The sequence below is a fragment of the Stegodyphus dumicola genome, chromosome 3 (assembly GCF_044657685.1).
Source record: "Stegodyphus dumicola isolate Sdum_Otavi_A_Nest chromosome 3, ASM4465768v1".
NCBI lineage: Eukaryota > Metazoa > Arthropoda > Arachnida > Araneae > Eresidae > Stegodyphus > Stegodyphus dumicola.
The window spans coordinates 47363445-47651802 of record NC_140770.1 but is presented as its reverse complement, the minus strand read 5'-3'; the positions used below and the strand labels follow the sequence as shown (position 1 = coordinate 47651802).

At 32.6% G+C, this 288358-nt stretch overlaps 1 protein-coding gene and 1 long non-coding RNA gene across 2 annotated transcripts; one reads left to right on the top strand and one right to left on the bottom strand.

Annotated features, from left to right (window-relative positions):
- Positions 1–137053: 137053 nt before the first annotated feature.
- On the bottom strand, positions 137054–216390 carry LOC118182958 (uncharacterized). The gene is made up of 3 exons (XM_085812851.1): positions 215984–216390; positions 141555–141853; positions 137054–137992 (listed from the first exon to the last, which is right to left on the bottom strand). Exons 1-3 carry the CDS (start codon positions 216306–216308, stop codon positions 137801–137803), a joined length of 816 nt encoding a protein of 271 aa, XP_085668977.1. The 5' UTR covers positions 216309–216390; the 3' UTR covers positions 137054–137800.
- A 138-nt stretch (positions 216391–216528) lies between these two features.
- LOC146997980 (uncharacterized) lies at positions 216529–269565 on the top strand. Its single transcript, XR_015039978.1, has 3 exons — positions 216529–216642; positions 228316–228377; positions 269422–269565. It is a non-coding gene; the product is annotated as an uncharacterized LOC146997980 (long non-coding RNA).
- Positions 269566–288358: the final 18793 nt, after the last annotated feature.

Below are 288358 nucleotides of genomic sequence, written 5' to 3'. Positions count from 1 at the left end.
CGAAAACAATAGTCCTTCAGGGACAAAGCCCCTTTAGACTAAGAAAAATATTTAAAACTTAAAAATAATCAAATAAACGAACTTCTTTGCCACATGCTTCAGCCTCTTTGCTAGTATTTATTCACATATGTGATTTTCTTCTTCTGTTCAAGATACATGATTACAGTCACGACATCATTTTGCACATCTATATGAGAAAATTTATTTTACCTACTTGGAGGTATATTTATACCAAAAAATTTACTAGTTATTAGAATGATAGTATATTGCACTCAAATGCTGTCTTCAGCATATTGCAATATATTGGAATATTGCAGTTGAAGTATATTGCAATATATTGAAATTCACAGCATGATTGAATGCTGCTGTACTTTTAAGCCAAATGACATCAAAGCCACGTACTATTTATATTCATAAAGTTACAGTACGTCATGGAGAAGAAACACAGAAAATCAGATTGTGTAGAAAAATCTGTAATCAATAGAATATGTTCCTATTATAATTTATTTAACTAGCTTGGAGGAAGGTATTGAAATGATAATGTACAAAAACTGAAATAAATGAATCAGTTTCGATTTGAAATAGAATAAGTTATAGCAGAAATTTTGTTTTAGGTATTTTGAGATTAAATCATAAGATTTAATATTTAGACCTTTATCTCCAATAGAATTGTGTCAAAATACTCAGAAATATAAAATAAGAATTAAACTTTTATTGTAATCACTTGCTTAAAGCCAACTGATATTTTCAAGTTAAACTTTTGTAACCTCGTGTCATGCAATTCCACAAATAAATCGTTTATAAACTCATAAAAAGTCACAAATATAAACAGTCTCCAAGCTATCTAATTTGGAAAGATAGATTTGTTAATTCATAGCAAAAGCTGAATTGAAAAAGATTAATTCAAATAACACTTCTCGAAGATTTTAAAAAATATTCTATTATATCTGCTCACGTTTATATTCAAATTCTTTTAAATCCAATTTGGTGAATTTTTAAAGCTTTAATTTTAAAAAAATGTACTACAAAGGCTGTTCCCACATATTTTTTTTTTTTTTTTTTTTTTTTTTTTTAAATTTTGCTTTGCTGTAAAATTAAAAAAAAAAAAAAAATAAAAAACACTTCTGCTTGGAACATTTTTTTTAACTCTGCAGTTATATTTTTGAAAGTATAAATTATCGTCTGCTACTTGACAGTTTTGTTTTGATGAAAAATGTTGCTTTTAGAGAAGCGATAGAAGGAAGGCTATGTTTGTGTTCTTTCCAAAGAAAATTATTACTGTCTACTTAATAAAAAATGTTGTGAAAGACGTGGTTTTTCGATATATAAAACTACAATAGGTAACGTAGTCAACAACAAAGAGGGAGAAAATTGGCTTCAAGTGGCAAAATTGTTCCAAAAAAGGTATCCAAGGTAAAAACGGAATATTTCGAATGTTACGAAAGTAACATCTTTAATGTTAAATGAAAATCTGCGAAGGGAAAGAGCAGTTGCAAAATCATTGAATAGTCAGTGTCAACTGTAAACAAAGTCATTAGTGCCGATTTGAATCTTAAAAAGGCAAAAAAACGTAATGCACATCCTTTTCCTCCACGACATATCGCCGAACGCAGTACGCGCTGCAGAATTCTTTATAAGAAACATTTATCCAGACCTCCCTCACCCCCAAAAAAAGTACTGTCACAATAGACGAATCTTGGGTATACTTAAAATGACTGCAATGAAAACAGATTTTTTATTATCATCAAAGAGGAGAAAAAAAATTCTTAAAACATGGTTCAAGGAATCTAAAGAAAAATTTTCTGAGAGATTTATGATTGTTGCTGGTTATATAACAGCAAATTAAAGATAAAGAGAGTGGAGAAAAATGTTAAGATCAACTCCACATATTCCGAGGAACATATTTTATACTCAATTTTCAAATATGAAATACATTCTCTCTAACCCACAGTGTAGAACTGCATCAAGACAAAGCAGGCAGTGGCAATCAAAATCTATTGTTATATTCCCGGAAAATATACAACAAAAAACAGTTATGAAGACAATATTCTTCGCTCCATATCCCTACTAAATCTCCTGACCTATGTATTTTTGTGCTTTTGGACTTTTAAAAAGCGACGGTTATTCAAATGTCGACCTACCATCTTCGTCGACTTTGGAAAGCTATTCGAGAGTAATGGGATAAAATACCTCTTCAACTATAAAAGGCTTTACTGTCTTAGAAATTACGGTGCATAAAGATAGTGAAGAAAAAGGGGTTATCAAACAGAACATTTAAAACATAAAAATTTTAGGTAAAATATTTCTGTAATTACAATGATAATCGTCTAAAAAATGTGCTAACAGCTTTAGTATCTGCTATTTTCATTTTCTTTGCTTTTGCGACGGTCATTAAAAGCAAATAAGGAAACCTCGATGCATTCAAATCGTTTGACTAGTATGTGAGCTTATCATTGACAACATTTAGGGGAAAATTTATTAGTTCTGTGAAATTTAAAGCACTTTGTAATTTCTGAGTTATATTGTCTTTCAAAATTCTTTTAATGTAAGAAGTTTTATTGATGAAACATTATCCGCGGGACGGGAGAAAGAAATAAAACATATTTTTCTTAAAGAATTTCAATTATAAAACTGTGCATGGAAAAAAGCGATACATTTATAGAACCAATATACTATTAAATATTCATCAAATAAATGAAGTTCGCTAAACACTTAACATTCATAATAAACGAAATTAAACAGAACAGAAATAAATCAAGCATCACATTTCTGCTATAAAAATTTTGCTAATTAAGTTACTTGTGTACTTGCTCCAGACTGTCTAGACATCTCAAGTGACAATCATTTTTATGGTAGTTTGAGTACTTTTTATTTGCATTTTCTGAGAATATTTCGTTTGAATATCCTGATTACCTGTTGTCGATGAAATAAGATATTCTTAGAAAATATCCCCATTAAGGACTCGATTATTAAAGGTGTCAAGACATTTCTTCCGTTTAAACTTTCTTCAGATTTTATGATACATACATCTTCAGGTACATAATGCGTAATTTTAACAATACGCAATCTTCATTTCGTATTCATCTGCCATTTGCAATGAGTCAAAGCTAACAATCTCATATCTGCAGATACGAAATCATCCTGCGATGAAAAATAGGGGGAGGGATTAAATAGTAGGACCATCTTCCCATCTTTCATCGAAAAGAAATTAGACGGGAGGGTTGAAAATTACAGAACCGCAGGATACCAAATGAAGGAAATTAAAAATTGCGATCACGGATTTGGAAGATGTTAGATCAACGCCAATAAAGACGATCCATACTCCCCACCCCTTCTATTTCGGCTGTGAGTGGCGATAAAAAATAACAGAAATAAAGAGGGAGGGTGAGTAATAAGACGACAAACATTTCAAGTGCACCTACCTCGATGGACAGCGCGGCGAAGTGATATAATTATAGGCTCGCGCACACAAACACGTCTTCGCCGAAGAAGGTTAAAATATGGTCGCTTTTTTTTTTTTTTTTTTTTTTATCCTTAAAGATTGAGTAAGGGCGAGGGGAGACTAATCATTGATACGAAAAAAAAAAAAAAAAAAAAAAAAAAAAACGACGGTTTTGGCGGCATGATTGGCGAGTAAAAAACTACTCTTTGCCGCTTCCGAACTGCCATTGTGGACATACGAATATAAATTATAATTGCGCAGGAACTCGGACTTTATCTTATGTATTTATTTATTACCTCAGCTATCGAGGCTCGGCGCTATAAATAATACTTCTGATGGGGAATTTTATAGGTAGGCTTGTAGGGATTTTCAGAATTTAAGAGCAGTAAACGCTTAACCATTTCATTTCCAATGCGCGATTTAGGCGGAATACAGTGTAAAAGATAGCTCAGGGGATCCTTGTTGGTATTTCAATGAAGGTTTGATTGCTGATACGATCTGATAATATTAATTCTCTTTCCACAATTAGACAGACGCATCTTGATTTGTTGAATTATTAAGCGCTTGCAATATTGCAAGAAAGCGAAATTGTAGTTTGCGATAAATTCTTCATACTTTAAATCTTCTCTTGAGCGAGTAATATGATTTCCAGATCTATCAACTACTGCTAAACTTTCATTATGTGCTCAGAAGTTCTTACCATTTTGAAGTCGGTATTAATTGCGAAATATCACCCGCTTCATCCAAATAAAGTACCTAAATCTCATGCTTCTAAGCTTGTTTTCTTTCTCAAATAGTTACACAGAGGGCATAACTCTCGAAACTTCAAAAGACTCGCGTTTATGTTCAAATTCTTTTAGAACTAGTTTGATGAAATTTCTAAAATTGTAACTTAATATAATAATAATAACAATTAATCCACTACCATTTGTTGTTTGAATTTTCTTCGTGTTTGTGACGCAAGTTTAAATTAAATGCAAGTACATATGGTTGGAAGTATAGGATGAGTATTTTGCCAGTATCTTCGACCAGTAAGACCTGTTAGTTGTTTGATTCGTATAACATGAATATACACCGAAGAAAACCTAAGAAAGTCCCCAAGAATACATTTCCTTCCTTAGGCAGATTGCCCTCGGGCCGAGATTATGGGGCCCTTTATAAGTCTTTTATAGTACATTTTAGTACTATATTTATGCTATATTTTAATTTTTTGGAGGGAAACCGAAAATGTGGGAGCCCTAAGCCAAAGCTTGTGTAGCTTATAGGTAAATCCTGCACTGCTCGCATGGTTTGTAATACTCGAAACTTCGAAGGACTTCAAGTGACTATTTAAGGAAGTTTTGCACATTTCTAAAAAATTCTCGTCTTGCTTTCAGCTGTTAAAAAACCTCAAATTAATTTCTTAAATTAAATTATCTGTTTCCCATTACAATTCTTTCGAGCTTAAGTGAAAAACCTTCGATGTTCATTAAAAGAGAAAAATGCGGTTTTCCTATAAAGATGTTGATCCTGCTAAAATTGTACAAAAGAATTCGTATTATTGGTATTATATATATGCGCTCATTCTCTAAAGACAGATGCAAACCGGTTTGTCACAATTCTTAATATAATCTCTGTAAAGGTCATCAGACAGTTCTCAAATTTGCTCGGATTAAAAGTAAATACATTTTTATTGTAATAAAAATAACCAGTGTTTTGCTTGTTGTTTGATTATGGCAACACAATCAAAGGCTTATGGTCAGAGATAGCTTTATGGATAAATTTCTGATGGAAACTATTTCATACTTAATTTATGCATGTGGAAAATATCATAAGAACACAGTCAAACCAACCACTAGAATTCCATTTATTTGATGAGAAATGTGTTCAATTAAATTATGCTGGTAGAAGTAATTTATCAGAAGAAAGAATTAGGTAAATACGAATATTTTTTTGGTAGAACAAGTGTAATGTAATGCATGATTAAATATCAGAAAAAAAATAATATTGTTTATCAGAATTTCATCAACTGCATTATAATCTAATGACTGAGTAGATAAGACCACCGAATACTAGTAGCTCGACCGGATTTATGTCATGACTAACGGGGCTGAGTTAATGGGATTTCCCCAAATATAATATAAATGCAAACGGATTTTCATATAAAGCTATATGAAAATATTCCACCCTTAGGGCAGGTATAGTTGGGCGGTATCTCAGAATTTCAGCATAAGTTGTATAAGCATAGATCCACCACACTAACTGTGCAACTCCGCTCCACTTTTGACAGAGAGAACCACAGGAGAATGTCCAAGAGTCTCTTACCCCTCTCATCTCATCAGTATTTTGAGTGTCCTCATGCCGCATGAAGATTATACTCTTGCAAATATCTATAAATTCTCCGGAATTCGAATCCAGGCCCGTTGGTACGACAGCCATTAAGCACCATATGGTTCATATCAGGGTGGTTCCACAGACATGTGACATGTATACCTGCAGGGCTTAGTCCTATCGTATGCTTTGCCTTAATCTATTAAGCTACAAGTAAATCAAATGGATTATAATTACCTTACTACCTGCAGGGCTTAGTCCTATCGTATGCTTTGCCTTAATCTATTAAGCTACAAACAAATCAAATGGATTTTAATTACCTTACTACCTCCCACCAGTGGCCGGAGCTTTTAAAGGTTTGGTTTATTTAGCTATGGCAAAACACTCGAGGGATGCCTTCGTGGAGGACTTTCTAAGGGAAACTGGCTCGTATACATGTTTATACATGGAGAAAACTACGATAATGCCCACACAGGTAGGACATTCGTCGGGATTCGAACCACGGACCGAAACAACCAAAGTGTACAATGACTTTATAGCTCGCCCGTTGCTAGGCCCAGGTATTAAAGGTTAATAGATAAATACTGGTAATTCGTCTTGAGTTTTTAACTCAGGACAACGGGCTGGCTATAGATTTCGTGGTTTTCCCCATGTATAACGTGAATACAAGCCGATTGCGTGAATCCGGATTATGGTAACTTGGCGATTTTTTGGTGAAAATTTGGCGACCAACCCTGCTACAGCAACCTGCTAGTTTTTTTTTTGGTTTGGACGCCATTTTGTTTTCATTAAGTAAAGGCATGTTTATTTTTTATTTTTTTTATTTTATTTAACTCAACATTTTTTCAAACAATCTGCTGGCCGAATTACGCTTGTGCTAGAACTTTTATGGAACAAAAGTGCTTAATCATGACGAACATTAGGTGCGAAATTGTTTCTAAGTGCTTATTAGCTAAAATCACGATCGGAATTTTCCGGAAAGTAGTGGAACAAACGTGCACAGAAATGTGTTTTTACAAGGCAAATTTATATATGAAACATGTAAATAATTTTTCTCATAAATTAGAAAAACTTGCACGAAAATGCAGGAAAATTTTGTGAATCTTTGAAGTCGGTAGAAAGGACATATATGAAATTACCTGATCGCTAAAAAGTATGTATACTATGCAAGCTTTTATATGTTCAGCTTGCATATACTCTTTCCAAGGATGAATATTTGCATGTATAAAATAAATAAAATATGCAAGAAATTACATTAATTTTCTTTTCCCTCTAAATTATCCATTATAAAAGTCACCGAAAAATAATCTGTGATTGGAAATGTGTACTTCTCAGATTATTGCTAAAATCCTAACCTTTATCGCCTTACCAAAATGTCGCCAAACTATTACCATATTTCAAAGATTAGCCGCTGATTTCTTTAGAAGGTGTCCCGTGAAAGCATTTTACCCTCCTGATAGACAGATAGCTTTCGTGATTTTCACCATATTCAAATAACATAACATAGCATAATTATTATACTAGTATGAACTGAACAATTATACCACACTTCGATGTGAGTAACAGGAAAGGGTGTCCGCCGAAACTATTGCAGAGAAAACAACACTAGGCGAAAATATCGTCGCCAAAAACTTCGTCAGAGAAAAGAAAGCAAGGACAAGACATCGGAGTTCTAAAACATCGTCGTCGGAAAAAGCGCTTCAAAAACATCGTAGTTTTAAAACATCAAACATCGTTGTAAACACCGTATGACAATAACATCGCAGACAATGTGCTTCTAAAAGTTATAAATGTAAATGTATATTCGCATAATATTTTGTGCGCGCAAGTAAGATCAAGGAATATTTTAACCTTTATATTTCATATTTTTGGATTAATTTTTTTTCCCAAAAAGGCAAGAAGGAAACTTAAATATTCAAAAGCTGAAAATGAGTAGAAAATTAATTTTACGTATAGCAATTAATTAAATTTATGTATTTAACTATTAAAAGTTATTATTTAATTAATGTTTTTAATGAAGTTGTATTGGCAGGTTTTCATGAAAAATATAGTCTAAAAAATTTAAAAAGTGAAGATGACTAATTGCATGAGGGAAAACGAGTAGAAAAATTAATGTTACATATAGCAGCTAAGATAATTTTAAATTTGTGAATTCAAAAGTTTAAAGTTATTATTTAATTAATCTCTTTTATTAATAATTTTTGTTAATGTGATATTCTTTTAGTAAAAGCGAGTTTAATTTTAATAGCAAATCAAAATACTACAACAACTGAAAATCAACACTAGAAAAATAGCTCATCCCGTAGAATAGTAACAGAACTGTAAGAGCAAAACTATTGTAATGTAAGCTTATTACTATCCAGTTTGTATGTGCTTGATAAAAATAATATTGTAAAGCAGTTTAAAATGACATTGAAAATTCAGTCAATGTGTAAATGAATTACAAGTTTACTTTGATTATCTCAGTAAAAGTACTGTAAATATGAATTCAGATAATGTTTAAATGTAAACATAACTGTCATGATTTTATGTAACTATCACATGCAACTTGTACAAGAAAATGTTTGTAATTAACATATCTATGCTTATATACAGGTCTTGTATGCCCATGTAATATTTATATTTATATTTTTACACGGAAGAAATATTCCCTTCTGCCAGGATGACTATTAACACTGTAAGACTTTTACAACAAAGTCAGATCATTGGTTATCTCAGGCGGCTCTCAGTAAAAGCTGAGATTTGTTTCGTTTCAATTTATCCGTGTTCTTAAAGTGTCGTCAACATTTTGATGTATAATCTACAGTTAAATCCTTAAATATTTGATTGGTTAACTGTTTCAAGTGTTATGATGAAACATGTTAATAATCTACGTAATATTTCAGCACTAGATTTTTATTCGTAGGATTATGCGAAAGGACATCAGAGCTATCTGCCTAAAAGGAGAGATGCCTTTTTAGAAGACTTTTTCAGATATTGATTCGCATATTACCTAAATTAAGAAAACTACAAAAATCTCAAGCAGCCAGTTCGTCCGTTGTGTTGAACTACCCTTGTTCAACGACTTTACCCCTCAGTCGTTGGGGGTTATTTCGGCAAAGGAATATTAACGGAAACTGATTCGTTTTTACAACTTTCATTGAGAAGATTCAAATTTAAAATTTTACCTAGAAAATTTAAAAGGAGGTTTTTTTTTCCAGAAATAATATATAATATGGCGACTTATCTCCGTTTAAGATCACCACATTTTCTGAGAAGGCAAATAAACATAGGCCTTAAACATTACGTTTGTAAGATGACCGCATCTATAGAAGTCTACAGATATTTATCATAAATGGGCATTTTAAAGAGCACTTTTTAATTTAAGTTTATGTTTCGATATTTATTATGTCTTTTTGAAATATTTTTTTCAAATGTATATTAAAAAATTACGTAGTTATTCCATGGAATTTTATCATGTACAGTAAACCATCTTTGTAAGACGATTTTTCCTAAAAGTGACCAGCATACCTTCGTCACAAGAATGCACAGTCTTCTCATGACTATATGGAAACAAACTATATAACTAAAATGTCATTACAGCATCACTTTTTTGTGCTAAGTAGACACTTTCAAAGATCCAAATGATAAGCCAAATGCTTTATTAGTTACGAATATCTTTCTATCCGTATTTATCCATTTATTGTGGAGCAGTGACTAGGTCACAGCCAGTATCACACTAAAAGAAAAGCTGTTATTTAAAATACTTCCAAAATGAGTCTGCCAGGGAAATCAGAAATATACTTTAGATCTAAAATCATCCTGCATGTTTTCATGAAGTATTTCCATTTCTATTCTGGCATTTATTTTTTATTTTGTTTTGAATGTTTTTGTTCTGTCAAAAGTTTCGTAAGACATTATAACTTGTAAATACATCGTTTGTTTCTTGCAAGCATGAGTGACCAACCAGTAGCTGAGTGGGAAAGATCGCTGAATACTGCGAGTGTGATTGGTTTTGGGATCCTAGGCTAACGGATTGGCTGCTATGAGATTATAATTATTTTGGAAACGAAATGTACGTGTCGACGATGCCAAATTAAAATGTATAGATAACTAATGTATTATATTATGTATTGTACTTATTTGCTAACAATTTTGATTTTTAAAGCAGACTTTTGAAAATAATTTAAATACTTTTATCACTAAGAACGATGAGAGGTAACGATGAGACGAAAGAAGTACTTATCTTTGGAGAATTTCATAAAACCATGCTAAATGATGAACTGCAAGGTAAAGCTTGTCATAAACGATAAAAATATTGAAATCGATCACCTTTTTAACCATTCTGTATCCAGCTCTTATGAGTAATTATAAGAACTTCTAATTACACGTAAGAATGGCGAAGTATAAAGTAAAATATAAAGAAGGCTCTTTAAAGCGACCCATTCACAATTTCTTCCTAGGTAGAATTTTAAATTTGAATTTTCTAAATGAACGTTGTAAAAATGAATCAGTAATCAGTTTCCATTAATATTCCCTTGCCGAAATGGCCACCAGCGCCCCAGGGTTAAGGGGGCTCATACACCTTAAACCCCTTACGATCTTCGAATATGAGACTGTTGCAAGAATTGAGATATTTTATTTATTTTAAAAGCAATTACTTCCAACTTTTTACAGCTGACTACATAATATAGCTGCTTTGGGAACTAGTAACCAGAAAGTTTGTGTTGCCACAAATATTTTTGTAATTTAATCTACTTTGTGACAAAATATTTCGTCATATTTCCACCTTGCGCGCATGATATTTTCAAAATGGCTAATGGTACATACTTGAAAGTTGATGGAATTCTTTATATGGGCACTATCTTCTACCTGAACCAAAAATTTGATGAATATTTTAATATTAAAAACTTTTATGCACAAAAACATTACAGAGTTTTTTAATAAAATACATTTTATAAACTCAACTTCAAATAAAATAAAAATTTAACATGAAATTCTTAAAATTTTTGGTTCACAATAGTTTGCAAATGGTATGAATGCTACATATTAAATATGGAATCAAATTAAGCAACAGAGTGTTTTAAACTGTGCGCGCAAGGTGGAAGCATGATGAAAACTTTTGTCACAAAGCGGATTAAATTATAAAAATATTTGTGGCAACACAAACTTTCTGATTACTATTTCAGAAAGCAGCTATACTATGTAGTCATCTGTAAAAAGTTGGAAGTAATTGCTTTTAAAATAAATAAGTTATCCCATTTCTTGCAACAGTCACCTATTCGAAGATGTTATAGGTTTTAAGGTGTATGAGTCCCCTTAAGTCGCTGAACAGTAGTAGTTAAACACAGAGAATGAAATGGATGCTTGAGATTTTTATGGTTTTCCTAATATAATAAAGCGGATGCGAGCCAGTTCCTGAGAAAGATCTCCATAAAATTACCCCTCTTCTTATGCAAATATCGCTAATGGGCTTTAGCATAATCCAATAAATACAATTCTCTTACTGAAAAATTGACACATTTCGTCTTAATTAAAGAATCAATATTCAAACGATTAACTGCAGACTATATATCAAAATTTTTATGATCCTTTAAGAAGACAAATAGATTGAAACAAAGCAAAACTTAATTTTCGCTAAACTAATATCAGACTAATAAATGTGAAAGAAAATAATTTTACAGTTTGATAATTAATTCAACACGACGTTTTCGCCTTGCGTTGTTTTCTCCGTGATGTTTTTTGCTTCGATGTTTTCGCAAGCGAGCAACCGAGATAGCTCCATGTTTTAGGGTTCGGGAATTTCTCTATATGTAATCCAATTACGAACTAATTTTCCTTAGAACGTTCGTTCTACACTTCTCCTTTAGAAGCGCATCCCGTCTTTGGCAGATAGGCCTCGTGTGCTTCGCCGTATTCAAATAACCTAACCTAACCTAAACATTTATATCAATTGAATGTGTGAGTATTTTTTTTTTTCTTTGAAAATTTACATTGCATACGAACCTTTTATTAATTCAACTTTTTTTTTGTGAACCTAATAAAGGAATTTTTTAAAAAATTATTTCAGTCTCACTGAGACTATTACGCGAATAAATTGCTGGTTAAAATTATAATTTGTCAAAACTGTTACTTTTGATACCATTAAATAACTGATAACACTGAATTTTTAAATTAGGGCAGAGACATCAGAGAATTTTAAATGAGAGCAATGCATTTTAAATAAGTTAGATACAGGTGACGGAGGACGGGGACGCCTGAAGTTTAACAGAGGTTAACAGGCATATGTCCCGCGTCCTCCCCTGGAGTTTATTTAATAGTTATAAGTGTGGATACATGGCCATACAGGAGCAACTGTTTAACATCTGGCATTTGAAGTACATGGTGTTCAATTTTCTTCTGCTCCCTATGCAGTCAGAGATTAGATGGTAGAGCATTAGAGTGCATATGTCAGTGCAAGTAATGCATGTAAGCCCTATTACTCTGGTTGACAGAGGTCCTGGCCATATGCTGCAATGGTGGTTATTATTTTGCAGATTTTATTTATGGCCGCTCTGTTTTTGGCTAGGAACTTGTGAAATGCTGAGATATTGGCTGGTATCGGGAAGTGGAACTGTTCCGTGAGTGGGCACTGAAAGATATAATGGTCCGGTGACCCCTCCCCCCCCCCGCAAACACAGCGATCCGTGGTTGAGATGGTGCGGCGGTAGAAGTAATCCGGGAAGGGACCATAAGCATATAACCAGTATGCTGGCATTAGAATTTTTAAAAGAAGAATTTTGTGGGAGAACCTTTATGGTCTAATTTACAATAGCGAATATGCAAGCAAAGTACGTCTGCATAAATTAGAGCAGAGTTTCCCAGTCTGAGATTCGTGGACCACTAGAGCTCATAGAAGCCTGCCCTTGTGGTACTTTTAGATTTTAAAAAAGACAATAAATAAAATTCAAATTATCTGCGTATACCACTTTGTAGCTGAAAATCTCAGAGTTTGAAAATTACACATGGCAATTGTCTATTACGTTTTACTCCAGGACTAAAATTTTATGAAATTTATGACCTGCTGTCCCTTACCTACCACTTCCCACTTTAGTCTTAGCAAAGAAAGATAAACTTTAACCAGCATGCATTCAAATTTAGAACAGTTATGTAAGAATCAGAGGTTCATCCATCTCATGAATGTGAGTATCAACTTTCATTTAACTTTTAGTTCGTAAGATAAAGGTTATCCCAACTCATATAGCCTCGAATTATTAAAAACAAATATGAAATTTCTTCTAGTAATTTCATGAAATTGAATGAATTTTATTTTAAAAATATAAATCTGCTCGTAGTAACATATGCTAACAAAAACAAATTTTTGAAGGGGACAAGACTAAGGTGGCCCGCAGAACATTTCACATATTTATAAAAGTAGTCCTTATTTGAAAAAAGTTTAGAAAAGCTAATTTAGAGAATTGAAAGACGAATTCTTATTTTAGTCAGCACAAGTGAAAATGCAGTATTTGCAAAGTATGCAATATTTCTATTATTTGATAAATTTACCCTAAATTTAATTCCATCTTTTAAAGCAGGGATGTCAAACTCATAGGTACACTTGGGCCAAACAAACAAGGTTTAACTTTAGGCGGGCCGCAAAAAAAAAAAAAAAAAAAAAAAAAAAAAAAAAAATCAATATTCATAGAAACGTAGATTTATTTCGAATAATACAATAATAAACATATATATATATATATTTATATAGAAAAGAACAAGAAAAATTTAATGTTTACGTCCTGATACTTAACATCTCTTCTCTGCTATTATCTTTCCTATTTCGGGAGAAATTTTGTTTGCAGTGATAACTTTCAGCGCTGACCCAAGGTGAGCATCATTAATACGGTTTCTAATAGGACACTTATTACCTTTCATGACCGAAAATAACTGCTCGCACCGATAAGTGCTACCAAACATGGAAATAATTTCATATGCGAATTTTCGAGTATTTTAAAACCTGGCTGGTAAATATTTGTAAAATTCAGGCACGCCCACTTCAATGAATTTTGCTTTCAAATTTGAGTTGCATTGAATCTCGATCACCTCCATTTGCATATGGCTAGGTACTGAGTCAATACTTATTGAGAAAATCGAAGAAAACAAAAAAAAATTTGTCTTCGAGGGAACTAAAATCATTAAATCTCGTTTCAAATTCAGTTGTTAAATTTGCAATTTTTTCTGCGTATTTTTGATACGAACAAGTATCATCTAAACTTGATTTATTCATGCTGCACGTCGGGAAGTGCGTCAAATCTTCATTCTTAAGTTGTTTTTCCCAAAGAACTAGTTGACATTTGAATGCTTTAATTATGTCAAACATGTTCGTAATGATATGATCTTTTCCTTGTAACGATAAATTTAAATCGGTTAAGTGTTTGGTTATATCAACCAAGAAAGATAAATCTTGTATCCATATTGGATCGTAAAACAAACTTACGTCTTGATTTTTCGTTTTTAAAAACTGACATATTTCTTCTTCCAAATCCCAGAATTGTTTGAGAATCTTGGAGCAAGATAACCAACGTACCTCGGTATAGTAGGACAAACCCAAATATTCACTATCTAACTCACTTAAGAAAGCAGTGAATTGACGCTGATTTAAACCTCATGTCTTCTAAAATTTATAACTTTTTTTATATATGACAAAACATTCTCCATATTTATTACTTTCGTGCATAGAACTTCTTGATGTATAATACAATGCATATGATGAATGTTTGAACCGTGAATTTCACCAAGTTACCAAGTAATGCTACGAAGCCCTTGTTTTTCCCGGTCATTGATGGAGCGCCATTTGTAGCTACAGAATTTAATTTTGCCAAAGGTAGATTGTATTTCTGCAGAAGTCCAAAAACACAAGTAAATATATCTTCTCCTGTGGTAGTACCAGGCATCGCTATTAGTTCCAGTAATTCCTCAAAAATGTTAAAATTCTTGTCACAAGAACGAAGAAACACTGCTAATTGAGCTTTGCCACTAATGTCCGTGCTCTCGTCACAGGCAATGGAGAAACTTTCGAAACTAGATGATTTTGCTTTGATCTGATCACTTAAATTCACGGCTAAATCAGTAACTCTTTCCGCAACTGTATTTCGAGACAATGAAATTGATTGAAAAGCTTTCACATTTCCAGGACATTTCCAGGACTTCACATCTCCAGCTTTCATTAGGCATTCCTTGGTGAAATCACCGTCAGCAAAAGGCTTCGAATGTTTAGCTATCAACTCGGACAAGACGTAGCTTGCATGTACCGCCGCTTCATTTTCTTGCAATACTGTACTAAACATGGACTGTTGCTTTTTCACTCCTAACTTGAGCTCTTTCAACTTTTCTTCTCTCATTAATCCTTCGTAATTGTTATATTTCGATTTGTGTTGTTCGTAATAACGTTTAATATTATATAACTTTGGTACATTAATAGTATTATTACATATCAAGCAGATTATTTTATCTTTTATTTCACAGCAAAAATATTCTAATTCCCATTTTACTTGGAATATTCTATGTTCGTCAGCGATTTTTCGTTTAATTTTTCTACCACTTGGTTTTGATATATACATACTGAATACAAAGGGCTGGAATAAACACGGTTAACGTTAAAAAGTTAGCTAATTTATTCTTTCCACATGAGATAAATCAAAATGCTGAAATATTTCTTCAAAAATATTCTAACAATATCACAAAATGTCAAACGTTTAGCAAAAATCAATTCAAAACAGAGAAACTAATTCTATCTCACAGCGAAATCGCTGCAAATCAATCACAGCATTAAGTAAACAAACAGTTCGCTAGAACTACAGCTACTACTGAGATGAGTTGTTTGTTCTCGGCTTTTATAAGCTTTATAATTAATTTCTCGAATATACTGAAAACATCTATAAATATCTGGATTTTTGTGGATGGCAACAGCAATTACGAGATATTTATTTATTAGGTATTAAATGCACGCGCTGTTTTATTTTTAACCTTCCAACGCAGCTGTCTTTTCAAAATCGTCTGCGTTGCTAAGGCAACATGAAGCAAATCTAATTACAATTCTAAATAAAAAAAACTAAATAAATAAATAACTATGAAATCCATAACAATATGAATTAAGTAATAATTAATAATAAAGCAAAGTGCATGCACACGCATGCACCAATATATCGTACAAAACTATGATTGGAAAACTGAGACCATGAGTTTGGCCACATTCGGCTATCGGGGCATGCGTACAAGTTCTGAGTGCACGTGTCCCCCAAAAGCCGAAGGTAGCTGAACCCAAGCTACTCACACGCATTTGTAATTCAAGTAGTGTGTGCGTCAGCTCGCTGTGAGTAATCTAATAACACTGAATAAATTATCGTTAATTACTTAGCAGTAAACATTTCATTTTTTCTTCGTCGATATGTTATTTTATTATTATATATTATTATTTGCCGATATATTGGCCGGGCCGCAAAAATATTTGTTGTGGGCCGCATGCGGCCCGTGGGCCGCGAGTTTGACATCCTTGTTTTAAAGCCATCAATCATGTATTTTTAATATTTTTGCTTTCAGTTTTTAGATGATTCGGGAATAATTGACTTACCGGATAACTTACGTATCTTAATTTATAGATATAAATAAGAAAGTACGCAACATTATTATTTAATTAGAAGCTAAATGAATTAATTCATCTGTCATTTGTTTCATATGTTAATTTTAAGAAGTATTATTATTATACTTAAAAAATTTCCTTTGCAGAGATAATTATGTAGTTTTAAGAGATTAAATGTTTGCTTTCAGGATCTCTGTCTCGTTTAACTTTGAATTAATGAAAGCGAATAAAGCTGATATTTTTGTCTAAACTGCAGCTGCTTGATTAAATTATTTTGTTGTGTGCTAGACGAAAGACTTTAACAATGGATTTGTTGTAAACTAACAAAGAATGCACTCTTTATAAAATAACTTACGCCTCTAGTTAAGCATCTGAAATTTATCTCAGAAGCAACAGGTGGTGCAGAAACATCCCGTGGCAATGATTAAGGATTTTTTTAATGAATGATGGAGGTAAAAGTACTACAAGCACAATTAGTTGGCATTGCAAATTATATTTTGATTAGCTATTAAACCTTTTTAGAACTCATGCTTTCTTAAACAGTTTAGTTACTTTCGCAACGATAAAGTAATTAGCATCTACATATGTTTGAGGTACAAAGGCTGAGAAGCATTTCAATTTAAATTAAATCGAAACAGGTGTCATTAATACTCTTTGGAATATGGGAAGCAACACCTCTAAGAAATAGCATTTAGAATCATTTCAAACAAGAATCGCAATAAAGTTTACTTGCTGATGATTACACCAATGAATTAATCATCGGTAGATTATATAATGAGAAAAAAGTCTATAAAGACCGCTCGTTGAGATCTAATTGGGATTATGAATGTTCTCATTAATGACTCAATCTGTTGTTATTAGTTGTGAAAAGTGAGGTTCTGCTTCGAAATCTTTATCCTATCGTTTTTGAGAAACATCACGAGGAAAATTTGTTCAAATTTCAAGATAATACTTGTTCAAATTCAAGATAATATTTGTTCAAATTCAAGATAATATTTGTTTAAATCCAAGATAATATTTGTTAAAATTCAAGATTATTCAAGCAATTAGATCTTTGTAAACAGTTTCTTAGCTCAGATCCAGTAGAATGCAAAGATTTGTTTTTGATTCACTTAAACCAGAATTTTGTTAAATAACGCTTAAATTTTCTCCATTAAAATTGATCTGATTGACATTAATTAAATCAAATCACACTAAAGATATACGCCGGGATGGGGTGCCTTGGTAGAGAATAATTCTAGAAGAAAACTGGTTGATATTTATGTCACATGTGGAGGAAACCATGAAACTATGATGCAGTCAGGTCGTTCGTCGGAATTTGATTCTGAGCCGATTTATGAGTGTTTAACGCTTTTAATCTTTTGGTCATTGGTAAACCATCTACGGTTAAGAAAATCACGAAAAATAGCGGTGTCTTATCCAGTTTGCTCAAAAAATCCTTTAATAGCTATTAGTGAAGCCATTTTCTACCATAATAGTATTCTTTTATATCTTGTTTCCGTTTACAGTGATTTTAATTAGGTCAGGCATTCATGTCTTTTAATATTTACTGTACGGACGCGAAATCTATTAACACAAGCTATTTAAAGTTTTAAGAGCAATTACACTTTTCTGTGTGGTATATATGGAAGATGTGATTATGACTCTAAAAGTTTTATCGAATTACAAGGGTCACCTATAGTATCGTTGCTCCATTTATTTATTGCATCATTCCTGGATTAATTACTTTTAGATCTGCTTATCCTAAGAGCTTCTTTGTTACAGAATTTGGTTATGTAGTCCTTGAATTGTCTACCTGTAATTATATAACTACCTATTTTCTTAAGTAACAAAACAATCTATGAATTGATCCCTTGCCAAATGTATTTGAGCTATTCAGAGCTTAAACTCAACAAGAGCCTTGAGTTGTTTGAAAAAGAGTTAGGACAAACCTACTGATTTTCAGATAACTAGTATCAGGATTACAAAAACTTTGATTTTTGTCAGTGTTTCTGACAGTGCTGATAACGGCAGTAAGTTGCCGTTGGTTTGTTAAAGCAATTTCTGGAAATTTATTTCAGTTACTTAATTTTATTTTGAAGCAACTTATCCTATTACTCTCGCTTTCAACACACACTTTCTTGCCAAAATGTAAATCAGTTCACACGCGTGTATTCAGTGAGATAGAAATTAGCACACGTGCATTCAGTGAGACAGAAAGAAGTTAATATTTAAAGAAAGGTTTTGTAAGGTGATTTAGAGCGTCTTCTGCTTGCCAGGAGGCCACGTTGTTATTTTTGATTTTATATTTGATTTATTATTTTTGATTTTGTGGCTTTGAGCGCTTCTAGCGATTAGGCTTGTTTACTCCGACTTTTACGAGCCTTCCTGCGCGTTAAGTAACCTGTGAAAAGCCGTTATCTTAATTCTCTTCTATTTTAGGTTACTTGTTATCTTTTGCGGTAAAGTCGCTGAAACTGGTAGTTCGGTCCGAGGTTTTAATCCCGCGAACGGGCTGGCTGCATGGGCGTTTTCGTGGTTTTCCCCATGTGTAACGTGTATACGAGCCAGTTTCCCTTAGAAAGTCCTTCACGAAGGCATCCCTCCACTTAGGCAGATAGCCCTCGAGGCTTTGCCATAATCACACACACATGATCTACGAGATAACTCGTGGTTGGCAGCGAACGTGTAAAAATGTTAAGTCACAAGTGTTAGTTCTCACGAAAAATGACTCACTAGTCGTCGAATGTGTAATCCCTGACTAAATTCTGGTACTGGAGGCGTCGGGCTTATATGGATTCTTTCGTGCTTTTGCTCAATTAAAACGTAAATAGGAATTAAATTCCCTTAGAATGTTCTCCGCACACTTAAGCAGAGTACCATCGTTTGATTTGTATTAATCAGTTAACAAAAGCAAACGAAAAGCTTATTTTATTATTAACTGTTTGAAAAGTTTTAATATTTAATGGGAGAGAGAAAATCTCTGGTATTATCATATTTAACATTGTATTGTTACGTTTTTCTTTTCTTCTGACACCAGTTGTTATGTTATTTTCTTCCTTCACGTTCGTACGGGGTTCGTAGATTTGGAGTGAATAACGATGACACTTGATGAAGTATCGAAACACACTTTATTTACCAGTATTGTCAGGACAGCTCCATAACACGTTTCATAGTTGTCGATGAACTACTATAAACACGTTGACACGATCAGCGACACAGCCTTCAGGTTACCAGGCTATCACGGTGGAGACAGCTTCCTGCAAAGCACCCAACTGCTTTCCGGAGTACAGCTCCCGACTCTGCTTGATCATTCTCGGAACTCCACGTACTCTCGAGACTCTCCACTCTACAACTCGCGATGCACTCGACGATGCACTTCCAGTATCATTGCGTAATTCTATATAGAGCTATAATAAATTTTAATTTTGTTTCAAATTTCAATCCACTTTCAATAAAAAAGTTCAGATGCAGAATGCGATTATTTAGCTACCCAGCTAAAGGAGGAAAAGTAACGTTTTGGGGAAATATCTGGCATAACAGTTTTCATTTTCACCTGCCCTCTAATGCTGCTTGTTTATTCGAAGTTGTGAATTCCTCCAACTATTCCTTGTTAATTTCTGATAATCAAGATCCTCTATTCTCTGTTTATTTCGTCTACTGCACCAGAACCTTCTAAATTCTAATACTACAGTTTTAGGTACCATATCGAGAGTTTTGCAACAACTAATACTTTTAATAACTTTCATTTCGAAGGAGCAGCCATTTGTCCCGGAGAATTTGATTTCATCTACTCACAATGGGCTGCTTGACATGAAAGAGCCTCTACGATGTCATTTTTCTGCCATCTGTTCGGGCTTTCACGTTTTACGATAGACTTCTGAAAGTTCTTATGCGCCTAATAGGTGCTAAAAGTTGTAGTTACTCTTAGATTAGTATTTGATAAATTAGATTAGATGTAGTAGATACATCTGCAGGAGAAAATTATCACGACTTTAAGCATGGTACTCTGTCAAAAAAAATTACATTTTTTTATAAAAACAGATGAGCAAAGGCTTCCCCCCCCCGAAAAAAAAGGCGGGCTCTAGCCGTTTAGTGGCGTTAGCTACTACTGAGGCCAGAAGTAGCGGACTAGGCACCTAATAGGGGGGTGGGCACCATTGCCTCTTATGAAGGGACGGACAAATTACACCCATGCTTTCTCCGGAATTCGGACTCGTGCCCTTCGGTGCGGCAGTCAGAATCTCTGACCGCTTTCCCATCCGGGTGGCAGATGAGTAAAGTATAAATATAGTTCGACTATCTATAGCGAAACCCTGGTTGGCATTCTGCCAAAACACATAGACTCGTCCAAAAGGGGCGGTATTACTTGCTGCGACGTGAAAGGTCTTCTCTTCTCCGGAAAGATCTATGCTGGAGGGAAAGAAAGTTTCCATCTTTCCAACCTATTTTGAGAATAATTCGGTCCGAATGGCGCATGCGTGTTTGCGCTCATGGTCGCGGATGAGGCGGTCGAACTATAATTATACTTGAAATTGAATCTTCAGAGGAAACATCTGAAAATCGAATCTTCAAAACTGCCAGACTACCTTGAAGCTGAATCTTCAAAACTGCCTGACTACTTTAATTCCTTAAAAGCAGTACTGGACTGCTAATCATTTTTGGAATCAGAAAACCAAAAAGAAATCAGGATTTTTTTTGCTCTTGATTATACATTTCTATTTTTAAGGGCCATTTTTGTAAAAATATTCAAATGAATTGCCTTTTAGATAAGTACGTTACATTACAAGTCTATTTGATTACGTTAGAAACCTTTCTTTTCCTTGTTATCTTATTATCGAGCTTATTTCCTATAAATAGGCCCGATAATAAGATAGGGTCATTCTTATAAATATTCCAGTATTTTTAAAAGCGTTTACTTCTAGTAGGATATTTGGAGTGAATAGCCAGTGGCATTCATAAAATTTGTAATTTTTTAAATCGATCGATTGTACATCAAAGTACATCCAATCATACAGCTGCTGTTATTAATGTCTATATTTAAAGAGTAACAATGATCCTTTTTGATTATTAGATCAAAATTTATTAACAAATTAGAGCAAACTAATGTAATATAAGAAAATTTAAAACTACATATTCCCCACTTTCATACAGTTAAATGTTTTACAGCTTCAGCTTGCAAGCCACTGCTTTTAATCTTTACACTTCCATATCATTCGCTATCAAATCTTTAACAAGCCTGATTTGTATGCTACTCATTTTTTATTTCACCTTTTAACTTTATCACCCACACGTAGAATAGAAACGTGTTATATGAACGAGAAATTAGTTACATTGCTTTCATCTCTTAATAATGTAAAAAGAAACTAGTTTCCATAGTAGGTAATTGACATAATTTCAAGCGGTTGTTTATTTTCTCGGGAAAATAGTGCGCTACCAACCTACAGACTCCTGTGGATGATGAAGCTCTTGTGAAATTATGCGATTATTATGAATTTTATGCGTTTAACTAATTATTCAATTAAACTTATTCATTCAATTAAAATTAATGAAGTTTCTTTGTGATTCGCAACCACGGTAGTACTTTATGCATTTTTCCTTTCATAGCACTGGCCAACCAACAGCTGAGCTGATAAAAGAAATGAACACTGATAGTTCGACTTGGGTTGAAATCGTGCTTCAAACAGGCTAACTGCATGAGAAGTTTCGTGATTTCCCCCACGTACAATGTAAATCAGCGTTTCCTAAAATGAGGGTCGCGACCCCCAGGAGGGCCGCGGGACCTGCAGCAGGGGGTCGCCAAAAAATTTAGCAGTTTTCTTATTTCTTTAACTTATTATGATAATTTTACAGTTACCAAATATTTTTACACAATGTATCTGAAAATAGATAAAGATAAACAATACAGACAAAGAAAAAAGGGAAAACGTTTCAACACATTCTTTTTAAAATATAAACGTTCATTTTACTTGCTTTGCACGTGACGCTGTCATTTCATCTATTACTTATTTAAAATTCTCACATTCTTCTATGTCTTGAAATTAGAAATTAAAGTTAATGACCTAAAACTGCAGTAGTATATTACAGTACAAGTGAAATAATTGATAGTTTCACACACGCGTGTGTCGGATTTGCGCTGTGCTTATGGGGTCCCACAAAATGTTTGTAAATATTACGGGGTCCTGGGGGTCGCGAAAAAATCTCAGTGATAAAAAGGGGGTCGGAACTGAAAAAAAATTTAAGAAACCCTGATGTAAACAGAAATCAATTTCCTTTAGAGTCTTCCATGAAGGCATATCTTTCCTTAAACAGACAAACCTACAGTGTATTTTTCCGTAATCTAATAAATCCAATAACAATACCGATGTTTTTATTATTTAGCACTTTGATGGTTTGTTGAATACTCAGTCTACAATATACTATACAAGATTAATTTTCTAAAAGATCGAGCCTTATTTATTATTATACGATTACTAGACCTACATGGTAAAAAAAGTTCCTTTAAGGTGTGCAGGTTTTCACCGAAATAATTTATAAAAAAGATGTAACCGTCTGGAACAATCTGTTTTAATCAGACAACAAGGCAAGCTGCTAACGTTGAAGCGTTATAAGTTTTGTCTCTTCACTCAGTTTTGTCAGTTCACTTTCCTGTAATGGACATCTAAATCAAAGAATCCCCATCATTTTCAAGGCTCTTCTTTGTAACGGCTGCTCAAGAGCGTTATTTACTGCAAAATCAGCAGTTGTCTTTTGACCTGCTCACTATAATCTACTATGTGCCTGCTTCAGAGAAGTACGTTGAAGCTGAAGTATGTAATTACTTTTTCAAACGTTGGCAATCAACAGACAAAAACATTGCGCATTAGCGTAGAAAATTGTATTTCTTAACTTAGTGGCTATTATTTACGCCTTTCTAGCTATAAAATGTGATCATTAATAAAATATGCCATTATCCATTTTTTATATTTAACTTTTCTGAGTTGCTAATGGGATTAAAAAAAGTATGGAAGCCTTGAAGGTTTTGATTGAAATAATTCTGATCATATTTTTATTACAATGTGACAGTTTTTACAGCTTAATTTTTATCCCGATTTTTAATGAATCTTCGCTTTTAAGAACTCCAAAAAATTCCTTTCCGCCTGTGTTCACTTTTCGTAAACCTGATGACGTCCATGCTAAGGAGGGGGTAAAGCTTAAAGACTTTTGATTAAAGTTGTCTAGTTTAATGGAATATTTGATTGAAATCTGCTACATTTAAATGTGTATAAAAAATTCTTTTATTTTCTTTAAAAATTTCGTGTTTAAAACGCATAACGTGGGAAAATTCTAGCATTTTTAATCCTGAATATTTCCTATATTTTTATTAAAAGGTTATTTCAAATTGCAATTACGCTAAAAGAATTTATTACACCGTTTTTGTGTACTACAGAAGCATGGTATTTTTTTATATTAACACAGGTCTCAACAACAATATATAATGACATATTGAGGGAAGTTCGTTATTATATTATTTACAAGCTAATATTTTTATTCTACATCAGGTATAGTCAATTACTGTACATTTGAAACCTAATTCAAAATGTGTGTGATGGAATCAGGGGCTGCATAATATGTTTAATTTAGTCGCTATTTGTAGGACCGTTCCTAGGCACTGGCTACCAGCGTACTTTCCTAAGATTGCGGCCCCCAACTTAAAATGCCCAATAATTAATAAAATTTTTATTTCATACTCACTATGTACTTACATATGACGAATTGTATAAAAAGTACTTACCTATGACAAGTGCTTTCAAAGAATTTAAAATATTTATGGTATCGCTAGAGTTCGGCCACTGATGCTGGCCGTCTGCGTACTTTTACGCGCTGCACCCCCGCTGCACCGCCCTGGCTATTTAGTATATATCCTGGTGTATTAAACACAGTTCGTTCCAAAATGTTAGTTTTATTCTTCAAATTACATTCAGAAACAAGTTTGGAGACAGGAAAAACATCGTATCAAATGTAAACGAAATTCTAAGCGCCATTTTAAATAGAATTTTCGTTAAAATGCATATGTTATTAAATTTCAAAACTTAAAAATGGCACTTTTAAGGATTTACCTGGAATGAGATCAGTGAATGTTCAGGAGAAGTAACAAGTTGGTTCTTGAAGGTGGTGTTGATGTTCTTAACAGATTCTAACCATAATCATTATTTACGTGGTTCCTTTTCGGCAGTTTATGATCTTCCATAACGGCAAAAATACATGTGTTGTATTCCTAACCAAGGATTCAATTCTTCTGATGAATCCATTCAACTCTCAATAGGTTTCTCTTGGCCCCAGTTTCCAAAAATAAGAGTTAATATGTTCCTTGACTTCAGGTATTGCGTCTAAGGATATACAGGCTGCTGTTTATTAACACAGAAAGGATAATTACAAGTATATAGGTATCAATTCAGAAGTCAAACAACAAAAGTCAGCATTATATTTTAAAATTTTCACAGCACTAGTTTCGGTGGGTTTAGAAAACCATCATCCTCAGCTGCAAAAGCGCAAATGGCATCCTCAGCTGCAAAATTCATTTACTCTTTTGCAGCTGAGGATGATGGTTCGGTAAAACCATCGAAACTAGTCCTGTGAAAATTTGGAAATATAACGCTGATTTTTGTTGTTTGACCTCTATATTGATATTTGTTCGGCGTGTTATTGTATGTTAAGTATACAGGTAATCAAGAAATCTCTCTTAGTAATAATAAATAATCGTAATATTCTTTTAACTTTATCATGGGATATCTATCGGTTATCACAGATTATCATAGACTTCTATCAAAGATATCGCAATTTTCTGTTATACTAGCAACGATTTGCTGACACATTTTTAGCTGAAAAAAGTTCTTAATTTCAACAAAACTTGTTTATATGTGCGTTCTCCTCTCGATAATAAGGGTTCATTACGTTGAAGTGTAGAGCTTCGTCTAAAAATATTGAATGCGTCTGATTAATGAAATGATTTATTTTATTTTTCCATAGGTCAGATCATTTTCATCAGCTGCGTTTTCAATTGAATCAAGTACTTAACATTTTCATCTAATAAATTTAAATATTGAATTGAAAACATTTCGGAATATCAGCTGCCACCAGATTGATGCTTCACTTTAATTAATTGAACTGCAATATTATCATTTATTTTCTTTAACTGCAGCTTGCATTTTGAATTCATACATCGTCTTTATAAACAAAGATTGCTGGGCAGTTTCATCGAGGGAATAATTCTTTAACGGGGATTTCGCTTTAAGTACTTATTTTCCCTCATCTCCAAGGCAGATGTTTTCCAAACCTGCTAAACGCTTTTCAGCTTAACACCTTAATTTCGCTCTTTATTCCGAATGAACTCTTCGTACGCATTTATTAACACCGCTTGAGGGGGAAAAAGGAAGAAAACTCGAATTGTACGGTCGGCTAATTGGAAAGGCTTAGTAATAACGTCACGCCACTGCATATGTTGAGGTTGATATTTGAATTACAAGTAAGATCGGTTGACCAATTTGCTATAATAAACAGCCTAGGGATAGATATAAATTGTTAATAAATTCGATAGGCATTAAGTATTTTACTTTCTTTATTCATCTGTGCATTCTGTATTGACAGGAACCAAGTGCATCGAACACTGCACATGATTTTAATAGCAATTTTTTAAAAATAAGATAAAAGAGAATACAGTAGGTAATAAGACAAAATTTGTCTGTCTCGTTGAGAATGGTGATAACTGAATGATAAGTGGCATTATAGTGAAATGTTTCCATCCGTATAAATTTAGAAAAAAATCTGATGTGTACACCACATGACTTCCTTGTACGGAATATTAAATTATACGCATTTTTTTCTTGAATTTCATTTAAATTCATTGGATTGAATTAAATATACTTCGTCGACAGCGCATAAACCACAATAGAATAAATGCCCTCTTTAAAATTCACTATATTTGTTTACTATAACGACACTCTGAATGCACAAAATTTAAATCATTTGAAGAATTATCGTTGCCACATGTTCTAATTCAAATACTATAATAAAGCTAAAACGATGTATGAAAGAAATTAAGCAAACAAAACAGAAAAGAAACAGTTTTTCACAGACGATTTAGTATTTCTCATTCAATTAATCCAGTTCTCACTTCGCGACAAGGCAAAAATACATAAAAACTCAAAATATCTGCATTAAAAATTACGAAGTAAATCTTAAACACTTATTTCCTCGAAAAAGTTCCAGAAAGGATTAAGCATGATTTAATTCGCAATAATATATGAAGGCGTTATTTTTGTGCTGCGAAGCTTAGTCTCTCTAGATTGGCAACAAATCTACAATTCTGCTGTTTCAAATGTAAACAAATATGTCCGCCATGTTATTTAAAACTTACCGCACTTAAACAGCTTTCAAATTGTTGATAATTGTACAAATATTGCTTCCAGAATTACGAAAGGCATAAAAACCTTAACCGGAAGATAAAAACAACATAATTCAATCATTTTTAAAGCAAAAAATGTACAATTTACAAACATATAAGAGTAAAGAAACTGAGATCACTGAACTTCTTCCATATGTGCGTCTTTTTAGAGGAGCTATGGGTCCGCAGTTCCTTTTCATGGACGACAATGCACCATGTCATCGCACAGTAGCTGCCGAACAGCTCTTAGAGAGTGAGGATATTGAACGTATGGATTGGCCGGCACGATCTCCGGATCTCAATCCCATCGAGCATGCATGGGATTTTCTAGGCAGACGCTTGGCAGCTCGTACCTTACCACCAGTAACGATTCCGGAGCTTCGATTGGCGCTGCAAGACGAATGGGCAGCAATGCCTCAACAACTCATTGACACCCCCATTCTCAGCATGGGCAGACGCTGTGAAACCTGCCTAGCAGTCAGGGGAGATCATATCCCCTATTAAAGACGGGATGTTTCTTGCTGGATACCCATCACAGGGATGTTTCGGCCTTCAGGCGCATTGCGCTCCATGCTACTTTTTCAATTAAGCTTCTTTTTATCCCTCTGATTCCTCTTTTAGTAAGTGTTGCTTACATTACTCATGTCCTTACGTATTGGGGATCTTACGGTATCAAATGTGTTGATTTGGAAAGCTTTTGTACAAAGTTATATTGAAAAAACCGTCTCGTCCTTAATTTTTGCACACCAGTGTACATACATACATACGTACGTACGTCGTACGCCACGAAAAAATCTTTTCAAAATCCATTTTAAATCAGTTTTATAATTTTTTTTGGGGGGGTGAAGAGTTCTTACGTACAGATATCACTTAAAAACATCGTTAAATTGCATTCGATAGCGGTCAAAATAGATATTTTCGTTGAAATATGTTGCCTGAAACTTTTCGCGATTACAATACTTCCTTTTTACTTCGTACAAGGAAGTAAAAAGGAATTTCATGCTTACTGTATTTCACTTTTCAAATTTTCTTTCCAGTTCATAAGCAATAGTATGGTTCCAACGATATCAAAGACAGCACATGAATAACTAAAGAAAGTTAAAATAAGGATATTTAAATAAAGTTAGCCAATTGAATATATATGTAAGTCGATATTGCGATTCCTTCTATTATAATGCAGTATTAAATTCTTTAATTAGTTCGAAAGTCAATGTACGAATTCCCGCGGACAATTTTAAGCAAGAAGGAACTTTTGTCTTCACTTTAATTTAATTTTGCTTCTAGGCATTTGAAATTACGCTCTCCATAATATTTCGAAGTAAAAATTTAAAATTTTGAATTCGTAATGTAAAGCGGTTTCACTCAAAGATACTGAAGAACATTCTAATGTTAGAAAAAGCAAAAATAAGTCTACTTACTGGAAAAATATTGCATTATTTTGTCTATCATTTTGATAGTAAACTAAATAATTTCAAAGACATCAATAAAGTGTCGGTTCGAAATACAAAAAAGAGGAGAAGAAATGTGCCATCTTTGACATCGGAGCATTTTCAAAATAGCAGTTTAAATGAAGATTCCTGTGCATAAAAGCATAAAGTGCATAAAGATCATATAAGAAAATTTTGCCAGAGCAAAATTGTAGCATATGGAATTCTTCAGTATGGTACGATCTATTCAGGATAGCTTTAAAAAAATCAGCATTGTTTCAGAAATAGCATTAAACTTTAAACATTATGTTGTAAGGATCTTAAGTTTTACTAACATTTGTTTTATTTTAAAACTTTACTGTCATCTCTTATTTTCCACTTCTGGCAAGAATAAACGCGTGAATATGTTTATGCAAATTGTACTTGCTAACGCTTATGTATTTAAGTTGTGGCTTTTCTCCAAGAACAGAGTTATGTGTAACGTGTATACGAGCCAGTTTCCCTTAGAAAGTCCTCCACGAAGGCATCCCTCCCTTTAGGCAGATAGCCCTTGTGTGCTTTGCCATAATTAAATAATCCAATCCAATCCGAGAACAGAGTTAGATGGAGAGAAAGTGAGGCTGTGTTCCACGCGAGCTTCCAATCAGTTGCTGTCCGCCTTTAAGGCCAGAGGTTTAGTCCTATCAATATTTTAAACGTACTGTAGTTTTCCGCAGTTTGCGCTCTGCATACGTACTAAACTAAAAGCCCAACCCTAGTGTTAGTCATCTGTATAAAGTATTCAAAGTTAGCTCTTATTTAAATTTAGTTAGTTAGTAGTTCTTAGATAAGGAGGAATAGTAGTCCCGATAATGTGACAAAAGGGAAATCATGCTTAATGTTTAAAAGAACAGAAAGTTTACAACATCTTGAACGTTATATTTAAAAGGACGTTTCCGATATCGACGAAACTTGATTTTCTTACAGATATTCATTCGAGAATTAATAATTATTTAAACTATACTTAGAAATAAGCTAGAAAGAAAAGTATTCGATGAAAGTAGATTATGATGAAAATTTAATAAAGAAGTATGATGTATTGGAAGTAATAAAATTGCCTTCTAGAGTCTGGAACAATAACGGCCAAAAAGCATAATAAAAGAATTCCATCAAGAGATGTAGTTTCATTTGCAAATGAGTCAGACATTTTAAAAGATCAGACTTCTGAGTGTGAGCTCAGCGTTAATTCTGAGAATTCAGAAGTCATCTTTTTCAGAAAGATTAGAAGAAACAGATAGTATGTGCTGTTATTTTTATTGCACTTTTAAATTGATTTAATGATAGGAAGTTATAGTCCAGTAGGATGAGTTCGCTTATTAGGCTTTTAAAAGTTTCAAAACTATCTTTAGTGACTGTTGTTGACAATATTTCATTGCAACAATCCTTTGATATTATCTATTTTCTTGCTTCTGTACCTTTTTATTATATATTTAAATAATTATTTTCTCTGACAGAACCTTATTTATTCCTTAACAATTTGGAAGCTAATTTAAAATGTATATGATATACGGACTGCACGGATATCACGAAATGTTAATATTCATTATTTAGAATACATTCCGGAGTAACATTCACAATTTATTTCAAAATCATAAATTCATTTGCTCCAAATTATCTCTAGAAACGGATTTTCAGATGGAAAAAAAAGCGATCAAGTGTAAGGTTACTCATATATAAATTTCCAGATGCTGTTTTAAGCACTGTTTTCGATAAAATATATATGTTCTCAATTTTCAAAGCTTAAACATGGCTTGTTAAGGGTTCACATGTAAGTGAGAACATTGTAAGCATTCGTTAGAAGTAGCCAATTGCTTCTTCTGAGTGATGTTGGTATTCTTAGCAGGTTCTAACTAAAGTTATAATACTGTCTCGATGACATTATTAGGCGTTCTAAATTAATATGGTGAAAGTAGTAATTCTCAGGAACGGAAGTGTTTCCCATTTTATTTTCATTGTACGGCTTATCAGAGAACAGGCAGTTTGAAATCGATTGAATTATAAACCGCATAAACAACTAAATATATAATTGTTAAAAAAGCGTGTCATTACGAGATTTTTGTTTCAAAACGCAAATATGTTTAAAAAATAAAACACGTGTTTATTGCATGAGAAACCCATTCAAAACCCGAAACACCGTTACGGTTACGGTTTTCGAGCTTTAGTTTTAGGGGTCGCAAAATTATAGCAGCTGGCCAGCAGCAGTTTGCCTATAGAATAAGCTCCATTTCATTGGTTTTGGTTTATAGGATAGGTTTAGTTTTATGTGCTTAGTTATTATCTTAATATTTACTGTTATGTGTACCCATAGTACACATATTTAAGTAGATTTTTAAATTAGTTTGTATTGAAAGACATATTTATTAGAATGGCAAATTTATTATGTTTTGGAGAGTGAATTCGTCCTTTCTTAATTTCTGCTCAATATTCAATCATGTAAGTAAGATAACGCTGAACAATTTACGTTAAAAGAAAGATCTTATGTGTCAGTTAATCTTTTACATAGAAGTGTCACGATGGTGATTGTTTATGAGTAAAACATAAAAGTTTGCAGTTGGCATTTTATTGTTTATTAGAAAATGGGAAAAATGATCAACAATAGCTTATCATGATCCCGTTACATTTTTTCGCACAAATGGTCTTATTCTAAACTGAGAAAATTACAAGGCACAAACGATCAAGTCATATTATTTTTTTATACAAAAGGATATTCATCAATGACAGAAATGCATTACAAGGTATAAGAAATATTAAAAAAGCAATTGTCGTTCTTGTTCATTTAGTCTCTATGAAACAAAAAAATTACAGCTGCTATTAATTTAATTATTAACTAAAAAATTACTTTAATATTTTTTTCCGTTATTTTGATAGGAAAAAATAGTCAAAACTTAAATCATACCCAGTAAATAATTTCTAATAGTCTAGCTTCAGAAACGATTACCTTTAGAAACGGATTTGCAGATGGAAAAAAATCTGATGTGCACACCAAATGACTTCCTTGTACGGAATATTAAAGTATACGCAATTTTCCATTTAAACATATTGAATTAACAGCTAACGAATTTTGAATAAAATCTACTTTGTGGATAGCGCATAAATCGCAGTAGAATAAATGCGCTTTTTTAAAGTTCACTATATTTATTTACCATAGCGACGCTTTGGCGCTAGTTTCACTTAACAGCGTTACATCTCATTCATTTTATAACTCAGGTGGCACAAAAGTTATATGATCTAAAGAATTACCACATGTTCTATTCACATACTATAATAAATCTAAAACGATGCATAAAAAAAATTAAAGAAATAAAAAAAGAAACAGTTTTTCACAGATGATTCACCGTCGCTTACCTAATGCGCATGCGTTACTAATTAATTCAGTTCTCACTTCGCGGCAAGGCCAAAAACACATAACAATTCAAAATATTTTCAATAGAAATTGAAAGATATAGAAAAACATAAAACACCAAGTACAGTTAAAACATTTTTTAAAAAAATTTTACAATTAAAATAATAGTTTCTACGCAAAAACAAGCAATTCGGCCAGCGGGCAAGAAGGCAGATTTTTGGGTGTACAAAACTGAAAGTTTACTTTTGGTCTCACTCGGCAAAAAGACGTTGAAGTCGTAAAAACTGTCTTAATTTGTTGTGGACGCTATGCTGTGTTCAATATACGGGATAATTTAGTAACTCCAATGATAATTCCAGAATGAATTAATCATAATTTAATTCGCCATAATAAAAAAATCGTTACTTTGTTGTTGCGAAGCTTAGTTTCTCTAGATTGTCAACAAATCCACTATTCTGCTAAGTTTCAAATGTAAACAAATATGGCTGCTATCGTAAACAAAGTAGGCCTAGCCGCACTTAAACAACTTTTAAATTGTTGATAATTCTACGGCTATAACATGCAGGTTAACTAAAGGCATAAAAACCTTAGCCGGAAGATAAGAGCAACATAATTAAGTCCTTTTTAAAGCAAAAAATGCACTATTTACACACATATAGGACCAAAGAAATTGAACTCAATGAGCCGAGTAGCAGAGTGGATATATATATATATATTTAGATACCTTTGGTGCCCCGATTGCAACCAAAATGGGAGGTGCCCATCTATATGTTATAACAGTCCTATATACAAAATTTCAACGTTCTGAGGTTACTTGTTTTTGAGTTTTGCGAGATACATGCATACATACGTACGTAAGTCGTACGCCACGAAAAAATCTTTTCAGAAACCATTTTAAATCAGTTTTACAATTTTTTGGGGGGTGGGAAGAGTCCTTTATTCTGTTCTTACGTACAGATGTCGCACAAAAATATCGTTTAAATTGCATTCAGTAGTGGTCAAAATGGATTATTTTCGTTGAAATATGATAACCGAAATTTTTCGCAATTGCAATACTTCCTTTTTACTTCGTACAAGGCAGTAAAATCAGTGATCAGGTATAAGATCACGCATAAACAAAATTCTAGATGAGGTTTTAAGCACTGTTTTATAAAATATATATATCCTCAATTTTCAAAGCTTGAAAATTTCCTCTTGACGGTTCACATGTAAGTTAGAACACTGTAAGCATTCGTTAGAAGTAGCTAATTGGTTCTTCAAAGTGATCTTTCTTAGAAGGTATCGTGCATTTCTCTTTAACAAAGAATAGGTTTAAAATATAATAATGGTGTATATATCCTACTTTCTATCTTGCAGCATATTGTTACAACGATTACTGTGATACGTTTAAACAAAGGTGGTGTATTTAATTATGGCAAAGCACATTAGGGCTATTTGTCTAAGGGAAGGGATGCCTTCGTGGAGGATTTTCTAAGGAAAACTGGCTCGTATACAAGTTACACATGGGGAAAACCACGAAAACACCCATGCAGCCAGCCCGTTCGCGGGATTCGAACCTCGGACCGAAGAACCAGTGTTCAGCGACTTTACCGCTCGGCCGCTGGGGGCCCGTTTAAACAAAGGAATGAGGTAAAAATTATATTAACATTGGGGATAACAAACCACTCTTATTTTGCAAGAAAGAAAACATGATTTAATAATCGCTTTTAAGAAAATGTCAAATGCTTTTCGAAGGAAAATAAGATTATATTTTAGCAACAATGACTTTAGAAGTTGCAACTTGGTTACAACGTTTAGGCCTTTTTGATATAAATATGGCAAACCAAAGCGGGCAGTCCTCGTATGAAACATATCTAATTTCAAAACTCGCGATTACAAAGAACTTCGAACAAATATAATCCCCACTGTCACGTTAATCAAAATAAAATGTTCTCTTTTTAATCTAATTGACATTCACTTTAATTTGTAACCTAAACTGTTAACCAATCTATGAAAAGTCTGATAACTATTTTGGATACTATTGCAAAATTATTACTGCTGAAGATTCCATTTCCAAGCATTACACTTGGTATAGCCAGCAAACAAATCCAAATGGAAACTTTTTTAATCAACATTCGAAAGACAGACGACAATGTCTTCAACAAACAGATGAACAATCCGCAATGAAATAATTTCTCACAGCTACAAATGTATATCAATCAATCTATATTTATAATTTCAGTGCATAACCCGCTAATCTGAATTTAAACTAAAAATAGAATTTAAGCAAAGCTTGGCTCAGTTAGTTTTTCATTCATATAGACATACAGGCAACTAATACCTTAGACCATAGTTTTTCTCTAAATCAAAGCCTTTTTTTTTGGAAAAATGGCAAAATAATGGTTCAGCTAAGGTCTACTCACACACCGAGTCTGCTGTTACGCCTGTTGCCTGGAGCACTAGTGGTACACCTGCATTTTTCTAGCCACCTCAAGCGTCACAAATAGATTAATTACAGACTTTGAAAACACCTAGTGTCAGAATGAAGGTCCCTGTGGGAAACTTTCTATTACTTATATTAGGATCTTAGCAACCTGTGTCATCTAATGATATTGCAAACTGTGAAGATGGTGATTAATTGTTTTCAGCGGAAGTCTGCAAGATTAATGGGAAAGGTGAATGCGAAATAGATCGCCGTTTTCAAACTGATGTGAGAATTAGAATTCTATTTTATGTTGTGGTAAAGATTTTTATTGAACAATGTTATAATTTGAGTTATATGTAATCTAATACGCTTTGTTATACGAAAATAAAACAGGGAAAGTGGTTTTGTGAAACTGAATAGAAGTGGGTATTTCTTTTTTTTTAATAAGAAGGTTGTTGATGCTTGAAAATTTTAATGAAAGCCCGTTAAATCGGAAATTTCAAAAGATGTTCTCCGATTGATTTTTTTATCTCTCTTTTTTGTCGACCTGCTTGTAATTTTGCTTTGTCTGGAAAATATCTAGATTTCAAGGAGCAAATTGTAAGGAAGCTACTGAACTTTCAACGAAGGTAATAGAATTCAACAATTTATTGTTTGAAGATTGGGAGTTGCTTATAATTAATAGGAATTCCAAATCGTTACAAAATAAGATCTTCTTTAGGTGTTTTGTAAGAAGAATCTTAATGTTATTTTGCGCATTTCTTTGCAATCCTGTAAAGGTATTTCTATTACTTTACATTAGCCAGTTATTTTATGTTTCGAAATCTTTATTGTAACTTCGTTTCTATTTCCTACCAGAATGTAAATTTAGGTAGAAAGTAATTCCGGAGTTGATTTCAGAGTATTTTCTGCTTCTTGAGCCTACATTAATAGGTTGCTGGTAGCTCATACAAGGTTTCCAGTTTTCGGCCTTGCATTATAATTGTCGATATTTGAATATTTATGACGGGTAGATTTGTGAGCCAACTTCGCGTTTTATTGAATTGTGTAGTCTTTGACCACTAACTTATTTTAAATCTGAACTTATCGTTACTTACTTGTGGCGTAACCACTTGTGGCGAAATTACATCGCGACAAGTGGTTGGCTGAATTGCAAGCACGAGTCGTGCCTTTATGTTCAAGCTCTGATTTAATAAAAAGGTTGTTTAAACCTTCTTAAGACTCTGTTTGAACCTTCTTGAGACTTCTTAAGACTATACCTCTTTCAGACTTAGCTGCAGTTTTCTCAATCTATCTAAAGTTTGGTTACAATTTATGATAACTAAGAGGACCAAACTTTATAATCCTAAACTTTTAAGTTTTCTTACTTCATTTAATCAACAATCATTTAGCTCCGGTATTGCTGATTAGACACCACTTACTTTATTTCTATCCGTGTTTTATTTCTGACTCCACTTACATCATTTACATACTGCGCCTTTCTGAAGATCAGACTTCAGTTTTTCTTCTCGCTTCCTCTTCACCCTCTCATCTTTTGAAGTGTTGTTTTAACATCGAAGACACCCGTTTGTTCTATTGCTCATCGTGCTTCTTTTACACTTACAGATCACTCTGCCGCAAGAGCTCTTATGACTCCCATAAGAGGAGATGGGCATCTCTTTTCAGTAAGTGGGGATCTTCTACATATAATATCTCTCCACTTTGAGAGCGCATTCCTCTAACAGAGTTGACTGGCAGGTTTATTTTTTATGGATGGTGATATCATTTAATCATAATTAATCATAATTAATCGATAACAGGTGACTTTTATCTCTTTTAAATTTTTTGCGTAATTTAATTTACGGACATGAAATCTTTTTGGGGTAAAAATTGTGGTCACAGTGAAGATAAAGGCAATTAATATTCAGAGATAAGCCTTAAAGTTATGAGCAGTGTGTAAGAAATAATGCTATTTTTATTAGCAATACAAATATGGCATCTAGGAATTTTGAGGGGTTACGTTTTTATTTCCTTCGTTATGGTATTTTTGTATACTTATTTTTGCTCTCTCCTAGCAATTTAGCCTTTTGTTTTTCTCTTCTACTCGCTGAAATTTCCATTCATACTCTCACTTCCAAATTCTGTAAAAGAGAAACATATGGAAGATGAAGATTAAAAATAATACAGTTTGAAAAACTGCTGAACTTACAAAGAGAAATATTTAGGCGGCATTCTGGCCCTGCTGACCAATATTACTGAATTTCTATGGTAGCTTTTACTGAATTCTAAAGTCTATTTAATGGAACAAGTGGATAACTTAAAATGAGTTTAATTAGTAATTTAAGGTGAGATTATCTATATAAGTGTTCCTAATCTTTAAATCTTCTAATTCTTTAAATTTTGTGCTATTAAAATAATTAAATTCACTAGTTCAATTATGCTAAATTTCTAGAAGGAATACTTGTATGGTCTCTCATTTTAGTGAAAGTTTTTCAAAAAAGTTTGTCTCAAAGTTTGTCCCAAGTTGTTATCCAAAGTTGTAGTCCAAAGTTGTTCGTTCAAAGTCCAAAGTTTTGTCTCATTTAGTTAGATTTATTATATTTTAGCTGCGAATTTAATATCATGTTTAATTTTCAGTAATTATTTCAATTACACTGAATTAACAGCCGAAAGTCATGATCTAACAAGAAAACAAGAAGGAGACAACAGTCGGATTTGACAATCAGCGTTTCTTCTTATCTCTGCCCTGATAAAAAAAGGTCTATTATTTTCGAAATGGACCTTTGCTTGGATTTACTATAAATGGGGAATTATTTTTCAAATTGTTAACACCAATTATTATTATCGACCTGTATTATTTTTTAAGGAATTAAATAATGAAGAATCTGCATGAGTTAATTTTTGTCGTACTGTGAAAAAACGACGGCACCTAAAGACATCAAAATTTGAATAACGTAATCCTCTATCAGACATTTGAACTTGGAAGCCCAAATTTTGAATTTCGACTTTGTTTTATTATGTATTTGATATTTTGAAAAAATTTAATGAATTTTTGATTAACAAATTCAAGGATTTGAAGGTGAACTGTGGCAACACTGTACGAAACAAAATATTTTATACCCAGCAAGCGAGACTGCCTATTGTAAATTCTAAAGATACGCTCTTTTTAAATATTTTGTGATTCTGCTATTGAATTGAATTTTATGTGGCTTAAGTGCGAAGAATGTGATTTTTAATAAATAAAGTTAGCTCACAAAATGTTAATAATAAAGAGAGAAAAAACAAGTTTCGTGAGCCATCTTACTAAGAAAACTGAATATTGAAATTATAAACTGAGAAAAGACTGAAACAAACAGAAAAATATATGCCAATACTTAATATACACTGTTATTCTAAACAAATGCTGCTATGCTGTGTTTAAAGTTTTTGCAGTTTTGTAGTTGAAGTGTATATGGCGCAAGTGCGAAGAAAACGATGCTTAATAATAATAAAGCTAAAAAAAAAAGGGGGGTGGCTCTTAGGAGTGAGGTGCAACAGCAGACTAGTAGACGGAGAGCTCAGCGATAGCGTAAAAGATCTTAACAAACCCTTTTAGGCGACCGTTAAAATCTGAAACCTTCCAGATGTTTTCCCGGTTGTTCCATGTATCATCATTCTGTGTGGTGCATAATTTGGATCATCCCTAACGTTTGGCTCGTTGATGTGCTGTAGCTGCCAAAGTTCTGAAGCAAAAACCATCCGCGGAGCTTGATACAGCTTGCAAGAAATTTGAAAGGCTGAACTGAAATTAACTTTTTTTTTTACCTTCTAACTTAATTTAAATGGATATATACTCCTTATCAATCATTTTATGCTAAGATTAGTTTGAATGGATATATACACAACGTTCTTTTTTTTTTAAGATGCAAACTAATAACGCAAAATATTTACGTTTTGAAAATTTTTAATACTTACAAGAAAGAGAGTTATTTGAATACGACAAAGCACTCGAAGGCTATCTACTTAAGAAGAGGAATGCCTTCATGGAGGAGAGAAACTGACTTATACACTGACTACCAATAAGTATTTGGACACCTGTGACAGGAAAGAAAAACTAACTTTATTCAAAATCAATAGTTGGTAGAACCTCCACGAGAGGTAATTACAGCATGGATCCTCCCGGGCATACTTTCCACAAGTCTTTGTATGACAGCTAGTGGTATTTTCTTCAACTCGGCTTGGAGAAGACACAGAAGTTCCTTCACCGATTTTGCACGGATAGTGCACCCCTGAATTCGGCGATGCAACTCGTCTCAGAGGTTCTGGATAGGGTTCAGGTCTGGACTCTGGGAAGGCCAGTCCATTCGATGAACTCCATTGGTACCATACCAAGCTTTCGTTAACGTAGAAACATGACAACTGGCATTGTAGTCCTGAAAGTAACAGGGGTCCAACCCGTAAAACTGCCACAACGCAGGAAGCACATTTTCATCCAGAATAGTGCAGTAGGTATCGGAGTTGAGCTTATCATGAATGGGGACTAAGGGTCCCAGCCCATACCAGGAGAAACACCCTCAGACCATAATTCCACCTCCGCCGAACTTAACTGTTGGCACAATGCATTCTGGCAGGAGACGTTCTCCAGGTAGACGCCAGACCCAGACCTTGCCATTCGTACAATAAAGGGTGAACTTTAATTCGTCACTCCAAAGAACCCGCTTCCACTGATCTACGGTCCAATTTCGATGTGCTTTGCACCACATTAACCGAGCAGCGCGGTTGCACTTTGTGATCAAAGGCTTATGGGCAGCAGCACGACCATGAAAAACCAAGCAGATGTGCTTCCTTACGAATGGTATTCATTGAAACAATACTCCCGGATGCCTGTTGAAACTCCTTGCGGATGAGGGCCATCGGTTGGGTGCGGTTCTTCCGAATTTCTCTGGACAGCACTCGTCGGTCTCTGTCTCCCAGTTTCGTTGGTCTGCCGACTCGGGGCACATTCCGACAATCACCGCTCACCTTCCACTTCTTAATCACATAGGCCACTGTCGATTTTGGGTACTTCAGATCGCTATATATGTCCCTTAAGGATCGGCCACATTTGTGATACCCGATAATTATACCTTTCTAGAAATCAGAGAGCTCCGAACTGCGAGGCATCTTGCATGTAACGAAAGCGGATGCTGTTTCCTACACGATATATACCGGCGAAATCCGTGACGTACCTTAGGACCGCAGATATCGTCATTTGCATAGGTGTCCAAATACTTATTGGTAGTCAGTGTATTGTTGTTACACATGAGGAAATTAACAGTATTCATATCTTTATATGCTCAACGATTATTACACAATTTTTTTAAAATTTGCTGAGTATCTTGTTAACAGAAATAAATTTTACTTTAGTTAAAAAGGAGTAACAAAAAATTAACTTCTTATGTCATAACTTTCATAACTGCTATTATTTGGTGGCATTTCCGTCTTATATAGGAATTCGTAACTGCAAGTCGTGAGAGAACGATGCCTTCTGAAGTTCAATATTTCACTTACAACATAAAAGTAAAAGGATTATGAAACACACAGTAGAAATAATAAAGGGAACTGGAAAGTCAATTTCCGAAGAAAATGGGTTTTAAAATTAGAACAGCAACTTTCATTGAAATTTTATCTTCTGTCCACTTATTTTTGTCTCAATAAGGACATTGAAATTGAACTTAACCTTGTTTCAAGACTGAAACTTTCAGAACAGTCTTCTGTCACTGCTTGCTGTGCATATTGTGAGCTGTGTAAGTGGTTCTGCTAGTTGAAGGTTTTACATTTATTTATATACGGGAAAATATGGAAATATTTATCTTCAAAAGAAAAAAAAATCAATATATTCAAGTTACAGAAATTTTAAATTTAGTTTACGCTTAAGACCTGCTAAGCTAATTGGTGCGTAAAACGTAAAATAAACAATACCTTTACCAGAAATCAAAGACCAACTACCGCGACCAATTAACAACATTGTTAGAAGACAGCGATGAAAAAAAGAAACTATGGGTAACTAAAACAAAAGAGCTGCAGTATTAAGAAATATAGAAGCATAAAGGAGCTGACTATTACATCTGCTTATTGACAGCAAGAAATATTCTTCTGACCTATCAGACAGACTTATATTGATTTTATCGACTTATATTGATTTATATTATTTTGATTGATTTACTATATTTGATTTTTCCAACAAAATCCGAGAGAAGTTGCTGAGAGCTTGAGGGTTGAAAATTTCAAAGCCTGACATTTTTATCTAAAGAATTTTCAGGTGAGATATAGCATACAAATCCGAGACTATTTTTAATAATAAGATACAGATTATATTGTTATAGTTATAGATTAAGATATAGATTATTTATTGAAATCGAATGAATTCTATGATGGTTATAAATCAAAAACATGTATAATACGGATAAAACTGGATTAAAAATAGACTTAGAAAAAAAAGAAAAAAAAAAAAAAAAAGACACTCATTTTATTTTGAGGTAGAGAAGCGTTAGGTTCTAAATAGGTTGTTTGAGTTCTAAACAACGTTTCAGCCTTTGGCTCTGCTGCAGTATCGAAGAGGATATTGTGAAGCAACTTGAGATTCATAATAAATGAAATACAATAAACATCTGCGATCTGAAAACTTCCAGATTACAATATGACACAGAGAAATTTGTGTTAAAGTTTCGAAGAAAAACAAAAATATAAAAGTTATAAGGCATTTCTCCCGACTTCTTGGCGTGCCTTCGTGGTGTGGTGGTTTGCACGCTGGACGCGTATTCCAGAGGTCCGTGGTTCGATTCCCGGCAAAGGTGTTGCTAATTTTTCACCTCTCTTGCTTCCAAAATATACCTAATGTCTCTACAAAGTTGTAAGACCAAAAAGAAACTGCCATCTAATTGTGGATCAGATTCCAATTTAACTATTCTGAGTTTACCTAATGGGTATGCTTCTTAATATCAAATGTTTAAAAATCTCTATTGATGAATGGAAATTAACACCATAGCTATTCGAAAGTTAGCTATAGGTTTGCATTTGCAATCATATGAAATGCAAAACAATGAGATGAATGCAATAAAAATTTTATATTCATTAGTTTTAAGGTCTGAGTTGGAAATCGTTTCAATTAAGTTTTGCAAACAAATTATATTGGAGAGTCATAATTCAATTGTGCTTGATTTATGCTGATTAGTATTATGTATAATCAATGAATCAATTATTTATTTGTCTTAGCGTTGATAAAAATCAATTCTGCTGATGATGGCAAGTTTAGTGAATCAATCGTTAAGTTTCACTAGTTGTATTTATACTGGGCATAATAAATGAAATGTTTTATTTTTTCACATTTCAAGAAGAAAACTGAGTGCATTCATCTAAATATAGATTAAAAAAGTTCAAATAAATTAATTGTTAATGTTCTTTGATAAAATTTTGGAAAAATTGAAAATAGAAGGCAGTTTCTCTGCATTCAGAAAGCTTGTAAATCCGAACTTATTATTATAAAAATAACGCTTTTCTCTTATTTGCTTACATATTACAATCAATCTCATAATACAGTTAAATGATTTCACATTTTTCAATACATATTTGAGGATAAAATCTTTTTTTCTTGCTCTTTTTTGATTAAAACAAAATGAAAAATCACGGTTTCTTTTCTACAGCATTCATACAAACTTTTGAATGCATTTTGCGAGATTATTTTGAACACTAAACAATATCCATCGTTATTTTTACTTCTCAAATTTAAATTTATCAATTTTATGTTACTATATCTGTTTATGGAACCGGCAAATTAATCAAGACACCCAAATGGTAGCTCTTGTTTTATGAAATAATTTACGTTGTAATAAATTACGTAATAATAAACAATACATAATTGCGTAAATAAGTAAAGTTAAATATCGCAAAAAGTTAAATTAAAATGAGGCAAGTAATAATAAATTTCAAAAGGGCAAAAAAATTAAGTAAAATAATAGAACGAATAAAAGCTGAGTAAATTAATTTATTCGAATCTGATTGCCATTATTATAATTTAATAAGCATGGTATAATTTAAGCTCTTTGCAGTAAAAACTGGTGATTTATTTAAAATGCTTTAACTTAAACAATACGAATCTAGTTCTACTTCTTTCAAATACTTTGAAAATCAATTACTTTTGCCATTTCCTAAACTCTGTCCGAAAGGATTAAATTAAAAATGTGCACTAAAATACCAAAGATATTTACAATTTTTTTTTCCTGTTCTTATAGCATCATGTATAAATATAGCAGTTAAGTTCCTTTACTACTATAAAATTTTCAATTTGCTTATGACACTTTAATTATTTTCAGTATGAATCTGATATCCCAGCTAGTATATAAAAAGTTTGTTTGTTTGTAGAAATTTTTTGTTACTTGGAAATTCTTCTGAAAATCTTAGCTAAATATATAACTTATGAAAATAAATAAACAAATATAATACAAATTGTATATATTATGCCACCTGAAACAACTCACGCTGACGAACTCAAGAAGCAGCTGATCATTACATTCCTTTTAGAGCGAGTGCATCAAAGGATTATGTTTTGCTAATGGTCCCTTAAGCACGTCATGTCGGATGTCTCACTTTTTTGTTATGCATCGTTGACGCTTGCAGCGAGGCGCCAAATGTTCATCATCATCATCATTCTCTTATTATCAACTCCCCCCTCTAGTTAACTCAATCTATGACTGCAAAAGATGGGCGAACCTCACAAAAAAGGGAGACCGAAGGGTTTCTCGTTGACCCTCCCCTTCCTAGCTTGAAACGTGGGAGAGGACGGGAGGTCGCACAAATTTATATTAAACTCGAACAGGTTCTGTTACCTCCAGCACGTTAATTCTGAATTTGCTATCTTGTTTATAAGTTGTTGTTCTGCTTATAATAGTTTCACTTGGCTCCGAAAATGTTAGAAAAAACTGTCGTATTATTTAATTTATCGTAGAATCTGTTTTATCCCCGTAAGAAGCTTTGGAATTGGAAGATAGTTGTATAAATATCATGAAGGAAAGTGAAGCAGACTTCCGCAATGATAAAACTAAATATCAATTTAGCCTTATTCTTTCTAATCTTATGTTCAAAACGTTTAATATTATCATAATATAGAAAAAAGTACGAAATCATATGTTCGAAAAAAAGCAATTTTTTTTACTTTTATATAAAAACCAGTTTTTCTCTGCAAGTTTTCTGAACTTGTAAGACGCAGGTTGAGTAGTCACAGACTGAATAAAAAATAGTCATTTACCGTTGAAATAAATGTGTCACAGACAATGTAAAAATCGATAAATTTCTATTAGTTATATATGGGAAAGAGCCAGTTGTACCTCGAACGCAACAGGCATATTTGCGTAGAGCGGCAAAGTTAGGCGAAACTATACAAATAAGATACTGTTGCACGCATACGGGTTCGTAATAGATTGACTGCACACAGGTCCAATGATAGGTTGATGAAATTTATTTTAGCGAAAGAAACACTTCAGGGATCTGGAACTTTCCGCAAAAGCAGTCACATAACTCTTCACAGTATCACAGAGTACAATCAGTAGTTATAATTCAAACTACTAAGAACGTTAAACACAACGAAATGCAAAGCATATCTAAACACCGAAGCTAACCTGGAGATATCTCAGCACTCCGAACTCACACTGGACTAACAACTACTGGGGCAGATGCTCTCTCCGGCCTTATATAGTTTTCACTGTACCGCCGAGATATTTCTACTATTTTCTGCTTCTCGAAATTTCTGGAAGCATTAAGGGTCGGGTACAGTTACAGTTGCATGTGAAATCAATTACGGTTATTCAATTACATTACCTATTACAGTGATGCAGGGATCAGATCAAAATGTCACCAAATGGTCACCAGGTTTGGCGACATTTCGTTTGTTGGCAAAAATCCTATACCTCATCCAGCACAGGAGTATCAGAAAGCTCATTTACTTTAGTAGTTAAGTACTTTTGCAAGTTTAATTACTCTACACATTGCAACTTGATTTGCAACCAGTATCAATGCATTTCTCCGATGGGTGTTGGTGTTGGTGTATTTAATTATGGCAAAGCACACTAGGGCTATCTGCCTAAGGGAAGGGATGCCTTCGTGGAGGACTTTCTAAGGGAAACTGGCTCGTATACACTCTCCGATGGGATTTATGACCTTATTGATGAGTGCTACGAACAATGGATCTCCGACTCTTAGCACCAAAGATGAGTTTTATACATCCAACAACTGTATAATCGACTGCAATGCTTTTACTACTAACGCATGTCGACTGCTGAACGACCAGCATGGAAAATATTAATATTGATCAAAATAATGCATTGAATAAGTGGAACCCGAACCAGTTCTATTTCCTGAACCATGCAACTATTGGATCAATCATCCCATAAATAATGCAGTTTTTTTTTTTTTTTTTTTTTTTTTTTTTTTTTTTTACTGAGCTAAAAAGTCAGAGGCGGACAGAATAAACTACCTGCATCAAGTTGCTATAAAAGCAGATAGTAATTTTACATTGTTCTTACTGCTCGTTTTGAAGAGTGCAGTTTGATTTTAACAGTTATTTTTTTAAAGTTAAATGGAAGTGGCAAAGTATATTCTGTACATTTTACGAGTTCGAGTAAATAATTTTAATAGGAATAGTGATGCAATTAATGAAGATCGGATAATAAACGTAATTCAGTGTCATCGCTGGTTCCCGAAATTCCGAGCCGGAAATTACTGTCTAGAAAACGGGTTTCTTATTGGAAGTTATGTAGAGCTCAACGAGGTTAACCTGCAAACCCTGATTTAAAAAAATACCACCCTAAGAATTAGCAGAAGATGAAGAAGAGTGTATAGTAGATGGAAAAATAACCTTTATATCTTAATTTTCAGAAATAAAATAGTATTTATTATAAAAAAACCCGCATTATTTATGGTAAAGCGCAATTTAAAACAGTTAGAAGGAGAACTCTGATATAGATTATATTACCCATGTAAATTTAATGATTAGCTACTTTTCTTGAATTTTTTTATTTCATTGAATTGAAAATGGTACAAAAATTAAAGCATTATTAGGATATTATATAATATCTTTGGTTATTCGTTTCATATGCAGCAAATGGGGATGAGAAGCCTATTTTACATATCTTACTCTAGTCTTACTCTAGTCTTATTCGTTCAGTCTAGTCTTATTTCTTCCATTAAAGTCTTTAAACAATAGTGCACTGCTATAGCAAATAAAAGACTTTATGATTATGTATTTACACGAGAAAAAGATTAGTGGAAATTCTCTGCTATTGTTTGCTTCCTATTCATACAGAATAGTAAAATGAATTAAAGAAAAATAAATATAGCTAAGATAAAATAAAAATATCTAAATTTTATAATTAGCAATCAACGAAGTAATATATTATTAAGTTTATTAACAAAAAAAAATCTGATGTGTACACCACATGACTTCCTTGTATTGGAATATTAAATGGGAATATTAAATTATACGCATTTTTTCTTCCATTTCATTTAAATTTATTGGATTGAATTAAATCTACTTCGCCGACAGCGCATAAACCACAATAGAATAAATGCATTTTTTAAAATTCACTCTAGTATTTGTTTACCACAGCGACACTCTGGCGCTAGATTCACTTAACAATATGAATAATTATATAACAGTTAACTTATATAATAATTATATAAAGGAAACTAAGTTAACTGTTATATAATCCAATAATTATATAACAGTTAACTTATATATTTCGTTCATATTATAACTCATAATGCACAAAATTTATATCATTTAAAGAATAGAATTATCTAATCGTTGCCACGTGTTCTATTCAAATACTATAATAAAGCTAGAATGATGTATAAAAGAAATTAAGCAAACAAAACAAAAAAGAAACAGTTTTTCACAGAAGATTGAGTATTTCTCATTTAATTAATTCAGTTCTCACTTCGCGAGAAGGCAAAAATACATAAAAACTCAAAATATCTATATTAAAAATTACGAAGTAAATCTCAAACACTTATTTCCTCGAAAAAATTCCAGAAAGAACTAAGCATGATTTAATTGGCAATAATAAATGAATGCGTTATCTTTGTTGTTGCGAAGCTAAGTTTCTCTATATTGGCAACAAATCCACTAGTCTCCTGTTTCAAATGTAAACATCAGTGGCCGCCATTAAAAAAAGGCTTAGCGGCAATTAAACAACTTTAAAATTGCTGATAATTCTAAAAATAAAAATATTGCACACAGATTAACTAAAGGCATAAAATCCTTAACCGGAAGATAAAAACAACAATCATTTTTAAAGCAAAAAATGTACAATTTAGAAACGTATAAGAGTAAAGAAACTGAGATCACTGAGCCGGGTAACAGAGTGAATATATATAGTATAAATATATTTACTATATACGTTTGGTGCAGCCGATTGCAACCAAAATACGAGGTCCACATCTACGTGTTATAGCAGTCCTATATACAAAATTTCAACGTTCTGAGACTACTCGTTTTTGAGTTATGCGAGATACGTACGTACGCACGTACGTTCGTACAGACGCCACGAAAAATTCTCTTCAGAATTAATTTTAAAGCAGTTTTATAATTTTTTTGAAGGAAAAGAGTATTTTATTCTGTCCTTACGTACAGATATCGCGCAAAAATATCGTTAAATTGCTTTCGATAGCGGTCAAAATGGATATTTTCGTTGAAATATGCTGCCTGAAACTTTTCGTGATTACAATACTTCCTTTTTACTTCGTACAAGGAAGTAAAAAAATGGCTCAATATACGAAATTTTTTAGAAAAGAACAATTTTCCTTGTTTAGAAGTTGCGAAGAATTCCTTTCATTCAAACTGGGAGGCTAAGCAACGATAAACGAAGGAGATTCGAAATTCGATTTAATTTTGCTCAGAGAGCATTCAAACTGAAATTAAAACTAGAGTTATAGCATAAACCTTAAAAATTAAAGAAAAATCTCAAAAAAATAAAAAAGATCTGAACGTTTTCAGATATTATATTACGCCCAATGGGACTTTTTTTTTAACCTTTTGTGTGTTACCTTTATTTATTAAGTATCATGTTCTTCTCACTTAAACCATAAAATTCAATTCAACAGCAATATCGCAAAATAATTTTAAAATGAGCCTATCTTTAGAATTTCCGATATACAGTCTTGCGCGCTGGAGATAAAAGTATTTTTTTCCCGTACAGTGTTGAAATTGCTCGCTTTAAAATCGTTGAGTTTGTTAATCAAAAATTCGTTAAAGTGTTACAAAATATGAAATCGATAATAAAACAAATTTCAAATTCCAAATTTGGCCTTCCACATGCCTATATTCTATGGAAGATTACGTTAATCAAATTTTGATGGTACCGTTATTTTACCACAATGCGAGAAACATACGTGCATTTATGCAGATTCTTCATTGTTAAATTTCTTTAAATATAACACAGGGGTCTAATATTTGGTGGCAACAATTTGAAAAGTGAACCGACATTTATAGTGAACTGACGCAAAATGCCAAAACGAAATTAATAGCCATTCTATGCTAACGCCCTTTGAGCTAAAAATCTTACTTCGGAATCACTGACACGTGAGTCAAATTTATGCAAAGTATTATTGAATATTACGCAGGCAAAATTTACTTACAAAGGAAACTATCACTAACAAAATTCTAAACGCGATGGTTTTCAAATCCTGTAGGTTGCAACCTAATTACACTTACTCAAAGCAATAAATAATTCTCCTAGTTGAATTCTCGTTCCTTCGAACTTAGACTTAAATAATATAATGTAATTACAACAAATATAGAAGCCATTATTTGCAGCATTTTTTTGTACTTATAGGAGAAAACTTACTAACAAAAACTTAACATCCTCTACTTGCGGCATGAGAACACAAAAGTAATGTAATTTTTGCCAAATAAGTATTAATTTAAAGACAAAGAACGCGTTTTCTATGAATGAGACACCTTTTAACATAAATACAAGTGAAAACGCAACTCACTTACACTTAGCACATCAACATTCCGGCAGGTAGAATCAGAAGGCTCCTGTTTTGAATTGTTAATACTCTATCACTTCGTTTTTTAAACTCACTTATTTTGCATTTCGGGAAACATTCATAGAAGTGCAGGAATAAGTCAACATAAAAAAAATAACTTAGTAATACAAATAAACCTGACAGCATTTTAAGAATGGCTCAGAAATATGTGACGACACATTCCAGGTATCCAGAGAATGCAGGACAAAAGAGTGGATAAAGTGGATATTTTCTATCTGCCAAATAAGGGAAGGGCCAAAAGAAGGAACAGTTTTAGCTTTGTGCTATAAATGACGGAAAATATTCCTATCAACAATTCAAAATTTCATACCTACAATTCACTGGAATGGTAGTGGTAAATTCCAATCGAGACTGGCTAAATATGCTAAAGTTATACCAAAAGAAAACCGGAAAAAAAATATTTTTTAACTATATACGGGTTACTTTTGTTTAGCCACTTTCTCCTTCATGTTACTTTACAGGATCTGGTCTTCTTCGGGAGCATACAATTACACCAGATCTCTAAAGCTAACTAATGACTTTTTGCTGTGTCTTATAAATACTATAGAGACAGGGAAAGGGTATAAAGCACCCTATTTTTAATCCAAAAAAAGTTTAGCAGATGCCACCAACTCGTACTTACAGATGCCAACAGTTTGGGCTTAAAGTCAAAGTTAATCAATAAACTGAAAATTAAGGAAGTTAAAGTACGGCCTAACGGCTTTACAGTTTAATTACTGCGCAAGTTGGCTCTGACCGAAGTAGGCGTAAACAAGCCTAATAGTAAGAATAACTCATTGCTGCAGAATTCTAATCACTGCTGAACCAAATTTAACAACGTGGCCTTCGAGCAGGCAGAGCACAATCTGATTTCACCCTTAAAAACTTACTTTTAAGTTCTTCCCTTTTTTCTACATAATTTGAACATCGTGCCCGCTGGAAATTTAGAATCTGGCGGGGAAATGAATCGAGGCTTGATAGAAAAGTAATTTGACTTAAAATAACAGGTTAGTAAATTAAAATCAGCTTTACAACTTATTAGTTTAAATGTGGCAAAACACATTTAGGATTATCTTATTAAGCGAAGAGATGCCTTCATGTGTGGGTTTTCTAAGGTAGGCTGGTTCGTATTTGCATTTACACTTAAGGGATACCATGAAAACATTCAACTACCTCTGCAGATTTAGTGTTCTAAGATAGTAATTCTGCATATTCTGCAGATTTTCGCATTGTACGTATAACATTGCCTTGCTTTACTAAAACATTCTGTATCGGGAGTGATACTACAAAGTCAAACTGACAACGGGTAAGAAGTAGCTTTGCAATTTTTATGTTAAAGTTTAAAAATTATTGCATTTTTTGGCTGTAAATGATTAACACATTCAGCTGGTAATAGAAGATTCTTGGCTTGAATGCCGGCGAAGACACAGTTTCTTTTCTTTTTACTTCCTTGTAGGAAGTAAAAAGGAAGTATTGTAATCGCGAAAAGTTTCAGGCAGCATATTTCAACGAAAATATCCATTTTCACCGCTATCGAATGCAATTTAACGATGTTTTTGCGCGATATCTGTACGTAAGGACAGAATAAAATACTCTTTTCCTTCAAAAAAATTATAAAACTGCTTTAAAATTAATTCTGAAGAAAATTTTCCGTGGCGTCTGTACGAACGTATGTACGTACGTGCGTACGTACGTATCTCGCATAACTCAAAAACGAGTAGCCTTGGAACGTTGAAATTTTGTATATAGGACTGCTATAACATGTAGATGTGCACCTCGTATTTTGGTTGCAATCGGCCGCACCAAACGTATATAAATATATTTATATACATATATATCCCCTCTGTTACCCGGCTCAGTAATCTCAGTTTCTTTACTCTTATATGCTTGTAAATTGTACATTTTTTGCTTTAAAAATGATTGAATTATGTTGCTTTTATCTTCCGGTTAAAGATTTTATGCCTTTGGTGAATCTGTGTGCAATACTTTTAGAATTATCAGCAATTTTAAAGTTGTTTAATTGCCGCTAAGCCTGTTTTTAATGGCGGCCATTGACTTAGCTTCGCAACAACAAAGATAACGCATTCATTTATTATTGCCAATTAAATCATGCTTAATCTTTCTGGAATTTTTTCGATGAAATAAGCGTTTGAGATTTACTTCGTAATTTTTAATATAGATATTTTGTGTTTTTATGTATTTTTGTCTTGTCGCGAAGTGAGAACTGAATTAATTAAATGAGAAATACTCAATCGTCTGTGAAAAACTGTTACTCTTTTGTTTTGTTTGCTTAATTTCTTTTATACATAGTTCTAGCTTTGTTATAGTATTTGAATAGAACATGTGGCAACGATTAGATAATTCTTTAAATGATATACATTTTGTGCATTCTGAGTTATAATATGAATGAAATATAATACTGTTAAGTAAACCTAGCGCCAGAGTGTCGCTATGGTAAACAAAGGGAATTTTAAAGAATGCATTTATTCTTTTGTGGTTTATGCGCTGTCGGCGAAGTAGGTTTAATTCAATCTAATAAGTTTAAATGAAATGCAAGAAAAAATGCGTATAATTTAATATTCCGTACAAGGAAGTCATGTGGTGTACACATCAGATTTTTTCTTTTAACATTTCTCTCTACGAAAATCCTATACAGTGTTTGCTGTGAATCCTATACAGTGTTTGCTTTGTTTTTTTTCACAGTGTTTGCTTGTATTTATTTTCTTTTTTGTTGTCCATATATGTATTTGATATATGTATCATACTTCTACTTGTTATGCCAATTGTTATCTTGATTAACACTGGGGAAGAAAAGATGTTAAGTTGATTTTTGAAAGCAAAAGTAGATATTCAGATTTATTTAACACTTTTGTGTAATGCTTTGCTGTTTCTGCTTAATTGAATTTTCTATAATTTCTACTGGAAACGGTGATAAGAAATTAATATTATAAAAATATTTCTGATTTTCTTTACTATCTTTCATGCCACAGAAAAAAACTGCATGGATTCATTCACAGTGAAAATGACGTTCTTTATACCAAATAATCGATTGTTTACGAATTTAGATGAGTCTAAAATGTTGTACTGGAAATCTTTTCTTTAATTCTTTTTTACCTTAAAAATATTCATTCTGACGTACTGTTCTCAATTTTTTTTTTTTTTTTTTTTTTTTTTTTTAAGTCTTTACAAGTAGTATCAGTTTAGTTATCAAATAATATTTTATATTTATTACTCATTGTTTTCAATTTCCGTGGCACAGAAGCAATTATTTTGCGTTTAAATACGTGTAACACTGATGCCACCGAAATTCACAGTAGTCTGCTCACCCCAGATATTGGGAAAATACCCTTTTCCTACTCTCGTGAGGTGAATTCGTCTTACTTCTAGATTTATTCTATAAAATAATGATTTGCAAGATATCTATCTCTGTTTCAACCAATTTATTTCACAAAATAGTGATTTGTGAAATATTTTTCATAATACTGTAGTGAATGGAACACCCATCCATCAGAAGAATCTTATTGCCTATCCTCATTTCTTTTACTTTCAATGGATATACCATCAGCAAATAGCAGTATTCTATCAGTACTATATTCGTCAATAATATATTTGTTATGACAGTGTATTATTCAGATTAAAAGAACCTTTTGATCATGACATAGACTAAATATTAACATTTCATTTTTATTTTAAATTATGTTTCCTAAAAAATCAGTTTTTGTAAAAATGATCATTTATATGCACTACTAACAACTTTGGAATACATGAAAAAAATACCCATATCCTGATACAGACGTCGAATCAAAACCAATATCGTGTTTGTTTGATTAGTGCACAAAGTTCACATTTTCTCACTATCTCCTTTATCTTCTCCGAAGTATATTCAACTCTATATCCGAGCGTGGAGTGACCTCGAGATTTATGGAACGTGAATCCTCAGATCATTAAAGGCGGGAATGTAGTGACCGCCAACTACAAAGTCATTTTCTACGAAGGTGTGTTAACAACGATAGTTGCACGATTTTCGGTAGCCAGCGTTTCATGATCAAAGTTTGCTAATCCACCATTTTCTTGTGACCATTTCTTCGTAGCCTAATGTAAATCGTTAGAAAAGTAATAAAAAAACTACGACTTTAAGTGATAAAATTGAATTATGAGCGAAGATTAGAGTTGGTTTCATAAATAGTAACTCTTTCCTGCTCTTCGTACATCGTACCAGTTTTATTTCACTATACACTGAAATTATCCTCTAAACAAAAGCGCGCATTTGTATATTGAATAAATATTGGTATAATTGGTAAATATCAATTAAATTTTATTAGAGAAAGGTAAAAAAATACAATAAAAGAGAGAAGTATATTTTGTTTCATTTCGTAAATAAAAATGCTAAAAAAATGTCTGAAAGGTTTCAGATTTTAAATTACGTCCAAAGGGACTTTTTTTAACGTTTTGTGCGTTACCTTTATTTATTAAATATCATGTTAGTTCATAGCATAAAATTCAGTTCAACAGCAGTATCGCAAAATAATTTTAAAATGAGCATAACTTTAGAATTTCCGATACAAAGTCTCACGCCCTAGAGTTAATTTCATTTTTTTTTTTTTTTTTTTTTTTTTTTTTTTTTTTTTTTTCGTACAGTGTTGCCATTGCTCGATTTGAAATAGTTTAGATTTTTAATCAAAAATTCGTTGAAGTTTTACAAAATATTAAATCGATAATAAAACAAATTTCAAATTAAAATTAAAGTTTCCACATGCCCATTTTCTATGGAAGATTACGTTATTCAAATTTTGATGGCTCTAGGTACCGTTTTTTTTTTTTTTTTTTTTTTTTTTAAAAAACAATGAGAGAAACATGCATACATTCCTGCAGATTCTTCATTATTTAATTTCTTGAAATATAATACAGGGCGATAATGTTTGGTGGCAATAATTTGAAAAGTGATTCGCCGTTTATAGGTTTCAACGCAAAACGTCAAAAAGAAATTGATAGTTCTTCAAGGCAAATTGCCCCTTTGGACTGATAATAAAACCGAGAAGTAATTTTTGTTTCATTTCGTAAATAAAAATGCTAAAAAAAATTTTTTTAATGTCATATTAGTCTGATGAAAATGATCGTGGCATCTTAGCATTACGACTGTAGGTAAGAAAAAGAAAAATTTATCAAAATTAACGCAATTAATAAATGCCTCGCAATTTTTCTAATAAGAAAGTATATAAAATAAACAAGGAAATAAAAACATACGTGAAAAATTAGAATTTTAATAATTTCCCAAATCCTCTTTTATTTTCAGGCTCATATTTATAACTGAAGACCTTCGAGCTAATATACATTGAACGAGATTCGTATAAATAAATTTAAAATTAAAAAGTCTTAAAAACGAGAACACACATAAAATGACGACACAACGATTTAAAAAAATGATGGGGAAGACTTATATTATAAATGTTTAAAATAATAAAAGTTAGAGGGCAAAAATATATTCAATTTTTTAAAAAAGATGAAGTTAAAAATTTAAATACTTAAAATTATAAATATTAGATTTTTGAACAAATACTTGCATTAAAGAAAAAACACGAATAAAAGCAACTTTAATGAGTGGCTACTAGAGAAAGTTTCGCTTGGAAAAAAGGTAACGAAACTTGTCTTTTGGGAACTATGCCATCTGATATTTGACTCCCTGTCTCTTTTTGTTTACGCGAACTGCGTTCGCCTTAGTCGTCGTCTCTTTTCGCAAAGCTCTTGCCCTTAAAATTACACCAGTAATCCATTTCGGCTGAGAGTAATTTGAGTCTCGAATTGTTCGTTGCTTAACAGAAGTCAGATAGATAAGCGAAATAAGCAAGTTTTGCACTTGCTGAAATTATGTAATATTTTTCTGTCTCCAAGTGTTTTTTTTTTTTTTTTTTCCAAGAGAAGCTAAGGCCTGATGCATGCTGGAAGGAAAAGGGAGTCGATTCTTTAACTCAAAATATTTTTTAAAGAAGAAATAATTCAAAAATTAAATTATTAAATATTGAAAAGAATTTTTATTAGGAAGAATACGGAATAAATTTACATTTCAAAAATTTTTAACAAAATATTTAAAGAGAATTATTATTAGAAAGAATTGGCCCACCAGCGGCCGAGCGGTAAAGTCACTGAACACTGGTAGTTCGGTACGAGGTTCGAATACCGCGAACGGGCTGGCTGCATGAGTGTTTTCGTGGTTTTCACCATGTGTAACGTGTATACGAGCCAGTTTCCTTTAGAAAGTCCTCCACGAAGGCATCCCTCCCCTTAGGCAGATAGCCCTCGAGGCTTTGCCATAATCACACACATCTATTAGAAAGAATTAAAAACAAATTTATATTAAAAATATTTTAACCAAATATTTGGGAGATTCCTCAATCCAGGTGTCCATATACTTAAAGTGGTGAGATGAATTAAAAATATAGCTTGTATAGGAAATACATATAAAAACCGAAAGAAAATTAGGTTTTAAAAAAATTACCCAACTTCTTTAAACCATTTTCTTGAATATAACGTTCAACCTTTTTATGATAGATTTGTTTTTAATATGATGTCACAATCTTTTATTTCAGCAATATACTTAATTATGAAAGGTTTTGAAAGAATTTGATATTTGAAAACTTCCAATCTATAACATCTCTTAAGAGTTCTGCAATACTCTCTAATACTTTTTTTATATTCGGGAAGTAATGTCATATTTAATTTTTTAAGTTCTTTGTTATTAAACTATCGCTATTCTGAAATTTTCTTCCAATCCACTTTAGAAGCATTATCAATAATAATTCTTTTAGATAACGTCTAATATCTAGAAATAATATCCCAAGGAATAAGGAATTAAATGTTTATTCTCATTGATAAATCTTTTTAATAATCTTTGATATGCACAAATATTATGCCAATCAATCTACTTTGCGTTTATATTCTACATACCTGATATTTTGAAATAATTGTCTAATCCACAGCATTTTCAAGATTTCTAATTGACCTTTTAGGTAATTTCTCTGCCTTCGAAACTTTTAGCTAGCTAGTTGATATTCTTTTGCATAGTATAACTTTTTTCTAACACGCAGTCATAATACTTCATATTTATTTTCCCTTTTAAATTAAAAATATATTTCTTCCATGGCTTTATTAGAATTTACCACGACACTGTTCAAGTTAAATTCTTTTTTTAAATTCCTACTATTAGCTCATACTCTTCCTATATCTTGTTCAAATTTTCAATCGTTAATAAAATACTTTTTATTCATCCATTCAAGTTCAAATACATTTTTTTAAATTTGTAGTAGATGATACTTGAAGTTAATATAGTTTTTTCACATATTAAAAATTTTTAATTTAATTTTTTTTTGTATTTTTAAAATTTTTCTTTGTTGACCTAAGTAGAAATTGACTTTAAAGAATTTTTTATTTAATTAATTATTAATGAATTAATTTTCAATCGTTAATAAAATACTTTTTATTCATCCACTCAAGTTCAAATACTTTTTTAAACTTGTAGTGGATGACATTTGATGTTAATACAGTTTTTTTACATATTAAAAATGAAAAAAAATTTTGTATTTAATTTTTTTTGTATTTTTTAAATATTTTTTATTTAAAAATTTTTTCTTTGTTGATCTAAGTAGGAATTGACTTTAATTTTTTTTCGTATTACTTCTTTATAATCTACTCCTAAGTTAACTATTGTTAAATCTCCATATTTTGATGGGACATGTTTCAAAAGTATCAGTTTATATTTTCCTGGATTTAAGTCATTCAGTTTGAGAGTTTCAGTGTAAGATTCCCAGCTGTTGAATTATTCCGTTATTTATTAATGACAAAGTTTTTAGAATGGTCTAACGCTTTTGTGTGAATTCCATCTTCTAAAATAGTGTTTATCATCTGTAGGTAATGATGGTTTTTATTCACTTGAACTGAATTTACGTCACATAGACGTCTAATGAAATTCGTGGTTCTATAATATTCATTGTTATTAAGCAAAAAATCTTTATAATCTTCAAATGTAATTTTGTTTTTAACGACACCTTTCGACTTCTTAGATAAAACCTTTTCCGTTTTATAGGCACACATTTTTCGCTCTTAATCCAACGAATTCCTTCCATCATTATGCCATAAATTTCATGTTTCATTTTCCCTAAAACCTTCTTCTTATTTACTTGTGGAACATTACATTACTTTGGATAATCAGATGTATCAAAATAATCGATCGCAGCTTTTCAATCTTCATAAAAATCATCAGTTTCAATAAACTATGTGAAACTATCTGTGCTATATACAGTCACGTTATATTACCTGAATATTTAGGTTTCATAATATTATAATGAAAGTCACACATTAATTGCTTTAATAAATCTAATGCTGTCCTTCCAACATAGATTAGTTCATTAAAAGTGACTAAATTGTTTTCATATGAACAGCTACTAAACTTTCATCAAATATAGACCTCCATTTAATTGCTTGATTTAATAATTAATTTTTTAACTTTTTCACAATTAAAATATAATCTCACATCAAGTCTCTTTCGTTTCATCGTGTTTTTCATTGTTCTTAAAGAATGAATTATTCATCAATTTGTAGAACTGTCTTTTTTCAAAATTATAATTAGCTTTAGTTCCCATTTCTGTATTCACAACTATATATATTTTTTTTAACTGTGGAAATTATTTAAATTTTAATACTCTGTAAGTCTTTTCCAATTTTAAACCCATTTTCATATATTATTTTAGTTATTTCATATAATGTTTCTATAAATCCTAATTTACATATTACAGACATTATACGGTATACTTTGTTAGTTTCTGTATAAGAATAACAAGGTGTTCCTTATCATATAAAGCTGTTACTAATTTAGCTTGTCTAGCCATCTGAAATTCTATTTTCAGGGGCTAAAGGCATATCAGAATGTTCATTGTGTAGTTCTTTTGGATATTTTAAATGAACTTCTAATATATACGCTATATTTGAATTATACGTTTTATTAAACCTATCACCATTGTTTCTCCATTTAAATCCACCGTTTGGTAGATATTGACTCATAGCCCATCCACATAAACTATTGCCATCTAGATGCATTAAATAATTGGATGGTTTACATTTAGCATCATTTTTCACATATTTATTACTTACTTTTCAACGCGTATTACAACTCTCAGCTAAAGTACCTCCTCTTGTTCCCTTGTCTAGTATTAAAATCATGCCATAGTCACTCAATAATTCCAATTCTATATTTGTGATTTCTAGCATTGCTTCCCAAGCTAATCTTGGCTGTGACGTAACATGCGGTATCTGAATCGTCTGCTTTTAAATATACATCTCTAAAGTTTACAAAGGTATCTTCTAAACAAATTAAAACATCCGATTTATTTTTAAATCTGGTATACTCACCCAAATTTTTAATCTCAAACTCGTTCCATACTTTTTCGGATCGGTTATAATCTTTGTTAGAGCATTTACTTTAATTTAATTATCTAATATATCTTGAGCTGGTAATTTTATTTCTTTTTATCTTCTTCAGAAGTCTCTAGTCATAACAATAAATATGCTTTTGTGTAAAAGGACTTCATTTTTCACCAGAATAAAATTTTGAACTCTCGCTTAACATTTCCAGTATAATATTTTATACTGACAAATTAGCAATGCTAAATGACATAAATTTAAATGAATCCATAAATCTATTTCATTCCTCCGATTTTTTCTTTAAAAAATATATATATTTTCTTCGGTATTTGGCATAATTTCAGTACTGCTTTTATCCCGCTGAAGTTCTTTCATAAATTAATGTGCCTTGTATCCTGCACTAAATTATGAATTGTTATAGGAAGGAAGTTAGGAATTTGATAAATTGCAAATAATATGTGCTGGTCCTTTATATTTTCTAGTTAAATGGAAATGATCTATAACAGCGGTTTTCAAGCTTTTTACTAACGCGTACCATCTAAACAAAAATTGAAAAACTTTAGTACCACCACTACATTTTATAATGATTATTTTTCAAATTCTCAATATAAATATTAAAAAAATATACATATATTGCCATTTGTACAACCTATCGGCTATATTAAATGTGCGCACATAAAACAATATTAGATTAAAAAACCTGGTTACCATTTTAACTCTTAAAATTTAAGTTATAATACTTTAATTCAAAAATTTAAAATTAAATTTTGTAAAATGTGGACCTGTTTAAGAGAGACCAATTACTTTATCTCTGGTATTATTTCACTGAAATTTAACCGTAAATTAGGATCCAATTTTAATTTTGTTTTGTATTTCTTTTCAAATAAAATGTGGAAGAAAATACTTGTTCCCACAAAAAGGTTGTGCAAAAAGGCAATAAAAATTTAATAGCTTTATTTGAAATGACTTTAAATTCTTTCTTTTTTTAGGGAGGGGGTTCAGCCAAAAGTTAACAAGTGTGTTCTTTTTTAAATCTTCAGTTAGAGTTCGATCGCAAGAAATTTCTATCAACTGATCCTTTTCTTCACAAGATTTTTGAATTTAATATTTAAAAATATGCTGCTTTTTTTTTTTTTTTTTTTTTTGCGTACCACCTATTTTGATCTTGCGGTTGAGAATCGCTAATTTATAACTTCCCTTTTATCATCTCAAGTATCAAGTATCATTTCATTTTTACATTATATGTCAAGCATTTGTACTTTCATACTGGTCTTCATTATAGTCTACTATAATCCTAAAGGCTTTACAGAGGCTGTTCGCACATTTTTTCGACGATTTTGGTAAGCGGTAATAAAAAATCGTTTTCTGCAAAAGAAGTAATTGCAATTGTACTATGTTTTTAAAAGTCAAAATTATCGTCTGTGGCTTGAAAGTTTTGTTTGTATTAAAAATGGCGAATTTAACAAAGCAGTGGTTCGAAGGCTACATTTACGCTCTTTCCGAAGAGAAATATGCGTACTCCGTTATCCAAAAAAGATGTGAGAGTCATGGTTTTGTGTATCTAAAGCGTCGATAGGTAATATCATCAACAAAAAAGGGAAAAAACGTCAAATTGGAGCCTCAAGTAGGAGAAAAATTCCAAACAAGTATCCAAGGAAAAAACGGACATCTTCGACTATTGCAAAGGTACGTTGTTTAATGTTAAAAGAAAATCCCCCTAGTCAAAGGACAGTTGCAAAATCATTAAAAATGCTCGGTGTCACTGTAAACAAAATGATAAACGTTGATTTAAATCTTAAGAAAGCGAAAAAACACAATGTGCATCGTCTTCTTCCAAAGCATATCGCTCAACGCAGGACACGCTGCAGAATTCTATATGAGAAACACTTATCCAAAGAAAAATTTAAAACAATTGTCACAATAGATGAAGCATGGGTGTATTTAAATGACTGTAACAAAAAAAGAGCCATTTATTATCATAAACAGAGAGAAAAAAGTTTAAGTAAATGGTTCAAAGAATTGGTAGAAAGTTTTTCTAGGGGATTCATGATTGTTGCTGGTCTTTCTTATAATGGCAAGTTAAAAATAAAGAGACTGCAAAAAAATGTCAAGATTAACTCCAAATACTATCAGGAACATATTTTATCGCTAATTTTTCTGAATGAAATACCATCGCTTTGTAAGGATCTTAAGTTTTACTAACGTTTATTTTATTTTAAATCTTTACTATCACTTCTTATTTTCTACTTCCGGCCAGAATTATAAGCGTGAAGGAGTTTATGCAAAGTTGTCTGGCGAACGCCAAGTATTTAAGTGTGGCCTTTTTTGCCAAGCAGAGGAGAGGAAGCCGTGAGTTCGAAGCAGGCCGCTTACCTTAGAAGTTACGCAGTTGCTACTTTGCCTTCCAGGCCAGAGGTTTTAATCCTCTTGATAAATTAAACGTATTGTAGTGTTCACAGTCTCTGTGCTACATACGCTTTCTGTTATTATAAGGCCAATCTTATTCTAAAGTTAAATTAGAGTTTAGTTTTATTTTGATATCTTTTAAGTTAGACCCCGAGTGGAGGGTCATTGTATTCCGAAGTACGGAAGTCATTGTATATAAAGAAAAAATAAAGGGTTTTGTATACCCTTCGTCTGTATCCTGTCTACTTACTACAATTAGTGAACATAGCTTTAGTAAGCTCTCTGTTCTAGTCAGGTCATTGTATGTTTCCGAAGAAGGTAAGAAGAAACATTGAACCTGATAGTGGCGCCCGACGAAGAATAACCATGGCCGAGTTTCAAGAAGAACCTGTGCTGCCTGCAGAAACAGCTCAGAATCCAGAAATGCCAGCTGCCGCCCTGGAAGGATTTGGGTATATTGTCCAGACCATGCGCGCTTCGATGAAACCAGAAGCAACGTTTAATGGAAACTCACAGGTAACCAGTTTTTTGGAAAAATTGGATGACCACTTCATGCTCTACCCCGTGCACGAGTTTCAAAAAGTTACCTTAGCTACCAGCGCTTTGAGGGGCCAAGCGCTTAACTGGTTCAAATGTATCGGCAGAAGTCTCTTGGGTCAAGCAGGAAGTCCCACCTATACCTACGAAAATTTCAAGACTGCCCTACTAAAAGCCTTCCCTGTTGTAAGGGATCGTGCGAAATTAGAAACAGAACTTTTCAGTATATATCAACAAAGAATGGAAAACCTCTCCAGGTTTATTTTAAGAAAAATTCACGTTTTCAAGCTCTTGTATGGAAACCGTCCGGATCCTGAAATAATTCAAGTGATTTTGCCGAGGTTACTACCCCAAGTGCAAGACTTTATTGAATTGAGAAATCCGACTACACTGGAAAAATTATTTGAGCTAGCAATCCAGTTTGAAAGTAGAAGAACGGCGGACGTCGAAAGAAGACGCCAATATCAACAGCGAAACCAATTGGGTACGCCAAGACTACAGCAAACTCAAGCACATGGCTACGGAGAAAAAGCGAATCAGTGGGCAAGGAAACCCGAGCATTCAAAAACAGCCGGCGAACGTCGACAGTTCAATAGCGACCCAGAAAAAAAGTCTCAAGGCCAGTGGAGAAAGAAGGAAAGCACCGAAAGAAAAAATAATTTAAACTAAAACGGATTTCTGCTGACGAGAGGGTGCGGAAATCCGAAGGCCACGAAAACCCCTCTTCCTACAAGTTAAATACAGTAATGGTGAAAAATTTAACTCTTCCGAAGATTGAAGTCTTGGTAAATAATATCCCGGCCACCGCACTCCTGGATACCGGCGCGCAGTGTTCCTGTGTGGCAGAAGTCTTTTTTAGAAAGTATTTTCGCAAATACCGCATATATAATGCGGATAATACAACAGTATTAGCGGCGCAAGGAGAACAATGTAAGTGCGTAGGTAAAGTACCTTTGTACATCCGTATCAAGGACGAACAAGTAAAGGTGATGTTTTTTATAGTAAAGAATTTGCAAGCACACTTAATACTAGGAATAGACTTTCTTTCAGACGCACAAGCTACACTGGATTTTAATGAAGCGTCTCTTAAGCTGACGATGAAGCCAGTGCGTGTAGAAAAGGTTGAACCGCCAAGGGTAAATCTCGACCACCTGCCTAATGACGAGCAAGATAGAATCCGACAAGTGGTAAGTGAATTTGCTTCCTTATTTAGTGATATTCCAGGATTTACCCAGGTTACTAACCATAGTATTGACACCGGAGATGCATTGCCGGTTCGTCAAAAACCATACCGGTATGATAAGAATAAGGAAAAAATTATAGAATGGCATATTACCGATATGCTACGTAAAAAGATCGTAACGCCTATCTCAAGTAGTTATGCTAGTCCGGTGGTTTTATGTAAGAAAAATAATGATTATCCTTTGGAGCATCCAAAAAGGTGGAGATTCGCTATTGATTACCGTAAATTAAATTCCATAACGAAATATCCGGTATATCCGTTACCGATTATAGAAGAAATTTTAAGGAACATAAAATCAACCAAATTTATGACAACTTTAGACTTAACGAATGGTTATTTTCAAATAGGGATCAGGCCTGAGGACGTGCCTAAGACTGCTTTTATAACCAAGTCTGGCACTTATGCATTTTTGCGAATGCCGTTTGGCCTTTCAGGCGCCCCAGCAACATTTCAGCGATGCATGGACATTGTGTTAAGACCTGTTCTCGGAAAGTCCACATTTATCTATTTAGACGATATCATTATTACTAGTGATAATCTAGACCAACATGTACAGGATTTAAGACAGGTGTTTTCTTTATTAAATGAGGCCGGTCTAAAAGTTAATGTCGAAAAATGCAAATTTGCAGCCCCTGAATTAAAATATTTAGGTTACAAAATATCGCAAAAAGGGATCGAGACAGATGAATCAAAAATAATCGCTGTACAAAAGTATCCGACTCCAAACACGGCAAAGAAGCTCTCTTCTTTTCTAGGACTTTGTTCATATTATAGGTCCTTTATAAAAGATTTTGCGGCTATCGCTGAGCCATTGTTAAAATTAAAAAGGAAAAAGGCAAGATTCTCGTGGACGGCCGAAGCCAATAGTGCTTTCGAAAAATTAAAACAAGCATTAACGCAAGCCCCTGTGTTGAAATTTCCTGAAAAGGATGAAAATTTAGAAATTTCAGCGGATGCTTCGGATTATGCGGTAGGAGCGGTACTTTCGCAAAATCAGCAGCCAGTAGCATTTTTTAGCCGAACTTTAAATCAAACACAAAGAAACTATTCCGCGACCGAGAGAGAGGCACTTGCAGTTCTGTTAGCAGTGCAAAAGTTCCGAGTCTATTTTGGAAAGGCGCCGATAACAGTATATTCTGATCATGCGGCGGTAACTAGATTGTACTCTGGAAAAAATTTATCCCCAAGGTTAATAAGATGGGCACTCAAGCTGCAAGAATATAATCTGGTAATCAAGCATACCCCCGGAAAGGAAAATATCGTAGCAGATGCCCTGTCACGAATTAAATTAGACGAACAGGGTAATACCGTAAAAGTTGCAATGCTGACAGCGTGTACAATAAATTCCCGAGAAACTGTAATAACCGAACTGGGTAAGGATCCTGAGTTTGGAAGTATTTATGAGTATTTGAAGGATCCTGAAAATTTTAGCCACCAAGATATTGTGGCGATAAGAAATAGGGCGGCCCATTACGAACTAATAGATGGTCTATTATTTTATACAAAAACTACGAATTCCAACAACGAATTTCGACCTGTTATCCCAGCTAGTCTTAGATTAAATATCCTGCAAGAGCTCCATGACAGCCCTTTAGCTTCTCATGCTGGTATTCGAAAAACTACTCAACGCGTACGCGAGGCAGTCTACTTTCCTGAACTGCAAAAGTTAACAAGGGCGTATGTCCAGTCCTGCCCAACATGTCAAGCCGTTAATTATATTAATTTCCGCCCGGCCGGGTTTCTAAATAGTATTAAATCCGAATTTCCAAATGAAATAATCGGCATCGATTTATTGGGCCCTTTCCCAAAAAGTCAGTTAAACAAAAGTCGCTATCTCCTTGTTATAGTTGATCATTTTAGTAAATGGACCGAAATTGTTCCCTTAAAACGAGCCTCCGCGAAATTAGTTACCGATTCTATTTTAAATAAATATATTTTAAAATACGGGGCGCCCCTAAAAGTTATATCGGATAATGGTCCTCAATTTGTAAGTAATATATTTGAAGACATGTGCCAAAAACTGGGCATACGTCATTTAAAAATGGTCCCGTATCGGCCGCAATCAAATATAGCGGAACGGGTCAACAGAAATATAGTGAAAATTATCCGTAGTTATGTTAAAAATTTTCATAAAAGCTGGGATAACTATGTCAATGAATTTGCTTTCGCCCTTAGGACCGCAAAACATGATACAACGGGCAAAACTCCTGCTGAGTTATTTCTAGGCAGAAAGATTATAACACCGTTAGATAAATTATTTTATGTGCAACAAAGAGCCCCAGAATTTAAAATGGGTGATATAGAAAAACTAATTAAGGAAGCAAAGAAGAATACGGAAGTAGCACAAAGAAAACAGAAGCTCTATTATGATTTGAAACGACGGGGAGTAACTTATAAAGTAGGGGATGAAGTACTAAAAATTAAGCATTCACTTTCTTCAGCACCAGAAGATAAAACTGCCAAATTTTTCCCACGCTTTGAAGGACCATATGTTATAGAAAAAATAACTCACGCTGTTGTAGTATTAAAGGCAAGAAATGGCGAAACCTGTTCCGCAAACATTGACCAGATAAAACCATTCTATGACCGTAATAAAATGCAAATCTTTTCAGATCTTTTGCAGGATCCGGTACGGCAGACACCGCAGGTACAAGTTCCAGAGGTGGGAAAACGACAAGTACAAGGGCAAGCCAATGAGAGACAGAAGCAAGTGAAAAGAAAATTGCCCCGCGGAAAAATTGAAGGTACAAAGAAAAAGAAGTCGTTCCACCGTCCAAAAAACAGAGTTCACGAACACCCCCAGAATGAAGAAGGGAGAAGGACGACGTATGTGGAAAAGACCGGGAGAAAGGACGGCAACTATAACCCGGCTGTGAAACGGAAGATTGACTCATCCGACAGAACTCTCCGCAGCAAAAGTCGCCGAACTGCGGAAGGGCCATCAGCGGCGGAGGAAAAAGTACAAGAAAAATTTGAACGGCCAACAACGAGGTCCAAGCAGGATCACGACAGAAGTTTCCCGGTTCCACCAAGACCAGCTGCCTTCAAGCGGCCAAGACCACAAGCAGAGGACAGAAGGAAGATGTTCAAGGGTGGCCGTAGTGGTGAAAAACGGAAGCTTCCAGAGGAAAGCACTGAAGGGCGAGCCCGTACAAGAAGGAGGATCAACCAAGCAACGGTCTGCAGCACCTTTAAAGACTGGGCCCAGAAAAGGATGTCTGAATATTACAAAGATAAGTAAAATTTTGTGTTACTTTACAAACTTAAGTTAATCTTTCATTCTTACTGCAAGTGGCAGATTTGAAGAAGTTTTACCTCATGCGAGGTCTACCTTTATCGCCAAAAGGGCGAGAAATGAGTTGTGACCGATTTTCTTATTATGTTTTTCAATTACTCGCGCGTAAAACTAAAGTTGATGTATAATAGCGTTGTATAAAGACTTAAATTGTATAAATTTTATTTAAAACATTCTAACAAGAAAGAAGTTTTAGTCTGAAAGACTTTTTGAAATGTAGTATTATTTCAATGTAGAAAGAATTGGCACTTGCTTTGAAAAGAATAGAAGTTAACAATGTACTACTAATGTATGTTTTCAAATGTGTAAAATTAACGGCATCTTCATATGTTCTTGTATACATGTGAACTGTTATTTTGAATGTTTAGAAATACCGTGATATGGTAAAAGTGAAAGTAATGTTAAAAAATTTTGTTATTCGTGTGACTGTAAAGATTAAATCATGCTGAATATGTGTTAAAGGTTGAATGATGTAGTTAGGCTCTCTGACGCTACACTTTAGAGTTAGCCACTTTCAGAATAGTACCTCAGGGTCTAGAGTTGAAATTAGGGTGTGTTAAGAGGTCTCGTATGTTGAATTTTAACACGTTAGTGTTTTGATTGTAGGAGGAAGTGTTGAACACATAGACAGAAACACATTCGTGTTTGGTGTTTTTACAACACATGTCAGAGAGCACGGGGAGAGATAATTAAAATAGTCATGAATGAAATAAGAATGTTAAGAAAAGTATATTCTATATGTTATTTACAATGTCATTCTGTAACATTTCATTAAACTAGTTTTCCTTCCAGATCTCTGGAAGGAACCAGAATTGAATAAAGCTCCTGTTTTGATGCAGTACAGATGAAAAAGAAAAAAGATTGTTGTATATTCCGGGAGCTGCTATTGTAACAAATTTCTTTCTTTTAAAATTTTCTAGTTTCTAGCTAAGTTATGTTTGTAAAAGTTTGGCCTCGCGTTAGTTTCTAGAGCTAAAAGTTTTCAACAAGGTCGTTTTAGACCTCAGTTTCAAACTAATTAACTCTGGCGGGAAGTATGTAAGGATCTTAAGTTTTACTAACGTTTATTTTATTTTAAATCTTTACTATCACTTCTTATTTTCTACTTCCGGCCAGAATTATAAGCGTGAAGGAGTTTATGCAAAGTTGTCTGGCGAACGCCAAGTATTTAAGTGTGGCCTTTTTTGCCAAGCAGAGGAGAGGAAGCCGTGAGTTCGAAGCAGGCCGCTTACCTTAGAAGTTACGCAGTTGCTACTTTGCCTTCCAGGCCAGAGGTTTTAATCCTCTTGATAAATTAAACGTATTGTAGTGTTCACAGTCTCTGTGCTACATACGCTTTCTGTTATAAGGCCAATCTTATTCTAAAGTTAAATTAGAGTTTAGTTTTATTTTGATATCTTTTAAGTTAGACCCCGAGTGGAGGGTCATTGTATTCCGAAGTACGGAAGTCATTGTATATAAAGAAAAAATAAAGGGTTTTGTATACCCTTCGTCTGTATCCTGTCTACTTACTACAATTAGTGAACATAGCTTTAGTAAGCTCTCTGTTCTAGTCAGGTCATTGTATGTTTCCGAAGAAGGTAAGAAGAAACATTGAACCTGATAGCTTTACCCACAGTGCCATCAATCTGTGAGACTCCATCAGGACAAAGTTAGCAGTAACACATCAAAATCCATTGTAAATTTCCTAAAAGAAATGGAGCAAAAAACTGGTATCAAGGCCATACCCTTCACTGATATCCCTACTAAACCTCCCAATGTGTCACCTATGGATTTTTGTGCTTTCGGACTTTTAAAAACTGCATTATCCAAACGTTGTCCCAAAACCCTAACAGGACTCTGGAAAGCTGTTCGGGAGAAATGGGATAGAATACCTCTTGTGCCACTTCAAAAGGCATTATTATCCTGGAAATTGCGGTGTCGAAAGATAGTTCAGAATAAGGAATGTCAAATAGAACATTTAAAACACAAGAATTTTATGTAATTTAGTTTTGTGAATACAATATACATCGTCTAAAAATGTGTGAACAGCCTCTGTATATTTTTCATTTTCTCACCAATAAATTTTTCAATTTCTCGAACGTCACATGCTAACATATATACAAATTTAAGAAATGCATCAGCTCCTTTGTAAGTAAAAGAGAGTTTATAAAACTCATGTTCACATTTAATGTAATAACTAAAACCATAGGATCCATGTTTTGATGTTTCATTATGTAGAAACTTGTTGGATCTGGTTGACAAGTATTTATCTTTTACAGAAATGATTCAAAATCAACATCAATGACGAATGGTACTCTCATTAATCTTTCATAATTTTCAAATTTTTATGTGTGTCTTTTTTAGGCACTTTTACTTTTACGAGGCTATTACGCTCACAATCAATTTCATGTGATTTTAAGTTTTCTTTCGAATACAAAAGATGTTTTTCTAATATTCATTTCTTTTAAAATGTGATTTATCTTACAGTTTTGCATAATTGATACTCTTTCTGGATGAATTTTTGCGGGATAAAGAGGCCACATAAAACGTTTACCATCATTATTTTTTACAGTTGCGATTGCTTTTTTGCTCTTAATTATATCTGGTAAATAAATATAGGATCATCCATAAAGACGATCGTATTTGCTTGCTCTCAATTCTAAGTAATTAATTTCTGCAAGTGTCCCTCCTGATTCCTTTGCTATAAATTCATCTGATTCATTATTCAGTTTGTCAATGGTACAATCATAAAACGCATCAAAATTACTTGACCTCAGGATTGCTTTATTGGTGTTTTAAGCAAATGCTCTTTAAATGTATCTCCACTTGCATGCATACAAAACAACAGTAAGTTTACTTTTACTTCTTTATCTTCCATATTGTTTGAAATTTCTTAAATCGCAATATTTCTTTGAATTTCCAATTACTTAAAAGTAATTCCAATGTCCATTTTATTTCAAATTTTCCATGTTTCTAATCATGATTTATAAGTGGTTCCACTAAGCTCAATATCTTCAGCAGACGCATGTTTTCTCTATGAATCAAACTTCTCTGATGATAACTTCCATATGAATTTTTATAGCATTTACCGCATTGATCACATTCAACTTGTGGCTTTTAGGTTTCCTTAGTTTCGAAAATATTTTTTTGTTAAAAGGAAATATTTCATTAAACTCCTTTCTTTGTATCTTATCAATTATATGATTAATCAAATCAGCTAAGTTTTACGTAATTATCGACACCATGTTCTCTACAATAATTGCGAATTTGCTTTACCATTTTTGATTTTAATGTGTTTTTAAAAGTGATTTTAAGTGTCTTTTTGTTTGAGTTATGTGATTTATCAAATCAGCTTTTTTAAGCTTTGAATAATTATAAACATCATTTGCTCTACAATAAGCACTGAGTTGGTTCACTGTTCTCCATTAATGTAGCGATGTTTTTAAAGACGTAACTTCCTTAGTTGATAATTGCTTCTGAAATGTTTTTCTCATGATAATATTTACCTTTCTGATAAAAATTCTCTACATTTTTCTTATTTTTACAAGTTTTACATTTCTTAGTCTCCATTTATATATATTGTTTTTTATAAAGACTAAAGAATTGCATTCAGAAATGATGACAAATCATTTTCACGATGGTAAACTATAGTAATTTCATTTCACAATGTTTTCCCTCTTTCATTAATTGACAAACACATAATCCTGCTTTCAAATACGTCTATATTCATTTTTATTTTTCCACCACTAAATGCTTATGTTTTAATTTCGAATTCCAGTCAACTTTTAAAAAAATATACTGATTGTGCAATTGCAGAATTATTGCATCGCATTTCCATTAAGATGAGGGGGGGGAAATGTGATTTTTTATTGCATTTAACCATTTGCATCTCAATGCCTATGGTTCCAAACACAATATTATACAGCTTTATTGACTTATTGGCTAAAAAACACACAATTTTGATAAAAGAAACTCGATAACCTTTACCATTTTTTATAATACTAAAAAATATTACTCAGAATCGTGCTCTGCATGAACCTCTGAACAATTTTCTGATTTATAATTAATTGGATCAGCTTGCTAGGAATTGCCTTCGGGCAGTTCTAGTCTAATGCATTTACATAACTTCTCCTTCTCAATAAATTATCTTTTATGAACGCAATCTCTGTTTTTACCCACCTTTTCACACTTGATTTTATTTTTCTTCTCGCTGGAAATTCAATTAATGAGTGATATCAAGCAGACTATTTTTTCCCCAGGGAGAGATTAACGACTTTAAAGTCTAGAACATCTGTAATCTTCAAACTAAAGATAATAAGAATAGTGCTTTTTACTTTTAATGAAGCATAGGAATTGCTAATAGGATACTTTTGTTGTCGTAAAACTGCTTGATTTGTTCGTATTAAAAACAGTGAATTGCTGTTAATAGGAAAAAGACATATTTATTCTTTCAATGGATCAATATGTTGAGAAATAAATTTTTGATTTGTCTTCCCTTGAGGCTATTGAATTAGGGGCAGATGGGGATATCTGGAATTGCGAAAATTTGAGGTGCTAACGCCAGTTGTTACTGTCCTGTTGACCAACATCTACGGCTTACAAAACATGAAACACTAATCATAACAGTCAAATTTCTACAACATCAGGGAGGAAAAAAGATAAACTTACAGGAAGAAAAAGATTTAATTACTTTTAAAAATCGAAAGATATCCTAACCCTGTTAATTTAATTTCAGCTAGCTCGTATCGATTCATAGTAGTTGGATCTAATTCTTTGTTCCATTTCATAAAAACGAGGAATTTATTCACCACCCAGAAGATTTCGTAAAACGTCATAAAGATGCCCGCCCCTCTATGCAAGTTAGAGACAATTCGCCGGCATAAAGACCTTCACTTTGGATTTTGGTAGCTTAATGAAGCTTCTTCATAAATTGAATTTCATTGTTTTAAACCTTGTTTCAGGCACATTTATTCTTAACAAGCAATGAGCAACTTGCCAAAGTGTGTCGGCATTTATACAAGTTGGCTGCGCCGGTTAGAACAACTCCATCAGGCCCTGTATTGAATAACATTAATTTCAAGGTGCAATATATTATTCAGGGTATTCAGGGTACTGAAGTTAAGACATACCTTGAATACTTTGAATAGTAATACTTTGAATAGTATTCAAGATATTCCTAGTGTTTGAGGTATAAAGTCGACATCTAAGTTTTTGATAAGTTTACCCGGTATTTTTTGTAGACACTTCTAATAAACATAATTTGTTAAGCGTTGTTAAAGACGTTTTCTGTACAGTGTTTTATATTTTGTCTCTTTCGTTGTATTCATTGATCAAGAAATTAATATACCTAACAGAATTTTAGTTAAAAGAATATTTGTTATTTTTGTAATAGCTAGTAATCGCGAATACATCGCCAAGCGTTTGTTGTTGCATTTTGCTGATGAAATATATATTAGAACTGAGCAGAACGATGAAGCTGGTTTTTTGATTTCCAGTAGGTATTGTTTTTCACTTGTATTCAAAATCGAGTCAGATTGTTGTTCTCCTTCATGCCCTTGATACGGAAGTATTTATACAGAATTTTTAGCATTTAGGCCCTACTTTCCTTTAACCAGATGTAAACCCACTGTGGCCCTTGTGATGAAAAATGCTTGATGTTATTCCCGTAGCAAGAGATTTTGTTATAGAAATAAAAGAAAGGACACGTTGTTTCTGCACTTATACTAAGTCTGTAACCTGAAAAAGAGACTACAGATTTTGTGCAGGAGCCTGGTCTTCAGAGGAAGCTAAAATGTATAAAAAGCTAAAACTTCGTAGCGCAGAGAATCTTAGAAATAAGCATTGGCCTTAAGGAGCATGTGAAAAGCTATGAAATTCAAAGTTCACCGAAAAGTTCGTGCACGTTCACGGCCCGTATCCACGATCTCGATTTCATCACATACTATATCGCTGTAGTGTACTGAGATGTGGCTGCCTTGCAGGGCTCTGTGAGAATCTATTAGAGAAGAAAGAAAGTCAGGTGATATAATCCGACGAATCATCTTCCCGGTATTTAAAATATTAAATTTGAAAGTCCATTTCAAGTAATTCTACAAGGTTTAAAACATATTGTAATTTTTGAAGAGGCGATTTAGAAATTTTGCAGAGTTAACAGCCTCTAAAATTTGTGACATGATTTTGAAAGTCAGAATGCATGAAAATGCTGGTAAAGAATTTTGGGTCAGGAAATCATCGCTACATTCTCCGATTGATAATTGTCAAGAAAGTCTCTTCTGGGTGAGATAATTGCAGCAGTTCTGGAAAAACTCACATCAGAGTATTGAAGGGAGTTATGGTCGGGATTCTTCCTTCTATTGAGAGGATGAAAAGCACACTTAGTAGAAGTGATTGCGTGATATAAAGTACGTATGATGCATGTGGGTTTAGATTTTTCAGGAGTTTACAAGTGTACGAAAAAGGATCACGAGCACAATAAACACAGCTTGCTAGACTGTTATACCCAATTTGTCCATGTCTGAATCGCTTACATCTAAAGCAGATCTTGTGTGCTTTGCCTGGGCGATATATATTTTTTTATTTTGATGGAAATGGAGAGCAGGAGTTTTCCTTAATAGATTTTCCTGCTGTTTTCATTACTCTTCAACGAAAAATTTCGGGACATTTATAAATCCAACCTTGGCCTTTCTCTTGAATTGCCTTAGCTTAATCATCGGGTAACCCCTTTCTATAAGCTCTCTGAATAAGGTATATGGATCTTCATTAGCAGGTGACAGACGACAGCGAGTCCGGACATCCGGTCGGTTTATAAGGACTATTCGAGTATTCCTGGCAAGAAATCTCTTGTGCTATAGGAGCGCAGAATTGGGAGTTTAAAAGGAACTTTTGACTGTACACTGCCATACGATAAGACAGCAGTTTTATACAAGATGCAGTTACACTGATATTGCACAATTTGATATTTAGACATTTCATACTGATTTTACTATGAAACATATACATTTCTCAGCGCTTTGCATTTACAGATATAAATTGCCCTTGCATATAATGCCCCATAATTTGCAAAAAAAAGTGCGCATATAGGTTTAGACATTGCATCTCTATACGAAGAATCTATACACAGCATCTATTTTACACTGATGCATACGTTGAAGATACATAATCATATTACACAAATTTTTAAAATTACATTTAAACGTTTTATACTAAACTTTCGTCTGCACTGGTGCGTATGTTTAAGCGCATATTACACTTGTGCATTTTATCGGCGCTAAGGTTTTAGACACTGAGGACATATTTATACGTAAGAGTCTGTATGACACTATATTGTTATGTATACATAAGCATTTAAGCTGATATTTTACGTCGATATTTAAACATTTTACGCTGGAACGCACACAAATTCTATACTGATGCGCATAAACAAAAATAGCCCTGGTGCATTTTTGCGTACATGAGCTTAGATACTGAGGATACACTAATACGTACACAGTAGCATATAAACTTTTACACCAATATTTAAACATTTTATACTGGTTTTACGCTGATACACGAATTCTACGCTGATGCGTATATTTAGGCGCAGGACCACAACTTAAGTCATGTTGCTGTGGTAGCTGATGAATACTTGCAGAAGATTGTTAGGAATATTGGCTCCGTATAGTGCCTATATTATAGCGAGTCTCCACAGCGATTTGAATTCACTGTGTAGGTCCAGTCTAAGGACAGCTGCCTGGCGTTTGTTGCTTTTAATTGCTCTCACTTCATGTTGAATAATATCCAGAGTATTTAACCGATTTTTGAGAAATCCAAACTGGGCCTCTGAATGGTGCCATTGATTCCTAAGTGATGTTTCAAGCGCATTATCGCTAGCTTTTCGTACACTTTCCACACAGCCGGGAGCAGGCATATCGGCTTGAATGATGCCGAGTCATTTTGATCCTTATTAGGCTTTGATAACAAAATAACCTGTCCCATTTTAAACGCTCAACGTAAATGTTGCAGATCCAGGAATTTGCTGAAGTATTTGACCGGGAAGCTTGATTTTGCCTCGTTGGAAGTTTGAATGATATTGCAATCTAAAAAGTCTGCCCCCTCCGAGGCACTTTGCCTTGGAAGAATATTGATCACCGAGTTTACTTCGGATGGCATGAAAAGCACGTTATTAGGTGCATAAGTGGACAAGCTATAGACCTTATCTGACTTCTGACTGAAGATCTAATTCATCCTGCTGCTACCCTGGAAATACTGCTTCCAAGATGGTAGTGATCATTAATTTCATCGAACTGGTAATGGATTGTGTTGGGTGCACGTATTTCCTATGAGATAGTCTGAATACCTTATTAGAAGCGATTTTATGTAAAATTCCATACAATTCCTTTTTATTGGTGAAAAATTAAGCCATCTTTCTAGTTTGACCTTTAATATATTTTTTTATAGATCGTTAATGCCTGTTTGTAGGCAACACTCAGTACTGGCCTTGCCTCTTAGTTATTCTCAGCTTTCATTCTTCTCTTCAGGGCCTTCGTAAAATTGCGCTGTGTCCTGAGGTCTTTCGACTACCAGTTTGGTCGATGTAGCATTTTGGGAGTTCTTAGAAGATCCTATTGCACAGATTCTATAGGCTTGCAATAAACTGAGCTGTGAAAGGAAATTATATAGCAGTCGTCTGGTTCGCATTCCATTCACGAAAGTACCTCTCTCACTTGGTTGGTGAATTTTGAAACATTACCTCTCTTCAGCTTATATCGCTTTATTAGGAGGCTAGCATGGGGATGGCCGATATGATAGGTAATACACTTATGGTCGGAGATAGACGAGTGCATATTTTCAATGCCATTGATACGGTTGAGAGGATAAGGCCTTGTCTCCCATGAATAGTGTCATAAATAGGGGGACTGTTTGGGACATTATAGAGGGTTAGGTCATTACTCGCAGTGAAGAGTTCGACGTCAGGGCCTTTTGTATCAGTATTAGGGTATCCCCAAGTCTCGGTGTGGCCGTTATAATCTCCAGTCAGCAGATGTGCCAAGGGATACCTTCTTAGTAATCCTTGTTGGATCTCTAGAGTTTCCATAATATCGGCTGTTGGAGAGATGTAGATGTTGGTTACATAGGTATACCGCTATGGTGACAGTGTCGCTAGAGAGGAATATTATGTTGGGAACCCATTTTTGCCGGCAGAAGATCGTTGTAACGGAGTTCTCTTCGCCATCGAATTGTATGACTGTCCATGCTAATGGCAATTATGCTACCCTGTTTAGCGACAGTGTAGTTCCTGCGCCAGAATGAAATCCACTTCACGTTCCATGTCATATTGCACGAGCTGGGTCGTTGCTGCTTTCGCTCTGTGAAGATTGATTTCCATAATACGAATTTCATCTTGTTGAATTATGTAAGCATTGATATTGCCTTCTGTGTCCTGTACTATATCAGAGGAATTCCTGTAAATTAGTGGACTTCGATTGAACTTCCCCTTGGCTAGTACTCGGTACTGCTGCGAAATCGCGTGGCACTAACTTGGCACTCTGGGCAGCTGGGATGGTAGGCTGCATGTCTAAAGTCGTGGTTCTTGCCATGCTTGTAGTTTGCAGTTTCTCAGTTAATACAGGCTGGTAATCGGGCTCTGAAGGTCAGTACATGGCGACTTCCTGCGCAGAATGCACAAAATGTGTTTTACTGTAGCAGGTATCCTACGTGTGGCCCAGTTACTGACACCGGTAGCACCTCTTGATTCCCAGGTATTCTCGAATTGTATAGCTGTTCTAACCTGTGCCTATTACATAATTCAAATAAATTCTAACATTTATTTGACCTTTCGTTGAGCTATTCTTTAAGGTGGAAGTGTGCTTTAAAGGTTCCTTCGGGAGCCGCTGTGGCTGCTCTAAAATCTTCTGAATTTGTTTCGTTTGTGGTGTCAAATGCGACATCGTAGACCCCGATTTGATGCCGTCTCCTTGCAAGTCTTCTGAATTCTGAAGAGATTTATACTTTCTGTACTTGCTTCTCAAGTTTTGTGACATTCTCTACTGTTCTGAAGAAAACCTCGTCTTTGTCCGTCTTGGAGATGCTTTCCACTGGTACTTTCAGTTGCGAAACTGACACTCTTAGTTATTCCTTGAGTTCAGTGGATGTGGTGTTTTCTTAGTTTGTGTAATTAGTCTAGGTTCTTTGGACCTCCGTAGAATGTCAGCAGATGCCTTTTGCTTTGGTTACTGTTCCGGAGGAACGATTGATGAATTGAACTCTTTCAGTATTTACTGCAACTTCTACAACCAGTGGAGGCTCAATAAATTCAGGGCCTTGCAGTGCTAACGTCTTAATGGTGCCAAGGACTGCTTACTTTTGTGGAAATAAATTCCTGTTGGACCTTCCCCTTGTGACAATTTCGTGGTGCCCTTCGTGGAAGGCTAGTAACTTTTCTTTATATGAAAGTGTCTCCGAATTCAAAGGTCAGTAAACGTTGAGAGAGTTGCTGATGTGCCCATGTCAGCCATATTCCATTGAGAGTTCTTCAGTTAACACTAGTGTCAAATTAAATTGACCGGATAGTGTGCGTAGTGTGTATGCTGAAATGTAATTACGAGGAGTTATACTGCGAGATTGTATACGCCAATTATACAAGGCTATTATGGCGGCAATCATGTACAGGACTTTTGAAACGCTTGTTACAAAGAACAGATGTTCCAAAAACTTGGAAATAATGAAAATTTAAGAATAACAGATTACTATTATGGCAAATGTTACAACTATTTTGGCAGTAATTATGCACGAAGTTGTTATAAAACACTTATAACAGAAAAACTGCGTTCTAGGCAATTGCAAAATAGTGATAAAATTTAAGAATGACAAATTGTTATAATGGCTTTGATTAGTGTCTAAAACTCTAAGAAATTGCTAAGACTAAATACAACTAATTAAAACTAGAGTGAGAAAAATTAGAGAAGTACCAGGTGGTGGATAATTACAAGAAAAGACTAATGCAAGTTATTTGAAAAGGCTGCAGTGCTAGAAGGCGAGCTATACAAAAAATGAAATATTAATTAAAGTCAATTAAATACTATTAACAGTTGGGGATGAGAGGGAAGCTGACTGGAGTTGTGACAAAAGAAGCATTGGTACTTATGGGGAAGAATGGGCTTTGTTCGGAGAAGATCTTCATCAGCAGCAAGTCTGTAAACTACGACTTTGATCGCGCGAAATGTGAAAAACTGAGTCTCTGTTTTCGAAACAGCTCTCACTGCTGTTTCTCTGGTCTCAGCAGAATGGAAATTAATTGGATTTCATCTTTTCTAGAGCGCCAAAGAAGTTCCTGATATCATTTTAGAAGAGATCTAATGATCTTTCGCGAGACTTGGGGTCGCGGGCAGAAGATAGTTTTTCGCTGCAGCGGAGCTGGGGCTTGACTACATTCCGAAGTGGAATTAACTGAATCTTATTTTTCGTCTAAGTAGCTGAAAGAGTTTTGAGGAATTTCAGACTAGCAATAGAGGTGGTAAAATATTCATCATTAGTGGGTGGTGGGAACTTCAAACTCTGCAGTTTCTTTACTGGGATTGCGATAAATCGCATCCATGCTGAATTCCTCAAATTTGATGACTGCATGCATCATGAGCGTTTGAAAGTCATATAAATCATTATCTGTAACACGTTCGTTGGTCGTATCGAAATACCATACATACTTATGATACATTTCTATACATACTTATGATAAGCAATTTTTGCTGGACTTTTGTCAATGCAAGATAAGAAAATATTACCGAGCATGCAGACATTTTATTTTCCCGTCTGCTCAAGAAATAATAATCCATATTTTACACAGTTATCAAAAATAAATTTTTGTATTGAAATCATTATTTCTCATGGGACGGATAACGACATTTGAGTGATTTTCGGCGGGATTCTGTCATGCTTATTTCGGAACCTAATGGTCTCACCGGCATCATCCTGACTGACAATAGCTGTTGTACATCGCTATCGCTTTTCCCTTCAATATACATTTACGAAAAATTAAATAAGAAATAATATACATAACTGATGCTTGAAGAATCGCTCCTAGCATCCGCTAACAGTCCAATCAGAAGCATACAGCTCACTTCTTTTCATTCGGTCTTCTTTTATAGACTTTTACCCTTTTGGTTGGTGTGACTTGCTTTTTTGGCGTATGTGTCTAGCCACGATCGTCACACACAAAAAGAAAACCACAGAAGCTCTTTGCATGACACATTTCTTTGCCTCAAAATGTGCAATATACGATTTAACTTTTGAAATATGTATGCAATCGTTTAGCCCAACCTTCAAATGATTTTCAAACGCATATTGTTTACGTAGACAAGGCTAAAGGGAACTCTTACAGAGGTATATTCTGCACGAGAGAAATAACTGTTTCATACATTTTTCTGTCAGCCTTACGTGCATATTCCTCACCCATAGCCAAAAGTAAAGAAGATTATTCTACTTGAAAGCCAATTTGATAGAATTATAACGTTTCCGCACAATGATAAGTTTCTGAAGAAGCTAAGGTTATTATTTCATAACTCTCTGCCAATGAAAAGGATTTCTTATCCAGCCAATTTCTAATTAAAGGAAAGCAAACTAGAATATAAAAGTTTTTCCCGTGTTTTAAGTATAGATAGAAATTATCAGTAACATCAGGTAACACTGTATCTTCAAATGTTGCAAAGAATTCGAATACTGTTGTGAATGACTATTGCTTTCAAATCGTTTGTTTACGAATCAAACTGTTGATTAGTGCTTTTATTTTAACCTGCGCTTTAAAAATCTGCATTTAAAATCAGAATCCTTGTTAAATCTTAAATTTAATTCCTTCAACAGACTATAAAATTTCTGCCAAATGTGGCACAGTTATAAGCCAAGAGAAATCAGTAAATGGAACATGGACTGTAATAAAATTTGGTATTGTGTGGTACTTTTAATAAAATTTTAGCAATAAAATTAAATAAAAAAAAAACCTTACATCCGAGGGGTCGCGGATGATACCTGATGACTCGCTGAAATTGTTTAACATTGAAGTTAAAAATTTATTTACTTATTTTTTACTGTATAAGCATTATGATAGTACATATTCTCAATCAACCAGTAGTAGAATTAATTTAAATTGACTCTGTCTTCATTTATGATTGTAATTATTTTTATGTAGTCATTATAATTCCGAATTGAAAATGTATTTTTAAATGGAATCATTTTCCTATTTGAGTATGAAATACATATTGAAGAACTTCTAAAGAAAGGAGCAAAATTCATTTTTAGTTTACTAAATGCAAATTTTGAACCAGATTTTTAACACAATTAACTTGATTGTTAATTCGATGGAAAAGACACATATTTTGGGCAAAATGGAAAAAAATATTAATTACAAAATATCTTGCAGTATGTATGTACGATAGTATAATAAGTTAAACAGTTTCATTCGAGAATTTTTTTTATTGGTGCAGCCTTTGAACAAGCGGAGGAAATCAAAATCCCTTTTGCTTATCATAATCCTGCATTCGTTATAATACTGCATTCGTTATAATAATCCTGCATTCGTTCTACAATATATCAATTTCAAGATCAAAGACCCTGAGGATTCCCATCAAAAAAGTTCAAAGATAATCACAAAAAGGTGCTGAGATGAATATTTTAACCATGTACTTAACTCTTTTATTTCCTCCTTGTCATCAATTTCAGTTAAGTTGTCAAGGTTAAATGATTCATACTAATTTACGTTCCAGTGCCTTCAAACAAAAAGCGCTACGTGTTCGGACTAAAATTTTTTGATGGGCAATTAGCACCTTCCTCATTACAAATGATTAATTTCTCGCCTTTTATGTTCATTTATGTTATAGTTTGGTGTGCCAGGTTCTACAATGGACAGCTTGATGACTGGTCGTCATCAGCCTTCCTTCCCTTCTTCTACATGTACATAATATTCCTCCATGAAGAGAACTCCTTCTGAAATCAAAGGTCCACTAATTGTAGACGCCTTCCACTCAACAATCCGTGATGAAAAAAAGGTGCACAAAGCACCCGGTCCATAATGATATGGGCGTATTCCTTTTTAGACTCTCTTTCACACACTGGCTTCGTGAGGCTCAAGGGGAAGAATAATTTGGCTGAATTATAAATAGGTGAGTTGTGTTATGTTACAACATAATTGTTGGCGTAAAGGGACGGGATGCATTTCTTTGGTAGCTCATGATGATGGTGTTTCATAGACTTATGAATACTAACTTTTTTTGTTGGAAAAGGTGATGTCATCATAGGATTGATGTATTGCAACCAAATTGCTCAGAAAGCTCGAAAGAATGAAACTTTCAAGCAAAAGATGCGAGAACAATGACTCAAGAATGAAAAATGGTTTTTGAATATATTAACATGAAATGTAAATGGTAACTGATTGTTTGAGCACTAAACGCAATCAAGGCTTGATTTCTAAAATTAAATGCGTAGGATCTCTATGGAGGACCGGGAGGAGAGAACAAAATAAACAAATAAAAAATAAATAATAATTAAAAAAAAAATCGAGCATATCTTTAGAATTTCCGATACAGAGATTCGCGTGCTGGAGATAAAAATGTTTTTTTGTACAACGTTGCTATTGCTCGCTTCGAAATCCTTGAGTTTGTTAATCAAAAGTTCGTTAAAGTTTTACAAAATATGAAATCGATTACAAACAAATTCCAAATTTCAAATTCGTGTTTTCACATGCTCATATTCGTAGGAGGATTACGTCATTCAAAATTCGATGGGCCAATGTACTATTGTTTTATCACAATGCGAGAAATATACACACATTTATTCAGATTTTTCATTATTTAATTTCTTCAAATATAGTGCAGGATTCTAACATTTGGTGGCAACAGTTAGAAAAGTGAAACGGACATTTATAGTGATTCAACGCAAAATCGCAAAACGAAAACAGTAGTCCTTCAGGGACAAGGCCTCTTTTGAACTAATAGATAAATTTGCAATAAGTAAAACGACAAGTTATGTATAATTAAAGTTAAATAAGATATAAAGAGACAAATAGAATTATTTTAAAATTTACATAAACGGTAAATGGTGCCGTAGGGATTTTGACATCATTTTCAGTTAGTCCTAAAAATGGGATTTGTACACCAGCGGTGAAGCGGTTAATTCTCAGAACACTGATAGTTCGACTTGTGATTGAATCCCGGCGAACGAGCTGGCTTCATGGATGGTTTTTGTGGTTTTTCCCTTCCATGTGTAACATAGATAGAGTCGGTTTCCTTTGAAATATCCTCCGCAAAGGCAGGTAGCCCTCGAGTTGCTTTGCCTTAATCAGTTAACTTTTGTTAGCATAAAGGTGCGCTTTATATGAATTAAAATAATTTTAGGTTAATTTTTGCCCTTAAACGTCATTCAGTGATATTCTTTTTGATACACTGTTAGTAACATTCTTTAATTTATAATTTTGTTACAATTGGCTTGCCGAAATAATTTTCGAAAAAATAATTAAGTTTTCAAATGCTAAGAATATGTTATTAATATTGTTATGAAGTATTATTGGTTTAGAATCTTAATCTAATAATCATACAAAAATTCATTAAGTTAGAAATATTTTTAATTCGAAGTTTTTGCAAATTATGTTTCAAGATTCATTTAATTAATTTATTCGAATAATGTTCGTGCTCTAGAAACGACTGTTATGTGCTCACCAATGATTTCTAGAATAAGAATTCTATAAGAATCAATGAATAAAATCTAATTTATTGGAAAATTCGTATTAATCAATACTTTTCATAATGAAGGTATTAATCAATACCTTCATGTGCATAGAAATGCTCGTCAGAAGGACTTTTTTTAAAAAAATTGATTTGTGATTTTTAGTGACGAGCAAATGCAGATGTTTTGCTCAGTAACTTGTGAACCGCCTTGAATGGAATTTCAAATTTTAAATTGAATACTTTGGTAAATTTTTTTCATATAGGAGGTCATACGTTCATTTTTATAATGAGACGTCAATCAATATTGTAATTTTTAATTAAACAGCATAATCGCTCGAAAGTCAGCTTTCGCTTATTGGGGAGTAAATAAAACAACACAGTAACAGCACCTATTTCATTGCAGGTGCTCTCATTGTAGGTGCTCACCATTTCATTGTAGGTGGATTGAGAAGACAGTTTTTAACAATTTTTAAATGTTCCATCCATAAGGAAAGTTGGGATACTTTTCATTGCTTCTCTTCCGTTCTTATCCGAAAAATCCAAAATTCGGCAGACTTTTATATCATCAAATAACAAGAATCTAAAAATATTACCCATTATTATTACACCTAATAATATGTTTGAAATTTCTAAACCTTCCATACAAGTAGTTACCCAGAGTATTCTTCAGTATGTTGCTTAGAATTATTCAGAGCAGTTTGGGAAACTATGGAATATTAGTTGATATGTGAAAGCCATGATTATCTAATTTTCTTAATTCTTCATTATAAATTTGGAAAAGTGGAATATTTTCTCGTTTTCCTTTCTTTCGTTCTTTTTTTTTTTTTTTTTTTTTTTTTTTTTTTTGGTAGCTTAAGATTTTGTTGGGCCAACTTTTTTTTTCTAAAATGGTTTCATCTTCGGTCTCAAACGCGTCCTTTCGATTTTAGTTTTTTTTGCTTATGCAAATACAACAAACTACATTTTCCTTATTTTTATGGAGAATTTGATATTGATAACCTATATAACGGGCAAATGATTTTTTGTTAGTTTCAATCATATCTAAAACATTCCTATTCTTTTGGACAAAAAAGGAAAATAACAGCTAATATTCGAATAAAATTACAAACAGAATGAAACTAAATACTTCAAGAAGGAGACTACACTCACACATCTTCATTCAATAAAGATAACCCATCTTTATTCTAACAATATCGATCAGAAAACTCAATTATTCGTTAAGAAACAGTTCAACTATTCGCATTGACAAATAGTGACATACCTCGAGGAGAAAATTGTGGATAGTTCACTCTCCGATTTCTGGGAAACAGGAAGAATTCTGAAAACTGCAGGAACGGGAATCGTGAAAACAGGACTAATTCTCGTACTTACGTGCAGTAATATATTTACCGTAATTTCCGGAAGAAACGCCGCGGCGTTTACGTGTTTAAAACTTAAATTTTCAGCGGGTGCGGCGTTTCTACCCATGCGGCGTTTAGGTGCACTAAAAATAAAATATTTCCTATGATGGTCATTGTACATAGTTTGGATGACCTTGACATTGTGCATAGATTGGTGCTGTTCTCACACAAAAGACCACTCAGTTGCTTTTTGCGAACGTTATTTTGTTTACGTTCTTTCCCTTGAACGGACCTACATGCCTTATTCACCCTAAACGAGATCTCAGAACAATAACATTCTTCCCCCTTTCAAATCAACATTCTCATCAGTTTGAATAGTCTCTCTCCTCTGCCATTCGATGAATCTTCCAGGACCCATCCTCTTTCCACCCCTGCCTTTTCTGCAATTTTTTTCAAAGGCGGACACGACTCCACCTGCCTCGCAATAACGAACTCTGACGTATTTCCCCTTCAGCATGAATGGATTTTTCTTTGCATTCTGCCAAATACAGATCTCATCAGTTAGGGTAAAGTACTTGTTGGATAGTTTTTAATTAGGGAGCGGAAAATTTTGAAAATGTCTCTAAACGGCACAGAAGCTATACATTTCTTACCTTTAATTTATTTTTGAGTTATGGTTTCATTTCATGCATTTTTCTTAACTGGTATGTCATATATCAAGACTTAGGTAGAGTGTTTGCATCTATACGGCCCACGACGATGTCACGCGCAATTTAATCTATTGCGGCGTTTCTGTGTAATTTTAATTTTTTTCCCGCCATTTTTCTCGAGTGCGGCGTTTACGCTGATGCGGCCTTCCGAAAATTACGGTAGGTTCGTAAATTATACCGCGTTCTTCTAGAGTCGAAGCGGGTTGACATCAAAATTTTTGAAACGGAGAGGTCCAAAAATTTGAAAACTTCAAGATGGCTCTGATCCATGTCGTATATAAAACAAATATTTTTATGAATTTTAAACAGTTGTATAATTTACTGAAAATATATTGTGATTTCTCTAAGATGACTATCCGCAACTCTACACAATTTGAGTATCTTGTGGAGGTGATCATGTTACAGTCTACGATAACCGACGATATTCAATATCCATGTTTATTTATGCGCTCATAAATATTGCTGACTTTCAGAGATGATCATCTCCAAATGTGATCATGAGAGATTTCGCTGTAATAATTTCAATGAATTTGAACTATTTGCATTGTGGTAAACATTGCACAGTATACAAAATTACTGTTATTGAAATTGTTAACTTTTCGACTGGTAGCATAGTCGCATTATAAGAATAGGTATAAAATCATTTGTAACATATCGTTATATGTTTCAGCTTAACCAACTATGGTATGCTACTTTAAAATTAGCACTTCAAGTTCATAATCACTCTTCTCTCGCTTCCAGTCTTACTTGTGCTGTCATCACGAAACAAAGCGGATTAGAAGGTTGCGGCAAATTAGTGGATTCTGTCATCTTCCGGAGCACTCGTTGCCATAGTTACGAAGCAAGCAAGGAAGAGAAAATGATCTTGAACTGCCTATTCCAAAGTCGCAGACTATAATATTTATAATTGAGATCTATGAAATTTTGCTCTAAAAATTAACATTAGTAAAAATACCACTACTTTAGCATAAAAGTATTCACTGTTTTATATATATATATATATATATATTTGTTCCAGAATTCAGTTGCATCTTAAATGTTATTGCAAACACTGGAAAGAAAAGCTGTTGCCAGAAACCAATTAAATCAATTTTAATATAGAACAAGAAATGATTAACCATTTTCTAACTATCATTAAAAATTCTCAACAGATCTTACGATTATCTACAGATTTCTTCATATCCCAAGAAGACCTTCCATGAATACGGGTTTAGGCAAGCCTTTGTAGGCTGATCATTGAAGTCGGTAATAAACAAAAATAGAGACATTTAAAATAAATGTTAGTAGTTAAATGCTAAATAATTTCATTTCTTGTGTAGTTGAAGGCCTGACTGGCTGCTCAGTAAATTAATAATTCTCTCTTTCGTCTTTTTAACTATTTCCATATAATTCTGAATAAAGATTAGCAGCATAATTAGTTAAATTTTTATCTCGCCTCGGGCTGCTTGAAACAGAGATCCACTTTGTTCATGAATACATGCATAGGAAAAGTAAGAAACATAGAATTTTAACTATAAATGTGGCTCTAAATGTATAAAAAGATGATTAACGGCTCCACAAATGTGTATTACTAATATTAATTGCTGAACTAGCTAAGAACTGTCATTACGAAAAGGTGATAATAAACATCTGGTTTGCAAATTAGTCGATATCGTGATCTTCAACACGCATATTGATTACTTTACAGCTTCCTTTCAAACCGAATCTGCATATGTAATTTCCAAAAGAAGCGAAAAACATATTTTTTTCTCTCGTTCATCATCTAATTAGTAGGCAGATGGTCTTAACATAAGGGTGTAAATATAGTAATTGCAGGATTTGATGTTCTACCAAATTAAGTTCGCGAAGCTTTAGGTAGGTAATATAAAGGCACTAACGCTAGAACTTAGAATTTCACAATAATTTTGCTGACAATGGCGGTTATAGTTTTATTAAAATTCGTGTTGACGTAGCTGATACTGTAGATCATTGCTGTGCTTGATTATTAAGAAGTGGAAGAGAAAATTTCAATGAATCTACTTTTAATTTAAATAAATATGAGGCCTATAATACACTAAAATGCCACTGAATTAGGGATGGACATGCAAATTAAGTAGCGCTGCGCCGCATTTATACTCACGTGAATGCGTTGTAGTAGCTGCATATATAGCTAGTATCGTAATGGTTGTTAATCAGTCGTTTCAATAACCACTATGGGTAAAACTTCTACTTTAGATGTTTTCGTTCGCGGATAAATAATAGGTGCTGGATGCATGGGCCATTCAATTTCCGAAATCGTCAGAGAGCTAGGATTTCCAAGATCGACAGTGTCAATAGTACTTGTATATCGAGAATACACAGATCATGGAGGTAAGAAAGGAAGGAGTAACCAAACCGGCATCAGAAGTGAAGCACCGCTCCGAAGCTTCGGTCACCAGATGGGTTGTTCTTTGTTTACATTCAGAAGCTCGCTTGACAAGATTCTGATAGTAGTTCGACACACGGCAGTTCCGTACAAATCGAAAAACGGAACACTTCTGCATAAAAGAAACATTCCTAGTGTGAGGGATAATAGCAATTTGTACAGTTTAGTGTTTTCACGCAAAAATCACATCTTGGTTATTTTTCAATAACTAACAACAGCGATTTTGATTATGAATTTGTTTTATAAAACTCTAAGCTGCTGAACTACAAAAATATAGATTTTAGCAAAAATATTATGCTTAAAGAACGAAAAATACCTCACCGTACCTTTAAAATTGTATACATCTTTCGATACCCTTGATACAGTATTCCATACTTTTATTTTATGTTCCAAACGCCAAAATGTTTTAAATAAAATAAATTTTTTTCCCCATCCACATATTATTGTAACATGTACTTTTTTTTTAAATTAGTGTAAATTACTTTTCTCGAAAAATACAGTGAATGCACAGAAATTAAAGATTTTATTTCAAAATGGTATTTATGCATGTGCTTGCAAAAAGCATACATCTGCATTTAACAAAATACGTAAATATTTATTAAATTATTTATAAATGTATTTGAAATGAAGGATTTATTCATTCATAAACAACTGTGAAAGTTACTGTGAAAAAAAATCTAATTATTAAATGTATCTAAATTTATAATGATTATAAATATTATCCAAATATGTAATAACCTTAACATTGAATTGTAAACATAAACTGGCATCCTGTTGACAACTACGTTATAAAACTATTTAAGCAATAATTGTTCGTACTGGAAAGCAATGTGTTAAAAGGGTATTGTGAAGCAATTTCTATGAGATGCGTACTTAAGAAAGTAATAAAGAAGAATTTTGGAATATGTATTTTTGAAATTAAGGATAAAAAAAATCTGATAAGTATAATTAAAAAAATTATTGCCCTTACATTTTATAATAACTCAGTTACAAGTTTTAAATAATATTTAAAAAATAATCCTTATTTTATTCTCTTTTAGAAATATTCAGAGAAAGTTAAGTACTATTTAAAGTATTTCGCTATTAAAATAAAAGGCGCTCTAATTTGAAATGGACCGAATATAGCATTAATTATAAATTGACTTATATTTTTCGATTTAAAAGATGCCTCAGAAGCTAAAAAATCATGTCATATTTGAGAAAGTATTTTAGGAAGAAGCTCTATAAATAGGAAAGAAATAATGCATAATTTTAATATTAATAATACAATAAATTTTGATCTTAATTTTTGTAATCCTTAACCGAATAAAATCGAATTACCTTAAAATTTCTTTCTAATGTAATTAACGAAAACTTGTGAAAATATTTCATTCAAATTAAATCATTCTGAGCAAACTGTTCTGTGAAAAAGATAGCATTTAATTCCGTTCCGAATGAAATGTTGTTTAAAAATGTATTCTTTTCATATATTTAGGACTCTGAAGTATTGTAGAAAAATAAAATATATACATTTATATGCATATTTACGCCGTAATTACAAAATATTTACATCCGATCGTGTCAAAACCCATTGAACTTAATGGTAAATTACCTAATATTTTGGTCACCAATGAAGGGATCGAAAGTGCTTCAAAGCAGGGTATGGGGAAACCGGTTTAGGGCCACTCCGTCTAACTTCCTACCTTCCATGACACAGATGGTGGGGAAAAAACTAGCGATCTGGCAAACTGCAAAGGATAATTAGCCTTAAACGAGTGTGGTGAGAGACGGCTCAGCTGTATTGTATGTAGTCAGCGAAAACAAACATTAGCTCAAATTATCACTCAGCTCTCCCCCTCCCGCAGGTCGATGTAGAAAACTCTGTGAAGATACTGCCTAGGATCTGTACCTAGGCAGTCTCGGCCACGGGGTTATACAAATAATAAACCTAGTGGTTCTGGAGGCTCCGAAAAACATCACTCATTGGTCGGCCTGGGATCCTGCATGTTCTAGAGCAAATGGCTCTAGTAACCGTGGGTGGCGTTCTGGGGACGCTGGGTAATGTCCCTCCGCCACGGGCAGTCCGAGCGACTGGCAGGTAATAAATCATAGTCAACAACCGGTGTCGCAAAAGCGATGCGCCTTTCTCTCCAAGGTGCGAGGGCTGGGGTTGAATCCCTGTGCCTGGTTCTGAGGGGTGCATTGAAATTCGAAAATTTCAAAATTTTTTCAATGCAACCTTAACAGGGAGAGATCTAATGTTTTAAATCAGCAAAATCTTGAACACATACATTCAAGTAACAATATCTGAAACTTCATTTCGATTGACTGAGAGCATAATTCGCTAAGGATTCATATATCGAGGAAGTATTTTCTATAGCCACCCTATATGTAATAAATACATTGTAATACATTGGGGGTACACTCAGACCCACCTGGCTACGAAGTGGCCTCATGGTCAAAAAAAAAAAAAAAAAAAAGAGTGACCCCAAAAGAACATCAGATACAAAATAAATAATGCATAATACAAAATATAAATAAGATACAAATAATACTCAGATATAAAATAAAAATAGGGAAAAACATATAACAAGCACTCACGAACATACAAACAAAATTTAATACAAAGGACAACATCAGATCAGAATTCCAATGACACATCGATTTGCATTAATAAATTTAAGGACATCTTGTGTAAAAGATATAAAAGCTCTGATATCAAAATTATCATCATATATAGCATTATCAATTTTGTAAAGCTTCCTCTGATCGGCGAAAATCCACAAAGTTCGCAGTCCTCCACAAAATGTTTGGCATCTCCAATTGCATTACAAGAAGCACAAAGTTCATTATTTTGCAAGTTGAATCTCTTAAAATAATAGGGAAATCTGCCGTGGCCAGTAAGGATTTGTTTTAAATCAGTATTGTTAAAAATAGCCATTTTGTTAGAAATTCTGATAATTTTCATGTATCCTTTAATTTTTGGTGAATTTTCCCATAGGATTCACCTCATATATAATTCAAAATACTGTATTATAATACTTATGCTTTTCCATAAAAATATTTAAATAATGTAATTAATGCTATTAAGTACGCTGCGTTAGCGATATTTTGTGAAAGACTCTGAATTAATTTTTTTTTTAGGTCTGGTGATATGTTGTAAACGATGTTAATGCAATCGCATACGCGTTTGAATTCATAAGGATTCTTGCAAGTATACTGCGCTCATTTTAAAACAGGTACGAAACAAAATCATTACTTAAGTTTTATACTTTTATTGTTTGTCTTTATGAGCTGAGCCGCTGATTAAAAGTTGGCCTAATTTTGGGGAAAATAACGTATTCTGTCGCCATTTGTGTCCATTTCTTAGAGGTGTCGCCATTTGTTCGAGAGTTCATTATTCAGCGCAGTTGTTAAATATGAGTCCGAGAATGGCATATGTAGTGACTATACCTATGTGGGGTTCAATGGCTGTTGTTTTCGGCTTAGAATCAGTGCATCTGATAGTCTAAAATTTTCATTTGCACTAATTCTGCTACTTGAACTAAGCGCACGAAGGCAGCACGTACTTTGTTACCTTTACTTTGTTTACTTTGTACACGTACTTTGTTTTGCACGTATTTGTGATGTCTTTTATTGCACTTTAATTTCTTACCCTGTATTTTTTAGTGCATTTTTCTCTCGAGAACTTTATTTACAATATAAAAACAGATTTGGGCGCATGTGTTTGCAATGTTAAAAAAACTGTTATAAGCTCATTAATTTAATACTGCATTCCAAAATTCTTTTTAATTTAAGCGATCATCATCACTTTATGGATACATTTGCTATAAAAATCCTTCATTGCTAAGAAATATTTACTTCTCACGTGTTTACATTACATTAATATTTCAATTCATTCATTCGAAAAAGGAAACACGATTGAACTTGTACACGAAACCAATTTATGTCAAATTTTATACCCGAAATTATCTACTGAAATCATAATAGTAAATAAAAAAAAAAATACGATGCCTGTGTCTAGAATAATGATAATCATAAATTTCTTAGAATAGTTTCTAAAAGAGTAAAATTACGAGATAGATGCTTAATAATTCAAACAATGATCCTCTAACAGATGAAAATTATCTCGAAGTCCTGGTTAAATGCCAGGTGGAAAGAATATTCTAATAGGAATTTTATGGACCAAAACCTATAAAATGCATATTAAGCAAAGTAATTGATGGTCATTATCCGTTCTAAGCAATTTAACGACTAGTAAAATAATATAACACATACTTGTCAACAACTGAAGCGTGTGATAAGTGGGCAATCATCTGCCGATTTTAAACAGAAAATGCAATAAAATAATATTTTAATAAGAAAAATATCAACAGGTGCTTACTTCCTCTCCTCATTCATTTATTATTCCGCGCATGTAATGATAGATTGACGAATCAGCTTTGGACGTCTGTGGAATATACAGTGGCTCTCATTTGTTTTCTTAACTTGTGTTTTTCCGTTTTATTTGCAAATATCGCTTACAAAATATTAGCGAAATAACTTCTTTTTTCTTTCGCATATATTATTGATTATCTTCTTTCGAAAAAAGTTATTTAAAATGTTTTTTGATTAAAAAATAATGTATTTAAAATGTTTCGAAAATGAATTCACATAAAGATTCGGACACTTTGAACAACAATTTATATTGCTATGATTTTTGCAAATGGAAGTAATTTTAGTGAAATTATATATAAATTGTAATATCTCTTGTGTAATGTAACATGAAAGGCATCAGAAATGGAAAGCTTCTCCAGTGGAATAGGATGACAGGATTAAGTCCATTTAGCATTAAGGTAAATGACTGTTTAGCAAAACTGACGAGATAGCGCCAAGCTGGCAATAGTTCTGGCAACTAATTTTTGTCGCGAAATAGCCAAAATTCACCAAACTTGGCAACCATTTGGCGATATTTTGGTCAAATTACCCATGTAATTGTACTTGGTCTAATCCCTATGCACCTGCAACTGTAAATGCTCTACGTAACTATAAATGTATATGCGTTTCAAGAAATCGAAGGTACTTGAAATTTCTCGGCGGCCGGGGAAAGACTGTTAGACCGGAGAAAGCATCAGTTCTCAGTTTATATTAAGCGTTAAATTACCTTGCAAAAATAGGACTTTATTTAGTTTTACTGACAAAGCTGATGGTCTTTGTTCTGTACATACAGTAAGACCCCACTTAACGCTGTTTCGTTTAGCGCTGTTTCGGTTTAGCGCTCTTTTATTTCAACCCGGGGATTCCACGAAATCGCTCGCAGCATACGGGGATTCCCCGAAATATTATGCAGCGATAGGTTTCAAATACATATCCGAAAGAGTGTACTTGTATTTCTTGTTTGGTGCGGTATTGTACAGACATATTTTGAAGGGGTAAATGTGGAAGATGTCGAAGAAATAATTCAAGAAGCAGCGGCTAGTCTTTCTAATGATGAGCTCAGGAAATTAACTGAACAAGAAGAAAACAAAATGTTGAGAGCAGTGATTCAGAAGAAGAGCAAAAAGAACTTTCGATGGCGTTTGTAAAAAGGAGTTTGTCTACTATAACTGAAATAATGGATCAATTCATTGAAAATGATCCGAATTTTGACAGGAGCTCAAAAGTAAGGCGTGGTGTTAGAGATACTCTGTCCGTTTATGAAGAAGTTTTAAGAGAACAACGCAAAAGAAAAAGGCAAACAACATTAGATGCTTTTGTCACAAAAAGGCAGAACACTGAAAACGCGGAAGGCTAACTAAATATGACTGAGAATTTTATTTGTTTTTTTTTTAAGAATATTCGTTTTGTTATTTATATTTTGTTTTTATTTTTGCAAGAAATAATAATGTGGTATTAATTTGGGCTTTAAGAAATAAATGTTTGGTTTTATTTTTATTAAAAAAAACATACTTTTTAAATTTAATACCTAACCAATTTCCTAGCCATCTTCCCCTAACCCCAATATTTACATGTAAAGATAGCCTCGTTTAGCGCTGTTTCGCATTACGCTCTACTTTGATGGAACGTATCCCCCGCGTTAAGCGGGGTCTTACTGTATTTATTATTACTATTTTTCAACTTCAATTACTTACAAAGAAAGGACTTCGTTTATTCTTGCAAAGCTTTGGGACTTTGTTATATTCTTAAGTGTCTGCGTAAAAATTTAGCATTATTTAACTGCAGATTTGTACTTCAAGTTTACCTCACCCATAATAGCACTCTGACCAGTCACATAGCTCGCACTAATCACGTGTCTACAACGTCAATGCCTCACCTACTTTAGCTACTCATTCATTTCGACTGCTGCTGCTATAGATGTAGGTTGCTCTTCTTCTGCTCATGCATGGCCAAAGATTACTTGCCTATTGCCATAAGATTGCTGCCCTCGACTTGCATCAGTTGCTTAATTATTCCTTCAAATGCTAATTTACTGAGTTTACTCAAGTACTGAATTCTCGCCTTCAGGTGTGGTATATTTTATAACATGCACCTATAGTCCTTAACAATTTAATGGCCTCTGGTATAATGATTAATTACTGGTTAGAACTCTTAGTAGTTGAAGCCAGAAGCAAAGATATGATCCAAGATCCAGTTCTCAGTTTAGTTCGGAGTTCAGCACAGAGTATTGAGAATATTGAGAGATCACTGTGCGAACTTAAGCATTTGAGGCGTTTTATACTGTCTTGTGTTTAGCCTTCTTAGTATTTGAAGCAGTAACTACTGATTCTCCGTCATACGGAGAGCAGCTGCACGAGTACTTTTGAAAAATGTTTCTTTTGGAAAAATAAATTTTATCAAGCATCATCGGTTCTGTGTGTACCCCCCCTCCTCCAAATCACTCCATACACGTTTGATAAGATTCAAGTTTGGAAGGTAGGAGACACGTTGATAACTTTAAGGCAGTATACAATAATAGTGAATATTTAGGGTTGCATGTTCAAGAATTCGAACACCTAACCTCCCGAATACGCGTCGATCCTGCTTCCAGTTACACCACAAAGGCATGCTGAAAGAAGAGAGCAAATACTTTATATACTTCTCCCTTTTAAAGGGCGAGTGCGGATTACGGGACCCAGTCGCCAAATCCTGGTGACCACGAATTATCGTCTACCACCGTCTAGTTCGAGCGCCACTTGCAGAGCTATCAGAGAATTTTTCGAAGTCAGGAAACTGAAAAAAATCCGCAATCCCCTCGCCGGATTCGAACTTCGGACCTTCCGAATACGCGACGAGCATGCTTCCAGTTACACCACAAAGGGATGCGGAAAGGAGGGATAAAATACCTTATAAAGATACCTTGCGTTGTGTTCATCTGGTATGGTAAGTTAATTATGAGGTTTTAGAGCTTGATACACTTAGCAACCATAGGTATATTTTGATTAGATTGGGAGATGTTAAAATTGATAAAGACATTCGGAAAAGGTATACAAGAAATTTTAGAAGAATTGATATTATGGTTAAGAAGAGTCGTAAAGATGTTTATGATATTGAAAATAAGATTAGTTGTTCTTATAATGCTGCAGATTTGAATAATAAGATTAGTGAGATGGAAGAACTAATGATTAGAAATATGAACACATATCTTTTAATTAAGAAAACCTTTGATCAAAAGAAGCATACCTCATGGTCGACCAATGATTTGGAGAGTCTAAGAAGGAAATTAAGAGCTTTTAGGAAAAGTTACCAAATTAAAAAAATTCCTTAAGAATTTGCGTGTTAAAAGAAAAGTGGATTATAAAAGAAGCCTTGCGATTTATAAGAAAAAGATTAAGAGTACTAAGAGACAATTTCGAGAAAAGATGTTTTTGAATAATAAATATTACTATGATAAATATTACAGGATTGCTACTAATAAAAGAAGACAGCATATTATATTGAGTAAAGAGGACAAGAATTATAATTCAATAGAAGAATATTATAATTGTATTATCCGTAGAACATTGAAGTTGGATGAAAATTATTTAGATAGAGTGGAGGACAATATTATGGAGAATTTAAGTGAAGAATATAAGGAGAATGGTGATAAGGATCAAGATTATAAAGAAGTTTATGAAACGTCCTTTACTTATGAAGAAATTTATTGCGTAATTTCGAAATTAAGAACGAATTCAGCTCCTGGTTTGGATGGAATTGGTGCTATCACTATAAAGAAATTGTTTTGTGAATATCCTTCTTTTTTTATAATTTTGTACAATAGATGTTTGACACTCTCGGTTTTTCCTGATTGCTGGAAAATTGGGAAGATTCTACTTATCCCGAAGAGCGAAAGTAAATATCGTCCTATCTGTCTTTTGAAAGTATTTGGTAAAATCTTGGATAAATTAATTACAAATCGACTTAACTATATAAGAAAGATTTTATAAGCCCTAGACAGTATGGATTTAGAAAAGGGAGATCAACCGAGCTTGCACTTTACCATACGATCCAGCTGATAAGAGAAAAGAAAAGGGATTTTCATGTTGCGTTGATTTCATTTGATATCCACGGAGCTTTTGATTCTATCGCCTGGCTATTACTTCTTAGGAATATTGGGGTTTCTGGAAGATTGTATTACTTGATTGAAGATTATCTAAGAAACAGACATGTGATATTTCAAGGGAACAATGATAAAATTAACCTGAAATATCAAATTGTGAAAGGATGCCCACAGGGCTCTTGCAGTGCTCCCCTGTTCTGGAGCCTCATGATTAACAAAATACTTGTTGCCCTGCCAAATATTGAAATAAATTGTTTTGCAGATGACATTTTGGTCTTAGTCTACGAATGCTCATTGGAGAAATTGGAACAAAGATTTTGTCAAATAGATTTCTTGTTTAATTCATGGAGTAATAAACAGTTTATACGTTTCAATTTAGACAAGACTAATGCTATTTTTTTTTCGAGGAGAGGCATTCATACTAGACCTCCTAAATTGAAATTTAATGGAAAAAATTTGCGATTTAAAGATGAAATAAAATACTTGGGTGTAACTCTGGATCAGAAGTTGAATTTTATATCTCATTTTAAGGAAATACAACGTAAGATTGAGAAGGTTTTAACCTTTTATGTGAATAACTTTATCCCAAGTACTTTGGCTCAAAAGGGTGCCACCTTGAGAGAAATATATATTAGTGTCATTTTACCTAAGATCATATATGGTATTGAAGCATGGGGTGTCCGAGCAAGGGAGTTAATTAGATTAAGAACTAAATTGGACTCTTTGCAGAGAGGCTGGCTTTTGGCTGTTACCAGAGCATTTAGGACAGTTTCGACGGAGGTTCTGTGCATACTTGCCGGTGTGCCCCCTCTCTCGACTTATTATCAATTTTATTTTGATAAATTTTTACTTAGTAATGAATTGAAAAATTCTTTTATTTATAATGATTTTAATGTTTGTGCCGATTTTATAAAATATTTTAATCCTGAAAAAGTTTCTCCTATTGATTATCATGGTATTGGTTTGGATCTTAATAAATTAGATATGCAAGAAATTGAAATTTATACTGATGGCTCTGGCTTTGAGGGGGGCGTCGGTGCAGCTTTTACAGTTTACTTTTATGGACTCGAGATTCAGACAGAGAAATTTAAAATGCGTGAATATAACTCTGTTTATCAGCCAGAGACTGCTGCTTTAAAGGAGGCCTTTATTTGGATACTAAAAGAACTCTGTAAAAGGCATTGTATCCACATATATTCGGATGCCCTTTCGGTTTTAACGCCGCTTTCCCGGCCAGAGCCTAAAAATGAACTTTTGGAGGAAATTAAAGACTTGTACAAGAGAATTTCGGGAAAACATGCTATATACGTGCATTGGATTAAGGCACATATTGGACATCCCGATAATGAGATGGCGGACGCACTGGCAAAGGAGGCTGGCCTGGGGATGGATTGGAATATTTTAGTGTTAGACCTGCTAGAAGAAAAATGATTTCTGTTATGAAGAACTATTACTATAATAAATGGAAACAGGACTGGGAAATTTCTACAAAAAGGAATAAGTTTTTAAAAGCCATAGAAGTTACAAATAGAATGAAATCTTATATGAACATTGATGTAAATCAAATTATTACCAGTCATGGAAGGTTTCCTTTCTATCTATACAGATTTCATCTCCAGGGCAACGATAAATACCTCAATTGTAACCAACTGGGAGACGCAGAACACTTCGTCGAGTCCTGTGTCCTTACCCAGGGTGTGAGGGCTAAGTATGGAATCAAGAGAATTGAAGATTTAATAATAAGTAGCAATAGATTTCAAGAGTTCGCACAAGAAATAATGAAGATTATTAATAGTAATAAAGAGAAAATTGGAATTGAAAGTTAAAGAACATTGAAGTAACCAATAATGACAATAGATGATATTGATATGAAGGCTGATCAAGATTTTAGAAGAAGAAGATTTTATTTGTGTTATTTTATGTTTGTTTGATGTATGAATGGTTATGTGTGGTTTTGTTTTGTTTTAGATTATTACTAACCTTGTGAATTTATTATTTTCCTTAGTTCTTTTTTGTGTGAATGTGTGAAACATGTTTTTATTGTTGGCTTGCAACCATTTGAACTTGTATTTTTATGTTTATTACGTTTCATTATTTAACCTTTTTTGTTACTCGGGGCTCGGGCTTGGTTTCTCGGTTGCTTTTAAGATTAAGTTAACTCTTTATTATTTGTACTTTCTTTTATATATTGTGAGTTTTGAACACGGCGGCTCGCTTGATGCCTCGTTTTTGTGTTGGACGGGCCTGTCCCCTTTATGGCCATATGGCCGATTTAAATCGGCTAGGGGACTGCGCCCACCTTCTTGACCTTCCTTCTTCTTGACCTTATAAAGATACTACATGGTAGGATATGCAAATTATTAGCATTTCAGCGCATGCTGTCAAAGCTGATAGGTATAACGCCTTCTCCATTGTGCGAATGAGAAAACTGCTCATTCTCATTTGGAAACTGCATTTAAACGTTGGTTGTTTGCTCAAAGATAGTGTTATGCATTATGTAAGAAAGAGAAACTTCTACCAGCTTCTATCGGATTTCAACAGAGGTAGGATTGTTGCCTATCGGGACTGCTGTTTATCGTCCCACAACATTGTTGCTCCTATTGATCAGGATCTGCTGACTCTCGAACGAATATGGAATCGATGAGTCCAAGAGCACCATACTGGATCTCATGCTGGATCTTAGCGGCCCCGGGACACTAACGTTCGGGAGTACAGACATGTTGTCCTCTCGGCTTTGTAGTATCGTACAGCCACATCATGCACCCAGAATCAGGAACCTGGCTTGTACGCAAACCGACAAGTGTCTGCAAAGACAATGCGGCGACGATATCTGTAGCACCACGGACTGTCATCACAACTACTATTGTAACGGTCACCTTTACACTGCAAGACAGGCGACCAACGATGACACAAGAGAGAGGACTGACACCAAGTCGTCTTTTCAGACGAATCCCAGTTCTACTTGCAGCATCGCAGTGAAAGTATCGTGTGTGGAGCCACCGAGGAGAAGGAGTTGCCCGCTTGCATTCGTAATAGTCATACGGGCTCAATAAAATCCTTGTTCTAATGAGTCTTATTGGGCACACTTCCCATCATCTCTTGTTCGCATAGTCAGTAATGCAGATAGTCTTCATTTCATTTCTGACGCATCAAGGCTTGTGGATGTGGCCTATCTTTCACCCCTGCGTGACGCCATCTTTTAACAAGATAATCCACGATGGCACGCAGCGTTGCCAGATTGCTCAATTTTTCGCTCCGCCTAGAAAGAATGAAAACAAACGCTACAAAAGCTTATTTCAATTTAACAAAAAAGAATGAATGCTCTTACGAAAGACATTCTCCGAATAACCAAAAATGTCCTTAACGTTGCAAGTACTTTCGTTTTTGGAATATATACACGGCTGAAAAAAAAGAAAGAAAAAAAAAAAAAAACTGAAAGTTTTCAGAATTTAAATTACGTCCAAAGGGGCGTTTATTTATAACATTTTGTGTGTTACATTTATTTATTAAATATCACGTTCTCCGCACTTAAACCATAAAATTTAGTTCAACAGCAATATCGCAAAATAGTTTTAAATTGAGTATATCTAGAATTTCCGATACAGAGTCTCGCGCGCTGGAGATAAAAATGTTTTTTTCTGTACAACGTTGCCATTGCTCGCTTTGAAATCCTTGAGTTTTTTAATCAAAATTGTTAAAGATTTACAAAATAGGAAATCGATAATAAACCAAATTCCAAATTTCAAATTTGGGCTTCCACATGCCAATATTCGCAGTAGGATTACGTCATTCAAAATTGGATTGCTCTATGTACCGTTGTTTTATCACAATGCGAGAAATATACATACATTTATGCAGATTTTTCATTACTTAATTTCTTCAAATATAATGCAGGACCCTTGGACCATTTGGTTTCAATAGTTTGAAAAGTGAAACGGACATTTATAGTGAACCAACGCAAAATCGCAAAACGAAAGCAATAGTTCTTCAGGGAAAAGGCCTCTTCGGACTAAATAATAATAATAATAATAATAGTAATAATATTGCACCATTATGCGAAAAATTCGGCAAGTGGTAAAATTAAGTAAATAAGGAAACAAGAAAAATATTAAGATTTTATGAAAATGAAAGCAAAATTGAAGAATGTTTTCGAAAAGAGATGTCACCATCTTTTATAACAAAATTTTAGACATGCTTACCTATGTGTACTACTTGCTTCGTTTCTTGTAAATAAAAAGAAAAGAAAATTGATAAAAATAAATTCTCACCTATTTCTACGAAGCTTCAGAAATAAGGTGCCGTAGATATGTTTTACTAAAAATTAAATAATAATAATAATAATAATTTTCACTTTTTTTCTAACTTAAGAGTTAAAAATAGAACACATTTTATTCCAGTTAAAATTAAGTATTATTTAGGAGAGATTATTACGTTTACGAACGCACAGTGGGTGCAACAGAACGTCAGTTGAACCTAAGGAGTATGAAAAACTAAAATCTCATCGTTGACACTGCTAGACTAAATACGTGACAATAAGGCTAGAAGAAGGTGTTTTCTTTCGTCTTCAGTTCTAAGGCACCCCTCTTAATAAAAACGCAGTTAACTATCGTGTTTAGTTATCTAACTAACGTCTTTTTTCAATTTATTAGATAGTAATCCATGGTACGTGTCAGCCATGCAAAACTGCACATATGGGCCCCATTATATTTCTGAAAACGCCTTGTCACGATTTCTGTGGACTCTGCCTCCTTCCAACAAATGAAGAGAGTGTTCTTTTCACATCTTAATAAGAGCAAAGGAGCGAACAGCCGTTCATCTGGAACAAAAAGAAGTGCTGAAAACCAGCCCCGTGCCCAACGACTGTGCCCAGAAGGGCATCAGATTACCGTTGAGAGCTTCTTCAGAAAAAGAAGCCGCTCGGCTTAGATGAAGCAAAAATAAGGGGGCGGAACCAGAACTAGTATTGGAATGCCACTTCTCAACCTCCTCTCCACTTTCTAATTGCCCACGAAAGGGCAATTAATTACCCTCGGCCTCTCACTCCCCCCAGGGGGTGTTAACCACCCCTGCTTCATCACTCATTTCATCTCTGTTGCAAAATCCCTGTTTTCAGAATGTTAGTTCGCCGCTTCGTTTATTGTATGTTGTGATATCTCTATTTCTTCCACATCAAATACAAAGCTGTCAATTAGACGAACATACGGCATTTGATCTATGTCTTAAGTTTTACACCATAAAGTTAATTCACAATAAGTACACATGTCTTTGCACTTCCTCGCGTTTAAATAACTACTCATTTTTGTTTTAAATTGCTGGATATTATAATCGAATGAAGTGCTGAAAAGGAATGAAAATTTCCGAAGAAATGTTTCAATTTTTTTTTATATTAAAAACCATCATGGCAAACGCAAAATAATTGGGATTTCTCAAGACGTAGTTATATAGCTTCAATATTATCATCTTTGTAAATTAAGTAATTCAAGATTAATTGCTTACGTTTCTATTTTTTTGTTGAGTTTTATTATATTTCTGACGAATTTCTACTTTGTTTTAGAAGGTCAAATAAGAAAGAAAATTCTAAATGTTTTCCACGAAAAGCAAAAGGATATATAGGCATGACTTTAAGTTTTCAGATGTCTGCTTGACATTTTTCTCAGACGTTTTCCGTTTCTTATTATATACTTCACGAACACAGAAATGCAAGGTAAATATTGTCTATATAAAAAGTAAAATTTTCTAGATAAAAAAAATAATGATAGTAATAATCTGAAAAAGTTTCAGATTTTAAATTGCGTCCAAAGGAGCGTTTTTTTAACATTTTCTCTGTTACCTTTATTTATTAACTATCGTGTTCTTTGCACTTAAACACTGAAATTCAGTTCAAGAGCAATATCGCAAAATAATTTTAAAATGAGCATATCGTTAGACTTTCCGATACACAGTCTCGCGCGCTGGAGATAATTTTTTTCCCCTTTACAGTGTTGCCATTGCTCGCTTAAAAATCTTTAGTTTGTTAATCAAAAATTCTTTGAAGTGTTACAAAATATGAAATCGATAATGAAACAAACTTCAAATTCAAATTAGGTCTCCCATATGCTCATATTTTATAGAAGATTACGTTATTCAAATTTTGATGGCTCTAGGTAACGTTGTTTTATCACAATGCGAGAAACATATATACATTCATACAGATTCTTCATTATTTAATTTTTTTAAATATAATACAGGGCGATAATATTTGGTGGCAACAATTTGAAAAGTGAAACAACGCTTGTAGTGAATCAACGCAAAATGCCAAAATGAAATTAATAGTCCTTCTGAGCAAATTGCCCCTTTGGACTTAAAAGGAAAAAAAAAAATCCAGCTAATAGTCATTTATTCATGAATTGTTACTTTTTTCCCTACTTCTTTCATATTCATAAACATGACAGCATAGAATTTCAAACAAAATCTTGAAAGGTTTTACACGAAATATACATTTAAAAGGAATTTAAGTATACTTTAATGCCACCAGCGTAAACGGAACGAATACGATAGCTTCAATAGTTTTGAAAAATATGAATTAAATCCCTTTATGATTGTTATGAGTCAGAAAATAAAAGAATTGTTTGTTTTCTGATGATACTGGTATACAGTTTTGACATCGCATCTGTAAATATCTGTACACTGATTTTTCCATCTAAGTCTTATAATGAAAATTCCTCGAACAGTTTACCCATAAAGTTTGGTAGAAAGAATACAGACAAAAGCATTTTATTTGGAGCGATCTCCTGGCCATTTTCTAATAAGATTTCATCATTTAGATGCAAATGCACGATACTTATTGGTAAAAAATAGAGTTTTGTAAAATGCCGAAGTTCTTATGGCCATGACACAATAGGTCAAGATAGTTAGTGAAATTCGGACTCCATTTTATTCAGGTCTGTTAAATAGGACTCTTTAATCCAAAATTTCGTTCATTCTGTATAGATCTGTATGAAGCAATGTCATTTTTAATTAACTATCAATTAATATTGAATATATTTTGTTGTTGAGATGTTGCTTCAGATTCTGGTAATATTTTAACACCATTAGCAGGGAAGGAAAGAAATTTTTTTTCTTCGAATTATTTTCAAACTGTTTCTCGATATTCTGTATTATAAACACTATAATAGAAAAAAGTATTAAAAGTTTGTGCTAAATTAGTGCATAACAGACTATTCTACTGCTGACCTGTCCCTAATGTTGGGTTAGACAGTTGATTTGGATGAACTAGCTTCGTCACTACAATGGTGAGATCATTTATTATCACATTTTTCACGCCCTTAATGTAGAAAATTTTCTGGTTGAATAAACATAAATTTTACACGCCATCTATGTGAATGAAAATACGCCTTGTTTAAGACACAATACCACATCCGTCTTTTATAAGCCATTGTGCTTAATGGTTACAAAGTTATAATACCCGCTTTTACATGCGTCTTAATGTCATCACGGAGCATAGGCCAGATGTCCAGTGTGTTGAAGGGCATCTGTTTGCGAGGTTAACAATTGAAACGTCGTCCCTAGTCCAGATATTTCAGAACTCGTTATCAATCGTGTTCGATGAAGACCAATAAGATCTATCGGCACGAGCAATTTTCTTTGCCTAACTAGCTATTACTTGATGGGACAGTGATCTTTTTCAGAAGAAGGCCGTTAAGTTTACCACAAAGCAAAACTTATGCGTTTAGTCAGTAATGGTCTCAGAGGCATGAATAGAGATCTTAATGGTAATTTTATATTTTTTTGTTTTATATTTATTGAAAGAATGGAGCGAAGTGTATAGTTTGCTACCTAAAAAAAAGCTGTCTATTATTATTAGGTCAATACAAAAGGGAAGATCTCTCGAAGATTTCTGTGAAATCACCGAATGCTTGAATGCAATGAAATAAATGTCGGAGGATGAGATGATACGATATCATTTGGAGGTTCTGATCTTGTAAACACAAGATCAGGGCTTCTTAACCCAAGGGTTTTTTTTTTTTTCTGGCAGAATAAATATTAGTTATAGTACAACATTCCATTTGTTAATCTGCGGAATTGTCAATATTATTAATTTATATGGGTTCTAATGGTTAACTGGATTAAATTAACCAGACTAAACAAAATTTAACTATCTTTCTTTTATTCAAACTGCTTTTATAAAGCAATTTGAAAGCAGTCTAATGGAAAAAAAAAAAAATCTGAAATGTTTCAGATTTTAAATTACGTCCAAAGGGGCGTTTTTTAACATTTTGTGTGTTACCTTTCTTTATTAAATATCATGTTCCTCGCACTTAAACCATAAGATCCAGTGCAACAGCAATATCGCAAAATAGTTTTAAAACGAGCATATCTTTAGAATTTCCGATACAGAGACTCACGCGCTGGAGATAAAAATGTTTTTTCTGCACAACGTTGCCATTGCTCGCTTTGAAATCCTTGAGTTTGTTAATCAAAAATTCGTCAAAGTTTTAAAAATAGGAAATCGATCATAAAACAAATTTCAAATTTCAAATTTGGTCTTCCACATGCTCATATTCGTTGGAGGATTACGTTATTCAAAATTCGATGACTCTATGTACCGTTGTTTTATCACAATACGAGAAATATACATACATTTATGCAGATTTTTCATTATTTAATTTCTTCAAATATAATGCAGGACTCTAACATTTTGTGGCAACAGTTTGAAAAGTGAACCGACATTTATGAGTCCGACGCAAAATGCCAAAACGGAACTAATAGTCCTTCGGGATTCAAATCCCTTTGGACTAAAAAACAGTCTGATTTATAAAGCAGTCTGTATAACCCATACGGTAAAGTATTTATGCTGAGTGGGTGAAAAGGAATTCAATTTTTTTTTTTAAGAAGTGTTATTTTTATACAATACTTATACAGACATTGCTGAGAAAAACAAAATTTCCATTTATTAATAAACGTATTATAGAGCACGTTAAATTTTGTACTTTCTTTTTCTTGAGATAACATTTTATGATACCGAATTTCAAGTTCGAAATTTTAGTACTTATCATTAACGTTGTTTGAAAATGGTCATCCGCTAATAATGATCTGTATTGCAGTTTCACATACTCCAGTTTCGAAAATACTCTTTCACATTAGTTAGTACTCTCCCTTGCACATGATTTTAATTGACCGCATTTTAATTTATCTAATGAAAGTATTTATAGAATTGAGTTAGATCCATTCCTTTAAACATCAACTTTAGCATATCATTATTTTGTAGATTAATCACTTCCAGCTGAAGGTTTGACAGAAGTTCTTCAGTTGTACAGTATAATAAACTATGGGACAGGCAGCATGTCTGCTGTGAACTATAAGTTTTTATTACCTATCCTGTGGGAAAGTTGATTAGTTAATATTGTTACGTGCGTACGGGTTCGTTATGAAATGAATGCACAAGTCCGATGAAAAATGAACAAAAATTTATTATTATCACAACAAATATGATTAAATTTTCTCAAATTATCATGCAGTATTACAATATCTCTAGTTATTTTTTAACTACTCAAATGTCCAATAGAACGTAATTCAAAACAGCTAAAGAAAGCTAATCCGCGAATTCGCTAGAATCAACAAGAGCAGTTTTCTAAACAACAATAAACTAAACAACTACAACAAACCGAGATGTTTTCCTCCTTTTATAAGATTTTAAAATCACGCGCTAGAACTTTCCAGTACTTTCTCGAAATCAAAAAGAGATATTTATTTATTTAATGCACGCGCTCTTGTATTTTCAATTTTCCGGCTCAGCTTTCTTTTAATATTCGTCACGCGCTGCACTGCGCGAGAAATAAAACCATTTAATTTATAATTGAACTAACATTAGCTTTTTAAATACAAAATTCGTAACAATATAGATACACAGATTGTTACAATATGTCAAACATGGTAAGTACATATTCATAATCTTACTACTTCTTTTCCAAATTACACATGACTACTTACATAATAAAATTTCTAAACAGTTTTGAAACATGTGAAATGAATAGAGCAACGAGAAAACACATAAGACATTCCGCATACTGCGCGTTATTAAATTCCTGTTAATTATTAACTTCCCTTTTAAAGAAAAATTTCGCTTGTTAGAAAGGTTACTTAATATTTCGGACAGACAGCCTCATTTTACACATTGTAAGTATGTATTCATATTTTGAAATTTCACATAGTGATTACACTTTAAAAATTACATTATACAACTTCTAAATATTTATGAATAAGGGTGAGAGAATAGAACAGCGAGAAAAATAAATAAGACGTTTCTCTTCCTGTGCGCTTTTAATTGCTTGCTGCTAATTAATTTCATATCAAAGAAGCATATTTTGCATATTACAAAGATTACGGAAATAGCGTTTTCAGAGTTTTTAATTAATATCTCGGCTGATTTAAATCGTACGAAGATAAGAATATTCGAAAAAGCTTCTCACGAATTTTTGGAATGCGGTGGTACCACTCTTGAAACTCAGTTCCCCGCGTTTCGGAGGAAATAGAGCCATAAGCGAACAGACAAACAAAGCGCACAGATTTTAATAATATAGATTACTCGGATTACATGTTACAAGTTATCTTATACAGTTTTTACTTCCTTGTACGAAGTAAAATGGAAGTATTGTAATCGCGAAAAGTTTCAGGCAGCATATTTCAACGAAAATATCCATTTTGACCGCTATCGAATGCAATTTAACGATGTTTTTGCGTGATATCTGTACGTAAGGACAGAATAAAAGACTCGTTTCCTCCAAAAAAAATTATAAAACTGCTCTAAAATGAATTCTGAAGAGAATTTTTCGTGGCGTCTCGCATTTCGTGTACGTATCTCGCATAACTCAAAAACGAGTAGCCTCAGAACGTTGAAATTTTGTATGTAAGACTGCTGTAACATGTAGATGTGCCCCTCGTATTTTGGTTGCCATCGGCCGCACCTAACGTATATAAATATATTTATATATATATCCACTCTGTTACCCGGCTCAGTAATCTCAGTTTCTTTACTCTTATATGTTTATAAATTGTACATTTTTTGCTTTAAAAATGATTGAATTATGTTGTTCTTATCTTCCAGTTAAGGTTTTTATGCCTTTAGTAAATCTGTATGCAATATTTTTAGAATTAGCAACAATTTTAAAGTTGTTTAAGTGCCGCTAAGCCTAATAATTTTTAATGACGGCCATTGCTTGTTTACATTTGAAACAGCAAACTAGTGGATTTGTTGCCAATCTACAGAAACTTAACTTCGCAACAACGAAGATAAGGCCTTCATTTATTATTGCCAATTAAATCATGCTTAATCCTTTCTGGAATTTTTTCGAGGAAATAAGTGTTTAAGATTTACTTCGTAATTTTTAATATAGATATTTTGAGTTTTTATGTATGCCTTCTCACGAGGTGAGAACTGAATTAATTGAATGAGAAATATTCAATCGTCTGTGGAAAAACTGTTTCTTTTTTGTTTTGTTTGCTTAAGCCAGAATGATGCTTTTATACATCATTCTAGCTTTATTATAGTATTTGAATAGAACATGTGGCAACGATTAGATAATTCTATTCTTTAAATGATATAAATTTTGTTCATTATGAGTTATAATATGAACGAAATATAATACTGTTAAGTGAATCTAGCGCCAGAGTATCGCTATGGTAAACAAATACTAGAGTGAATTTTAAAGAATGCATTTATTCTATTGTGGTTTATGCGGTGTCGGCGAAGTAGATTTAATTCAATCCAATAAGTTTAAATGAAATGCAAGAAAAAATGCGTATAAATGAATATTCCGTACAAGCAAGTCATGTGGTGTACACATGTGATTTTTTAACATTTATGAACAAGATGAAAATCAGAGCAGCCTGAGATTATACGTCAGATATTCCGCTTATTATTAATTTCTTGTTACTTGTTATATTCCTATTAAAACAAACATATTTTCAAATTACAAAGATATTTAATGTATCAGATACAAAATGATATGCATTGCACGTTGTAAGTACGCATTCATATTTGTGCGATTAATTTCTTGCTACTGATTGATTTCGTATGGAAAAAATATATTTTGCATTTCACAAATGCTACGTAATTTATTTGTAGTCATCTTAGTAAATAAATGGGAAAAAGAGAACTGCATGGAAAACACAAAATTCACTAAAATAGATTTGTTAAGTTAAATAAATGTTCAAAGAACTCACAAAATATTATGTGTTGTAATATTTTGCTTATGCGCCATTTAAAAGGCTGCTTGCATATTTATCTAATGGCTATCAAATTTCGCAAATGTCTGAATGAAATTAAATTCTTGGTAAATAGGAGCTATTGTATTAGATGCTAGAAATTGAAAAACTGAAAAATCGGGCAAGTTAAAGATGGACAAAGAAGAACAACTGAAGTTAAGAAGCGTCTAAAATCGGGCGAATTTTTTAAGTTTTACTACTGAATTTAATCACTGGCCTATGAGACAAATTCGTTAATCAATTAATTTTTCGGTATGCGTTCAGTGACACTCATTTTATCCCATTCTTGGAATACCTTTTGATAATTGTATAAAAGTTCACCTCATTTTAATTTATTAATTACTTTTTCAATCCCCCTTCCGGATTACTAGCTATTTATTGCCAGATAAATGCGTATATTCGCATTTCTTTATTAACAGATAAATGCGTATAATCGCAATGCCATAAATGCGTCTAATAACATTTAATTCTAGTTCGTGAGGCTATCCGGAAAAATTTCATTTGTTTTCAAAATCAGTTAAACTATCTGCTTAACAATTTGGGACAAATCAACCTATTCCTAAAATTTCAAGTTCTCATAATGCGATAAAAAGAATATTCCTAAGATACATAGACAAAGTTGTTAAAAATCACTTGCTCATGAACTCTGTTTTCCGGTCACCCAAGTTTAGTTTTCACGGCTGTTGACCTGAATCTAGCTCAAATGAGTTCTCAGTCAGCAATTTTCCCAAAACATCAGCTTTAATTGAACAGTCAATCTCGCTTTCCTCTCATAGAATCTGTTAAATCTATATTATTTTGTTTTAAAGTTCTTTAAAATTCTACAGCCATTACTTTCTGGAATAAATCCTCATATCTTTTTCCCAAAAAGATATTCAAAACTGCAAATAATGACTTTTCTAAGTCACTGATATCGATAGAAAATACTTTATGTTCCTTCGGTTTCGTTTCTTTCCCCAAACAACGCGTACATTACAGTTTCTTCCTAAGTGAAGGAGCATTCAATCATTCCATATTTCTTTCATTTATACAACAAGTACTTTGGCTAGAAGAATCACACAAAGCTCGAATTTTTCTCTCTTGACCTTGGACCTGAATGACTATGCAAAGTGTTTGCAGCTAAACAGTTTCTCCACGGTAATTAGAGAGGAAATTTTCTGTTTTACATGCGTTCTTTTTCCCTTGCTTGAGAAACATATTATGAAAAAGAGAATTATTACACTGAAAACTATTCAGTTGATTTTTAACATTACAAAATCTACTTAACTGACTTGCTCTTTTAAAACATGAAAAACATACATTTTTCTTTAAAAATAACTGTTGTTTATCACTTAAATTCATCTTCTTGCTTTAAAATATCTTTAGATGGGGTGGAACGTATCACGAAAAACAGTTAAGTCGCTTATCTGTATTGTTATCAAGGCTTACCAATGCAAAGGAAGTCGCGAATTCAGTTTCTCCCCCCCCCCTTTTTTTCCACCAGGCAGAGATCTTTTTTACTTCCTTGTACGAAGTAAAAAGGAAATATTGTAATCGCGAAAAGTTTCAGGCAGCATATTTCAACGAAATATCCATTTTCACCGCTATCGAATTCAATTTAACGATGTTTTTGAGTGATATCTGTACGTAAGGACAGAATAAAATACTCTTTTCCTTCAAAAAAATTATAAAACTGCTTTAAAATTAATTCTGAAGAGAATTTTTCGTGGCGTCTGTACGAACGTATGTACGTACGTATCTCGCATAACTCAAAAACGAGTAGCCTCAGAACGTTGAAATTTTGTATATAGGACTGCTATAACACGTAGATGTGCACCTCGTATTTGGGTTGCAATCGGCTGCACCAAACGTATATAGTAAATATATTTATACTATATATATTCACTCTGTTACCCGGCTCAGTGATCTCAGTTTCTTTACTCTTATATGTTTCTAAATTGTACATTTTTTGCTTTAAAAATGATTGTTGTTTTTATCTTCCGGTTAAGGATTTTATGCCTTTAGTAAATCTTTGTGCAATATTTTTAGAATTATCAGCAATTTTAAAGTTGTTTAATTGCCGCTAAGCCTGTTTTTAATGGCGGCCATTGATGTTTACATTTGAAACAGGAGACTAGTGAATTTGTTGCCAATCTAGAGAAACTTAGCTTCGCAACAACAAAGATAACGCATTCATTTATTATTGCCAATTAAATCATGCTTAATGCTTTCTGGAATTTTTTCGAGGAAATAAGCGTTTGAGATCTACTTCGTAATTTTTAATATAGATATTTTGAGTTTTTATGTATTTTTGCCTTCTCGCGAAGTGAGAACTGAATTAATGAAATGAGAAATACTCAATCGTCTGTGAAAAATTGTTTCTTTTTTGTTTTGTTTCCTTAATTTCTTTTATACATCATTCTAGCTTTATTATAGTATTTGAATAGAACATGTGGCAACGATTAGATAATTCTATTCTTTAAATGATATAAATTTTGTGCCTTATGAGTTATAATATGAACGAAATATATACGTTAACTGTTATATAATTATTGGATTATATAACAGTTAACTTAGTTTCCGTTATATAATTATTATATAAGTTAACTGTTATATAATTATTAATACTGTTAAGTGAATCCAGCGCCAGAGTGTCGCTATGGTAAACAAATACTAGAGGGAATTTTAAAGAATGCATTTATTTTATTGTGGTTTATGCGCTGTCGGCGAAGTAGATTTAATTCAATCGAATACGTTTAAATGAAATGCAAGAAAAAATGCGTATAATTTAATATTCCAATTTAATATTCCAATACAAGGAAGTCATGTGGTGTACACATCAGATTTTTGGACGTCTTGACGAAGAAAGTTGATCAGTTGTTCTAAAGTAAGGGAGCTCTGGGAATTTCTTTCTTTCTTTCCCGGAAGCTTTTCCGCGTAAGCGAAAATCGTTCCGCGAGGTAGCTTTCCACAAATGAAATTAGGAAATCCCTAAAATTTTCTTGCGTTTTTCCTAAGCTCTCCAGTGCTCTCAGTTTAGCTTCTACTTCTTCATATAAAGCTGCCAAATCAGCTTTCACAATTCATAGAAAAAGAAGCTGTCAGAGCCTCGAAGAGGTTGGACTTCTCAGCCATCCAACTGCATCCCGTGATCTCAACATCCCGTGATTCTCCTCAGCCATCCAACTGCGTGACCCTCGTTGATGCCAATGCAGTTGCCACCCAAAGGCTAATCGGTCAAGTTAAAGGAAACTCTATCCCGGAATTGAACTGTGACAGAGCCATATCGACTATCATAACCAGACTTAGGACAAATCACTTAAAAGGGATGAGGATTTCTGCAGACGGACAGCTTAGTTACACCAACATTTGTCCTCATTGCTCAGATGACATCCCACTGTCTCGCCATCACATCTTTAGCTGCCTAGCAAGCCAGGCCAGGCTGTTTAATATCGGCATTGAAGACTCAGTGAACCTACTTTATACTGATAGATCTGTCGAGTTTGCAAAAGCTGTCTTTGACAGCTTCGAAGCTATATAATTGCACTTTTTCATAGACACGACATCATCATCATCATCATCAAATCAGCTTTCGTTCGTTTAATCATTGTGTTCTTCATAACCATGCTTAGTAAATCACGAACGTAAATCTGAACAAGGGAATCCTCTCTTCCAAATCGTTCTTTCAACTGTTCGATGGTCTTTAGGTAATTCTCCGCTGCTGCTGGTGAACTCTGAGACTTTCAGCTTTTGATTTTGACTGCGCAGACTGCACTAAACATTGCATCTTATCTTCATCAGGTAGAGACCCTGAAATAGGCTCCAGAAGGACGAGTAATTCTTAGGGTGGCCTCAAAATTTCTTCAGGTCTATTTTAGGTACTTTCTGGCTTTCGCTTTCTTGCAATCGCTTTTCCAGCTTAGCAGAAATTTCTGAATGCCTGTTTCTGTAGGTTTCAGCTTCTTCAAAATCATCGGTGTACAGTTTTCTAACATCTACAGTAAACTTTCAGCAATTAATACTTCACTTAAATCTATAACTTCTTTAACAAGTTTATTTTCAGTCTTCTTCAGACTGAGCATAAATTATATTCTCTGTCCCTTCGGTTACAGGGAATAATTCAAACTTCAAAGTTATAAGTTCAAGAACACCCGTCCGGCCAAGGATACCATGCTTTCATGCATTACTACATAATAAACATAGCAGAGGACGAATACATAATGGAGTGTGAAAAATACTCTGTCATTTAATCCTGAAATAAAACAATTCACACACAATTCCGCTTTAAAATGACTACATTCAAAGTCCTAGTTGGTCTTGACAGGGATATGGCAATGGTACGAAATTAAAAAATACTTGAAGCAAATTACCACAAAACGCTAATAGTCAATAAGCAGCGACAGACGTGACAAATGAGCCGCTGTAGCAAATCTGAAAGAACTGGCAAAGCTTGTTCTACGAAAACGGCAGACAGCAAAATACGCGCATGTGACGTCAGCAGCTCCACATTCGGTTATAATTCATAACTTTCAACTGGACTATCGGCAATTAAGTTAGAATGCGAAATTTGATTTACTCAATTTTTTCCCCTTATTAAATGCGATGTTACGTCACGGGCTGCAGTTTGCTGATCTAGCCGCTGTATATTCTCCAGGATTCGAGGCTAAGTCCCAGGCTATGTCATCTCCTTCTTCTATCGCCATATCGATAAGGCAGCCCAAACTTTTCCTGTTTTTCATATTTCTTGCACAGATCTCATTGACATTCCCCTTATAAACCACTTCTGTAAATTACATCGCATCATTCGTGACTTCCCATTTAAGAACATTATTAGTCATTCACTCTACCTAGAATTCCACGTGCACCTGGGGATTTGAGAATTCCATCATGGATTTGGTTGACGTACACTACAAACAAAACCAAATTGTTGATTTTGTTTTTAAATTATTTATGCCTACATATAATGATATTTCAGAATAAAATTTTTAATGGCAGGCTCATTCTTTCGCAGTTTTACATATCAAAGCAATGAAGTGATATGCGATTTAGATAATTTCGTGAAATACTAGTACATTCAAGATTTAGAATTTAAAATTGTTGAATTCTTGTTTAAATAGAATTTATTTTTAAATAACGTAATTGGACTCCAAACAAAACAGTTTTGCATCCTTAATTCACATTAAAGCTGTGTTTTTGCTTATGTTCGGATATTTCTTTTGAGCAATGAATTGATTTGGAGCTCTCTTTCTTAAGTTTCTTTCAGGCTGATACGCCCTTATAAATATTTATTAATGAAAACAAATTTTTCCTTCAAAAAATTATGCAACAAAACTGGTCACCCCCCCCCCTCCCCTAGAATCATTTTTCGTTTGCGCGGAAAGTCAAAGGTTTTTCGGTTTCACTTAGTGTGACATTGATGTAGTGCAAAACCCATCCTCTCGTGGTTCTGATGACAGCAGGAAGATAGATAGATGCCTACTCACTTTTATCCACCCCCCTTCACCTTTTCAAATGAAATTTTTGTTCACTTAACTTGTTAAAACTATATTGATAACATCAGATTTATCTCACACAATTTCTCAGTCATAACGAATTTGTGCCGATTCGTCAGCTCGTTATCGTTGGTATGGTTTGTTTCTTTCTCGCTCTTATATTTTGCAAATTGGTAAAAATTGGAAGCTTAAAGCTTTGCTGATTTTGCAAGATTTCTGCAGTCCATACAGCCCACCAGCTCCTGAACGGTAAAGTCGTTGAGCACTGTCTGGGGTTCGATACCCGGCGAACTCGAGGGTTGCATGGGCGTTTTCTTGGTTTTCCTGTGTGTATAAAGTGTATTCTTACCAATATCCCTAAGAAAATCCTCCCGAAAGTATCCCTCTTCTTAGGCAGATAGCCCTCGAGTGCTTTGCTGTTAATCATTAAACCAAACTGTAGTCCATGCAGTGTTCAAAATCAGTGCTTTTTTTCTCATATTTTCTTTTCACATTTTTAATTCGGTTTTAAAAAATTCTCTTTCAACTTAATTATAATTTACTTCTTACAAATAATAATTTTTGCAGTTACAATGAGAAAAGAAAATGCTGTAGTAGTTATTCAGAATTTAAATGTTGACTTCTAACACTAACTGAAATTTTTGTTTCAGTTTGTTCGCTTAAAAAAAATCATTTTTATATATCAAAAACGCTTTTTAACTTTTAAAAATAATTGATAAACATGGTTAATAAATTAAGTTAGTTGAGTAAAATATTTAAATAATATTATGTAATATTCACAGCAATACATTATCAATATACTAGCAAAATCACGAATATTGAAAAATCCTTACTTCGGGAAAGCTTTTAATGCTTTTATACGAGTTTTTTGTTAAGAAAGATTGATTTATGACAATAATAACTCTACATAATAAGTCTTTCATATGCATAATAATTCTGCAGCATAGCTTAAAATTATTGTAAAACGTATGGCTGTAAAGAAAGTAACGAACTTGTTATTTTATACAAAGTATAAACGCACATTATGCTCTATTAACCAATGTTTGAAACTGTAAAAGTGTATCTTTGAGTAGTGTGACTATCAATCTATAAGATACAAGTAATATTCAATTGTTGATTAAAATAAGGTTTTTAATTTTACTTTGAAAACTGGAATTGAGACGATACACATGAGACATTGCTTGCTGTACGAGTTTTGAAGCAGTAGTACTACTAAACAAGCTGCAGTGCTGGTACGAATAAAGTATCCACAAGTTCTTTGTAGCTGTATGACTTCTTACTTCCAAAAAATTCGGTTTTTACTTGTAGGAAGCTATTTCAAGCTTTGAGTTCGTCTTTATCAAGGACGTCTGAAAACTGGTCATATTTCAGAAGTTATCGAAACTGAGGACCAATGACAGTCCCTTCTTTATTTTGCATCACTAAAATTGGACACTTTCCACACAAGTGCAACAAAGCAGACTATTCTTTACCCATAACTTCGAGAAGATTTTTCATGAATCCAAGCTTGTGCAGTGGGGACAACAGTGGCCTTGTTGAAGTAAAATATTTCTGGTTTAACGGGAAGGTGGTTAAAGATATTTTTCTTGGTTGCACTAATCGTCTAGCAGAACTTTTTTTCTTTGTACAGAATATCGCTGTTGTCTTGCTGGCCTACTTACAGGCAAAACAACTTATTGCATCCTATGTCCAACAGGAAAGTCTTTTCCTTCAAATTCCCATAGACTTTTCGTTAATGTGACTTACCCCTCATATTCCCACAAAATTGCCTTTAATGCGTATTGTAGTCTATGTATTCCAGAAAATACTTTATGCTGGCGTAGGACTCTTTCTTATGCATTGCATGGAAGAGTTCGAAGCTGGTTATCATGATACAATAGAATAGCTGGTTATCATGATACAATAGAATAGCTGGTTATCATGATACAATAGAATAGCTGGTTATCATGATACAATAGAATGAATAGCCTTAAGACTCAGCTTTGAAGAGTGTATGAGCAGTATTCAATCTGCAAAACGATGCCCAAATGTTCCATGCGACATTTACGACATTGTGAAGTACGACATTTCATTCCTGCGTAAAGAACAGGGTAAAACTTGTATATCGATTGCGCAACGCAGAAATTTTTCGTTGCTGCAAAAGCGATACATGAAATTATTTACCTTTAACAGATGAAGACTACGTACAATGTCATTCAGTTTGAATTATTTTGTGCTGTTGACAAGATCTACCGGGGCCGAACTGAGAATATGATGTGAAAATTATGTCTTGCTGCTCTGGCCACTGTTCTTCAGCATTCGGGAAAATTGAACTTTCTGGTTCACGAATAAGCAAGACTTGATTATGGGGAACAGATCAAATAGTGGGCCCTGTGTTGCCATTGCGGTTTCTTCGCTTTCTCTATTTGGTGATGCTTTAGCTAGTAAAGGGAATAATTCAGATGTAGAAATCATCGACATGGTTTTTTTTGGTTTGCTTCTGATCTTTGGTATGGTAATGGGGATGAATCTTTTTTTCTATTCATTCAGCTGTATAGAATGGTTGCAGAGCGATTACAACAACCAAGAAGATACCAAATTTTGTCATGACTGCAAATCTTATGGCAAAAATACAGGCAATTATATTACTTGATAGCAGCTGTTATTGCATATTTTGTAATGCAAACGTCACTTCTCCACATATGTAGCAGAAATAGTTTTCAAAGTCTGTCAGCATTCTAATACTTTAAATTCACTAGAGGGTCAACAGAAAATTTTCCTAAAGAAAATGCTTCACATAATTAAGTCCTTCCTTCGAAAGCAGAGTAGCTGCCAATAACAGGAGGGGGGGGCGGGAATTGGGAAAAACGTAAAATTGAGCTCTCTGGCTTGTTCAACTAAAATGGCTATTTACAATGTTAAAAATTAATTTTGAAATCATAAAATAAATCAGTTCCAAATTTTTTAACTATTTTCATTCTGTATACTAGAGTTTACATCGAAAATTAAAATTTATTTTTTATAACGAAATTTTACAAGAACATATAAAATTACACTTCTCTATTACACTCTTTTTTATTTATTTCATTCAATTAGTAATGTACTGTTTAACGTATTAGTATTTCCATAAATATATTGTTGACTGTTTTTGCCATTTCATATTCATGCCATATGTTGACATACAAAAACCAAATGCTAAGCAATTAACAATTAATTAAATGAAATTTTTTTAACTGCGCGAATTATTAGTCAGAAATTTCAAAAAAATAAGAAGCCCATAGATGCTTATTTACAACAAGTAACATCTTCTTCTTCTTCTTCTTCAAAATAATAATAAGAATAATAAATAAATAAATAAAATAAATAAATAAAAATAAAAATAGAAAAATAAAAATAGAAAAAGAAAGAAAAGAAAATGTCAGCTCCCCATAAAAAAATTTAAAAAAATGAATTATAGCAGACACCGATTAATGCGATAACGGTTAATGTTATCATAAATATATTGGTGACTGTATTTGCCATTTCATATTCATGCCATATGTTGACATACAAAAAACAAATGCTAAGTAATTAAGATATTATTATCGAATTGCCAATGTATCATCCGTTTGTATATAAAAAAATTGAAAATAGTTCGCTTATTGCGATCAAGAATTTGGTTCATAAAGTTCATAAATAAACTTTTGCATTAAAGACATTTTGAACAGCACATAAACAAATTTACCCCTTTCCCTAATTAAAATACTGTGAAAGTGCCTATTTATAGATTTCTCGTTATATTCACATTAAATTAGTTAAATTCCATTACTGTTTTGAAGGGCATTATATTCTCATTATTTAATGCGATCATTCTGTTAAAATTATTAAAGTAGGTGGACAAACATGATCACAATAAACAATGTCCATTCTCTGTTGCTGAAAATCTTAACGCTAATTAACTTATCTTAACGCTAATTAACTTAGCTTTTTATTACTTTTCCAACTCAAATTACTAAAAAGTAAAGTGTTAAAGCGAAAATTAAAGTTCTTTTAGTCAATAGATATAATGTTTATTTTTAATTTCTTTAGATTGGTAGGATTTTGACAAACTAATTAAAAGCTACAGATTTTTTATTCGTAAAAGTTGCTCTTTATGCGAAAGCCATAAAATAAATAAATAATACAAATAAAATGGATAACCTTTAGTAATGTTCTCTCTTTAAACCTGAAACATCAGGTAATCGAATCGGTAGAAATGAAATTCTAATCCCCAAAAGAATTCCTTTCCTTTATAGATTAGAGAAAGAATTATGGCTGATGAATTTTTCATCGCTTATTACAGCCGTAGTGAGTTATGATAGAGAAATTGCTCTCATCATAATTCAAATTGTTTTTTCCTTTTACAAGGCCACCGTCTCGAATGCAACAGCTGAAAGTGCAGCGACAAATCGATAAACGACTGACTGCAAAGAATTGATAAATGTTTGCAATGAGTTTTAAATTTATTTCTATTAAAGCATCTGCCATGACACTTAACTTTACAATTAGATTCTAGGTGTTCCGACTGCACGCATGAATGCATTTTCACGTGCAAACCTTTCCTCCGGAATAATTGCCCTTTAGGTATCGCAATGAATAGATTGTAATTTTATTGCACGATTTTTTTACATACAATTCTGGTTGAGCAGAGATTGTTTTTTGCAATTTTTAGAAGCAGGTGTGTTTGGATAAATTAGTGAAATTGATCAATCCGAAGGGTTTGATTACTGTTCGGATTTCGTTTTAGAACGATGCAAATACTATAAAACATTTACGAAATATATGCTCAGTCGATATTCCTGTTTGCAAATATGAGCATTGTTAGAGGAATCTCTAAATAGTAATTATTAGCAAAAATGTATTTTAAAATTTACATCAGCTATTAATCTGTTATAAAATTTAAGTTTAAAACGCCGTAACCAAATAAGCATAAAATGCAGAAACGTCCTTTGGTTATTTCAGTTAACATATTGTTTTTCTCTAGTCATATTTATCAAATTATTTTTTTCCGTGTTTTCTTTGCTTTCATTTCTAAAGCTATAAATATTAAGGCCATTTCATAAGGATTATTCTGTAATTTGGGTTAATCTTCTTTAACTCTGATATTAGTAAAAGCCCAAGATTTGTTTCTTCTCTATCTCAGGTTCTAACTAAACAACTGTTACAGTTATTCAAAACAACAAAAGCCACAACACGAGATAGTGGTTGATGAGGCTGACTGTTGTATTCTAGGCCTAATTTCGAATCCCGGAAAAGGCATGCATGTTTGCAAGTTATAGAATTTGTGCGGCATTAGACAATCAAAGTATGCGAATAGCCGAAAGTCCTATTGAGGGGTTTGAAGGGTAGAAGACTATCAGAACCGTACCCCGGGCTACACTTCATCAAAATTATTGGAGAACAGGGCAAAATTGCATTGTCACCTATATGGTGTTTACACAGTTTTGGCTCTCCTTGCCACAATAAAATGCATGGGTTTGTTCTAGTTAGGTCATACAAGTAAAATTAGCCACAGCAATATAACAATTTACAAACATAAAAAGTGACAATAACTTCTATTAGATATAAGTAATGAAATTATTAAACGAAATTCTCTAAATTAATAAACAAATGAATGAAAACACTACGCAAAACAACAAGCTAATGTTAAGTTACCTTAATATGACAAAGCACGTAAGGGCGATCTGGTTAAGGAGAGCGATATCTTCGTGGAAGACTTTCAATTCCCGTTACACATGGGGAAATCCGATGGATCATATGGAATCCATGGAATCATATCATATCACCAGCCCGTTCGCCTGAGTTCGAACCTGGATCAAAGTACTAGTATTCAGTAGTCTTAACCACTACATAACGCAACAAGTATATATAAAAATTAAAATAAAATGAACGAAACACAAATGTTTGTCTAAATTTACAATAATATCAGAAAACAGCAAGTAGCGGGCATGGCCAAACTATGGCTGTTTGGTTTTCTTAATATGAAACAAAAATCACGATTTATATATCAACCAGATATTTGATTTTTGTCTCTTAATTCTGTATGTTCTTGGTAATTTTGAACTATATCAGCCTGAGCATTGCGTGCTAATAGTCAAAATAAAGAACAAAAGACTATTAGGTAAATTTATTAATTAAGCTATTAGGTTAATTTTGAAGGCAGGAAAGATGAAAAATGAGCAACGCCTTCGCCGGGACTCGAACCACGGGCCTGTTATATACGCGTCGAGTGTGCTGACCACTACACTACGAAGGCATGTTAAGAAAGCGGGAGAAATACCCTATAAGACAAATAATTTCCTTTCTGAAGATTTCTATCTTAGCGGTGCTTATGAGCTTGAAGTTCTAAGAGAAGTGCTACCATAAGTATGGTTATCGGAACATGCAAAAGACAAATACATTGACAATACTTTGATGACATACCTATTGTCTGTGAGTGTTGCCATTGTTCGATTTTAAATCGTTGAGTTTGTTAATCAGAAATTCGTTTAAAGTTTTACAAAATATGAAATCGATAATAAAACGAATTGCAAATTGCAAATTTGGGCTTTCAGATGCCCATATTCACAGTAGGATTACGTCATTCAAAATTGGATGGCTCTAGATACCGTTGTTTTATCACAATGCGAGAAACATACGTAAATTTATGCAGATTCTTCATTATTTAATTTCTTCAAATATAATACAGAGTAATAGTATTTGGTGGCAACGATTTGAAAAGTGATACTCTGTTTATAGGGTTCCGATGCAAAATCACAAAACGAAAACAATAGTCATTCAGGAACAAAGCCACTTTGAACTCAAAAAAAAAAATTTAACATTTTTTGGGTAAGGATTGCTTTATATATTATATAAAAATTTGAATACTTACAAATAAAGAGCGTATTTAAAATTAAAATCTAATTGGAAGTAATATTTTGATTAAAGTTAAAACAAGCTTTAAAGTTTAAACATTTGAACAAAAATACAATTGTGATATAAGACATAAGCAAAAGAGACAATTGAAACTGTACACGAAACTTTTTGAATATTAACTGAAAAAATAACTTAGACAAAAACTTAAGTCTCATGTAAGATAAAAGATATGAAAGCAAACTTCTAATTTTAATAGGCTATAACCTCTTTTATTTTTTATTTAATATATATATATTATATTATATAGCGTAAGAATATGTTTTCCTATATGAAGAGTAACTCATTAAGAATCATTTATCTATTTATGTTAGCAAATAGCGGCATCAGTTTGAAAATGCTAAATTATTGCAAATTTACTTGAAACATTTCTAACTATTTAAAAAATATTTTGTTACTTTTCGAAAAATATAGATGTATAATTGCGGTTATTGAATATACCCGAATTCTGTCATACGTCTCCCATTTACTTGATATGTGGTCACATGTTGCATTTAGTTTAAGTATTCTATAACAGTGTTTCTCTCACACTATGAGTCTCGGCTCAGAAGTAGATCCTGAAATAATTTTTGGTGGATCGTAAGAAGTTTTGAATTCTTTTTTTTACATTATATTTCTATATATTTGCTTAAAGTTACTAATTAATTTATAATTATTAATTAATTTCTTACACCTGATCCACATTTACATATTATTATTCCATTATTACATTGTTTTCCTCTAGGTCTATTCCTTTTCTTCTTCCTTTCCTTAGGCCAGCTATCTTCATGTGGATCGCTATAAGTTGCAATTACATACTATGATATACATTCATTATGTTAAGTTAGGGAAAAAAGGTTTATTGTAATGACTAAATAAGTAAATAAAAGGGTCATTTATATTTTTAACTGCTCACAAATGGGAAATTTCATAACCCTATAATTTAACTTTCTGTAATAAAAACTAAGCTGATAGAAGAAATATAAATTTTAAAGTTGCAACTTTAAGGGTCTATTTTATATTATTCATTCTTTTTGTGTAATGACTACTTATATCCACATAGGTAACGGCAACAGCACCAATATCAAAAAAAGTGAGTACATTTATTTTCACTCCTAATAAGATAGTAAGCGTGGTTTGACAGGTTCCACCGCGAGATGGAAATTACCGTCGTAATAGGAAAGGGGGGGGCAGGCCAGGTGTGAAAATACTTCCTCCCATCCTCATGCCTCATCGTATAACTTCAGCGTTGGGCTGCAAATTTGATTTGGAAGATTTAGGATTTTGAACAACTTGCTGTAGGGAAGAAAGTTTCGGATTTTGTTCTAGTGGCTTACTCAGTATAGCTGAAATAAGAGTTTAAATATCACTGCAAATATAAGTACTATATTATTATAAAAGAGTATTTTATTCCATAAAATGAATTTTTTTAAACCGCACTCGTCTTTTAAACGCGCAGTTCAAAAATATATATTAAGATAATTTGTCACATAGCTCTTATTTTTAAAATAAAAAATATTTGATAAATAAAATTTGCTTATATCGTTTGTATTTAAACCATTTAATTATCTGTCTTGCAGAACAACTGCAATATGTCAATCTCGTGTGCGAAAATCATCTTAAAAACAACTTTAGGCCACCTTATATTTAAATCAATACGGTTTGTATTTCGAGCGGAAGATAACCTTTTAAATAAATAACACATCGGCTGTTACTATATGTCCAGTATCTCCAGTGAAAAGTGTATCACTGTTTAGTGAAGACATTGCATACTTTCCTACATTGACATTGTATATTGTATTGTACACAGCGTATATGACATTGCATACATTCCACTGGATTGCGAAGACATTGTGTAAAATTTTTCTTTCTCTTGTATTGATTCTTGGTCATAGCAAGACCCTTTCAATATTTTTATAGTTTTCTTCGCTTTTTTATTTTAATTTTTTAGCTACGTTCACAAAGTTTGAACTCTATAAGATAGTTAGTCCTCCCTAAAAATCTTGTATTTTTTACTAATAGCAAATCGCTATTTATTTTATTTTGTATATTGGCATAACCAGGCCATTATGTATAGTTTTTTTCTTACACCTTAATGTGTTTTTTCAAGCGGACGCGTCGGGAAATGGAACAGAGAATTGAGACTAAAGTTTATGACTAAATTTTTTCCAGTTAATATTCAAAAAGAGTTTCGTATAAAGTTTCAATTGTCTGTTTCGACGAAACGCGATATGGAATTAGCTGGATTCGAAAATCATTATAAATTTCCCCTGAAGAGTAAGTAATGAGATTCGAATTAAGCTAATCTACCATTTACCGCTTTTCTGTTTTTGTATTTTTGCTAGTCTTATGTCACACTTTTATTCTATTGTTTAAAGTTTACCTTACCTTGATCAACATATTACTTGCAATAAGTTTTGAATTTTATTTGTAACTATTCTAGTGATAATATTGTTTTTTTAATGTTTACACTTTTCATTGCACTTTATTTTACTTATGTTAAAATTTGTCATCAGAACCACAGTATCTAAGCTACTTTTTAGCGTAAGCACTAAGAATTTTCTTTTAACTTGTTTTCTAAATTTTGCAGCTCAATGCGCCTGTTCTTGACCACAAAGGTCTTTTTTAGTTTGTTCTCTTTTCTTTAATTATATATATAGTATACTATATATACGTGTGTGTGTGTAAGATAAAAGATATGAAAGCAAACTTCTAATTTTAATTGGCTATAACTTTTTTTATTTTTTATTTAATTTGGGAGCTTCCTCTCTCTGTCTTAAAAATAGCGCTGTAAGTCTACACTGCGTCATTGAAATTAGTCATGCGTAACGCATACTGCAGATACCTCTTGCCCAATCAAATAATTGTAAACCAAAACTTTTGACTTCCTCCCTTTCTCATCTGAAGTACTGCGACACTCTTCCGTTTTCGCTTACGCTTTCCTCCTGATAAGACGCTTCTCATCCACGCTGCTACTTACTTGCTTAAGATGACGTCGTACTTTAAAACCCGTGTATATGGAAATTATTGCATTCAACCATGATTGAAAAATATGCTATCTACAGAAAACTGATCTGATGTGATTTATCCTGCAATAAAATTATATTTCGAAATGGTCATATTTGGAAGCTTTTTGTTCATGCATTCTTCCTTCCAACTACGCAATAAAGTGTCTTCGGAGGCCAGAAATTAAAGTATCGGATTCCTTCATCTACGCAATATATCGATATTTTAACAGTAAACCTCTGCCGAACGCTTGCGGAACGTGATTTTGCGTATACCTAAATTGTCTCCATTTATTTTGTTCAACGTGAGAATTTCAGTTAGACGCAGTACGCTGCAGAGCGTCGGCCGTGTTGCGATAATCCTCTTTAATTACTGGCTTGAAAATTCATTCATTAAAGAAGTCAAATATTTCTTAGAGCAGCAAAACCTGCGTTTTAAAGATCTAATTCTCGATAAAGGACTTAGAAACGCCTGAAGTCCTCACAAGATTGCATTCAAATGTAGAGGTTCTTTTCCTTTCAGCGTACACCCCTTATTTAATCCAATCAATGGATCAAGGAATAATAAAAACATTCAAAGCCTATCAAATTATAACTGTATCTTGTACCTATACTTACTAATAAAAATCCTTTCAATTAATAAATTTCTTCATTTTCCTCTTTTTAAATACAATAATATTTAGATTTGTATTAATTCTACACTGAACTAATCTGAACTATAGCTAATCCATTCATTCTTTGCAGTTAACTTTGCGGAACGCGATTTTGCTGTACCTTCAATATGTTAAAAACTTAACCTCCGCATTCGACAATATTTTACTGTGTGGTCCATGCGCTATACATAAATCTATATTGCGTTTTCTATTAACATGGATTGTGATTAAACGATTAAATTATGTAGCACGATACACAGGTAATCTTCCTTCATTTGATTTTAACTGATTTAAATTTTGCTGCTCAGTTAGTTACATACGTCTGCATGGTATTTGCTATGCAGTTTTTTAAAATTTGTGATTTCGATGTTATGTGGCATAACTGCGAATAAAATGGTGCTTAATAATAAAGATTTAAAAAAAAAAAAAAATTAGCAGAAATTACTCCAAAAATAGAAGGGTAACCTGAGAATAGAATGGCATCCTCAACGAAAACCTAAAGAAGCCCTTCTGGTGTGACTTTAGAATTTGAATCCTTTCAGATTTTAAGGTTAAGTTTAAATTACTTTTCCTTTTATCAGCTACTATTTAATAATTATTAAATTCACATTTTTTAAGTTTACTAATTTGTAAATTTTGTGTTTAATAAAATTTGTGACTGTTATTATTATCCCAAACCAGCTATTAGTCACGAAACGCGATTTTGCGTGTACTACTCGTTGTAAATGCGTTGTTTCGCTTTTTACTCGAGTCTGTTGCCGTTTGGGAAAATGTAACCTATTTTCCTTCCCTATTTAATCTATCTGCTACTGATAAACAAACTAAACTAAAAGTAATTCTAAAAGCATTATTTTTTAAAATTGTCTAACCAGATTGGGTTTATTATTTTTTATGTGATTATGGCAAAGCCTCGGGGCTATCTACCTGAGAGGAGGGGTGCCTTCGGGGAGTACTTTGTAAGGGAAACTGGCTCGCATGCACATGGGGAAAACCAAAAGGTCGTCCGCGCAGCCAGCCTATTCCCGGGATTCGAACCTCGGACCGAACTGTCAGCGACTCTACCGCTCTGTTGCTAGTGGACCCCTGACCAGATTGATTTAAATAAAATGCAATTAATTCATGATACATCTAATTAAAAACGTTAAATAATTTTATAGTATACATATACGTTAAACGTTAAATAATTTTATAATATACATACCTTTTTACTTTTTAAATATACAGAAAATATATAACATGTCCACTTTAGTTCTAAATGTATATTCACCTAGTATCCTATAAAATGTTTCGCTATTCCACTTGGGCCATCTTTATCGATAAACTCTATTGATAAACCCTATCAAACAGCATTTTTGGATGAATGCTAAAATCTGAACCCTTTCACACTTTTACTTTTTTTTAAATTTTATTTATGTTATCAATAAGAAATTTTGATTCATGTTTTGGGTTATGACTTATGTTCTGTTGCCAAGCTTTTCTTGCATTTTTTTCCCATTTTATAGCTTTAAAATCGCATATTTAAACAGTTTTTTATTATTCGTCATACTACATTCTTTTTCTAACTTAACTTTAGTTTTTACGATGTATTTTTCATTTGAATGATTCATTGTTCACTTGAATTTTAACAGGGAGCTTTTCAAATTACAAGCTCTTATGGCTAGGCTGGTTATGCGTAATATAATTTGAGTTTAATTTAATACTTTCCTAAAATTGTTTCTATATTAAATTTTTTGGTTGTGAGTTTATTGACTCAGCAGGCTAATTTTCTTTTGCATTCTCGAGGTACCAACTGCCTGAAGATGTTCCGGAAAATATAAAATCCATTTTCTTTTATTCCAACTTAGTGTTTCGACAACTTTGATTTATCTACAAATTAAAATTCTCTCATTTATTTTTGTTTAGAATTATAATTTAAAATTTTCCTAGATTTTTAATTTTGAAAATTTATTTAACTTAATTTAATTTATATAATGGTTTTTACACTTTCTGTAATTTGCAGAAGTAGTATATTTATTGTAATTTATTTCTACTTTGCCGGATTGAATATGATACTACTAGAAATGGCTTTGATTTTGGTTAGTATTAAATATTTGTATGTATGTATGTATGTACATGAAAATATGTTTGAATGTCCGATGCAAACAAACCAGGTGTGTTGCCAGAAGCCTCTACGATTAAGACCACGCAATAAATATTTGAAAGCTTATGTAATTGTTTCTTTATAAAAGCGAAAAGTGTTAAAATATTCTTAAAAAGCACATTACCGTTTAAACAGATTTTGCTGAAAGATATTAATTTGTAATTTATGCAGCTGACAAGGTATTACGTGAGACAGAGAAAAATTCAGTAGCTGAGGTACATAACATATGGCAGTTTAAATGTGCTTTTTCTTTCTTTTCTTTTCCTTTTCTCCCCCCTTTTTTTATTTGATGAACAGCACAAGCAGATTAATGCTAAAAAAATGTCTTGCCAAGTGTTATTAATAAGTAGAAAATGGTTTATAATAGCTGCATATTCACTTTATGTACTGTTATAATTCGAAAATAAATGAAAGTCAAGAAGAGAGGAAGAGTAAATAAAAAGAAAAGGTGATACTTTATATCTTGGGTGTGATTCTTTTTGTCTCAGTAGTAATGCGCGTAAAAGGAAATGAACAATATATGTTTTTCAACTATTCCGATAACTATGCAACAAACACCTATTTTTATTCAAACGACTATTTCAACTATGCTTTCGTTTCATCATAGAGCTAAGAAATAATTACTCAATATCTTACCAGATTGTACATCTTACTATCCCTTTGGAATAATAGGCCACTATCTAATAAGAGTCATCTAATACTCCCTCCGCTCTAATTTCGATGACTATGATCGATCTCAGTGAACGCTAAACTTAACAATTATCTGCCCGAATGATGAATCATTTAATAATATCTCCAGCATCGTCTGCACATGTCCAAAAGTCCTAGTTTATGTCCTGTTTTCCTACGCATGGGAAGAGCAACGATTAAGTGACCACCATCTTGTCTGAATATGTCTGATCACCAGTAAATGATTCCAAAAACACGATGTAAAACGATTAACACCAACAATGATAATAATAAAAAAAAAAAGACCTGTCTCCGTCGTTCATCTAGACGCCTCAAAAGGTCACTTCAACGAGCCCTCTTGTAAAATTCTTGCAAGAGGTGTCGATTTTAGCAGAAACTGCGTTGACATGTGCTAGGTTCGCGCCCCATCATTATGGAAATTCGCACGGGGGCAGCTCAAAAACAGGCTAGTGCGATGAAAAGCTTCACCAATGCATATAATAGCCGATCGGGGGGCAGCAGCCCAGGGGAAGGAGGTGATTTCTGACTTGTCAATCCCAGTCAGCGCGAGGATTTCACGGCCCCGTGCTTCTCCCCCCGGTGTAATTGCGCTTCTCAGTTTGCCATTTATCTCCATTATAATTCTCCTGTACCCTACGTTTAGGTCCATGAGCAGCACAGATTCTATGGGCATGAGGGATCACTTGCGCGATGATTCGCGGGTACGGTTATAGGTCGCTGTGAGACGATCGTTTGTTGCCTGTCGCTCCGGCGCGAAGTTAAATCGCCTTGTTACGACCCTCACGCTCAGTTATAAAGAATAGAATAATGATTGAAAGAGACAGATGAAGGGTTTCGCTTCTTTGGAGATTGCGTGGAAAAAGTTACAACACATTACATTTCCTTTCTTCCCCCCCCTGGCTTCTTTGTTAAGATATATTAATTTCATAAATAACTCGTCAAACTCTAATTTTTTACTGGCACAAAAACTCGCGTCCTTTGTTTCTTCCAATCCTTAATCTCGGATAGTGTGTTCAAAGGTTTTGCATACATATTACATTATTAGTTTAAAGACCTTCAACGGACTCTAATGAGAACTTGGAAGTTTTCGATTAATTTCATTCTTTTCTTTTGATTGTCAAAAATTTTCATAAAAGATTTTGCCATCATCCTAATCGTAATAACACATTTGTGTCCTCGTTACGTTACAATTTATCCTTTTTTAAATCCCTGAATTTCCATTTACATATACAAGTAGCCCAGTCTATTCTCTAGTTATGAATTCCGTTACTTAACGATGTGTTTTTGCGCTTGAATTTTTCTGTTATTATTTTATTCCTGAAAAACCTTTTAGTTCACAAAATGTATTTCTGCCCATGCTCGAAAGCATTAGACATAACGTAGGGTGTAACACGGGCTTTGATTTTCATTCAATATCCTGTAGCTCTGCAGTAACCACTTGATCAAAGCAAGACAGTGAACTCATAGCAAAAATACAAGAAACTTTGGATTAAACTGATTAAAAGCAATCGATAAAAATTGGAAATGTTTCTTTTCTACACATAATTCTGTTTATTTTATTTATAAATAATCGGCAATTAGGTTTCAAACTCAGTTGTAGCAAAATGTTTCACGAAAGTAGTCTTTTTATAGGAAGACAGGGCAGAAATGAATAAGCAGTTCGAGGGGGATTAAAAATTGTCCTAGCTCCTCTTTGATTTAGGTCACATGCACATTTCCTCTGAGAACAGAAAGTTATGCAAATGTAAAATAGGCTCAAGATGGTTTAAGAACCTACCGGAGATTATATGCAGTTCATGCCCTGCTAAGTGAAGTGCTGTCTTGCAGCATCATTGCCTGTAATATCTGCAGTTAGAAAGAACGATAGTTTTAATCGGATACCGCGTCGAGTTAAGTTGCCTTCCTACGTTGGCAAGTGAGCCCCTTCGATAGGGATTAGCAAAAGACAGGAGAGGGGAAAGAGATTATTTTGTTTTCAGAAAATTTAATGCTTGTACATTCCAAAGTAGGTCACTTGTTTTTTATGAGTTATTCTAGGTAAGTAATCGAACTCTTTAGTTTTCAAGTTTTCACCTTAGTGAACAAGTAAAAAAATATTTATTAAAATGTAAACTGTTTTGTTAACTGTCTGTACTGTTTGTGTAAACTGATTGTTATCTGGGGAATGATTCGCCGATATTTAGAAAGTAACTGTCAGTACAGTACCATTAAATGAACATGCTGTTAAGGACATGTTAAGCATAAAATTACAACAGCAGAGAGTGTGCTGGTGTGTTATAGAGTATCCATTGTTACTACACAGAGTGTATTTGCAAGCAGAATTGCATTAAAACTGCTTTAGTGACCCGTAGAGGAGAATTTCTACAACGTGTTTAGAAAAGATTGAAGTTTACCACCTGAATGTGTATCGTGTAACAACATACATCATTGGAGAATTTTAACGCCATTTCGTATAGCATTTTTTTAATTGCAATGCTTTACAAAATATGATTTTTCTATATTTAGTGAATAATAATCCTGTATTTAGAATTAAATTTCATCGATGAATGAAATAATAGATCAGAATTGAGGTACATTGTGCACACTAGAGGAAAACATTTGATTTTTAATTCTACGTGCTATTAAAATCGAATCTATGCTGTTTGAAAGCAAAGCAAGTATAGCATGTCATTAAATAAAAGATTTCTGAATTGTTATCATAGACAGTAATGACAAGGAAGGAACTGAAGGAATTGGAATTGAAGGATGGAATAAAGCACCAGCTCCATAACATCAATGGAGATCGAATATAACTAAAACCATTGTCACATTGTAAAATTTTTTATTGTCTGGCTTTCCTTGCTGAATTGCTAAAAAATGGAGTCATGTTTAAGAGATCGAACGTCTATGATGATAACATTTTACATATTGCTAGTGCTGTCATCTTCGCCCATGTACTATTTGAATAGGGTTTATCATAGACACGGCAACAATAAGATATCTGAATTGTACTTTTAATTCGAGAAGGAAACCTTAAAATTTTACTTCTTTTATTCGCTTCAGTTTCAAAATACCATTTCCTTGTTAATTCTTTCGTTTTTAATCAAACTATAGAACTTTAGAATTTTTAATGTTTGACTGCAAAATTTTCTGCACTTCAGAGTTCTTCCAAATTATATGGAATAATATCGCAATTAAAGATATTAAAATAATAAGTGTTTAATTATAATTTAGCAAATCAACGTATAACAACCACTTCATAATTTTTAGAAATCTTAAGCTCCATAAAAATCGTACCCACTAATAATTTTCATACTAAGGAGATGCCAGTGTATGGTTGTAGAGTATCATAGCAAAGTATATACATACTTCCTATGCCGCATTTACTCGGGAAAAAACACCTCTCTGTACGATAAGACTACTATTACATTTAAGATAAATTATAAGAAATAAAACTGTAAGTGAATATTTGATCAGAGCACGGCGCTGATTAGAATTCATTCGTTTCTGAATATTTTTGAATATAATAAAATATAATATTTTACTCTGATATAGAAACAAAAAATTAATGACACAATACCTATTTATTTTCAGGAATAAAGTTTGTGAATACAGACCGAAACTGAAATCTTTCAACTGCCACTCGACATCGTTATTAAAACTAGCAGTAATTATGCAGGTTGTAAGCACGATAATTACATGTGTGGTTATTTGATTTTTCCGTATAATATAATAATTAAAGTTCTTCCTCTCATTCTACAGTTTTATTTATTAAAATACCCGATTATAAGACCTATCAAATTTTAGAACAAAAATATAGCAAAGGGGGGATCTTGTTTTCGAGTAAATCCAGTATATTGGGAATGCGTCCTTGATTGTCTTGCAGCTTTAAGTCATATACATATCCTGGGACTTTATATTTGCTTTTCGTAAAGTTTAATATTCGTTAACCATAAAGGTATCTTTTAGAATTTCAACTGTGATGTAATGCATGTGAAACATTAGAAACATCAGCAAATATACAGAGCAGCCTGTTTGTGCAAGAGAGCAGACGTAGCAAACTTACATATTCAGAAGTCACTCGTTTGCACTCACTATGAATTCTATTATGAAAAATGCCTTTATAGGTATTGGAAAGAACATACTTCGATACTATTTTCTCGGTATTTAGAATTCTCCACAGTTTGAAGAAAATGTAGGAAGTGCTAAAAATAATTATGGATAACATATTATAATACACTTACATTCAGAAGAAACACACATACCCATCATTGATAATTTAGGTTTAAATAACACGCCGAATAACGAGTATTGGCAAAGTTAAACAACAAGAATCAGCGTAATGTTTGTAAATTTTGCAGGACTAGTTTCGATGGTTTAAATACAGAACGATCTTACTCACAGCTGCTTAAGTTTAAATGTATTTAACCCACCGAAACTAGTCCTGCAAAATTTACAAACATTATGCTAATTCCTGTTATTTAACGTCGCCAATAATCATTGATAAATCGATCTTAGCTTGGTGCTGCCTTTACAGGAAATTCTGACAAGTTCCGAAGAAATAGATGTTTCAGATTTTGAAGATGAATTTCCTATAAAACCAACAGCAATCCAAATTTGATTTTTACATAGCTATTTATGCACATAATTATCAGTTCCAACAGCCAGTGGAAAAGATTTGGAAATCCAAAAGACCTAGGAATTTTAAACTTTGCACATTATCCTCCATCGAAAACTCCACCATTTTCTGTTATAACAGAGATTTGAAATCAAAACTTTCGTGCACTTAAAATCTAGACATTTCTCAAGTGTTTCATGATACACAGGGTAATTGGCAAGTTTTTATTCTAATCCTAAACCATGCTTTATCGTTAAATAATTATTTCTGTAAATTTGAATCATAGTATATAGCTTTAAATTTTTAAATAAAGTATCTTTACTAAATTTTTCTGTTGAAGTTCATAAACACGAATGTTAAACATTATAGCCGACAAAAAATTACTTTTGTTGACACTATGATTTTCCTATTGGAAGTTAGCATAAGTAAACTTCAAATTTTACAGTTGTTGCTTTAATAATGCTACAAAATGTAATTCAGTATTAAGCACAGCTGCCATTGCGACGGTAACTTCAATGGGCAGCCAAGCTATAATTTTGTAATATTCTTGATTTTATTGCATAAATGTAGCGTTAATCAATATGCAGGCTCGGAGCAAAAATATAAGTTCTAATCTAAAATACAAACATCTAAATTCACTCTTAAGTTTGAAGTAATCATATTTGATGTTTAACGAATGATACCTGAAATTAGCTTAAAAGGGTCTTATTTCCTAAGAATTCCTTCCATAGTTAAGGGTGACTAAAAAAAAAAAAAAAAAAAAACCGAAATTTTTCAGATTTTAAATTACGTCCAAAGGGGCGTTTTTTTTAACGTTTTGAGTGTTACCTTTATTTATTAAATATCATGTTCTTTGCACTTAAACCATAAAATTCAGTTCAAGAGCAATATCGCAAAATAATGTTAAATTAAGCATATCTTTAGAATTTCCGATATACACAGTCTCGCGAGCTGGAGATAAAAGTATTTTTTTTTTCTATATAACGTTGCCATTTCTCGCTTTTAAAGCATTGAGTTTGTAAATCAAAAATTCGTTAAAGTTTTACAAAATATAAAATCTATAATAAAACAAATTCCAAATTTGGGATTTCAGATGCACATATTCGCAGTAGGATTTCGTCATTCAAAATTCGATGGCTCTATGTACCATTGTTTTATCACAATGCGAGAAATAGACAATCATTTATGCAGATTTTCATTATTTAATTTCTTCAAATATAATGCAGGACTCTAACATTTTGTGGCAACAGTTTGAAAAGTGAACCGACGTTTATGAGTCCGACGCAAAATGCCAAAACGAAAGCAATAGTCCTTCGGGACTGAAATCCCTTTGGACTAAAAAAAAATGTGAAGCCTCATCTTCGGAGGAAGGGAAATGAAGAGTTTTTGTACTTTTTCCCCATAAGTTGATCTTCTCAAGTAATGATATACTTTAAAGAATTAAAAATTAAAATAGCTCTGCTTACTCCTTGAAGGGGTTTGCTTATCGTACTAGATATAGTATTAAAATCAATATATTGCAAGCTGCGAGAGTATTTTCTGACTGAGTTTTCTTACCTACTAAATTATAGCTTTATAATTCTAATTAGCACTTCCTCTTCAAGACATGTTTGACACTACTTTTTAACATAACATTATTCGACACACATCTTCTTTCTATCTAGGCATTCAAGAAAACATTCATTATTGGTGAGGAACGATGATTTTGAATCAATAACAAATCTCTTTTAATCATCATTGAAATAAAAAATCCCTTTTTTTTTAGAATACCCGTGTGCTCACTATTTGCATATATACTAAAATATATTAATTAATTAATATCTACGTTAAAACCTTTGAATTTTAAGATCATGTTTTAATATTAACACTGCAAAGGACTTGCAGTATCAAAAATGTTTTCTTAGTTTTTCTTGCATGAAATTACTTTACAAAAACAAAGTTATTTTACAGAAATTTGATGAAAGAATTCCGAAATTAGCTTCGTATGAAAACGGCCCTATTTCCTAAGAATTCCCTCCATAGTTAAGGTTGATTCAAAAAAAAAAAAAAAAAAAAAAAAAAGGTAAAGCTTCGTAAAAAAATTAAAGCGAGAATCAGGCCTTAACCCTTTCCGGCACGCTACCTTTTAAAGCCGGAGTTTTTATTTAAAGAAAAGGTAGGCAGTCTAATTAGGCCTAGAGGAGTACACAAGTAAAATTTTGTGAAGATAGCGTTTATTTCTGTGGGATGAATGTGGATGATGTGGGTTGAATAGAGCTTCGAAAAAGAGTGCTGAAACAAGCATTGTTGTCAATGAACTGACCTATAATATGCGGAGAAACAAAGAATACAGACTCTCAATTGTCCTAGATTATCGGTGAGCCCGGTCTGGACACACCTAGGGTTCGCCGTTTGATTTTAGGCAAGATTTCAAGTTAAAAATTTAAAACTAATATCGAATAAGAAGATTAGCATACAGCCTAAAAAATAACATAGAAATTTTTTTCAAACAATTCCTTTTATACCCTAAAATAATTTGGAAGATTTCTTTGAAAAATGAGGGTCTTAAAAAACTAAACATGGCTAAAATATATGGACTGGTTTGTATTGAGCTGCCATTTGCTATAAATAAAGAAGGTGTTCAGAGTAACCTATAGTAACTTATAAATCATTTTCATTTAATTTTTCTGTGCGTACAGAAGGAAATTTTTAGGTGTGTCCAGACCGGACACACTGTGCCGCAAAGGGTTAACAAATAATAAAAATATAAACTTCAATGTGATTTACACAGATGAACTGGAAAATGACCGCTCGGTTTGTACTCGAAATTTAGTTTTGGATAAACATAAGCTAACTTGATTTCCAATAACTCAGATATTTGAATCAACACACGCTTATCGCACAATTTCTAAATTGATTAATTAATCTCTAACGTACAGTACAGCCACCAAATATGCAACCACAGAATGTTATAGTGTAATGATTTATCTTTTAAATTTTATTTTATTCCAGAAAAGTCTGTGTTAAGTTCCTTTGCTCAAATTTCGAAAAAGTTTCATCCTTCAAAAAGTAACACTTATTTCCCAAAGATCATAGGGCTCTGATTTCAAAAAGGGTGACTAAACTCCCAGAAACACCATTTGTTTGTTCTTTTCTTCATAATCCCTTTCTCATTTCCTGCAACATCCCAACATCCCACGGGAAGAGGCAGGCCGCTTAATCCAAATTAATTCCGGATTACTGGTTGGGGGAATAACCGACGACCGTGTAGTTTGTGAAACATGTAAGCATCTATTTAACATCAGCCACCTCCTACCCCGCACTTCCGTGACTAATTGAGAGGCTGGGACAATTAATCAAACAGCGGGAAGAAGCCCGTTGTTTGCCCGTATTCATAATCGTAATCGATGGCGTAATTGAATTCTTCACTGATGCTCCAGCTACTCAGGAATTCTATCTGAATAAACTCATGCCAAATCGTAATCATTTTTATTCGTGCACGTCACGAATTACATTTATAGGATAGCTTGCACCTCGAATCGACATTGGATAGAATCGAACACTGCATTAATTTGAAACGGTGTAAAATTGACACCGGCATACAATCGATACTAGTTAGCTACGTAACATCGATACGATAAAAAAAGAAATTATATAATTGTAATAATGAACAAAAGTATTAAGTGTATTTATTATTTGTATAGAACAGTCACAGGCATACGACTGACTCTGCAGTGGATCGACATAGGAATACTATCGATATGGCATAACAAGAATCCTGCATAGGGACAATAATGCATGGAATCGGCACGATATTCAATCGACATTGTGTAGAAAACTGACACCGACACATCACCGACACTAGCACAAGATCGACACAAGCAAGGGATCCATGCATCAGCATGGGATAGACGTCGGGGCAGGCTACAACTGGCACGGGAACAAAAAAAAAAAAACAAAAAAAAAACAATGTTCCTGAAATAGTTTCCTGTTTTAGTGGCAACAATTCATAGTATCGAGTTCTTTTGTACGCCTACCCTACATAAAGCATTTTACCAGTGTGTCCACAAAAACGCTCCCTGATTTGAATTGATTGCAAAATGAAATTTTTTTGCAATATGTTTGTAAGTAAGGTGTCAATAGGCGTAGTAACGCAAAATATTTTTGTTTCTTCCCTACAGGTTGTAACATTTACCCATTTTTCAGTTAGAGGGCAGTAAATTGAACATGGCGCACTTCAAACAACAACGCAGCTGATGTGTGTTAGAATTCCGCACAACGAAGAGTGTTATGTCTTTTCAACGTTTTGCAACGCACAAATTTGATGTGGAACCACTTCAAACAAGTCAGTTTTGAAGTGCTAGAAAGATTTCGTCGAAGAAGGGTGCATTTGTGATAAGCGGAAAGGGCACTCTGGCAGACAAACAGTTCTGTTGCAAGTTGTTGATCGTGTGAGGGAAACCTTTCTCTGGAGGGGTCCACATTGAGTGCTATAATTAATATAAAACTTTAGGAGTTATTATACGTTTACCCAAAAAAATGAACATAATATTCTCCAAGGGTTCCATTTTATAACCAAATAAAATCGAGGAGAGTTTTTGTGGACGCACTATATTTTTAGGGGGATGCATACCTTTCTTGATGTTTCTCGATGTTCTTTTGGCTTATCTCATGGTTTTTTTTTTTTTTTTTTTTCTTGTAATATTATTGTATAGTATCTGTTTCTCATCTGCCGTAATGAGCTATTTAAAAAAAAGAATTCTTTTTTTCATTTCAGCAAAGAATCACATTCTGGAATTTGAGCAAGCATATTCTGCTCTGTTAAAGTATGGGGTGCCCATACATCGTAGCAGCATACACATCCAACCTTCTTCAAATGATCATGTACTGTATTTTTTGGAATATTTAGTCTGTCTAATAGTTCCTGAACTATATAACGTAGATTTTCAGAGATCCTTCTTTTAATAGGTTCTTGTTTGCTGTAGATGGTCATTCAGAGCAGGCATCATTTTCGAGGCTGAAATTTCTTCACTTCTCAAACTATCTCTCATATGTCTGTGTCATTTTCATATAGAGCATAAACTTTGCAAGCAGACTCAGTAGTATTTTTTTTTTTCTTATTTAAAATAAAAAATCATAATACGATGAAAATAAACTTCTGGGTTCTTCATTCTTAGTGTTGCACTAAAACAAAAATTATGCCACGAAAACCGTAATTAAAAAGTATTTAAGACTATATTTAGTGAATTCGAAAACTTAGTTTCAACATATAGCTAACAAATTTTATAATGTACTTCCAGCTGCTTAGTGTTAATTTTGAAATTATTTTAATGAAGAAGTAGCTATTTTGTAAATGTCGACAAATTCCTAAATTAAAAATGTGCATGTAAATGTTACTAAATTATATTAAGTAATTGCAGTTGCACCATTTAATTCGAAGGAAAAATAGTTACTTTATAAAGTCAACAAGGTCTCTAAATTAAAATATTACGAAGGAGGTCCAAACAATACAATAGTTGCCAAATTCAAGTACATAATAAAACAAAATTTTATCTAATCAGTAAATAATGTTTAATAGTTTTATTTTACAACTGGTACTAAATTTATTCTTTGAAAATGTGAAAAAAAACTTTATCCTTAGGTATTCCATTAATCAATGTACATTTTGGCGGTACAAAGACAAAAAATAAATAAATAAATAAATAAAAATAAATAAATAAATAAATAAAAATAAATGAATAAATAAAATAATAATAATAATATTGAGAAAAATTTATACTATAAGCTATTTCTTTTCAGTACGCTCTTCATGGTGTAACATTAGCACAATCGGCCGCATTCGAGAGGTCCAGTTTGAGTCTCAGGGAGAGCTTCGCACATTTTTCATGAACTTCTGCATCAAAAAACCTATGACTCTACAGTACATTTCTTTTTAGTATAATATTTTATTACTATTCTTTCCTTTTACCCTTCAACTGATTTTAATGTGTAATTGTATTATACTTTTATATTATTCTTGTTTTATATATTATATAATTTTCAATAGAGATTTAATGAAGCATATTACAGAATTTATTACTTTAGTAATTAAGTCCAGAACTCTGACATAACTTTCGCTATTTTATTTTTTTTTAAATTTAATTTCACTTGCATTAGTTTGAGTTCTATTATGTATTTTCGAAATAATTTGTGATTTTTACTACATTTAACTTGTTCTCCTTGAGAAGTTTTATTTATGTCAATTTTTTTTAATATTTTGCTTCTAAATATGTATTTTCTTAAATATATCGTCAATTCGGAAGGAAATATTCTAATAATTTGAAATGCAGTTTTTATAAGTGCATAATTACTACTACAGTCAAAAGTCGTTAATTCGGACACCCATAATCCGGAAGGATCTATAATCCGGACCTCAAAGCTACAAACTTTCTGCGCATGCGTCGCGTTGACGCATGCGCGTAAGACCTTTACCGCTGCTAATTTGCGTGTGCGCGTGCGCAAAATACGTTTACGAATGCGCGTTTAATGTATAACGGACGGGATAAGCTAAGCTAAAATTATCTAATTATCTATTTCAGTTAATGTTGCAGATTGCGTTGTTCCTTAATCTTCGAATTGGATCCGGATTATTATTTTTTGCAGACTGTTAGAGCAATTTTATAAAAGTAAGCTTGAACTTTCGATTATGTCAAATAGAATTTCCGATATATATTTACTAATATGTAAAGGATATACAAAGCGAAAGTATCTTTCGGAGTCCATTAAACAAAAAGTGGAACTGCTGCAAAAAATGGATAAAGTTTATCTAAACTTTAACGTGTGTTTATCTAAACTTTGTTTATCTTTAACGCTGCAGCGGCGAGCATTGAATTGGAAGTTGATCTGTCAACACTATCCTTATCTTAAGGGCAGATGTTTTTATTTTATTTGGCTTATAATTGCTTACTCAATGTAGTATTTCATCTCGTCTTTGATATGATTTAAATCAAATGCCTCGTCATTATAATTCGCTTCCGATAGCGAAGAAAGTGACAGAGGTTATTGAAAACGAAAAAATTTCGATTGACAAATTAGTCGGTATTCTCGACACAGCAATTATATCACTTGAACAGCGGAACTTTGCAACTGAACAAGAAATTATGTCTGTTTATAGAATTAAAGAGAATGTATTACAACATAAAAAACGAAGCAACTTAAACAACTTACATTGAAAGAAATGTTTAATAAAGTAAACAAATAAATATTAAGCTTTTTTTTTTGTAAATTTTGATACCCTTTAAATCATAATTGTTCTTTATTTCGTAAATTAAGGTTTCATATTTTTAATTTTATAATTTCTGCATGCCATTTTACCAGATTTAAACTGATGATCTATAATCCGGAAAAATCGATAATCCGGAATCGCCGAAGTCCCGACGAGTTCGGATTAACGACTTTTGACTGTAGTATGGAAATCTTTTACAAGACAGTTTGAATTATTTAATATATGTAACTTTCTTTCGACGCTTTCAAAACTTTAAATGATTCATAAGTTTCTCTTAGCCTTCATTAATTCTTTTATTATAGTCTCTAATTGAAATGTATTTTAAACATAGAAATTAACAAAATATTTTTAATGTATTTTAAGACAATTGGTGTGCATATCAAAATATATAAATGTAGTCTGAATAATACTAACAATTAATACATTATAAACAACGTAGTGTGAAAGGACAGAAACCAGATAACTATTCACAGATAATTTTTCAACATTTTTATTAATTACTTCGATTAAATACAAATTGTGTCTACAAATTCTCTGAAATGTTGCGTATCAATATATGCAAATTAATGAAACATGATTGTCTCTCGCCTTCTTTAAATAACTCGTCGTAATTGCAATGCAACTTATTTTAGTATTTAGAGCATTTTATTTTGTAGTTTGATAAAAAAAAAAAAAAAAAAAAAAAAAGTTAAAACATTCCATGCAATCACAAATAAAAAAGAAACAATAGTTGTGCTAAAGCAATATTTTGTTAAAATGCAGCCGGGTGCCTTATAATTTAAAAGTCATTGCTCGACGAGTAAATTCCCTTCGAATAACACCATTTTTAAAGTTATTTGTGTTTTACTAATAAGCAAAGGCAGTTTGCTGGTTTACACTGTTCTGTAATTTTCAGTTTAAGTTGAAACTCCCTGCAACTCGTCTGCCATATCCAATACTAAAACAACAATAATAATAATAAATCCACTTTGTCTACACCGAAATGAAACTATACATAATATTTATGGCATTCATTTGAAAATACTATGTTGTTTTATTTACAATGAACGGTTTAAGGCTTTTAATAATAAAGCAATATTTTATTTGTTTATTTAAAATAGTCGAAACGGTAGCAGACGTTGAAATTCCCAACTATATTTACTTCCACGAGTAGCAGAAAAATTGTTCCAAATCTCCTAAACTAAAAGACCGTAATAGTTTTCAGGCATTAAAATGCACATTGTGGCAACAGTAAGTAACATTGAAGTGCAGATTCCAGTATTAGCCCCAATGATAGTTCAAAGCATCACATTAATTTTGCAATGCTTCTGTAGATCTTGTTATTCGTTGTATCCTTCAGATAGCCAGCATCCCAAGGAACATATTGTGAATTAAATTTATAAACTAGTCTAGGTAGCATCTTTTCACCTAGCTAGCGGTTTTTCTACTTGTTGGTGTTGGCTCCTGATAGCCATTCGGCTGACGTGTACAGGAATAGGAACGACAATTTTTGGTCCATTGTTTCCGTTGTTGGAACCTATTCTTCCTGATGCAAGTCCGGCTTTAACTCTTTTCCATTTGGCTCTGCGATTCTGAAACCAAATCTTCACCTGCACCTGAAATAAAATGAAATTCATTGAAATAAATTAATCTGTAAATAAATATAATCCTTAGAGATTATAACTAAATTGCTTCATTTCTAATAGTAAGACCTGAATGTTGAAGAAAAGCAGTGGTGAATGCATAATAATCGTATCTCTAAGACATATAGTCGAAAAACAAGTCACAAAACTAAGAATAATAATAACGAGTATCAGTATAAACAATTTTAGAGTCATAGCAGCCTTAGAATTATTTTTAGCAGCTTTGGTGCTATTTTCTAGCCTACCAATACTTAAGTTAGTATCTTAGGCAAACAAGTTTGTTTTTACAACTAATTCTCTTCGTAAAGATTTTAACCTATGTTCCGATAATTAACCCTAGGGGTACTTACTTAAGGTTCTGAAGGTTAAATATGCAATTTTCATAAATATAGCCAGACAACATTTGCTAATTTTGAGGACGGAGACAGCCACTTCATTATCATTTCATCGAATAACGCAAAATGAGCTTTTTTGGTTCTTCTTTTTGTTTAACCAGAAACTCTACAGCAGTCTATTATAAGTGCAAATGCGAGCAAACTAACTTCAGTGGTTCAGTCCACTGACTGAGCCACTGAAGTTGGTTTGCTTATCTAACTCCAATCAGTGGGAATATGTCTTATGGAAACTATGTTTGTGTTTAAGATTAATAGGTTTACAAAAAATAGGACATAAGTATGAGTTATAGGCTGTAATAACGTATAAATGCTGGGAAAGACAGCCTTGCCTGATCTTGTCGAAGTAGCATGTTGTCGGTGATGGGGGCAGTTGGTGTACCTAAACTAAAAGCATTCTGTTAAAAGTTTACTTCTAAAAGTGTAATTCTTTCTAATTCTAACTTTTAATTCTAATAATACAAAAATAAATAACTGAGAGAAACTCTGAAAAAGAAAGACTATCATTTCCTTTTTTACCGATATTACACTGAGATGGAACCAGTATAATACTTCCGTTTTATATCATAACAAAAATAAGATATATATGCAATTTTATAATAATTATTAATATATAGGCGATCAGATGCAAATTCTGAATTCAGAACTAATTTCAATTAAACTACATTTCTAATAATGACAGACTTATAAAAATCCTACTTAAATGAATATTGTGAATTGAAAATTTGTTGAACTTTTGAAATTAAAATATAAGTTATACTCTTTGTCTTCAATATCTTACACTCATATGATTAACATGACATTATTAATTTACAACAACATGAAGTTCAAAAATAAGAAAATATTCAATGAGCATGTTAGGGGAGGGGAGAAGAATATTTATTGAATATAATTTTTTTTTTTTTACTTTCTAAAGAAAATGTCTTTTCATAAAAGGTAAAAAGGTCCAGCACCTGAAATCAGCAGACTTATTCTATATATCTCTCAGGGGCTGCTCATCAGCCCTTTTCAAAGCAAAATCTAATTTCTCGCAATAAGAAACGCTTTGTTTTCTTCAGTCAAAAAAGTTCTAGAAAAACTGTTTGTCTTTCCTTCCCTCTCCTAGTAATTTTTTTATTATTATTTCGTAGTATTCTGTTCATCAAGTAACACTTGGTATAGTGTTCAGTTTAAAGCTCCAGTCATTAACCAACTTATAGGGAAACAAATTGACGTTTTCCACATTACCTATGATTTAAATTGCACATTTTTACTTATTGAAGAGAAATTATTAAATTGTATCACGAAAATAATAATACATAAAATTCAGAATTCATAAAAAGTAAGAGTTTAGAGTTAATGATATGAAATAAAAAGCAGATTTTATATATGAGAGCAAATAATGCTTCCCCCCCCCCTCAAAAAAGACTTCCGAATTAACATCTTGAGTTAATTCTTCGCAATCACTGTAATGTCTATCAAACTAAATGCATGTGCATTGGACTTTAAAAACAATTTCAATGTTTAAATTAAAATATTTTCTTGTTTGTTCCTAATGAGCATCTTTTGGATTAATATATTATCAGATCTGAGAGTAATTTAAGTTTATACTAAAATATTAATTAAATATTAGTGAATTCCGCAATCGGTCTGTGATATGTTTATGTGCCAAGGGGTGCAACCTTTGGCTCATCTCAATTAGTACCATGCTGCATAAATGCCCCGAAAATTTGGGCACCCATAGCAAATTGAGAAAGTCTCGTTCAGAAGCTATATATTTTAAATAACGTAAAAAGGCTTCCATGATTTTCCTGACTGTCACCTCATTAATCTTGAAAAATATCATGCAGCTAATCATAGACCTTCATTCGCAAAATGTGGGATTACATCCTTACGGCAAATTTTTAAAATGACATCCATGAGTATCTGCATGATTCTACCTAAGCAAGCGTAGACTGTCAAGCATGGAGCATTCAATAATCCATCCGCAGACTAGATTTGATTTTCTGAAGTTCGTAACTCTCGGACTGGAGGAATTGGAGACAACTATTTTCAGTATCATCAATGCGTTCTACAATGCTTTTTAATGCCAACACAAGTAAACATGTGAGATCCTTTATAGAAATGTATTAAAAATGCTAGTTTTTCTCACAATAGAAGACCCACCATCCGTATGGTGACCTACCGCACGGGAACTTTAACTAAAATCAAAGAAACTGGTAACATTGCCGCACTAAAAGCAGCAGTAATGGAATAAATATATAAACAAATACGAAGAAATTATACGTAATTACTTTTATTACATTACCAGAAAATTTATCTCAGTATCAGTTTATTATATGGAATTTTGTAACATTACCAGCAGAATGCACTAATGTGATCCTGAAGATGGTCTGTCACATCCTCGATGATCGTCAACATACACATTAGAAAAGTAGTTCAAGTAATTCTATATGGCATCAGTTAATTGATGCACTCCTATTTCATATTTATCAATAAACATGATTTTCCTACTATAATCAGATATAAAATAACACTGTAAGTATCTGCATTTTTCATTTACACAAACACTGCCCAGATGTTTCTTCACATGGTCAGAAACTTGTTCCCATTGTTGACAAATCGCTGCCACAATTCAGCAAGGAAGCAGAGAAGCATCGCGACTGTTATTCCTCTTTTGTTCAGATGACCCCACAGAGACAGTCTGTCGTTTGAGTGTAGACACTAGAGCAGTGTCAAAAAATTCATCTGATGATGATTTACCGTCAGGTGGGTGTATCACGTGACTCATAACCGAAGGCAAATAAAGCGTAGTTCACCTGTTGTTATACATACGACTCAGTAGTCACCTGTTTCGAAAATACCGAGTGCTAAATACTAGGAAAGGGAAGGACAAAATGTGGAGTGTATAATAAATTTAATTTCAGTACAATTAAGCTAAGTACAAGCTTACAGCTAATTGATAAAGTTATTGTCATTCAAAAATCAGGCAAGCAATATCGGACATTCTTCAAAGAATTGACGGACACCTTTAAAATGATTGTTTTATAACTAACTACATTTCATTTTAAACAGAAGAATAATGACTGATATATATCTCAAATAAATTTAGCAGTAATTTAAAATATTTAAATGCAGTGTATTCAGTATTTCTAACTATTTACCTCGCTTAGTTTCAAAGCATGAGCGATCTGAGACCTTTCTGTTAATGATAAGTACTTTTTGGCGTGGAATTCTTTTTCGAGTTCTAGGAGCTGTTCACTGGTAAAAGCTGTTCTCCTCCTCCTACCACCTTTTCCATCACGATTTCGGTCTTCTGCAGAAGAGGACGAGGTCTTCGTAGACAGACTATGAGAGTCATCATCTTCTGGAGATAGTGAGTGTTCATCACTCATGTCATCATCTAGCGTTGTCACATCGGGACTCGAGGAGGAGTCGCGTGTCGTACTCCGACCGGTAGGACCTGAAAAATATTTACATAAAATTAAAATTTAGATACAATGTATAAAAACTTAGACAGATATATTCTTCATTCTTTAAAATTTCATTCTTTTAAGAAGATATATACACCTGATTAATTTCTCAGAAAGCATATTTTGCAAATATAATTTTATTCAAAATTAGTATTCTTCAAATATATATATATATATATATGTATAGTCAAGTTTATGTTAGTTAGTTCTTTCCTATAAAGATAAAAACCATAGGCAGTTTGAATATAACTGTCTCATATTGCGCGATGAACATTTTCATTTCATCATCATTAACAGATAATTCATAATTCCTTAAAGAATAGATATAGATTATAGAGAATTAATGGTGAATGATTATTTAGGTTAATGGAATTACATCAATTTTCAACTTCTATAGTACTATAAAAATATAATGCAAATATATGTCATATCAGTAATACTATATTTGCTTGCAGAAAATGCGTCCTCGTGTCATCTAATTATTTACGTGGATTAGGAATGTTTTATTTTTTATAGTAGTTAACTGTAAATAGTGATTTGTACAAATACATGTACTTTCCGCATTTTACCTCTAATCCTAAATAAACAGCAGTCCTCTGTCGCCCCTATTGAAATCTTATATGAACTATAGGTTTAGGAACTATAGGCTAGGAACTATAGGTTTTTAAGAACTATAGGTTTATGAAGTATTTCAATGCTCTGCCTGTAATATACTTATAATTTTGAAAATAATATTTTCTTACAAAAATCCTTTTCTAAATCAGAAACTAGATATTTTCCAGATTACTTAAAAGTAGTTTTGATGGAGTAAGTAGAAAGTAATAAAGGAGTTAATAATAAAATTTATGAGCCGCAAAAAGTAGAGCAAAACCACACACCATTCTTATTTCGGGGAGGGGGGAGTTACCATGAGAACCACTTTAAATGGCGATAAATAATAAATGTCTTCAACAAGCAGTAGTTTACGCTATACATTATATTTACACATATAAATTAAGAAATATTTGCATATCAGTTACTTTTAAACCATGTCATCTTTTGAAAAAAAAAAAATTTCACAACGCTTACTAGCAGCTAGGCGATGCTAAAATTTTACCAAAAGTATATCAGCTAATGTCAATTCTGTTTTATTTGTTTTTGTTAAAAATTCTGTTTTAGTGACCTGGAAATTAATCCCGAACAAAAATGTTATGTTGTTACAGCCACAGTATTACAGTAATATATTTTTTCTCGAATGCAAGAAACGTAAGTATAATTTCCAAGTTTAAGCTCTTTTTATCGTCACCATCATTGTTTACTGACAGAAAAATTTCCTCATAGGAAGCAAAAATTTACTAGTATATTTTTTTGTTATTTTTTGATAATTTATAGAAATTTATTAATACCTTGTTTGTCTGCTTTTGGTGATTTAGAATTTTCTAGAAACTCTTTCCTTATCTAGTAAATTTGATTTGATATAACCCAGTAACGATCCTAACCATATTTATTTCACAGTTCTATCTGTATTCTTGCATAAAATATATTAAGATCAGTTGCTATTAATGTAAAATGTACATTTAGTCTAATAAAATGAAAAAGAAAAAGGAAAAATTTATTTAGAAAATTAGAGATGACTGGATTTTAGGATTATCAGTTAAACGTTATTTTTCATCATCACCTTCAGTTACGCAAATTTTATTGCTTTTAACTTACAATGAATATTTATGTTTCTTAATCAGTCTTCGAAATGTGTATCGGTACCATTTTTTAAAACCCCCACGCTTTAGGTAATTACAAAATATTTTAAAGTTTATTTAAATATAAAATAATTTATGAACCACCATTATAAGAAGAATATAAACAAATGTATCTCAATATTAACAAAGAATGAAACCAATTATTTATGCTAATTTGTGTTATGTCATCATTTACTGCTATGAAGACTACTATTTATACTGGCATCTCTTACTCCTTAGCATTACCAAACTTTAATTTTAAAAATTATGTTCTTTAACAGTTAAATTATAAAACAGTATTATTACAAGTAATTAGACAAACAGATTATGAGAAACAAATATATTTCAATATATAAACCAAAAATGTATCCAAATGTTTAAGCAGATCTGTGTTGCGTAATAAGTTACTACTACTTCGACTTCACTTAAACTAGCGTCTCTTATTTTTTAGCATTTCCAAATTTTAATTTCAAAAATCAAAACTGAGACTAAAATTGGAAGAAATACTAGGTGCCATAACATATCTGTTTTATGTAAAATTCAGACCTGTGACACTTCGTAACAGATAAGATGATCTGCGGACGAAATCCTTTGCTTTCAGATGGTACAAATGGTTATGTATAACTTCCTTTATGACCTCATGTTACCCAAACAATATTATGTTGATTTTATCATAGCAAGCTTTCAAAATTTTATTCTATTTTTTAGGATTTTACGATTGTTTTAAATGCGAAAATACAATTCATATTTAATTTCTGAGTATTAGAGCTATCGTGGTGGCAAAAAGCGATTAATAAATTTTCTAAAATCATGATAAATTTCAGAAATCTGATAATATAATCTCTCATTTCAAATGTTATTTTTAAACAAAGCTATAATAATATCTAGATCTTATTTAGATAACTACAATATTTTTTGGACCATAGAATTACACTATTATATAAAAAAAAATATTCTGCGATTTAAAATTCTGTCAATGTCTCATCAAACAGAACTTCTGTCATTAAAGTTTCTTAACTCTAGATAGAAGACATTAAGAACCATTGTTCTCACGCTGAATTACAATGTAAAGACCATTATGTATCCAACAGACTCAATATCATTCGATAAACTGGTTTTAAAATCAAAGCAAGCGAAAAACTATCCCAATTTAAAGGCACTTAATAATAACTGCAATAAAAATGTCAGACGGATGTTGAATTAAAATGACAGATATGTTCTCATTTGGTTTCTTTTCTTAAACCTTGACAATACCTTTTAGGCGTATTCCATTCATGTTTGCTGTAATCATATAAATCATTTGAGATAACATTTCTTGTCATGAATCCGCTAGATATTATAATGAAAGGACACAAATTATTGACTTACAGAAGAAGCATGGATTCATAGCATTACAAAAATTAACACTTAATTTACTTAATTTAGGTAAGAAACGGAAAAAGTAATGTACTACAAAGAACAAACTACAGAATAAAAAGAATCGTCTGCAACGTTTGTTCAGACTTGCGTTAGGAAAATGGGAAAGCAACAAGACAAAAGTTTTAACTGAAGGTTTTCGAAAGTCAAACAGAAATTCATTTTAGAAAAATGACTTTGAGATGGTACTGAATGACATAATTCTTTGTCAAATTTTTAAATGTAAGACATTACTGAACGCAAGCAACAATCGACGTGCATTTACTATATTCCGCAGCCTCGTATATGAAAACTGTTTGACAATAAATTCCTGTTGCAAAAGTGTAATGGCAATATTAAATGAACAAACTTGAAAGCTTCGTCAGAGAAATCAAATGATTTTTTTTTTTTTTTTTTTCCTCTATATACTGAATGAGAAAATATTGAGAAAATTTTTTTTATGAAATGCTTACAACTGAGTACTGCTCTGTGATTAAAGTTTTGATTAAAAGAAATCTTAATCCCAAAGAAATAAAACAACGCTTGGATCATGTGTACTCTGATTCATCTCCTTTCTGTTTTACAGTGACAGAAAAACCAGAATAATTTCGCGAGGATCAGTAGGAGAAGATTGTCTTCAACAAGGTCATCTGCTGGAGGTCTTGAACAAAAACTAACTGTTGTCCGTGTTCGGAAGAAAATACTAAACTTCAACGAGATGAAAGCAAGATTTGGTCTACCTGAGACGACTTTTTTGCGCATTCTCTGTCAACATCATCACATGAATAAAGTCTCTACAAGACGAGAATCCAAATTTCTTTCAACAATTCAAGAACATCAATGTGTCAGTCAATTTTTTAAATTAAAAACAGCTTCCACGAAGCTTAGCTTTAAATTATTAATATATGTTTATACGATATGAAGTCGAATGTTCGTGGAAAGAGAGTTAATGACGATGATGGCATGAAAAGAGCAGTTATGGAAATTTTTGAGGACAAACCTTCAGATTACTTAACTCGTTTCTTAAATAATATGCAAATTGCATCAAGGTGCAAGTAGATTATATTAGAAAATAAATGATATTTTCCACTATTTTTTATAGTAAGGAGTGTTTCATTCTACTTACATATATTAAAATGCAAGAAGTAGACGAGTGAAGCTATTTAATGAGCACGTGCAAAATGATAATTGTTAACAAGGACTTCATTTATAACTGATAACTCATTTTGAGGAGGCTATTTTCAGATTGCCTATAATCTAACTTTTTAGTATTCATGAGTATGAAGAACAAAGCTGGAAACAACAAGTGAATGAATTCATTTAGGGTATGAAAGGATGCAATAATATACTATAATATGTATGTATATGTATGTAATACGTATGTATGTAATGTATTATATATTATTTTATGAAAATAGATCTATCGTAATAGGAAAGGATACGGTTTCTATTTGGATTTTATTGAAAGAGAAATAAATATGTAGAAAAACACAGAACGCCGACGAAGTGAGTGGCCTGAAATCTAAGCAATTTTGTTAAATTCGGTATCAAATTGACCTTTGAAACTATGGAAATCTATTTGCATTAAATATAAAATCTTACACACACGTGTTGCGGTATTTTACTGATTCGCTTTTTAAAGATTGTCTTAAAAAAGTGAACTAATAAATTTTCTATTTTACTAATAAATAACTATTTTTACTAATGAATTTACGAAGTAATACTAAGTATTTTTACTAATAAATTTGCGAAATAATAATAACTATATTTTACTAATAAATTTACGAAGCCTCGCTAGTTTTGAGGCTGTGACTATCAAATACCACAGCCACAGCAGTTTGGAGAGCTGCTCGCATTCCTTTCTGTAGAGGTTCTAAATGCTGTCATAAAATACTGAATCAAATTCCTTACACTTAAGCTTTTACATCTTGTTGACTTTCTCATCGTTTTCCTGTATTTCTTTGCCACAGCCAGTTTCTCACGAACGGCCACGCTCCGGGTGTACGTTCCCAATTTCAATTCAACTGAAGCTAAAAACGGAATCAGCAAACGACAGGAGGTAACCGACTATTCTTCCTGCCCAGGTCCATACGCCCCCTAAATGTCTGAATGACTTTTCGATAATCGACTTCTAAAGCTCCATTCTGTGCGTGTGGTCGTCTGAAAGGGGTTTTCCCTTCCACCCATCCTCTGAGGGGTGTCAGATCATCCAGCAGGAGTCAAACCAGGTCTTCTGTCCAGGGCCGCTGTTCCCTAATCTGTGCTGGGGCGGGCACGAGGCATGTTTCGGGGTGACGGTTTCTTTTGTGCCACACGATCGCGTTCTGTCAATCCCTTTTAAAAATTCCGATCCCTTCTATGTACTCTTCTATTCGCTCCATGCGAAGCATTGGGTTTTTAATCTGTAGGGTTCGCCCCGAATGTCAGGGAGGAAGTGAAAAGAAGATTAGAACGTTGTGACACTGATCCCTTTCTCACTGTCAATGCAATTGAATTAGCTCATTTTAATTAAATTTATCCCGTTTTCCAGAAAGACTAGCGATTGATTTTAAGCTACACGTACCACAAATTTAGTCCATTTTAATGACGAAAAATAAAAGCATTTAAAAGACATGCATGAAAAATTGAAAAGACGGAATTTTCAGATATTAAATTTAAAAAAAAAACTTATTTTTACAACTATGGAGATATTTTCCCTTCTAATATTGCTTACAAATATTTCTCTTTCCATTTTGATGTTAACGAATGTAAGTAGTTATGCGTATTGCTTACAGAATTCGCTTATCTTACCTTAATTTATGAAGGAATTAATCGCATTAAGAGATGTTTTTCAGTATTAATATCTAGAAAGGAGATATACGCCGAAGTTGCCACTTAAAATTAACTCAGTCAGTTGTAAAATTCTAGGCTATTTCTCATCTCATTCGATTAACAGTTATGGAATTTCGATGAAGCTTTATTTTACAAGTTTGATAGAACACTGGTAGTTCGGTCCGGGGTTCGAATTCCGGCGAACGGGGTGACTGCATAGGCGTTTTCGTGGTTTACCCATGTGTGTAACGTGTACACGAATCAGTGTCTCTTAGAAAGTCCTCCACGAAGGCATCCCTCCACTTAGGCAGATAGCCCACGAGTGCTTTGCCATAACCAAATAAATCAAACCAAACCGGTAAAGGCTGATTATTTCAGTAGAAGATAAAATGTGAAACAATCTACGAAAAACGTTAAGATTCATTAAAGCATAAGTAACCATAAGAAAGCAATATTGATTCCTTCAGTGTCATCATGATGTTTTTATATAGTTTATAAATTATCTGGGAAAAGAAAAGCATGAAACATTATAAAATCAAAGCAGAAATTGTTAAAAGGTTCAAATAAATTGCCCAAAATGCACATTGCTGATGCACTTTAAATATTTTATAAATTTTATAACTTGAAAAGCGGCTTGCACATATGAGCATCATAGCTGACACAAAATTCTATCCATTTTTGTTTTTGTGTAATAAATAGTTTTCCTAAACAAGCGAGAAAAAGAAAAATATTATAAATTCGGTGCAAGACATGTGAAATAAAATGCATCCAAAATTTTTTTTTTCGTATCACATGATTAGTTTAATGCACTAAATTCTTAAAGTTTTTTTATTTATCGTAATATTTTTGGACATATGTAACTAAAAATTCAATCGTGGGGGTTTTAAACAATGCTGAATTTAAAATCAAATTCTCAAACAGAAATTTAAGCTAACTGAATATAATCATTCTTATATATGTCATTTTTATGTTAACACTCCCTGCGCTCCTTCTGTTAATGCCTGCCTTATTACAATTTATGCTTAGGGGGTCTCGTAGTTTTATTTTTAGCTTTCATGGGTCTTTTAGGTCTCATCGTTTTATATTAGAAAACTGGATCGCAGAAGGAAGTGAAAAATTAATTTCAAGATCTGGCCTATCATAAAACCAATGATTTAAACAAATAAAACGGAGAAAAGGTAAGCAAAACTGTGCAAAAATAGAAAACTGATTCAAGATGTGAAAATTGATTGCAAATAATAAATTACTTTGAAACAAATCTTATTAAAATTTTTAATAATTTTTATTTAAATATTTTAATAATTTATTACACATAAACCAGATGTATATGATACTGAATATGCCATTTGAATTTGCTTAGATTATGCTTTGATTTTAATAAATATTACCACTAACTTAATGTAGATTACAATGCTAAATTTATGCTATTTTGATTGAACTCAATATTTCTTTTTAATTAAATTATTTTTTATTAAACTTTGCATACAAATAGAGTAATTTTTTCCTTATAAAGAAAATACAATTGACTCTCGTTATGACGACCCCTCGCGTATTGCAAAAACAAGAATTTTATAGCTAATATTATTTACAGTGAAACTGGATATAATTTATTTAAACTAGATTTGACCAGTTGGGATTTTTTGAGCTGATTGTTAGAATGGAATAGCAACCAAGACAAATAGCCATTACAGTATTATATTGTAATAATCTATATATATATATAGTTTGCTGATTAGTGCAAAAAATGTAATACATAAAAGAGGATTAACTGATTTCGTTGTCATTCTCGTTCTAACAAAAGAAAATTTTTGAATCGATGTCAGTCGTATGCGTACTTTTCATTGTAAAATAGTGTACAATTATTATTTTTTATAATGCTTATTTTGAGGACTTTAGCTTAAAAGTTGTACATCTTATACATTTCCAGAAAGAAAATGTGAAATGTACTTAAGAAAATGTGTCATAAAAAGCAGCATCTTTGTTATAAACATAAAGAAGAATAAAAATATGTTTCAGAATTAAATTCAGAGCAGATTTCAAAATGGCGACGTTTGAACCACATCAGAATATCTTAAATCATATTAAAAGAGAACTGGATTTTTTCTTTATTATTAGGATAAAATCGTATAAAAAAAGAACTGCATTTCTTCTTTATCGGTATTAAGATAAATCCAATAAAAATGCCTTGTAATAAACCAAATTCACTCTATTTCATTACTATGAACGAACTATTCTCTCACTATGAATGAACTTCTTAAAACATTTTATATTCTGCTAAAATAAAAAGTTTTAAGAAGTTCATTCGTAGTAAAGCTTGTATTTATGCTGTTACCTGATACCATGCTACGTTTTAATTACCATGAAATAAATTATCAGTCCTTTTTACAATTTCATTCAAGTCAGCAATTTTTGCTGCTAAAAGTTAATTAAAAGAAAAAGAAAGAAAAATTTAAATCTAAAAATGTCATATAAAAGTACTTCTAGCTGAAACAACAATCTGTACTTTTACTCGCATTCTAAGCACGTTTTTTAATCAGACTATTCTTAGCTTTTACAAAAGCCAAGTATTTTATTCTTTTTTTTTAATCATATTTGCACGGTTGCTCTGATGTATTTTCCTATTTTTATATTCTTGACCAAGTATTACTCTCAAGTAATTAAATTTTTGATTTAGGTTCCAGATTTGACTTGTAACTATTTTTATTTTTATCCCCTACCCCCCCCCCAAATCAAGAATATTTACAGTTTTGACCGAAGACTGACGATCATAAAATGTACATACAAGTGTTGATATACCCGAGACTTCAAAGAAAATATTTCTGACTTAAAGCAATATAAATATGTGGGTGCACAGTATCTGCTTTCTTGGGAAATCTGCATTGAATATGTGTGTACATGTTACGGTAAGAAGGAGAAATTACGAAGGCTTGCATGAAACAGCTTCTTCTACGAGGAAATGAATTCTAAATTAAACACCCAATACTAAATAGATGTAGCCACTTAATGGCGACGAATAATCTTCATATAGATTTATATAAAGACGCGAAACGAGTTATTATAATCCGTTCAAGATTTTAATAGTGAAAATATGAAGAAAGAGTAATAATCAGTTAAAACCTGAAATATAGTAAATGCTGGTAATCTACGGCTAGGAACATTATGAAATAAAAAAGAAGTCTTTATTTTTAGTAAGAGAAACGATTTCATCTTTACACATTGTTACCAGAGTTATGTAACCTGAATATGGGTCACTGACCATAATTCATTAACATTTGATGGAAAAATTACATAGCCTTCTGTTAAAAATTTTCTTTCTTTACGTAGTTATAAGTTAACAGAAACAACAAGACGATCTTCATTCTGATTATTTTAGTGCATCCAATTTCATAATTTTTATTTGTTCTCTCCTCCATTCCTTTGTACTTAATTGAAAGATTTCCTTTATATTCCTGCAATTTTTTTTTTTTTTAATATCTGTAAATGTGAAAAATAACAGACTTAAAATTTAACACAAAAAATGCATAGCAAAAATAATGCTGCATTTTTCTACACTAATCTGGTTATAATCAATGTGTCATACGTCAAACAGTCTGTGTTTCGGGAAACGAAATAAAATGCTTCATATAAACAACCAACTCATAATCCACGTCGCAGATATCCCCCCTTGCAACTAAGCTACATTAACCAGGCTTGAAAACAGTCATACGAGTATTTCCAAATGAAAAGCTGTCACTCTTCAGTAAGAGTATCGAGTTTCTAAATACAGATCGTTAGCTTCGTTACATCGCTACGGTTACAGTAGCAAATCAAACAGAAGTTATCTTGCAATGAACGATACAGGCATTTTTTTTTTTTTTTTTCTTTTCTTAAAACTGAAGACGTTTCATATACTGTGCTTCTCAAAGCAAAGAAGTTATTTCTTTTATTACAATTTTTGATTGTTGAAAATAATATTGAACAAATTTATTTAAACATTTTACTAGCTTCGAAATTTTGTTCTTAAGTGTTAACCCTCCAAATCTTCTGAAAATTTAATAATTAATTTTTGGTTTAGAGAAAACTGCAGAGGAGCACAATAAGAATATCGCAGACGTTATCGTATCATGTCATAAATATTCTGAATTAGTTCCTAGCAGTTTTGTTGTTTTTCGTATTAACACAAAATAATTCCAAACTTACTCAAGCTCTTCTTTGCTTCATCAGTCTTTTCGAATACTAAAATTAGGCTTCTAATGAAAATTAGAAAATTGGAGTTGTGATTTTATTTTAGAATAACATCACAAATTTAAATGTACAGTAAGACCCCGCTTAACATGGGGGATACGTTCCATCAAAGTAGAGCGTAATGCGAAACAGCGCTAAACGAGGCTATCTTTACATGTAAATATTGGGGTTAAGGGAAGATGGCTAGGAAATTGGTTAGGTATTAAATTTAAAAAGTATGTTTTTTTAATAAAAATAAAACCAAACATTTATTTCTTAAAGCCCAAATTAATACCACAATATTATTTCTTGCAAAAATAAAAACAAAATATAAATAACAAAACGAATATTCTTAAAAAAAAAACAAATAAAATTCTCAGTCAGTCATATTTAGTTAGCCTTCCGCGTTTTCAGTGTTCTGCCTTTTTGTGACAAAAGCATCTAATGTTGTTTGCCTTTTTCTTTTGCGTTGTTCTCTTAAAAAAGTTCTTCATAAACGGATAGAGCATCTCTAACACCACGCCTTACTTTTGAGCTCCTGTCAAAATTCGGATCATTTTCAATGAATTGATTCATTATTTCAGTTATGGTAGACAAACTCCTTTTTACAAACGCCATCGAAAGTTCTTTTTGCTCTTCTTCTGAATCACTGCTGTCAACATTTTTGTTTTCTTCTTGTTCAGTTAATTCCTTGAGCTCATCATTAGAAAGACTAGCCGCTGCTTCTTGAATTATTTCTTCGACATCTTCCACATTTACCCCTTCAAAATATGTCTGTACAATACCGCACCAAACAAGAAATACAAGTACACACTTTCGGATATGTATTTGAAACCTATCGCTGCATAATATTCCGGGGAATCCCCGTATGCTGCGAGCGATTTCGTGGAATCCCCGGGTTGAAATAAAAGAGCGCTAAACCGAAACAGCGCTAAACGAAACAGCGTTAAGCGGGGTCTTACTGTATCTGCATTTTTGGTAATAGAATTGTTACATAAGTTTAACAAGAATTCAGAGCAATTATGACTCTCCAGTACCGTAACTGTACTTTTATCTATGACCATGAACAGACCAGTTGATTTTCATGAGCAGCCCAGTCTGCCCAGTTTCCAGGAACAGTCCAACTTTTTCCCATAAAAACAACACAGTTGATGGAACTACATCCCTTTCCTTAGGATATTAGGAATCGTTAATTACAGAGTATAAAAGAACTTTATATTTACAATGCAAATTAAGATCGAATTGAAATATTAAAAGCTGACGATGTAGTAATAAATATCATATAGTAATAACAATAGTAGTACATGTGGAAGAATTCTTTCTGCCCATTTAATCTTAATGCAAATGCCTATATTATATTCAAGATATTTTGTATACAATTAGATTAGGATTTAATAACAAAATAAAAACACCCAATCTCGCGTAGAAACGCGCATGATCAGCACTTAGAAAAGGGTGTTAGAAATTATGATTATTAAACCTAACTGTGCTATTAAACTAACCTTTAAATGAAAAAGGGTCTAAACAATGCTTAGGATATATTACAAAGAAAAAAAAAGAAAAAAGAAAAAGAAAGAAAGAACTATCAGAACTTCAAAAGTTATGAGCTCAAATGGACATGTAAACAATGTAAAATGGACTGGAATACCTAATTGACACGTTTAATTTCAAAATTATCTAATAGACGATTATACAAGCTACATATTGCGGCAGAATTTTGTCAGAATACTAAGCTTTATGTTTTATGGAGACAAGAACGCGTAAGAATGTAGGAGGTTCTGCAGCAGAAATACAAATATACGGCTTTACATAAGTCTTCGGTATAAATGCTTAATAATGTTAGCTGTAAATATTGTCAAAAAGCATAGATTATTTTCAGTTGTTCACTTTTTTACAGCACTGATAATATGATGATTCACTTATAACAATAAACGTAAATCATACGTCACATGTATTGAACACTTTTTTTTAATCCGAGGGGGGAAAAGCTAATAAAAGTAACAATACTTGAAAAAAAAATCTTTTAAATAAACTTTTTTTTTTCTTTTCTTTTTGACTAAGCACCAAATCAAGACAGTTCACTGAGCTTCTCGTTATTGAATCATTACTCAAAGTAGTTTATCGTAGCTACAGTAATTCTTGTTCGAGAAGTAAATGATGTGTCACGAGGCCTATCGGTTTCATTGACGCTTTTGCCGCAAGTGTGCAGACTACCACCAAGCTGAAGTGAACCGTTTCGATCCTTGCATCTGCAATGCATCCCTCACATGCAGCTGCAGCTACAACGGAGATGATGTTTTCTATCCAGTGAAACTAAGTAATAACATAAATCTGACGAAGCCTTCAGGATATTTGAAAGAATAAATGTTCTAATAGTTTTTTAAGAAAGTGCATCTTTAAATTTGAAGTTTGGGCATCAAGCTGAAATATGTTGTTCACTGTACTGTCATGCACTGAAAAAATTCTAGAAAAAATTATATTTTTATTGCAAATCATACTTTTATAGAGAAATACAGTGAAAACTTTCTCAAATGACCATCCACGATCCAGAGCATTTTGGTGTTAGAAGTACTGGTCACCTTCAGAAGTGGTCACAAGAACAGTATTCACTATATGTAATTTACAAGGGTAATAGTATGTTCTCAAAATTGTGGCCGCATTAAATTTCGTTTTTGTCAGTGTTTAAAAAAGTATGTGGTTTTTTTTAAACAAATAATTCGTTAAATCACCATGTTTCAGATGAAAAAGAAACTTACGTATTGGAAGTAATTAATACCTTCTTTATTTCAAAATTATTAAAAATTAAAAAACAGTTGTTTTAAATGATGATTTGTACTTTACGATAAATGCTTTCATGCGAAACTTAAAGGCTTAAAATTTCTGTGGCTAATCGAAATGCTTTTTTCTGAAACAAGCAGTTTTTAAAGTTACCGGGTCTTAAATTTAAACTGCCATGTTGTTCCATCTATTGAATAAATTAACACGATATGAGAAAAAATTTCAAAACTAAATAGTTATTCACGAATTTTCAGAAATGTTTAAAAGACTAACTTAACATTTAAAATTTTTTTTCTGTTTTCCTTCCTTTCCTCTTCTATTTTATTTTATATGTGGCTCGCATGCCTATTTGTAGCATTTTCATCGTCAAGCAAGGTACGGGAGGTGGACCTTCAAATGGAAAGGCTTGTTAAATACAGAACGAATGCATACATTTCTTACGGTAACCGTGAAGTTTGAGTTTTCAGGGATATTGCAGACACTGATTTCAAACACAAAGAATTACAAGTCATTTACAGTATACATATATACCATAGTTCAAAAGAAGACAAATTGTGGTGTTCATTTGGCTATTGCATTTGTTACCTAGATACGAGGTCTTTGCGATATATCGAGCCCTGCAGTACTCTGGCTCATTGTACATTCCTAAAAAATCTGATCACTCCATGACTTCCTTGTAAGACCTATTAAATTATACACAATTTTTGTTGCACTTCATTTGAACTTATTTCTTCAATTTATTCTAACTTAATTAACCGATCCCACACAGCAAATTAAAAATGTCATCAAAAATTGCAAATTTTCAAATTAAACATACCGTTCAATTTTTGTCGTACAGGAGTTAAATGTCTCATAATTTTATTTTTTCATAACAAATATAAAACTTTCGCAAATAAGTATAGTAACAGGAAGAGAACATTAAAAGTTAGATTTCGCTATTTGTCAAAAATTAAATTTTTTTTAATTTGAAATTGCGAAACAATTATTATTTCTATCATTTAAAACACTTCCATAAATATATATCTAGATTCAACGATTGCAAAAATAAAGACCCGATAAAAACTTTTAAGCCAGGTAAGGTGTGTATGCATGTATATATATACTTTCGATGATGCCGATTGCCGTAGAAAAAGGAAGTGCATAACTAGATATTATAGCAGTCCCATGTGCCAAATTTCAAAATTCTGCGGCTAATCTTTTTTGAATTACATACATAGGTATGTGGAGACGTTACAAAAAAATCTATTCTGAATAAATTTTACAATCCGTTTTTTGGGGGGAAGAGTCCTTTATTCTGTCCGTACGTACAGATGTCACGCAGAAACATCGTTCAGATGGATTCGAAAGTAGTTGAAATGGATATTTCCGTTAAAATATGATACCCGAAATTTTTCGCGATTACAGTACTTCCTTTACTTCCGCACAAGGAAGTAAAAAGACAAGAGCTATCTTAGTAGCTGTCGAATTGAGAGCAAATTATCTGAAAAATATACTAAACTGCGGAAAAAAATAGTGGTTTCAGTGCGGTCAGGAGCACAAAACATGACGGTGGACAATGCATCAGAAATCCTAATTTTTGTTACTCCTGGGAGAGTTTATATGTGAAGAATTTCTTAAAAGGCGTGTTGTATGGACTGTGTCTCGCTCAGTGGGTGATGCATTCGTTGATGTCCAAAGACCGTTGATTGCTTTCAATGGTCACATCACTCATCACTGTCCACTTATTATCGACATATTCTAGAGGACTTTGTGTGCCCATTATTTCAAACATAAACCTCAACGAGGTGCCATGTATCAGAATGAAACGGATCAGTTCACACTTCGAAACTGATGACAGTTAGGTTAGAATAACATGACAGCGAGCTTGAATATCTTTCATGATTGTAAAATCTCTTGATTTCAACATCATTGAGCTGCTCTCTAGTAATCTAGAGAAAAGGATTAACGTCTACCTTCTGCAGCACCACCAAGTGAATTAATCACTTCTTTTTCAGCAGGAAGACTTAAAGAACACCTTTATTGACTTGAACAAGACTTATGTCGACTAAAAATAATCGTTTACCAAAAATAATCGTTGCAGTTTACCAAAAATAATCGTTGCAGTTTTAGCATTCAAATAGGACCTGCACTATATTAATAAAGTATAATGCTTTAGATGCAGATTAATAAAATCAGCATTGCTTATTAGCTGATCTATCCTTCGCATCTTAAAATAAAACTGTCCCCTGTACCGGAACTGAGCTGAAGTAACCTGTTCGGTGTGCTAATGGTTGCACCGCAAGAGCACGTGGCAAGAATTCTTTTAATCTTCGGTAATATAAATCACAAAATATCGAAGATCTTAAACAAATCAATGAAAATATTATAATTATTAGTCAAGGCCAATGATTTTAATTCTTGACCTCAAAATATTTGATTACAAAGAGATGTTTACAAGAAATCCTACAAAGATGAGACCTAGAGTTGTTACAGATGTGAGACCCTAGAGATGTTACAAGAAACCCAACAAATATTCCTTGTTTGTTTTGCTTCCCTCCCCCTCCAAAGAAAATGTCCTAAAATGAATTCGTCCTTGCTTCATTTGCGGAATTTCACGTATGTTGGCTTGATCTCTAATGATTAACGAATTCATCTCCACATATCAATTGATTTATCTTTCTCATCTTAAACCAAAACTTTACCATAAAACATCTCTGTTTTTAGTCTAAAATCACAGATTACCTTCAAACGACACATCGTTGATAAATAGTTACAGAAGAAGATTCTTTTAGGAGCATATGATGAGATTCACAATGGTTGATAACTGATCACTGAGCGAATAGTATCTCCGATTACTCTACTGATGAAATTTGAAATTGACTTGTGCTTGAACTTGATCTACTAGTGAAAGCCCACTCATCTATGCTACGGTCATTTGCATCAGTTACAGAACACAAACGCCTGAGCATGCGGTGGCCAGTCTTGCGTGTCGTTATTTTTGATCACCAAAGGATTTGATGGGTATCAAACCAGGACAAACGGATAGGCGGCATGGAATAAAGCAGAAATCTAATATTTTTATTGGCAAATTTTACGACACTTTTTGAGATTTTAAAGCAGGCGGTGGCTTTTCTTGTCATAAAACACGCAACATTACAAAACCCCGATTTTGACTTTTGTTCGTTTACGATCTTCAGGAATTAAACAACAATTGTCATGATACAATAGCGTCTGTAAAAATTCAGACGAGAAGAACGCATCAGACGGAACCTGTAAAATTTGAAATCATGAATCTGTTAAACAACTGTTCTTTTAGTCTGATGCATGAGGCGGAGGATAGTAACTGGATTAATTAAATGTCTAGTGACACAGTTTTATTTTTATTATAATACCAGTGGGAGTGAACACACCGCTTGTAGGAAACAAAGCATTTAAAAATATTTTACCTTTTTGCTCTATAAATTGAGCATAACCTAAAGTCATGAATCAAAGGAAGAAATTTTATTAAAATATACTAACTTCTAAAGAGCCTCATCATCTGACTGGCTACCAAGTATAATGTAACAAATATAAAACCTGCAAAGAAAGCACCTCGAATGGAATATTATAAAGGTGAGCAATGCACAACCTATGAAAATTACAAAAACATCTGCAATGGAATATCAAAGAATAAAACGATATACTCTTCTTTTCAGATCCCCCACACGAAATAATCATGATCACTGAGATCGGGGGATCCTGAAGGTCACGGAATGTCCCCGCTGCTCAAAGTGACGTGAAAACAAACGTTAAACATTTGCCGAGCAGTAAGAGACGTAGTTCCGTCTTGGTGAAACCACATAATTTTGTTATTCACGGGTGGGAAGTTTTTCAAACCTAAAATGTTCTCAGCATAGAATCATGTCAGTCATGTAACCGTATTGAAACAGCACCCTACCCCCGTCAGTTACGAAAAAGTAAGATCCTATGACACCACGCAAATGATGCAGAACACTACTCCCCAAACTTTACACTGATTAATGTATGCTGATGAAGATCATAAGAAAATTTCTGTGCCCGTTAAGGGAACTATTGCTTGTTAATGCATTGCGTTGAGCAAAGAAGCATTGAGCTGGTTGTAGAATGAGTTGATTGCTGAATGAGTAATGAATTGAGCTGGTTGTAGAATGAGTTTCCTGGGTCATTTACGTGCTCTTAATGTTGTTCGGAAAGAGATCACAGTGAACTGAGAAACATTTACTGGAAGTAATTTTGTTCTGGATGGGATCTTAGAAAAATGAAAATAACATATGTAACAGTTCCTCATGTGTTAAAAGGAGATTTTTATTTGTGTCCTACATAAAAAGAAATCTTTTTGTTTCTACCGGTAAGAAAACTCTTAATTCTGAGTAGACTAGGTGCAGTAACAGACAACCTCATTCGAATATTTTTATCAGCAAACTGCAGCTGAAAAGTCAGCAGAGTTAGAAAGTAATTTTTTTTTTTTTTTTTACGAATTGAGTAGTAAAAACAAGAAAAATTTTCTCCATTCTCATTAGGAAATTTAAGCTAAAATGATTTTCAAGTAGAAGAAAGTACAGATACAAAAACGAAAAATATTAACTGTGCATGTAAAAAAGAAGATAATATAATAACTAAAGAAGCTAGTTGCAAAAGAAATTGAGCTCAGTTTTAATGATAAATGAGCATGTTGAAGAAATTTTATTTTATAAGTGATTATTCCTTTTAGTTACTGTATTCATCTAACATCTTTTCGTTTAGCGTGCATCTGAATGAACTAATCGTATTAAAAGACGTTTTTCTACTTAATAATCAGAGATCATAACTTGATTAAGTTAATCATGTTTTGATCTCCGATTATTATGTAGTAAAAATATAGAGTTTTTATAACATTGTAAGTAGTCTAAAGTATGCAAAAATGAAATTAAGTTGTTATATTTTAAATACTAATTTTTCAGTTTTAAAACCTCTATTCTGAATATTCTGATTATATTCTGGAGAAACTCCTTCAACATTAATTATGCAGGCGTATGAAATTACATATAAATGTTTCACATTTTCGGAACAATAAAAATTCATTATTTACAATCGATATTTATTATGAAAAAAAGGCAATCACACTCTATTGCTTTTGGCGTAGCGCTAAAAGTTTTGCCAAAAACTGAATTCTTTGTGATTATCGTCAGCACTTTTACCTACCAAAAAACGTAGTCTTAGTTATATTGAAATTAGCGAAATTACACCACTTTAAACAACGCATTAAGCGCAATTATGATCTCTCCCCCCCCCAAAACGATTAGACTAACTTTCAGCCGTCAAAGTGATTTATCATGGATTCGTATGAAAATTCTTATCACTTACACAGCCAACGTCGCAAAGCGCGGCAGTAAGAAGTATCATGAGATAAAATCGCCAAGTCTATCATAATTAGGCGATTACAATACATTGGCCATTACAGATGCTTCTCTTTTTAATTCGCCAATAGTCGCCAATTATCCGCCCAAGCAGCTCCGGTTACATTTTTGATTCTTCTCGAGTGATTAGTATTCAACAAGAGATTACCTAAACTGCACCCATTGTCGTAGCAGATAGAAAAATGTTTCGTAAATGTTCTGGGGAGGGGGAAGCTTTTACAGCTATATTATGAAAAGCCTAAGGATATTTTTAGGAAAGAAGTTTTACATTTATTTAAAAATTTTTTATTAGTATATTTTAAGCGATTTTTTAATTCCGCTAATATTCGTTAAAGGAAAAGATTATTGTTTAAATAAAGTTTCAATCAAAATACGTTTTTTGATTGTTATTAAAAGCGTATAAGCGATAAATTAAAAGCGTATAAGCGTGTAACGATAGTACCCTCGGAACGTGTTCAAGAGATCCAGTTTCGAGTGCTGACGAGGACATCGCATATTTTTCATATCTCCAGCTTCAAAATAACCTGATGAATGACTCTACAGTGGCGCCCGAACTCAAAGGAGGTGGGTCACCACCAGAATTTAGTGACTGGGTCCCTTAAACACCAGTCGCTTTTTAAAAGGGGGATTATATAAGGTACTTTCTCCCTCTTTTCAGCATACCTTGGTGGTGTAACGGTAACACACTTGGCGCGTATTCTAGAGGTCCAGATTCGAGTCCCAGCAAAGGCATTGCATATTTTCCCATCCCCAGCATTAGAAAAAAAAAAAAAAAAAAAAAAAAAAAAAAAAAAAAAAACACCTAATGACTCTACAAGCGACGTCCCATTTTTTGACATCAGAAATATCTTTTAGATAACTAATTTGTTTGGTTAGTATAACTTCCTAATACATTTTGTTGCAGTAGCAGATTCACTCTTGTTTCAGACAATAAAGTATCTTTTTAAAAATTATTTATAAAATATTATATTGCTGATATAGTACAGTAAAATGAGAAATTTAGAAACAGTATACTAATGAATATTTTGTTATTTGTCAATGTTAACGAAAATATTAACATAATGAATGGTATTTATGTCTGCATCTCATGACGTCTGAGATAGTTAAATATAGCTTTTCTCTTTGTTTTGCTTGATAACATAAATATAAGCTCTCATTTTTTCAGATGAATAGCTTTTGTGGTCTTTGCCACAATGAATTAGAAACAAACAATATCTCTCTTATGTTCTCCTACCGTGTAAAATAATCTCCTCTCTAATGCAGAGCTACTGGAGATTCACTGCGAGTTACGATATGAGGATACTGATACTTTCGTTGCAATCGACTGACCACCAGGTGGATACGAGAGTAAAGAATTAAACTTCTAACGCTTTTCTATCTCATCACCAAGAAGACCTGCAATATCTTCGTTCTTCAGTTATTCAAGCGCAGGAAATTCGAGCTGAATCTTACACGAGAAGATCTTGACCTGCACAGTTTGATATTCACGGTATCTTTTGTTGCTGCCAAAGGGCCTTTTCAATGAACTGAAATGCGTTCACCTTCATTTAACAAGCAATTGCACTAAACCAAGAATGTACCCACTTATGTAAATTTTGAAAGCTCATAAGGCAATTGGCAAGAAATTGTCAGCGAGAAAAGTGCTAAAATGTAAGATTAAGTTTTCAATAATACGCTAAGGCAATTTGACGCAAATGAACAAGATTCAAAGCAATAAATATCATTATAGAGAGTCTTTCGAGAACTGAAACAGGAACTGACGCATCTGGATTAGGAATCCAGAAGCCGCAAAGATAACCAGCAGTATTAAAAAGTTTCTCCTACAACAGGGAAAGTAATGAGCCAATCCGTGAAGAATTTCCTTTCATTTCACAGATACCTTAGGATTTATGAAAATGGAAAGCACCAGGACTTCCTTTTCGATCCTTATTTAGCTTTACCTTACCTTTTCCTTTACCTTCCTCACTAGTTTTCTTAACTAACTACTTATTATGGGTCTATTATAGCATACACTACTTCAGGTAAGAGTGCGAATGCTTACAGAAATTATTATATATTACCTTCATTCTAAACTACAAGTTATACGCAGTACTTTTATAATTACTTATACAATTATTACAATTCGTAAAGAGATTCTACATAATCCATTTCAGCTGCGTAATTTTACTGTAACTTTTCGATCTGTATGCGTATAGTTGTTGTAGTAAAAATAATTGAATATGAGGCTTTTATTTTGCATTACTTTTTGTTTTTTGTAAACTCTTACACTTGACGAGTATTCTAGAGGTCCAGATTCGAGTCCCAGCAAAGGCATTGCATATTTTTCCATCCCCAGCATACACTGTATATGTACTGTATATAACATTGTATATGTGTGTGAGAGGGCGAATATCTGCAATTTAATGCTTATGACATTAGCAATGTAACTCAAAAATGGGACACTAGTAAAAACTTAAACTAATTTAATAAAATTGGAACTGAATTATTTGTTAGCACCAATAATTATGATAAAAACTTTAAGAAACTGATTGAAAATTTTCAGTTTATTTGAAAAAAAAAAAAAAAAAAAAATCATGTATGTGTTCGTCTTCATTATAAATATAGTGATTACAAATTCTGCAGCGGTTTATAGAAAATGAATTAAATATATAAAAACCTTAATTTGGAAACCTTAATTCCCTCTTTAACATGTCTAAATAACTTGATTTTGAGTTTCCAGTCATCGTTTGATTTCAGTATCCAATTGAAGTAAAAAACATCCGACTAGTACTGAAATTTAAATGATGCTGATCTAAGTGGATATAACGTCGTGTCTGCTTGGCTATCATAAAATGTACGCGAAGTTTAAAACTGTAGGTGAATTATCACCAAGTCTTTTGAAGTACCATACAAAGTCAAGAGAAGGGTGCAAAGAATCCTTTATTAACTCAAGTAAAGTTGTTTCACAGTCAGCACCATTCCCTGTTTACAAAAGCCAACACTTTGGGCTTAACTCAAAAGGTAATGAATAACTTAAAATTGATCAAGTTAAGTATAGCCTAACGGCTTCCAGATTAACTGTCGCACAAGTTGGTTCTGACTCGAAGTCGGCATAAACAAGCTTAATGGCAGGAATACCTCAACGCCGCAGAATTCTCATCGCTAGAGAATCAAAAATATCAACATGGCCTTCAGCAGGCAGAAACACACACTGAAACACTTTCTTCCTTCTACTTAATCTGAATATCGTGCGTGATGGAAATTTGCATTCTGTCAGGGAAATGAAATGAGAATAGAAAGGAAACGTAATTTAACTAAAAAAAAGGGGGTTAGAAAATTCAACAATACTCTATATGATTTCAGAATAATTTTTTAAAATAAATATGGTGGACAAAGTTAGTTACATATCTTTATATCACGTTCATCAATATGATGATTTGATTAAAAACATTAATTCAGATTATTACTTACTGCAAGTTTAAGGACTATTTTTTTACAAATTCCAGTACATCTACCAAGCGCTAACTAACACCATTTATCTTAACCTACTTATTTTAGGACATCTCAGCTTGATTTCCTGAAGTATCGTCTGCTTACAGACAGAATATTTTACACATTAATCCTTTGTTTTCATCTGCCTAACCGTCATGGATTCGAAAGCTGAGCAGCGATAAACTTCGCTATAAAGCGGGAAAAACAGCAACGGAGTCATATAAAATGTTGGGTAAATCATACGGGGAGCAAGCAATTGACACGATCTAAGACTTTCGTTAATATTAATGATTTCGTGATGGACTCGAAGATGATTACAAACTTAAAAGTTTTGACCTTTCATAGTCACGAACTGTTGAGCACATAGAAAAGATTCGACAGCTGTTGCTATTCGTTCCCAAGCTCTACCAATGAAAGCCGATGAGTTTAATATCTCTGAAAACTTCATTCACAAAACCGACAGGGAATACCTTATCTTTTATTCATTAATAGCAGAAGTTCGAAAGAAGTTTGTAATTCTACAACGAAATTTGGTTCTTTGCTTTGGATCCTGAGAGAAAATTTCCATCATTTACTTCCGTTTAAAAAAGATTCTCTATGGCTACGGAAACTTCGGTTTCAGAAAGCTCGAGCTGAGTCTTGCTTTTTAGTTGGAGAGAAATGATTCTGCAAATATACCTAAAAAATCTGATGTGTACACCACATGACTTCCTTGTACGGAATATTAAATTATACGCATTTTTTCTTGCATTTCATTGAACTTATTAGATTGAATTAAACCTACTTCGCCGACAGCGCATAAACCACAATAGAATAAATGCATTCTTTAAGATTCACTTTGTTTACCATAGCGACACTCTGGCGCTAGGTTTACTTAACAGTATTATATTTCGTTCATATTATAACTCAGAATGCAAAAAATTTATATCATTTAAAGAATTATCTAATCGTTGCCACATGTTCTATTCAAATACTATAACAAAGCTAGAACGATGTATAAAAGAAATTAAGCAAACAAAACGAAAAAGAAACAGTTTTTCACAGACGATTGAGTATTTCTCATTCAATTAATTCAGTTTTCACTTCGCGAGAAGGCAAAAACACATAAAAACTCAAAATATCTGTATTAAAAATTACGAAGTAAATCTTAAATACTTATTTTCTCGAAAAAATTCCTGAAAGGATTAAGGATGATTTAATTCGCAATAATAAATGAAGGCGTTATTTTTGTGTTGCGAAGCTTTGTGTCTCTAGATTGGCAAAAAATCTACAATTCTGCTGTTTCAAATGTAAACAAATATGTCCGCCATGTTATTTAAAACTTAACCTCACTTAAACAGCTTTTAAATTGTTGATAATTGTACAAATATTGCTTCCATAATTACGAAAGGCATAAAAACTTTAACCGGAAGATAAAAACAACATAATTCAATCATTTTTAAAGCAAAAAATGTACAATTTAGAAACATATAAGAGTAAAGAAACTGAGATCACTGAGCCGGGTAACAGAGTGAATATATATAGTATAAATATATTTACTATATACGTTTGGTGCGGCCGATTGAAACCAAAATACGAGGTGCACATCTACATGTTATAGTAGTCTTATATACAAAATTTCAACGTTCTGAGGCTACTCGTTTTTGAGTTATGCGAGATACGTACGTACGCACGCACGTACATACATACGTTCGTACAGACGCCACGAAAAATTCTCTTCAGAATTCATTTTAAAGCAGTTTTTTAGTTTTTTTGGAGGAAAAGAGTCTTTTAGTCTGTCCTTACGTATAGATATTACGCAAAAACATCGTTAAATTGCATTCGAAAGCGGTCAAAGTGGATATTTTCGTTGAAGTATGCTGCCTGAAGCTTTTCGCGATTACAATACGTCCTTTTTGCATCGTACAAGGAAGTAAAAAAGGGTAAGAAAAAAAATTAAAAACAGGTTTTCTGAAATAAATATACTTAGAAACAGGTAGCTCGTCGCCCAGACGGTATAGTGGTTAGAGAATCCAACTGCGGTACCGGGATAAGATATGGATGTTTGTAAATGTATAGTGTCCGTGCTGCATGGGAGCACTCTAAATAGGCCGCGGGCTGAAAGTTTGGTGGAACGGGAGAGGAGTGGGAGATCCTCGGACCACCTCTCGGGGTGCTCTCCTTCAACACTGAGGTGGAAAAATAGAAGTCTAACCTCTCCTTTGAGTACGCTTTGGCAACCATTATTCCATGTAATATGGTACGACAACAACAACAGGTAGGGTTCAGAAACAAGCCGGAATCTGAATATACTGGAGAAAAACTGATTTTAAGAAAATGGAGAAAATGGATACATCTGCATACACACGCTCTTAGTTCTTAGGCGAAATGAATCTGTTTTGTATGTTAAAAATTTCAGAGTGCTGTTAGTTGGTGAAATCGATTTACGAAAGGAAAATTTTTAATAATCCTATTGGTGAGGCAAAATATAAAAATGAAACAAATGTACATTTTAATCTTACATGACGACAATTGATTTTAAATCTGTGCCTGTGATATAATTTTAAAAATATTTCGACGCCACAGAGGATCACCATTATATTTTTGCTCCTTTGTAAACTTTCATAAATTATTAATTTTTGTCCAGTTTCTGTAAGCAAAATATTTTTTCTTAATATTTTATTTGAAATACTAAACATATGACTAATCATTTCTATTCAATATAATCATTGACTTGGTCCGTAAATATAAAGCATTATGATATTTTATACACTGAATATAAGTTGAGTAGACTTTCTAGAGAACGATTTTTCACCTAAAACTTCGGCTTACACGCCAGAAAATACGGTATTTCATTCTGCTAATACAAAAGAGCTTCAATTTAATAAATTAAAGCCTCAATCAGTAATAAAAATTTAAACTTATCAACAAATTTAATACCCAGATTGCAATCATGAATTTAATTATTTAACTTATAAAGCAATAAATCTGGAGCTTCAGCTTACATCCCCGGGAAAAAAATAAAATGAAGATTTAATTTCCGACAATAAGTTAAAGATTAGCTTTCGAAGAGTTTCCATAAAATAAAAAGAACAAAGCAACATATAAAGCATAGTTTCTGGAGAGATGGTTTTAGAAGATACGTTTTTAAGAAACAATTGACAAATATGAATTTTGCGGAAATCTTTGAAACATTAATAACAATTACCTCGTGCTATTTACTACTAGTGTATAAGTACTAATGTATATATACGATATATGTATATATATTATACAAATCATTACTGAAAATTTACCAGATTCTGAAAGGATCTACGCATGAAATGAGTTACCAGTAAATATACAGTCGTTGATAAATTGTCGATAAACTTATTCCGCCCCTGTTTATCTCCTGCATGCAAACTTTACATTAGTTCTGCTTGATTGTGGCTTTCTTTATCTGCAAGAAGAATTCCTATGACTGATGCTCAAAAGATAATTTATATATCTTTTTAATGCAATAAAAGAAGAAATGTTCTGATCGTAAACTTTAGCTCCATTTGTAAATTTACAAAATTTACTAAATCTTAAAACGTGGAAACTGCATCGATTATTATATTCTTGTTATAAAATCTTGTTGTTAAATCATTTTTGCACACTGTGGAATTTTTTAAAATTATATTTCACCTCCAGAGACACCGATTTTTACAAACGTAGTATAAACGACTTGCCATATGTTTGTTATAAACAACACATTAATGCTAATCGAGATTACTTTGAATAAATATGTATTCTTCTTTTTATTTTTTCATTTGAATCGTCCTTAAAGTCGGCCATTTTGTTTAATAATTATAGTCCAATATATTCATTCTCACATTCGATGAATTGAATTTGCCAGTTTGTATTCATGTTAATTTACAAAGATGGTGTTATACATGCGGAGTGGAGCTACATGTAGCGAAAGAAATCAGAAGGGTTAAAATTAACTCAGAAGCAATTAAATATGAATAATTCATTGCAATCAACTAGAATAACTTGAAAATAAGAACTTTGACACAGTTATAGAATGCCTTATATAGCTTTCCAAAATAATCGAAATTTTCTTTTAAAGTTTTGAAAAGAAAAAAAACCTTTTAAAAAGACTAATATTTTATAAAATAATTTTATAAAACTACTTTATAAACTGCTAATAAATTCTGTAGTAGAGAAGACCCGTTGAATAATAAAGTTTCCTTATTTCATCTTCATTTCTCTATTAAATAGTATTAATATATGAAATAAAAGTATTTTTTAATGTGATTATAGCCCAAAAATATACTGCACTTCGCTTGAAATTTTCACGAATGCAGTGCTCTAGAAACAAAAAGAAAATAAATAAATAAATAATAATAATAATAATAATAATAATAATTCGAAAGTTATATTTAAGCATTTGTCAATTAAAAATACCTGTACGACATACAAGTATGCTTTTACACATGAGGTATTATACATTCATGTAGCAAATTAGTATGTACCAATAGTCCTCGATTTACGACTGAATGCCTTACGTTGACTCGGTTTTACGACTGCTAAATCTGAAGTTCAAAATCTTCCATTTTAAGTTCAGTATATACTTATATGCATTATGTTAGTACGCATTAAAGCAGCGTGATAGTTAAAATATTGTTGAGCATACAAAATAAGCTACATTAACTTGCCAAAAATGCTGATCAAAATGCTGATCTTTTCATCAAAGTTGAACATAAATTTCGAGAACAATTGGATATTATCGAGAAATTGAAATTTTGTTATTCATGACTTAATTCCCCCATAGTCCCCGTTAAACATTTTTAACAATTTACATTCAAGTTACTTTAAAACAATTTTCGGAATTAAACTTACTATGGATTCACTATTTTTAGATAATTCTACTAAAATGAATCTTAGGAGATATTATTATTAACTTACTTTGCAGCAATTGCGCAAGTAGTAGAATAACTCGATTTCGAACTAAGTGAATTTAAGAACATACAACATATGTATATATATATATATATATATACTTTTGTTTTGTTCTAATTAATTTAAAGGAACAGTTCAATTTCATAAAACGCGTAGTGCTTATGTGTATGTATATATATATATATATATATAAATAATTTGTTTATGAATGTTACATAAGATTGCATACGCTCAAACTCATGCTATATTAAATAAAAGCTTAATTTATAAAAATATTATCAAAAGTATCAAAAATAAGGTAAATCTCCGACTTCGTCAGAATCGACTTGCAATAAAACTGCAGGAGCTGCACTCATCGTAAATCCAAGACTACCAGTACTGGAAAAAATTTATACTATGGGGGAGAAGCTTAGGGCACATGTGCTGTCATGTTATTAAGTTAAATTGCAGATATAAAAATAATAATACATATTAAAGTAGATAACACTTCCATCAGTACTTTCAAGATAAATAAACATATACATCACATTCTCCAGAATTTTTTGCTAGAGCAAACTCAAATATTTAATCCTCAAAATTCATTCCTTCTCTTGATATTTTGATAGATTATTTTTAACAATTTTGAAGTTACAATATTCGTTTTAATCATAGCATCTGACATTATTATCTATGTCTTCATGTTTCTCATTTAATGTAATATTGAAATGAATTTAGATTCTGGTGTTAATTAAATTTTAAAATCACAGTCAAGAAAACAATTCAGTTCAGCCTTGTTGATTATTTCTCCTTATTCTAATCATTTCTCTACCTACTACAAAATGTTTCCCTTTAAAAAGGTTTATCTAAAAGATTTTTTCGTATTCTCTGCAAAATGATGCCTGTGTATTTCTTTCACGGTATTTCAAAATCTATATCAACAATTTTCTCCCTTATGTCAATTTGAAACTTCTTATATATCCGAGTCCTGGATCAAGGTTGCATGGTTTAAAATTCCAATTGAATGTTTTTTAAATACATTTAAGCACTGCAAATGAGCAGAATTATCGAAAATCAGAAGAATTTTTCCTTGAGCTCGTCAACCAAACCTCCGTTCGTTAAAACTTCCAAGTTTAACACTTTTTTTTGATCAAGAATAATTTATTTCATAACATATTTGAGGCATAAAATATTGTTCTATGAATTATTGCTTTGTTAAAGCCAAATGAATTTATATCACGCTGTATGTGGATTTATCTTCAGAATGATACAGTATAAAAGTATCATTGCATAAAATTTCTGAAGTGATTTCGATGTTATGTATGATCAAGGATGTATATCTGTTCGTCTGCATATAAAACGTCAATCTTTAATTAATGGAGAAAAGTAAATGTAATAAACTAATAATTTTGACTGCAAAGAAAAGAATATAAAATCTGTTTTCTCCTAGATTTTTCAATTAAATTTAAAGGTCTTTTGAAAACATTGTTATATTAAAAAATATGTGTATGTATATATTATACAGATCCATCCAGTTCAGATCATGTTTAATGATACTCATTTCTAAATGAGAAGTACTTTACATAAACAGCAAGATAACATTAATATTTATTAATTGTGAGATAACATGAACTAAGCAGAATTCATTTCTGTTAACTGCGTCTCATCATAATTTTAACTTCCGACAAATTACAGAGTTAGATAATCGATCTTTATTCAACGATGTATCAATGCATATAGAGTATAATCATCATCGATAATCATATGCTGATTAAGGAATGAATTTGCCGCCGCAACAGCATTCAATGCGAAATCATCAAATCGTCCTTCTAATATGATGCCAACAACAGCTTTTATTAACATTGTGATCAACCTGCTATCAAATCAGGAAGCTAAACACTTAAGGACTTGTTTTTACAAATAGTCCCGACATGTTCGCCTGCGGGATGACATTGCGAACACCAACTTGCATACACAAACTTTCTACTTGGCTAAGCATTCTCATCATGCACCACTGCCGACGATTTCAAACGAGTAGCAACACTCGTGTAAAATAATTCTTCACAAAACGATTGGTTAAAAGAAAGGGAAATGGGTGGATATCATCGAATCTTAATGAAGCCCTCACCAGATGGCCTTCTATGCTAAGACCTATACTATGTTGTCTTTACCAGGTGTTGATAACGATTTCGTATCCAATCCGAAAATCGATGTTTCAGCTGAGGTTAACAAAGATCTATCGAACTACCATCAAGAAGTTAAGTTTAATTTGATAGAGCGAGATCTTCATTAGCTTTTATCATCACGTAGTTCCGGCGATTTTTGTGACCCCTTTTACTTTCCCTCCCCTCTTTCTTGTTTAGAGGGTTTGCGGATAATAACAGGGATTTCAGCCAACTATTATCCAAGACAACCGTAACAGATAGCTGCTTTAGCTGATTTTCTCCATTATGTACAAATGCTGTTGCTCACTTAATCGATATAATCTGACTCTCTACCAAGATCCTTCCTACAAAGTTCCCGAGAATAAAAACCTTGCTTCATTCAATGAACAGTTAGTTCTGTTCGCCGAGAAACAGGGATTAATCAAAATACTTTGAGGTAAACAGGTTATGGTTGTTTAAAATCATAAATCGGAGAAGATACTATTTGAATTTCGGATGACATCAGTTAAGCCTTAATATTGTAAATAGTTTTCTCCTTAAGGACTATTTTCCTGAGTAATATGTTCGCTCGTATAATCAAAAATACAAAATGTTCGGTATGAATGGTAGTGTTTAAATGTAAGCTCGATTCTAATAATTGTTTTTATAACATTACATTGTAATGAGTCTGTAGTCCCTCTCACTGGTATTTTATAATAATCTGCTATCTAAATTTTAATCCTTGAAATGTGTCTTGTAATGTCCCAAATTTGGAATTTGTTTTATTATCGATTTCATATTTTGTAAAAATTGAACGAATTTTTTATTAACAAACTCAAGGATTTCAAAGCGAGCAATGGAAACGTTGTACAGAAAAAAACATTTTTATCTCCAGCGCGTGAGACTGTGTATCGGAAATTCTAAAGATATGCTCAATTTAAAATTATTTTGCGATATTGCTCTTGAACTGAATTTTATGGTTTAAATGCGAAGAACATGATATTTAATAAATAAAAGTAACACACAAAATATTAAAAAAACGGCACTTTTGACGTTATTAAAATCTAAAATTTTTCAGATTTTCTTTTTCTATGTATTTTTTCTATTTAATCTCCTTTTTCTATTTAATCTTTTATTGCATTAATTTTTAGTAATTCAGAAAAAATCTGAATTACTAAAAATTAATGCAATAAAAGTACATTTAAATCTTGATTGCCTTACAGATCGTTCTCTTCTTACTCAATTTAATAAATTTGTCTGTTCAATGAAAATGTTTTGATTTCGAATGCTAATGCTTTATAGATAAAGCAGATAGCAAACAAGTTCTAAACATGAGTTGTAAAATGAAGTAAATGTATGCAAAGAAGGAAATTTATTTACTAATAAACATAAAATATTTTCTGGACAACCAATCAGGAAAGAACATTTTAAAGCTACGGAGACCACCCGTTAGCAAAGAACATAAAACTATATTTACGATCAGTATAGTTTCTATTTGTGTGTTTCTACGTTTCATTGGCCAAGATAATGATTTCCCAATTAGAATATTCAAATAAGTCGAACATTTACTTCTTTTACGTTCAAAATAAATTTCTGAAACCGACTCTATATTATGACAGTTGTAAATATTAAAATAAATTTCGCTGTCAGAGAGAAGTCATTAAAGTTGTAGTGAATTTGATTTATGAATTTACCGGAGAAAATAGCAATTACAATTCAACAAGGAAGTTATCAAACATTTAGCTGTAAAGAGAATAAATCATTGTTAATAATTCAAAAGATTTAGCAGCTGTGCATTTGTGAGAGTAAATAAAAAACACATAAAAGGTGTATTTGTTTTTTATACATACTAAAACGCAGATTATCAGAAATATATACTGCACTTATTTTCCCCTCTCGCGTGCTGCTTCTTACGCTTTTAGTAGTTTAGGTTCTGAAAATTTTTTAAGTATACACGTAATTTTCCCCATTCCCAAGGTATTCAAAGAGAGATCACGCCTAAGTTTTAAAATGAATTGGTTTTCGTAATGATTGTTTTCTTCTTACTAATTTATTTGCTTGTGGATTTTGGGCGCATGGGCATTGATGAAGCAATAACAGTGAAGCGCTTTAAGGAAACGGAATTATCTAACACTCTTGATGACTCTGAAGATCACTGCTTGCAGGAAGACAGAGTGAGCGATGACGAAGACGATGACAACAGTGGCGATGGTAACTAATTGCAAGTTGTAGCAAACGACACAGAGTTTCAGCGCCAACGAATGAACTGAGAGCCTAGGAAGTAGTAGTTTATAACAATAAGTGCATACGTGATTCAGATTCAGAGGAGTAGAAATTAAGATATCTAGTTATACCCCACATTATAATGTTAGTATTATTATGCATTCTTATTGGAATGTAAGTTTCTTTTAAACAAATAATATTGTCAGAATTACCAGCAATTTATCCATGGATAATTTTCATTTGTTACGTTCTTACTGTAACCGTTCAAAGTCAGATTATTCGCATAATTTTCTCCTCTTGATTTTCGTCTGATAAAATTTAAAAAAAAAGGGGGGCATATGCAAATATATACGTGTTATGTTGTGGATCAATGCATCTTTAGACACCACAAAATTCTGATTAAACAGAAAGATAAAGTAACTTAGAATTAATTGCAGCTATAAAAATTTGTTTAATTCATTCGAATCAGTATTAGTTTAAGACCTCCAAAAACTCGATATTAGTCGAGTTTTTACAACAAATAAAAGAAGAAAAAAATTCATTTTTATTTTGAAGTTACATGAATTACTACAAAACTTAAATAATTTTAAGTTAAAAAATATGCTCTTTTTGACTGGGTAAATTTAAAAACGAACAATGGATCTCATAATGAATCAAGAAATAAAATAATTCAACACAGTATTAAAAAAAAAAAAAAAAAAAAGAAAGAAAGAAAGAAAGAAAGAATTTTTTATTTATTTAATTATGTTAAACTTCCTTGAAAATGTCTTTCATAATTTTTTATTTATTTGCGGCAAACTTTTGGTTTCGCTTCAGTATCAAAATTTCAGCAGGTGTTTTGGAGAGCGCTTAGAACACTTGTGAGAGAAATCATGCTTGCCGCCCTGATCGCAATGCTTGCCGCTATATATTCGAATCCTGCTGAAGACATGGATGTTTGTAAATGTACAGAGTTCCTCCAGGCACTGAAAATACCGTCAAGCCAAAAGTCCCCAAAAGGGATTTGTTGGTAAGGAGTAAGAAAAGCTTGGACCCTTTCCCTGGGCACCAACAACAGAATCACCAACAACAGAAATGGAACCATCAAACTCAAGACGTTAAAACTGAAACTGAGCAAACTCATATTGTCACCCATAATGTGTCCAAAGCCTTGGTCAGTCGCAGGCGCAATTTTTTTTTCCTCTTGACCACAAGGTTCATGGAACTTCAGTTACAGACCAAGATGATTATAAACAACAACAGCATAAAAATCATGTGTGAATTGTTTCTGCATTTTAAACAGTGTTCATGCCAAAGTTTTTATGCATTATATTAAAAAACAGTGTATTGGATTCACAGATTTGCCTCGTATAATATGAAACTTATTTTGGAATATATCTCTTAGAATTAGTGTATTGCGAGCAGATACTATACGCTTGAACTCTTTTGTTGTTATTGTTTAACAGAATAACTATATAAATTAAATTGGAGTAATAATAAGTCCAAAAGCATATGCTAGCTCTGAAAGGTCTCAGATTAATACTCTAATTATCATTCCGCGCTATCTCGTTATGTCTCAATGAAATACCCAATCTGCATGGATTACTAATTTGTTTAATCTTCTTGACTAGTAGCATTAAAGCGCTGAATTTTTATTCTCTTTTCGATGCGTTAGTTGACAAACCGATTAGGTTCTAAGAACGTGTACGCTTAATTGCCACTTCATCTTGCAAATAGCCCCATAATGGGCATAAAGATGGTCAGTTTTTGCATCTTGTAAGATGGTAAATTAAACATTAAATGATAAACATTAAAGTCTGTTTCGATAGGGTCATTGAATGCGTCGCTTATTATTAATGTTACTTAAGGATGTTTCTATACATCGCTGACTAGTCACAAGCTACCTGAAGGATGTCAAGGGCTGAGAAAGCGTGCATTTGAAATGAAGTATGTGGTGATTACGAAATTAGTGTCATCAAGAGCATCATTTCGATTAGGGTTGTATCGACTTCCTGGATGAGATGAATTCATAAATGTGACATTTGCTTTGTCAAATTGTGGAGCTGAGAAATCGCAGCGTAACTGCTGGAAAACTCTCTGGCATATTTAAGCATTCAAGAGATGGCAAGTATATTTAAAACTACGTTGACTGCAATTTGAGTCAAAAATAGTTAATCAATACGATGAAAAATCGAAGCATGAAAAGATTTGAAGGCATGAAATTAAGATCCACCAGGGATTTTTAAATATAAAAAATACGCATACTATAAAGTACACGTTGCGCTGCTTTAGTACTATTTCAAAGCCACTTTTTTTCCTTCTTTGGTTTGCCTTATTACCATAGTGATGAAGTTGCTAAATGATTTAGTCTTGCTAAGATGGTCTAGTCTTTTAATTTTTTTAAATCCCCTAATTCTCTGTGTGAGGTAATTGCAACAAAGGTTACGATCGTAAATAAGGAAACGATCGGTATGATCCTACAGGGACAATTTTAAAGTAACAGATTATAATTAATAAATAATAGAGTCACTGTCATACCGTAACCCTTATCGGGTGTATTGAAAATACGAGAGCGATTATTCTGGTTCTTATTATTTTCACTTTAACTCAAAGAAGTTCTTAAACATTATTTAATTCTTACAATTAATTTTATTCTTACAATCCGCTACGAAAGATTTCATAAAAATAATCCATAGCACCATAATCCATGTTGAACTACGATTAAATTTTTACCCTGCGAACACTCATTTGCACGTTATTACAATAATAGCTCTACTTAAGCCTTTGTTAACTCTCAAATATTTTTGTTGCAGAAGTGAGTTTTCTTCAAATATGATTGGGTTATTTGATTATGATAAAACATTTTTCTAAAGCTATCTGCTTAAATGAAAAAGATGCCCTCGTGGAGGACGTTCTAAGGAAAGTTGGTTCTATAATTACGCTACACTTTGGGAAAACCACGAAAACGTCCGTCACGCAAGCAGCATTATGCAGAACTCAAACCTGGTTAAAACTACCAGTACTCAGCTGTCTTTTATCCACTCGGTAATTAGGCTCTCTGTTCAGAATAAATGAGTTTAGGCTCTTTGCTTCAAAGCAGCTATAACAAATCGATACATACATAATCTATTTATTTTTGTACATTAGATATTGGTTAATTTGGGAGTAAACCAAAATTACTTTCAACAAGAATGCTTTATATTTAAAATAATAAGTTTGACGGCTGGAGTTGCCTTGAATTAATATTATTTTTTAAAATATGCACTTATTTAAAATTTCTTATGTAAAGAGGTATTATTTTTACCTGTGACCGTGTTAAGTTGTTTTGGACATGTACAGTTGCAATGGCCCGAATGAACTGAAATATAGTACTTTATTATTATTATTGTTAAGAAATTAGTAAGAAATTTAGTGGACATATATAATGGATCTCAGCGAGGGAGATTACTGAAATAAGGGCACTCGACTGGAAAGAATAAATAAAAGTTGAAGAAAAAGCCCTTTTTTCCGCCTTTCGTTCTCATCTTTTATATCAACATTATTCCGTCCTTTTTATTCTTTTATAACATTATTATTATTATTATTATACATTATTTATTAATTGTAAAAAAAGATGAAAATCTCTCCTCTCATCATCGAATTCAAAATGAAATCGATATGTGATTTTAACATGCAAGCAGTATCATATGTCATATACAAAAAATTGTAAATTCTAACATTATGCTCATTAATATTTAAAATTCATATACATAAATTTAAAAAATTGCCTATAAAAAATGCAACCTTTATTATAAGAAGTTTAGCAGAGAGAGACTGGACTTTTAATTCAGAAGTGGAAGCGAAAATATTGAACCCAGACAATGTCTTTTAGCAGAAGCATAACCTATATAACGCTAAGTCTACTACACCTTTGCCAATTACTTTGTTTTTCTGTGTTATTCAGAATTGCCAAATAGCACCTGGACCTGTAGCGTGAAAGTCAAGGATCTCCTGGGTTCTTAATAACAACAAACATCGTAAAATTCTATAAAGTAAACAAGTGCGCAAGACAGACCTATATTTATACTGTTTTCATGTTGACTTCGTGAAAACTTTTACCTTGCAGAGATGAAAGTAGTTGATTGCTTAGGCCTCTTATCGGCAGCCGTATGAGTAAGAATACCAAACGGTATCGATTATATTGAAGATTTTCTTCGCCTGAAACATGATTGCTCTGTACAACTATTTCTTCATAGAAAGATAAAATTAAAAAAAATCCCTCTCAATAGTTGCTGACCTTAATGCTAGCCACTCCCATAAGTGGTATTAAAAGATCACATGTCACTTGAATGAATAGAAGAAATAATTTTTTCGCCATTTCAGTTTTGTACAACTTGCTTAATTCTTGAAAAAATGTACCCAGTATTTTAGCTTAATATATAAACTTTAATTAAATATCTCTGGAAATGTAAAAAGCAATACTAAAAACAAACATTAAAACACTAGTTTTTTCCCATTAGCCCAAAGGGGCAATTTGCCCAGAAGGGCTATTAATTTCGTTGTGGCATTTTGCGCTGATTCACTATAAACGGCGAACTACTTTTTAAATTGTTGCCACCAAATATTAGAGCCTTGTATTATATTTAAATTAAATAATGAAAAATCTGGATAAATGTATGTATGTTTCTCTCATTGTGTTAAAACAATGATACCTAGAGCTACCAAATTTTGAATAACGTACGTTTTCACCCGAATATGGGCATCTGAAAGCCCAAATTTGGAATTTGTTTTATTATTTCTTTCAAATTTCGTAACGCTAACGAATTTCTGATTAACAAACTCAACTATTTCAAAGTACGAAAAAAAATTTTTTTTTTCCTCCAGCGCGCGAGATTGCGTATCGGAAATGCTAAAGATATGCTATTTTAAATATTTTGTAATATTGCTGTTGAATTGAATTTTATGGTTTAAGTGCGAAGAACATGATATTTAATAAATAAAGGTATCACACAAAACGTTAAAAAACGCCCCGTTGAGCGTAAAATCTGAAAGTTTTCAGATTTTTTCTCCCCATATGTATTTAAGCTACATAAACTCTCGCACTTACGAAAGATATTTTACTCCAAAATGTCAATTTTTTGTTTTTTAAGCAGACAAAATGAAAAAAATTAAAGAATTTGGTATTTCGTATATTTTGTAATTTTTTGGACGAAATGTAAGCTAAAGCACTAAAAATCTATATATATATTTGTAATAATAAAATTCCATAGTCAAGAATACACTTAAAATTCTAACTGTATGTTCTTTTCATTTTTAATGGCGACGTTCTCTTATTTGAAAGTACGTGGATTTAAATCCACAGCCCCGTAGTCAAGTTGTTTTTCCCGCCTTTTCTACACGTACAGTTATAGAATGTTCTCGAGATATTTAAAGCGAACTGGATTGGCTGACGAGGCTGACGTCATTTCTTGGAAGCTCCGCCTTTCCAGAGGCTATAAAAAGACTCGCAAAAGGAATATCAGGGCTTTTTCTTTAATGTCATGATGCAGTAAACTTCATACAAAACGTTATTAGTAATTCTTTTTATTTACTCCGGATATCTGATTTTTGTAACTGCTATTTCTCCTGAATAATAATAAATGGATCCTGTTTTTTAAACTTATCGTCTGATTATTTAAGCTACGACTAAAGCTGATACATATTTTTTTTTTTTTTAACTTCGAATGAAATATAAACAAAATATCTACCACTATTTTTGTTGAAATTATTTTATAAGCAACCTGAGCAACCTTTCTAAAGCTTTTTCTCTCTATATAAAAATCCTTTGAAGTTCTGAAACGCAGTGCATATTTATAAAGTGGATGAAGTTTCTTCAACACAAACAGATGAGGTTCCATATATTTTGCAAAGGTTTGTTTACATGCATGACCTTTAATCGTGAGAAAATACTTCGTGTATGACTTTTATGTTTTTAATGATAAGGCCTAACTTAATATTTCAGCGCAGACACATTTATTTCATATATATCTATTTATTTAAGATTTAAGGGTTGTGAGAGCACTTTAAAGGTAAAATCGTCACTTACTAATTAACTTACAGCTTAGTAATGGTAAACTAATTTTTTGCTCGATTTCTCAGAATTCCTTCAATTAATGATATATTTAATTTCTGTTAATGTGCTTTCAGATAAAACTTAGAAAGAAGATTACCCGATTCTTTGAAGCCCTTCTGCATATTTCTAGTAATCCAGAAATAATTACGCATAAGATATTTGGCATCTCATTTGGAACCCAAAACATGCAACAAATTTTGCTCAGATTAAATATTTTATTTATTTATTTTTAATTACTTTCTAATTCAAGGAATGTATGGCCAATACGTTTATCATTACTTCTTAAAGGTATTAATTAACTGATCATAAGTTGACTGTGGCACACACACACAACACACACAAAAATAAGTAAATAAATAAACAAATAAAAAAAAAAAAATCTGAAATGTTTCAGATTTTAAATTACGTCCAAAGGGGCGTTTTTTAACATTTTGTGTGTTACCTTTCTTTATTAAATATCATGTTCCTCGCACTTAAACCATAAGATCCAGTGCAACAGCAATATCGCAAAATAGTTTTAAAACGAGCATATCTTTAGAATTTCCGATACAGAGACTCACGCGCTGGAGATAAAAATGTTTTTTCTGCACAACGTTGCCATTGCTCGCTTTGAAATCCTTGAGTTTGTTAATCAAAAATTCGTCAAAGTTTTAAAAAATAGGAAATCGATCATAAAACAAATTTCAAATTTCAAATTTGGTCTTCCACATGCTCATATTCGTTGGAGGATTATGTTATTCAAAATTCGATGATTCTATGTACCGTTGTTTTATCACAATACGAGAAATATACATACATTTATGCAGATTTTTCATTATTTAATTTCTTCAAATATAAGGCAGGACTCTAACATTTTGTGGCAACAGTTTGAAAAGTGAACCGACATTTATGAGTCCGACGCAAAATGCCAAAACGAAACTAATAGTCCTTCGGGATTCATATCCCTTTGGACTAATAAAAAATCTTAAAGGTTTAAAATTTTAAATTACGTTCAAAGGGGCTTTTTTTTTAATGTTTTATGTATTATCTTTATTTATTAAATATCATATTCTCCGCACTTAAACCATAAACTTCAGTTCAAGAGCAATATCACAAAAATTCAATATCACAAAATTAAAATTTCCCATAGGCAGACTCACGCGCTGGAGATAAAAATGCTTTCCCTGTACAACGTTGCCATCGCTCACTTTGAAATCCTTGAGTTTGTTAATCAAAAATTCGTTAAAGTTTTACAAAATATGAAATCGATAATAAAACAAATTCAAAATTTCAAATTTGGGCTTCCAGATGTCCATATTCGCAGTAGGATTACGTCATTCAAAATTGGATGGCTCTAGGTACCGTTGTTTTATCACAATGCGAGAAACATGCATACATTTACGCAGATTCTTCATTACTTAATTTCTTCAAATATAATACAGGGTGATAATATTTGGTGGCAACGATTTGAAGAGTGATACAGCCTTTTAAAGTTTTCAACGCAAAATGCCAAAACGAAATTAATAGTACTTCAGGGCAAATTGCCCCTTTGAACTAAAAAAATCAATATTATTTTTAAATGTATTGTCGCTTTCCCTACAAAATTTGCATTCTTTGCTACTATCGCATTCCCTACAAAAACGGATAAAATTGTTGGGGAATCAAAGTCAACAATCACTAAGAATTTCGCATACGATATTTCGTTACTTTATGTTATGTTAACGTTTTGTAGTAAACTGCAAATTTGCAGTAGTTACGCTGACGCTGATTGCAATTAACTTTCATCCATGTATATTTTGTTTCAGGTTTAAAATTAATAATTGTGATAAAAATAATAATTACGCTGGCGTTACGTTTGGGTTATGGAGATTATGAAAAGAAAATGAATTTCTATTTCCCTTAACTATTAAGAGAGAATTGTTGCTAAATAAATTATCATAAAAAATCACCATCTATGTTACAAGTATTAATAAATCTCTTTTAACCAGCTTGAAACAAATTTAGCATTGAGGAATGACGTAAAGAAAATGAAGAGCTTAATCAGCTTTAGCGGTGATGCGTAAAAGTGAACATCGGAAACCTGCGAATATAACAGTGTTACGACCGATGTCGTTATGACCGATAAGAAACTTACTTGATAATCAGGAGTACAAGAAAAGGCACTTTATTTTACAATATACAAAGTAAGACATTACCATTAACGTGGAGGATTTTAAGGCAGGTGCCGGAAAAACTGTATATCAAATGTGAATTTTTGCTATTTATATATCGGTGGCTTACTGCAGAAAATGAGCTTTGAAGCTAGAAATTTTCGATTATTTATATATTAAAATATGATACGTTTGATTTATTTTTTTTTTTTTAAGTTTCGCATTTTTGTAAACATTCATACAGTTAAATTACAATTAACTTTCATTCATGAGATATTTTGTTTCACGTTAAAAAGTAATAATTGTAATAAAAATAAAAACAATTACAAAGTTCTATAACTAAATATAAATTTTATTTCCTTCTTACGACTTAAATGAAGTAAAACTTGAAATTTATTTCATACAAAAATAATTAAAATGCAGGATAAAATACAGAAATTAATGTTTATGAAAATGAATCATTATCATTTTTTGCGGAAATCCTATTGATGATGTATTATATTATTCGAAAAGAAATGTTTGAAAAAATATTTGTGAATTTATGTATGCTTCTTAGTGTAAGAAAATAAAATATTTTCGGTTTTACATTTTACACATTGTGAATTGTAATGTGCTTTCTGAGTCCCTCCCCCCCCCAAAAAAAATAAAAGAGTCTTCAAAAGTGGAAGTAATGACTTTCTGACATATGATGAAAAGGACTCAGGCTGCAGAAAATGCTGAGAAGTACAGACCTAGAAGCCTTTTGTTTCAAATGTTGTTGGGGGGGTGGGAGAAAAAAAGCCGGTCTGTATTGGCCTGGAGCTTTGGCTTATAAGCTTGAATTTAGATTGGTTGCCCTTTCCCTTTTCGGGTGTAATATCGGTGGATCTGTGATATATATGTATATGTATAAAAAATACACAAAGAAACTTGATAAGAGGCAAAAATTAAAAACAAATCTTTTATACTTGTCCTGCGCTATAGCTGCAGAACTGAAGTAAAAACTTAAGTTCTTAATTGGAGTTTCAATAAAGGGCATTTTGTATTTTTATTTCTTGTCTATAATTTCCCTTTTGCATTTTTAGTTTTCGAGTTTGTACTACTTTGACCATTTTTATTTTGAATTGTTTAGATATTGTGTTGAACCTCTTATACAAGGATGCAATATTGTTGAAGAATTGCCTTGCTTTGACTCCAATTTACTTTTAACTCTTGATACTTTAAGCTTAAATATATATATGATATATATATAAAGAAATATACATATATATAAAAGGCTAAAAATTAGAAATAAAAAAATTTTTAAGCCCGTCCTGCGCTATAGCAGCAGGATTGAATAAACTTAAAGGATCAAAATTTATTATTAAATTGAAATAAAAGCAAGACAATTCCTCTATAATATAATAATTACAGCCGTATATAAGAGGTTTAACATATACCAAAACAAGCATATATATCAAAACAAATCCATAGTTTTCAGTAGGGTAGCATCTTTTCCAAATGGACCTGTTAACCTGTTGGCGGAGGGCTTTTCGGTTGAGCAGACGCTCCGAATGGTTTTGTTCCAGCGCAAAATTTTCATTTCTTTGGTTGCAGCTGTGCGACAGAATATTTATAAACTAAATTTGGATTATTTAGATTAAGGCTTAATACCTGAAGTTTAACTGCGTGAAGTGAAACAGAAAAGAACGATACTAGAATTTTTTTCTTATGGTAGAACGTTTGCCAAGTTTGGCTAATGTATGATCAATGAAAACAACAAAGGTAGCTATTTTCTGCTTCTTTGTATTCTGAGACCAAGAAGAAAAGTATCCTAAATATTATTGCAGGTATTGGGAAATTTGAGGCGACTTTTGGCTAACCCAACCTCGAAATAAAAAAATAATTAAAATGGTAAACATGCATCAATATTTTGTCTAAAGCCTTAAAATTTGAGGCGACTTTTGGCTAAGCCGACATCGAAATAAATAAATTAATTAAAGGCTTCCTAGTAAACATGCATCAATATCTTGTCTAAAGCCTTTTTAATGCCTCGCATTGTATGCTTCAGTTCGAAAACTTAGAGACGCAATCATTGAGAAAATCAGAACTATTGCTAGATTGCTGTTGCTTCAAAGATGAAATGTAATTCAAAGCTTAGAAAAACCAATAACAGGAGAGGACCAAAAAAAGGTGTGAGGCTATTGCAATAAAACATGATGATAACCTCCTAAACACTTCTCCTAGGTATACCGCAGAAATTGTGATGGTGTCTTCACTTAAAACTCTGTAAATTTATTTCATATTTGGAAAGGCTTCCACCCGGAAGTCAGTTATTAGGAAACTTACTCACAAAGAATGCATTTTTCTATAATTGAGAAATTTATCATTTCATGAACATATTTTATATTGCCTTCTCTAAGTACATATTATATCAACTCAATTGTTTTCTCTAAATATTGACCAAAATAAAAAATTTGGTTTCATTTTACTTCAGAGATATGTGTTATTACAGATTCAAAAATCAGGGAGTGATGTTTTTTCCCCGCATAATACAACTATTATTGAAGATGTTTATTGCAAAGCAAAATGTGTTATTAATGATCTCTTTTATTCTCCAGATTTAGCCAAAGGGCAATGTTTTGGACAGGATTCAGAAATTCGTAAAAATATACCAAAAGAAATTCAAGAATATTCCAAGCACTACGCAAACATCCAGAAGCTGCCTGAACATACCAAGAGGTGGATAGTGTTAGTCAGTTGCAGTTGAAGAGTAATAAGTCTGTTTTCTTCAATTCTAGCGTCGAGTTTTTTTACATGAATTCAATCCTAAAACCTTGCAGATGCCTTGAATATACCATTTCTAATATCAGCAAGATCTTTTAGACATTCTTTGAAAACAACACAGACTCTTTAAAGAAAAAATTACAAAACTTTCCACCACAGTAATATCATTTCACAGCCATGAGAGGTAAACGAATCTTGTGTGCATTTATACACGAAATAAAAGAAACAAAAATTCTCCCTATCTGTGGCTCAAGTTCTCAAACAAAGCGGTCTTTGAGGAACCGACGTCCTTATCGGCGGAGTCTCACTCACCTGTGCAAATAGAGGCTCGGTGTGAAAAAAGGCGGATGTGTAACAACCTCGCCAATTTCCCTTTCTCGTGTAGACTTCGTTATCTCCGAAACTTATGTTTGGAAAAGTGGGCGGCAACCCCTAAGAATAAGACCCAGCGGGCAGTCTGCCTTTGCTTTCTTGAACTCGGTCGGAGACATTTTGCACTTCGGAGAATATTCTTCCCTCTCACGGGCATGAATTGAGAAGGCATCGTCTACATCGCGGTGTAACCTGCTGTGTTTATTAGAGAGCTTCTTTGCCTTGTCTGTTAAATACCAGACAACATGTTCAAATGACACTTCTTCCCTAGTATAAGTCGGATAACTTTTCTTGAGGCTATGCATTTCTTTTGGCTGCTGATCCTTCAAATAAATAGACCTGTTAATAAATCCAAATTGTAGAATAAGTTTCGAAACATGGAAAATTAGATATCTCAGGATTTTTAATTACATTTATGCAGTTTAAAATGTATTTACCTTCAAGATTTGGATTTAATTTCTCACCGCAATTTCATTTAAAAATTCGCTCAGCTCCAAGTTCTAAAATTTAGGAAATTTTCCAAAGGCGGTCCTTGAGAGTTTTCGGGGAAAATTTTCAAGATAGATCTAAGTAATTCGAAATTTTCCAAGGAAATTTTCCAAAGGCTGCCCTTGAGGGTTTTCGGGTAAAATTTTTAAGATAGATCTAAGTAACAAGAAAAATAAATAAAGCTTCTCCTCCTCTACTCACATACTAACGTATTTTTTGTTAAATTTCGAAAGAAGATACTCGCATAACTCCAGAAAAATTAGAAATATTGTCCCAATTTGAATGGTAATCAGATTCACAAATGTAAAAGATGACTGGATAGTCTTTTGATGGCATTCTGAACGTTCATTTTCGGTTCCTACTTGTATAATTCTGTCTGTAAAGCAATGGAAGTCCCTCTGAACTCGGCAAGAGTCAAATGACTAGGAATCAAAAAAGCTCGTCAGAACAAATCAAAATTCAAAGCAATGCTAATTGCACTTTTTGACATCAAGATTGTCATTTTTGAAGAGTGAGTCTCAGAGTACAAGGTAATGAGCGAGCATTATTACAAAAGTTTTGATTAAGTTAAGAGAAAGAGTTAGGAGGGAAAAAAAAGTCCAGAACTGGCAAAATGGTTTGATTTCTACATCTACATATCCCATCACACTCAGCAATTTCTGTGAAGCAGTATTAAATTGAAAAACAGATGGTAACACTGAAATATCCTTCATATTCCCCTAATTTAGTATCCTCAGACTTTTTCCTTTTTCCAAAAATAAAATCTGTTTTAAAAGGAACCCATTTTGAGTCAGTGGGGGCTTTTAAGAAGCAAACGTCACGTTTATTAAAACAGGTGTCAGAAAATGAACAAGTGGAGAGTCCCCGACCAGTAGAAAATAAGAATGGGCCCATATGTGAATGCCATTGGGGAATATATCAATCGATACCAACAACAGATTTGCCATAAATTATAAATAAACATCCTTTTTTTGAGCCAGTTCCCGTTACTTTATAAACAGGCCTTTATAAAATTTGTTGGTACAGGCTATCGCTTTTTAGAGGATACGGGAAAATCGATTATGGCTAATCTCATGGACTAAACATTTTGAAAGGTACTATCTAGAAATATGTGATAGCACATGTACTTACGGCGCTAGAGCCAAGTGTCATTTCATAGCAAAAAATATTTTTTTTATTCTAGTTCTGTATAATATAAATATGCCGTAAAAATAAATCGAAAACAAAAATTTTAATGCTCATAGTTATCCAGATATATCTTTGACAATGAAGTAACGAACTAGAGTAGACAAATAAAATTATGAACCATGAAATTTTTCGATTTCATATCCTTTTCAAATATTGAAAGGTTAATTTATTTTATAATATTGCTCAAAATCACTGGGAAAATAGCATAAAAACATGATGTTCACATTTTTATCTACGTAGCTCCTATGAAAAGACTAACGCGGTAAACACCCTACGAGAACTTCAGTATCGTCAGTATCCTCTTGGGGTGCATGGAGCCAAAAAAAAAAAAAAAAAAAAAAAAAATGTTGATAACGAGTGGTTCTCAACATTTTTTGCTCCATGCACCACTTTCACCAATTGATAGACAATCATTACCCTCTCACATTACAAAACTCGAAATATACATATAAATTTACTTAAATTTAGATAATTTTTATTGCGTTTTATAAATTAAACAGGAAAAAAATGTAGAAAATGTGCATAAATACCAACATTTGGAATAAAGTAGTTTGTTTTACATTCAAAATAAAATAATACTAAATAATTAATAGGTAAATAAAACGCTGACTGCGTTTCCCCCTGAAACTATGAAATTACCCCCGTATGAGAACCCTTGCTAAAAACTATATTTAAAAAAGATTTCAGAAAACTTGCTGAAACAGTATTTACAACCGAAGTGCAGAATTAGAAGCCATATTTCGTATTATGCCTTCATTAAACCTTTTCAAAGCTTTTGCTAAAAAAACTCGTAAGAGTAAAAGATATACTGAAATCCACATGTTCCTTTAATTTTATGTGCCCATCTATGCAGTTTTATTCCACAAATTCAAACTCTTTGAAAAAGTTGTATAAATATTATTTTGTTCATTATAAAAACATGAAATGAAATAATATGCTCATCATTTATGCAGATGCAATTATTTATAACAGAATTTTGATGAAACTTGTTTCCTTCGAAAATTAAATCATTTAAATGCATTTAAAGGTGCTTACAAGTGCAAAGATACTTACAGGTATCTTTGGTGCAAAGATACTTACAGGTGTAAAGAAATAGAGTAACATTTGAATTAAAAGCGTGGAAATTGAAAACAGACATAAGCAATTTACCATAAGGAAGCAGCTTTTCTTGTACACTTTTTTATTCATATTTATTGGAATTTTCGCATCATTTTCATATCAAACTTTACAAATGAAAGGTTAAATTTACTAATTACTAAATCCTAAATTAAACTACATCGCCTTTTCTTTGCAAAATTTTTTATTGAAAACAAAACTCTATTCTTAAAGCTTCTTCTTCTTCTTCAATGGCTCGACAGCCCTGGGTGGGCCTTGGCCTTCTCCAAAGGTCTTCTCCAGGCATCTCTACTTTTGACAACTGTTTTCCAGTTTTTAACCTTTAAAAGGGCAACATCTTTTTCGACACAATCAGTCCAGTTTAGCGGGGGTCTACCTTGAGGTCTACTTCCTGTAGGCTTTGCCAGAAAGATTTTCGTGCAGTTTTTTTTTTTTTTTTTTTTTTTTTTTTTGTGTGTGTGTGTGTGTGTGTGTGTGTGTGTGTGTTTGTGTGTTGTACAATGTGTTCTTAAATTTTATTCTACTTTCTTTTAGTTTAATTTAAGTTTTAAATTTAAAAAAGAGAAATGCTGTTTAGATTAACACTAATGTTAGTTTTATTTCACTTTGAAATTTGTGTGTCCTTTATATTTGTAAATGAATAGTTTCACTCAACTTAAAATGCAATGCAGTAATGCATTAAAAAATTGGAATTTAAGAATATTGTTGAAAGAAGTGCTGCTATAGAAACATATCGAATTTTTTTCTTTCAATCCATTTACTTATATTGCCGACATTTAGTTATGACATTTTAGCTTGCAACTATGAATAAAACAAACAGAAACTTTATTATCCCAAAGGGCGATATGCCCAGGAGGGCTATTAATTTCGTTTTTGGCATTTTGCGTTGGTTCACTATAAATGGCGTTTCAGTTTTCAAATTGTTGCGACCAAATATTAGAGATCTACTTTATATTTAAAGAAATAAAATAATGAAGAATCTGCGTGAATGTATTTATGTTTTTGGCACCGGAAAAACAACGGTATTTAGAGATATCAAATTTTGAATAATAGTCCTCCACCTCGAATATGGGCATCTGGAAGCCCAAATTTAGAATCAGGAATTTGTTTTATTATCTATTTTATATTTTGTAAAACTTTAACGAATTTTTGATTAACAAACTCAACGATTTCAAAGGAAGCAATATGGCAACACTGTACGGAAAAAAAAAAAAAAAAAAAAAAAAAAAAATTTTTTTTTTTTTTCTTCAGCGGATTTAATTTTATGGTTTAAGGGCGAAGAACATGATAAATAAATAAAGGTAACACACAAAAAGTTAAAAACGCCCCTTTGGGCGTAATATAAAATCTGAAAGCTTTCAGATTTTATTACAGTTTTTTTTTTTTAAGTAGGTGTTTCAATCGCCAGCAAACATGTCATATTCTATAAAATGAAAGACAAACATTGCATGCTCGAAAGCAGTCTCCCGTAGAAGATATAAATTCAAAAAAGACAGCTATTTTACTCGTGTTTCGTTATATGTTATTAAGTAACTTCTACGAGGTGGTTTTGCTTTAACTGCAACGCAGTGCACATTCTGATTAACTAGTATACGTTTATCGAAGCGTGAAATAATTACATTTGATTGACAGATTTTTGAATGCATGAGAAATTTTGAGATTAATTCTGCCTCCCTAAGTACATAAACATCGTTTTAGAAAGGTGTTTCATCGGCAGCTTTTTTTCAGGAATATAAATATACAACCGAATCTAATGTTAGAATTAAATTGGGAATAAGTCACCGAAGAAACTTCAGTTTTTTCAACGTCAGTGTTTTTCTTGCCTGCAGTAAAAAAGGATAAATTGTCAGGAATGTTTATTTTAATAGGAATGTTAAAATAATTATTGTTGAATTAGCTTTATTGTTAATTTAAAAAAGAATTGTTGCCTTGTTATGAATCTGTTTGAATAGATGATAATAAATGACTCGTGCCAGAAAATGCTTACCGAGTCAATGAACATTTATTTATTTTGGCCCTTGTTCCTCGTTTATTTATTCATTAATATATATATAAACTTAAAGCATTTAAAGTTAAAAATAAATTGGAGGCAAAACAAGGTAATTCCTTAACAATATTAATAATTGCATTCTTGTATAAGAGGTTTAACACAACAAATCTACTATTCTGCTGTTTCAAATGTAAACAAATAAATAAAACAAATATAAACAAATAAATTTATAATAATTGCAAAAATTTTGCATGTATATTTACTAAATGCATAAAAACCATAACCTGAAGATATGAACAACATAATTTAATCATTTTTAAAGCCAAAAGTGCACAATTTACAAACATATAAGAATAAAGAAACTGAGATTACTGAGCTGAGTAACAGAGTATATATATATATATATATAATGTGGTATGATCTTAAATACATTTAGTGCGAAAACAAGTTACTACTACTTGCGCAATTGCTGCAAAGTAAGTTCATAAAAAATAAAAAAAAAAATCTGAAATGTTTCAGATTTTAAATTACGTCCAAAGGGGCGTTTTTTAACATTTTGTGTGTTACCTTTCTTTATTAAATATCATGTTCCTCGCACTTAAACCATAAGATCCAGTGCAACAGCAATATCGCAAAATAGTTTTAAAACGAGCATATCTTTAGAATTTCCGATACAGAGACTCACGCGCTGGAGACAAAAATGTTTTTTCTGCACAACGTTGCCATTGCTCGCTTTGAAATCCTTGAGTTTGTTAATCAAAAATTCGTCAAAGTTTTAAAAAATAGGAAATCGATCATAAAACAAATTTCAAATTTCAAATTTGGTCTTCCACATGCTCATATTCGTTGGAGGATTACGTTATTCAAAATTCGATGACTCTATGTACCGTTGTTTTATCACAATACGAGAAATATACATACATTTATGCAGATTTTTCATTATTTAATTTCTTCAAATATAATGCAGGACTCTAACATTTTGTGGCAACAGTTTGAAAAGTGAACCGACATTTATGAGTCCGACGCAAAATGCCAAAACGAAACTAATAGTCCTTCGGGATTCAAATCCCTTTGGACTAATAATTTATTTCCTAAACAGTATTGATTAATTGATAATATTATCTCCTAAGTTTAATTAAAGTAGAATTATTTTAAAAGAGTGAATCCTTACTGGTAAGTTATATCTTGAAAGATGTTTTGAAGTAATTTGAAAGCAAAATGTTAATAATGTTTTAACGGGGACTGGAGTTAAATTATCATGAAGAATAACATTTCAATTGTAAAAGGAAAAATTAAAAACATGTAATCATTGTCATTGATCGGAAATTAGTTGACTTTTCAAGGGGAACAAACCAACTCCCGTTCAATGAACAATAATTGAAAAAAATACGTAAATACGAAAGTATTTCGTCTTTACTCGAGTTATAAGTTAAAGCCAAACCAGCAATTCTAGTCAGGCCAAATATTTCCGCGAATAGAAGGGATTATAATCCAATGCTGATACTCAAAGAACTTATTCTTATGAAGTATTTTAGTCAATTCAATTTGGAGTAAAAAGCAATTACTGTAGAGAAATCCTAATTAACCCGAGTAACCGTCCCCGACACTTTCCTGTTTATGCATTTGAGTTCTATATTATTTGTAAAAATTAAACATTGGAAATTGTCATTATGAAATCGAATTCAAAGTAAAGTTGAAATAAACATAGAAGATTACAAAATAAATAATGCAAACTTTGTAAAAATGAATCAAAGACAATATAAATATAATATAAAAATAATATAAAAAATAAAATATAATAAGAACAGTGAATGTATATGAAGATATAAAGGCCAGAAAAGGTATTAAGTAACTTACATTCTTTCTAGTGGGGGAGTTGGCAAAGTGTTCTCTTCGTGTCTGACTCATAAGTGTAGGGTGTCCGAAAATTCTTAGCGGCAGTGGGGGCTTTGAATAATATCAGACGGTAAGACTTGGGTGAAGTAATTTATGGTAGTGGGTGGGACTTGGAATTCTTGAGGGATGTATTATGTGGAGTTCTAATTTGAGTGAGACTGTCTGTTAAGATTTTTTTGAAAATACTAGTGAATATAAATTAATTAATTTCTGGCTAATTGTCGTGTCGCAATGATTAAGAATTTAAGAAAGGAAAAAGGAATTTTCACTGTCCAAGAGCTATAGAACAGACTAAAGTCATGAAATAGGCCCATTTTTTTTAGTAACAGTATAGTAACAGTAAGGGTCTGAAGACAATTAGCTTTTTACAATATATACAATTGAGAAATTACACTATATACAAATCCTTCAACTGACAGTCATCCAACTAATACCGCCTTCTCAGGTTTAGGAATAAATTATCATATCCCTATCAGTTAAATGATTTAGAGTGAGTATTTAACGCCTGCTCTTTTAAGGCAATGGTTGATAAATTGAATGGGAATTAGATTATTTTTGAGAATTTTAATAAGGAGTAAAATTTCGCGTTGTAAATCTATTGTTGCGCAATTGCTGCAAAGTAAGTTAATAATAATTTATTTCCTAAACAATATTGATTAATTGATTATATTATCTCCTAAGTTTAATTAAAGTAGAAATATTTTAAAAGAGTGAATCCATACTAGTAAGTTATATTTTGAAAGATGTTTTGAAATATTTCTACTTTAATTAAACTTAGGAGATAATATAATCAATTAATCAATATTGTTTATTGATTAATTGATTATATTATATCTATAATTTATAGGAAATAAATTATTATATATATATATATATATATATATATATATATATATATATATATATATATATATACACTCTGTTATATTCTGTCCTTACGTATATATATAACGAAATATTGATTATATTATATTATCTCCTAAAATAAATTTCGGAATTAAACTTCCTACATATGGGTCACCTCTTTTTTGATACAGTCTACTAAATTTATATTAAGAGATAATATAATCAATATTTCTTTAGTATATATATTTATATATATTTACATATATTATTAAAAATGTTTAACGGGGACTGGAATTAAATCATGAATAACAAAATTTCAATTGTAAAAAGAAACTTTTGGTGCGGCCGATTGCAACCAAAATATGAGGTGCACATCTACATGCTATAGCAATCCTATATACAAAATATCAACGTTCTGAGGCTACTCGTTTATGCGAGATACGAACATAAGTACGTACGCACAGACGTCACGAAAATTTCGCTTTAGAATTCCTCTTAAATCAGTTTTATCATTTGGGGGGGGGGGCAAAACAGTCCTTTATCTTGTGCTTACGTATGGATGTCACTCAAAAATATCCTTAAATTGCATTCGATAGCGGTGAAAATGAATATTTTTGTTGAAATATGATGCCTGAAGTTTTTCGCGATTACAATACTTCCTTTTTACTTCGTACAAGGAAGTAAAATGGATCATAGTAGTACAAACTCGAAAACTAAAAATGCAAAAGAGAAAATATATATATAATAATAATAAAATATTAATAATACGGATAAAAAATAACTACGGATAACAAAAATATTAAAATTTATCTCATTTTACTGAAACTCTAATTCAGAACTTATTAGGGGAAAGTCAATGAAATCTTCACAAAAGTCGATTAATATGCTTCGAAAACGTGTTTCGTTCTTCTGGTTAATTTGAGATCAAAAACCGAAAAAAGAAACAAATTTTCATTACATTAAAATGCATATAAAATCGAAAAAAGTGAATCTCAAATGTACCAGGATTTCCCTACGCGCCTTCGATTCGTAAACGAAGTTGTTTATTACTCATGTTTATTATATCTGCTTTTTATTCAATGTTATTCAGTAGATGTGTTTAATTTATTTGATTAATTTTATTATGCATCTTAATAAGATTAAAAAAAAGGCAGTATAAAGTAAAATTAAGCAGAAAAGCAATCTTAAACTGGCAGAGCATTGTTTGTTCCTGAAGGAAAATGATATGAATTAGTCTTCCTGAAAATGACAGTTTTATGTAAAAGCTACTCCAGTTCAAGATTACTTTTCTGTCTAGTTTTACAAATATATATTTATTTGCACTATCTTTTGATAGATATTCCTTTCAATTTTACTTTTCAACATGTATATTTAATTGCACGTGTTGTATACATACACATAAATTAATATTCGTTCATACTGTCATTAGCTATGTTAGTTTACAACCTTATTTACGAATAGGCAATTGTTTTTAAATGTTTACCAGCCGACCACGTAAAAATAACATTTTATCCTTTATGTAAGGGAACCATAACTTAAGAATTTGTTGAATATGCATAACGTTCCCACATTTATATTAATTTTAACGTAGGCTGATACTAGAAATGTGCTCAGGGATATGTGTAAATGCCACAGTAATAAAATCCTTGTCTCAAAAATATCACATTAGGAAATATTAAACTAAATTTATGTTAAATATTGGAAAGCTATCGTATTTGAACCGCAGTTTCACGCAAAGCAAATACTTAGATCATTTAGTTTAATTAACATGGTCAAAATAGTTTTCATTGGTTTCCTTGTTTCCACTGCATCTTTCAGTTCTTGAAACCATTTCAAAACGCTCAAGTCATTACACACAGTATAATGCTTTGAAGATCTGAGAATAGCTCTCTTGTTTACGAACTGAGTAAAACTTATCACATGTAAATCAGAGACTAGAGTTCCGAACATTTCATCTCATACAAAAGAACTGGGACAATGGTTATTAAAAGCTACTAAACGTAAGAGGTTCCAAATTCATCACTGAAATAGTTTCTAGTAAATGGTAAAACATCGAGGTTTGTGACGGGTGACTACTAATAATTTAAGTAAAATTTATGATGAAAGTCATCATATTGAGTTAGATTGCTTTTCGTCGAATATAATGTAATCAAATCCCCATATGTATAAATAAACATGTAATCAAATCCCCATATGTATAAAATTTATGATGAAAGTCATCATATTGAGTTAGATTGCTTTTCGTCGAATATAATGTAATCAAATCCCCATATGTATAAATAAACATGTAATCAAATCCCCATATGTATAAAATTTATGATGAAAGTCATCATATTGAGTTAGATTGCTTTTCGTCGAATATAATGTAATCAAATCCCCATATGTATAAATAAACATGTAATCAAATCCCCATATGTATAAAATTTATGATGAAAGTCATCATATTGAGTTAGATTGCTTTTCGTCGAATATAATGTAATCAAATCCCCATATGTATAAATAAACATGTAATCAAATCCCCATATGTATAAAATTTATGATGAAAGTCATCATATTGAGTTAGATTGCTTTTCGTCGAATATAATGTAATCAAATCCCCATATGTATAAATAAACATGTAATCAAATCCCCATATGTATAAAATTTATGATGAAAGTCATCATATTGAGTTAGATTGCTTTTCGTCGAATATAATGTAATCAAATCCCCATATGTATAAATAAACATGTAATCAAATCCCCATATGTATAAAATTTATGATGAAAGTCATCATATTGAGTTAGATTGCTTTTCGTCGAATATAATGTAATCAAATCCCCATATGTATAAATAAACATGTAATCAAATCCCCATATGTATAAAATTTATGATGAAAGTCATCATATTGAGTTAGATTGCTTTTCGTCGAATATAATGTAATCAAATCCCCATATGTATAAATAAACATGTAATCAAATCCCCATATGTATAAAATTTATGATGAAAGTCATCATATTGAGTTAGATTGCTTTTCGTCGAATATAATGTAATCAAATCCCCATATGTATAAATAAACATGTAATCAAATCCCCATATGTATAAAATTTATGATGAAAGTCATCATATTGAGTTAGATTGCTTTTCGTCGAATATAATGTAATCAAATCCCCATATGTATAAATAAACATGTAATCAAATCCCCATATGTATAAAATTTATGATGAAAGTCATCATATTGAGTTAGATTGCTTTTCGTCGAATATAATGTAATCAAATCCCCATATGTATAAATAAACATGTAATCAAATCCCCATATGTATAAAATTTATGATGAAAGTCATCATATTGAGTTAGATTGCTTTTCGTCGAATATAATGTAATCAAATCCCCATATGTATAAATAAACATGTAATCAAATCCCCATATGTATAAAATTTATGATGAAAGTCATCATATTGAGTTAGATTGCTTTTCGTCGAATATAATGTAATCAAATCCCCATATGTATAAATAAACATGTAATCAAATCCCCATATGTATAAAATTTATGATGAAAGTCATCATATTGAGTTAGATTGCTTTTCGTCGAATATAATGTAATCAAATCCCCATATGTATAAATAAACATTCTGGTACATACGCTAGATCAGTGATCTCAAACTTCCGGCCTGCAGTCCGAAGCAATTTTATGCATCCCGCAAATATATTTCAATTGTGTATTTATTGCAAACTTATTTGTGAAGTCATGGCTTATTTATTGCAAACTTATTTGAAGTCATGGCTTATATTATTTTCATCACTATTAAAAACGAAAATGAATAACACACAAGAAATCTATAAATCGAGATAATTAAGTTACAGTGTGATATAAACCTTATTCAAAGATCTGAAGATACAGATTTTATTAACTTTTACTCGTACTTCTGTGAAAAATTAAATAAGTTCATTTGCGCATATCTGCACCAAGTATAATCGTTTTGTTTGGGAATATGTGAACAGCTTTTTTCACAGTTGAATATTAATAAAAAAGAACCCGAATGACCGATGAGCATCTACAATCCGTGATGAAGATATTCTCTAGTCATTTCTCTTCAAGCGACCAAATTTTATAAGAATCCAAACGCCATCAAGTCTAGTAAGATATAAAGAAGCGTATAATAATTTACATGTACTTTTATTTACGCGTCGAAGAAAAAGTTAACAAATAAGAAAAAGAGACTACCTTGTTATTATTTATTCTCAACTTGGAAAATTTTCGAAGTCCTATATGGAGCATCTTTTTCCCAACTTAGAAAGTTTTCATAATTTGTTTATTATTAGGTTAAAATAAAGTAAGTTACTTAATGATTAACCACCCAACGGGGCTTAATCATTAGTGACTCTGACAGTGATAGTGATAGTGACTCTGATAGTTGATTATGAGTTGTTACTCTGACTACCGTAACGAAGAACTCGGGTTCGTATCTCGAAGAAGGCATGGATGTTATAAACGTACAGTCCATGCGATATGGGAGCACTCTAAATATATGGCGAGCTTCTCGTATGATTTGGTGGTAGAGAAAGAGGGTGAGAGACGCTTGGACCTCTCCTCGCGTATTCTTCCTCAAATTGCTGGAGACCTGGACAAAATCGTACTGTCAGCAGTATGGTGACCAAAGCTCCAACGCTGTATATAGTGCTCCAAGGCTGTCTATGATGCTTCAAGGCTGTCTATGGTGCTCCAAGGCTATCTGTAGTGCTCCAAGGCTGTCTATGGTGCTCCAAGACTATCTATAGTGCTCCAAGGCTGTATAGTGCACAAAGACTCTTACCAACGACAGACGCACTCTTGTAATCCTTGCATGATAGTCACAACAACAACTTAACGATTAATTAAACACGCTAGAACCATTTTTAATAAATGTAAGCTTAAAAATTTTGTATTTAGCTATTAATACATTTGAACATTAAAATTGTAACCGATAAAAGTATTTTGCTGGTACCAAACATTATACTTCAGATAGAAAATAAACATAAATCTTATATTTTTTTTTTTCCTTTGCTGATAATACCATTATTACTTATGTACGTTTTATGAACATTTAGTGAGTGAAATTTAAAATTTGTAATATTTTTTATTTTGTCAATGACACGTATTTTTATTTTGTTAAATTTCTTTTTCTGGCCCGCCAGATGTTTTCAGCTTTAGTATTTGTCCCGCATGCAAGTTGAATTCAACATCACTGTAAATCGATCATAAATTTCTAATGTTATCTCCCACCGGTTTGCGTTGTCGAAATCGAAGGAGAGGGTATTTATGGTCCAAGGGGATTAAGAAGACATTGAAAAGCAAGTGGCCAATAAGAAGGCGCTTGGAAGATTTGACTGTTTAAAACTCCTTTGAAACAAACGTTTAAACATTCACTTGGTCATTCATTTACTATAGTCACACGTATTTATAACATACAGGACCAAAATATGTCAGTCGATCCTTCACACAGCTTTCTCCAAATTGCATGTATTATATATATATTTCAAAGGATCGGAATTACAGACTATTAAAGTATGACTACTTGCAATGATATCCGGTACACCCAAATAGTATATTCTTTCAGCGGGCTGTGACAGGACGTATTCCTCACTTTATTGTAAATAGCTTAAGAAATTTTTAATCATTACCATTCTGTGTTGCGCAATGAGCTTTAATTAAGAATTTAGAAAAATAAATACTTAAACCCCTTCTTTTTCAGTTGCCCACCAGCGGCCGAGAGGTAAAATCGCTGAACACTGGTAGTTCGGTCCGAGGTTCGAATACCAAGAACGGGCTGGCTGCAGGGGCGTTTTCGTGGTTTTTTCCATGTGTAACGTGTTATACGAGCCAGTTCCCCTTAGAAAGTCCTCTACGAAGGCATCCCTTCTCTTAGGCAGATAGCCCTCGAGGCTTTGCCATAATCACACACACACCCTTTTTCAGTTAGTGTTATCTCATTTTATCGGAAAGACATCTAATGCAAGAGCTGGAGAATATAGTTACAACAGTGGTAGAAGGCGCTAAACAAAATCGAAAAAGGTTCAGTACTAAGCAAAATAAACCATGGAAAGGGGGCAAGCAGCAGAAAAGGGGGGAGGACTAAACATTATATTGGTGTTATAAATCAGTGGTCGAAGATGCCATTTACTGATTCACATTTTCGCACCGTCAACAATAAAGATGAAACAGAAGAAAGCTGCTTGCTTGGGAATGCAGTTAAGTACCATGGGCGGTAAGAACCTCTAAATAACCCGCAGCAGGTTGTCACAGCTTTCCCCTAGCCCTTTGTTATTCTCCCGCAGAGCGCCGCGGTGTTCACTGTTGACTTTAAGGGCTGGAACTTCCTTTTATCCATGATTGCGATATCAGTGTCCCCGACCACTGAACTCTCAGAAAGGTTTACTTTCACTGTGCTTTCCCCACAGGATTTACGAACTGTCACTGCTCATAATTTAAAATTTACATCTCTTCTATTTTTATTGGTTAACCTTTCTTGACTGGTCTTTCGAACTTTATTCTTATAGCAAAAATTTCCTCAACAGCAATAAGGAAAGGAAGTTTATATCTTGAAGTAAGCCCGTGTAACCTTTTCCCGTCCGATTAAAATAGTTTTCTAAAATAGCAAAATGTTCAGAGAACTCCAGAGAACAATGAATGCCATTAAATTAGAAATAACTTTAGCGCTTGGGGAGGGGAAAGAAGATGCAAGATTGGCTTTCATAATCCATCGGAAATTGTTCTTCATCCCTTTTTAAACCAATTTTACTGACCACAAGCACTTGACCATATTCAATTAGCAACAGATTATTGTCGCGTTTTAAACTAATTTCACTTACATTTAACTAAACCTACAATGTATAGTAACTTAACTGCAACTTCTTTAGGCTTAGTAATCGCTACAAATATCTGAGCTGGAGTGGCATAGCCCAAAGTTTGATATTTGAAAACAATGCTTTCTTTCTAGAAATAATATAATGTAGTTTTTAAGTTTCATTTATAGACGTCAGTAATTTACCTTAAGTACCTAACATATCTTGTTTTTCTATTTGTTTTGTAACTGGTAACCTTTTCTTTTATACGTACCCGGGCTAAAGTTATCTTAAGAAGTTAAAGCCCACCCATAAGATTATCTTTTTTGCCATTATACATACTATTCATGAAAAAAAAAAAAAAAAAAAAAAAATTAAAAAAAAAAAAAAAAAAAAAAATCTGAAATGTTTCAGATTTTAAATTACGTCCAAAGGGGCGTTTTTTTAACGTTTTGAGTGTTACCTTTACTTATTAAATATCATGTTCTTTGCACTTAAACCATAAAATTCAGTTCAAGAGCAATATCGCAAAATAATGTTAAATTAAGCATATCTTTAGAATTTTCGATATACACAGTCTCGCGAGCTGGAGATAAAAGTATTTTTTTTCTATATAACGTTGCCATTTCTCGCTTTTAAAGCATTGAGTTTGTAAATCAAAAATTCGTTAAAGTTGTACAAAATATAAAATCTATAATAAAACAAATTCCAAATTTGGGATTTCAGATGCCCATATTCGCAGTAGGATTTCGTCATTCAAAATTCGATGGCTCTATGTACCATTGTTTTATCACAATGCGAGAAATAGACAATCATTTATGCAGATTTTTCATTATTTAATTTCTTCAAATATAATGCAGGACTCTAACATTTTGTGGCAACAGTTTGAAAAGTGAACCGACGTTTATGAGTCCGACGCAAAATCGCAAAACGAAAACAATAGTCCTTCAGGGACAAAGCCCCTTTAGACTAAAAAAAAAAAAAAAAAAATTCACCCAGGACAAGTTACAGAAATCGTAACTATGAATGCATTAATGTAACATCGTTATGCGTAAAGTTACATTAATGGATTCATTTAATTGGCCACTTTTTGATATTCTTTCTCTTTGACTTGACTTGATATGTTATTAACTCTTAATCGCATCAATTCGTGCAAGAAAATGTCATGAATCCATCATCATGTATTTCTATTACAAACATCGCTTCCTTATTCAGCAGCTGGAAACCACAGCATTGTTGAAAACTGGAAATCATCGAAGAATGGATTCAATCAGTAAATAATTAACTAACACATTAGCTATCTAGAAATATATACATATTGCTACGTATCATTTGAAAATGCTTGCAAAATTTAAATAATTTGATATGTAAAGCACACTAAAATTAGCAAAATTTTCCTTCAAATGAAGAATGAATCTTGTTTCGAAATCTATTCTTCATTAATGTGTACATTCTTTATTAATATGTACATTCTGGACACAAAAAAGAGCTCAAACATAGAAGGACTTCTGTATTTCCCATGTACTGAATAAATGTATTAAGTAATATCTAAACTTTTTCTTTTGTCTGATTGCCTTATTTTTCATTTATATAATTGGATGAAGAGAAAAAATCAGCACTTTTGAGTAACTTACTACAAGATATCGTTAATTATTACTTGTATTATTCTCATGCGGATTCTGCAGATCGACAGCATAAAACTATCCCTGCATATTCATTTAACGTTAAAACTACATAGAAGTCTCCTTACAGCTTAAATATAAGGCAAAGTAATAAAGAGGTTTTCTTATAATTTACTAAAAATTTAATGAATGGAAATCAAGAATTAGCTGTATTATGAAAGTTTTTGTTTCTATTTTTTATATTCAATACTAATAGAAAGAAAAAGCACTAACTGACACGAAATTTTTGGCTAATCAAATCCTTTCTCTTTAAACTCCTTTGTTTTAAGTGCAATGCCATAGATTACGCCTTGTTGGATTGAAAAAATCTGATGTGTATACCACATGACTTCCTTGTACGGAATATTAAATTATACGCATTTTTTCTTGCATTTCATTTAAACGGACTGAATTAAATCTACTTCGCCGACAGCGCATAAACCACAATAGAATAAATTTATTCTTTAAAATTCACTCTATTTGTTTACCATAGCGACACTCTGGCGCTAGGTTCACTTAACAGTATTAAATTTCGTTCATATTATAACTCAGAATGCACAAAATTTACATCATTTAAAGAATTATCTAATCGTTGCCACATGTTCTATTCAAATATTATAATAAAGCTAGAACGATGTATAAAAGAAATAAGGAAACAAAACAAAAAAGAAACAGTTTTTCACAGACGATTGAGTATTTATCATTCAATTAATTCAGTTCTCACTTATCGACAAAGCAAAAATACATAAAAACTCAAAATATCTGTATTAAAACTTACGAAGTAAATCTTAAACGCTTATTTCCTCGAAAAAATTCCAGAAAGGATTAAGCACGATTTAATTCGCAATAATAAATGAAGGCGTTATCTTTGTTGCTGCGAAACTAAGTTTCTCCAGATTGGCAACAAATCCACTATCCTGCTGTTTCAAATGTAAATAAGCAATGGCCGCTATCAAAAAAATTATTAGGCTTCGCGGCATTTAAACAACTTTAAAATTGTTGATAATTCTAAAAATATTGCATAGGGATTTACTAAAGACATAAAAACCTTAACCGGAAGATAAGAACAACATAATTCAATCATTTTTAAAGCAAAAAATGTACGATTTACAAACATATAAGAGTAAAGAAACTGAGATCACTGAGCCGGGTAACAGAGTGGATATATGTATAAATATATTTATATACGTTTGGTGCGGCCGATTGCAACCAAAATACGAGGTGCACATCAACATGTTATAGAAGTCCTAAATACAAAATTTCAACATTTCAACGTTTCAACTACTCGTTTTTGAGTTATGCGAGATACGTACGTACGTACATACGTTCGTACAGACGCCAAGAAAAATTCTCTTCAGAATTCATTTTAAAGCAGTTTTATAATTTTTTTGAAGGAAAAGAGTATTTTATTCTGTCCTTACGTACAGATATCACGCAGAAACATCGTTAAATTGCATTCGATAGCGGTCAAAATGGATATTTTCATTGAAATATGCTGCCCGAAACTTTTCGCGATTACAATACTTCCTTTTTACTTCGTACAAGGTAGTAAAAAGAAAAGTAACGGTTTTCAAAAAAGGCTGCCCAGTTAAGTTCAGAAATTCCATTTAATAAACGTCAGATGAAGATTCTTACCAAACCAAATTTAAAAATCTAAATACAACTTTTTTCTCTTACTAAACCAAATTGAACAAATCTAAATATGATTTTTTTCCTCTAAAGATTAAACAAAAATTACTTCGGTTTCCAAGTAGGTAAGTTCATTGACTTCGTTTGCTTTATTAAAATTTAGATAATTTTTTATTTCTTTCAGTGAGTAAATGTTGCACGTTAACCGAAGTCTTCTTTATGCGTAAAATTATATTAATGCATGTATCATGCTTTATATAAATTACTAATAATCTACAAATTAAAAAGTTACCTGAAGTTTTTCTATGAATTTTTAAAAGTCAGGTATTTAAAATTTAATTCAACCAATTTCTTGGATAGCTACTATTAGTTGTTACCCTACTGTCATTAATTTTGTCATCCACCATTTCGAAACAGATTTTGACTGAAAACGCTTTTCAACTGAAATCTTCGCTTTTTGCTTATAAAAAATTGAATTTTGACAACTGGTAATTTCCAGATGTTTGAGCACTTCTTGGCACTTTCCCATTAAAAAAAAAAAAAAAAAAATCGTTCTTTTTCCAGTTTGCAAAACTAAATCGTTACTGTTACGTAAAATGAAAATTCAATTTTAAATAAGCACTTTAATTTTGAGAGCTCTGTCTTTTATTCGAGAATTTTTTTCTTTGAATGTAAAATGGCAAAAATAGAAAAACATCAAAATATTTAAAAGCGCGTTGTCGTTTGGAAATAAATAAATAAATAAAAACTAAAACAGAAAAGAAGAAAATCTGAAAGGTTTCACATTTTAAATTACGTCCAAAGGGCGCTTTTTTAACATTTTGTGTGTTACCTTTATTTATTAAATATCATGTTCTTCGCACTTAAACCATAAAATTCAGTTCAACAGCAGTATCGCAAAAAAAATTTTAAATTGAGCATATCTTTAGAAAATCCGATACACAGTCTCACGTGTTGGAGATAAAAATGTTTTTTTCTGTACAACGTTGCCATTGCTCCCTTTGAAATCCTTGAGTTTGTTAAGCAAAAATTCATTAAAGTTTTACAAAATATGAAATCGATAATAAAAAAAATTCTAAATTTCAAATTTGGCTTCCAGATGCCCATATTCGCAGGAGGACTACGTCATTCAAAATTGGATGGCTCTAGGTACCGTTGTTTTCTCACAATGGCAGAAAAATACATTTATGTAGATTCTTCATTATCTTTTTTTTTTTTCAAATATAATACAGGACGATAATATTTGGTGGCAACGGTTTGAAAAGTGAAACGGACATTCAGAGTGATTCGACGCAAAATCGCAAAACGAAAACAATAGTCTCTCAAAGACTAAAAAAACTAAGTCGGACTAAAAAAAAAAAAAAAAAGACTAATGTTTGAATTATATTAAGAGACAGAACATCTAGAAACGCTGGTAACATTATAAAATTTAAATACGGACGCTGTTTTTGATGCAGGATATAATGTAACGCAGATGTAGATATAAAATTTTTTTCTAGTCAACCAACGTTATGAATTAATAATCTGCCTTGTCAGTTTTACAATGCAATCTGCTTTATTCATTATATACTAATGGCTGAAATAACACTTGATGAAAAGTATTGTTAAGAAATTTAGATAAATTTACTCTTTAAATGAATCACTTTGTTCAACTGATGAAAAAATACATGATGTAAAAGCAGATTTAAAATAATAATAATAATAATAATGATATACGTGTGTGATATAAAATGATATACGTGCAATGCTTTTTTACGTTCCTTTAACTCATAAAATCAGTAGTGCCGTTTAATTCAATTTAAATCCTTAATAAAAACAAAGCGCGTGTTTGAAATCGGAAAAGAAAGAGGGAAAAATATCAAAATAAGTGAAATAGTTCAATTATGGTTTTCTATTCGAGATTTAAACAGTTTTTAGATATACAGTAGTATATCGAAATATTTATTGTTAAATTTTAAAATGCTAAAAGACAGAAGGTATTATAAATAATACAACAGGAAGATATGAAATCCTTAAAAAATATATAATGCACTTTATGGGGCAATAAAAATATTAAACACCTTCAGTTCATAATTATTTGTGAGTGTCGAGCAAATATACTAAATTAAAACTAAGCAGAATCTTTTACAATAGTTTAGCAACATGCAATGCTGAAGTAGAAAATATTTTATAAAAGATCAAATTATAATCAGGCCGTAAAATCTGATGCTCAGTCAAATGGAAAATTCGATTTTTCCTTTTATGTCTTCTAATACGGTAGGAAAGTAAATCTGAAGCGGTAAACACCTTTGAGGAAACTTCTTCGAGTCATTTTTTTTATAGTTTTATGCTGCTTTAAGAACATATATGTTTTCTCCGAGTCTCTGATTCAGTAGTTTTGTAATAACTCAAATGCATCACGCTGGGAAATTACAATTCGATATAAACTACTGAAAGCTTCCATATTTATAACAATAGAACACAACAGGAAAAATAATAAAGGGAACTGTTATTAGAAGTCAAAATATAGGTATTTTGAGATAAATATCGAGTACGCCATCTAGTTGTGAAAATTTTTAATCTGTTTTAGGAAAACGGAAGTTAAATAAATATCACTTTTTTAATTTTCAGTTAAAAACAATCAGATGGAAATAGTGTATCTTTAAAGTACATTAAGTTAAACATTAAAATAATAATTCATGTATGGCATTAACATTAATGCTGTAAGTTAATATGACTAAGAAAGAATCAATTCTTGCTTTTTTTAATTAATATTATTATTTTAATTTTCTAAAAATTATAACATTTTACACCCAGTGAAGTGAAATTTGAAATCATATTCTGCGAGTTAAATGCAACATTTTAGAACATTATTATTTACATTTATTTAAGACAAGTTATACTGAAATGATTGAAGTAAGTAACACTCTTTTAAAATGTGTTATTTCGTAGTGATAAATCTAAAGTGATTAAAAGTTCCTTAAAAAAAAAAAAAAGCATGTTTTATATGACTTTATTTACCTTGGTTTTTATTTTTCTGCCGATTGGATTCGTTACTTATTTAGGTCAAATCATTAAATTAATTTTCAAACTCGATCCAACCGACTCGATTTTTTTAAACATTTTTCATACATTCATACTTTTCACCAGAAAACAATTCTTCTGAAACATTTTCGAAATTCGATAAAGGCATTTTTTAAAATTTAACTGAATCTTTACTTAAAAAAGTCAAACTAACCATCGCAGAATTTGGATCTATTAACCATCAAACAAACGGAAAAATAGTCTACCAAATAAAAGGGTTTTCGTATTTTCTAACGTAAATTTAGTGGAATTTTATTCGTATTTTCTAACATAATTTGGTAGAAATTACTTTGCACTTTTTAAGAATAATGTATATTTTTCTGTTTTCTTTAGCATTAATAAACTTTAGTTATTTCTCTTTTAACAATGCACAATGCCTCACTTTAAAACAAAAATAAAAAGGCAAGAGTAATTTAATTTGATTTGTAAGTACATTTCATAATTTCAAAAATCAGAGCTCATGGCATTATTATTAAAAATAATGCAAACATTGTATAAAAATTTGCGGAATGCTTTGGTCGATTTCCAAATTACGTTACCAAATTTGCTCAAAAATAAGATCGCCTTGGTATAACACCCTTCTTACATTTTAGTATAAATTATAAGAAACAAAAATGCAAGAAAATGTTTTAATATATTTATTCATGTATTTATTTATTTTTTCAGTAATTCTGTGGACTGGTAAATGACTCTGGTAATTGCTTATTCAATTTAATTAGTATTTAAAGAGTATAAGTATTCTATATAGGTCTTCTTCTCATTCTATAACTTCATTTATTAAAATACACTTTATAAAATCCTACCAAATTTCAGAACAAAAACATAACAAAAACTGGAGGTTTTATCTATGAGTAAATTTAATAATAATGTGTAAAAAGAGAGCAAAATTTAGAAAATTATCGTGTTTTGTAAAATTATTTTAATATATATATATATTACGAGTTACGGACTAAAATTTATGATAACTATCATTTAAAAAATAAGAACTTTTTCCCCTATCCTATTTGAGAACACAACATTATCCAGATGAGGTTTTTCTCTGGGGCCGTTGGAGAGGTCGTTTGGTTAGTGGATAATAACAAAGGGTAATAAGAAGCTCAAATGTTTGATAATTTTCTGGATAGGATATTCATAGTTTATGTGGCAAGCAAAGCCGTTGGATCTAAACTGTACAGAGCATGTTTGGGATGCTGTGCGAAGTGTCATTCCATAAAGTCAAAATACTAGCTTTTACTAGAATAGTGGGATTTATTGCTACAAGCTATGATCAACAAACTCATTTACGGTATGAAAATTCCTTGTGAGTCATGTAAAGCTGTGCAATTGAAAATATAATCTTAATTTCTCTCTTATTTAAGCGTAAAACTGCTAATAAGAAACGTAATAGTAAGCCTTTGGTAACAAATAATTAATCACTTTATAGGACCTCGTCCTCTTAGGTAGCATAAAATTAGACAAGAACTCTAAAAGACATGTAACGAATTATCGCTATGTCTTGTAAGTACCATGGGTGTAAAAGACTCTTTTATTAACCCAAATAAAGCTTAACGGTCGGCATCAACTCGTGCTTACAGAAGCCAGTAGTCTTCACTTAAATGAATGATAATGAATGACCTAGAACTAATGAAATTAATTATAGCCTAAAGGCTTCACACTAGCGCGCAAGCCGGCTGTGACCGAAGTCGGCGTAAACAAGTTAATGGCAAGAATACTAATCGAGAGAATCCAATTTAGCAACGTGGCCTTCAAGCAGGCAGAGCATGCTCTAATTTTACCTCCCCAAACCTTCCTTCAAATATTTTCTTTTTTCTATCTCATCTGAACATCCCTCGCGCTATATAGAAATTTACATTCTGGCAGGGAAATGGAAATTAGGCTGATAGAACAGCATTTTAACATAAGATAAAGGGTTAGAAATTTAAATGATGCTTTACAACTTATTCAAAGGTTTCTTGCCATAAATCTATATCGACTGCAGTTAGTATATTTTCAGGCGACGCAATTTAAAACCTCGCGCTTATTTATTGATCGATTGATTTTAGTAATACAAAAAAATTCTTCTTTATAAATTAATTATAATATATTGTGAATCGAACAGCGAGTTCTACGCGTGATGTTTAATGATTTTACATATAAAGAACTTAATGTATAACTTAAAATAAACTTCAAATATCCGGTATTCAATTATTATTTCTAATACGAAAATTTTTATGAAGTTTTTCTGGCAAGAAAAATTTTTGAATTCTATAACTATATAGGAGTTTTTGAAAAATTTGGTGTATTTAATTTCATTTTTCAAATTTTAGGTTGTTTAAAATACTCTCTATTTTTAAAAAGTTCAGTCATTTCATTTTCGAAGTTATAAATGTTCAGATGATATCATATTTAACTTATATACAGTTGAAAACAGTGATTCTTTTATTTGATATTTCTTTTTGATATTTTTCAATTATAAAATCTATATTTGCGCGTGTAGTGGCCTCGAAAAATGAAAACATATTAACTTACACTTGGGGCACAAGCTTGAGTTGATTTAGAAGTTTTAAAGTGGTATTTCTATTGTAGGTTTCTTCAGAATTTATTGAATTTAAATCTTGTAATCCAGAAAGGTTTCAACATAGATGCAAGTTTTTATTTTTTCTGGAGAAAGTATCTTCAAGTGCTCGCTTGATATATCATTTGATTTTGAGACTTAAGGGGACTCATACACCTTAAAACCCATAAAGTGTTCGAATAGGTGACTGTTTCAAGAATTGGGATAACTTATTTATTTTAAAAGCAATTACTACCAACTTTTTGCAGCTGACTACATAATATAGCTGCTTTCTGAATTAGTAATCAGAAAGTTTGTGTTGCCACAAATATTTTTATAATTTAATCCGCTTTGTGACAACATTTTTCGTCATGTTTCCAACTTGCGCGCACAGTTTAAAACATTCTGCTTCATAATTTAATTCCATATTTAATATATAGCTTTTATAACATCTGGAAACTACTGTGAACCTAAAATTCTAAAAATTTCATGTTAAATTTTTATTTTATTTTGAGTTTATAAAATGTATTTTATTAAAAAAAATTGTAATGTTTTCGTCCATAAACGTTTTCAATATTAAAATATTCGTCAGAAGTGCCCATATAAAGAATTCCATCTAATTTAAGTATGTACCCTTAGCCATTTTTAAAATATCATGCGCGCAAGGTGGAAACATGGCGAAATATTTTGCCACAAAGAGGATTAAATTACATAAATATTTGTGGCAACAGAAACTTTCTGGTTGCTAGTTTCCAAAGCAGCTATATCATGTAGTCAGCTGTAAAAATTTGGAAGTAATTGCTTTTAAAATAAATAAAATATCCCAATTCTTGCAATAGTCACATATTCGAAGATTATGAGGGGTTTAAGGTGTATGAGTCCCCTTAAAAGAAACGCAAAGTGTAAATAACAGCGCAGTTGAAACATAAGCCCAATGTGCCATGACACGTGAAGAAAAGGTTTCCTACTACGCAAACTTGACTTGTTAGATTCCATTCTTTGATTTATATTACTACATGTGACTATATCTTCGGTTCACTAGGAAATATTTTACTATTAATATGAACAGGAATGAATTGGGACAAATAGGAAAGCAGGCATAAATGAGAAACGCGTAACAGGTGTTTCGCTGTAACTAATTGCTCTGATACTTTTTAATTGGCATCAATGAAATTACCCAGCAAACCTGAATTTAGAAAACCTCGATTTTTTTCTTCAAATATCCATTTTATTCTCGTCAAAAACATAAATATTGAATCTTCATTATTAACGAACATTTTTCAGTTATTTAAAAAGAATAAATAGTTTACAAGCCAGATTAATTTATAGATTTATATTTTACTCTCTAATAACTTACAGCTAAATATATAAGCGATTTAACAGATATCTGCTCTAAACATGGGAGAACATAAATAAATAAATTAATAATAACAATAAAAACTTAAAAATTCATCAAATCTTAAATCTTCGACAGATATGATATCAGTAAGCTAGCATATTTTCATTGTCTTCTCAGCTTAGACATTTTACATACACAATTGTGTTTGTTGTTATTCAGTTATAAAATCTATATTTGTCGTTTTATATATAGTGGACTCGAAAGTTGACAAAATGTTAACTTAAACGCGGGACACGAGCTTGTGCTGATTTTAGAAGTTTAAAAGTGGTATTTCTATTGCAGATTCTTTCAGAATTTATTGAATTAAAACAGTTTCTGGAATTAGTAATGCTGAAGCATAACCAAAGCAGGAACATAAAAAAAATAATGCAAATAAAGAAGTTTGTGCTTAAATACAGTACAGGATTTTTTCCTCCCATAATTAGATAAATTTGCACGTAACTCGGATGAAATTTGCCATTCAATTGACTTTAATACCTCCATAATGAAATGCCTCATTTCATAATTTGATAGTTTAAATTTTTTCTCAAATTCAATAAACTAAAACTAAAATTGTACCTCGCAGTTTTATTTCATATCCAGTGTCTTCTAAAATATATTAAATTTAATGCACATTCTATGATAACTGATAATCCTCATAAACAGTCCGCCTTTTGCTTTATATACTCATACGCACGACAAATCTTGAAAACGAAAATCAGTTCTAAAACCTGGGAACAAATTTTAAAATATGTAAGTAAATCATGCAATTTAAACTTTAAAAGAAGATATTCCCAGTTATCTCATTTTTTATTTTACAATAACTCATACTAATGTCGAATTAAAATGAATAATTTTTTTTATATATTACGGCAACTAAAAGCATGAGATTTTTGCTTAATGTGATGGTTATTTAATCATCTGATGATATTTTTACTTATCTGATAGGTAATGGAAAGATTTTTCGAATATCAATGTCTACAAAGGGTCCATGATATTTTTTTCATCATAACTTGTGATCTTGAACAATTGAAGACAATCTTTAAAAAAAAAAAAAATGCTAAATAAATAAAACTCATATTAATCCATAAACATGATAAAAAAATTTGCAGTTTGCAATTTATCAACTGGCAAATTGCATTTCGAATTTCCATAGTATTGAGATTAAAATATACAGTAACATTCAGATAAATCCATTTATCGTTCATCAAATTTTGTTCTAGATGTTTGTTATTCCACTACAAAAGATTTTAAGATTCATCAAGCGAAAGCAATTTTTTTTTTTTTCATTTGTTTCGTAGTTCAACTTTAAAAGAAAGATTTCGCGACCAAATCTGTGCCACACAGCGGTTGCAGTTACTTATTTCCAAGAACAGACGATTCTTCATCCGATTTTATCTTTGCCTGTTTGATGTTGTCATCACGATCTGTCGAAGTTAATTTTCTCAGCATACTGGAAATTGCCTTATGTTTGTTTCTTCTAAGAATGACAGCATCGTAATTCTAAGACAAATAAAATTCTTCATAATGAAGAAAAGGAGTAAGTTTAACTGCCAATATAAATCCTTTTCCAATTCTGTGTGGTTTCCCACTATGCATTCATAAATCTAAGCAAAATTTTATCGAACCATTCATTTTTGGTTTTCAAATTTTAGCTTTTCATATTTATGCCTTTTTAGAAACTTATTTTTACCTTAATCACTAATATTCGCTGTTAATAAAAATGATTACAAAAGGAATAGAAAAAATACTAAGAGAAGAAATAGCGAAGTCAACGATAATAGACAACCAATAGCTGCAAAAAAAAAAAAAAAAAAAAAAAAAAATCAGTTTATGTTTAAAGAATAAGAAAAGCTTGAAATAGCTGGCATTTTTAGAATTATGTTTAATTTTGATAAACCATGGAAACGAAATATAGATACTTCAATGAGATAGAAACATTCAGTTCGTTTTCAATGTAATCTGTAATACAAAAATTACTTCAACTTTATCTAATAAAATTATTTTCGAAGTGCAAAACCTATTTCTGTAGATAAGCAAAGTTATTTAAAATGCAAATAAATGCTGGGTTCGTTTATATCCCCCTTCCATCTCTCCACTCGTTTCTTGTCTAAACCGTCAGTCCTTTGAGATGTAACAGTTTCCAGCTGCATTTTGTCTTAAATTTTTCCTTTAAAAATTCTGTACAGTTTCATAAGTTTACAGAGGAAGCTCGTAAACATTTTATTTTTTTGCCATATCCAGCATAACCATAATTATCAGCAATTCTAACGCACACACGAGTTTTAAGTATATTAATTACGAAGTTTTATTTCTGATGCTGTTTGAAAAGGCTTGCAGTGTTATGTAAGGTTTACTTAATTTCACTTTCGATTTCAGCAAAATTGAGTTGGAAGCTTCTCTGAGAAAGAAACGAACCCAAACAATGAAATTCAAAATTAAGTTAGTATGTCCAATCAATTCAGCTACATGCTGAATAAAATAAGAATTAACAAAGAAAATTGAGGTAAAGTAAGTAAAACATGCAGTACTTTATTTTCGAAGGTCAACCAGAACCTTCTTCGTCAGATTCGAATGTAAAAAATTTCGTAGTCTAAGCTAAATAAATGTTCATTTGTAGCATTAGTTCCCAGAAAATATCACTTTGTAACCTTAATCACACTATCCGTTTGTAACGTTAATTTCAGGTATTTAGATGTATTAAAGCTTAGAGAATAAACATTCTAAATTTCAATTTTATCCTCAATTTCGAAAATATGATTATCTTTCAATGATAGTTTTTCATTACCTTCAAAATACAAATAAATATCTGAGTTATACTTTTCACACAACAGAAATGTAATTCACGTAATGGTAAAAGAACCAATGAAATAAATAATTAAAGGTATATTATACTGCAATGAGGTATATTATATTGCTATTTGGTATGTCCTCAAATTACACTATTTTTCAGTAAAAACAATTCACAAATCATAATTTCTTTTAAATCTTTCCTAAAGATTTCACACTGCTGAATTTAAGTATGATGTTTATTTTTTACTCTTATTCATCAGTTTTAAAGGAAACAAAAGACTTTCTAAGACAAAAGACTTTCTTATAGTCTACATGTAATATTATTCTCACAAGATAATTTTCACGTAAGGATAATTTTTTTCCCCCTTGTGGTATAATGGCTGTTTTATTTTTTTCTGTTCCATTCGGAAAATTAAACAATGGGGAGAACTGTAAAGTCTATTCGAAGTCTTAATGCAATAAATAACCATTTAAATCATCATAGGTACTTATAAAATTCGTAGCATATATTTTCAAGTAACGCTCAAATTTACCATAATCTCTTTTATATTGACAGAATAAGCTACCATGGTTCTGTAGAATAGAAAGAAATACGTTCAATATTAGAAAGTAAATCTGCCTTCAAACTTATTCTGGACGTGTGTGTGTGTGTGATTATGGCAAAGCCTCGAGGGCTATCTGCCTAAGAGGAGGGATGCCTTCGTGGAGGACTTTCTAAGGGAAACTGGCTCGTATACACGTTACACATGGGGAAAACCACGAAAACGCCCATGCAGCCAGCCCGTTCGCGGGATTCGAACCTCGGACCGAACTACCAGTGTTCAGCGATTTTACCGCTCGGCCGCTGGTGGGCTATTCTGGACGAGTCAACGAAAATCTCGAATTTTCCGGATTATACACTAAGTTCAATCTTCCATCTTTGATTACCATGGATGTAATACTAACTAAAACTTCATTTTTTTATGTAACTTTTGTATTTCACAACGTTTTTAACTAATTATAGCAAGATATTTTTGTGACTGAATTGTGATAAATCTTTTACTTAACTGACAATGTTTTTCTTACCTAAAACTTTATTTACCGACATAGGAAATGGATACTTTTAAGCACATTTAAAGACAGTTTCTAAGTAAATAAAATCTTAAAATTTCACAGAATATGCATCAATCAATTAAGCCACGTTTTATTGAAAGTTTACGATTTCTTCAGATGAAATTAAAGAGCATAGAAAATACAGATTAAAGCAAATCACATTTATTATTATATCCTTTTAGGATCTAGAGACTTTATATATCTTCTTTGTGCCTTCTTGAAACGCTTAACATTCTGACAGAATTTTTTATATAATATAACATTAAATCTTTATGTAACTACATATTTACTAGGAGTCGATAAGAAAGAATAAATGTTACCAACTCATGTTCATGCAAATTACATAAAAATGTAATAAATTATTACTAGGGGGTAAAAAAAGAGATTTGCATTTCACGTTCAATGTAAGCTGACTTGCTTTAGTAGCATAAACTAGTTTCAAACTCCTAACAGGCTTGGAGTGAATTATCGCTTGTTTGAAATAACAACAGAGTCTTGAAAAGGTTTAAAACAACCTTTTCATTAAATCATAACTGTAATATAAACATGCATCTCGTGCTTAACAAAACAACCACCATTTGTGACGATGAAACATAAAGCAGCAATCAAGTTCGAATTTAAAACTTAGCATACTAGTCAAAGACTACACAATTGATTTTGAATTCTAAGTTAGCTCAGAACTTCTCACTGATGTAAGAATTGAATGCAGGCAGCAATAACGCAAAGTCTAAGAATTACAATTTTCTCACAGCTGGCGGAACCTAGTAATGTGGCCTCGAGAGGCAGGCTCTGTCTTGCAATCCAAAACTCTCGACTTAAATACTCTCAAACTGATTTGCATTCTGGTGAAGAAACGAAAAGGAGAAGTGACAGTAAAGCTGAAATTATAAATAGCTGGTTAATTAAAATAATAATAAAATAATAACCCTGTAAAGTACTTAGTACTTTACAGGGTTATTATTATCAATGCTGTAAAGTACTTAGTACTTTACAGCATTGATTTGCAGCATTGCAGCATTGATTTTCAGATTCTTAATACTGATAGTTCAGTAACTGTTAAAGATTTTTGGCGAGAAAACTTTTTTTTTTTTTTTTTAAAGATCGAGAGTCCTATCAATTAAAATAAAATTCTGTAACTAAGTTTATATTTTAGTAATGTGTGCCATAAATTCATCGATATCAGCTCAGCTTAAAGCAAAAGGTGATAATAAATACTCCTTTGAAAAAGTTAAAAGCAAACTCCAATTTAAGACTAAATTTTTAGGTAACTTGTGAGAACATTCTATTTTACTGCTAGATTGTAAACCTTGCAGTTTTACAATCAGTTATTATTGTATCTGTTAAAGTTTTTAATACTTTACAGATACAATAATAACTGATTGAGCTTTGCAGAATTTTATGTTTCTTTGCACATTTAAAAACCTTTTTACAGCAGGCATACTATAAGGCTTTTCTATATTAAATACACTTTTACAATTAATCTCTTAACGAACATTCTGCCCTCTATGATTAGGATGTGAAATTTAAGTGAAGCAAACACAGATTAGAAGTTTCCATTTATTTTTCGAAGCTAGTTTTATATCCGACTCAAACAAAATGGACATTTATACACATTAAAATTGAAAATATGCATTAAATATTTATTCAAATGATATAAGGTGCCACAATTAAAGTATATCCAAACTGAACCGAAAAGCATGCTAATTCGATATGTGTTCATACAATAAGAAACATTTTGTTATAGTAATAGTATTTATTAAACATGCCACAATACAATATGTTACATGAATGCCCATGCTTTATGTATATACATATATACGATAGTAAAAGCATCATTCTACTAAACTCGATTTGGATATACTTTTATTTGTGCCACTCTGTATCACTTTTATTTAGCATGTACAACAAGGATTTAACTACAGATTTTGCAAAAAAATTCAGAGGTTTTGCACTCCTTTAGTTATGTCAAAATTCCATTGCAAATTTTAAGAAGCTTAGAAGCTCGATGTGGGATAACAGTTAAACCTGAATTAATCTGAATTACTTCGTATATATATGCTTGGTACTTCGTATACCTTACGTACAACTATGAGGGTATCTCGATATATCTTTCGTATACAGAGAGAAAAAATAAATTTCATAAGTAAATATAGATATTTATGTTTGCAACAGGCAGAAATGCCCTTTAGAGGTTCCAATGTTCGCCTTCCTTGATTTTGTACGAAGAAAAATATGTTATGAGGAGTTATAGAATGATATGGAGCCCATGTAAAACTTAGGACCCTAAGTGTGAACCTTGTGGTTCTTTACGTCTTATATTAGGATCTGAATTGAAAGCTAGAAGTTGCCTATCAAGGCAAATGATGCCCTCATAGGTAAATTAGATTGTCATTCAAGGGACACATTGTCTTTAACTTATCTGCAGCTTAGTTAATTGAAATATAAAACTTATATTTTCGCAGTCGCTAGTTCAGAGCTTACAGGATTGGCTTATTTAATTATGGCAAAGCACACGAGGGCTATCTGCCTAAAGGGAGGGATGCCTTCGTGGAGGACTTTCTAAGGGAAACTGGCTCGTATACACGTTACACATGGGGAAAACCACGAAAACGCCCATGCAGCCAACCCGTTCGCGGGATTCGAACCTCGGACCGAACTACCAATGTTCAGCGTCTTTACCGCTCGGCCGCTGGTGGGCCCAGAGCTTACAGGAGAAGTTATTGTGTATCTGATTCCTTCACTTCTTCATTTGTTTAGTTACTGCGGGTTCCTTTTTTGTGCCTTTTCTGAAATTGTTAAAAATAAATAAATAAATAAAGAGGCTGGCTTAAATATGCATATAGTTTAGGTTTATTTCTCATTCCCTAATATAATTAATGACCTCAGTATGGTAGTACAGACTATGTTACTGCCTTCAATTTTTGGTATAACCATGAAAGCTTAAAAATTTACCTTATAAGTGTTGACTGAGGATTGAGGCACAGGAAATATTAGTGCAAAATAAAATTATTATTGATCCTGCTTCCTGGGAAGCATTTTACTCTTTCATTTGGTGCTTAAAAGTCATGGCATGTTTTGATGAACTTAAGCTGGTAACTTAATGCATTAAATCACCTGAGAAGTTTATCGTACTCAGTTAGTGATTTAAAATATTTGAAAATCTTAGTAACTTGAAAAATAATTATTAAAAGTTTAGCGAATTTTGATCGCCAGTTACCTTTTTATTGATGCTTTCTAATACAAATCGTTTCTACGTGTTGATATCTTAGTTCTACAAACGCATGTTCCTAGGACTACTAGTTGCTATAAAAGTTAACTTACTGTACTGCAGATCGAAGACTGAAGACTTGTTGCTCGCCGTCGACGTCGGGGATGCAGCCGTAGCATAGCCCGCGGGATTACCCCTACAGTCCAGAGGAACATCCCGAAAGGGTACGCGGGGACCTCCAAGTAAATGTTCCGGCAGACATAACGGCCCTTGGCCGGGGAAGCCAAACGCACCCGCCGAGTAGAGTCCAGATCGCGGGACGAAAACGTAACCATTGTAGAAGAAAGGCAGTTGAAAAGCTGCAGCCGGGTTTCTGAGTCCGGGTCCGGAAGGACTCCCGGATATTAGGGAGTCTATGGAAAAAGAAGCACGCTGCATAGTGTTATCCCGGAACGAAGCATGCACATAGTATCCCACTGTCAAGCGAAGTTTGTTTGTTATGGTTTCTTGTTCCGTCTGATCATCGGACGAAAAGTTAACTTGGCATAGGGTTGCAAAGCTGTGTAGGAAACTTTGGCGACGGAAATGATCGCCAAGCTCGTTCCATTGGAAGAGGCGTGGCGCGTCAAAAGCATCAACACATCGTCTGGCGGATTGATGGGCAAGGAGGGAGGGAAATGCGGTATGCATTTTACACTTAACAGCTATAATGATGCCGTTGAATGTGAAGCTTTTTGAGATAATGTAATCGTGATTTCTATTGGGATGATAAGTAAGTGTTGAGGATTTCTGAAAGCGCTCTATATTTTGACGCATTGTTCAAAATGTTTTGCTTTACTTAACGATCAATGAAGCGTTTTGAATGGATTACAAAGCAATGTCTTAGCTCTAATAAGAAATATTAATTTGTAATAGAGTAAAAACACGATTCATAGATGGATCAGAGAGGAAATAAACATGAATCATTTTCATGAATTATGTTATAGAGATCCACATAGAAAAAGTGAATTATGGGAAGAGAATTATGTCTTAACTAATAACGTTGATTAAGTAAATAAGCGAACAACTTAATGTGAGTTTTAATGATTTACACGTCATATTATGATTTTATGTTATGATTGAAATGATTTAAAATAATTGCTGGAAAAGTTAAATCTGCAATGTAAAAGATGAAATCAGGAGTTTATAGTTTATCGTTGTTAAGGTTTACATATAAAATCGAATAATTGTGTTGTCCAAAAGAAATCCTTTCCTCACAAATAAAAATGCAGAATTTCATAATTATTATTTAGTTAACGAAAGCTGGTTAGCTGTTTTGATTGTTCTTAATGTAGGTCATTACATATTCAAAAGCAAAGAGGATTCGAAGACAGTCAGTGCCAAAGAAAAGAAAAGGGATCTGAAGGGTTTCAGATTTTAACTGTCTCCCAAAATTTTTTTACTCTCTTGCTGAACTCGCAGACTGCTTAGTCTGCGCTCGCCTCTGCTAACCTATTATTTTCCCTTTTTAGTTCCTTATTAAGCATAATTTTCTCCACACTTACGCCATATACAATTCAACGGCAAAATCACAAAATTTTTGTGTTTAGTGTTGGCACACATTTATATATTTTTTTCACTCTTTTCTCAGTTTATCATATCAGTGTTTAGTTTTCTTAGTAAGATGACCAGCAAAAATGCTTTTTGTCTTTTTATTATTAACATTTGTGTGTTAAATTTATTATTAAATATCACGAGTGTCACACTTATGCCACATAAAATTCAATTCAACAGCAAAGTCACCAGATATTTAAAAAACAGCATAGCTTTAAAATTTTCGATATACAGTCTCTCGCGCTGGAAATAAAACTGTTTTATGCCGTATAGTGTTGCCACTGCTCGCTATTTGAAATGTTTGAGTTTGTTAATCAAAAATTCATTAAAGTTTGACAAAAGATGAAAGAGATAATAAAACAAATTCGAAATTTAAAATTTGGGTTTCCAGATGCACATGTTCGGGTGAAGAACTACGTTATTCAGAACTGGATGGATCTAGGTACCGTCGTTTTTTCATATTGCGACAAACATTCATACATTCATGCAGATTCTTCATTATTTAATTTATTTGGTGGCAACAATTTGAAAAGTGATACGCCGTTTATACTGAACACGTGTAAAATCTCGTTTCGAAACTAATAGCCCATTTGAGCTAACGCCACTTTTGCGCCAAACAAAAGAGGAGAGCGGCTAATTAATTAAGGTGGAAAAAAAAAGTCATGGGAAATGTAAGGTTTTAGAAGACTGATCCAATTTTACTCAAAAGATAGGTAAGAATGAGAATAAGAGTCCTTTTAAATTCTAAGAAACAAAGAAATTCTAAGAAAATTCATTCTTGTCTCGATGTTGTTCCTGAAAATATGTTTGCTAAATATTCAGCTTTCAACTAAAAGTGCCATTAAGTATGAATTCTTATCTATTATATTCATGCAAAAGAAAGTTTTCCATTGCTGTTCATCTCGCCATATATTTGAAAAAAGAAAAAAGGAAGATAAATTATAATCTAAAACATTTTTATAATGTAATGATTTGAGAGAACCCTCTCTCTCTCTCTACTTATATGTCGTATATATAAGTTTAATTAATACCGGGGTTGCCATGTTGCTATATTTATTTTACATAGCAATAATATTAATCTAAATTTGACTTAGGAAAATTAAAATTAGTTGAAATCCAAAGGTGAAAATAACCTTCGTACTATAAACGCAACACGATAAACAGTTTTACTCAAGTGTTGGGAAAATACCATCTGGAATATATTTCATATGGTGATAAGGTATCTTATCACCATATTCTATCTCATTCATTTGCACTTAAGACAGCTGAAAAAAAATGGTTCTGTTTTCAAACCATCGAAACTAGTCCTGTAAAATTTACAAACATTATGCTGATTCCTGTTGTTTAATATCTAATCAATATCTGATATCTATTCTATCTCGTATCATCTATCACCATATTCTGTCTCGTTCATTTGCACTTGAGCATCTGAGAAAGATGGTTCTGTATTTAAACCTTCGAAACAAGTTCTGCATAATTTACAAACATTACGCTGATACTTGTTGTTTAACATCTTAATCACCATATGATATATTATCACCATATTTTATCTCAGTCATTTGCACTTAGGTAGCTGAAAATGATGGTTCTGCATTTAAAAACCTAGAAACTAGTTCTGCCTAATTCACAAACATTAAGCTGAATCTTGTTGTTCAATATCTTAATCAATATCTGATATCTTATCACCATACTCTATCTCGTTCATTTGCATTTGAGCAGTTGAAAACTATGGTTCTGTAATTAAACCTTTGAAACTAGTTCTGCATAATTTACAAACATTACGCTGATACTTGTTGTTTAACATCTTATTCACCATTATGATATCTTATCGCCATTTCCACTTAGGTAGCTGAAAAAGATGATTCTGTATTTGACCTTCGAAACCAGTCCTGCAGAATTTCCAAATATTACTCTGATTCTTTTCGTTTAACATCTTAATCAATATATGATATATTAGCGCCATATTCTATCTCTTTCATTTGCACTTAAGCATCTGAAAAAGATGGTTCTGTATTTAAACCTTTGAAACTAGTTCTGCATAATTTACAAATATTACGCTGATACTTGTTGTTTAAACAACTTATTCACCATATGATATCTTATCACCATATTCTACCTCGGTCAAATCCCACATAGATAGCTCAAAAAGATGGTTCTGTATTTAAACCTTAGAAACTAGTTCTGCATAATTTACAAACATTACGCTGACACTTGTTGTTTAACATCTTATTCACTATTATGATATCTTATCGCCATTTCCACTTAGGTAGCTGAAAAAGATGGTTCTGTATTTAAGCCATCGAAATTAGTCCTGCAAAATTTACACACAATTACAGTAATTCTTGTTGTTTAACTTCTTCAGTAACCCATATGTGTTGCTTGAAATTCACAGTAAACCAAGAATTTTTTACTTTTATTGGATATACAAAATATGTGTTATTTCCACTATAGTTTATTGTCAACAGTAATACTTAAATATTCAATCCACTACACTTCTTCAACAAGCTCACTCCCGAGAATCAAACCAATGTTACGAGTTGACATAACAACCAATGTTATGTTCAAACCAATGTTATGGGATTTTTTATGCATGTTTTTAAATATCGAAAGATTAAACTCAAGCTTGTAGAGATTTCACTATGTGTATGAGCATTAATGTGGTTTAAAGTATTCTGAGAATAAATACTGTAACGAATCTGCAAGATTACAAAATAGAAAACTGAATTAGTAAGACTTCCTGAGCATTGAAAATTACTCAGTATTAAAAGGTAGCAGTATTAATTGGACTATAAATTATTCATGAATGGAAAGGTGTATATGCCTCTTTTCTTGTAAGCTAGTGCGAACTTGTCAGATTGTTCAGTTGATACAGACTTCATTTAGGCGCCTTGACATGAGCCGTAAAAGATAAAACGGAAATTGAAAGGGATACATTGTACACAAGCTGAAATGTGTTTTAATATTCTAGTCATATATGTTCTTGCAGGGGTGTAGCCAGAAAATAATTTCGAGGAAGAATGTAATGTGTTATCGGGGTCGGTATGATATATGTCTGTATGCATTAGCTATCAGGAAAATAGGTGTGCGAGCGGTTTTCGGTGACGAGAAATTTATCCGCGAATTATGCCTATCAATCTATAGCTACACCTATGCAATGTTGTAACTCGAGAAGGGGAAGGGGAAGTATTTGCATAAGTTTATTTTTTCATTTCTTTTCTTTAATTCAAAATTTGTAGTGGGGTAAAAGAATCATAAATGAGATAACAAAAATTATATCTGCGTACTTAACTTTTATTAAAATAATATAGTGTGACGAAAATGATATTCTTCTTCATACAATAAGAAATATTACATGGAAAAGAATATGTTATTTCATGAAGTTTGAGATAAGGTATTCCTCCTAATATAATGCTAATAATGCATGCTGCATGCACTAAGATGCATGCACTAATAATGCATGCACTAAGATGAATACCTTATTTCAAATGAATAATCTTATTTCAAATGAATAATCTTATTTCAAAATTCTCTAAAAATTGAAAATAACCACAGTTGTTTGAAAACTGAATTCGAAATGGCGACTTTTATTTTTTTAACAAAAGGAACCTTTAAAATGTGAATGTTCGTTAATCATGCATTAAAACGTAATTACTTCTAAAAACGCAAACTGAAATTCAACAAACTTGTATTTATGCATGCTTTTTAATATAATTGGTGTTAACCAAAAAAAGAAGTATTTTTAACTGCGTAGAATCATTAGGTTAGTTTTTGAAGCAGGAGCTGTGAAAAATGTGCAGTGCCGTCGCTGGGACTCGAAGCTGGACCTCTCGAATACGCGCCGAGTGAGTTACCGTTACACCACGGTGGCATGCAGAAAGGAGGGAGAAAATAAACTGAACTGAATTAAAATCCAAATACGAAGAGAAACACGCCCCTATAAAACTTAAGCAAAAACCTTATTTTGGCGTATATTTCTAAGTAAATCTATACCGTTTCAGCATGTGTTTGCTCCCGAAAAAGAAGGACCTGTGTTTGATCGCTTTCGAAATCGGTAGAGTTTTTTTTTTTTTTTTTTCAAATCTACGCCAAAATGAAGTTGCTGTCTTACGTAACTTTCAATACGAATTGATTTAGTTTAAATTTAGATGCGTATGAACTTTAATTCCTTTCTTAAACTAAAGTAAACTAATAACTCTCATTCTATGGCCTCTCTAATTCCCAGTGCTAAATAACACAATCAAAAACTAAAAAAAGGCTAATCCCAAAACTGCACTTACGTGATTTTTTTAATCACATTAATATTTAATTTATTACTTCAGTTTTGTATTCCTCTCTGTCTTTCCTCCCCTCCTTTTTTATTTATTTATTTATTTTCTTGACAAGTTTATTTTTGGCACTGCTCTAAACCAATAGGAAAAAATCAGAAAAAAGGATGGAAAATAAAAAGGGAAAGAAAAAAATCTGCCAGGATTCAGATTTTAACGTCGCCCCAAAGTGTTCAGTAAGACTTTATGATCTCGCTGAACTCGCTGTTTACTAATCTGCTTTTGGACTCTCTCCTGCTAATATAACTTGTCATTTTTATTTTATTAATAATGTCATTTAATATTAATAATGTAATTTTTTATTTTATTATTAAACATCGTCACTTTCTGCACATTTACCCCTCCATGAAATTCAACAGCAAAATCACAAAATTTTAAAAGCAGCGTATGTTTAGAACTCCTGATAGAATGTTAAGTGTCACTACATTATTTCCTTAGAAAATCATATATAGCGGTAGCAACACTCTTTTATTTGAAAAGTGATACGCGCAAACAACTGAAGATCGAGACTAAAAGAACCTCTTGGTGCTAAAAATGAAGGACAAGGAAATAAGAAAGAATTTAGCAGAAATACCAACATGTGTCGTATCCTTCAAAACTGCAAACAAAAATTATAAAATAATTTGCATTTCGGTTCCCTAGTTCTAACGCATTGCTCACTTGTTAGTTAAAAAAAAGTGAAAATTATTATTGACGATCTGATTTAAACATACAGATAAATCAATGTTTCTTGAAGTAAGAATACTTTAATATCTCTTATTAGAAAGATGAGAGTAATTTTAAAATGGGGATTGCGTTATTTACGCATCTTTCTGGGATATGTGGAAAGCACTGAAGTTGGTAACATTTATAACTGGGGATAGCAATGATGAATGAGACAATAAAAATGATTATAAGATAAAAAATTACTTAAGCAGCTGCTAATCCCCCAAAACTTCAAAAACAGCATATTCAAGGAAGGACACACGTTGAAGCCCTGTCACAACGAACTTTAAAAGACCGAAAGCATGGTTCGCTATATCCGATTCCATAAAATAAAATTAATTATCTGTCAAGAAAACTGTAAAAATTGACTGGTGATTCAGAAAAGAACTGATAAGCATTTACCAAAATCAGTGGATAATAACTCTATTTTTTAAATATTATATTAAAACTTATTTACGATTATTTGCGTACAATTATTAAACTCTTTTCGCTTATCTTCCGCGTCGTCTTAGATCAGTAAATTTGCACGATAAATTACTTAATTAAAATTATTTCCGTCGAACTATATATTTTTCTCTAAAATATACATTTGTTGTTAAAAATAATCATTTTCATGACAATATGATTTCATGATCTCCTTAGATCTGTGTTTCCCAGTTTTCCAAGCATTAAGTGTTTCACCTGCTTCAAGTAGCCTTTGAGACGAATGGGGGTGAAGACGAAACTATTACGTAACAAACTATAACGGAACTATAAGTTTTTTCGTATTTGACTAGCCTACATATATACAGGATTTAAAGAATTAATAATTTTTAAATTAAAACCTGCAGAAATTCTAGAAAAAAAAAATTATGAAAAATAGAAAATTTTCTATTGAAGACATCCGCTCAAGTTCTTTATATCAATTATATCAATATTATTTATATCAATATTATCGTTTTATCTAATTTTTATGCATTTGGAGATTTACTGTAGAGGTATAACATTAAATGTATACGGAACTGGACCAGAAAGAACTTTCGTTATATCAAGCAATTCGTTATAAAACGAGTTCGCTACAGCGGTATTTCACTGAACTGTAAGATACTGGATGTGTACTAATGTTGAATATGTTAATTCGGAAAAAAATTACCCGCGAAACTGTGTTTCATAAAGTTATCCATGAAAATAATCATTGTTCAGCGAGACAAACATAGAATGTATTGGAAAGAAATTATTTATAGAAAACAAAATAAGTCTTTTCAAAGTTCAGTAACATTACAGAACTAAGTTGAAATTTCTCTCTAGACAGTTGTAAGGAATTCTCGCTTTCCTGTGTGTGCACTTTTGTCGTATCCTTCAAGACTCGTGTAAGTGATTAGCATATCTAGCTAGTAAGCGGAGAATCTATGGTTCTAATCCTGGCAAAGGGCATAGTTGATTTTTTTATGTTTCTGGCTTGGAAAAACTAATACACTTAACACTGGCTTCCGAACTAATGAGCGATGGATTATAATAAATTGTCGTCTGGGGATATGGGTAAATGGTTCTTTTCTTAGTCTCTTAAATTTGGTGAGAATGTGAGGATTATTCGCATTGTACATTACTGTAGTATTCTCGAGGTTATTACGTCCAACTAGCCAATGATAGAGCTGTGGTTTGAATCCTGGAGAGGATATATTTGAATTCATGTCTCCTGCTCCGAAAAACGTAGTGCATTCTGCGTAGTTGTACTAATGTTTTTGCAGAAAATTAGCATTCAATTTAATTTCAGAAAGTAATCGAGAAGCGCAATTATTTTGTAATTTTAGTATGAATGAGTTAGATTTCTGTACTGAAGAAAAGTGTCTAGCAGGATTTGCGCAACTTATACAACAAAATCATCCGCTTCATATCGATGATGTTAAATAAATCGAACGTTTGTAATAATGAAAGAATGAATTTGTCACTATCTCTCCTGTACCACAAAATGCAAATATAGAAATGCTCCTAGCCAAAGAACTACTAGAGGTTTTTTACCCTAGCTATATAATTTGGCATGCAGTTTCTCGGGGCTTGAAGACAATTCATTTGAAAAACTTTGAAAGTGGCATCCTTCAAACTTTTTTAAAATTCGATTCCAGTTTTTTTTTTTTTTTTTTTTTTTTTTTTTTTTTTTTACACATGTAACTTTTATTACTATTTAGCGCTGAAGCGATGGTCCCCAATTTTTCTCATATGTAATTGGTTAGAGAATAAACTTAAGCATCGTAGAATTGCAAAGCCATGTAAAAAAATCGTAGAAAAGTCATCGAATCAAATACTTTTATACTAGTCTATAATACAATTTTCAAGTTTTTGCGATTTTTAAATAATCGATGGACTTTTTCAATCCTTGAAAGTTAAAATTTTTAAATTAATTTCAACAGCGGAAAATCTGCTGCTTTAAAGCCTTGAAATTTTTACAAATTTAAAATATTAAAACTATTACTGCAAATTTTTGTAAAGTTTTAAAATAATGAAATCGCTAAAGTTGGAATTATTTTGGAGGAACTAACTTTATTTAGAATTTTACTTGAATGTGAGACTTAAAATTTATCACGAGCAGAGAATTCGAAAATTAAGTCATTTATGAAACTGGGTCTGTTTATAGATTAAAATGTTAAGTATATTTTCTCTTTATTTTTCTTTCTTGTGTGCAATTTTTCATTTATTTGTGTGCAAAATTTCATTTACTTTCGGAATAATTACTTGAACTGAAATCTTCTTAAAGCAATAGATTTTACAATCGGAATAATCTAATTGTCTTTCCCGCGGTTCTTTAATTTGCGGTCTAATACCAAAGATGATGAGACTCCAAAATTTTAAGAACAGGTTCATTGCTCAAATAAAGGATTAAATTAGTTTATAAGCAGCCTAAATAAACATTGCAATTCAGATTTAATAATTGGTTCTTCCACACTGACATATTTTAGGAATGACTGAATTTACCACCACAATACTAAAACCTTTTATACAACTGAATAAATTCAAATCAAGTTAAGTAAGTAAAGCACAATACGCGGTTGAATTTTCCTAACTCATAAAGCGGTTTATTAGTACAAAGGGGCTTTTTCCTGAAGGACTATTGTTTTCTTTCTGCGATTCACTATTTCTGCGAATCACTATAGATGACCGTTTCACTTTTCAAACTGTTGCCACCAAATGTTAGAGTTCTGCATTATATTTGAAGAAATTAAATAATGAAAAATCTGCATAAATGTATGTATATTTCTCGCATTGTGATAAAACAACGGTACGTAGAGCCATCGAATTTTGAATGACGTAATTCCTCCTACGGATATGGGCATGTGGAAGACCAAATTTGGATTCATATTTTGTAAAACTTTAACGAATTTTTGATTAACAAACTCAATGATTTAAAAGCGATGAATGGCAACACTCTAACAGGGAAAAAAAAAAAAAATATCTTCTTCACGCGGAACTGTGTATTGGAAATTCTAAAGATAGGCTCATTTTAAAATTATTTCGCGACATTGCTGTTGAACTGAATTTTATGGTTTAAGTGCAAAGAACGTGATATTTAATAAGTAAAGGTAACACACTGAATGTTAAAAAACGCCCCTTTGGACGTAATTTAAAATCTGAGACCTTTTAGATTTTTTTTATTATTTTTTTCTCGTGGATTCGTATCTTCTTATATTAATTATGTAAATTACGTAACTGCATTTAACTTAGTTTTCAAAAATAACAGTTACTTCCTAATTTACTTCACCAACAAATTGCTAACCATAACTCTTTCAAGTTTTGCAAAGAAAATCAAAAGCTCCTTGAATTTTTTTTTATCTGCCTTTGGTATATGTATTTAAGTTTTTTCTGGTAAAATTATGATTGCTAGAGAATTACTGTCATTTTATCTGACATTTTATCAAAATTTTTTTGGGGAGAAGGGGCAGAAAACTAAAAAAAACAACAGTTTCTGGAGTTTCTATTCTTACTTGGACAAAAATCACAATGTAACCTTGTGTTTAATAGTTTTAAAACACTCACATATTCATTTCGCCACTGTTTTTTTTTTTTTTTTTTTTTTTTTTTTAAATCATTTTGCTTTCGGCAAATACATCAGTATGAGTCGACTTGCAATTTGCAACCCTGCCTTTTCACATCCTATAAACTACATTGCCCTCCCCCCCAAAAAAGCCCGTATCTTCGGTGATAATCCGCTTACAACATTAAGCTTTCGTAAGCTCGTACTTTTCATTTAGGTGCCTCTTTTTTGTCCAGTCAGCAGATGTTCACTTCAACTCACTCTCCGACAGAACTACATACATGTTATAACTTACCTTAATGCCATTTTCGTATTTGCTATAAGTTGATTTGCTTAATTAATTATATTCAAGTCTTTAAGACGTGTTTGCTTTGGAAATGCACGTTTATCGATATGGAAAATTTGAGAGAGATGAATTTTTTGCTTATAGACAAAAGACAAAATTGTCAAATATTTACTAGTTTAATGATAATAGAAATCATGAAATTCTGTATGCAGTGAAAAATCTTTAAACGAAATATGACCTGATGGAAACAATCAATTGTTCTAATATTCTAAACCCCCAAAATTAGTTCCTCTTCATTCTTGAATCCCGAATTTTTCGAATTTGTAGACATTGCAACGGTTTTGCAGTTTGCAATTTGACTTGAACGTTGCATCTGGCGAACTTTGTGCCTATTGCTGGCTGTTATTATTCAAGTTAAGCTGCTATTATTGAAGTTGGTTCTAAATATTTCTGCAGCTGTGTTAAGCAGTCAGGTTATCTATTATTATTGAAGTTGGTTCTAAATATTTCTACAGCTGTGGAATCAAAAGCCAGATTTCATGTGAAGCTCTGTTTGTACCCCAGAAAGAAGCAAATTTTCATTTTCATACTAGGAATTCCGCTGAGAAATTTCAAACGAAACTATTAATAATTCTGAGATACTAAACTGATATACTTGTGCTATTATGGATCTTAATTCAGAAGAAGGAACCATAGAGGAAACTCGCTGAATCCTATCCATATCCAGTCTTATCAGTAAAAGTATTTAAAAGAAGAAGTAAAATGGATTCTAACAGGTTTTAAAAACTTATCTTCCCGATAGACCGTACAATTTGAGTCGTGACATCAGAAAACCACCAACAAAGAAAGGATCATTGATGTCTTCCTGATTCTGCGATTCCTGTTTCCGCAGTTGTCAAAAGCTTTCCTGTTTAAGTTAAATCATCAATTTTTTACAATACTTTTCCCCAACGTCCATATAACGGGGGAGATGGAGCCTTGGCGACTTCCAAAATGGGAATAAAACCAAAAATTTTAAAAGAAGGAAATATTTTAAACGGAAGTAAACACAACATATCTATGACTTAAAACATTTACATGAATGAAGAGAATTCAGTATTTAAAAGGCTATTAATTTTGTGATAATTTTGGCAGTTGGCTAAAAGTTAAAATAATAAAAGTTCACTTCTAATTTCACAAAGTAAAAACAATACCAATACAATGTATTCTCTCGTATTATAGATAAAAGGTGAACTAAAAGAAAAAAAATCAAAACAAATATTCGATGCAGAAAGGAAAAGTGGATTGAGGAAAAATTACACTCTCCAATGACGTCGCAGCTTCTGACAACACTGGCGTCAACCAAAAGGTATTTTAATAACCGATTGAAGTCATAATTGAGAAATATGAAACCCGAGTCTCGAGAGAGTGGACTTGCTATCATCTAAATATTCACATAAATAAAAATAAATTATTGTAAATGTGTTAGTTACAAGAATAAACTTGTTTAATTTAATTAATAGGAGAGTTTTAAATATTTTTTTATTTAAGCATTACAAGAGATGTTCCTAAAGTACGGGCACGATCTACCAGTGGATCATGAGTAGTTTTTGGTAAGTTGCAAAAAATTCTGAATTTCTTTTTTGTTATAATAATTATGATAACATATATTTGCTACCATAGTTTATAATAATTATATACATATATATATAATAATGTTGTATGATCTTAAATCCATTTAGTGCGAATACAAGTTATTATTACTTGCGCAATTGCTGCAAAGTTAGTTAATAATAATTTATTTCCTAAACAGTATTGATTAATTGATTATATTATCTCCTAAGTTTAATTAAAGTAGAATTATTTTAAAAGTGTGCATCCATACTGGTAAGTTATATTTTGAAAGATATTATTGATAGCACAAATAAGCAGCCATGTAACATATTTTTAATATTTAGTTTTAAATAATTATAAACAATTACGCACACATCACCTTTTTACTTCCTTGTACGAAGTAAAAAGGAAGTATTGTAATCGCGAAAAATTTCAGGTAGCATATTTCAACGAAAATATCCATTTTGACCGCTTTCGAATGCAATTTAACAATGTTTTTGCGTGATAATTCACTCTGTACGTAAGGACAGAATAAAAGACACTTTTCCTCCAAAAAAATTATAAAACTGCTTTAAAAGGAATTCTGAAGAGAATTTTTCGTGGCGACTGTACGAACGTACGTACGTATCTCGCATAACTCAAAAACGAGTAGCCTCAGAACGTTGGAATTTTCTATATAGGACTGCTATAACATGTAGATGTGCACCTCGTATTTTGGTTGTAATCGGCCGCACCGAACGTATATAAATATATTTATATATATATCCACTCTGTTACCCGGCTCAGTGATCTCAGTTTCTTTACTCTTATATGTTTGTAAATTGTACATTTTTTGCTTTAAAATGATTTAATTATATTGTTCTTATCTTCCGGTTAAGGTTCTTATGTCTTTAGCAATTCTGTATGCAATATTTTTAAAATTATCAACAATTTTAAAGTTGTTTAAGTGCCGCTAAGCCTAATAATTTTTTTGATGGCGGCCATTGCTTGTTTACATTTGAAACAGCAGAATAGTGAATTTGTTGCCAATCTAGAGAAACTTAGCTTCGCAACAACAAAGATAACGCCTTCATTTATTATTGGCAATTAAATCATGCTTAATCCTTTCTGGAATTTTTTCGAGGAAATGAGTGTTTAAGATTTACTTCGTAATTTTTAATAGAGATATTTTGAGTTTTATGTATTTTTGCCTTCTCGCGAAGTGAGAACTGAATTAATTGAATGAGAAATACTCAATCGTCTGTGATTCTTTTTTGTTTTGATTGCTTAATTTCTTTTATACATCGTTCTAGCTTTATTATAGTATTTGAATAGAACATGTGGCAACGATTCGATAATTCTTTAAATGATATAAATTTTGTGTATTCTGAGTTATAATATGAAAGAAATATAATACTTTTAAGTGAATCTAGCGCCAGAGTGTCGCTATGGTAAACAAATAGAGTGAATTATAAAGAATGCATTTATTCTATTGTTGTTTATGCGCTGTCGGCAAAGTAGATTTAATTCAATCCAATAAGTTTAAACGAAATGCAAGAAAAAATGCGTATAATTTAATATTCCGTACAAGGAAGTCACGTGGTGAACACATCAGATTTTTTATTATTAATATATAATATATATATAGACTTAAAGATTCTAAACTTAAAAGTAAATTGGAGTCAAAGCAAGGTTATTCCTCAACAATATTAATATTAGCAATCGTGTAAAAGAGGTTTAACACAAAATCCAAACATATCAAATTTTAAATAAGAATTCATAGTAGTACAAACTCATGAAAATGCAAAAGGGAAAAAAAAATTCAAGATAAAAAATATAAGAATAATGATTAATCTCCTTTTAATGAAACTCCAATTCAGAACTCATCAGGGGAAAATTAATTAGAACTTCACAAAAGTCGATTAATATGTTTTGAAAACGTGTTTTGTTCTCCTGGTTCATTTGACATCAAAAACCGAAAAACGAATCTGTTAAATTTTCATTTAAGACACTAAAATTCATATAAAACCGAAAACTCGAATCTCAAATGTACCAGGATTTTCCCTACACGCCTTCGAAACACTTGGTAAAACACATAAAATATAACATTGTTCTAAGTTGACTACTCAAAATACCACAAAACTTTATGTTATGTAAAACGACCATTAAAAAAATTCATTTGGTCTAATATGCAAATCCAAAATTCAAAAGCAAATAAATATAAAGAGTAAAACTAATATACTTTAAACCAAATTGTATTTTAAACAACACTCAAAAATTGGGTGGTTCCCGATTATGCTAAACTAAACTTTAAATGCCAAGAAAACGAAAAACTTTTCGGCAAAGATTCTTTAAATAATAAAATCTAATCTGAGCTTTATCAGCTAAAATTGGAAACCAATTGGAAACAAAAATTGAAAAAAAAAAAAAAAAAAAAAAAAAAAAGGCAAACTTACTGAAAGCTCAGGAAGACCTTCTAAAAGAAAATACATGTATGCTTGTATGCTTCATGCGCGAAAATACTAGGTATGATTATGTTTTACAAAAATTTTGTAATGCATATATATTATATATGTTCTTTTAACTTAAAGTACATTTCGTGGCGATTGCAATTGGAACTGCGGATCGCAATTGATTGAAACTTATGCCTTATGTTGTTGCAAGTTTAATAAATATACTGGTTTAACAAATTAAATGATTATGAACCTTTCTAGGGCCACTAGCAAGCGATTTTGGTTTTCTGTATTGATATATAATTTAGACATATGAATTCAATATTCACAATATCTTTGAAAAATCCCTCAAATTTCGTGCCAAGATTATGAAATTTGATAAATTTGAGTGCTAAAATTAATTAAGTGATTACTAACCTAGTGATGGAGGAAATAACCAAATTATCTTTCACCTTTCCCAGGACTGGAAGTAAGAAAAAAAATTACTGCGTGTTTAAAAGCTGTGTATGTTAATCTCTCACTTTTTATAAAGACTAAGTTTATTAAAAATTCGTATTCGAAAAATCTAAAATTCGGCTGTCTTTTAAATCATAAAATAAAAAGAATATGTATATATTATCTATTATTATGACACCTAATGTGTTTGGAATTTCTAAATCTTAATTCTCAAGCGTATTTTTCAAAAATTTTGCTTAGAATTATTCGGAGCAGTTTCGAAAACTATGAAATGTTAGTTAATATGTCAAAGTCTTGAATGTATAATTTTCCTACTTCTTCACAATAAATTTGGGAAACTGGAATATTTCTGCGTATGCTGTGGCTGCAAATATTTGATTTTTACTAAATAATTTGCTGTTTCGGGTTAATATGAATGATATCTCCACAGAGAAAGAAAAAAAATGGCGGCTGTGAATGCCATTTAATATTTAAAAAAATCTGGAAATTATGCAATTGCCAAAAATTTCTTTCAAGACAGGAACTGTTTTGGCCAATCAGTAAATTATTAGAATAATATTTGCGTTCTGAACATTAAAGAAGTTGAGGTAGGCTCATAGCATAAAAACAGCACAGTGTTAGTTTTCAAACTGATCTAAGTACGAGTTCAAAATTTTCGATTGCTTGGTAGTAAACCCTCCCTTTATAATTATCTACAAGTGTTGACTGTGCACTCCAAGAAAGAAAGGGTGGTACAGGTGTCGCAGCAGTCAATTAACACGTTTTTATTCTCTACTAAGTACTTCTTAACACAATAATTAACACTAACTAAGAATTAACAGTTACTGGATCGAGAATTAACACTATGTATATAACGATCTTCAGTTTCCTTAATTTTGTTACTATTTATAAATTTTACTTTTATATTGAGCTTATTGTTTAAGCACTTTGTATATTTTTATGTATCATTTGTCTACTTCATACTAATAATTGATTAGATATCTTACGTAAGATTCCTTAAGAAAGATTGGAAACTTTTTTTATATTACTTACAAGAAAGCTAGGTAAAACCGTGGGTTTTTTCTTCACCCTCATCATTTGCTCAAAGACAAATATTAGTATTACGTAATTTCTTATTTAATTAAAATTTTTATTGACATTGTCTACATACTTAGCATCCTAGATATTCAGCTGATAGAGTACTTAATTAAGCAATGTTAGCGGAAAAATCTGTTTACACACTTCCGCCCCCCTTGTCATTTTGATCTTCATCTTGCAGCATATTTGTTGTGCCATTATTTATAAATATAGCGGCACAAACTGATATTCATGCAGTTTGATATACTTACGGATCTATCAAACAATCGAATGCGTTTAAAAAGTACTTTTTTGTACAAGTGTAGAATATATAAATAATAATTATGATGAGCCCAAATTTATGCTGAAACAAAACCGATAAGAAATTGGGCAGAGTTTTCGCTCGGCTGTAACGCCACCATTAAATGCTTTTCTTTGATTAAAATTAAGAAACGGAAATAAGCAATTTCAGGAATAATAATTTCTTACCAGGCATATGATGAGTATAAACATGTATTTTGGAGTGTAAATATTAAGATGGGAAACATTACCAAGCGATGATCAAAATCAGGAACACAGCTTCATCTAAAAATTTACATTAACGATTTTGTTTTTTTATTAAAGTAATAGTTTGTAAATGGAGTTTCTTTATTTATGATAGGCCCTGCTTAATGGCAAATCTAAAAAAAATGATATTTTTTTTCTAAGATTTAGTACTGGTAAGAAAGAGTTATATTTGTGCCGAAGAAAATACTGATTCTCCAATTGAAGAGAAGGTGTGTATCTGTAGGTTCAATGCTTATTCGAGACAAGAAAAAAAAAAAAAAATTAAGGGGGGCAGGGAGGAGTTTCTGTTTTAATAAAATTTATAAAACATTTTTGACGATCAGACGCATATCATATATTTTTGGTGCTCATATTTATTATTTGCATTATCAGAACTCGCATTTTTAAATGAAGATGCTTGTGCGTCAAGGAACTCAATCTGATAGGTGTTTTTCGATTATTGTACGAAATAGTATATATGATTACCATATTCGATTATTAAGTGCCAGGGAATCTTTGATTTTACTTTTTACAATAGTCTGCTTTGCAAAATTCTCCTGTAACAGTCTCTTTAATGGAAGATCCATCCCCTGAGGATGATAATCTTTTCTCGGCCTCCAGAATTTTCCCATTCTCAACTAACATATTATCTTTCTTGACCATCAGCTTACTTTCTTCTACTTTATGAAACTATTGGTATTGATATTTTTCTGCCGTTTTATTAAAGAACAGTTTTGAAATTTCTTTACAAAAGGGGATTTTTAAGGCAACGCAGGTAACAGATCCTTTATTTCCTATAGAACATAACAGAAAGGGTCTAACGGAAGTAACCGCCGAGAACTAACATATGACTTCCCCCCCCCAAAAAAAAAGCACTGATTCCATCTGCATTAATACGCTATCAATAATAATAAAAGTTGCTTTTGTAAGGAATTACTTCTTTAAAATCGCTTGGTAAATTTGCCCATCTTTGTTATCCGAATATGGTACATGCCTGGCACTCAATATATGGTAAGAAACTGTGTTTGGAAGTAGTGCTCAAGTAAAAAACAACATTGGCATCACAGTTCTAGAGATGTGAATATTTAGAAGGTTCTGTAACTGGTTCAGATAATTTAAACCCACTATGCGCAATTCTGTTTTTAATAAATCTACTGTGATTGTTGCAAATACTCCTTAAGGATACTTTCTTGTTAAAGCAATTATTGCGCTTATTCGCCAAACCTAGCAAACTTAATAACACATTCTCCAACGTACGAAGTTCAAATGTTGACAAAAATCTACATGGTCACTGTTTTAACAAGGAAATAACCCCAGAAGTTTGTTATTTAAAAAGTTTTTTTTTTAAAAAAAAAAATAAAAAAAACTTTAAAAAAAAAAAAAAAAAAAAAAAAAAAGGTTCTCTAGCATCTGAAAAATAATATTTCTTTACAATAAGTATTTTTTGAAGAAAGGTATAGCGGATAGTAAGATAATTTATCAGTTCTTCAGTGTCATTTAACTCAGTTTCATTTATTATTCAGTTACAGTTAGAACTAGCGAATCAAAATCAACGTAATGCAACACATGATTACTCATGCATTACATTACTCAGTTACAGTTAGAATTAGCGAATCAAAATCAATGTAATCCAGCATGATTAAGTTAGGTTCTTTGGATATCTCATAATGCAAACAAACTTGGTATAGTGTTTGTCATTGGTGTATTCTATCATACAGTCATTGAACAGTTCTCATAAAAATAACACATTTCTTGAAGAGCTGAATACGCAAATAAAAGGAAACATCTGATGTATGGCCGAAGCATTCTAAGGCACTACATCTTCTATCATCAGGCATCTGTTACCCTCCACATCCTTTAACCAGCAAATGTATTGATCTGCAGATTCCTCGAAATTTATGCACCACTCTGAACATTTTCAAAATTTTCGGTTACACTGTAAAAATTGCTGCATATGTTGCAAAAGCGTAAAGAGAAAGCGCTCAGTATCCTATAACCGCATACGTTCTTGTAATCAGCATTTTGTTTATTTGTTTTGTCTTCTAAGTTTAGGTCTTCTTTCGGGAGGGGAGGAAATATATTACGGGACCTTCAGTACACAGCGTCCTGCTGCTAATACCTTTCTTACTTAGCTCGAACCAAGCTCCAAGTTTTTTCGGGCGGATGGATACTGACAAATCATCCATTTTACTTTATATTTTCTAATAACTATCCGATTGTTTAGATTGAATTGAGAGACTGCATAGTATTATCAGTTGTATGTTTTCTAATCTATCCTGATTCCTTTCGATTTGTGACACAAACGACAGCCCTCAACTTACAACAAAGGGTAGTTCTGAAAATTATTTGAGACATTCTCATTTCATTTGTTGCCTTCGTAGAGTTGTTCATAGCGCTCAGAAATCCGTGCATCATAAGTATGTGCATCTTATGAACTTCAGCAGGGAAAAAAAATAACAAATATAAAATGTAATAAACAACAGTGCTTATTTCGTAAGAAGTTTGGAAAATGTGTTTCTCGCCTTCAATAACATTCGCACTAGATTGCCCTGTGAAAATTAGCCAAAGTATTATGAACTGGAAGAAATGTGTTAAGCATATTAAATAATACCACTAGCTTTCTCAGAAGAATTAAAAAAAAAAAAAAAAAAAAAGAGAAAGAGAAAGAGAAAAGAAAAGAAATAAACAATCTGAAAGGTTTCAGATTTTAAATTACGTCTAAATGGGAGCCTTTTTAACTTTATTTATTAAATATCACGTTCTTCGCACTTAAACCATAAAATTGAGTTCAAGAGCAATATCGCAAAATAGTTTTAAATTGAGCATATCCTTTAGAATTTCCGATACAGAGTCTCACGCGTTGGAGACATTTTTTTTTTTTTTTTTTTTTTCTGTACAATGTTGCCATTGCTCGCTTTGAAACCGAGTTTCTTAACCCAAAACTCGTTAAAATTTTACAAAATATGAAATCGATAATAAAACAAATTCCAAATTTCAAATTTTGTCTTCCTACATGCCCATATTCGTAGGAGGATTACGTCATTCAAAAGTCGACTGCTCTATGTACCGTGGTTTGTATCACAATGCGAGAATTGCACATGCATTTATGCAGATTTTTAATTATTTAATTTCTTCAAATATAATGTAGGACTCTAATATTTGGTGACAACAGTTTGAAAATGAAACGTACATTTAAGTGAACCAACGCAAAATCGCAAAACGAAAACAATGGTCCTTCAGGGACAAAGTCCCTTTGGACTTACTGGCATCGAATTACACCAGCTAGAAAGTTGAAGCTCCGTTTCAGTTTTGAAGGAGAACAACCCTCTCGAAGGATGGATCCAAGGGTCTTCTAGCCCCTCTTTCCCTACCAATAGTTTATCGAGAGATTTTTTATAAACATCCATGCCTTCTCTGGAATTCGAGCTCGAGCACGAGACTATAGCAGTCAGTTCCTTTGCTTATATGCCAACAGAATGGCACATTCATAAAAGACATAGGACATCATTTTCTTTGTACCTTGAGAAATCGCTTTAAGATCTTTCTTTAAGATCTTTTTTTATAATAAAATAAAATGTTTGAAATCTTCGAATATTTTTCTTGAATTTTTTTTTTTTATATCGTTGTTTAAGTTTTTAAACAACGATATAAAAAAATCGTTGTTTCCTGAATTTATGTATTTAATACAATGCATACATACGCTTCTTTAGTTTATCACAGCTTGAAATTATATTTGAAAGTATGACATGCAGTGCTATAAAATTTTGTTTTACCTGGTTTGCTTCATTCATTTACTAATAACTGATTTTTCTTTAATATTTTAAAAAGAGAGACATGTTGGCTATGTCTGTTTTAGGAAATAAAAATATCCTGTTTGCATGTGGAAACAAATTTGTTCAATGATTCTCATCATTTATGGCTGAAGAATTAAAAATGAAGTAAGTTTTTAAATAGAGAAAGTGGGAAGCTGTATATGTACTCATCATTGTAAACTGAAACTGAAAGATCCTTGATCAAAGAAAATTTCTTTAAAGTAGGAAAACAGCCTAATTGATAAAATAAATACCTTCAGAAAAAATGCTAAATTACACAATTTAATTTTGTTAAAAGATTTCAATTATTTGAAGTTAATTTAATAAAGCTCAATCTACAGGAACTGGGAATATTTAAGTTACTACGTATTTTCGGCTGAAAGATTTTAAATTACACATCTTTAATAAAAGTTAATACAGCATTTTCTGAAAATGTTAACTCTATTATCTCTATTTTAACTCTTCTTATTTTCTTTGAATGTTTTGGATTAATTTTTTTACAGTATTATAAAATTACTGCTAATAACATTAGAAACATTTTTCTTAAAGCGGTAAGTACTCTTCTTAAAGAGATAAGGAATTCTTAAGTACTACAGCGATGTAGCAGTACTTAAGTACTATAGCGATAGTAGTTTCTTAAAGCGATAAGTAATTAAGTACTATAGCGATGACCTTATTTTTGAATATTAGAGGATGTTACATTTCTCTCACGAAAATTCTAGATGAGAAAATAAAATAAGTCAATAAGATTTCTTTTTTAACACTGTAATATCATAAATGAACTGTGATTTATCATCTACTCGCAACCAGTCGGTGGGAAATTTAAAAAAAAAAAAAAAAAAAAAAAAACTCTGCAGAAAATGCTTCGATAATATAGAAAATTCATCGGTGTTTAGAATTTTCCGTTCTATAGGCGGTAAATTATTTTAATGCGTCATATTCAAAGATTGTTTGATAGAAATTAATTTTACTAGTCTGTTCTGTACATAAAAAATATCAATGCACATTTTTAAAAATATTTTGAAGACCTTTATTGTGATTATTTATGAGGAGAGCTAAGGGAATGAGAAGATGTAGTTAAGAAAATTTTCACGAATCTTCGATTCTTTCCGTTATGAATTACATATTAATTTCCAGACGTAAAAAGTATTATGTTGGATTTAAAGAAGAATTTAATAAAAAATTATTTTAATAAAGTATCTATCGGAAATTCAACAGTAAGCTATTGCCTTTAATTTGTGTGCGAAGTAGTTAAGAAAGAAAAAGATTAAAGAAAATTTAGTTTTTTATTTCGTTTTGCGGTCTTCTACACAAATTCTTACAGTACGAAGGCTAGAAACTTTATTCCAAAATGGCAGTTGATTTGAAATGCAGTTAAGTAACATTGCATCATTCGTATCCTCTGTTGAAAATTTCAATGTTACTGCCATTCCTATGATACACATATTAACACATTCGGAACAGTGATTCACATCATCCTCTATTTTTGTTCTCGTCCCTGTTCTTACTATGTTTTAAGTTTTTTTTTTTTTTATTGATAGCAAGATTAAAGGGCGTTGCTCCCCTCATCTAAAGAAGTGTTGAACAGGAAATTCCATATAAGTGGTTGCTAATGTGAGAAGAAAACTACCCACCTTTCTGACCTTAAACCGCCCAAGAAACGCACGTGTTTGTTATAAAATATCGCCAAATATTGGCGATCGTACGCCAAAGGTGAAAGTCATTTTCAGCTGACGGGCGTCGACCGATTCTCGCCACCGTTGAGACGTCACCACTTAATATTGGCTTCCGATTGGAGGAGTTGCGTGAAAAAGGCGTCACTAAGAAAGGTGGGCAAACGTAAGGATTGGCAAGTGGGTGTTACCTTTCGCGGGCAATGTGTCAGAAGTAGACACTTTTAGAGGTCTATTGCACTAACGATGTTAAGACGTATTACCACCCTTGTCAGTGAATGGGGGGCTGTCTTTCAAATAAATATTTATTTATCGGTCCTTTTTTTATATTTTGTTCTCTTGTGAAAAGTCTATCCTTTTTACCACCGCAGTATTAAGACCGATCTTATTTAAATCAGTCAGTTAAAAAAGTCATGGAAACAATTAAATTCCTGACATTTAAGGATAAATGCATTTTGACTTCATACGTCTGACTGACTGGTAGCTAAATTAAAATGTTTAAGTTCTCTCCCACTGTACGGCTTATACGAGCAACGCATACGAAATTTCGTTAATTAGACAAAAAGGAGCTCGAAATGGTTAAAATAATTTTTTATTTTTTACCAAAACATATTTATTTATTAAATTCTCATATTAAAAAATATGAACTTAAAACAATCGTATTTTTTATTTTGTTATGAAGTCTGCCATAGTGTAATCAATCCAAAGATAAGCTTTTAAATTTGTCGTTTTATCTACACGTATGACTCAAATTATTCAGTTTCTCTAATGATGTCGATCGTTTGCTAACCAGATATGCTGTCTTCATTACTCTGTGTTTCATTCTAGTTGCTCTCATAACATTTTCAGCTTTATTATTATTATTATTATTATTATTACTGAAAATTAGGCCAAATATTTGTCGTAGAATGACCTCTGACTATTTTGGGACTAATTTTGCATTTATTATTTAGGCGTTGTAAAAGTTAATGTTTAATATTGGCTACCATTAAAATTATTCTTCTTAACTGAAATTTTTCTATTTCACGAACTTCTTTTATTTCAGAGCACTATGGTATTTTAATAAATTTCATACATAAATTCTATTTTTCTGTATTCTATTCCTGGCCAAGTATTTAAGGCCACTGAATATCGGGAGTTCGTTCCAACCCGTGCGAATATAAGCTGGTTGCATGGGTATTCTTTGAGTTTTCCCAATGTGTAACGTGAATGCGAACTATTTTCCCTGGAAACCTGTCCACTTCTCTTAAGCAGGTAGCTTTCATGTGCTTTACAATATTCAAATAACCCAACCCTTAATTTTTTCAATTTTTCAAGCGTTAAATAAGCTATAATAATGAAATTATGTCTAATAATCAGTCAGTACTGTTCTGACGAGTAAAGAGCTTCACGCCAGCAAAGTCAGAAATGATTAATTTTAGACCTAAAGACATTTCAATACAGATACAAGGCAGAAAAAATAAATTTTCTGCAAATAACATTCTTCGTATTCACTAACTGTACTTATTACGTATTTACTTCTTTCTAACTTTTTCCGTATTTCGAAATTTTGTTCGGTTTATTGGATTTCTTAAACACTCCAAATCTTCGTCATCAGTTTTTGAGGTCAAAATTAAAAAAAAAAAAAAAAAAAATGCATAGCATCAGAGTAAGTAATTCGGTTTTCTTACTTATGATGCTTCAAAGTATTCTTAACTTATTTAATTTAAAACTCTGTTTTGATTTGTTATATTGTTAGGCCTAAATTTCGGTGTAGCGTCAGTGATTTAAGAAGTTAACATTTTCACAAGAGGAGTGTTTCAGCCTCAAATTTTATCGATTGTAAAGCCAATACTGTATTAGGAAAACATATTATATCAGATTTTTAATTTATTAAAGCTTTTCTAACCCAGTAGTATATAATAGAATTAAAATGACATAAGAGTCATATATGTAAATGCTAATTACCATGAAAATGACATCAGTTTACCATCAGGGCTTATTTTAGGCTAGTAATCGCGATTTACTGAGAAACCGGTTTACCAGTATTAGCGCTGATGACGTAACAACTGGAAACTGAAACTTTTTAACTCAAACCAAAACTTTTCCTGTGCTTCCATCTTGCATAGCTATGCATTTCAGCTTCGCTCTCTGTCCTGCTAGGATGTAATTTCGCTGTCTTACTTGCTATTGCAATAATATCAAAAATGTAAATGTTCTTGAATAGGCACGACTAGAGTGCCAAGCGAACTGTGGTCTCATATGTCAATTGGAAATAAAAAGGGAATTAAAACTGCCTCGACTGCCAAGATCAACATATTAGTTCCAAGTCAGCATATTAGCATCCTACGCAAGCAGAATGCTTCCTCTTCAATATGCCATCTACTGCTATTATTACAATATATATGTTTAAAATGTTTTGGTTAAAAAATTTTTTAATTTATTATTTTATTTCTGTGATTATTTGAAATTAATTAACAATGAATTTCAGTTTCTGATCTTTGTGAAATATTAGTTCTAAATTTCTTGGGAGAGCGTTAAAGGACACAGAGGGGAATTACAACCCCTTTTCAGCTTTGCTAAACTATAAAAAGGACTGCATAACCACAGGTCTGTTTTTTATGTTTCTTTTACAAAAAAAAATTTTTTTTTTCTTGGTCTTAGCAAGACCCACTGTGCTTGTTTTCTGTTAAATTTAATTTCAGATTTATAAAATTTATAAAGGTTTAATTCTTTAAGCTTGCAGGTCCAGCCCGTATGTTATGGTACATTTTGACTAATAGTTGACCGCTATTTATTTTTATTTTATTTTAATTATTGCTGTACATCGGAGTTGCATTTACATTTTTTACACCTTAATGTGTCATTTTGTGCGGACGCGTCGGGAAATTGGAACAGAGAATTGAGACTAAAAAAATTTTTTACGACAATTCATCTAATTATAAATTTTTGTAACACAAAAGTTTCAATTGTCTGTTTCGGCGAAACGCGTAATGGAGTTAGCTTGGTTCGACGTTTAACTAGAAATTTCCCTTGAAAAGCCAGGTTGGACATCGAATTGAGCTAATTTGCCATTTTCCGCTTTATAATTTTTATGTTTTTTCATATGTTTTTATTTGTTTTATTTGTTTTAACTTGTTCCATCGATCGGTTTTTTATATGTTTCAAAATTTCACTTATCACATCGATAGGTATTTTACTGTATTTATTGCCATTAACCTGTTTCCAACGATTAGTATTTTACTATGTTTTATATTGTACATTTTATTTCGCGTGTAGCCTAATTTTTCACCCTTCAATGTCATTTTTTTTAAAAAAAATACTGTGTTGAACTTTTCCTTGGAGCCAAAGCTCCTGGTAACTTTTTGGCGAGCTAACTACAATTTATCTTCTTCCCTTTTCCCTAATTTTGCAGCATATTGCGCAAAAAATTTTTAGACCAAATTGGTCTTTTTTATAGCACTTACTACCTAGCTTTTTAATTATATATATATATATATATATATGCAGAGAAAGAGAGATTTTAGTGAATAAAGTTATGTACTGATTGTTTCTTAAAACTTAGTTTATTCTTAAAATGCCGTTCTGTGATTACATTTATGACTAAAGAAGGTCGTAATCCTGAAGCAATAAAACAACGTTTAAATCACGTTATGCTGATTCGTGGACACCATATGGCTTCCTTGTACGGCCTATTAAATATTGCGCATTTTTTGCTGCGCTTCATTTAAACGCATTTTCCTTATTCTACCTCAATTAACCGATCCCTCAAAGCAAGTTGAAAATGACATAAAAAGTTGAAAGTTTTGAAATTAAATATTCCTGTTAATTGTTGTTGTGCGAGAGTCAAACTTCTTGTATTTTGATTTTTTTTTCACAACATATATAACACTTTCTCAATTATATGTAAACCGGCGGAAGACCACATTAACACTTTAAAGGGCCATTTTTTCCTAGTAATGTAAAGTTAAAATATTTTGGGGATTGAGAATGATTTATAAAAAGAAATTCCTTTAGCTAATTAACTAAAATTAATTTTGGGGGGGGGGTGGAAAGCATGTTTCCCATCGCCCGCTGGGAGCTATTGAAAGATAGGACTTACGTTTTGCATTTCTTTTATATCGAATTACATGGAAAATTATTCATCTGTTTCATCATCTGCATCTTTGTCTGAATCTTCAGGATCACTAGGGAGGGCAAAAAATAATTCAACAGCCTCTTCTGCTGTATATTTCTTCTGTTTTATTATACATTTCCATGGCAAGTGCAAAAAATAATTTGACTACAACAAATTAGAGATTTCCATTGGAGGTCAAATACTAAAAACTGGCAAATATAACTCAACATTTTACCTACTAAAATTGGTCATAAACTTGAACTTCTGTGCTTTTCTATAACGCACAAGACAAAATGGCTCCCCAGCATAGGCGTCTCTTCTTGACCCCATGATAACCTTCATTGCTACCCCCATGTACGTGAGCAAAGCCCGTCATTGGTATTTTTTTGCATTTTCTGAAATTATTAACAGATGGCAGAACAGATCTGGGAAAATAACTTAGGTAGGAAAATAACTTTCCATCGACATTTAAAAAATTAATGGAGTTGGTGCGAAGTATACTTCCCACAGCCTAATAGAGGGTTAAAAGTTAGATTTCGTTATTTTTCTCAAAATTAATACTATCATTTTTTTTTTAAATTTGAAATTGCCAAAACATGAATATTTGAGTCATTTAGTACATTTCATATACTTTTGTATTTGGAAGTATATGACTCCCACCAACGATTACGAAAATAAAGGGCTGTTAAAGCGAGTAAGGGGTATGGGTATATATATGTATACATATAAACTCTTGGTATTGCCGTGATTACAATAAAAAGGGAGGTGCACAACTAGATGCTATAGCAGTCCCACATTCGTAATTTCAAAGTTCTGCGTTTAATCGTTTTTGAGTTAAGCGAGATACACACGTATGAACGTACAGCCATTACGGAAAAAAAATCCATTTTATAACCCATTTTTAGAATAAAAAGTACTGTTTTCTATGTACTGTTAGTGACGTGCAGACGTCAGCAAAAAAATACTCAAAATGCATTCAGGTAAAAATGGGTATTCCCTTTGAAATCTGATAACAGAAAATTTTAGCGAATATAATTTTTCCTTTACTTTGTACGAGAAGTAAGAATAGGTCAAATAATTTCGCATGGACCGCGAAACTTTCGATGATTATTCTCATGCAGGTCGACCATTGGATGCATTGACATGAAAAAATATTGCTCTTGCGCAGGCGAATTGAGTGATAGGAGATTAAAAGTCAAGGATTTCGCAGCAAGATTGGATCTATATAAAACAATTGTTTTGAGCATACTTCATGAACATCTTCACAGTCTTTATCTGAACCTCGACCTCTTTCAGCAATTCAATCACATAATGTGTCGTTTGCTGTGAGCAGTTATTGCAGATTTACAGTGCAAATCAAAGAAAGATTTTACAGTCATTAACTGGTGATGAAACAATAATTACATACTATGATCTTGTATAGAAGAAGGAATTGGTGGAATGCAAACAAATTGGTGAAACACCACCAAGAAAAGGAAAAGGGCAGCGATCAATGGAAAAAGAAAAAAAAAAAAAAAAAAAAGACACCATTTTTGAGGTATCGATGTCAAGGGACCTTAATGATAAACTTTAAGGAAGCAGCTAATGGAGAATATTATGCAGGACTTTTACATAAACTGAGCAAGGAAATTAAAAGAGAACAGACGTGAAACTCTAAACCGCAAAGTTTATCTTTTCCGTTATAATGCTCCAGTGCACTCAAAGTTGTTAAAGCTGTTAAAGAAACAGTAAAGAAATGTGAGTTTGAAGGAGCTTGACAACCTCTTACAGCCCAGATTTAGATCCAAATGACGATTATCCGTTCTATAAACTGAAATGGTTTTATTTATTTATTTATTTATTTATTATTATTTTTTATTTGTGTGTGTGGAAAAAGATTTATTGATGATGATGGCTTAAAAAACGTATAGTTACGAAACATTTTGAGGACGAAGTTTTAGAATTCTTTCTCAGAGACGCTCATTAAACGATGTGAAGAGTGTATTGAAGTATAAGAAGATTATATTGAATTAAAAAGCATTACAATTTTGCCTGTTTCTTTCAGAAGTATATCAAGCTAGGACCGTTTGAATCTGCTACCCAAATGGGACAGCGATTAGTGACTCCGACTACCGTACAGAAAGGCCCGGGCTCGAATTTAAGAGAAGCCATGTATGTTTGTAAATGTATAGTGTTTTTGCAACGTGGGGACACTCTAAATATATAGCGAAAGTTCTCTAGTATGGTTTGATCGTAGGGGAAGAGGAGTAGGAGACCATCGTACCCATGGAGGTAGGAAAGGGCCTCGTACCCATGGAGGTAGGAGGAAGCTTACTTCCTACCTCCGTGCTCGTACCCATCCCCCGGATACTCTCTTTCAAAATTGGGGGGGGGGGGACACTGGTCGAAAGTCAACTGTCACCTATATGGTGCCCTTCTATTCTTGCCAACGGCAGTGGTAATCTTGCACTCCTTGCCACGAGGAATTTCGTGGATTTGTTCTGATAATGACGTCGGGCAAGCGAGATTACTCACGCGCACTTTTGGATCTGTATATTTAACCCCTTAACTGCCGCGGGCGTATATATACGCCTTGCTCAGCCGATGCGTTAACTGCCCCAGGCGTATATATACGTCCTTCCAAACTGCTATCATTTGCTTTGCGCTGCTACACCTAAAATTATTCGCAAAGTTAACGCATCGGCTGCGCATCTGGGGCAGTTAACGCATCAGCTGAGCAAGGCGTATATATACGCCCACGGTAGTTAAGGGGTTAAGTGTGTGCATGTTTCTGTTTGGGTGTATGTGTTTCTGTGTAAGATAAAAAACATACAAATCAAAGTAGATTTGTCGAATTTTAGATAAAAATGCTTGTCTTTACAGAATTGTGGAGTCTTCGGTTTGTGTAAAATTATAAAGTAAAGTTTAATAATAATGTAACCATAATTCCATTAACATGTTACAATATTTTTAATTTTAAAAGATTAATTATAAATATGAAAACTACAGTGTTTCTTGATCTCACTTTTCCTTACGTAAATTTATTTAACTTTTAGTATTATGTAAGAAAGAAAAGAACCTTCCATGAAGAATCATAATTATCATCTGAAATTTCAGAACTCTTAAAGTGTGGGGCTATTTTCAGAAATATAAGCGTTCAAAACTAATGGTCTGTTTTATTTTCAAAATTATTATTCAGTTCAAAATTTCATGATTTATATTTTCCATAGCACAATAGTGCAGTGGTTTCCAAACCCTTTTAATTTGAGAAACCTGTTTTAGAATTAGCTTCTCTAACGGAGCCCCTTGGCCCGTTCTATGTTTTACAAGGTAATGATGCTTAAGAATTGTCTTACGTGGGTAGGTTAGGTTATTTCAATACTGCAAAGCTCACGAGAGCTATCTGTTAGTTACAGGGGTAGAAAAAAGTCACAGATTGTAAAGGAAAGAGAATTTTTGCATAGATTGTAAAGTAAGGAGATATCTGAAGAGTTGTGCAATGTCTATGAAATTGAATTATATTTGAAAATTTTTAACTTTACTATAATATCTCAATTTAGGCCCGATGTGATATTGTCGAAAGGTAGCTTCGCAAAGGTTGCTATTTATATTTCTGGTCTTGGCAATAGTAAGTGTTGCTAGACGACCACAGACGATTCCAATCGAAAGTTTAATAGTCTTAACCATAGCTTTTTCAGAACGCATTGCCATATTAACGTGATTTGTGCTGTTTGCAGTAAACTGAAAAATTCATCTCGGAGAAAAAGTGGAATTGTAAACATTTTCGTGAAATTTTTTTCATAACTTTCGACGTGAGTTATCAAGACAAGAGTGCTTTGATGAACTTAATTCTTTATACATCAGCGATAAAGCACCATACTACATCACTGTAAAAAACTGGTTTAACGAATACAAATGGGTCTTCGTTCGCTCCAGGACGAATTCCGTGAAGGTTGTCCAAAATCGGTTATTGTGCTAGAAAATATCGATCCTGTGCGTGAATTGATAAAGCAAGATCGTCATGTGACATATCGTGAGACTGAGGCATCTTTGGGAAAGCATCAATAAGATATTACTTGAAAATTTGGCCGTAAAAAAAGATTTGTCTGTGTTGGAGCCATAATCTAACAAATGCCCAAAAGAAGGGTTGTGTCAAATGGTGCAAGGAAATGTTGGAAAAATACGTTTAAGGTGCATCAAAGATTGTATATAACATCTACACAGGTGACGAATCATGGATCTATGCATATGAGCCCGAAACAAAACAACAGTCGATTGTATGGTTCTTTCTTCCGCAAGGCGAGCTAAATCCAACAAAAGTTGTTCGCGGAAGAAGCACATCGAAGCAAATGGTTGCCTGTTTCTTCGGCATTACTGGTCACGTGGCGACAGTGGCGTTACAGCAACGCAGGACGGTCAATTCCGTTATGTTACACAGTCATTTGTTTGCTAGAAGTCATCGGAGAAATTCGAAAAAAGTAGAAAAAAAGGTGAATCATTCTTAATCATGACAATGCAAGCCCTCACGCATCAGCTCAAACATCGAACTGATGGGTCATTCGCCTTACAGCCCTGATCTGACACCCAATGACTTTTTTTTATTCCCGCACATCAAAAATAAATCACGTGGTCAGTCATTTGCAACATCCGAAGAAGCGGTTTTTGCATTCATAATGCATGCTTCGGAGTTACCTCAATCGGAGTGGAAAGAGTGCTTCGAAAATTGGTTCAGAGGCATGCAAAAAAGTGTATTGATCTTCATGGAGAATATTTTTGAAATACAATGACACCAATTTCAGTCAAAAAAAAAAAAAAAAAAATCTGAAAGGTTTCAAATTTTAAATTACGTCCAAAGGGGCGCTTTTTTTAACATTTTGTGTGTTACCTTTATTTATTAAATACCCTGTTCTTCGCACTTAAACCATAAAATTCAGTTCAACAGCAATGTCGTAAAATAATTTTAAAATGAGGGTATCTTTACAATTTCCGATACACGGCAATCTTTACAATTTCCGATACAAGATAAAAATGTTTTTTCTGTACAACGTTGCCATTGCTTGCTTTGAAATCCTTGAGTTTGTTAATCAAAAATTCGTTAAAGTTTTACAAAATATGGAACTGATAATAAAACAAATTCCAAACTTCAAATTTGGGCTTCCACATGCCCAAATTCGCAGGAGGATTACGTCATTCAAAATTGGATGGCTCTAGGTACCGTTGCTTATCATAATGAGAGAAACTTACATACATTTATGCAGATTCTTCATTATTTAATTTCTTCAAACATGATAGAGGGCGATAATGTTTGGTGGCAACAGTTTGAGAAGTGAAACGGACATTCAGAGTGATTCGACGCAAAACCACTATCATGCGTTTCAAAATGCTAATGGTCATTTGCATTTGTCATTTGCAGTTGAAAGCAAACCATCATGTTTCTATATAGTATGGAAACAAAGATATTGTCTGATAAGGGAATTTATTTAGTGAGTATGCTAACTGCCTGTAATCTACTAATTTGTAGTGAGTGATTGATTAACAGACAGTACGGACTGCAAAATAACTCGCAATTGCTTGGATTTGCGATTTATGTGCTGCTAAACTATATTAGACTATATATTAGTGCTAGACTATATTCCAACAATGTAAGTACAAATAAATATGGTTAATTTGTGGGGGAAAATAAAAAATAAAGGCTGATGTATATAAACAGAAATTAATTTGACAGTTTTGGAACAACTTTTTACACAAATTGCGGACTGGACAATAATAATGTGACTCATCCCTGATTGCCGTGGCAATTAATGTGTGAAATATCCTGTATTTCGTGGAAGCAGTTTCAGAATCATCATATTTTGAACATTAAACCAAACAACAGAATATTTAGATAGCATACACCAGGCTTAGGGTACTGCTCTAACATAGTACCTTTCTTTACCTTAATGACACTTACATTTGTACATTCTTCAGTATATAAAGTTCTAAACTTTCATTTTTAATGATTGACAGATTCAGCGGCAACTGAGGAATCGTTTTGTCCATTTTCATATGTATTTAAATATGTATAAGTGCAGTTGGGAGCATACATGTTATATGAAAGAAATTTAGTTCTTTATTCTGTTGTAAATAAACTCCGTAAACGTAAGTTAAAGCTTAAAATTAAATGGCTTACTTTCTTCATTTTAGTTCACTTTTAATGTTATTGTCACAATGAAGTCTAGAATTTCAGAGATATATAGTGTTCCAAATAAAAGTATATCCAAATCGAACCGAAAAGCATGCTAATTTGACTTGTGTTGTTAAAACTGCTAGGAACACAAATCTTTTTTTTTTTTTTTTTTTCTTTAAATTTATGTTTTGTTAGTTCTAAGGTAATAGCATTGTAAGGGGTCTTATTAATGATTTTTTAAAATTTTTATTACATATGTCAGTGATGAAGACGGTGTGTGCCACAATGTAGTATTTTATATGCACATTCAAGCTACGCACCTATTAAAAGCGTTTTTGACCTTGCATTTGAAATTTGACCTTGATATACTTTTTTGGGGGGAGGGCACTTTGTATTTGTATCAGTTTTAAAACTTATTCTACAGTATCATTTAAGTGAAATTTAAAATTAGGCTTCTAAATATTTTTCTGTCAAATATTATTAATCATTTTAGTTGAAAATAAGAAATGACCTAGTTATACTATTATACACAGGGGAAAAAAAAAAAAAAAAAAAAAAAAAAAAACCACTAAGGAGGATAAATCCCACCCGTCACAGGTGACACCAGTTTGCTAATGAGTGGTAATCAGAGAGTTTCTCCAACGCTAGGGCTATTAGAACCTTTTTAGACGAATTCGTCTCCTGGTCGCAGGTGATATAATCACAGGTTACAAGCCCTCGAAAATGTTTCCGTCTCGCTCCTATAACTATAGTTACGGTTGAGAAGAAAAATGTTTATTTCTGAAGAAGAATTCAGAGACAACATCACGCAAATTGATGTGCGAGTTAAAAATGAGGCCTCAAGCCCACACTTTTATGAGAAGATGCAAAATGAACCGCATTCCAGTTTGATACAGCTAACCGTATAATCCCTTTCGACAAGTATATGGTAACGGACTTTCTAAGGGAAACTGGCTTGTATCCGTGTTACGTATGGTGAAAGCGACGAAAACGGCCATGCAGCCAGGACCAACGAAATCCAAGGTGGAATCAAACCCCGGATGAACAACCTGCAATCAAAAAAGCCCAGGAAGGACTACTAATGTTCAGCGACCTTTACCAGTAGATCGCTTGTGGGCCTGCATAATATAGCGACAAAGCTAAATCTCTTACCCAAGATTACGACAGATACCAGTAGTCTGTTTAAACACCAATCAAAATGATCAGTTTTTGAAAGGATAAAACATAAGTAATTATAAACGTAATTTTATTTATAATTTATTTATAACATTTTGTCAGAATTTGAAATATGAGTAAGAATGATGCGATATAGTGGCGAAAAATCTCAGAATTGACTGAAACTGCTGCTGATAAGAATGTTAACTTATGTAACTTGTACAGTAATTTTTGTTGGATTACACAATTGTTGAGTTTGCTAACAACATTATCTAAGCTGTGGGTCGCGACCGCCATGGAGGTCGCGGGACCTGCATCAGGGAATTGCCAAAAATTTTAGCAGTTTTGATATTTCTTAACTTATTATAATAATTTTACAATTACCAAATATTTCTGAAAATAGATAGAGATAAGACAATATAGAAAAAGAAAAAACGAAAACGTTTGGACGCATTCTTTTTATAATATACACGTTCATTTTACTTGCTTTGCACGTGACGCTGTCATTTCGTCTGTTACTTATTTAAAATTTTCACATTGTTCTATGTCTTAAAATTAGAAATTGAAGTTAATGAACTAAAACTGCAATAGTATATTACAGTACAAGTGGAAAAATTAACAGTTTCACTCACGCCTGTGTCGGATTTGCGCAATGCTTACAGGGTCTCACAAAATTTTCGTAAATATTATAGGGGTCCTGCGGACGCAAAAAAAATCTCAATGATAAAAAGGGGTCGCGACTGGAAAAAGTTTAAAAAGCCCTGGTTTAAAGCATACACTGATAAGTTTTAAATAACGTGAGGTATTTAACTTAAAACGTGTTGTAAGGAGGTGTCTAAGTATCTGTTGTTGTAAGGAGGTGGACTTCTAAGGTTCCTAATAGTTAATTTTTGCCATGTTCCTTCTGGCTTAGTATACACAAGAATTCTTCCTAGAATGAGCTGAAAATTAATTACTTCGAAGAACCCGTTAGAGTTAGATATAAATATCTCGCATTAATTTTAAATGGACTAAATTAAATGGACTCATTCTCTCATTGAAGCTACTAACCGAGGCTTGGGTGTCGTTTATTCATCTTAAGTGATAAATTTCGAATTTACAGTAGTTAGTTGATTATAAAAAGTAGCGAAGTTCCAGGCGAAATACTGGCGTAAAATTTCGCCTGGAACTTTACTACTCCTGACAGTATATCCAAGAAGCTTGATTTGTGAAATTAGATATTGCTTTGCTCTTATACTTTGATTTCATGATTTCTTCTACAAGATCTTTTGATGATTTAGAAGTCAAATAACAAAAATCAGTGTTATTTTTTCAAATATTCACAGGACCAATTTCGATGGTTTTACCGAACTATCATCCTCAGCTGCAAAAGCGCAAATGAACGCGATAAGATATAATGATTAGATAAGTTAAGAAAGCCTGGACGGGATATAAGCTACTGGCGCCATCTGTTGATGAAACCAGAGCTAAAACATAATTTCTCTAAAGGCTGAAGGCAAAATGGACTGGAATTAGGGTCGCTAACTAGAAAGATTTTTTGAATCTTAAATGCCTCTAGAACATCCAGTTCACCAATGAAAGATGTTTTTTGAATAATTTTGGCAGCAGAAAAATTGAAAGTGTGATTTTTGGACCAACAGTGTTGGGTAACAGAAGACTTCTGTGTATCCTTTTTTCTAACATATGCCTCATGTTAACGCGAAATTTTAAGGCTCTCTTAGTTTGGCCAATGTAAATTAAGCCACACTGGCAAGGAATCCTGTAAATACCCCAGGAATTCATATCCGGAATGGGGTCCTTGAGTATGGAACTCGGAATTTTATTGATGGGAGAATAAACGACCCGAAAGTTAAATTTCTGAAAAATATGTGCAACTTTGTAGCTAATTGATGGGAAGAAGGGATTGACAACAGAATTTTTATAATCTCCTAAAACAAGAGTGTGCCTTTTGATGTGTTGAAATGAGAATTTTTTAACTGCTTGATTAATAATGTTGGACGAAAAGCTCCTGTCAATAGCTATTGCTTTTAAATAATTTAGTTCTTCATCAAGGGATAGTTTGGAGGAGCAAACTTGAAGAGCATGGAAAACACAGGAATAAAATGAGGCTAACTTTTGTTTAGTCGGATGACACGATTTGAAATGTGGTGGAAGGCAAATTTCGCGTTAAGGAACATAAGACATATGTTAAAAAAAAAAACAAATACAGAAGTCTTCTGTTGCCCAACATTGTTGGTCCGAAAATCACACTTTCAATTTTTCTGCTGGCAAACTTATTCAAGAAAACATCTTCCATCGGTGAACTGGATGTTCTAGATGCATTTCACATTCAAAAAAAGTCTTTCTGTTCTAGTTAACGATCCTAATTCCAATCCATCTTTGCCTTCAGCCTTTAAAGAAATCATGTTTTAGTTCTGGTTTTATCAACAGATGGCACCAGTAGCTTATCTCCTGTCCAGGCTTTCTTATCTTATCTTATCTAATGATTATATCTTATCTCGTTCATTTGCGCTTTTGCAGCTGAGGATGATGGTTCGGTAAAACCATCGAAACTGGTCCTGGGAAAATTTGAAAATATAACGCTGATTTGTGTTGTTTGACTTCTAAATTAATATTTACTCGGCGTGTTATTGTATCTTAATCTTTTAATGACTTTCATTTTCATAAAAGACTTCTTTTTTTTTTTTTTTTTTTTTTTTTTTTTTTTTTTTTTTTTTTTTTAAATTTAGCAGGTTTTCCTATTTCGCCATTCACTGTTTTCACATACCTATAACCTCTCTCGCTTTACCCGTGTAAAGCAATATTGTATGTTGGATGAGTTAAAGTCATTTACAGGATTCTCTCAGTAACTTTGCAACAGAAGCTTCTTTCTTCCTCAATTTTTTTATCAGTTATCATATCTATAGTCTCAAGCCTGCGCCACTGTTCATAAATAACACAAGCACAAGCATGAATTTTCGATCCTTCATGATTTGTTATGTGTTCTGAAATATGCTTCCATTTTTTAAATCCAGTGTTTGAAAAATTTGAGTCCCTTGGCTGTGCTCGTCGTGTTCTTAGGCGAACAATTAACATGGTACATAGTAAATATAATCAAGCTTCTTTGAGAAGCACAACTAATTTCCATTTAGTTTTAATACAGCCTTCTTTGAAAAACTGTAACAGATGTTGGAAAAATACCGATCTTGTTATTTCTTATGTTTTGAGAAAGGGACATCTGGCTGGTTCGAAACGACCGTTGTAATTCTAAGTTTCATCTCTGAGTCTTCGATACCATTAGTGAAGACGTCGAACTATATAACTTCTTTCTTTTATTCTATATCTCCCTCTACTCTTTTCAGCTGAAAATTTAATTTAGGTGAAATTACTTCACTGTCCTCTTGGAACAATGCTTTCATTTCTTTTAAAGTGTTTTCAGAATCGTCCGTTTCCTCTACATTCTTGACCAGGAATATCTTAACTCTGAAATAAGAAAAAGAATTCTTAGAAAGTATGGTAAGAGACTGATTTTATCAGTTTAAGTCTGTTAAGTTACGCAAACAAATACAACAGCTGAAAGTATTAATAAAGAAATTATCATATCCGACATTTTTTTAATCTGTACATTAGTTTTTAAATTAAAATTATTTATCATGTTATATATCTTTTAATTGCCGTTTAATAATTATTAATACGATCTATAAAAGCAAATTTAATCTAATTTTTAAATGTCATGTTTAAAAATTTACTCTTTTCCATTCAAATAATTATTGAATAGTACAATGAATAGAGAAATGACTGTCATTATGTGTAGCAACAGCTATGCTATAAAAAAATTAAATCCACAATAAATTTGTAAAGATAAATATAGCCTGTTTTATCATTCGTTCCTTGTGGACCCAGTTCGAAGTTGAGAACTATTTAGCTGAGAAGTTAAATTTAATGTGTTTTCAGCTTCCTCTGCAGATTGTCTCTTCTTTTCGTGCCTTTTGTATACAAAAATAAAATACCTAAGTTTCATATTTATTTATTTTATTAGAAATTCGGTCCGTCGACTCGAGATTCTTCAGCTCGGCTTTTTCTGGCGAGTCCGAAGAACTTGGAAGGTTCGCTAACGAAGACCTCTAGTACAGTTCAATTAATGCACTGCGCGAATATTTTACCAAAAACTCAAAGAAACTAGGCACGCAACAACGCTAGAAATAGTCGCTACAGATCCACAAAACAGTAGATTGTTATTTATAATTGCTGGAAACCAGTTACAAGAGGGAATCGCTAATCTACTCTCTTTCATTCGCTTTTTTATACTTCATGCTCCAGAACGTCTGATTCACCAGCGGCCGAGCGATAAAGCAGCTGAACATTGGTAGATCTGTCCGGGGTTCGAATCCTGACGACCAGACCGGCTGCATGGACGTTTACGTGGGTTTCTCCATGTGTAACTTCCATTCTAGCCATTTTCCTTAGAAAGTCCTCCACAAAGGCACCCCTCCTTTTGAGCAGATAGCCCTCGAGTGCTTTGCCGTAATTAAATAAACCAAACTAGAACGCCCGATTGCAGGATTCTACCAGAACATTGGTGAATAGCGCCTTTTTATAGCGTGCTCTGTATTAACCATAGCTTCTCCTAGAAGCCTTTCATCTAAGCCAGTCTGTTATAGTGATGTTATCTTGTAGAGGGGTTGGTGTAATTTGGTTAGTCATCGATACATTCGCATGCATCATTTTTTTTATTTAATTAAAATAAACTTTTTTCTAATATAATTTTTCGGCTAAAAGTGAAAATATAAATATTGTTAGCGAAGTTTAATTTTTCAGTTTTTTAAAATAAAATCTTGATTATAAAAAAGTCCATATATTTTTTCTGGGATGATGTAGGCTTATGCCAAGCGATTTAAAATGACAAAGAGAAAAGAATATATCAGACATTGCCTGTTGTATGAGTTTGACAGAGTCAGTATTGTAGCCCTAGCATGATAGGACATTCGTAAAGTACACAGAAGATGCGACAGCTTTCTAAGCTAAGGGTGCCCTGGTGGTAGTTACGACCCTGTTACTCTGTTGATTGTTCTAAAGTGTTTTACTACAAAATAGTTATTTTGGGACTGATAACAGTTTAAGATAAAGGGTCTTTTTTTATAAACATTTAAAAAATAGATTTTTTTCTTACTTCATCAAATGTCACCAAGTTCTTATTGTTTATTATTATTCTATGAATTTATTTGTAGAATAGTATTGATACTACAGTGATTATTATTATTATTGGAACAGACATCACATGTGAAATTTATTTTAAATAGCGACAAGGCAACCTTCTGGGCTGCACTATCCTCCGGCTAACAGTTTTGCTAATGATGAGAAACAATTTCACACGCCATTCTTAAAGAATTTCTATGCAAGTAGCATGAAGATGCATGTGGTCAGACGTATGTAATCGTGGAATATAGACAAGCAGATTTCCACAGGCTGTGCTTTTACAGAATTTCGCTTTCTAAGAAAAAGTTATTTTATTTTGAAAATAAATGTCTGGTACTGCAAACCACACATTGCTCCATCCCAGGGCTAGATTAACCATTAAGCAAAATAACACGGGCATAAGGCATCAGAGAAAGAGAACACCACAAAATTGTTTTTAGGGACTCAGGAAATGGGACATCTAAAAAATTTTCCATTGCCGGTTTTATCATAGAATGTATGATAAAATTAAACTAAAACTAGAGAAGAAATGAAGATAAACTGGCGTAAATGCATGTGGAACAACTAAAACCTTTTAAGTGCTTAGGGTCTCTCAAGTCTTAATCCAGCTATGCTCCAGCTATAAATATGCATCTAATTCTTAAAAATACTATACTCAGCATTTGATTTTGGTCATATTTAAGGTGTACTAAGCGAATACCTTCATTAAGGTATCGATGATTTAGCCAGCACAATGGAAAGGAATTGCTCAAGACATGATATAAATGTTGGGTCACAGTAATGATGACATAATATTGGGTTGATGCAAAATTTCATCCCCTTAAAAAAAAAAAAAAAAAAAAAATAACATGGGGATTTGACATCACTGGGATGGTGTAGGCAGACAGAAAACGATTTAAAATGACAAAGAATAAGGAATATATCAGACATTGTCTGTTGTATGAGTTTGATAGAGACAGTACTGCAGCTCTAGTATGACAGAACATTCGTAAAGGGCACGAAAAATGCGTTTGACGATAGCACATGTCATGGTTTCGAGAATTTAAGAGTGATGACAGAACAAAATTAACTACACTCCGAATGTTCATCTGTGCTTTCTGAAAAGATTCTGTATCAAGCCACATCAAATACCTCCCATGGAACTGTTGAGGAATAAGCGAAAACACTATCCTTAATCAGAACAACAGTTTAAAGAAGAATGTTCTCAAGTAGATTTATCACAAGGCTGGATCAGTGTGTTCCATATCACCTCTCTGAAAAGCGACGACAAGTGAGAACCAGTAACTGCCTTTCTTCTCTTTCTCGTCCCAAACATGAACTATATTTTAATAAATTATGACGGGTGATAAGAAACAGATATTCTACAGTTACAATAATGTCAAATGCCGAAAACTGTAAAGCCAGTCTACAGTTACAATAATGTCGTGTAGCAAAGCCTACTCCTTCCAAATAAGGAAAAGACCTGCATTCCGAAAAAGGCAGGGGCTTTAATCCGTGTAAGGCAGACATCATGTCAGCTAGGTAATGGAGCCCCTGTTCTTTGGTTAACAGTGTATGGTGGGATGCAAAGGGAATAATCCAACTGAGATTAGCTCTCACGTAACCAAACTTTTAGTGCTGATAAATGCTGCCCACAGATTGATGAACTGAAGCAAAAATAATACGTAAGCTGTTAGCGCTTGTCAATGGACAAGGTGTTTGTTGTCTTTCAGCATAAAAACTCCAGACTTCATACTGCTTTTATCACTCGGAATAAACTATTCGTCTTTTGATAGTAAGTTTTACTTTATCCTCGGACTTTTCTCTTTCTGAGTAAATTCCTTGATTCTTCAAACCTTGGATTATGCATAAGACCTGAAAACAGCATCATAAGAGTTTTTAATTCTAAATTAGAGGATTTTTGACGACAAAGCAAGGCAGATGGCAAGAGGCCATACTAAACATTGGCAATTACAGGAATACGTATGGCCGTCACGCTTTCTTTTATTCATTTTTCATTTTCGTCTAAAACAAAAATGGGCGAATTTTCTCATCAAACTAGAATTCACTTAGTAAATTATCTAAGAGCGAAATCGAAAGAAATCGCATTTAAAGTTTTACTTAACCTTAAAATTAAAATTTCTTTAACATATCATCTTCCTAGTTCAGAAATACATCGCTTTACAATATTCATAGGTGTATGAAAGTTTTTCGTTGTTCAATGTGAAGATTTGCGTCAGTATTATTGCGTCAGTTCAATATACATCTTGTATTTAACATATTCAACATGTCTAATATTATCAGCAGCCACGTGACACAAAAAGGCAAAATTTGTTGCCTTATTTTTAAATAATGTTACCTAGTAAAATGTTCATTAAAAAAATCACTGCATCTAAGATGCCATGATTTAAAATGCTTATTCTTATAGCAGTTATAGTTCATCAAATGTTACCACTATTTAAATTCATTTACAACATGAATGACCTCACGAGCAGATGCCTGATTTCTTGAACATCTTGAAAAAACTCTTAAATTTCGAGGTAGAGAAGTGAACAAATCGTTCTTCAAGAAACACAGAACTAATTAATTATTTATAAAAAATGCATAGAACAGACGTTATTTTTCTTCATTTGCAGTAAATTACGCGGTTAAATTATTTCAAGTAAATCTGTTTATGCATAATTTACCTATACTTTATCAACAAACTTCAATATTCCATGACATAGTTTATTTGCTATTCATGCTTCATGTTTTCTTATTATTTTCTTCTTATTATTTACATTTCTTATTTTCTGCTTATTATTTATATTTCTTGCTTACTTTTCTTGTCATTATTTAAATTTTTTTAAAGGAAATCAGTTAGGGGTTTTTTAATCAGATCACATCGGAAATGACTGCTCTTCAGCTGTATTTATTCTCAGTAAACATAGTTGAGATGGACATTAAGATTAGGGGAAAAAAACAACCAGAATCTCTGTCTCCAAGATTTGTAATTTTTCTTAAATCGAAAATTTGTTTCCATTCAGTTGAGCATAAATAACAGGCCTACTAGTATTCGAGGCTTAATCAAACATAAAAATTGTCTGAACAGTATGTATTTTACAAATAAATATTTTTCATAAGAAACGCATCTTTCTTTCCCAAACTCAAAAGTTTTTTGTGCCATTTGCTACGAATCAACGAGCCAGATCCGACGTTAAGCAGTTTGGCGAGTGTAATAACTGCATTTAAGAACCATTTCGAGGCCTTTAAATGTGTCTTATTTTCCTCCGAAAGTGAATGAAGGCCTGTTCCTGACCGAGATTCATTCCGTTGATAAAACAGATCGTCTCGCAAGAGCATACTTCCACCTACACAGAGACACGTTTTGGACGTTTCCGAGTAGCAATCACATCCAGATCTCGATGTCTTAGCTATAAAATGGGAAATTTGGCAACTCCCCCATCATTTTGTTGGTGTCTAACCACACCTGTTTTCCCAGCTCAGCTGAAAAAATTTCGAGATTAGCCGGGGAAAAGATCATAATATAAATGCAGGTACATTTTTATTTCATTTTATGTTCAGTGCCATAAACCCAGCTTTGCGTGGTATTATATGTTTCCGTTTGAAAAAAGTAAATTTCATTCTCGCCAGCTGCCAAGCAATCTTGTAAATAAATTTTAAACTCCTTAATCGCAAATAAAATATTTTGTTTAAATAACTAGTCTTCTAAGCTTAAGCACAATGTTACCAGAGTTGAACAAGACTTACATAATAAACTAGTCTTCCAATTAACCGGCGTTATAGGATGAATATTATAATTAATCGGAAAACAACACTAAGATCTTACCTGTATTTTATTATTTACTTTGTGAATAAACTCGCTCATTTACGTAAATTAAATAAGTGTTTAAAATATAAATAAAACACAATAGATAATAGAAGAATAAATATCATTAGAAATAAAGAAAGTTATAAATAGTATTAATATTTGAATAGCATTTTAATATAGAATATTTGTTACGATAAAAATTGAACAATATCATTGAATTCAAATTTGCACAAAATAGACGGATAGAACTCTCTTTCTCTCTCATTTTTGTTTTGTTTTGTTTTGTCTGTAAAGTTTTTCTTGTTTGAGATCGAACCAGGATGATGGTGAAAAAAGTGAAGATAACTGTGCAGGTGTCTGTAAGTTATTAATTGTCGGGGCGGTGCTCCGGCTGTTTGTATTTCTTCACATTATTCTTATATTTCAGTAGAAGGTAATGTGAAATCAAATGTTAATGGCCTAAGCTAATTATTATTTATTTTGAGATTAAGCAGCTTACATGACAAATTTATATATTCCGAATTATGAATAGTTGACTCCCAAATATTATGTGGAATATTTGTTATGACTGTTGTTATTTGACGCGTACTACTTTTTCTTTTCGTAATTATTGAAAACATTTGTATTTTATTTTAATGGTTTATGATAGTAACTATTCCATCATTCCGTTAGTTTACTTTTTTTTTAGCCTTAGAGAGGCTATAGTCTCGATCCTCAATTCTATGTCCGTATCTGTTTTCAAATCAAAAGTCGATCACGTATACACACAGAAGTTAGAGCACTGTGCTATAGAATCGATACTGTTGCAAATTTCTGTAAATATTTAAATTCTATTACTCACACTTATTTTTATGCAGTATAACACTTATTTTTATAGAGCTTATAATTGGTAAAATATATAATGTAGCCGAATGTTTGCTTCTCAGATAATATGCATCACTTAGAATGCTTCTCTGTAATATATAAAATAATACAACACGGACACACACACACATATACTATTATATGTATACGGGGGGGGCAAAAGTTCGTTAAAACTTTAAAAATTCATAAAAAAGAAAGAAATCATAATAAAGGACTGCGATTTGCAAGAAAGGACTCACAAGGAAGTCGGATCTTTTTAGCAGGAAAAAAAGTTTAAAATGTCACCGGTAGAGGGCCCTGATATTCCAGAGATTAGGCAGAATTGTGTAAATTAATCTTGCAGTAAAAAACTGTGATACACGAGGATTTCTCATTCACTTTCAGAATGTTATCATTACACGAACGAGAGTTGTTGGTGAATGTTGTTCTACTTAAAAAAAAAAAAAAAAAAAAAAAAAAAGAAAGAGGAGAGTCAGCAACTGTTTCGTCGTGAAAATTTCGCACGTTGAAAGGGCTGAAGACGAAGAATGGCCCTATACTGTGTTCTGGAATACTGAAGCTTGTCAAACGGTTCAAAGAAATTGGCTCTTTGGAGGATCGGCCGCAAAGTGGAAGACCCTCGTTGGCGAAGGGCCGATTTGAGCCACTATGGAACCACAAACCACAGCGGATGTATCATCTATGGGGAATAGCACTGCTCACATAGCTGAAAGGATATTGGATGTGCCTTACTCATCGATTCGACGTAATCCTTCAAGGGATATTGCAGCTCTATCCCTATTAATTGCTTGAGTTACAACTGGCAGGCACAGCTACGATCCATTTGCCGAGTGAACGATGGCAAGAATTGAAAACGACCATCAATGGTTGTTCAACGCTTTCTGGATAGATGAGGTGCACTTCACACTACGCGGGAATGTCAACACGCAGAACTCTCGTATATGAGCGATGTTGAATCTTCCTGAATGCACGACGAAGTCACTGCATCCAGCTAAGTTGACAGTCTGGTGTGGCTTCACCTCGTCTTTCATTGTCGGACCATTCTTTTCGAAGAACCATGTCCCATATCTGGCTGGAAAAAGTGCACAGTAACTGCTGAGCGTTCAAAGAGGTATGTTGTCTGTAATAAGCTTTATACAGGATAGCAAATCGCCACACTATGCCAATCCAGTAAAACGATTCCTATATATTTCACTGAAATATAAGTTATTGGGTTTCTAGCAAAAACATTTTTCTTACTAAACCTACTGCATATATTTTGTTTGCTGTGCAAAAATACTAGTGGCAATTGCGAGCTCAGAACTCAGCTGCCTAGCAGCCAGTTTCTTATACCGAAGACTTCGCACCTATTTACAGATCTAAAAGGAGTGATATCAACACGAAACGTACAGTGTTCTTCTCTTCAAAGGCCTTTCTCTTGAATGCTTGTATAGGTACATTTAATATTGGCACCATTATCCATCCTAACCTCTATAGTTTTGAAGCTGAAGATTTTTCTATTTCAAACATTCCAACAATAAGTTATACAGTCCTTGGCCGGTAGCATACTTGTTTTCCAGAAACGCTGTGAAACATTCTGCAGGTTTGAAAGTGCTTCCGCTAATTTCAGCATTATCTTACTGTCACCGACTTTTTTTTTTCTTTTTGGCTTCCATCTGGTGTGAAGTTGAGAATAATCGGATAATCTTTTTCCAGAATTACTTTGGAATTGATCCCATCTTTAACTTTTATGCCCGTTAAAATAAAAATTTTATTCTGAGTATTCTTTCCCAGGTAACTAACCTCTTCATTTCCCCTGTCATGCTTCTCAGAATATATTCCCGCAGTACAAGGTTGAATTGCTCAAGTAATTGGACAAGTCGAAGAAAGTTTTCATTTTCTCTATAAATTGCCTGTAGTTCCACTTGGAACTTAGTTTTGACAAGATATTGAAAAATTGCCATTTCTCACTTTAGGATATCTCTCCAGTATCCTCTTTCGTCTTCAACTTCTTTTTCCCCGTCAGCCAAAAGAAATACTAGTACCCGTCAGCAACTTCTGACTACCATACCGAAAAGTCCGGATTCGAATCCTGGAGAAGTGTGTATCCTTTGTAAGTGTATAGTGTATAGTTTATCTCTGTAGCATCGGGGCACTCAAAATATGTCTCTGTAGCATCGGGGCACTCAAAATATGCGGCCGAAAAATGCTCTCGAGAGGTTGGTGGTATGGCAAGAGGGGTGGAAGACTCTCGGGCTCGTCCTGCCGAGGTGGTCTTCTTCAAAATTGGAAGCAGAACTGAGCAAAGACGTACTGTCAACTGTATTGTGCCCAAGGCCAATGACAGACGTAATCTTGCTTCCTTGCTGTGATGAATTTCGTAGGATTTTTCTAATATCAGACGAGCGAGATTAGTCACAACAACAACAACGTTTTGCCCCTGCATATCCATATCCAGTGCTGCCGTTCCTAGAGGGTACGCAGGGCACAGACAGGCGGCAAAATTTAGGGGGGCCAAATTTGATTAATAGCCTGTAAAGTGGAACTTACTTGTGCAAGGAAAAATACATTATACAATTTTTTTGTCCAAAAGTTGATAAAAAACTTTTTTTTTTTTTTTTTTTTTTTTGACAAAGGCTGAAAGGCGGTAAATTTTGGAAAGGTTTAGAAAGACGACAAATAGGAAAGTCTCCCCTTTCAGCTGGAACTGCAAAGATAATTACTGATCTTTTGAAGCCTATTCCCTTAGGAAATGGTGCCTATCCCCTTAGGTGGAACCCTTAGCCTATCCCCTTAGGTGGAACGCCTTTGTTAATTTTCAGATTAGAGACTACAGAATACAAAGAAATTTTCCCAAAACATTTCAATGCATTTCGTTGATGAGGGAACACGAAAGCGAATTTACGAAGCCCCTTTGTTGTGAGTAGTACTTAGTAGACGCGAATGTCATTGGAAAAGTGGAAAAAAAGGTCACTGAACAAATTCTCTAGGAAGGCTGCAGAGTGGAAGGCCGATATTTCAGTCGAAGCTACCTTTTTGAGACACTACAACTCTGACCTTTTTGTTTTCCGTAGCGAACTAAGTGGATAATCTTGTATTCACGGAAGTTCTTGTTCTTTTCAAAATTTATACTGTGAGACAGTTAATAAAGAATTACAAGTAAGTATGCATTGCAAGCTAACATTTAGGAAAATATATTAAATAATATCTCTAACTAAACTGTATTAATAAATCAGTAAAATAACTACATAACAATTTTGGATGTTGACGTGCTGACAGTTCTGACACCACACCACATCTGGATAAGTTATTTATTTATTTATTGTATTTAAATTTTTTTCTCTCTACTTAGAAATCAGTAGCTGCACTAGAAAACAAATTAATCCAGAGCCCAATATAAAGGGCTCTCGACAGGAAGAGGACGCAGAAAAGAAAAAAGCTAAGCGAATTTTTAACAAAATTTTTTAAAAGTTAATTGTTCTACTTCGAATACATACTCATCATAATTCGAACTGGTTCTAAAACCATTGGTTATTGGCGATCAGCAGCCATCCACTTCTAATACGCATATTTCAGATTCCTAGAGCAATGCATGGTGGAGTTCGTGGAGGGTGCCTGGCGGCACACTGCTACCTACTATCCGCCGTCCCAACATGTCTCGCACATGCGATTCAGATCCGGAGATCTAGCAGGCCATGGCATATGTGGAATGGTTTCACGTTCCAGATAACTTTGAACCACTCGAGCTCTATGCGGGCGGCCGTTATCGTCCATAGCGCCGGTACTCATCGCAGCGGTAAAAGGAACAAGAGAGTGTAGAAGTTAGTCGTGATATCGGATCGCTGTGACGGAACCACCAGGAATCACATAGAGGCCAGTGCGACAGTTCGTTGCTATCCCAACCAATACAAAGGAACATCCTCCTCTGTAATGGTCTCTTTCGACGATGTTTGGCGCTCGATAGCGTGCCCATTGTAGCGATTTTAGAACAGTCAGGGTTTTATTATTGGTAGCGTAAATAAAATAAAGGTAAGTGTTAAATTTCACAAATTGAATTTTAAGGTAAGTTCAACTGCTTATCATAACAAAGTAGTTTGCTTAGCAAAGTAGTCCGTTTACAATAGGAAACGATAATCACTTGAGTTCAAACAGAGGTAGCGGAGAAAAAGTCCGGCTACGCTTCTTTGAGGGTTTCTTTTTCCGCTCTTGACAGAGCTTAGTAGCGACTCGGGACGAGCCGTAAAATACACAAGAGAGAAAGAGGCTCTCTAAAGCTTACTAGCGACTCGGGAAGAGCCGTAAAATACAAGAGAAAGGCTCTCCTCTACGCAACGACTGCGTATTCTTCAGACTAAATTCTCTCTAATTATTTCCACTCACTGTTTTTACGTCCAGGTTTTCTGGACGTGTCTTGTGCGTCTGCTGCAGTGATTCGCTAAACGTCTTTTTCGGAGCATCTCTCCATTGGTCAACAGGCGCTGATTTGTTCTCAGATACTGTCTTGACAGCCTGAGAAACTGAAATTTTCCGTGGGAAAATTCAGAACGTCTTTTTGGAAGGTCTATCTAAATTATTTCGAGAAACAGGCAGTTTGCAACAGTCTATCGCATACACACAATGGGCACTCCACAACCCGTGAGAACTTGTATGAAAGTTTTCTCCTTTCGTAAAAACAATATGCTTTCCGCACTTTGTTGGGGGTCACGTTCGACCTCAAGAATTCGTAAGTGTCATCAGGGTGGTCATCTGGCGCCCATTTGAAGTCTCCTTTTCCCAGACTTCGTGGGAGCCCGTGGGAAAATAGCTGACGACGTTACAGCTATAGATTCCTTCCCCCTTCGGAAGAACTTTTCTCGAGTTGAAACGAAGAGGAAAGTTCTCCTCATCATTTCACTAACTTAAAAAAATGACACGAAATAAAGTGTTCTCTCGATAACACTTTCAAACACACCTTTACAGGAACACAGCTACATTGATTAATAACAGTACTAGTAATGCCACTATTGAAAAGTTCACATATAAGTCAATAAGGCATTAACTTTAAAGGCGAGAATTAATGGAATATTTAAAATCAGAATCACACACATATATATATATATATACACAGATTACAATATGCTTAACAGGAAACAAAACAAGCTGTATATTAGTCTGGTATAATATTTATAAAAAATGTATAAAAATACATGTCAATAACCGAACGAGAACACTCATACCCTAGCACAGAGTGTTTCTCTAGATGACTCAGCCCATCGACATTAATTTAGCCTCCCTGGGCGATAAACAACCTCAAAGTTATAAGGTTGCAACTGTACTATAAAGCTAAGGAACACAATCCTAAGTAATTCTAAAAGGATCAACACTCAATATACAAATACAAAGTACTACAATAAACAAAACAAACAAAAAATTATTGTACTCAAAACAAGTTGTCGGCTCCTATTGGTACCTAATTTAGATAAAATCTCAATTTATTTGGTGCGTTTTCGCACCTATGAGCTTTCATTATGTCTGTGGGTTTCCCACTTACGGCTAAATATTTTGTGTTTCTATCTTGAAAACTACTTTGCCAGTGATCTGTTCGATTTCGATGTTCAGTTTCAGATTTCCGAACAGCACATCGTGAATGGAAACGCTCCGGGGGTCTTCCTGCACTTCTTTCTTTCCGAGTTCTTTCTTCCGGGATTCCAGACAAAAATTCGTCCTGACGGACCAGCGTTTTTTTCATAGAAATGTTTCGCTTTCTTCGTAAATCTAAAGAAGTCCATGCACTTCGTGGGTTAATGACCGCTTTTGTTATCTTGATTTGTCCATTTCTTGACCTGTTCTCCGAACGGTGAGGACACTTCACCCTTTCTTTGCCTCGGACGTTAGCTGACTGGACGGGGAAAATTTCACCCTCCTCCTCGTCATTCATTCGCCCCGCGGGGCGCTCAACTTCGTTGTTCTCTGGACCTTGGCTAGGGGAATTTTCTTTCCTGCTGCAAGCTTTCGTTTGACTTCGAGTCATAACAGCATTGATTTTATGGGGCTGCATTTTATTCTGTTCTATCAATCGGGCTGTTCGAGTTCCCAGCAGATAATATTCTTGATTCAGGTCGGAGCTAATCACTGCGGCTTTAGTAATGACTTTCCCAAAGTCCTCAGAAGCATCTGATGTGTTACTTGGTCCCATCCGATCAGATCGATAGTGGAGCCAGTATCTCGGAGTACACACATTTCTCGATTATTTACTCTCGCTATACTCATATAGATTCTGAAGATTCTGAAATGCCTAGTTTGTTTACAGCTTCAGCGGCCTCTTGTCTTTTTAACCGAGGACACTGAGGTCGGAGATGACTATCTGAATTACATTCATAACATCTAGGTATTGTCCGTTGTTCGAAAACACTTGACTTCCATTTCTCCGCAGTTTTTTCTTTCGAAACATTATCATGGCGACGTACTCGATCTGAAAATTCTCCTTTTTTCCTTTCGTTAATATTTGAATCCTGTTCGGTATTTTTAGTAAAACCTGTTGGTTTTTTTACGGACTTTCGTACTGCTTCATATTCATCTAATTTCTTCACTAGTTCGGCAGAAGATATTATACTCGGCCACTCATCCACGAAGTGTTCGCGAATTTCGCTGTTTACTCGACGTTTAATTTGATCCGTCAACATTAAGTCTTTTAGCGCATCGAAATCTCGTACGTCTACTCCGTTTAACCATTCATCTAGATAGTTTTTTAACTCAAAAGCAAAGTCTTTATATAAACTACCCGCACGACGCTGGTGTTGAACAAATTTGATGCGGAACGCCTCTGGGTTCAACTTAAACCGCTGCAAAAGAATTTTCTTTACGTAGGAGTAATTATCTAGCTCCTGTTCCGGCTCTCGTAGAATAATAGAAACAATGTCCATTGGCAATAAAGCCATCAAATGTGACACCCAGTCTCCTTCCTCTACCTTCGCTTTGCGAGCCTGACGCTCAAACATCGCTAAGTAAAGCGAAATATCCGATGATTCGGGATTATATCTCTGCATTAAATTTTGCAAATCTCTCATAGATCTCGGAATATTATTTTGAGAATTTTCTCTGCCATTATTGGCGTTTGTCAACCTTAGACGTTCTAATTCAAATTCTCTCTCCCTTTCCCTTTCAAGTTTACGCTCTTCGGCTTCTTCGAGTCTATGTTGTTCGATTCACGCTTCGATAATCGACTCTAGTGTTGCCTCGACGAATTTTTCGTCATACTGAGGGCTCTGTACAATGAGGTTTTTAAGATCTTGTATTTTTGCATTTGGGGGAACTTCTAGACCTAATTCTACAGACAGATTTATGAGGTCTTGCTTTCTACCCTTGCCAAGATATGACATTTTGCCAGTGACAAAATTTTAAAATGATACAATAAAATAAAACTAAAGGTACCAGTTTGTCTACTCTGAAAGTTTCACACTATCCAGAAATACTACAGTAAAACAACATAGCAATGCAATTTATGGTGTGTATGACATAAAATACGTACCATTAGCAACACAGGAAAAAAAAATTAAAGTAAATTAAGCATTTCTTAAATAATCTGTTGCAGCTTAACACATAACCATACTTAATGCAGTATATAAAAAAAAATTGCTAAATGCTTATTGGCAAAAGAATATTAGTCACAAAGAGCAATACTTATTGACTCAATTTACAACTGATGCGTGCTTTCTAAAGGTTGAAAATACTATTATAAAATTCTCTACTCATCAAAAACAAAACATTTACGAGTAACCATTTAAACAAATAATTTCGATACACAAAAGACAAACTCCATTAAAATGCCTCTTTAAAAAGATAATGCCATATCAACTTACCCATTGCAGACAAAAAAAATAACAGCTCTTCTTTCCTTTCTTTTCTATTTGCACACGCGATTCAATGACCGAAGAAGGAAACCAATTGAACAATAGTCGACTGGGCGATTCTTCTTTCACTAAACACCAAAAGCACTTTCACTGCACAGAGGGTGGTAAACACCAAACGCGAATTCACAACACTTCACTCTTGTCTGGACTTCTTATATCTTGTCTTTACAACCCAGGGAGACTTTTACTTCACACTCTTTCCCAGGCACATCCGGAACTAGTCTTTGTAGTAGTTGATTCTTCACGAACGCTTCTCATCGATGATCCCTTTTCAGCTGCTGGTTAAACTCTCCAAACTTTACTGCGAAAGAATTCTTTTCCACTGCGAGAATCGGCTGATTCTGAATGAAGATAAGAACCGGGACGGTTCTCCAAAACGATCACGTCTTTGTTTGTCTATTGGGGTTTAACGATCCCACCGCTGCCACCAATTAACACATACCTTCTAGCTGTAGCGATTTTAGAACAGTCAGGGTTTCATTATTGGTAGCGTAAATAAAATAAAGGTAAGTGTTAAATTTCACAAATTGAATTTGAAGGTAAGTTCAACTGCTTATCATAACAAAGTAGTTTGCTTAGCAAAGTAGTCCGTTTACAATAGGAAACGATAATCACTTGAGTTCAAACAGAGGTAGCGGAGAAAAAGTCCGGCTACGCTTCTTTGAGGGTTTCTTTTTCCGCTCTTGACAGAGCTTAGTAGCGACTCGGGACGAGCCGTAAAATACACAAGAGAGAAAGGGGCTCTCTAAAGCTTACTAGCGACTCGGGAAGAGCCGTAAAATACAAGAGAAAGGCTCTCTCTTCTCTACGCAACGACTGCGTATTTTTCAGACTAAATTCTCTCTAATTATTTTCACTCACTGTTTTTATGTCCAGGTTTTCTGGGCGTGTCTTGTGCGTCTGCTGCAGTGATTCGCTAAACGTCTTTTTCGGAGCATCTCTCCATTGGTCAACAGGCGCTGATTTGTTCTCAGATACTGTCTTGACAGCCTGAGAAACTGAAATTTTCCGTGGGAAAATTCAGAACGTCTTTTTGGGAGGTCTATCTAAATTATTTCGAGAAACAGGCAGTTTGCGACAGTCTGTCGCATACACACAATGGACACTCCACAACCCGTGAGAACTTGTATGAAAGTTTTCTCCTTTCGTAAAAACAATATGCTTTCCGCACTTTGTTGGGGGTCACGTTCGACCTCAAGAATTCGTAAGTGTCATCAGGGTGGTCATCTGGCGCCCATTTGAAGTCTCCTTTTCCCAGACTTCGTGGGAGCCCGTGGGAAAATAGCTGACGACGTTACACCATGGAGCTCGCCATATTGCTGCCGTTGTAAATTGCTTTGGATGCCAAATCGAAACTCATCCGTAATGAGTACGGGACCCCACTGCTCTAGTGTCTAACTGCGATGATCACAGGGGCATTCAGCCTCGCTCTGACATGGTGTGGTGACAATGAAACACAAACCGCAGGTACAGTCCTCCTTCATGTAGTCAACGCAGTACAGTTTGGTGGGATATGGGCGACGGTGTTTTGAACATAGCAACAGGAAGCGATCGTCTGCCATTGTGGTAATCCTCCGGCGTCCAGATCTATATCTTCTACAGGGCTTCAGTCCCATTGGTAACGATTCCACAGCCTATAGATGACACTACGATGCACATTGATCTCTTTCGCAACAACTGGTCTTGCACCAGCTTGCAACATCCCGACAGCCCTCCAACTCATTTTTCATCGTGCAAATAGTGTCTCCGGCTCATGTTTTCCCTCTTCGGCTGTCTCGGATTACACGGAACTACCGCTGCTTGCGAGCTGACGCTTAGGTCTGGCATGCTCCTTTTCAAGGCGTTGTGGTAAGACTGCGGGATTGCGTTTTATGGTAATTTTGGTTTTCTATATGTATTCAGCGATACACCCTCTACTTCATATGTAAATTGTATGTTTTTATTCCCTTTTCTACATTCGTACCTTTTCTTTTAGATGATAAAAGTGCTAGACGGAATTTCAGCATCAGTCTTAAACAGGGGAACAGGGGGATCATTTGGCTTCCTCCATTACACCAATAAATCTATGAAGAAAATCATCCCAAAACTTGTATTTAAAGATTGTAATGTTTCATCTAAGAATTTGTAATAAAATTATCTTCATTTTACTTCTATCGAGTATTTATTCTGAATTTTAAATTTACTTCCCAAAGTTAACTCTCTTGAACCTCTGAAATTTGTATTTTAATTAGTTCAGTTACTTTAGTATTTCGGATTTCTATAACTTTTGTAAGTTTTATCAGAATATAAATTAATTGAATGACAAACAAGCTTTTAGATTCTAAGTTTTTCAGAAAGCTCTTGGCAGCATAGGCTGACCATCACTCTATTTTAGTTTCTCTGTTGTTACAATTTAACTTACTGGCATAAGTTTATGCTAACCGCGACTTAGCTAGGAATCAGTTAAGGTTTATTTAGGCGTGTTAATTTTGTTCTTTCATTTTTTGCTTAATTTTGGCATGTGTTTGGTTACCGAAAACTATCGAAGATTTCTACTTCTCTTGAACTTTGAGTCTGAAGAACAGACGTGTTAATGAATAGTTTTATTATAAACTCTTACATTTTTGTGATCCTTTTAGTTAGAAAGAAGATGAGACGAAAAGGTGTCTACAATATAATTTTTAGAATTACTTTGTGAAAACGTGGAGATATCCGTAAAACTGTACTTTGCCTGTATCATCTTTAAAACTTGCTGTGGTTATAAATATTTAAACATTTGGCTTTCTAATACGGATCGTGGTACTGTTTGTTTATTAAAATAATTCACTTTTTAAAAATCTGCTAAACAGTCCCCTATGATTTCAGAAGTCAGTGAAATTATGAAGAATTGTTTAGCATTTGGAAGGAAAAAATTAATCATAACTTTTTCCTTAATATTAATTCACTAAATTCAAAAGCATTAAAGTCGAAGCCAGTGACTTTTAGAGATATTAAACAGCAGATCTCCGAATTTTTAAAAATAAACTTCCAATGGTTATTTACTGTACGTGAAAAAATATTGACTTGTATATTACTATGCCATTTACCCAGAAATATTAATCACTAACTGGATCGTAATACATATTCGAGAGTTAAAAAGGATTGCAGTGCGAAGATGAAATATTAGTAAAGATAAAACAGAGGCAAAATGTTGCATTTACAGCTTCAAAGTCATCAAGATCGAAGCACGTATAAGCAGTTATCTATCTTTATTTATGTTATTCCCGTGAGTAATTTCAACAACTTTGCCTTAAGACCAACAGCTTGAAATCGGCAACAATTCCTTCTCATTGTTCCGCAAACCGTTCATTACCTTTTTCACATTTTCTTGCACTTTTCCCACACCCCACCGTTTTGATCCGCTGAGGCATGCCTCATGTCTGTCGGTGGGCCCCTTTTCTGCCTTCGACGGCCGATGCCGATGCGAGATAAGGGGTCCCAATTATTCGGCGATCGCAGTTTGTAATTTTCACACCTGAGACACGATCGAGCGGCATTCAACACCGTCAGCCTTCGAGGTCAACTAGGATCCACTATCTGCTTGATTCGTATAGGGGATTTTATACTTGTTACCAGATTTGCGTATAGATCGAACTCATCATTAAGAAAGCAGTGTTTCGTATTGGCGATTAAAACAAAATAACGCGATTTCATATTGGTGATTAAAAAAAAAATCTCTCCTTGTTGAGTACAATGTTCAGTCCTTTTAATAACACTGCATTGATTTTAGTTTTTACTTTGAAAGTTACCTTTACTTCTAGCATTGATGGTATGCAAAAATGAATGATAGTTTAGTTAATTTAGGTCAGGATTAGAATTAAAGGAAGGATATCTGAGTTGGTCCTTACCCCGTTCCCCAGGAAATATATCCTCTTGTTGACTTTTTACTCCTGAGAATTGCACATTTCCAAGCAACACTAATTTACTTTGAATAGATACATTGTTGTTACAAAAATATATTTATATGCTGTTGTAATGATATCCCTTAAGAAGAAGGTACGTTTAACTTTTCATTGCTATTCGATTTATGGGTACATTTTAAGCTCTACTAATTTAAAATATCTATACTAATTTTAAAAAATTTAAATTATTTATATAAAAAATTTTAAATAATGTTCAGAAAACACAGAAGAGAGTTATTAAGTTTTATTTTAATTAAATTAAGCCTTTTTAATTATTTTCATCATTTGAATGGAAATATTCAAAAAACTCGAAAGTAAAACAAATAATTCGTTTGTTTTTATTTCGTGAAGATAAATAGAAGAGTAAAATTTAATATGCAATACAAACTGCTAACGAATTAAAGCCAGAGAAAAGACAAATTAAGATTTTATAACGATATTAAAACAATTTAATAGCAAAATATAATTAAACAAAGCCAATGAACGACAATATAGTTAAGTTTTACTTTAGGAGTTTAAACACGTAAACGAATGGATGAGAGATCAATTTTTCAGGAGAAAATGTGACTACTTTTTTCTTAAACGAGAAATCGCTTGCCTTAGGGAGAAAAACTGTAATGAATTTTTCAAAAATAAATAAATAAATAAATAAATAAAATATTTTCTCAGTTTATATTTAGTCATTTAAGAACGATATGTTCAACGAAGTGAACAGTGTCAAGCAATAAAGTTTCTCTTATAACAAACATGTGAATGGGAAATCTTTAAAGCATATTCAGCTGATAAAAGAAGATATAAAAATTTCCAATAATTTAACGAATTAAATATTCCAATAAAAATTCAGATGTAAATTTTATGTTCCCTTTGTTAAGGTGAAATGCCAAATGGAAATATGATTTTTTATTGATGAACAACATATTCACATTCGAGAAGAAACTGTAAAAAAGTTGTTAATTTTAAAACATAATGTTGAAATGCCAAGAAAATAATATAATGAATAGACTAAGGAATGTGGATTATTGAATGAAATTTACTCTACTGCCGAAAATGTAAGAAGCTCTGAACGAATTTTATATATTTTATTTTATTCGTGATCTTTTTGTTCAAAATAAAGTTTTAATTATTAAAGTATATTATTTTTCATAAAACATTTATATCAAGTGCTAGAGTTAAAGTCTTTATAACCATTTTTTGGCCCCGATTTCGTAATAAAAGTAAATAATCAGAGATAAGTTATCAAAATTTGTAGCTATGCGAATGAAAAAAAAAAAAAAAAAAAAAAAAAAAAAGGTCCATTTCTGTAGGGTAGCAAACAGTGATCCGTGTACAGTGAAGAAAACTAAAGACCACATAACTATTCCATTAATGCTTGATTTAGAGCTTCTATACTCTGTAGATAAAACGAATTCTTTTACAGCATAAAATTGTTGATAATTGTATAATCCACATGACAACAGAAGAAAACATCATAGATGTACAAGCATATTAGAAGGAATTATAAGGAAATTTGTTAGAATAAATTGACTTCGTAATATGTGCTGGGGAATGAAAAAAAAAAAAATGGTCCATTTCTGTAGGGTAGCAAACAGTGATCCGTGAACAGTGAAGAAAACTAAAGACCACATAACTATTCCATTAATGCTTGATTTAGAGCTTCTATACTCTGTAGATAAAACGAATTCTTTTACAGCATAAAATTGTTGATAATTGTATAATCCACATGACAACAGAAGAAAACATCATAGATGTACAAGCATATTAGAAGGAATTATAAGGAAATTATGTGCTGGGGAATGAAAAAAAAAAAAAAAAAAAAAAAAAAAAATGGTCCATTTCTGTAGGGTAGCAAACAGTGATCCGTGTACAGTGAAGAAAACTAAAGACCACATAACTATTCCATTAATGCTTGATTTAGAGCTTCTATACTCTGTAGATAAAACGAATTCTTTTACAGCATAAAATTGTTGATAATTGTATAATCCACATGACAACAGAAGAAAACATCATAGATGTACAAGCATATTAGAAGGAATTATAAGGAAATTTGTTAGAATAAATTGACTTCGTAATATGTGCTGGGGGAGTACCCAGTAACCAAATGGATAAAAGATTGACAATTCTAGGCTTTAATCGTTCCTTTGAGATAAAAGTGTGCGTCGTTACTCCAGAGGACGTTCCACGGCCAAGAGTCATCGACTTCCATTCGGGTACCAAAAGTCAGTGCAAAAGAAAAGTGACGGTGAGTGTTGGTAACAAGCAGCTGCTGGTTGTGGTTTAGCTTAAACGGGAAAAAGTTTACAATTTTTCCTCATTATCTTCCACACTTTTCCATACGATATGCCTAATTGTCGTGAATGTACGTGCACTACTGACTCCATCCTCATTCGCCAGTGACTGCTTGACAAGGGCCGTTTCTATCTTTGAAATGACTTTTGTATAGGCTTTCGCCCAATACCATGTTGAACGCATAGAGACCCAATTTCTTTTTAATCGAGATATGTCTGCCACATCTTGCAGAAAGAATGGTCCCCGACATAAGTTCTTTCGACTTCGAAATTCCTGAAGTGCTGCTACATTACTTCCCTGGTTTTTGTAAAACAGTTTAACAATTAATGCACGATCTGGAAAATTAATAGTCATCGTAATTGAAAGAATGTTACTCACTCGATCTCGAAAATGTTAAAAGAGTCCACAGTTATTTGCTGCATATTTTCAAGCATTTTGTCTGTAGTGCCTCCTAGCGGAAATTTGGAAATTTTTGTTAATTTTTTTTTTTTTTTTTTTTTTTTTTTTTTTTTTTTTTTTTGAGGGAGGAATCATTTAGCGCATCTTCTGATTTGTCTAGCTAAAAATTTTGGAATCAGTTGGCATTTAAGTTACAGTTACAGAATCCTCTGAATAGGCCAAGTTTAATTACGCTTTTTAAATCTGTAAATCAGTTCTTCTACTTAAACTATTCTGAGACTCCTGTGAAAAAGTGTAGCTTCCCCGGAAATTTGCGGGAAATATCAGGAAGAGGAAACATAGAAGCTGTAATTTATTCTTTTGAGAGAGATTCCTAAAAAAAGTGCTTTTATGAAAGGGGAAAAAAGATCGAAGAAATTCTAAACTGACAACTCCTCAGTATGAAAGTTATCAGCACTTGTATTTTTGGTAGTTAGCTGTAATTTTAACTGCTAAAGATTAGCATTTTCATTCTTTGTTTGATTACAAACTGATTTGTTTATTCTTTATTTAATGACAAACTGATTTGTTTATTCTTTATTTGATGAGAAACTGATTTGTTTACTCTTTATTTGATGACAAACTGATGAGAACATAACAAACAGTATAATTTGATAACCTATATTAAAAAGTAAGCATATTTTAGAAAATCTGATGAAATTGCATAGTTTTACCCGATATTTTACCTGTAATATGTATTATCAGAGATTTTATACAATGCTATATCAGAGCGCTCTATAAAATTTCTAATGTATGCAAGTATGCCTTATTAAATTTTACTCGGATATTTAAGGACAACGAATTTATATTTTGGCTGATAGAATACTGACTATTTGGGGAAGGGTTAGTAGAATTAGTTTAAAAAGTTTCAGCATAATGAAATGAAATGAAATATTGTCACGAGAAGTAATCTGAATTCATCCAGTAGTTAATATATGGCTGTGAAAGGCTTTGATGCATTTTGAAAATTTTACTTCACGTCAGATTTTATACCATATAAGTGGTCATATTATTTAAACTTGCTTCACATCAAATATACACATATAAGCTGTTACAGCATTTATTACATTTTTGTCTTAGTATTTAGTTGAAATACAACAAAGAAGAGTCTGCAAGCAAATTTGAAAAAGCTTCATAAACGAACCTGTTATTAAAATGTTCATGAAACATAAACATTTAAATGAAGTATACCAAAGAAAGTAAATGAAGATGAGACTCATTATGCTTGCATTGCTCATAAGAACGACATGAGAGATAATATCAAAAGACAAGTCCGAGATGGAATTGAGCAAAACGGAGTAAAATTGAGCCGAAAGAGAAGAATTCCTAAAGATTTGAGTTACTGCATAAATGTATGGATGTTTCTCGCATTGTGATAAAACAGCAGTAGCTAGAGGCATCAAAATTTTATTATCTATTTCATATTTTGTAAAACTTTAACGAATTTTCGATTAATAAACTCAGCGATTTCAAAGCGAGCAATGGCAACACTGTACGAAAAAAAAAATAATAATAATTATCTCCAGCGCGCGAGATTGCGTATCGGAAATTGTAAGGATATACTCATTTTAAAATTATTTTGCGATATTGCTGTTCAATTGAATTTGATGGTTTAAGTGCGAAGAACATGATATTTAATAAATAAAGGTAACACAAAAAACGTTAAAAAACGCCCCTTTAATATAAAATCTGAAAGCTAAAGCTTTCAGATTTATATATACGTTTTTGCAAAAAAATCGAAGCACCATAAAGGAAGTGATTGTTTTCGATGAAAATGAATATGTGTATAGCTCATATACAGATAATAAAACGATTAAAAAATAAAGGTCATAGTACCATGGCTCACAATCACCCATTGAATGTTCAAATTAGAAGTTGGTCGAACCTGCCGCTGGTGGCAATGCATGCTTGAATTCGTCGAGGCAAGGAGTCCTAATGTCATCCTGCGACACATTCTGCCAGGCATTCATCAGTTGTCGTTCCAGAACTGCGATATTTTGTCGTGCCCGGAATCGGCGGCCTACCATGTCCCAGACATGTTCGATTGGTGAAAGGTCTGGTGACCTTGCTGGCCAAGAAAGAGTATTAGCTGCACAGAGACAGTCCAGAGATATGCGAACGGTATGTGGCCTGGCATTATCTTGTTAGAAAATGAGCCCAGGATGACGTGCCATGAAGGGTAATGCAACCGGCCGCCAGGAGGGTATCAACATATCGTTGAGCTGTTAAAGATGTATGAAGGATGACTAAAGATGACCTGCTGTCATAAGAAATAGCGCCTCACACCATCAGACCGGGGTTATAACTGTATGCCTTTGTAAAACAAAGGGTATTTGGGACCGCTGGCCCCGTCCTCTCCAGACACGAACACGAAGGTCATCTGCTTCAAGAGTGAAGCGGGATTCATCGCTGAACACTATACGATACCAGTCTGATGGCAGCCATGATGATCGGCTGCGACACCACTCCAGACGACTCTGCTGATGTTGCGGGGTCAAAGGCAAACGTTATAATGGCCTCTGTGAGCGTAACCCCGCCTCAGACAAGCGCCGTGAGATGGTGGACGGTACCACTGGAGGTATAGACGTGGCTGTAGTGCGTTGAATAGTCGGCAATGATACCGTTGGGACGGTTCAGGCCTGGCGAACAATCATCCTATCTTTCCTCGCATACTATCTGCCTCCTTTTGACTTCCAGAGTCTTCATTTAGTGGGCAATTTGTAGCAACCACTGCTGCCAACATCTTTGCACAGCAGTGTCTGTACACTGCAGGTGGCGGCCTATTGCTCGGTATGACCACCCAGCTTCACGCAACCCTACAGTGCGACCACGTTCGAAGTCGTTTAGTTGTCTGAAAGTCTTCGATATCGTCGTAATGGCATCTTTAGTTGCTTCTTTACCGAATTACAATGGAAGCAACTAAAAAAGATAAATTTTCCGCCTCCGTGACTGGTTTTATACTTTGCGAATTGCTCACTAGAAATGCGCTCTATGATCGCAATTCCTATTTATTTGCCTTCAAACTTTGATCATTTGCATGTTTTTCGCAAAAGAGTATATATATAAATCTGAACTAGTAAAAAGAAGTAAGAACTAATAAGCCTCATATTTTTCTAACGATTGAAATAATGCTTTAATGCTTTAAATTAAAAGAACCAACCAAAGTGGGACATGTGTACAATGTTGAACCCTCGTTTTCAAGAGTGTCGGTAATATTTTTTGTTGTGTTAATACTGATGTTAATTCTTATCGAGCGCACAGAGAGTACTAAATTTCTTTGACTGCTCAATGTTGATGTTAACTCCGCAAACACGCAGACAGAGCTCAAGTTTTTTGACTGCTAAATAATCTCTCTTAGATTGTTTCTGAAAAATCTCATATTTACATTAAAAGCTTTGAATAGCTCCTTAAGTCATTGCGGTTGGATTAATATTATCTAGTTTCTAATCAATTATTTAAACCACATATTTCTATTATATTCCCTTATTAGCATTTTTATCAAACTTTGAACACATTCTAAATAAATAAAAGTAAAGAAACATGCAAACAGATAAAAGTCCATGCGGTACTAGAAATTTCAATGCAGAATTGAACAGGTACTGCCTCAGTACACTAGCCGGTGTCCGCAGAAAATGTCGCGCCGAAAACATAGCGGACGGAAACGTCACGGAGAAAACAACGCAAAGCGAAAACGTCGGGGGAAAAAAAGAAAGCAAAGAGAAAACATCGCAGTTCTAAAACATTGTGTTACAAAATATCGTCGTCGAAAATAAAGCGGTTCAAAAACTTCGCAGTTTAAAAACATCGTGGTAAGTTACACTAACTGGCTGGAATTTGACACAAGTCGCAAAAGCGTTCGGTGAGGATGGATGTTCAGATGAAACTAAATCGCGTGCTCGTAGCTGCTCCAAAAGAATCACGGAATAAAATTTTTGAATACAAGATTAGAATTAATTTGAAAGATTTTAAAGGAAATGCCTAGACATTCTATCACCCATTTCATCATTCATTCTATCATCATATTGTTTGTACCACTTAACTTTGAAAGCAGTTTCCTTTTTTCTGCTTTAGTTTGCGTTTGTTGTGATAAGGTCTTGATTAATCTTCTGGTGGGTTGTTTTTGGGTTGCGTTTTGATGTACAGGCTTGTGAAATTCGGATGTTTATAATACTTTTTTGCTGCTTTTTTACTATTGATTGAATTGTAAATTCTTTGAACATCTTCCTGTCTGTAACACTGAATTGCTAATCCATCACTGGGGATGATCCTCTTTATATTCGCTCTGGTTTGTTGAAATGGAATCAGCTCTTGGAATTAGTTTTGAAATCCTTTTACTAATACGGCGTCTTTTGAATGTAATACAATCCTATTGTTTTTACTTTTGTCTGATGGAGTTCTGGCTGTCTCTGCATACGTTTTTGGATGTTTGTGACTTGGCTGTGGCTAATATAAACTTCTGTGTTCTCATTAGTTGAAATCGTGTCGCCTACTGGTAAATAGATGTAGCATTCGCCATTGCCATTACGAAGGTTTACGTTGTTGATGTTAGCATTGATTTGTACCTCGAGGAAACGTGTCGGGGGAACGTTGTTTATTTTTGGTAGTGCGGTATTATCAAGGGTGTCGTATTACCATCTGGTTTTCCATATAATCGCCCTCTCTTGAGTGGTCACAGGGTAGTATGATGTGCAATGGGGCAGATGGAGGTTACGTATTATGTAGAGTTTGGTGGCTCTAGGAATGAAGGAAAAAAAATCGAGAGCTTAGAGCAGAGTTTGATTTAACGAGTTTCTAAGCTTTTGGCTGTGACTTGGGAAAGAGGTCTTTATGCGAACACGACTTGTAAAATTCTTATGTTAGACATTGAAAAACATACTGGATAGAAAAGATAATACTAATATTAAATCGAACCAAAACAGTTACGATATAGAACGAGTTCACAAAATAATAAGACAGGTAGTATTTCAGCTATGAAATTTCGAAAGCCTAAATTTAACATTAATACATTGGAAGTATTGAGAACAATTTAAGGACAATGAATTCGAAACCCAACACATGGCTGAGAAGCTATTGGTGCAAAATTTAAGTACTGAAAATAATCGAAATCGAAGCTGTAAGTAAAGTGGATGAATTTTGGTCAAAGTCCAGGCCGGGTATAGTATTTAGCGCATGAATATTTCAACTTGTAGAAAGTTAGTTTCTTGTTGTACTGAGATGGTGGATAGGCAAAGAGATGAGGGAAAAGGACAGACCCTGTGCCGCTATTAAGCCTGATAGGAGTAAAAGGGAAGTCTCTGTGGTAAATGATAAGAAAAACCAGGAAACACAGAACTATAAGAACCTTACCGAGTATTGCCCAATGAAATGCTGAGCGCCATCTTATGGCAGAAGTACTCGAGCAAAAATTAGCGAATAATCAGGTGTAATGAACTATTGGAGGTAGGAATGCCAAAATTTTACTGTAACTTTTAAGACAGGGAAATTTTTTTTCAGTATCCTTAATGGCAAAATTCGAGATTTAAGTGAAAACCAATAGTTTTTAAATTAAATATAGACTAAGGAAATTAAAGTAAATATAATTTTAAAGAGAAATAGTAGTTCATTTAATAGAAAAGATATGCACTATTATGCTCGCTAAATATAAGAAAAGAAGGCTTACGGGTGAAGAATTTTTATCATTCGAAACTGAAAGTTACAAATCGAAGATTTACAACCATATAAAAAATTCTGATGATGAAAAATTTTGATAACGATGTCAAACTAAGCTGCTAAATGAAACCTCGAAACCTCTGTCTGAAAAATTAAAATGAATAAGTCTCAATAGGCAGTGTTAATACACTAACATGTGATCATCATTAAGCCTTTGGGTATATTTGACGAGTGAGACTCGTCATCTGTTTATTTGGTCGAAGATACGGTGGACAAGTCACCGCAATCAGTGTTGTAACTAAAATGCTGTTCCAAAAATATGTTTATATCCCCAATATAAGTATATTCTAAATAAAATGTATTACTTTTTCATATTAATCCATACAGCGACAAATTAAATCCGTCCCATGGGCATAAAAATCTTCAAATAATCCAGTACTTAAAGGGTTAATATTTTTTATATTCCTTGGTAGTGGCTTTCCAAAATTTTTGAAGCATTCCTTTACCTTACGCCATTATGCAGCTTTTCTAAACCAATGCCGATACTTCTTGATATCTAGAATACCATTATTATTTGTTGTGCTTTTAGAATTAAATTTCGATCTTGGGAAGGACGAACACAACATGACGTATACACTATTCTAATAGTTTGTAGTCTCTCATTTTAGGTACAAATAACAAAAACTCCTGAATGTGACTTAGGTTTAAAAGAGTTATTTCAAAGTTACAGGTTCAGTTTGCTTTCAATGTGCATAAAAAGTCACGTGTTCACTGATTACAGACTTAAGCAGAAGCTAATTTACTTGGAAAAAAAGAAAAAAAAAAAAATCTGAAAGCTTTCAGATTTTATATTACGCCCAAAGGAGCGTTTTTTTAACGTTTTGTGTGTTACTTTTATTTATTTAATATCATATTATTTGCACTTAAATCACATGAACTTTAATTCAACAGCAATATCACAAAATATTTAAAAACAGCATATCTTTAGAATTTCCGATAGACAGACTTGCGCGCTGGGGATAAAATTTTTATTAGTCTAAAAGGGCTTTATCCCTGAAGAACTGTTGTTTTCGTTTTACGATTTTGCGTCGATTCACTTTTCAAACTGTTGCCACCAAATGTTAGAGTCCTGCATTATATTTGAAGAAATTAAATAATGAAAAATCTGCATAAATGTATGTATAGTTCTCGCAATGTGATAAAACAACGGTACATAGAGCCATCGAATTTTTAATGACGTAATCCTCCTACGAATATGGGCATGTGGAAGACCAAATTTGAAATTTGTAATTTGTTTTATTATCGATTTCCGATTTTGTAAAACGTTAACGATTTTTGATTAACAAACTCAAGGATTTCAAAAGGAGCAATGGCAACGTTGTACAGAAAAAACATTTTTATCTGCAGCGCGTGAGTCTCTGTATCTGAAATTCTAAAGATATGCTCCATTTTAAACTATTTTGCGATATTGTTGTTGAACTGAATTTTGTGGTTTAAGTGCGAAGAACGTGGTATTTAATAGGTTAGGTTAGGTTAGGTTATTTAATTACGGCAAAGCCTCGAGGCTATCTGCCTAAGGGGAGGGATGCCTTCGTGGAGGACTTTCTAATAGAAACTGACTCATATATACGTTACACATGGGGAAAACCACGAAAACACCCATGCAGCCAGGCCGTTCGCGGGATTCGAACCTCGGACCGAATTACCAGTGTTCAGCGACTTTACCGTTCGGTCGCTGGTGGGCTCTTCGGGGCATTTAATAAATAAAGGTAACAGACAAAATGTTAAAACAACGCCTCTTTGGGCGTAACGTAAAATTTGAAACCTTTCAGATTTTTATTTATTTATTTATTTATTGTAGTGTTGCCACTGCTCGTTTTGAAATCGTTAAGTTTGTTAATCAAAAATTAGTTAAAGTTTTACAAAATATGGAGTACATAATAAAACAAATTCGAAATTCAGAATTCAGGCTTCCAGGTGCCCATGTTCGGTTGGAGGATTACGTTATTCAAAATTTGATGGCTCTAGGTACCTGTGTTTTTTTGTTCACAATGCGAGATTTTAAATAAATACAAAAACAAAACTGAAAATTTAAAGTAGAATAAAAATAAGATTTTTGGCCAACTTATACTTACTTTTATTACGTTTACATTAAATGTAACACTGTCGTACCTTACATATATGCATTTTTCTTCCCTGATGTTATAAACAGTCCTTTTGAGAAATCAAATTATGTTATAAATTCAAGAACTAAATTCTAAAATAAAATAATAATAATAAAAAGAATATGTATTAAATTTATAGAGAAACAGGTGTTGAAAACTGGATCAATAGTCTTTGCTTGGAAATCTGAAACTATGGCGATGGGCCCTTAAAGAGGGTCGAACGTCGGCTGGTGTGCGAAGATTGTTAAGCGACGGACTTCCCTCTTTAATGATAGCCGTCAATCCGCATGAAGCATGTTTACATATATGCCGCGGCCTACATAATTCATGAGCCGATTGACACTCGTCACGTAGATTACCATCTGCCCGGGATCTGCCCTCTTCAGTTCTGTGACCACTGTCGAGGTGAAGAACTGCTTAAATCTCTACTTGTGGAAGCCCTTTTGCATTGGAATCAAAGAACTCCCATGAAAATTTTGCCGCCACATCCTGGTATGAATTACAAAACTTGCCACTGTCGTCATTTCTGTAAATATCAGGAAGTTCTAACAGTTCTTAAGGAAGATCCCTGCTCAATAAGTTAGCCTATAGCAGAATGATAATTAATTGATCGTCTTTCCTGGGCAAAGGCAATTAATGACACTGTTAATAATTTACAAATACTGTCATTAAAGTTTTTTCCAACGAAATGCATTTTGAAATATAATCTGAAATTTAAGGCATATCACAAGGTATTTGATTTGAATGTAAAACAGCAAACTTTGATAAATTGCTGAAATATTCGGAAATTTTTTATTTAACTTGCTGCTAGGCATGAATGTTAACTAAGTGATTATTGCAAAACATCTCTTAATTTAATGCCACTAAAGATTTTATCTTTCTTCGATGAATGTACTTTCAGTGAAAGTCCGTTAATATTTTTGCCTTTCTTTGTGTTCTCATTCCAGAATGTTTTTCTCTATGTAGGGTGAAACTGATATATCGGCAAATATTTTTCAACCATTCATAATTCAGGATTTTTTATATATTTCTCGTTAACTAGATATTTTAATATTTAGTGAATGATACAGCCTAACTGAATTCAGGCGTGAATTTAGAGGAAATTACCTTTTAAATAGATCAATGAATAATTAAACTAGAAGTAAACAGAAAATAATTTATGAATGCCACAGGAAATTTCTTAATGAGTTTAATTAGAAAAGGGAAGGTATGAAGACGAAAACTGTACTCTTATCGTCAAAATCAAAGGATAATCTTAGGGAGGGGTTAATCAAAGTTTTCAACTAATATAAAATGTTATAATTATTTTCCTTAAATATCTTCAATTGAACATAAAACTGGACAACTATCTCGCATTAACTATGGAAATTAGGTGACTGACAGGGTATTTCACAAAAGGATACATGCTGGAATTCTGATATGTAGTAGTATTTAAAGTTAATGCGATTTAAGAGAAGGATAAAAGTTGCAACTTATTGGTACATTCCAGGGAGGACAAACAGAAGCGGAAGTCGCTCAAGATCTAAATATCCTTCAAAATACCACATCAAGAACTTGGAGCTCGAAGAGAAAGGAAGGTGTCCTACATTTTTACATGCTTTCTAAATTCTGAATAATAGAACTCTTTTCGCGTTCTTCGTACTTATGTATTATCGTCTGCATAAAAGTAAAAATACAATTCTGTAGCAATTTATAAAATGCAAAAGCGTCTGCACGTTTCTTTATTTACCTTAATTTAAACAGTAAAGACTTGGTTTTACATTACCCGCTGCTTATTTAATTCCCTAGTTTATCAAATCGGTGGTTTATTACTTTCAGCTTTTCAAGAGCCAAAACAAATATATGGTAATCAATAGAAAAAAAAAACCGATGTCATCTTCTCCGTTTATAAAACTCAAATTGGCAAAAGGTTGATTCTTCAGAGCCTTAATATCCTAACCGGTTGCAATTCACCTACTCTTCGCCCTTTACCACTGTTTACTGACGAATCCAGATACAGTAAAAATTAGAGTTGTAGACTCATTTTGATCTGGAGGGAGCGAAGAAAATGCAACTTGCCTTCCCCTGTTCATGAAAGATCTCATTTTCACGGAGCAGGTTTCATAGTTTACGATGGAATTACAGAAAATGACTGTACCGAACTGCATACCTTTGATGGAATTTTTATGAGCAAGGTTTAGAAACTCCATATAAGGCTGTTATAGGGTGCTACATATTCAGATGTTTTTGCTAATGGATGACGATATTCGTGCGCATTTAGTACGTGTGATGTCAAAATATTTAGAGAAGAAGGTATCATTTGAATTTATTGGACAGCTTACTCACCATACCTTATGCTTCTGTGAACCCTCCAAAATCTGAAAAGTTAATTTTCGAAGAGTGACGTTAGAATAGCGTCATCTAATATAAATTTCTAAACAAAGTGAAGGAATTCTAAAGCATCACATTTAATGATTTTCAAAATATTTTAAAATCTTCATCTTAATGAACATCTGTTTACAAAATGAAAATAAAAATCTATTTATCATAAATAATCCTAATGAACAAGATATTCCCCCACCATCATACAATAAAAAAAAAAATAAAAAAAATATTTTCTCCCTCCTTTATTTTACTCGCGAATGATTGCAAACGATTAAAGTAAAGAAGGCAACTGAAATTCGCTTAGTTTTAAAAGTGTGGCCAAATTTTCTTTTCCATTGAAGATTACTTAGATTATACACGAAGAATCCGCAACTCTTTAGTCCCTTCAGATTGAATTGCGGAGAGACAAATAATTAGTTTTATTTTTGAAGTATCATTCCAGTTTGAACAGAAAATATGCTATCTTACTATTTTTAGCCCAAAAGGCGTTAGCCCAGAAGGGCTATTAATTTCGATTTGGCATTTTGCGTCGATTCACTTTTCAAACTGTTGCCACCAACTAGTACAGTCCTGTATTATATTTAAAGAAATTAAATAATGAAGAATCTACATAAATGTATGTATATTTCTCGCAATTGTGATAAAACAACGGTACCTACAAGCCATCAAATTTTGAATAATGTAATCCTCCAGCGAATATGGGCATCTGGAAGCCCTAATTTGGAATTTGTTTTATTATCTATTTCATGTTTTGTCAGATATTAAAGAATTTTTTATTAAGAAACTCAGCGATTTCAAAGCGAGGAAACTGTACGGAACACTGTAAAGAACAAAAACAAAACAAAACAAAAAAATATATCTCCAGAGCGCGAGACTATGTATCGGAAATTCTAAAGGTATGCTCATTTTAAAATTATTTAACGATATTGCTGCTGAACTGAACTTTATGATGTAAGTGCGAAGAACACGATATTTAATAATTAAAGGTAACACACAAAACGTTAAAAAATGCCCATTTGGGCATAATGTAAAACTTGAAAGCTTTCAGACTTTTTAAATTTAACTTGATTCCTTCTTTCACAATCCCAAATTTAATTTCAGTCAGAGTAAAATATAAGGTATTTTCTAATTTATTTTGTTTTATTTGACAAGTAATTTCTTTAAAAGAATATTATTATATATATAAAATAATTTTAAAAATTTCAAATTATGCGCCATTTATTAATATACGCTGGGATAATATTTCTTTTAGAATAGATAAGATTTAGCGAGACAGTAGAAAAGATTTCGCTGAGTTGGTGATATACCTCAAATCTTATTAAATGATAGTGCAAAAATGTTTAGTTGTAACTTAATTGAAAAGGAAAAGAAAATTTACTCGATGATAAAAAAGTTGGCATTTAATGATTTAGGGTAAGTTTTTATTCCTCTGCGTTAATCCTCATATTAGTTGTATACAAAAACTGAGCTGTTATTTAAGCAAAGAAAACTTATTTTAAATAATTTTCGTATTCCAAATTGCAGTTTTTGTTTAAGAACTAAGAATATGAAAAAATCGCGGGTTCTGCTTTTCCAAATTTCTGCATTATTCTTATTCAAATGAAAAACCTTTTAATATTATCATAAAGATCGCTACATTAGCATTTTTTTAAGGTTTTTTGCAACCGAAATCAATTGATAATGAAACAGAATCGGAGAAAAGAAATTTTGGAGACCATTTTCTGCCTGAAAAAGAATATACAAGCACTTCGCAGAAAAGTCTGATATTTGTGTGACTTGTATATATTATTATTTATAATATTAAATAACCACATTAATTATCATATTATTGTTAATTTATTTGAAAAATTTCATTGTATTCAAAAACAGTTTCTAAAGTAATATCAATATCTAATCTCACCTCATTTCAGTTTTCCCAAATTAAGCATTAATACGCCTCTTATCATAAATTTGGTCTTCCTTAATCTAAAATTTCTCTCTGTATGACGTGATATAAAATGTTAACTTTTATCAAGATAGAATGACCAGAATTTGAAGAAGAAAATTAAATTTTCTGCAAGACTTTTATAAATTTCTAAGGCATGGGAGATAAAATGTTATTTATTCGTATTTGCTATTCCTCAAATTTTTCTTTTTGCTTAAAAAAATAAAAAAAAATTCTACTTATCACAAAAATTCTAATGATTTCCGATTGTTTTAAATAATTATCTTATGAGAAGCGCAAACATTTAAATTAAATTCTTTAATTCGCATTTACAAAACATTTAGTCTTTCATTTCTCCTTTTAAAATTTAGATAATTTGTTGGCAACTGAATACCTCTGATAAAGAGGAAAAGCATGTAAAATTCACTCTTCGTGCCACCATTTAAGGAACTATTATAAAATTATGCATCTGTTTTGAATTTTGAATATCATTTTAAGCCAATTCATTTTTTAATAATTCTTGTTTTTCAGAATTAAAGTTTTCCAAGCAATCAATTCTTGAATTTACAAAGTAAAACCTTTTATTCCATTTTACTTCCACAAACTTTTTCGAATTATCAACAAATCCAAGACATTCTTTGAATTTAATAAGGGGAAAGAAGAAAAAAGAAGAAAGATAATATTTCCATGTTTAAATACGGATTCGATATGTTGTTTTAACTTTCTTTCGAACAACGCATTGAAAGCCTAACTCATAATGTACAAACTGTTAAAATACTAATATTATAACACATTATTAGTAACACATTGTTTTTCAAGTCAAATTGCACAAGATCACTGGGTCTTAAGCTTCTAAAACGGAACTTCTTGTAATGTGTTATTCAAGGAAAATCTAACAAGATGCTATATAGTATGAACCAGGACTATCCAGCATGTTTCCAGAACATTCGCAAAAAATTCCTCTGTTGCTACATTGTTATATTCACATCTGATGTGTAGCTAGAACGCGTGTGACACGGAAATTGACTACCGTTTTTATATGTGTCGATTAGGCAAATACTAGAATGCAAGATCGGTGTTTGAGTTTTCAACGGGGTCTTGAGCACTGAAAAAAATTATGCGTTTCAGAAATTTTTAAATTTTACTTCCTCCCCATTACAAGAAATTTCAGGGAAAGGGAAGATCAAGCAATAAAATTACACTTTAAAAATAAATATGTTATTTATATTTTCTTGGGATTTGTTTAAATAGCTAATTCGACATGTGTAATTTTCATTTGTTAACCACGAAAGATTTACGAACATTCTTTGCGCCAATATCTTCACTCTAAGTTAATTTTTATTATGCAGTTTGGTCTTGAAAAGTATCATTTTCAGATTTCAACTTTAGCAGAGAAATTTTAAACAAATTTAGAAAGTAGAACGAAAAATATTTTAAATAAATCGATAAGTTAGAAAATGTTAAAATAATAGATACATTAATAATGATTTTGAGTTTTAAAGTTAATTCTTTGCTACAGATATCTTTTCAATTATGTAATTTTTCATAGATTTCAGTAATGTCTTTTTGTTACCATCTTGCAAATTCCTTCCGAAATCAAACAATAATTTTTTTGGCGTGTGCTTAAATTTGATTTAGTTTTTAATAACTGAAATTAAAATAAATCTGATTTAAATATTTACGCATTCTTTTTTCCTTTTAAATTTTTGGTGTGGTGTGTTTAATTATGGCAAAGCACACTAGGGCTATCTAGCCTGAGGGACGCCTTCGTGGAGGACTTTCTAAGGGAAACTGGCTCGTATACACGTTACGCATGGGGAAAACGTCCATGCAGCCAGCCCGTTCGCGGGATTCGAACCTCGGACCGAACTACCAGTGTTCAGCGACTTTACCGCTCGGCCGCTGGTGGGCGCTTTAAGTTTTTGAAGAGGAAGGATAGCATTGTCCCGGCTGTTTATAGAAGCATGTGAAGTATGTAAAATATTTATAGGTTTTGCTGTGATTCATCATTGTGTTTGTACTGAAACTGTTATGTCTAATGTCTTTTATCAATTTCAACCATAGTTCTGAATTCTGATTGATATTATCATTTTCTTAATTATTATCCATTCCTCAATTTCAAGCAAATTCTGTGATGTACAGTATTTTCTTGTCTAATAAAATGTT

Bases quoted from the DNA above. Each gene is read 5' to 3' on its own strand.
- LOC118182958 (XM_085812851.1), bottom strand. From the start codon at position 216,308: ATGCAGCGTGCTTCTTTTTCCATAGACTCCCTAATATCCGGGAGTCCT. The intron at 141,854-215,983 runs GTAAGTTAACTT...AATATTTTTCAG, and splicing joins AGTCTTCGATCTGCAGTACA to GTCCTACCGGTCGGAGTACG. The intron at 137,993-141,554 runs GTAAATAGTTAG...ATTTTATTTCAG, and splicing joins ATGCTTTGAAACTAAGCGAG to GTGCAGGTGAAGATTTGGTT.